Source organism: Lepeophtheirus salmonis, chromosome 4 (genome assembly GCF_016086655.4).
Source record: "Lepeophtheirus salmonis chromosome 4, UVic_Lsal_1.4, whole genome shotgun sequence".
NCBI lineage: Eukaryota > Metazoa > Arthropoda > Copepoda > Siphonostomatoida > Caligidae > Lepeophtheirus > Lepeophtheirus salmonis.
The window spans coordinates 8,586,136-8,874,493 of record NC_052134.2 but is presented as its reverse complement, the minus strand read 5'-3'; the positions used below and the strand labels follow the sequence as shown (position 1 = coordinate 8,874,493).

The window sequence follows — 288,358 nt, the reverse complement described above, 5'->3', positions numbered from 1 at the left end:
AGCAATTGTTTCCAAACTAAAAGCTTTTGGCGAACATCTTCATCCTTGTTTCCGCAAGTGATCAGAGTAGCCAACCAATCCTCTGATTTCATCTCGTAGATTTTGGCCTCCTCTGCTAACATTTTTAACTCACAAAAGAATTCGCCAATTGTTTCAAAATTTGCTTGCTTACGCGTCACATCAATTTGTATCTAACTGTTGCAATCTGTTTTTTTAGCTTTCAAATATTTACTCACGTCTTCAATAACTTCCTCTAGGATTTTAGAAGTGTCCCACGGAATTTCGACGATGTGCCTTATCTTGATAAGGAATCCAGGTGAACAATATGTCCATAAAATAGTTATTGCTCTTCTTTCGTTTTTTCTTTCAGATAAGTTAATTGACATAATCTCCAAAGTCTCAATCCATTTCAATAACTCTAATTATTTGATGCCATCTTCGATTTGGTTCGACAATTTAGCTTGGATATTTTGGGAGACTTCGGCTCCTAAGTTTGATAGGAGGATCCATCAAATTTGCTGAAGGTCTCTCCAAATAAACATCTACTTGAGCTTCAATTTCGATGAGCTCTTCCTCCATTTGAATCAGCTCATCCACCTCCATCGTATACTTGTCTGATCTTTCATCCAAAAAATTGAATACTTCCTCCGTTCTTTCATTATAAATTCTAACTGCTTTTTTACAGCTTTAAGTGTCCGACTGACTTTAAGCAGACATGAATGATCTTCTTGAAGTAATTTTCTATCATTTTCAGATTGTGTGTTTAAGTATCTTCTCCGGGCACCTCGGGATTTCCTCACGGTGGCTAACTTGGCGGATTTCTCTTCGTTTGGCATACTCTCGCGTATCTCAATGTCTGCGGTGGAATCGATTTCTTCACCTAGGAGTCTTTGGTACCTATAGTGTCTCGTTGCTAGGTCTTTAATTCTTAAGCTATCCATGGCGCTATATAATAGTATTCAATGTATTATAAATGATTATGCATCGACATCTTCTCATCAAGCTCTAGGTATATTCAACTGGTCATACTATAAATATATAATAATAAAGGTAACTTGAAATACAAATACATAAGATTATCTTGAATGGGATTTAAATGTAGGTACATTCAACATGTTTATTTACACGTATTATATATGTCAATATAGAACTATGAGGAAATCAACTTCCACAAATGACGATAAAAGCAAGATTTCTTGTGCATGATCATATTTGGAATAATATGATCAAAGATAAAGGTACATAATCAGGGCGCAAGGGTAAATACATATTTCATTATCACTGAGTTTTTTAAATTTCAGTACTTAACCTCGATAAAAAACAAGGTTATTCCATGATGTAATTGGGAATAGAGAATTTTCAATTTGATGTACCGTAAAGACAGCTGGGCAAGACATACATATTTGGATGTCATAGAGTATAACAGCGGTACTCTAACAGTAGCAGTTAAGGAAAACAATATATAGCTACTCTTGGTAACAGTAATACTCTTTGACGTCACTATTGAAGTCAAATATCAGTCGGAACAGCGTTATGGTATAGCCTTGTATTTCTATTAACCTTGGTTCAAATCAATATTGTAGCTTCACAAGACTTTTTAGAACAAAATATTTCTTTGTAGTTAAAACCCTTATTATTTATCCTTCAAATAAGTTCCACTGACTTAAAAAAAAAAAAAAAAAAACAGAGACTAGAATTTAATTTGTTTTTTTGGAAGTCTTCACGTTTTTACAAAGGCTGTTTTGAGTAAAATTTTAATGTACTCATATATTTTCCTTATTTCAGAAATACTATTCATCTGCTTACGCTTAAATTGATCCAAATAATGATGAAATGTTCAAGATTCCATTGTGACTGCAATTCTATAAGAGTTACAGGTACTATTATATAGACATATGTGTTTCCATCTATTTTCAACAAAAGCATTGAGCAGATACATACTCATTGTAACTACTTAAACAAGTAATTTATCATTTTGAAATAAAGCAGACATCTGATAGCCCTTGGGAAACTTTGTGTTATGTTTACTTGTTAATTCACCATTTCAACTAAAGTCATTATTACTAACAACGGGAAATAATTATTTGCAGTATGTGTAGTGCTTAAGTAAATTTACAAGGGGCGTCCGCAGGATTATATATATTTGTTTGTTTCAATAGAGGTCTAACTCAACTAGACTCCTATAACATATTAACTTTATTCTAGTAAAATCTATATACATTATTATTCAAGATTAAGTCCTTAGGGGAGAACCGGTCATATTTACCGGTGTAGTTAATCGCTACATATATATTATTATTATAATTTTTTTTTTTTTTGGGGGAATTGTTTTTTGGAATTTCTTTGAAAAAATATCCATGAATTATTATTTTTTTATTAATTTCGAAAATCCATAGCTATTCACAAAAAAATGATAATTTTTGGAAAAAAAATTACAAAAATTAAATTTTTTGTGCTGCTGCATAATTTTCCCGAATGACCTTTCTTTTAATGAAACAAATGTTTCTAAAATAAATTTACCCCCATTCTCTCGTTAATTTTTTTGTTCACTAAAAATTTCTATTAAAACCAATTATTCCCTTTTTGAAATAAGGGGGACTGCAGCCCCTCCAGCTCTCCCCCAGAATTATTACGGGTTTTCATATCCTGTTAAATTGTCTGTAGTAAGATCCTGAGAAACACATTTTTAAATTACGGGGTGCTAAAAATATGAAGATCCCGTTTGTAAATAAATTATACTGTGAAGTGTATGTACTTCTTTTCATAGTTCAAAATAAAAAAAATAGTAATACTCAATTCTTATGTTCTTAATTTTTATCATTATCACTAATAGTGTGCGGTTTTTTAAAGATCTCACGTCTAGTTGTTTAAAATTCCGTTACACGATCCGACCAGCAAAAAACAAGAAAATAGAAAGAGATGAACAAGCTCTTTTTGGGGGGTTTATCCATTATTAAACGCAAGATTTTTCACATATAGAAATATTTACCTGGCAATTCTCGTAGATGTAAAATCCTGATGCATCCTAGAAAAACGGTATCAAGGAATTCCGAGGGAGAAATCCAAGTAGGCATAATCTAGTTTATTTTCATTGTACAAATAATTTAGTTCCCATGCTGTTTAAGAAGGAATTGCAAAAAATAGGTAGGACTTAAACAAAGTTTAATTATTGAATGATAGTTATATCATCCATCATACTTATATAAAATTCTAATAAAGATACAATTAAAAAAATACTGATTTTATTGCTGAAATACCATACGTAGCCTAAGGACTGTTCATATTGATTAAAGGAATTGTTATATCTATATCTGGTTATGTAACTTTCCAAATCAATTTTGTAGGTAACATACGCTCAATGAGAAAAGATAATGTAAACCATTTGCATTACAACCTTTTATGAGCAAAATATGTACAATCTACAGGTGTAATTATCATTCAAATGTTACTGGTATTGTTGGTTTTTTTAGGGATGAACATTGGAGACACTTACTCTAGGCCTCCACTTAATCCTTTTTGAATGTAAATAACAAAGACAAGTTGTGTTATTTTGTTGTCATTAATTTAGGACGTCATTTTTTATTTAACTGTCACCACTTATTAATTGGTTTTGGCTAGGGTAACTAGTGATGAAAATCGTGCGTATTTTGGGCATGTTAAAAAACAAAGAAACCGAAGATCAATATGGTAACTTTGACAATTTGAAGAATATTTTGGAGGAGAGCAGCTTAGCTTATTTTCTGTAAAAAGTCAAACATCTCCAATATTAAAAATAGGAGATCTTAATCTTGATCTTCATTCCACAAAAGCTATACCATCATAAAAAAATTTTTTTACATCATGGCTTAATTGAATTCGGACGAACCGTTTTTGCTGTTACCTCTACTTAAAATAACATCTTACAGTGGTAATCCTTCCTTCAGGGGCATCCATTTACAGGATTATATATCCTGGGGGAGCATGGGTTTCGACTTTTTCTTTTGAAAAAAAAATTTCAAATATTAAATTTTATCTAAAAAAATTCCAAAAATCTATAGCTATTCACAAATATTATTATTATTTTTTTTTGAAATGTTCAAGAATCCACAGATGTTCACAAAGTAAAATGAAAAATTAAACTTTTTCTGAAAAAAAATTCAAAAATCTTCTGCTACACACAAAAAAATAATTTTTTTGGAGAAAAATTTCAAAAATTCCCACCTATTCACAAAAAAATTACAGCACACCCTCTGCGAACGCTGTTTTCTTTAGATTTTAAAACTATTGAGCTGCTACTAATGTTTAAAATTACACCATAGATTCTTGAGGAAGGTCATATAAAAAAAAACCACTTATTGACAACGTATAAACTTTCTTTGAAAAAAAGATGATAAAAAATATCAATTAAACATAACTTTTTTCTTAACTTTTGTGATAACTCATCACTAATGATATAGGTTTAAAATTTGATATATGTATTCCATGAATAGAATGAATGCTCTTCTCTGTATGTAATATGATGTGACTATTTATAACATTATCCTCTAAATCAATCAAAATATTTCATACTTTTTTCTTCCTCCGTGAAATATCATTCATTTTATTATTTAACTTAAGACACAAAGTTATAGTTTTGTTTTGGTATAAGTAACGCCCATTTATAGAAGGAACTTACTCTTTAAAAGTTATTTGAAACAGAAAAATCATCATGGATGAATAATCACCCTTTTAGTTTGAATCATTATACCGTTATACAAAAAAGACTAATGGCTTGAGACTTTATTAAATGTGATATTAATATCATTTATTGTCATTAGCCATACAAAATAGATTTTATATTTTTTTGTTGACCAACGTACACAATTTATTAGATGGATTGGGTCAATTTCAAGCAGATATATCCCAAGGTTAATAGAAATACATTACGTTTTCCTTGGAGCTTTCTCAAATCCTTCTTCAGGTATGAGACCTCTGGAAGGGATAGCATCTTTTTTCAATTTTCTTTTTATAAGTAGTCCCAGCAATTCACCTTTTAATTCCCTTTTATAAGCATTTTCCTCAAAATGATTCTCACAAATTCTAGGGTATTTTCCTAAATGGTCCTTTCGATGACAAGCACTTTCCCATTTTTTCCTCCTTGAGGGATCTTTTGTAAATTATGTCGTTAGGAGAATCACAAATGGCAACTGCACAACTGACAGTTTCATTGCGCGAATACATTATACTTTTTCGGAATGGCGAATAGGTATTATTATCGTAATAATTATAATCAATTAGTAATAATATATATATTGTAAAATGTAACTGAAATGTAATATCATACTCCAAGGATACCAAACTTCTCTCTCTTGGCCCACAACCTAGTCCCACTTCTTAATTTTGGCCTTTTGTGAATTTATATTTGGTACCCTTTCTATTCTCTATGACGTCAAAATCTCCCTCTCTTGCCAAGCAGTCTGTACGATACATCAAATTGAAAATTCTAGCGAGCCCGATTACATGATGGTCTATTTCTATTAACCTATATATATCTTAGTTTAGAATTGTACGAGTTTATATATATTTGACTTTGAACAATATACACTGTGACAATATAAAGGACTTCTTTTTGACTCACAAAACCTATTGACCCTAGTTCGTTCGACTTTGAATTCCATTACTCAGCTGTCAGCAAAAGAAGGTAGGCGAGGAGTTGGGACTGCGTGGAAAGACATTTAATTCATGTACATTGGATGGATCTCTCCTACGTAGCAACCGGATGTATGGATCTGCATCCATCCATCCTTCCCGTTCCTAGAAATACCAAATTCACACGCCTTCTGATACTCTCTTCAATGCCATGGTCTGTTAGAGGGATCTCGACTCTTAAGGCGAGATCCCTTGAACAAGTGAGTCATTCGGTGGATCTCGTCTCCTTTAATGGAAGGATTGTTCATTGTGTAAGGGCCTCTTCATATTAAGGTCTTAGACCTCGTTAATCATTGTCTAAATATATAAATTCTTTCAGATCTTCTTTGGAATCCTCGTATACTTCTACATATAAAAACTAAGCAGTTCAATAAACCGATAGAAAGACCCAGTGAGGAACAGCGAGAGATAATTTATCCTTTATCCACAGCTCCTTCTTTGAAATTCTTGAAAGTCAAATCTGCTTCCTGTCCTACTCTAAGCAAACTATTTCATTAAAAAGAGTCGGTCAGTGCCGCTGATGTATTGTATATAATGCAGGAATAACTCATCGCAATCAGATTTTTATCAATTTCATTTATAAGATGGACTTATACGGATAATTATATAACCTTGACCTTCAATGTCATGCCTGATTTCTTTATTACTAGTGAGTCTCTTTTTTCATTGGAAAACAAGTGCAAGATGATTCTAGACTCATAAAGATAATGTGTCTATATTATGGTCTACAAAGCATATTCTATTCTGATATTACATATGAATAGTTATTTGGAACCGGAGAGTTCCACAAAAAGAAAGGATTCCCGAATGAATTACCCAGTGGAACAAAGAATTATCATTTCTCATCCACAGCTCCTTCGTGGAAACTCTTGAAGTCTGTTCCCTCCGAATTCGACTTTTTTAATTGTTAAGGATCCTACAGTTTCCTTGATAAGCCAGAAATCCCTTGGAAAAAAGTAGAAGTCTATCTTAAGACTCTTAATGAATATGCAGCCTTTTTTATCAATATTATAGTCTGCAATGAATATTATATTTTGCTGTTATCAGAATAAATAGATTTGGTGAATTGTTGAGTGCTAAGTGATTATGTGATAAGTGATAAGTGATAACAAATTATAAGTGACCTCTTAACTTCTGTAAACTTGCAATTTCGAAACTTAGTTAGTCATAATCATCTTCCTAAAAATTTAATTGGTTATCACTATATTGGAATATTACCATCATGAAGATTTATGATCTCCACACAAATAAAGATTATTAATGAATATTTCCCATAATAGTTCTTATATTTAATTATTAGTTATTTTTAAACTACTCAATAATGACATAGATACAGATGTTCAAAATTAAAAGCTAACTATTTATATTTTATCCTGTTTTTCTTTGATTTCTTTGAATATATATATTATGAAAATGTATTATTATTTTAAGATCTGAATAAAACATTTTTTTATTGAGTAAAACCATTATTAAACAAAACAAAATAAAATTTAGCAAAATGTTTTTTACACTTCAATCCAATAGGAAGTTAGGAATCTTCCATTTCTAATAAATTCACAAATAGTTTTGTAAAACATCGTCTTGGATTTATCGAGGTCAATAAAATTTGTTTTGTTTTGGTCGCTGAGAATAGCATTTTGTAAACGTAGTTAAATAAATATAATTATTCTAAAGCCTTTTTAAAGACCACCCCTATTAACATTATTTTGAAAAGTGTCGATGAGATCTCGATCTTCGCTTGAAAATTCAACATCATGAGTTATTAATTTCTCAGAAATCGAAAAGATTGTGCATTCGCAATCTATAATTTAAAAAAACTTAATGATGGAAGAGGCTATGTATCCGGACATATAAAACAATAGATTGGGAAGAGATTTTTTCATAGTAAAATTAGAAAATAAATATATGTATATGGAACAATTGAATCAGCAAACAAATTATATTATGTTTTTCTTTTCACATTCATACTTATTATTTGAATGTCATTAAATATTCTCAAGTTTCTAGTATAAATTCATTCCTTTATTTATTAAAATGTATACGTAATATTAACATACTGATATATGTTCTCTTAATTAAAATAAAAGTATTGAAAAACATTCATAAATGACTTAATATATTACACAATGCTACGATATAACTACATAATGCTACTCATACATATTTCATCTTCTTCTTCTATACCTATTAAGGTATAGTATGAAAATAAGATGATATATAGTCCCAAAATTGTTCATATTTTTATTTCGATACCATTATTTTCGTACCAGTTCAGGTACCGAAATTGGTATAACTATTTGATATTTAATAATAATATAAAACAAAAATTGGCAATTCACATGCACTTAGGATCCCTATCTACATGATTTTTGTTCCTGATGGAGGGAGAGGATAGCTCAGACATTGAATTAAGTTTATTTTCAATAGAAAATTTTGATTATTAACTCTGGAACTTGATAGGCAGCATGATTACAAACAAACGTACAAATCGATTTTGATCAAACTTACCGACTTTTTATCTAACCAAGAGCTAATAAGATATTCTGATAAGAGGAAAATAAATAGAAAAATCGGTAGCAACTGACAACGGAATACACTGTAGATTTATGTGTTAGTACAAGGACTACTAAAAGATCCTTGATTAGTAAGATAACGCCGTGAAAACGAGTCTAAAAGTTATTTAATGGTCATATTTTTATTTGACAAACTTATTTCTCAATATAATATTAATATATAAAACGTTCCTTCAATATAAGGTTGAGTGAGTATAATATTTTGGTTCCGAAAATTTTATACTTATAACAATTTATTAGGATCTCCTTTTTTCTTTATCATAAGATAAGGGGAAACAATTGTATTGTAATCCTACTTTTCCTCATGAAATATTACTTAATTACTTAAAATAGGTGAAGTATTATATTAATTTGAAAAATGGCGTATGATAAGAGAAAAATGCTTATTGTTATTTTATTATTCATTTAAATATGAAATGATCAGCTTTCATGAGGTAAATATAATAAATAATCTTTATTTTTATTCTGATTTAATTCATATATGAAGTTTAAGTAAACTATATTTCATAATATTTTAGTATCAAATCAAGAGTATATTTTAAATACTTATACAATGCCTCACTTATTTCCCAAATCTTTGCACTTTAACGTTGCAACTTCAACTGCTTTTATAAATGCACCTCGAACACCTTCATTTTCTAAAGCCGATATACCAGCAATGGTAGATCCACCAGCCGAGCAAACGGAGTCTTTCAAGACTGCTGGATGTTGTCCTGTTTGCAATACCATTTTACCAGATCCTATCATTGTTTGGGCAGCTAACTTGTACGCTAAGTCGCGTGGAAGTCCTTGTTTGACTCCAGCATCACCCATTGCCTCTACAAAAATATATTCATATTTTACAAATAAAAATTGTCGAAATTAAACGAACCTATAACTAAATACATATATCCTGGTCCGCATCCACTAATGCCTGTTGCTGCATCTATCAAGGTTTCATCGATTTTATATATTGAGCCAACACATGAAAACATTTCTTCTATTATCTTTTGATCTTTCAAATCACATTGATGATTTAGAGAGTAAATACTAACACCTTCGTTCACCAAACTAGGAGTATTTGGCATTACTCGAATTACTTTGAGTGTATCACCCATACTTAAAGATTCTTGTATCATTTTAATTGGAATACCAGCTGCAATAGAAATGAGAAGTTGATTTGGTTGAATAGTATCATGCAGCTCCTTAAATATCGTTGGTAATATTGAAGGCTTTGTAGCAAGAATCACAGTGTCAACATTACGAGCAACAAATTCATTTGAGTGATATGTGTCAAAACCATGAGAGCGAAATTCTTTCAAAAAGACTTCATCTGACGCTGGAGATGATGCTAAAATGGCATTGGGTTTCATTTTTTCTGCAAACCCTCGAGCTAGGGCCAAGGCCATTTTTCCTGCTCCAATAAATCCAATCCTCATATTTTTCATAGAATAGGATGTAATACATAGGATTTTTGTTTATTTCAAAAAGTTAGTCCATATCAGGTTGAATGGGATACACTAAAAAGAATGAAACAATAACAAAATTAGTCGGCATATAAAACATAGCTACGCGCACAAAATAAATTATAATTATTTTCGAAATTTGGGTATTTGGAAAGCTTTACAAAAAATGAGATTAATATAAAGGTCAAGAATGTTTTGTAACCAATAAAAAAATATAAATGGCTGAAAAAAACCTAGAAAAATAGTATACATAGAAAATACTTTATCGAATAATATTAGACTTTTTGGTATGTATTTATTCATATGTTCCTTTTAATTTTGATATGTTTCTTTGATCAGTTGTACAATCTGCCTTATCAAAGTTTTTCCACTTATTACAATGCTTATAATAAATAAAACTGCTATTTATAACATTTTTGATGATGCAGAGAGGCCACTCACCTGTTACGTATTTTAAGGAATTCTGCATTAGAGATTTCTTAGTATTTGAGGGATAAGTCTAGTCGGGCCTAAGATTAAAATGACTTTTATTCATCTATATTTCTCTTTGATATTTGATGGCAATTTATTCTCCCCTTTTTTTTTATAAACCGAATGACCTGTTTTGCATCCCGGGATAAAACAACAGTCTGGCATCTTCATAAAATTAGAAATCTAAAGATAAATATATTTTATAAGTGAAACAGCTCTTAAAAAGGATAAATTAAATAATTAATTCATAACATATGGGCTTAACTCATAGATGGAGTTATGCTTTTAAAAATTCACCTCATTTTCAGTTAGTACCAACCTTTAAAAGACATCTGTCAAAATTCCATGACAATCTGCTCTTTAGTTTGTGAGTTATTGAGCTAAGTATGATGCAACTTTAGTTATTTCCGAAAGAATGAATAAAAAAATTGGGTTTTAGTTTTACACTACTTCTTGATGGGATGAAGTTCCGTTCAAGCTTAGCAATATCTTGAAAAATGTTATGAGGACTCCGCTCCATAAAGTGATTAACAAAAACAATAATTTAAAACAAAAAACAAAAACTTTTTTTGAACGAAAAAAATAGTATTTTCTTAATTAAGTGAAATATTTTGAAATCTTCTTATCCGTCTCTTGTATAATCTATGGGGAGAAGTGTATTTTTTATGGTTAAAAATCAAATGGCAAAACCTAATTGACTTGGTACGATATGATTTCCTTTTTATTTCATGAGTATCAAGAATCTATTTGAAGTCATGTGAACACATTTAATATCTCTTCCACGAAGACCAGATTTTTGAACTGAAATAAAAACTTTTTTTTAACGTAGAATGAATGTTTTAACCTGGGACCGCTTCAGACGTTACCTTTAACATTTTTGTACAAGTTTCATTACTAAAAAAATACTGAAAATAAAGGGTACATCCAATATTTTATACTTTAAAGTTAGGTGTCATCTTTTTGACATAGGATGTACGATAGGTATATATTATGTAAATCTTAAATAAATAATTAAGAAAAAGAAAGGATCGAAAGGATGATTACTTTATTAATAAAATCATTGCCTCTATGCTCAAGAATTTATAAATTCTACCAGATCTTTAAGGAGATCATCGTATACTTCTACATATAAGAACTATGGAGCTCCATAAAACGACAGAATAATCAATTGAAAGATCTAGTGAGGAATATGAATAGTTTTCATCCTCCATACACTACTCCTTAACTTAAGTTCTTGGGTCCTTTTCTCCTTAAGTTAACTCTTCCTCGTCCTCTAGTATAAGAACACTATTTCATTCATAAGTGTCCTTGATGCATATAATGCAGAAATGTATGGTCGATATGGATAAATAAATAACCTGGACACTTTAAGCCTGACCCCTGATTAGTGATTTCTGTATTACTTGTGAGTCTATTTAGTTATTGAAAAACAAGTGGAAGATGATTTTAGACTCGTAAAAATAATGTGCTTCTCTTTTTTTCGATATTTTGGTCTGCAAAGCATTTTCTATTCTGCTGTTACAGAATAGATAATTAAATGATTATGTTTTTTTTGCAAAATATATAGGAAATCTCTTAACTTCTGTAGGCTTATGCTGAGTCTCATTAAAATTCCCTAACTTATTGATTCGGGAATCCTTTTCTAAACAACCAAATTGGTGTCTCCCCATATTGAAATATTATTTTTGCAATGATTTAGAATCTCAAAAAAAATAAATAAATTACCTCGTGTGTACCATACGAGCTAAGTATAAGTTGCTTCAAGACAATATTAAAAATGTATCAAAATTATATTACGATTATTTGATTCATTAGGTTTTATTTTGGACTTGCAAATGCTATTTCCTTATTGAGATTCTTGTCAGGCAAGTAGAGACTTCAATATAATTCCTAATATTAGTTAAATAAGTATTATTGGTTTGTACTACTAACTATTTCATGCTATATAAAAGTGGGGATGCTTTATAAAATTTGATTTCCATAGTATAATTAATATATATATTTCTAGAGAGAAGAGTAAAAATCACAAGGCAAAAGAGGGTTATTCATGCCATCATATTTGGTTATGTTGGCAGAATAATTACATTGAACTCTATTTTATAAAATTCAAAATAAATGACAGATTAAGATCTTAGTGTTAGTTTATGTTTTTCAAATGATCATTTCATATTGAGTGCATAATATCCACTTATTCTTTATATATTATTAATTTCTTCCCTATACTATATTAATTTGAAAATATATTTTCGGAACTATTTTTTTTATGTTCAAAATAATTTTTAGTTTATTCTTTTAATTAATTTTAGTACTGTAATCGTCAGAGGGTAAAAATTTACACTAAAAGAATCTTCTGATAAAAAAATAAAATATTATGTATTAATACTATTAGTTACATAAATTTGAATTTTTCATTAATTGACTCCTCTATAACGTCATCAAAATAGCCAGTAAAAATTGTAAACAAAAGCAAGGAAATCTCTTATTGACACACCTTATATATATAGTCACTTTGGTCTTATTTATACCTCTGGACATGAAAGAAAAATTGTAGTTGTTGTATTTATTTAGTAAACGTCACGCAGTAACTACAATTACAAACAATTTTTCATTCATGTCCTGTCTTTTGAGGAGGTCAAACCTATGGAAATGTAACAGAATACCCTCGACCCTGAGAAAGCGCCTTATTGATCACGATTTACCTCATAGCATGGAATGATAATACAATAGTTAATTGAATATTCCATGGATATATTACATATATTCATCATGTAATAGCTAACCTTTTTAATGTTAATTACTAAATGATAAGAATTATAATGAAAATTATAAAGATCAGATGTCTCTAGTCGTACTTTTTCTAAACATCAAAATGAAATGAGCATATCAATAAATAGATGGTAATTAAGTTAACAGATGTAATCATTAAATAAAGGACAATGGGCTCAATAAATTTAAATTGTGTAATCTGTTTGATACAACTTGTACACAACATATACAATATACGCATGCAAAATTTCATAATACTCTAAGGCTCTAGAATCTTAAATGCAAAGTCAACTGTTGCTTTCTAATATGACGTAATATATAAATGGTTACCACAATAATAAATAACGATAATGGTTCCGTTAAATAATTCCTTACTTCGGCTTAAAATAATCATTTTAGCCTTTGTGGAGTTTCAACTTAATGGATGTAAAGTTTGCTTTATATTTAGAAATACATTATATACATATAAATTATTGTGAATTTTATTTTTACATAGTAAATAAATGTATAAGTGGATATCTTATAGGTATATATAAAAGTTATGTTTTAGGAGATAATGTTTTCTTCCTAATTAGGTAATTCTTAAAGCATGCACTCACCATTTATAGCTAATAATTACCTTTTAATTGAGTGGATCATTGGTTATTTCCAAGTAAAACTCTGGTATTGATTTCTTTAATAGAAATGTAGTATTGAAGAAGCTTTTGATTAAAAACAAAGACCAGAGGAAAAAATAAAGAGAATGTTGATTTTTCTCTCTTAAGAGAAAGTTTCTGATACGTATAAAAAAAGTTACACTTTATACAGTGATGATGGATAAATTATAGCTAAAAAAAGAATAAATATAGAAAAAACAATTTATAAATTCAACCAAATTTGTATTTTTAAAAGAATGTCAGTCTTATTTGATGTATTATAGGGCAACCATATTTTAGTTTCTAAAAAAGAGGACAAGTGAGCCAATCAGAAACGTAGGGCGGGGAAGGGAGTATATATATTTTTACATTAATACAATTTAGGAATTAATTTTGAATCTTGTTATTTTTTTTCAAAAGTTCTAAAATATTTGGGCCTATTCTTGTTTTGATTTGACTTTTACCATGAGCTATACGAAATTTGACTTAATCCACTAAAAACCAGACATATCATCAAATTATAAAAAAGTCTAGGAATCCTCCAAATAAGATCTACAAAGAGAACATGCTGGCAGAAAACGTTCAATTGACCACCAGCATGTATAATAATGTCAATAAGGTACTCAAATAATATTACAAGTGAACAAATTTTACTTTTTTGAAAACCTGTTAAGGTCAATATCTAATTTGAGTCGTAGATTCCGAATCTGTTATTAAGAATCATGCTTTTGTACCAATTATAACTAGATCCTTTGAAGGTCCAAAGTATTAATTGGTCAATAAACTCTTATATTGTGGCGAAATATAGTCATGAATACCAAAATGAAATACTTTAATAGGTTCAATATGTCTTGCAGTGATAAAACGAGGTGACAAAATGTCCTAATACTATAATTTCAAGTCTAATCAAAACCTTATAATCATAGATTTAAGTCCTCAAATCTTTTTATCGAGTCATTAGATTTCATTCAAACATATTAAATACATTTCACTTTAATTATTATAATATAGAATCTATAGTGTAAAGACCTTTCCTAAGTTCAGGAAAAATTAATTTTCGATTCCGAGTCGAGTCGAGCGGATTTGATAATAAAATCAAGTCAAGTCGCAACTCTCGAGTAATATTCCTAATATCTAGTCATAATAAATTGGTCAATTAATACTTTGTACCTTTACAAGATCTAATTATGGTGGATAGGAAATTTGATATGTCTTTTCTAACAATTGTTATCAGTAGACTCAATCCAAGGTTAATAGAAACACTTCTATTACTAATATTTCTATTAACCTTGGACTCAATCTAACATCTCATTGCAAATATAAGATATAAATAATATGCCTCTATGTCAGTATTTTGATACTTTCGATAACGAATATACTGTTGATATTACTTTGAGAAGATTTGGGAAGTTTCTGTTTCACTTTTGCAATATTGAAAAATATATATTATATTAAATATTAGATATTATTAACCTACTTAAGTATTTATTTTTGATATTTATGGCTAAAGGTGTATAAAATATGTCCTAATGAATGGGAGTGGATTTTCTATTTGACAATCTGAACATACCAATATACTGAGTGCGATCGGTGTATACCTCCTGCCTCACAAAGATTCTTCAAACTGTAAGGATTACCACGTTAATTTACGGTTTCTGATATTTAAACATATCGGAAGGACATATTCTATGCATTAAGGCATATTTATAATTGATAAATACATACTATGTTGAATTCTATTTTTATTTTCGGAACACTTAGAAATTTTGTTAACACTAAACCTCAAAATACAACAATGCAGGATAGTGTTACACTTTGTTAGAAATTTATCCAAATATTGGTATTAGGAAAATTGCCCGTATTTTGTTCAAACTTCATCATAAATAAAAACACATTATAAATTCGGTTAATATTATTTATGACAAATATCTAAACATATTTTTTGTTCCATCCCCAAGGGAGTACCTTAAAGTGGGAGGAATATTATTGCAATACAATTTTCTTGCAATTTTTTAAATTCAATACAATCTTCTAAGAAATGGATCTTTGAATATCCAAAAAAAAATTCAGTGCTCAGATCGCACTGAAAATTACATTGAAGATATTATTTATGTGCAAGTTACAAACGATTTTGATAGAAATGTATTATGACGAACAAGACACAAGTTCTCGGATTTTGTGGGCGTAACATGAGAGTTGCGGAGGTTGTAAAATGACAGGTACTGAAGTAATGCCAGAGCCGTTTTATGGATTGTACAAAATATAGAATACCTTCCTCGCTTCACAAAGGGCCTCACACTTTTAATCTTTAAGAAAATTGCATAATGATTTTATTGCATATGCTATGAGGGAGGATTAAAAAAAGGTCAACAATATGTGTGTGCTGAAGTAATACTACAGAAGTATATGTCACAGTAGATATTGAAATCCAGTAGAAACATTGATTCTCCTAGTAGAGATCATGTTCTTAATTTGTCCTAGGATAGATTCCAACCATGATTTCGTCTAGGAGAATCAATAATTCTACTAGTAGAGATTACAATCCTATTCTCTCCTAGGACAAATTATAATTTCACTGAGGGATTTAATGGCATTGAATATTTGAAGAGGTTGTGTGTTTTCGAAAATATGACACAAAGTCCCCTTTCTTTCCATTCCTAATAATTTCATTCCCTGTAAAATGCATTCAACGATTCTACTGGATTTCAATCTCTACTGCGACATATACATTGAATCACATAGCCTATAAGATTTAAAAAAAAGTGAATGTGAGACAGGGACCTTGTTAATTCGACCCACGCCACCTGGTTTTTAACACTACCAATACTTCCACGCCCAGCCCGAGGGCTTGAAACTATTTTTTGATATTAAAGGGTTTTGTTGGATGTATGTGATGCTTTGGTGGTGGTTTTAACTATCCCACATTACCCCAGGACCCCAGACAACCCGAGGGCTTTGAACTAGTTTGTGGTGTTAGAGGGGTTCCATGGATTAATTATATGAATAGGATGGGGTTTTTAACAACCCACACTACCCCTGAGACACTGGCCAATGCGAAGGCGGATAGTATTCAACTATATTTTAAGAGGCCCTAAGCTATTTATCCCCCCCCTCCCTGCTCCTCCTATATTGCAATAATATTACTCACACTTGAATGTAATTGATTATTGATCATGAAGTTTGAACAAAATGACAATTTTCCTCCAACGCAAATTTTCTCCAGGGCAATCTTCCACGGGCAATTTTCCTGAGTCCACTTTTTCAGCTCACGCAAAATATCATTTGATGGATAATATTAAAAAAAACCTATAATATTTTGTATCAAGGACATTCAATGATGGCATTATTGATAAATTTTATTTCAGATGATTTGTCAATGAGTCAAAATATTTATTTATATATATGTTGTCCTAAAGCTAAACCTGAGGAATTTATGTTATTGTAAGAATCCTTGAAGAGAAAAACCTTTATATATGAAAATGTCTTTGAATGGATATTAACACATCTAAGAACCTCAACTTTTTCCAAATAAAAAAAGCCAATAAATATCAAATAACGTACGCATCATATTTTTTTTATGTTTCCTGAATATCAATTAAAATTGAGAAAGTAATGTTTATGTTCTTACAAACCTCTCAATCTAAAATATATTTAGTATGTATATTCAATCAAACTTTAATAAATACATTTTTTTTAGCTTCAATTAAGATTAAGATATTATGTGTATTATTAATTGAAATTGAACTATCTTATCAAAAACAATCTTGAAAAAAAAAAAATTAAATAAATAAATATCCCAATGTTGCATATATTTTATTACATCATCATGTGTCATACAATCCTATACTTAATAGATATATTTCTGTCAATCATAGGATCTGTATATATATATTTTTTTGAATGTATTGATATACCCAAAAATGTTAATTATGGTATAAAACCTGATTTATGAAACGTAATATGTCCAACATATGACTTTTAAAATAAACTTTAAAAATTTGTTATTCTTTAATTGTGAAGACAAATATTTGATACTTTAAGTAAAATTTACGATGCATCCAATGGATTTATTTTAATAACTTTTTTAAAATAAAAATCGACGATTATTTGTCAAAAAATACAAACGTAATACAGACTCAATTTGAGAAAAATCCTTTTGGATTGCATTTATGCAGATCTATTAAAAAAACATAAAAAACTAAAATGTACACTCTAGTGTACGCAATACCTTTGCATAATATCAAATTAAGTTATGTATCTCAATTTGTTCGAAAGTTATGGTCAATTATGCATTTTTGAAGTTGTGTGTTCTCAAAATTTGATGGCCTCTTAGTGTGACCATATATAATCTTAAAACCAAGTTTGATCAAAATCGATTCGTAAATTTTATTTTATTATCAAAATCAACTATTCCAAAATTTTCCATCATTTAGACAGCTCTACCGGTCTCAGAATTTTTGTAAAAATTAATATTTTTCCACAATTAAACTGATTGCATAAAATAATACAAAAATGAATATTAAAAGTTATTTTATTATTAAAATCAGTGATCCAAAATATAGAAAAATAATATAAGTAAATTAGAGCTTATAATCCATGACAAAACTCAGAATTTAGACTTATTTTTGTATTCAAAATTTGGTATTTCTGCTCGAGATTGCAATCTATTTCTTATGAAACCATCTCTAGAACTAGCGTTAGGTACACTTTGTGAAGCATCTGTTACCAGTTTAACACATCTTTCCACTGATTGCATGTGACAAGGAAAATCAGAAATTTCTAATTTTTAGCCATGATTTGAAGGTCCTCATTAGAAATATTTCTGAAAACTGGGGGTGTTGTAACTTGACATTTGTGCCACACAATAATTTTGGCGTAGTTTCTTGCATAAAAGTTTACTTTTGGTGGTTTACATATTATGTTTTTAGTGCTAATTTAAGTTTCCCTAGCTTTTATTATTCTTCGCAATGCTAACTCCCGAATGTGGTCCTATTCATCAAACAATATACTGACAAGTAGGTTTTTTGGGTGGGAAAAAACTAACATTTTTTCAATAACAGGATCCACGACAGACCTAAGATTTTCTGGTAAAAACCTAGAGCAAACAATCAGTTCAAAAAAATGCTTATGTATATCCTTCAAAGACGTTTTTTACTTGATTAGGAACAGCACTGGAGCGTAGACTTTTAGCACGTAGTTGAGAAGCACTTGCAAGTTTTTTAATGGATTATGAGTACATGCATAAAGTCTGAGTAAATGAGTAACAGTAGTAAGTCCAGGTTTCCAGGTATACAGTTTGCCAGCTCAGGAGTACAGGAACCAGTTGAAATGACTTGACATATTTTATATAAATATTTTTGATCTGTACTAAGTTGATCGACAAAATTATTCAGCAAGTTAGGCAAATTACATTTCACCACAGAAAGAGGAACGATAGTTTCCTTTTCACAGCCAGCCAATCGTTTTCCAATTGGTACGGAATATTCTTTAGGATCCAAAAGTGCGACCATCCAAATTCAAAAATAAGGGGTAACTCATTGGCATGAAGCATAAAAATGGAGACGTTTCCTAAAAAAATCTACTTTCTAAATCATGTTGGAAATTTTTTGAGACAAAATCCGATCCTTTAGTGAAAAATAAATGTTTTTCTCTCTCATTGACTTTTCATCCTACCTCTGACGTTATATATGGTCACAGTAAGAGGGCATTACATTTTGAAAGGTCAAGTTCAACGTACAAGGTCAAGGTCGCAACAAACAATGACCATAAGTGGAGGTTTTGCGCTCTACCGAGTGCCCATTCTTGTTTCAGTCATAAAATAATCCTCATAATTCATTTTTGTATTATTTTAGACAAACAGTTTAAATCTGTGAAGTCTTAAATTTTTACAAAATTTTGAAGAGCGGTAGAGTCCTCCAAATGACGCGCAATTTCATTTTTTTAATATTTTCATAATTTGTGTAAAATTACGCAAATTTTGATACCTCTCCTGTGCTTGTCCCATTGCTCAAAAAAATACATCAACGGGACAACCTATTGTAAATACATCCGGTAGTATATCATAAGTATAAGCTGATTCATCTTTAATGAGTTAGTGTTCAGATTTCAAAGGACCACCCGGTATTATGATTTTTTTAGCACAAATATCTTAAAATCCAGAAGATATCACAAGTATATTTTAAATAATGAAAAATTGTGCCAAAGCCGATCACTTTTTTTATTACATCAAATCTTTAAATGCAGACAGTAGTTCATTTTTACAATATTGCGAAAGCTTTTTTTCGCTGTTTGATTTTCTCTGAACTCAATTAATTGTATATTATTATATATATTATTTTCTGGGTTCGTAATAGGTGCTTCGTTTGGTAAAATTTAAGGCTACTACGCATAGCACATCATTGGCAAGCATACATTGTAAAAAAACTTTATCCCAAATGACTCTTCAAAATTTATGAGTCTTTTTATGTAATAAATTACATTAAGGAAGCTTATATTATTAAATAACTAAGTACGAGACTAGAGTAAATTTATGTTTGGTGTAAATCCCAGATAAATCTCAGGAGAGAAATCATTGTGTGAACTACTTTCTAAGTGGGAAACAAATCCGCATAATTTATATTTAAACTAAAATTTTAGCGTTAAGTAATGCTTATATATTGTTAGAATATCCAAAAGCTGAAAAGGCTACAATCTTAAGCCTGCTTAAATATTTGAGTATCTCCATGAATCATATTTAAGGTTAAACTGAAGATTATGTTTCAAACTTTATTAAAAACTTGTTCTTGAGGATAGTGAGAACAAAATTAAGTTTATTTCCAGTGAATTATAATTTAAATCACAATTTTTATTTCATATGACCTTCCTCAGCCTAAATGACAGTCAATGATGTGTTGACTAAAAGCAGTCCTCAATTCTTCATCTTCCAGTGCCCTCACCCCTATCCTCACTCACCCCTCCCATTTTAAAAGCCATAGTCCTAAGAAACTTTAGTTTTTGGGGCCTCTGCTAGATGGTAGGGCACTACACACTCTGCGTATTAGGTAGCTGCGGCCCTGTTTGTGTCTAGTATCATTTCATCTTGTTTTAAGTGCCTCTTACGAAACTGAGACTGTGTAAAAAATAACCGAGACCTATAAAGCTGAACTAATACCAATACTGAAAACATTCAAATGAATGAACCGATACCAGGATCGATAGAACCGCTGAACCAGAACTGGGCACAACCTTGTTATTTACTCTATACACTTAGAGTTCTTAGTGCATACTTTGTGTTTAAATATAATTTTTGCTTGGTATTTCTTCGGAAAGAAACATATGAAACGATGTCAGTTATAAGTATTGAGTTAATTAAGGTAAAATTTTTGTCAACAATAATTGTTTTGATTAAAATTTGAATTAAAAATAATGGGAGGAAAACCTTTTTTACCTCAAATTTGTAGTTTGACCTCTTAAAAATGTTAAAAACAATAATATATTTGGTCCCTTTTTTACTCTGATAAAAAAGTCAACCCACGTAGACAACTATAAAGGAAATATATTGTTTTTGTGTATCGCAAAAAGTGAATTGGAAGAGGATCTAGATACGAGAGATATTCAGTTCACCGTTCAAATTCAAGCCTGTTTTATTTATAAACTTATTTTAGAATGTAAAGGAAGATACAGGCAAGTTCTTGAGTTACACTAATACTATCTATACTTAAATATAATATTAAGATAAATAATAAATAAGTTACCATAGATAAAATATATCCATAAATTCACTGTCTTGTCCCATTTTATCATGATCTTAAATGGATTAAAAAAAAAATTTAACATATGAAATGGTTCAACAACACTTATTGAATATTTCTTATAAATATTAATAATTTACTTCATTTCAAAATGTAACATATTTATCACCTTAATCAATCTAGCTCCCCTTCTATGATCAAACTGAAGGGCATATTACAAACAGCTATTTATATATTCGGTTATATGTGAATAAAAAGTTACAAAATTTATCATGCAGCTCAAAAACTTACAAAGGTATTTTTATATAATATCCTGTATAGATTGAACCCATACAAACAGTACCCACAAGTACCCACAGACGCTCATAATATCAATTTAAAGCCGTAAATATTAAACATTTTTGAAGGGACAAAGATTCTAAACCTCGTTTTGTCTAATTACTAGAAGTAGAAACTGGCATTGCTAGAAGTAATTAGGCGCTGACTAAAAGACATACCTTGTTGTAATAATAAAGATAACTCTTCAAAAATCATCTGTCTTTCTATCCATTTTTTATGACCAGACACAAACAAAGCTACCAAGTGGTCCATTAAAGGATAAACCCTTTGAAGATATAAATTATTAATTGACTATAGAATTTCAACAAAATTAATACTATAAATAGATGTGTGTGTGATTAATGTAGCCACTCTGAGCGGCAATGATGGCTTCCAGGCGGCTGTGTAAGTCCCGGCCCTACTTGCCTTAGCATCCCAGTACTGCTTAAAAGTGGTTTTGATGGTCTTTTTGTTTGGATGATAGACACTGTAGCCTTCTATTCGACATACATCCAAAGGTGTAGTCGTATCAGAGCTGTAGGCGGCCAAAAGTCTCAAAATAACTCAAAAGAGTCTTGCAACATGGGATATAAGTTTATTTCATTACTGTTATCAAAAGTGGCCCCTCTACCCTCACAAGGATCTTTTCTGATAGCTCACTGGACAGTCTTGTGTGAAACCCTGAGATCTTTTGCATGGGGCATAATGTACTTAAGGGGTATTGGTCCATGCTGTTTTCTTTAACCCATTGAGATCAAGTTAGGCCTTTTTGATAGAGCTCCTCTTCCTCTCCAACGTTTCAGACTTGTAGACGGTGGTCCTGGAGACGCCCAATTGCTTGGAGTGCTCGGATGGTGCTTGAGTGTACGTAGGCTAGAGAGCTCAGGTTTGTTCTGTTTTGTAAATAATTGTTTAAGCTTTAATATATCGAAATATGAATTAATTTCAATCCTTCGACTTTCATTAATTATTGAATTAGTAAGTATTCATATTTTGATGGACAACTCGGTACTCAATACTTGGATGTTCTAACCTCAAGAATGATAATAACAGCTTAAATATGATATGATGAGGTAGGGACTACGTAACTCTCAGAAGCATTTATTGGCTGTGGCTTTACTTACACATACTAGTTGCTATACCTCATCGACAGTCAATTTTTTTATTTTATACTGGCGGTTGTACCCCTGCATTGTCAAGAGTAATTACACGTCGACTAATTGACAAAATTAGCTTTAAATAACTTCCCAACTAATATTCAGTCTTATTCTACGTTATTCATAAGTTCACTCACACAGCTACTCAATACTTAGTAGTTCTCTCCACAAGAATGAAATAATAATAATAACAAAATGAAGTTTTTCCTTGAAATGGTTTGATGAGTATGGGTAGGGAATGGGCATATATTTGAGCAAACAAAAAGTGACCATCAAAAAAGATATATGATACTATTGTATAAAAATTCGCTGTCTATATTGTAATGATTTTGGAATAAAAAATATAACGTGTTTTGAACTAAAAATGAAAATTTTCTATTTTTAAAATAATACTAGTATTAATTATACTTCACAAAAGTATCGGCTAACTTTAGAATCTTTATTAGAGGGAGATACTATCGTAAAAATGATTTTTCAACAAATGAACAAAAAATACAAAAAAGAACACGGAAAAACCGTTTATTCGTTAAAAATGATGGAAAGTAATTTACGCTGAGATTGAAAAAAAATTATTATTTTATTTTATGTATGTACTTTTTGTTCCTTTGATCTGTTTTTTCGTACCAGAAAGTTTTTTTTTAAATTATTATTTATTATCGATAATTAGAGATGTTTTTTTGCGTAAGAAAGTTTTTTTTTTTAAAGCGATAATTAGGATGAAGCGCGTGGAGAAGACAGGAGCGAGACGTATGGTATTTCTGGATAAAGACTTATGCCTGCTAAATCACTAAAAATACTCATGGAAACTCATTTTCCACAATGTAAACTCAGTACGTCTTCTGGAACATCCATGCAAGCAAATGATTTTAACGTTGATTTCTTGAAGAGCAGCAAGGTCAGGAAATCCTGTAACTTATTTGGCTCTTACAAAAGCTGGGGACCTTATGAACTGAAACCAATTTTACTTCAACAACTTGGGGATGCCATCATCGCCTATATCTCAGAACTTTATAAAGTTATTCTCATCACTGGTTATACATCAAGATGCTGGATATCAGCCACTTGTGATATGATTTTGGAGAAATTGAATTACTGCAATAAAGAAAATAACCTTCTAGATTAAAAATGTAATTGTTCAAGGGGAAATACTATAAAAAGATTAAAATTCATATATATTTATTTAATTATTCTTTTTTAAATCAATTTACACCAAATATAGGCGAGAATTCTTCTTTAAGAGGGAAATGTTATCACACGTACGACTTATTAACTAATGAATAAAGAAGAAAATAAAGCACACATTAATGGTTTTTTCATTTTCTTATCGATAAACTTCGTTTTTTTCTTAACACAGAACCCTTCTTTACTGATAATTATTGCTGAACAATAAGTTTCGATATATTACTGTTTTGAGATTAGAAAAAGGGAAACAGTTCTTGCGTTTGCTCGTTTTCTAATTTATTCATTATTAACAAAATCATTGTTGTGATTACGTCTCCCTCTTATAAAGAATCTATAGTTTGTCGTCTACCTTTATACAAAATGAGTACTAATATTAGTAAACTAGCTAAAAAAATTATCTACATCTGGATTGAAATTAATAGATGCCATAAAATTTGGAGCTACCTACAGCGTGACATCAAAAAATATTATTCTTGTTATAAATACCCTTATAGTCCCACTCCGGCGTCAAACGATACTTAATGTCTTCGTCCCACATGAAGAGAATAACTGGATACTAAAAACATCGGACTCATGATGATTATTGCAATTCTTGGGTATTAACAGGGTTCTCATGTCTCACGCATTTTCAATCAATCACACGTGACACATTGTATTTCTCATACATCATCAATCTAAAAAATTCCAAATATTTTATTTAAAACAATAATGCATCAAATGTAAGTCATCCACCTCTGTCACTGTACCTCAAAACAAGCCACAAGTCTTATTTAAACACTTGGTAGTTTGGGTAAATGACGTCAGTGTACTAACAACTTCACATGGTACAATTAAAACTTTCAAGTCGAGTCCCAAGAAAGCCACTCAGAATTTAATAATATTCATAGATTCTACCTTAAAAGTCCCAAGAATCAACACTAAAATCCCAAGGAAATAATAGTTCACTCAGAATTTATTACAATTTGACACTTACCTTCCCTTGCCTTAAGTCAGTTATATTTCATATTGTTCTTCACCTTCAATAGTATTTACTGATAACTGTATAAAATCCTTTTTTTATTCACTTTAAGACTATCATTGTATCGTTGATGAACCTTCTCCCGTTCAAGTTTCGTTATATAGGCTATAAGAGGCTGTAAGTTCCAATAAATTTCACAGTTCTTTCTCATACAGGGGGTCCCGCATAACACGGTTTCAAACACCGCAGATTTTGTATAATGCAGTATTTGGAATTATTTTAACTCCCCGTAGAGAGGGGGAAATTTACCCTCATCTCGTGTTTTTTATTATTATAATAACAAATTATATAAAAAACAATCTTTTGAGGTAAACAAGAATTTTTGTAGCTGTTGATGAGTTCGTTCATTTTATGGCTATATATTTATGTAACAGAACTAGATAATTTTTCATAGGGGGAGTTTCCTGTATATATTTGACTTTATAGCTAGACTAAACACTTTTGGTTAACTTATTGTATAAACATGCTATTAAAAAGGTTTCTCAATAAATATTGGTTAAGTTCCGATTATTTCAATTTTATGTTATATAACTAACCAGATGAAAAAATCAAGTAAATACCCGATCAATATTACATTTTTCAATTATTTTACAAGTAAATTGTCCAGAATACATTATTTTCAATAATTTATCAAAAATAAAATGTTTTTATTCTCGTAACAGTACTCAAAAATAGTACAAAGTGGATATAGAAAAATAATTCCTCCAATTTTACGGGTTTGGATACTAAAAAAGTCCCCGTATAACGTGGATTTAATATAACGCAAATTTTTTTAATTCCCAAAAACCACGAAAATTAGATGAACAAAGAACATGATCTGAACAATTTTAAAATGACTACACGAGTAGCAAACTGATTGTTTATTGTATAAAATTCCAAAATTTCGAAATTTTGATATCAACAATCCGTAACGTAGCGTCAATATCCTAAGATCTTTGGATAAATCCCAAAATTGACATCTTTGAGTCGAAATGATTTCAAAAATTGAGACCCCTGATGGAATGACCTTTGTCTCCAATTAACATTTTAGCATTTGCAAACAAATTGTAATTCCTCGAAATTCAAAAGACGTCATTGGGAAAAAAATACATATACTTTTCAAATTTTCTATAAAAATTTCGAAAATATTGGTAAATAACTGATGATTCTATGCTACTAGGGAATGAAAAGTAATTTATTTGTATATATGTAGTATTTTTATGTTTAAAAAAACAACAACTGTATAAATAGTATGAAAAACACAAACATCTGTTTTTTAAACATCAATTTTGCCAGCTTGAAAGCCAGAAATAGATAACAATTGTTTCAGAAATACAATTCTACAAAAAGAATATCTACAATTTACAAATAATTCATTTTCATTTTAACAAAATAATATAACATATTGTAATATAATTAACTATTACAGGACAATAAATGGTTTTCACAGAATAGAGGAATACATTTGGATGAGTCCCTTTTGAATATAAACATACATATGCATAATTGAATCGATAATAATGTAATAAACCATATTAGTTTATGATTCGTGTATATTTCGTTATAATAAAATTATCCTTAATCTACTATATTCATATAAATGTTGGAAATCCTCTTCTATTTCATCAAAATATGCAACTATAAAAGCCTTTTCCTGGGATCACAAAACCGATTGTTAGTCTATTAAAACACAATATCATAATTATTCAACGTTTTAGAACGTAAATCAAGGCCCTTTCTACTAAACACTGTTACCCTAGATACATATGACTAAAATCGCCTTTGTCTTCCACCCGGCAATAGTGATTAAACCAAATTTTATTTTTCGCAGCCTCTATTTTTATTTAAAATTGCGTAGTAAGAGTATCAATCAACACCCTGATCTTATGTCTCACAAATATATAATTAATCTCATGCCACACATTCCATTTCATAAAGATCATCAATCCTAATTCATGGATGATACAGTTTTCTTCCTCGTTTAGACATAACACTTTTAAAATCATCTCATAATAGTTCTACATCATTTTTAATACAATTAAGTACTATTTAAAAATTAAGTTTTCAATTAACTCTGAATGAAATAAAAATTATGAGAAGTAATATTAAAGATAGTAGGAAATATAATTTCAAAAAAAGTCCCTCAGAATGTTTTCCTACCTTTGGCCTCAAATTATTCTTCTACAAATTAAAATATGCAGAATCTGAAAAATAAAGTAAATATTCATACGAATATTAGAAATATTCGCTGAAAAATATATTATTAAACAAATAACACCTTTTATCCCCTGATTAAATAAAATCCTGAAATGTAATATTCGTTCTTATATGTGGTTATTTCAAAAATACTTAATTACCCAAAACCAATGGTTTAATTAAAACTGTTAATATTAATAAAAACAAAAGAAAATTAAACTATACAGGGCATTAAGATCACATCAATGCTTCCTTAGGCCTGGGATTTTGTTATGATGTGGTTGTTTAATACTGTCAGAAACATTGTTTTACAAAAACTATAGGGAAGTTTTGGGCATTATGGCTACCGTTTTTCCACATATAAAAAGAATTAAAGTTACAAATAAGAAACGCCGTTGCCCTGGGATTATAATTTTTGTCTACAACAACTTGTAGATTCGAAAGGCTTCTAATGTTGTTCGTGATCGACCTTGTTTCTGCCAACAGGATTAAGAACCTTGTCATGTCTCATAGAGGTTGCTGAAGTGGCTGAGAAAGCACTTATCAGGAAATATACCCACCCAGTTGTGCAGAATTTAATCCAATTGATTATTTTGTCTTGGACTATGTTGAATATAAACAAATCGAACTTCTCAAGTTATCAAGTACTCTCTGATTGCCTCCCTCAAGGAAATAATGACCAACATGTCTAGGAACTACCTTGTCAATGCTTCTCCTCCTTCCGGCCTGGATCCAGGCAGTGATTGATGCTGGAAGCAAATCCATCAAATAACAACTTTTTCAATATTCATATGTACAATTCCAGATAATTTTCAGGTAAATCCGCCATGAAATGTGGCCTCAGTGACAATTTAAAGATTTTTGAAAAATGCGCCGATTTGATCTTATCACCCTATACTAATATTTTAATAACTAACCAATTTATGCAGGATTTTTTTAAAGATGGATGTTACTTTATTAACGATATGAGGGATTTAATTTATTAACATGGATAAAATTAAACATTTAAGGGTGTCTAGAGGGGCAATGCCTATAAAGCATGTTCAATCGTTAAAATTTTCTACTAAATTGGTTAGTGATTGAGTGATGGGATAGTTTCATGATATATTTTATTTTGGTTTTATTAGGACAACCAATGGTTGAATTGAACCATTGGTTTTGGGAAAGAAATACCTTGAGGTACATTATACAACTTTCCCTACAAATTTTATATTCTACTTTTATCTTTCAATTGGAGAATGCGTGAGCGGAAAGTTGTTATTAAATTATCGCAAATTAATGATAATGAGAAAATAACTTTGCAATGTCAAGGGACACGAAGAATGTAAGAGTAGGAGAACAAGGATTTCGTCTTTTTTGAGATTTTCCGACAATTATCTCATTGTAGGATCATTAAAGAAGATTGAAGGTCTCATTATGTGGAGAAGGTTGTGAGAGGGACTGGGAGTCAATCCGACCAACAAATCTACAATATCGTGATCTTCTAGAACTCAGAGGATATCCCTGGCTTGAAATTCGATACATTCTTCATATCACTACTAAGAGAAAAGGCAGAGTAGGATGCCAAAAAAGTTTGTGCTGTTGACGGACCCAAAACAATATCGAATGCAAAACAGCAAAGCAGTCGTTTCCAACGATTCCTTTCTGGTAATATGGACGTCGAAGATGAGGATTGCTCTGGTAGGCTTATCATCAAAAATGTAGATAAAATAATAGAAATCGTTGAGTTGGACCGGGATATGAGTACTTATTCTTTTGCCCAGGAACTGAAAATGAGTTAGGAAACTGTTTGTAACCATTTGCATAAAGATGAAGGAATGATCTGGTCAAAAATGTCGATGAAATAATGGAGATTTGTTGAGTTGGACCGACATGTTAATTTAATATATTTTTTATTGTCAGAATAAAGCAAAAAAACAAACAAAAACACTTCAAACTTTTTACTTCATCTATTACCATATATCCTTTATATACCTATAGTTAATATAAACGGAAATTTGGGTAATCCAGAAAAACGTTAATAGCAAGTTTATTTTTGAATTTACGAACTTTCAACATCGTACAAATAGTTTTAATTTAATTTTCTGTAACACATAAAAACTTCATTCTAAATGGCCAACTCCAACCTTCACAGTTGCTGTCGGACGGCGATGAAAGTCCTTGACAGTAGTACAGACAACTTCATATATATATAAGTCCAGAGGGTAACAAATGATGAAGCATTGTTTAACAAATAAACTTTAATAAATAAAGATTATTTTTTTCCACCCATGAGATTAATAGTGGACGGATGTTCAGAATGATCTCATGGAAGCTGAAGTCAGAGGTGATGGCTCTCAAAGAAAATGGGATGATTGACACTAAGACGCTATTTTTACGGTGGTGAATCCCTTCTTGATCTCGTATTGAATGAAAAATTGCTGTGGAAGGTGATTAAATTGAATAATTATGTAAGGTCTGATGTAAATCGTCAATAAAATGATAATTTTACACTTAAGTAAGTTTAATTTTTCAAAAATAAATGATTTTTATTCTAATAACTGTACACTTGTGTTAAGTTAGTAGTACAAAGAAATATATTAAAATAGTGAAAATGCAAATGAGCTTAAGATTTTAAATTACATTGTAAAACAAATTAATGATATTATGTTTTACATGTATTGTACGTGTTTGGTGGTATTTCTAACAAAAAAATATGATATCATAAAACCATTAATACAGCTTCAAAATCATCCAACGATATTATTATTATTTACGAAGAATAGGTTGGTTGTGATGAACTTATTATTTGATTCAATATTATATTCCTTTGTTATGTGTATATACATGACCTTTATCCATAGCAATTATTTCTTGAACAAAAGGTAAAAAACATTTCAATATTTATGTTTAACTCTTCGAATAAATACTCCAAGGTCAAATCCGCCATTTGAGAAACATACTTCGAAGAGCAAATGGTTAGAAGAGCTACAAATCATTAAAAAAAAAATATGTGGCTTCCAATACATTTTGCACATTCATACAAAAAATACAAGTATAAAACATATTGGCACAGAACAATAGCATAATTTTAGAACCCCTGTATTTAAAAATAAGTAAGTCAGCATTTTTTTCTTATATCTTTCCAGAACCATTCATGATATTGTATATATTTACATATATAAAAGTGTATATATAAGTTATTGTATCCTCTACACATTATCAATTTGCAGTTTCACCTTGAAAATGATTGAATACATGTCCTCATTTGAATGAGTGATATTATATATTTTGTAGCATAACAGGGATATAAGTCATTAATTTTATTACATTAAGGGATTCTTAACTTAACATTTTCATTTGAAATAAATAAAAATAGATATTATAGATGTTTTTTAGCATCTTTTTTTCCAAGAAATACTATTAACAATATTCAAAATTTATTACATTAAGGGATTCTTAACTTAACATTTTCATTTGAAATAAATAAAAATAGATATTATAGATGTTTTTTAGCATCTTTTTTTAAAAAGAAATACTATTAACAATATTCAAAATTGGCTATTTTATACAACCTTTTATCCTTTCATATTGATTGATAAGTCATGTATTTTTTTGCCCATTCTTGCATTATAATTTCTTTTTTGGTTATAATATATTTTGATATAAATATAAACTTAAAATACTTATTATAAGACAATAAAAAAAGTGAAGATTTATTGGCCCGTCCTGTTCAGTCCTATCCTTGTTATCGATCCATAAAAATCATAATGCCTTGTAAAGAGCTCCCTACAATGCTTTTTTTTCACTCATATAATAGTTCAGCACTTCAGTTTACGTTAATTGAATTATTTTATTGAGCTTTTTATCCACTCTCAACCTCTACCGTCAAAGGAGAAAGAAAAAATTATTAAAAACATAAGGTAGCTAGCCGCACTGTATTTTTCTTGTTGCCACCTATTTATTATTAATTGAGAAAATATAGGGTGCGTCAACAAAATATGCCGCTTCAAAAACAACAACTACAAGCTTATTTTATAATATTTATTGATAAAATAAAAACGAATATCTTTAATAGGATATAGAGCAGTTATCTATTCAATGTAGCCGCCGTCTACGGCCAAACCCCGCTCAATGCGGCTACGAAACCGAGAACAGGCATTTTGGATCTGCGCTGCTTCTATCTCACTGAATTTCTCCTTGATGGGGGTGATGAGAGACTGCTTGGTGTTATGGGAGGAGCGGTTAGTTATGTTCTCCACGTAGGACCAGACAAAGTAGTCTAACGGGTTCAAATACGTTGATGAGGGAGGCCAAGAGGAGAAGGGTACGAACGCAAAAGAAGAAAAAAATCAGAGAAGAACCAGAGCATGTTCGCCGACTTTGGGTTCTTCAAGATCTTCAGTAGCCTGAAGCTTTTGAGCAGCTGCAACCCTTGAGTCTTTTCAGTCAGAAGTTGGGCTGTCTGACTTGCACCTTAAATTCTCCTTCACACAAACCCTCACGGTCCACCCGGCCACGCCCATGTCCCTCGCCATGGCTCTCATGGAACGCTGGGGTCCTCGTCGATGATGTCCCTGACCTTGTTGATGAAGGTGACGTCCCGGACAATCCTGGTGCTCTTTTCCTCCTTCTTCTTCCTGTCAACAACGTCAACAACGTCCATCGGGTCCGATGACTCCTCCAGCTGCTTCCTGAGACTTCTGACCGTTCTAACTGGCATTGACAGAAGGCCAGAGATGTCAGCATTGCTTAATTTCATGTGATCACTAAGCATAATCTGAATAGCAGCGCACCTACGATCTCTCTCATTGAACATAATGACTTTTCTTGGGATTTTAAAATGATGCTATTGCTACAAGTGGAGAACAATAACTGAAGCCTATGATCTGGGAAAAATTTTAACACCAAAAACAGACAGATCAGTCATCAGCTGATGGAGTAATGTCGTCTTTAAAATGCGGTAGATTTTGTCCACTTACCCAGTACTCAGTAGTCATAAATAGTTTATATACTCGTATGTTGTATATGTCACAGTAGAGATTGGAATCCAGTCTCCTAGGAGAGATCATGATGTCTACTAGGAGAATCAATAATTCTACTAGTAGAGATTACAATCCTATTCTCTCCTAGGACAATTACAATTTTACTGAGGGAGATAGTAGCATTGAATATTTGAAGAAGTTGTGTGTTTTCGAAAATATTACGCCAATTCATAGCTTCATATGTTATTGTATATTGCAATATAGGACAAAAATGATTCCTTCCTTGCCGATTTCTTTCCTTATTTTCGTGGAAACTATGCTTTTTCCAATGCTGGGAATTGGAGAATTATGGTTGTTAAGATACCCCCTCCAATAAAAATACTTTGCTACAATTTTTCGGAATGATTCAAAATGATATTTAAAAACCTGTATAGAATCAATATAGTAAAAATTTTAAAGATTAAATTGTAACGAAAAAGTTGTTCAGTATTAAATGTAAATTCATTTAAGATAGATTAAAAAAATATGGCGTATCATTGATTACTACGTTATAGTATTCATTTGAATCAAACTGCATTGAATCCAAATTAGTTTTAAGGAATACAAGATGGCAGTTCGACATTTCTTATATCCTAAAACTTCCATATCTTTAACCTCTAGTTAACCAAATATTATTGTAAGGGTTCATTTTAGTTAATAAAATATCTTTAGTTAAGAAAAAGTGCACAACCGGTGGGCTGGGATGTATTGTTGGATATTATATGGGATTTATGATGGTCCGGGAAGCGGCTGTGGAATTTTTTTTTTCATTCAATAGTTTGAGTAGACTCAAGTGAACTGCTACCTGAATGTACATTATACGAATAATCTTTAAAGGATTCAGTTATTTTTGTTAAATTAGTTCTTTTAAAGATTCCTAGTTCTTTTGATGATTCAATTCTTTTAGTAAATCAATTCTTTTGTTAAAACAGTTAAGTTGAAGGATATATTCTAGAAATCTATTACGAGTCCCAGCATGATCCTATGAATTGTGATGATTGTTGCAACTTGTAGGATTCAATCCAGAGTTGAGCTTGAAGCAAGGGAGAGTAAGTGACACTGGAGAAGGGAGTGAGCAGCCCCGAGCAATTTGCTTAGAGTTATTGTTTACGTAGAATTGAATCGAAAAGAGGAAGGGAAGAGAAAAGGGAATGATGAAATTGATGATTGTCGATGGATGAAAAGGAGAAGGAGCGAGTAGTAATAGACAATGAAGAAGAGGAAGTGCTATGACGGCATTTACATGTATTTCCCAAGGTATAAATTATATCATCGGATTGGGATTTCATTTCTACTCACTGTTAAAGATTTTGATGACGTCAATTCTAATCCATAAACACCATAATTCATTCGTATCCGTCTCCCATCCATCACTAATCAACACTCATCTCTAGTGCCAACTGCCCACTCCTAAGCCCCCCTCTACATCACTAAACAAAAAATACTTACTACTAGTGTAGAAACATAAACCATACGACGTCATTAAATATCCTTCTTCAAATTGGGAATAAAATGTCCGGGAATGAATTTTACAGGAAATGAAAAGACGAGGGATGAATTTACTGGGAATAAAATTACCGGTAACGGTTCTATATAGGTATGACTTGGCGTCCTGTTTTCGAAAACAAGCAAACTCCTCAAATATTCAATGCTACCATCTCCCCCCCGAAGTAAAATTGTAATTTGTCCTTGGAGATAATAGGATTGTAATCTCTACTAGGAGAATCAACTATTCTACTGGATTTCAATCTATACCGTAATATGTACAAGTGGCGATGTCTGTACAAGTTGCAAATTGTATAAGCACATTCTACAAGTTCCAAGGGATCCGTCGTCAAATGAATTATTTCATTACAATATTGATCCTTTTAACTACCAACTGAAATAACGTGGCTATTTTGTACTTATGGGTAATATAACTATAGGCATTTGAGCTTAGTAATGTGCATCGAAATATTACTAAATTTGAGTATCTTTTATTAAAATAGTCAAAAATGAAATAATTAATATATCGATCATCCATGGAACATTCTATTTTTGCATTATCCTAATACCAACTCCTGAAAGTCCTTCATTTAAAATTATTCATTTAATTTTTCAGTTGTAAGTCTCTTATGATGAGTTGGGGGAAGAGGGTTGACCAAAGGGAGACATACAAAAGGAATATATATTCTAATGTATATTTTTCTCACTCTTCTTTTGCATATTTAAATTACAAATACATATACCTAACTCATAAAATGGGATTCTGTCTACTTTCTAGAAATAATAAAAGGGTCTTTAGTTCTCACTTCTAGATTTATGCATATTTCATCATTAAATAAAGTTATAAAAACACTATAAAATACGGTGAGTGCATACATTAAACTTATATGCGAATATACATTATATAACTTTATTATGCATGAATTAATCAATTGAGAGTAATGAGTTATTATTATACGTTTAAAGAAATTATATGAGCAAAAAATCAATTTGTATAGTTACGTAGTTCGTGAGTAAACACAAAAATAATCTTAAACAAAAATCAAGGCAATAAGAAAAGTTATAAATATCCCAAACAAATGTAGACTTTTTATTCAAATTTCTGAGTCAAATACCTTCATATCATTCATCATATTTATTCATTTCCACCCATCGGCATTGATCAAAACTCACAACGCTCGACTTGAACTTAGTATTTATTAAATGCCAAAATTATCATTGTTAGTGCAAGTAACATATTTAAGATAGAATATTTCAAATAATGTAAAAATGTAGCGGAATAATTAACAAGGAAAAAAGTATTGAAATATTATTTTTTTTTAGAGAAAAATTTGACAAATCCACAGGTTTTAACAAAAAAATTTAAAAATCCACAGCTGTTCCGAAAAAATTCAATTTTTTGGAAGTTTTTTTACAAAATCCACAGCTATTTACAAATAGATTCAAAAATTTATAGCTTTTCACAAAAAACTATTTTTTATGGAAAAATAATTCAAAGATCTACAGCTGCTAATAAAAATTAAATTTTTCGGAAATAAAAATTCTAAAATCTACAGCTGTTCACAAAAAAATTCAAAAATCAAATATGTTACATAAAAAAGGAATGAACTAAAATTGCTTTAGGTCAGTCTCATTTCCTTGGCAAACGAATAGAGTTATTTAGAATTCCAAAGACTAGCCGATATATAATAAAAACTGTTTTAGAAAATGTCTATATTTGCTTTTGAGGAGTAGATGGTGTTGTGATCAGAGTGTCCCGTTTATTGGAAGAAGTAGCCTTTGTTTAGTATCAATCGTGGAGGAAGTGATATGTTTTCTTTGCATTTAAATTCGGTGGAGCGTAATAAAATCCTCAATGGTACGTCCATGATCCAGAGTGATTAGGTCAAGTCTTTTAACTTTGTAGTGGGAGTTAACATGCTAATAAACTTAGCATTATCATATTAATTATATTTGGTGAAATATAATATACTTATAGTAGCTTACAGTTAGTAAAATTAAAAATTAGTTACATTTTTTATTGTAACATATTGTGGTTTTGTCACCTAAGGATCTTATTCAAGTACTTCCAACGCAATTGCACCTCAGAGATTTTATTCGAAGAGGCAAAGACCAAGTAATATTGAGCAGAAGGTAACGGCTAATTTTATTTCCTCGACAACGATATTGAAGATCTTGACTATCATCCTCCTCTACTTATTAGTGATGATGAGGCAGAAAATATTTCAGAGAATGAAGAACCCTTTTTCTATATTTATTATATGTTTTTGAATGATAATATATATATATTTTTCTATGTTCAGAATAATCACTATTTTTTATGAATTTCTAGTCATTCGCCCAAATGTACTTCCAATGCCATGGTACATAAATATGCCATCTGACCAAGTGGATTTCAAAGTTTTGTCAAGATATTTTTCTTATTGAAAATATTTTTGATTTTTTTTCATCTATATTATATCCTGATGCCTGTAAAAGTTTATAGAAACGATAATTTTTCTTTTTAATTCATTAAATAAAATTCAAGCGGTAAAGGGTTATCAAAGAAAAAATGTTATGTTGTTGTTTAAAATACAAAAAATAATGTCATCTATGTGTGAAACCCGTTTTTTTCAGCCCATGCATTACATGTGTAATATTAGTTGTACTAAAAATAAATCCATTATTTTGAATGGATTTTTAAAAACTATTTTTTCGATTAAAGTTTATCCCTTTGGCAATTAAAACAGTTTTCTTATGACGGTCGGATTTTTTATTGCTTTATCAACGTTCTATACCATTGACCTTTTAGAGCGCAGTGCATCATTGACATCAAAATTACCGAAAAACCAAATCGACAAAACCAAAAATGTGTATATTTGTCTGTTACATTATCACAAACACTATACAAATTTTCTGCTACCTGAGAAAAATTTACCCTTTTTTCGAAAAAAAACAAAAAAACCAACTGTAAAATATGGCGTATATTCTCTTTTCTGGCATTCATCTTTGACTCAAGCTCAAACAATCATCAATATATTTAAATATTTTTCAGCATGAAATTTTATTCTTCTAAACACCATTTAGCGTAAAATGATCGCAGTTAAACAAAGCAACATTAGGGGGAAAAAAATGATTTTTTTGACTATACCTATTATTATTATTCTTAGATGAGATGTACGATAAGCTTATTTAAACCTTTTTAATATAACTAAAACTACATAAAATTATTTTTTAATCATGTTTTTTTAGGTCTTAAGAAAAGACGATTAAAGAGATTAAAACAACATCATATTTAATAGTTTTAACACAAATAGTTTAATCGGTTTGATAAAAGAGATATTTAAAGCAAACACAAATAATGTTGATGCAGGATATACTTAAATAAGCAGTGTTGGGGTCAAGATCAAAGATGAAAAAATTGTAATAATAATTAAATGTAGACGGCTTACAAATTGGGGACCCAAAACTTACAGTGGTAGGATGAAATTACAAAAAACGTGATTTCTATTAAATTAAGAAAATGCAACTAAAGACCAATTTAAGATATATTTAAATACTATATTTACCTTTATGTTTTATTCAATATATCGTCCTTCACAAAAAATAATTGGCTCAACAGACCAGCCAAAAGTTTTGGAGTTCTTGACGATGAAGTTTGTGTCAATGGCGTTTTATTTACAAGTTGGTAAATTAAAAGTAAACCTTTAAATAACTATTTTTTTTTCTTCATAAAATGATTGAACTTTTTTAGAAAAGAGATTGTTATGACCAATGATCCTTTGGTACCAACAATTTACTCCTCCCCATAAGAACACCTTGTTTTGACAGATAAGTTACGTTGAAGTATAAATATTTTGTTCGTAATAGAGCAATTATATTTTCACTGCTCTGATACTAATTTCATACCTTGGTACACACAGGAAGAGTTATACCGTGAGTGGTGCATATGACAAAGAAAAATACAATGGGTCAGTTCTTTTTTTTTTTTTAATTTCAAATATTTTTTTGAAATAAATAATTTTGAGAGGCCTCTAAGCAAGGTCAGTTTTACCGTAAACAAAGTTTAAAGCAAATACAAAAATAATTTTGCTGCGGGGACATTTATGTTTCGTTTTTAAGAAATAATTTTAACAAGCTTTACTTACTTTTTTAAGGAAAAATAAACGCTATATTTCTTATAATGTTTTTGTTGGTGAAGACATTTTTGAGAATTTTTAGATGAGGACAAAAAATCATTAAAAACAGGTTTTTATTTATAAGTGTATGTCACAGTCATTATATTGAATAAATCTACCATGTGTGTGTCAATATTTTATTTACAACCATGAGCAGAATCTAAGATAAGTGCCTCCGATGCTTTCTACTGAAATGACCAACAATGGTATTAATTAATTAGAGGCAAATGAAGCAATTCCACTTTCAAATTAGTAAAATATAATGTATGGTATAAAATATGGATAACTTTTAAAAATTCAAGTATGGTCAAGACTAAAGAGAATTTATGGAAAAATGAGACATGTCGGTTAAAACTAATGAATCTAAAAAGGTGGACCTCAAATAAGTTCACTTATTCACATTCACTCCTCAAAAATTTCTAGGATGTGATATTTTATTGTTTTCGAGGAGAATGAAACAGTAGTATGTATCTACAAAAATCCAATCCCTTTAAATAATACAAGTAATAGATGCACTTAGAGCAGTAGACGATTTTATACTTATTTGATTTTGAAGTGATTTTTTCCAAATGTTATGTACGTCACCTCTTTTCTTAAAGTCACTTTAGCCAAGGCTATGAAATCCGAATGTATGACATTGATGAATGAGACCAAGGGGGGAATATATTTATTTACTTTTCTTGAATAGGACATTTTAATCTAAAGTTTACTCCTTGGCATTTGAAAATTATTTTTTCTAATTCAAAGGAATACTTTGCAAAGTCAAGGTATGATCGATTGATTAGCGAATTAAATCTACATAGTAATTTGATACATAGAATTATGTCATCAACTTCCTAAAAAGTTGAAGGGAAAAAAATTACATCTTAATTTCAAATAGACGCATAAGTTATGTTTTTCGGGAATATTGTAGTAGACACGCTTTTACGAAATGTCCTTGGTTACACATTATTAGTTTAAACTTGATGCATCTGGAGGAAAATAATATTGATATCATTATGTTCGGCATGTCATCAAGAAATAAAATTGATATTCCTTGAACTAAATCCATAGAGAATACTTTATTTGATGTTAAGGGTTACCTAGCAAAGAATTCATCTATTGAGCAAGCCATAGTTGCGAAGGATAATTGTGCATTTTTAATTTCAGCGATTGCAAGTTACGAAGTGTTTGAATTGCGGATTTCTAAGACGATCGAAGGTGCTTGGTATCCGGCCACGGATATTATTAGACATCATCCATCAAATTCATATTGACATTTTTGAATATTGTGGAAGATACAGAAACTTTTTAAAAGAGCTAGTTTTTAGCCTGAATACGATTTAGGTCTTAATACTACAAATTTATGTTTTAGTGAATTCTTTTATTTGTTAAAAGGAATAATTACCAAAATGGATGTATGTATGTCCTATAGTTTTATTTTAGTGATTTTTAATTATATAATATTTTATGCATATTTTGTTGTTGCGATGTTAATGTTTAGTAATTGGATTTATGATAATTAATTTATGCTTGTATGGCTTAATCTGTCGAATAAATTTTTTATCATAATGTTTAATTATATTTTTTCAAATGAATCTTTTCATGGATATTTTAAATAATTCTAATATATCCCTTGCTATACAAATAAAGGTATTTTAAAAAAAATAGAGTAAAACCATTATATAAGCGCAAAAGTACAATTCATTCCAAAAGGAAGGTTCTTATGAAGAAGAATTGTTTAACTCTACCATTTTGTTAAGGAATTTTGATTATATGCACCGTAAATACTTGAAATCAAAACCACATTTGTTTTTGGCACTTCACTTCACAATCCATTAATTTTAGTATTTATAATTGCACCAGTAAAGTATAATGTCTATTTAAACTGTTTGGTATTAAATAAATATTTATCCTAAATAAAACATGAACCTATATTTAAAAGCAAAATTAAATAATGTTAAAAATATTTTTTTTTTGAATGTGTCTTTTTTTATAACCAAAATCCTTAACACTCAAAAGTGGAAGAAAAATATTTAAAAAATATATTAAAAGTGTTCAAAAGCCTCTCTTGATATACATAAAACTAATTTCAATCCGTAAGTAAGACTTAAAATATTAATAAACTCAGGTATAAAATAACCTAAACTATTTATTAATTGTTACAGCAACTTTTTAAGAAAGTGTTAAAAGTACTCAAAACAGCCTTTTAATCAAAATTTAGGGCCTGGTTGCACCAATTGGACTTAATTTCAACTAACAACTTAATTTAAGCCATTTCAAATCTTTCTTAGTTAACATTAATTTTATAACGTGGTTAGTGAACTGGTTAAAAAATAAATCCCAAAAAGAAAACCGTATTTCGTTACAATTGTAAGCTCAGTTGAACGATTCTAATCATTACGTCAATTCAATTTTGCATTTTTTTTTTTATAACTATTCCATTCATTTTGTACTTTTAAGTATCAATTAAAATGCTAAAAATATATGAATGAATATAAAACATCAAGGAAAAAAAGCTTTCTTTTAAAATATATTTATTAACATGAGTTTGGGGCTCTTCTGGTGAAAATTCATAGTGGCGTCAACGGTAAAATATACTTAAAACATGAGTTTGGGGCTCTGCCGGTAAAAATTCCTAGTGGCGTCAACGGTAAATTTTTTTTATCAGTAAAGAGAAAAACTTTTGTTGGTATTTGAGAAAATTTAGAATCTTCTTTGCTCTTTCCAACCGTCTCAGCTTGTTCTGATCAGATATAAGATGTCTTGATGTCCTCCTCCTTGATTTTGCACCAATGCCATTCCAGATTGAATATAATAAAATGCGTGCCACTAGATAAGATCAACCCTGTATTATTTTTGTCTTCTGCTTATATCGTTTGTTGTACTGGCTCTATTCAAATACATTTAGTCAAATTAAATATATGTAGAGTGCAAATCTTCGGCCATGCTCATTTTTCCGATTTTTTTTTGTTATATAAAACATGTTAGATAGGAAAATCTATTTGAGCTCTTTATCTCAATATGTTCGAAAGTTATGGTCGATTATGTGTTTTTAACGTTTTGTCCTACCTTGACCTTTAATTGTCAAAATTTAATGGTCACTTACTGTGACCATGCATAATCATCGTACCAAGTTAAATTAAAATCGATTTTTAACTTTTTCCGTCATCCTGGAGTCCAAAAGATAAACAAACCATGGTAAAAACATAGACATCCGTTCCACATCGACAGCAGAAGGAATTAAGTATATTTACAATTAACCTGACCGAAATATGTGTTTTGTAGAAGATAAAAAAAGATTGTCTCTTTTCCTTCCCTTTACTTCGAATAGAAAGATATATTTCTCAAAAAGTTAATTACAGAAAAAATATGTAAATCTAAATAAGTTGGTACAGATCGCACATATATCGCGTATAAGTTTTTTTTCCAACCCCAGAATTTTTTCTTTTTCTTTGAAACAATACAATCTTAAAAAGAAAACGAAAAAAGGGAGGCAAGAAAAAACAAAACTTACAAAATTATAGAAATTGCTTCCTTGAATGTCAACTACTAAGTTTTCCAAGGATTTATTTGTTCAAATAGTTAAAATATTTTATTGTTTATATCAAATTACTACAATTTTGTTTGGAATAGTATCACCTATAATCATTTAAAAAATTTAATGTGTAGTAAAAGTACTCAAATATTTTATAACGCAAAAATAAAATATTAGCAAGATTTTTTAAAGATAAATAATCTCCCTTTATACCTTGAGTGACATCAGTGTCTCATAAATTTATTGACCAACGGGATAGGTTAAATATTTTTGTTATATAATCTAAATAATGTTTGTATGATCCTCAATACGTAAAAAAATCAACATTTCACAAAAAGTTCTTTCAGATCCCCTATGGTTTTGAAAGGGTCAAAGAGTACTTAATATCTTGTAAAAAATGAAGCAAATTTAAAATTGATGCCGATTAACGAGTCATAACATTCGATTCCAAGATTAGTAACAAGTCCCAACTATTTAACACAGACGTAGAAATATTTTTTTTTATTGTAGAAAACCATATGAATTGTTGTTTTTCAATTGCGTTAAAATATATTTGTACGTTATAAAAATGGTTTACATTATAAAAAAATACCTTTTTTCGGATTAAATGAGTCAGTAATGACATTTATATTAAAAAAACACTTCCAAAATACAATTTACTGGCTTCGATAAATAATTTTTTTGTATCATAACAATCACTAATTTTTAACTTTTTTTAATTTTTAATTTTTTTTTAATGATAATTATATAAACACAAAAAAATAGTATGTGATTCGAATGTAGTTTGAATATTTACTGTTTTAGTATTTTAAGTAAATTAAATAATACACAAATTCAACATCAACTCCAAAGGAAGAAGTGCTAATCACTTTTTTGTTATTAATTCATTATCCTTCGACATCCTTAGTTATTCATATTGGATTGACCAACAAAGATAATAACTTTTTCCATTCGAGTTTCTGCAAATTGTCCTGCGGCAAAAATATTTTCGGGCAATTGTCCTAGAACCAAAAAAATATTATACAGTCTATTTGTTTTTTAGTATAAAGCTTTATTCAAGGGATTTTTTGTTATATTTTATTGTATTTTTGTATACATATACGTCAAGATATAGGAAAATAACATAAAGACAGCGAAAACATATAGAACATAAGCATTCTTTTTAATATCTGGGGTAAAATGTACCTATAGACACAAATAAAGGGTTAGTAACATATTTATATAAATTGAAACACAGTTTATTTGCTTTTATTTGATATCCATATCAATGCTATAAGATAAACCATAGCGAAGCTATAGCCAAAAGAGTTCAAACAATCACGTTTTTTTTGCCTATTTTTAGAGCCACCAACAATACATTTTCTAGGTCTATGTGGCAGGCATAGAGTCGGTCCAAAATCCAAATGACTGGTTTATTTAGTTTTTATAGACCTTGGAGAACAAAAAAAAAAGTCAAATATTAAAGGGTTTGAATTTTTTTTTAAATTTGAATATGTCTAATGAACATACTTTTGATTTTGAAATAATGGAGTGTTCTTAATTAAAAAGTAGTTTTTTCTTAAATAATATGTTATAAGCGTAGGGTTGGTTACTCATAGAATGATAAAAAATTAAAGTTAAATTGTTGAGATATTACTCCGCCCTAATATTACCTATCAAACAAAATAAATCAATTTATAATTATTTCATTGTGATAATAAATTTTTGCTACTTTGGATAAAACTTGCAGGGCCTCCAAAGGATTCATCTCAGTTATTTGTAATTAGAAATCGACGATAATTTTATCCATCTTTGCAAAGTATTTGAATCATTATATAAATCGTTAAAGCTAATAAATTATTTTAATACGAGTATTATTTTGAATCTATTCAAACGACATTAATATTAAAGTAAATGCGTAATTAATATACGCTTTGTACTATCATAAAATTAAATCCAATGGAACTATTCAATTACATGAACATAATTTCAATAGTTACTTGGATATTACATACATCAAATATTGAACAGAGGAAGAAATGAGAAAAGTATATATTTTGAATGGTGGAAAGGTCAAAATACTATAACAGGAAATGAATTTGCAGATTACCTAGGAAAAATAGGGAATAAGAATCAAAGCCAAAAGTTGGTTGGAGTGCCTAAAAGCTTCATTAAGCAGATGATACGTGGTTTCTTCTAGAATAGATACAAACAAGACCATTTATGAAACATACACATATCATGCTGAGATTACCAAAGCCGGACAGTGTCAAACATGGACGTGAGAAGATACAACTTCTAGTACAAGCTTACACTTGATCACAAATTTTGCCCACCTGAGTAAAATATATAAATGTAACATACAATATCTATATGGAAGAATAAATAATAGAGTGCATACCATCTTATAAACAGATGTCCTGCACTCTCGTATGAAAGATATCAAATAATGCAAGAAGAAAATAATGAAGTTTGTGTTCTAAAATTGATGCAATTTAAAAAATGATCAAAATTGTTAACAACAATTTCAATGTTTAACTAATAATCAAGATGTGTTGTAGTAGCAAAAATACCCCAACGTGTGGTGGTGTTCTATAACTTAGTGTTTTTTAATATTATTTTCACATGTACATATATCTACAGTAAAGAGTACTAAATTTTAACTACATCATACCCAATTCATAATTCAATAATTTATACAGTCAAAGTGCAAACCATGAACGGCAATAAGTTTGTGGATTATCAGACTTAAAAAAAGCTATCTTTTATGAATCAATATTTGAGGAACAAAGAATGTAAACATGTAAATTAAAAGAATTGTATTTAATCTGTAACAAAAAATCCTGATAATACTATATTGAGTTTAAGCCTTTAATTTTTAAAATAATATTATACTCAAACGAATATGTTTGTATAGAAACAATTTTAGAAGTTGGATAACTATAACCTAAAAAGGATCAGTCAGTATTATTTGAGATGTAAAAAATGAAAGGAAACAAATCATTTTCTTATGTGGATAACTAGTGTTCAAGTTTTATTAAGTGGTTATAGAATGAGATGGTACGCACTCGGGAGAAATAATTCTCTTGCCTAGGTTCGATACTCGAACGTTTCTAGATATGGAAACATATTTAATGGATATAAACTTCAAAGCAGAGTCGTAGATTCGGAGTCAGATTGGTTGGAGTCGTATATTTTTACTAGGACTCGGAGTCGTAGAATTTTACGTAGTCGGAGTCAAAATTGTAAAATTTTATATTGTTGGAGTTGCATAATTCTAAATAGTTGAAGTTTGAAGGTCTAAAGAAAGGTTCAGTACGAACAAGTGTGTAAAAAATATATGTGACGTAACGGAATTCCATGACGTCACATACATTTTTTACACACTTTTGTACGATAGACAATCCTGAAAATCTATTTATTCCAAATCATTTATGTTCCTTCAGGTTAAATTTTTTTTTTCACAGTTTAGTGACTCACGTCTCTCCATTATAATGTACCTAATAAGTGATGAGTCAAAAATTCTGAAAATTTAAAATATAATGATTAAATAATTTAAAAAAGTTGGAGTTGGAGTCAAATAGTTTCAAATATTCAGAGTTGAAGTAGGAGTCAGAATAATTCACATAAATTAAATTGGAGTTCAAGTCGAGTCACAAAAAAATCCTCTGACTTCACAACTCTGCTTCAAAGACAATTCCTAGGTTAGATGGAGTAATTATAATACTATAATGTTTACTTATGCTTTTTTCATTTTTTTTTATGACATCAGGACTGGACTCTTCAATTTGAAAACTACTTCTAAAGCTCCTAAAAATAACAAAAGGGAACAGTTTTAGTGTGAAATTCTATTTTAAAATTTAGATATAATTTTAATTTGACAATTGCTAAGTCCTAAAAGTATTAAGAACAAAAGAAGAAGACGTCGTTGTTCTCAAAGTTGTCAAGACCATTAAAAGACCGAGGAAATCGAAGAAAGATACTTTTAGCTTGAGGACCCATCTCAAGATATGTTCGAATTCGGATTCGATACTCAATGAGTGACGGCGTGATGTAAATTCATCCGAGGAAAACTGCCAACCTTCATTTGAAAGTAAAAGGAGATTCCAGTATTGAAACAATAAAGAGATCCATTCACGACGCCTACACAAATATTAATATAATGTTTTATATTTGCTTGTAAGCCCCCCTCCATAAAAATAGGATCACCCAAAAAGCACAAAATCGAACAAAGCTTACATATTTTTTCAATAAGTATTTAAAAAAAAGTAAACTTTGAATATTTTTCTATAGTATAGGATTGATATTCCTTATCAAAATGAATTATGAATAACTTATAAGGGTCTTAAAAAGAGTGTTATTTTTTATCATTTTTCAGAATAAAATTGGAAATATGTCAAGTTCAAAACAAGATACAGAATCAATAAAAACAATTTTTCATTAGTTTTATTCACCGTACTTCAATTTGGTGAATGTATTGATGGTCAAAAATGAAAATAAGAATAAACGATAACAGTCCCGAATTACCATAATTTATGATTTTTCTGATACCTGGCGATCCTAATGAAAACTGGGAACAGTTTTTGATTCTGTGGTTGAAGGTAAATTATATTTTTTGCCATCATTTCATTGGTAAAAATGTTAAAATCCAATATTAAGCTGGATTATCTTATCCAATACTAGGTTAAAATTTCATTGATTAAAGTTTTCGTGTTTTTATGATACATAAATATAAATTTACCTATAGAAAATTACTTAGCAGGAGTGATATACAAATTAAGTAATAGATTAAGTAGATAACTCCAAACATATTTTATCCCTACTCGACTTAATATTATCTGCATAATACTTGGGTTTGAAGATGTACCACAAAGATTTGTTTATTTTCATAATAACAATCCTTTATTTTCAATTTTAAAAGCTTGTACTCATTTTTTATTTATCTTTATTATTCCTTTTTTTTCTTTTTCCTGTTTCATTCTCGAACATTACAAAAAAGTGGTTATTCATTGATTGCACTTTCTAATCGAGGTTCTGGGGAAAAAAATTTGGTTTATGTAACAACATAACTCTCTGGAAAACGTGCTCGAGACAAATTATAATCTTGAGCTCAACGTACGTAAGTTTCATTTACAATGACTCATAGAAAAGGAAAAATACAAGTATACGGATTTTGGAAACAATTCCTAGGTTAAATGGCGTAAATAAAATATTATAATGTGTACTTTTACTTGTAATAAATTACTAATCTATTATTTATTCCACAAATTCTTCAAGTGGTAATTAAATTTTGCTTTAATACTGTATGGATAAATGTTTTTATAAATAGTATTTGATAGATCTTTTATTTTTAGGAAGTTTAAATATCTTATGAAAGTACCGAGTAGTTCATTAAAATTTGAATTTTATACTTTAACAAGATTTAATTTATTAATTAACACTATAATTTCAACAAAATTAATACTCTAAATGGATGTGTGTCTGAGCTAATAATTAATTCATTAAAGGTGCCATTAGCGACAACAGTGGCTTCCAGGCGTCGGTGTAAGTTCTGGCACCCACTGCAGTAGTAGTCCTCTGCCATGGCATCCCATTGCTACCTTAGAGTGGTTTAAGGGATGACGGATACTATAGCCTTGTCTCGACATGCAACCAAAGGGAGTAGTCGAGGGGATGGAGATCAGGGCTGTTTGGGGGGGGGGGAAGTGTCAAAAAAGTATAAGTTTAAAAGAACTCTAAAAAATCTTATTAAAAAAAAGTCTTGCAAAGGAGGAAATGGGGTGCTTTCATTGCTGGTGTCAAAAGTGGCCTCTCAACCCTCACAAGGCTCTTTCCACCCACTTTTTTTAGTTGTTTTCTAGACCATTTGGTGTGAAACCCTGAGATCTCTTACACAGTTCCTGATGGACTTGAGGGGATTAACCTAGTCTTTTTTTCTTTAACATAGACGAGTCCAATTGGGCTTTTTTTGACAGATCCTTTCTTCTTCACTAAAGTTTCTTACTTGCTGACGGCGTAGAAGGTTGTCCTGGAGACGCCCAACTACTTGGAGTGCGCCAATGGAAATTTGTTGATTACGTTCAAGTTTCATGTTCTCGAATAAAACTTACATTGTTGTGTCACTCTGTACGGGGAGACCACGTTTGATATCATGATCACCCTAAAAGTCAGATATGGTGGCGGAAGTTAATATAAATGTATGTACTTTTTTCTTCAATCGGCTTTATCTTGTTTCCTTTGTTTATGTTCTATACATCAAACGAAAGTTGAGAATTTACTAAAAGTACCATCGAAAATCGTTTTGGTACTTTTTCCTTACCGGTATCTTCTTACGAATGATTCATTAAGACTTTTTCACATTCGGGTACATGTATGGTTTTGCCCATTTTTGATATATATTTGAATATGTTTATTTTTATTATTTATGGTACATCTAACTGGTTTTGAATATAGAATATATGTGTGATATACGTGTACCGTATGGAATAATCCCATAATTGCTCCAAGATGATTTAAGTGTATAATTGGATGTCAAATGGTACATTAAATAGTTTTAGAAGAACATTAAAGAGAACAACCCCGTAGATTCATGTGAATGCGATAATATGTCAAATGAAGAGAAAGCTTCCCCATTGTGAGATGATCCCGAGGGGTCCAGAAAAGATCATTAGAGTCATAATCTGAAAATTTAAAAAAAAGCATTAGAAGAAGAAAATTCGTCCCTTATAGAATCAATCGGACTTTAAAAGCTATAAAAATGCAGTTCTTGAATATAATGAAAAAGACAGAATAAGTTTTTAAAAGAATCCTCAAAAGATGAAATATGAAAGAGGAAAATAAAATAATAACAATGGGAGAAGAGCACGTGGAAATTGAATCTTGAGAAGATATGTATTTGGAAAGATGTTCGAATAGTTCAACGGACCCTTCAGTAAAGACTTGTTTGAAATTTCAGTTAGTACTTGCAAAACATTGGGGGAAGTAATTCAAAATGTGGGTAAATATCCAAAAGATAAAAAGCAAATTGCAGCAGTAAAATATACATTAGTCAGACGAAAACAAGCTAATTTTGAGAATTTTGATCAATTTTATTGTGAATTAAAGATGTTGGTAGAGAAGGCAGAAATATATGAAATAAAATCAGAAAAATGTAGTGCCACTCTGGTCACATGTGCAGTAAGGGACGATGATGTTCGCCAAAAACTTTTAGAAAACACTCAATAACTTAATTTGAAAGATACCATTATCTTGTGCAGAACAGTTGAAACTGCAAAGCGTAATAAAGAAAGTTAAAATGATTTAGTATGAAAGTGTATAAATATAATTTAATGGCCGATAATGATAAAAGTCGGTTTGAAATCAAGATAGTTTACCAAATTTGATGTAGTAAATGGATATTGGCAAATGCTTTTAGATGAGAGAAATCAAAACTAACTATAATTGTAACAACGTATGATATATTTTATTTAAAGCGAGCACCAATGGGTTTCATGTCTAATGGAGATGCATATTATTGTAGATTCGATCAGGAAGGAATTCGTAATACTCAAAAAGTTGTTGATGACGTCCTTGCTTATTATGTAAATTTTGAATCACATTTTCAATGTGTAGGAAAAATATTATTAAGATGTAGAGAATATGGTATTAGGCTGAGCAATGACAAATTTCAATTTGCACAGAAATAAATCAATTTTGCTGGCTATAAAATTTGTAAAGATATGTCAGCATCGGATGCAAAGAAGATAATGCCGATTCATTAATTCACAACAAATAAAAATAGAATATACCTTAGATCATTTATTTCTTTAGCAAATCAACTTGCAGGCTTTTCATCAAAATTTACCAAAGGAGCAGAACCATTAAAATATTTGATGAAATTAAAGAATGAATTTGTATGAGACAATACACATACTAAAGCTATGGAAGAAGTAAAGGACATATTAGCAAATAACATATTAGCAAATACCCCTGTCCTCGCTATTTTCGATCTGAAGAAGAAAACACGCCTCAAAACGGATGCATTCAGATTGAACGGTCTTGGATTATATCTACTACAAAAACATCAAGAAAGATGAAGATTAGTTGAATGTGGTTCAAGATGTATCACTGAAAAAGAGTGAATAAATGTAATGATTGAGTTAGAAGCCCTTGCCAACTAATGGGCAATTAAAACATATCATATTTGCTAAATATTTTTTTAAATCAAATTGAAGACGCCAAAGTACAGAATATTAGAATATACCTTCAGCATTACCAGTTCAAAGTATTATGGAAAGAACGAAAATAACATATTATGCAGATGCTTTGTAATGAGCTCCAGTAGATCATCCTGGAGAATAAGAAGAATTAGACAGTGAATGAAAGACGCGCTTCGATTAACAATAGTTAGAGTAGGGGTCGTACAAGATAAAATCCGAAATATTGGTTTTGTCGATCCAATAATTGAAGAGATATCAAGTATGGCGAAAGCAAATGAAGACTATCGAGCACTTGTGTAGTTTGCGGAGTGTAATAAAGAAGGAAGAGTAGAAAATCATTCCGTAAGACTATTTAAGAACATGATCTGTTGAGGACTGTTTAGTATTAAAAGGAACACGAATTATCGTCCCTAACACGTGTCAAAGATGCATTCTTGCTAAACTACATTTGTCGCATCAAGGAATGACTAAGACCAAAAATAGAGCGAGAGAGTCAATTTTCTGGCCTAGAATATACGATGAAAGTGATATAATTATTAAGAACTGTGAAACTTGTCAAAGGAAAAACCCCTTTGCAATGCTAAGAGAGTTTGAAACCTGATGATATAGCACAACTAATATTTGAATCCATGTCTACAGATTTGTTTATGTTAAATGAAAAATCTTAGCTGGGATGTGGGGATGCATTATCAGGATACACTCTAGTTGAAAAATATAAAAAATACCCAAATACGAAGAAAATTATTTAGACATTTTCAAAAGGGTTTGGTAACTTTGGATATCCGAAGAATCTGAGATCAGATCAATGTACAGTCTTCTGGTCCCATATATTCCAAGAATTTTAGAAAAAGAATGGCATCATTTGGTCTCCATCAAGTCCTTAAAATCCTCAAAGTTACGGAATGTCAGAGGCAACCGTAAAAAATATGAAGAACCACCTTACTAAATGTGGAACCAAAACAATTTATTCGGAAGAATTTAGAGACAGGCTATTAGAGTACAGAAATGTACCGAGCGAGTGCGGATATTCTCTGCAAAAAAAAATGGATAAAACCTACGGTCAAATTTCCCGAATCATCGTAGGGTACTGAAGAAATTAGTTCACGAAGTCCCAAATAAATAACACAACATCTGTAATAGATCAAAATGTTTTTGCGACACGGTTACTAGGAATTTATGTACATTAGATATTGGAACTCAAGTTCGGATACAGAATCCTGTAACAAAACATGGTATAAGGTTGGTAGAATTATTAAAAGAGAATATCGAACTTACCAAATACCCTTAGAAATTGTTTGTATTTATGTGAGGAATAGGAAATTCCACAAATAACAAATAAAACTGTAACATCGTCAAATCCTATCGAATCCCCTACGAAATGAATACCACGAGAGAAACCGAAAAAGAGAGTCATGTTTCAACTTAATTAAGTTATTATAGTACTTATACAATCTTTTTTTTATTTTTCATTAATATTAAGAATTGATCTAATGCACACAAAAGAATGAGAAAAAAGGGGGACGGATAGTGTATACTCACATATTAATATTTTGCTTGTGATTTAAAGAGAAGGGAGATTGTAATATAAATGTATATTGTTATTATTTATGATACATCTTACCGGTTTTGAGTATAAAATATATGTGTGATACGTGTGTACTGAATATATAAGTATCCCATGATTATTCCAAGATTATATCCATGATAGAATTGGATAACATACCATTACAAACGATACTTATTTGGGACAGTTTAAAGATTTAGTTTAACTATTTATGATTCAAATGAGATAATTATGAATAAAACAAATTCTAAAAATATCTTGGCAACCAACTAGGGTCCGGTAATGGATTAATCTATTGCCATTACTCTGCGAACACTCAAATTTTCCCCTTCACTTAAGCTGAGAGTTAGTACTGATAAGGTGGATATCATTGTTGTCTCTCCAGCATTCGACAGCTGCTCCTCCTCTCAAAATTAGAATCGGACCGGGTCTCGGTTTCTGTGATTAATGCTTTATGAGAGACTTTTTTACATGCTGAATGATGAACTGTAAATAAGTTGGATTTGTTACAGCTGTCATAAGTTGCGAGGCTTAGCAAAAACACCAACTGATGAATTATAAATAGGCTACCGCCATTTCTTACATCGAATTCTTCCTCTATAGATAGTTGTCATTGTATCCAAGAGCCCAACTCCTCAATGCTCTTTTTATTTTCGAAACACTATCAGTACCTATCAGATTTTCATATTTCTTGTTTACTCAATTCCGCCTTCTTTCATCAGAATAATAAATATGGTTGGAGCTGTTTCTGGCTAAGTATACAGTTGTATTATCTTTCCATACAGCTACAGCAATATTTCTAATATTTGGAATTTAGACTTTATATTTCCCCCCCCTCAAATTTTTCCTCGAACATTTTTTTGCTATTCTACGGTATTGGTCTCAGTCTGTTTTGGCACATTGCCCAAGTTCCACTAATAACCTCAAAAATAAGAGAAAGCCATTATAATAATAAAATAAATGTAATACAAAGTATTAAGGCGATAATTCTGTAAATAGTAACATTCAGTTTAATCATAACTATAATCTGTTTATTAATAAATAATTTTCGAAATATATAAAAGCAACCCATAATATTTAACTGAAAGTTTAATTTTAGAATTTGCTTCTTCAAAAGTTAATAAATTATCAAAGAAAACTTGGCTCCATAGTGACACTTCCACATCATTGACAAGTTGTATCCAAGGATACAGTATCTAAGTCTTTAATTTTATTATGTTAATGAAATAGTTTTTAACATGAGTTCACTTACGACCTGTAACTTTAACTCAATATCTTCAATTGGCAGAGTTGTAATAATTTTCTATTAGATCAATTTTTTTTTTGTAGATGTCGTAATTTTAGCAGACACGAGATTAGAAACTACAAAAGGCATTTGTGACAAATTGAATAAACGTTTAGATAAATAGAATGATTAAAAATTAGTGTTTTTGCTGTTAATTCATCTTATAAATTAAAATCTATATTGAATTTTAAATAACGCGTATAATAATAGGTGTTTAATAGTAACTATACTATCATTTTGATCTGTCTGTATGAAAATGAAAGACCACACAAGGGTTGAAGATGAGAGTGTTTAAAGAAAATAAATGACGAATTACTTTTGCAATTAGTCTACTTCTAAGTTACACAAAAACTAATTTATTGTAATCTATTCAACTAACATAAAAGTAAAAAGTAAGTGATACCCTGTCGGTATTTTACGGGTACAAAAAATACATACGCATATAAAAAAGAAACAATAACTTTCTGCAACTATTCCATAAATTATAACTTTTGGACATATTATTCTTATTTCACATTCCGTATGACGTCAACTAATATCGATTCATACACACGCCTTCATCGAGAATCTATGAAAATAAAAAATACTTTCCAAAGACATTTATTTTTATAAATAAATTCTTCCAGTGCATGAATGTTTATTAGACAGAGCAGGAAACTAAATAGGGATGGTTTATAGACACAGGAGGGGCCCAAACCTTGCATTAGCATTTTATTTCTGAAGTTTTATTGCACAACCATTCGACAGTTCAAACATAAATAATTTTTTTTTGTTTTTATCCGATCTCACTACGTGCAAAAATGATTCAGCAACATAAAAAAATGCCACATATGTGATATCCTCCGTGCCTTTATGTGTGCCTGGAAAACTGCAGTGACTGTTTATATCTTTATCCGGTCTGCCTACAAAATCAAAAAGCTCATTACAGCTCCATACAGACAAGAAGAACCATACTTAAGGAGTAACAATATGATTGATTTTTAGCCTTCCCCCATGTGGCCCTTCAGCCCTAATATCAACTCACTTGCCTTTGCAGTTTAAAGCGTCTTAAAAATAATGTTTGGTGTCCCTGTCATCTATATTTGGATTAGCAAATTGATTTTGAGTTTTATTTTTTGATTACATAAAAATCACTTTTTTGTAATTTCGTCATACTACCAGGAGTTTTGGGTTCTCACTCCATATAAAACCTATAAATAATCTAAAGTATAAATCTTATTATTAGAATTGCACATACTTAAAGCTTGCGTGTCATTACTGCACAATTTGGGGGAAGGGTGGGGGGTAAAGTAACTTAACGAAGACCATACGAGATCAATATTTGTTCTAGATAGTTGTTGTGGTGAAACTTTTTTTTCGCGATGAGTGATGTTATTACTCTATAAGACCATAAGTAACTATTCACCCTCCTCAAGAAAAACTAAGTAATGGAAAGAAATAAGTTGCAGATGACGTAAAGGAAAATGATAAAGTGGTATCATAAAAAATGACAATTCAATTGAGAGAAAAAGAAAGTAATATAATTCGGACATTTTATTTCCTCAAGTTAAGAGGCACGCTTCGCTACTTTGTTCGAAGTCTTTATAAATCCTAAGTATTTTTTAGGTTGTGAGTTTATCAATCATGGGAAACCTGAACAATGTCTTTTTTTATATTTAGAAGTATAACCAAAAGTGTTTGCTCATGAATCACAGAGAGTCAAACTAAGGATTTGATAGAGTTTTAAAATGTAAGTCCCCCTTGGACTAAGGAGTATAATTCAGGATCGAGAATGGAATATAACTTGTTTTTTTTTTCCTTCCTCTCATAGTTAAATTTAAGTAAATATACTTATAAATCATCCAAACTAAGTAGTTTTTCTTCAAAATATTCTGCAAATTGTCAGGATTACCATGTTGGTTTTAGTTGTTTTTTCTTGCCCAAAGTAGAGTTGTAAATCGTAAGACTTACAACCTTACTTTTGGATTGAAAGTAAATAAATTATTCAATACATTGAAAAGCTTAGTCATTTATTTATCAAAAAATAAAGTTTATTCTAATTTTCCTAGGTTATACAACTAATTCAACTTGTTTACTATTTCAATTGTCCCTAGACACGGGTTAGTTGCGTCATTTGCCGGGTTCCATAAACATGAATTTGAAAAAAATGACGGATTCTTATAAATCTTATTACAAACATTCAAACAATAGCAAAGCCTAAGATCCCTATGATCCCCAGTATACTGTAGCGCCACCTAATAATGCATGCAGCACTGGCCAACTTCTGAGATTTTGCTATTTTCAATGCTTCTATCATTTTTTTTTTGAGGTCATTGTCCTGAGTAATTAAAAACTATTAATTAGTAATATCATTTCATTTTGATACATTAAAACTATGCGGTATTATTTATTTATGAGTAATATATCTATGGGCATTTAATTCTCTGTTATTGAACGTTATTTTTATAGTTAGGGAAAAAACCCAAAATAAAACGTATTTAATTACATGATAAACAGTTAAACGATTAAAAAAATTACGTCATTTATATTTTGTATACTTTTCTAATTTTTCCACTCATTTTACTTTTCTACATATCAATACAAGTCCAAAAATACTTGTATGAATTTAAGGCATCATGAAAAAATAAATTATTGTATTAAAATATTGTTAACAAAAGTTTCCGGGGTATTAACAAGGTTTAATTTGTTATTTTTATAGAAACAGTATTATGTTTTTATTTTTGAAAAAAAATATTTATGAACTATTCATTACTTTATGGGAATTTTAGGGATTAAATTAACGCTGTATCAGTTTTGATAAGGCTGCTTGAATTATAAAAAAAATTAGTATCTAAAATAAAAATTGTTTCAAACATCCCTGGAACATTTGATTAGTATATTCTGTACATGAACAGTTCTCTTACTTTTATTTATTAAATTATTCACCTCATGAAGATGTGGTCATTATGGAACTCTACGATTGAGAATGTTCTCCCTTTACTAGGTTCAAACAACTCATTGAACCCCTCGAGCGAAGATTCGGAGTGAGTTCCTTAGAAATGCAGAGAATACTTCAGCATTTATATAAATATCAAACGGGAGCCCAGTCTTTAATAACTTTTTTCTATCCCATAGAATACGGCGGATATTCTCAGGACAAGATTTCTAAATTAATTATCTTGGTCCTCCAATCCCAGCTATAATTACCTTAAAAGTCAAACAAAATGATTAAGCAAGTTTACAGTATTATTATTGGTCATGAAGAGAAGGGCCAATCATCTATTGCAAGGTGAAGGTTCGACAGACTTGGTTATATATGGGATGGAACATCCGGATTCAAACATCATTTTGAAGAATCCATTTACTGATATACGTCAATATGGTTGAGGTATAGATTGGGAACGCCCTTCATTTTTACAAACAATTTATAGGAAGATTCTAAAGAGAGAATTGTTATTTTTGCCATAAAGAGTTGGGGTCCTTGTTTCATCAATTCTACGAATGTGTTAAAATTATCCCAATCCTTAAGATGGCAGAAGAAGAGATCTGATTTAATCTTAATAGGAGACTGAGTGTCTCATATTAGGTCATCTTTACGTAATCAGTGTATAGGGATATATGGAAGATTGAGTAGCTCATCTCCAAAATACAAAGCATATTATTTGGATTCACACACGTTCTCTTTTTCCCCAAGACATGTCCTCTTTCCAAGACATAAAAAATGCGTCAAGCAGAGATTCCAAAAAGTCTGGTATTTTGCCTCGTCGCAAAGATGAAATAAAAAAATACTTTTTTTATGTTTCTGGGTCTTGCATATGGCTTACTATTTACACCGTGGCATATCTACTGATGACATCAATCATGGAGCTAAGAAAATATTAGATCTGCTCATTCAGTATTTTAATTGAAATAGTGGGGGTATGCAAAGTAAATTAATTTAAATTTAAAGCACCCCAAATGAATCAACTGAGACCATTACAGAATACATGCGAGAAACATTAGAGAAGAAAGTTATATGTTTGAAATGTATTGCGTTTATAGGAGATAATTTTAATTCCAACTTTGGGAAATCCAGAGTCCTGTAAAAGGTATGCATGTTTTGGCAACTTAAAAAAGTATTTGGAACAAATCTTTCATCGATGTTGGTTGTCCAGCAAACAATCTGAACAATTGTGTTCTCCATGGAGCATACACATTGGATCTTGACATTGACAACCTCATATTTAAAATGTATCAACATTTTCATATCAATACTGGTCGTAGAGCGAACTTGAAGGAGCAGTGTGAGTTTGCTGATGTTGAGTACAAGACATCGTGGATTTCATTATTCCCAGCTATCGAAAGATTACTGCAGATATTTTCAGCCTCAATGGCTTTCTTGTTGTCTCAGGAAAAGACCACCCATGCTAAGGGAGAAAAATTCAGTTGTGGAAGTTAAAACAAAAAATTATTGACAAAGTATGAAGTGAAGACCAAACTTAATATCCCTTAATGTCAAGGACATTCTTACACAAAAGCAAAAGAAGGATTTGGTTAAAGAATGAAATTTTTTTTCAAAAAATTGTGTGTATTTGCTATTCTATTAAAATTATTATATTAAAAAACCAACAACATCGTTTGGCTAAAAAAATTGCTCAAAAACCATAGGTATAAATAATGTTTCCAATGATTTATAAATGTATTGTTAAGAATGAATAAAATATATATTCATCTCCTTTTCTGGTTGCAACTTGTACAATTTGCTTATTAAAGTTACAAAATCGCAAAAACAACTTTCATTTGCGCAGGTGTAAAAGTATATTAAATTTCCTTAATTATCAAAATAGTTTATTTATGTGTGTTTGAGTGTGATGTGTGCGTCTTAGGAAAAAAATATGATAAAAATGTATTTATTTCAAAAACAGAGACAAACTTTACACATAATATAATAGTTGTTTCGAATTTGGAGTTACGTACGTAAGGCTATGTTTAATTCTGATCGGACACGTTTCCTTAACCCTAAAGGACAAGTTTGATTTTTTGCTAATAAGTTATATTTTTTAATGAAACAAGATCGATTTCCCGTGTTTCAAAGTTTCTTCAAGATATGGGCTATAAATTCGAAAATGAACCAAAAAATTATAAAATCCAAAAAACAAGCTACTGAACAAATTGAAAAAAGGAGAATGTGTATTAAATACAAATAAGAAGGGAATTAAGATGAGGATGAGCGAGGTAATCTTAGTACATATCTTCATTATGGTTGAAGAAGGAAGATAACAACAAGTTAGCAATGCCAATAAATAAATCCCAAAGTCAAACATTTTATAAAATTGCTTTATATTTACGAAAATAAGTATTTTCACATGGCCAATTAAATTTTGCATTTTCAACAGTGTCAAAGAGGGTGCTGATTTGATTATATATATAAAAAAATGTTGTAAACAATTACAATAAAAATTTACCTATTATTATAAAGTTTTTCATTAATGTTTCAATGTTATTAACAAGCATCTTTGAACTTAAAACTACTTTCAATTTTAATAAAGTAAATTCTTTTTTTTCTTTTTTGCATCAATTTAGATAAGAGTTCCTTAGGGCAAAAACATTTTTTCTAGAGGAAAATTTCCTAAACAGAGATTTTACCAAAATAAAATTTTGGACCTTTGGCCAAAAAATGATATATACGATTGCATATATGTTTTATTTATTTAGTCAGCCAAATCCATAAAGTTGCTTAGTTGTTTAATATTACCAAAAAGAAATTAATAAAAAATAAAGTTTATTCCAGTTATTTAAAAACCCATAAAAGATTTCAAAGGTGTTAGTTAAACTATGAGAAATCCCTTTAAATAATAATTTTTTTAATGTGTTACAGTTTAAAAGTCACTTAAGACCATATATATTTATCTCAATATTATTGTCTTCAGACTTGCAGGAAGTGGAGTACTTCTTGAATCAATCTGACATCTTGAGACTTTTAACAAACCTGTCAGTAATTATACTCTCGACCATAGACAATAGAAATCTTACACAATCACAAAAATAAAATAAATGGAAGAAATATTCCAGAGCTTCTTTGCAGGAAAAACATCCACGGTCTGCTTTATTCGAATTGCTGAGGATGTTGCCAACCAGTCCCGAAACCACATCTGTGAATATATAGTAAAGGTTAACTACGATCTAGCAGAACCACTCAGCAGATTTTCTTACAGAAAACGAAAACTTTGTTTTCAGTTCCCGTTCAGATGCAATGCTTCAAAAGGCTTCAACTACTAATAAACGAATAATTCATATGAATAAAAATATCTCCTACTGTAAACTCAAAACATTCTTATAAGAAAGAACTTTCACTCAAACAATTACACGGGAGATAGCGTGAAATTGTATGAGTTGCTTTTCAAGGATATTATCGAACATACATATATAAATATTGTAATTAGTTAATACTCAATCCATAGAGGTTGTCCAGACGTAACATTTGGAATATCTGATTTTTTTATATTATTGCTTTATTGATACTGTGAGGCTAAAATACAGTTTCAAGAACTCATATACTCTGGTCTAAGTCAATTAATGTTTTTAATCAAGCTGCGTCTAATGCAAGAACAATTTTACACTCTTAAAAGATTCATACAATTCAATACAAGAGATCTGGATATTTCTGAGCAATACAAAAAACTTCCAATTCTCATAAAAAAAGTTTATACTCCATTTTTACCAATGAGAACTATGAAGATGTCAAGCCAATATGTGAAATTTGCAGATTCGCTCAAAATGTTCAAAATTCGATTTTGGTTTATGTATTTTATACTTTCAAAAATACCAAATTCGTTAATATTATAATTTATTTATGTGTTTGTAAAGTATGTTAGGGAAAAATAACAATTGTATTTATATATGATCCTAGTGGTACCATCCTATTTCTTATTTGGCAAGAAATGAATTGAAAAAAACCTTTTTTGTATATAATTGCTGTATCCCAATGGCTATATAATTTTTTTAATCAAATTTCAATATGTTTTCTTTTCTTGTATGTAAAGCGATAAATTGGAGTAGTTCATATACATATTTTATATGACATATAGGTAAATAATTGGTGTTAATTTACAGAAAATATTTCTTTATTATTTATATTTATTAATGATCATTATATTCACAATACAGTAGTACGTGGTTCGAATGTTCGAATCTTAACGGTTGTAATATTCTAAGTAATAAATAAACACAACAGTTCATATGACACAAGTGATATCACTGCTTCGTTATCAATCAATTATCATTCACAAGCCAAAAATCAGGCGAGAGAAGTGATTTTCCCCTCTTTATGTTTCATAATGTATCAAAAATAAAGGTTGAGGGCTGTAGTGAGGCAAACACCTCCGAATATTCAAGGAGGAAGGTCAAGTTGAAGGAGAGAACAAAAAAAAATAATGAGAAACATAAATGAGGACAACTTTAAAGCATTGTATAGTTGGAGGAATCTGAAAACGTAAAAGATAAATGAGAACAATGGTCTTTGTCTCTTCAAGAACTTCACTTTTTGTACAAAGAATACAAAATAGTATGTATTACGTAGTCACTGAAGAGACTCGAATCCACAGAATTGTATATTTAGGACTATGAATTCTGTACTTCAGCATGATCGTCAATCTTCAAGTATTTTCCAATATGAATAACCCATCATGTCGAATGATAATTAATTGATAACGCAGAAGTGATTAAGAATTCTTCCATTTGAGTTGTCGTTGTGCTTGGTTAAATTTATTTTAATTTATTTAAAGTCCTAAAACGGTTAACATTCGAGCCACATACTACTGCCTTGTGTTTAAATAATGATCATTAATGAATACCGTTAATAAAGAAAAAATATTTTTCAACATAACAGCACTAATTATTTTACTTACCATGGCAAATAGAAAATTGCATTTAACAATATGTTTTCTATCATTTTTCGCCCAAATTTCTCAAATGGTCCATGGGCGAAATGTAGGTTTGGCAAATTGTACAAGGGTAATTTTTTCTTAGGTCAACTGTCCTTGATCCGAGTTTCAGTTATCTTACACCTAAGTTCGAGGTTTTGTAATACGAGCAAGTTTATCTGCTCTTAGAATTAAGTGGGAAAAATTCCAAGTAACGTTGGAAAAGTAAACGCCACTTGTCAGTTTTATCTTATATAAATAGAGGAGTGGACAAATTTTAATTTACAAAAAAAAAAGGATCGACTTATATAATACATAAGTAACTTCATGGATCTGGTATAAAGGTACTTTTCTCCGATAATTAATCGGAGATCATTCGATTAACAAGGAAAAAAGTTGGCAAGTTAAGTTATTTATCAATAATATATTCCTTCATTAAAAAGAAGCAAGGAGATACTTCGAGGTGGACTTGCCTATTATTAGATATTAGACCTATATATTATATAATATTGGACCGACAGTGTACAAGTAGATTTTTCTTGACTTAAATGTTGGTTGGGGACCAAGTATTTTGTTCGAGCTGGATTTTGGTGCAGATATTTTTGGGGACGAAAATCAAAATTCTCAGGTTGTATGATTATCTTCTTTTATTGATTTTATTCCTAGAATTCTGAGCATGAACAGCGTGGTGTGTGACTCTAACTTGACAAATGACATAATTTATCAGAACAAGGGGATAATTTATTTCTATTAAAAATCATGAAAATCCGATATGCAGGAAGAGGGAAGCATTGGAGAGTAACTTAATTTCGATCATGATAGTTTCTAACAAGGGAAACTATTATTTCCTTTGCAAAGGAAAGCAGCAATATGCTATCTGCTGACTCCTTCGCTAATCAAAAGGAGCTCATTTAAAATAGTATCCACAAAAGCAATGTTTCTTCTTCCTGCTTTATTAAATGTAATTACCCAATTGCTTGTTATGTATTTTCTCTATAAAAAAAATCTAACAAAAAAACATTAATTTTTCCATGTATTCAAACTTGGCCTAACAGTCAACTTATTTATACAAGTCACTGCACTAAGCTAGCATATCCACTTTCTGCTCAATAATTTCATAAAATATAAAACTGTGCTATGAATGTTCCTGCAATCACCAGTTATCGATCACAAAAATTATGGGGCATGAACATTGTTTAATTATAATCGTTTGTGAAAAAAAAGACCAGAAAGTATTTCTGTCTTGTGTCAAAATAATAGAACTCCCTGAATGATCATATTATTTAACAAAAAATAACATACGTATGTTTTTCACATAAAATTTATTCTAAACATGCGACGTTTTTAAACATCAAGCTAAATAATGTTACTTTTTTGAACTTTTATAGACTGTTGACTGGGACTATATAAAAGGGAACTTACATCTTATTTTTCAACACATTTATTTTAATTAAGAGAACATATATTCTAATGGTAATATTTAATATATATTTTTGATAAATAAAGAAATGAATTTATGCTAGAAACATAAGAATATTAAATGAAAATCAAATAATAAGCATAAATGTGGAAATAAAAACATCCCATAATTTGTAATTACTGATACAATGACTCCAAATATTTTGAATTCTAATTTTTGTATGGAAAAATCTGAAGGCAATTTATTGTTTTTTATATCCAGAAATAAAGCTTTTTCTATCATTAAGCTTTTCAAAATTAAAGATTTCGAGATCTCATCGAAACTTTTCCAGATAGTGTTTATAGAGGTGGTCTTAAGAGGGCTTTATATTTATTATATTTAACTACGTTCATACTAGTCAGCTTTACAATATGATATTCTCAGCGACAAAAACTCAACAAATCCAAGAAGATGCGTTACAAAGCTATTACTTAGAAACGGGAGATTCCTATTTTTTTTTTAAACAACATCTTTTTGTCATGTTTGATTTGAATATTTGAATATATTGAGGAAAAATAAAATAAATGAGGCTAATATATTTGGGTAAATGAATATTGAATTCTCATTGTGCAAGTTCCAGGAAAAATTACAAAGTTATATTCTAAATCTTATATTTTTATTTTGTTTCGTTTAATAAAGGATTTACTCGAAAATAAGTGTTTATTCATTGCATTCGTAATCTTTCATTTTGAAAAACTTAGTAATAGAAGAGGCTTTATATCTATACATATATGAGGATATACTATGTCGAGTCAACTGCCATATTTGATGGTCTAGGTAGGATTTTTAAGCGGCTGTGATAAGTTTATGAAGACTTTTGTGCAGGAAGGTACAGCAGGACAACTAAATCTCAAAAATTATGGAACGTACTTTTCTTCATTGGTTTTATTAACATTCTTCAGATAACAAGAATATTGTTTTCTAGGAAGATTAAGCTCCAATTCGAACAACTTGAAAATTTCAGTAATAGCTGAAAGAAAGGATTCCACTTTGGAAAAAGTCAATATGGGCTCCTTCGAGTCCAGATCTGAATTCTCTCGACTTTTTTATATAGACTTCTCAAAATTCACAGGTTAAGAGTAATTCCTATCAGAGTTTGGCATCCCTTAGTCATGCCGTCGAAGAAGCAAGGGATGATATTTTGGATAAAGTACATACGTACAATAAATTACTCCTTTTACTCTTGTTCATCAAATGTATTGGCTAACAAGGGGAATTTTATTGAAAAGTAATTGATAAAAAATGAGCTCAGAAATATAGTCCAGAATACTATATTGTACAATAGTGATCGGGGAGCTGCGAGATTCTATTGCAACGGGGAAGGATAGTTATAAAGCCTCTAAGAGTTGGAAGAGGATTATGGAGAAAAACAATTGTTGAGTTTGCTGAACACTTAGGAATGGACTTACACACCTTCTCTACTAAAACACGGAGCAATAAGGTTGGGCCCGTCTCGACATTTGCTTGTATAGAACAGGGATTACATTTAAGCCTATTGAATTTACCATTACTCCAAATAATATTTCTTACCATCCGTCTATTCTAAAGATGTTCGAACCAATTCATAATGTAAAACCGAAAGGAAAATGGATATTAAATTCATCGTAGTATATACGATGAATAATGCCGTGATGAAAAGAGAGCAGTGATATCCTATGCCAGATATTGCATAAATATGAGGAAGAAGTGTCAGAAGAAGTTCAAAATATGGAGTTGGTATGGGAAAAAATACTTGAAAATACAACTTTAGGAATGCAGTGAAGAAAAAAGAGAAACTTATAAATCTTAATTTGTTAGGACAAGATAATGGGAGTAGGTAATTCATTAGTGGTCTCTTGAATGACAGTTATCTTGATACATAATCAGGATTTAGAAAAAAAACTTCTGAATAATCTAGGAAAGGATTCTATCTGGGGGTTAAAGTTCCCTCATCATAAACACAGTTCAATATATGAGACGAGTGAATTTGACCCTGATGAAGTAGAGTACTACCAGGAATTGTACAGGAGCCCGGACTTTGTATTCGCTATTAAAAAAAAGTGTGTAAAATAAGTGTGTTTTTTTTTAAATGCCAATGATATTCGTATTAACCCTCCAGAATGCATACCGTTGTTTATTCAGAAAACTTAAAAATACATCTCAGCGGAAGAAATTTTAGATGCAATAAGAAGGTGAGGCAAAAAAGGTAAATCTCCTGGCTTATCAAGCTTTGGTTTTGAAATATATCAGCTTTATGCTGATGAGCTTGTACCGATTCTAAAGAAACTATTTGAGTGGTTACTGATAATGGGTTCTTTTCTATCATGTTTAAACAACGACTTACTTTTTACAATACCCAAAAAAGGAAAAGATATAAGGTTCACTTAGAATTTGAGGGCAATCCCCTTTCAAAATACTTTGTATAAAGTATTTTCACATATTATTGTGGAAAGACTGAAGAAAAAAATACGCCAAGATACAGTAACTAACTCCCTGGGATAATTTATAGCTGGTCAGAGAATGGAAGACATTGTTGCAAACTTACTGAGTGTTTTCAATAATTTTGACAATTGTACTATATGTACCATTTACTATGAAAAGGTTTTTGACGGTGACTCGCATACTCACATTATAAAAACACTGAAAGGGAAAGGATTTGGAGAATCTATGATAAGAGTTGTTGTTACAATACTTGTAAACTCCAATACAAGTTATGGTTCAGGACATATATCAAGATCTTTACAGGTAGAACGTGGATGCAAGTGAGGAGATCCCGTAGCAGAAATTATTTTAATAGTTACTGTGGGAAGTAAAGGATACTTTTTATACTCTTGATCTAGCCATGGGTGGGTTTGCTCAGTTAAAAGGTACCATGATAAAAAATTTCACTTCTCTCCAGAAAATGCAAGTTTTTTTCTTGTCTGATTTTCTAAATTATAGAGAAAATCTTTTAGCTATGATGACCCATACAAAAATTTCTGAAATGCAAAACATACAAAATGGGGTATGTTTAAGACAGCAGCTAGCTAAGGTAAAAGCTGTATCAATAAGAAAAATGTGGTGTGAGCCACCACTACCATAGATTAAAAATGTTTTAAAGAGGAGAAACATACAGTTAACTGAAAGATAAGCCAGTAATTTTTTTCAAAGCCCATTGTTGACTCCTTCTGAACAATAGTTTCCTTACCGTGTGATTACTGCAACCCTATAAGTTGTCAGCTTTTTTAAACAACGACAAAATTTATTACTTTTGTAGGGAAGAGCAAGAAACAACATCCCACATTCTACATGAATGTAAAGCACTGCCGCCAATATATGACACATTGGCAGCAGAACTAAAAGTGGTTTTTGGAAGGCCAATAAGATGATATAATTTTTTTGTTTTAATATCGAAAAGTGAGGTAAACTTGCAGGTGCTAATCATAAAATTACAGTACTCTGTGTCAATAATCAAGGCAAAAATAAGAGAAATTGGTGCGTCTATTTTAAACGTTGTAAGAAATTATTTAAAAATTTAATGTTTTTTCATGTGTCGTTTTATTGTTCTTAGAAAATATATACAGTTTTCGAATTTGTCTATGTACTTAAATACTTTTACTGTTTTTATATTTGTATTAGTTGAGTATTATCAATTGATACTGGTTAAAAAAATATGAAGAAGACAAGTAATTAATGAGTCAAGTTAAAAAAATATAGTCCAGAATATTTGTTATCCTGATGCCAGATCAAAAAACAAGTTTTTTCACGCTTTGTATGTCGCATTGTATAATTGCATTTGGTTAACCCAAACCGGTGTTAGAAAGATAAGGTTTCTACTGAAAATTATGTGTAAAAAGTTTATCAATACTTATATATTGTTATGATAAATAACTTAATAAACTATGGCCACTTGAAGATAATTTAATCTTAGATATATACTTCTTTATTCATTCATGTTGAAAATTAAAACCTTCAAATTTATTTATTATGTTCCTTTACAAATTTATATTTGATTAATTTTTACCAAAAAAATAATAAAAAATGCTTTAACGCTAATAATATATGACATTTATTGTGTAAATTTATATATTTTAACATTATTCGGAGAAATTAAATCAAGTCTTTTTATGAGTGTTTCTAAGCTAACATTTTACAATATTTATTTTAAATATATTTTTATTTACTCATGCCATTTATTAAAAAAAACCCATTTCTTAGTTCCAGGAAATGCAAAATCAGGACCCTTGCGTATATAGAGTTAATTATGTATATGGTTATTCATTTTAAGTCTCGGTCCAAGACTGATCCCCTTCTCCAATTTGTCAGATGGAGTTGATGTATTGATTAGGTATAAGTAAACATTATATTATTACAAAATAAAATAAATTTATTTTGACAATAGCTGGTTTTAGTAATGTGAATGTCTCGATGTTCGTGCACGGTCTTTTTGAAAGAAATCTTGGAGAAGGGATAATTTCTAGTCTTTATCTAGGATCTTTTTTAAATTTTCTCATCGTGTTATGTTCCTCATAGGAGGTTTGTTGTCTTTATAACTTTTTAATTTATTCCAAATAGTAAGAAATAATTATGAAAGAATCTTCAAGTGGGGCTTATCTTGAATGCCCTTAATGCACTAAAGAAAAATCTTGAATTAAAAGGCTTGAAGAGTAATACTATAATAGATCTGAAACCAATTGAGGGCGATCATTCTCATACGCGGTCACTTCTATAAAAGTAGAAAATATGATCTATGGGACACTGAAAATGGACCTTTCAGTTCTTCAGGTATTCACGTTTTTCCAGGCTCCAAAAATACTATCGTTACAACCCTTAATAATGAGCTAGATATTGTTGTTGTTTTCTTCCATTTAGAGGATAAATTTTTATTGAGAAAATCATTTAAAAATTGTGGTAGTATCAAAGGAATTGTAATACGCATAAAAGCTCAGCGAATAGATGCTTCTGCAAATCTCGTTATTTATCAAAAAATATTTCCCGAAATTCGCTATTCGATATGAATAAAGCAGAAATTAATTCTATTTTTCGAGAAATATGAAACAATTGTGAACCAAGTAAAAGTGAGTGTCTTCCATAATGGAAGGTTAAAGGGTCTAAGGAATCGGAGCATCGTTTTGAGTTTAGTCCTTAAGTTTGAGATACCAAGTTTTCTTTTCATAAAGAATGTCTAAATCAAAATTATTTATCTGGGTTAGCCTAAACATACAGCATAAAGCATATTACAATTCATTTTTTCAAAAAGCTGTCCAAAATACCTTTTTAAAATGGTCCTAATTCGTTTAAGAACTTAATAAGAAAATATGCTAGGAGAAAGACGGAAAATATAAAGTTGAGGAATACATCAAGACTATAACTGTGAGCTTTCCGAACTTAAAGGAATTGAAATAGGATATTTCTCAAATGTTGGGACAAATAAAGAAGAAAGTCATCCACAAGGGAAGGATGACAAAGTCGTGGAAGGGGAATTGTTTTCAACAGAAGCATAGACAAATAATAAAGGATTTCCAGAAAATATTAATTTTGTACGAAGTTGATACGTTGAACGAAATATTTAATGCAGAAATAGGTCAATGAGAGGTACCTTCACTCTTACTGGATGATGAAACAGGTAGACGTATAATTAACCCTATAACAACAACAAACCAACAATTCTGTACCATTGGAAGAAAGTTTATTAGATTCGAATAAAAATATGAAACAGAGTAGGAAAAAACCTCTAATGAATGTAGCACACACTATGACCTCACATACTAGAGCAGGATCAGTTATAAATAGATTTGCTTGAAATTCTAGTCTTTCCCCCAATAGAATAGAGAAAATAACATAAAAGGACCGAAGAATTAATATTTGCCATCATGGTAATATTCAAATAAACTTCACTTAACACTAAAAGGCGGAAGAGATCGAAAGACCAGACATGCTTTAATTAAAATTAACGGTTAAACTTACTATATTTTTTTTACAAGACGTAAGAACCAATGTTTCTTTAACTTGTAAAAGTTCTTGTAGGTTCTGTCTTCCTCATGATTTCGATTTATTTTGTACTATGTCAGACTGTTCTAGATTCATATCACTTGCTTCTAACAAACTGGAGTGCTCTTCTTTTTCAATAGAGTACTCAGTACTCAACCAAGAGTCAACGGTACATAATTGAAATTAAAACAATGGACACCATATGGTGCAGATGTTATTAGGTATTACTTCTTGATTTCAACAAAATATTTGGACTCTTTAAACAGGATTATCAGGTCGTACAAAGTTTTGAAAGAAATAGTCTTATTATGGAGACTGTTGGGTACTTATTATATTGAATTGCTTCTCATATTATATTCTTATTTGCTCTTTTTTAGGTTTTTGTTATCTGATTGTATGTGTCTTCCGAATTCTGTATGTTGAAGGATTTTATTTGCTTGTTTTTGCTTTGTAAAATGTGTATTAGGTAGGTTTTTTTTAGGAGAGGAATAATTATAAACTAAACTGTTTATGTTATGTAATTTTTACGTGATCATTCATTCTCTTTTCATTTATTTCTTATGTCAATTGTGCATATAAAATGAAAATCTCAATAAAAAAAAGAAATAAAAAAATGTTCTTTGCAAAAAAAATCAAAAAAATTTACCGACAACTCATTTCTCTATCACACTTAAAGTATTAGTCATGCATCTCTAGTGTACCTGCCAACAGTATAAATATTTACACCACATTTCATAAGAAGTGAGATACACATATTTTATTACTCTTGTTAAAGTTTATTATTATAATAATAATAAGATCTTGTTAACCTAAAAAAATGAACTTTCCTTTTCAAATATTAAATTAACAAGAGACGGCAGGAAGAAAAAGTATCAAGTGCTTCCCGTAGAAATAACACAATTTAATTTCTTTATAAAATAACAGCCAATTTATGTAATTGCTGAATTTTCAAATTGATATAACAGGGGCGTCTGCGGGGGTGGGCTGCAGGGGATGTAGCCCCCCCCAAAAAAAAAAGAATGTTAAGGAACTTTTGTATGTTACTAAAAATATAAAATTTTGATTTTTGTAATATTAATTATTGCAATTTAATTCAATTTTTCAATTTTTTTTGCAAAAAAATTTAATTGTTTGTTAATAGCTATAGATTTTTGAAATTTTTCTCCAAAAAATGGAAAAAAAAAACGATTTTTTTTTCAGAGTTGATATGTACCAAATTACTAGAAAATAGCCAATTTAGTTTCCATATTTAAGAATGGAGATCCTCTGTATCCTTTTAATTACAAGCCCATATCCCTTAAAAGCCATGTCAGTAAAATAACGGAGCGGATCGTTAACCAGAAGCTATAATCATTCCTTGATAGTAATACACTTATTTCTAGTTGTCAATACGGATTCCGTCTTAATTTGGCGTGTGTATCAAATCTAATTTGTTTCTGGGAGGTTATCGTCAGTCGTTGTCACTGTAACCTTGACTGTGTTGTTAAATACTTTGATTTGAGCAAGGCCTTCGACAAAGTACCTCATTAGGAACTTCTCTTTAATTTGTCTAACATCGGTATACATGGTCGGTTGTTAGAGTGGCTTAGTTCCTGGCTGACGAATAAGATACAGAGTGTTGTGATAAATTCCACTGTTTCTGAGCCAAGTTACGATACTTCATCTGTTTCACATTGTAGTATACTTGGTATTATACTCTCTTTGACATTTACATTAAGGACTTATTAGATAACTTTTCAGAAGATACATTCTTATACTCGGATGATACGAAAATCATATGTTCTGATTGAAACTCTGTCGACGATGTCTATACCAAATTTATTAACTGGAGTGTAACTTGGAGAATGCCTATAAATATTGATAAATCCGCCCTGATTCCTTTCTCCAAAAAAGAGTTCATCTACAAAAGTCTTAATGTGGTAGATTATTACTTGGACTTAGGAATCTACATCTCTAGAGATTTGAAATTTAAGAGGTATGTTCAATACATTATAAAGAAGACCAATCGTAATTTGGGAATTATTAAGAGGAACTTCAAAACTCGTGACCCTTTGTTTATGGTGAAACTATATAAACTTTATATCCTCTCGATTTTAATTTACAGATCTGAGATCTGGAATTCTTCAAGAAACTACTAGATTGATTCTTTAGAAAAGGTACAAGCTATGTTTGTTTCGTTTTTTTCCTTCATTGGGAGATAACGAGAACTACTAATGCAAAATCAAAAGACTTCGCCTCATCACTTTGTCTCATAGACGTGAAATTAAAGATATGATTATAATACACCGAATTTTAAGCAAAAAGATTAACTTATCACACCCAAACGGGATACTAAATAAATACTATCTGTTCCACAAAATGAGACTCTCCACTCAAAACACCATCTACCTACCAAACCAAAGATTGACATTTTTAAACATAGTTACTATTACAGATCTATTATTCTTTGGAACAAAATACCTTTTTGCTTTCGCCGGGGAAGTGAGGCTGACCTCAAGCAATTTTAAGTTAATTCTTTTTTTTTTTTTTCGTTGTTCATTTTACTCTGCACTGTCATGGTGTTTTTATGAATTGTCTTTTATACTTTAATATTTGTATTATAAATGTATCCCTATTATTAAGAACAATATTTTTTATATTTTATAAAATAAGGCGACTTTTATAGGCTTTGTTTATCACCGCTTGTCGAAATAAGATAAAATAAAAAAATATATCAATAATAAAAGAAAACCTTAAATAATATTGATCATTTATAATTATTTTACTGGCAAAACAAAGCTTAAACCAGGGCTGCGAAGTCAATACATAAAATGTCGTACTCCGACTCCGTCACACATCTGGATTATAATATATTTTAGAGCCTATACAAGTACTATAAAGTGTCAGTATTCAAACAAGTTTCAACATTGACTATCTCCAATAATTATTTTTTAAAATTCCTAATGGCGCTTATGATAATCTAAATAAAAATACAAGGTAAGACCATCATGTAATCGGGCTTTCTCAAATTTTCAATTTGATGTACCGTACCAACTTCTGTGCAAAAAAGATAGATTTATACGTAATATAGTATAATAGCGGTACTCTAACAGTAACAGTCAAGGAGTCTCTTGATAACAGTTATACTCTTCGACGACACTATTCAAACGCGTGCTGGAATTCCAACATTTGTAGGAAAAGCGTTATAGTATAAGTTTGTATTTCTATTAACCTTGGATAACATTTTATTTTAGTCTTTTTTATATATGAAATACTTTAAAAATTGAAATTTATAACTATAATCATAGGATTTTATGAAATATATGGTGCGCCTCAACAATTAAGGATACTTTTTATTTTTTTTATCTCATAACATTTTACATCAGAGTAGTCAGGGAATATGTGTACAAAATTTGAGACTTACAGGAGCACTTATTTAAAAAAAAATATCATTTCTATAAAACAAGTTGGTTTTCAACTTTATATAATTTGGAGAACAATTCTTTTTTTTAGGCTTGCTATATTTTATGTTACTTACTAGTAATACCACTTAAACGATACAATTAATTATATAACAGAGAGGCCACATAATTTGAGGCTTTCGTAATAATTTCCTAAAATTATTTTAAAACTTAATTACAAAGACTGAAAACATTATATAAAAATGTACTAGCTTATCCTCATCAAAAATATATAGGATAATAATCCATAGGATGTTCCTAATATTTCATTCTCAATAGAAAAAACATAAATTTGATAAGGAGAAATGAAATGTGTCTTTCATATTTAAATTAGATTATAAATAACTTTTATTAGAAAAAAATTTGTAGCCGGAAACGGTACAAATTTTACGATTCTGACTCCGCAGCCCTGTATTAAATCTAGGCATGTATACCCTTATGAAAAACTGATGAGTAATACTGCAAAATTAAAGAATGATCACATTCCCTATATTCCAGAATGTGATAATTATTTATGTACATTTTCAAGTGCATAATATCGTTTAATGGACTAGATAATTTTCCTACAAGTTGTTTTGTCATGAGAAGCTGTGTCGCGTGAATTACAGCTGTTCTGTCAAAAGTGCACATCAAGAAATAAAAATGATGGAACAAGCCAAAATAATCACAATAATTTGGCATTTTAACAACATAGATTGCGCTCTATATATTTTGTATTCGAAGGAGGAGGAAGTTTTTTCTTTAAATTAAAATATTAAAATGCAATAACATTTTATAATTTTTCGAAATACTTTATTTTGGAAAGTTTGTGAAAATACTTAGATGTTTCAGCAATTCTTTAACAGAATTAATGAATCAAATATTAACCATCTTTACGGTAATCACCTCCCAATACTTATTGGCAAAAATAAGGTAACTCTTAAATTGCACATATATTATAATATTTATGATAGAATGGTAGATTTTTTTATATAATTTTGTGGGTTGATATATGTGCTTTAATTTTATTAAAATAATTTTCATTTTTTTCATGCTTTATAAGTATATCGGGGACTTATAAAAAAAGTAAATATAATTCCACTATTGAATAACCGTGTTCATTGTCAAAACTGTACTTCTAACACTATTTTGGAAAATTTGACAAAATATCAAAATGTTTCAATTGTCTTATTATGACGAATTTTATTGTAGATGGCATCAACTATTTCTTTGCCGCACTACATTATAAATTCATGACCTTATAACCTTCATAACTTTAACTACATGTATTTAACATTCGATATCCAACATCGTTATTATGAATTTATTAAAATTGTATATATAAATTAGTGAATTAATTCATATAAAATACTTAAATTTAAATGGTATATTATTGTAATTTACTATATTAGTAGGACGATTGTTGATTGTTATTTCCTTATGTATGAATATAAAAGTTTTAGTTGATACAACAAATATCTAATTTTGTTGGTTCAAACATTTTATCTTTCGTTAAAGTGTTTATTGTATGTCGTAGTATAAGGTCTGAAGATGACAATTTCTTTAGATGACAGTATTCCTTGATTCTATAGGTTTGATTGTAGAAAATGGTAACTGATTTATGTACAAAAGGATAACTAATCTTCATATTTATCTTATCATATAAATATAAATAGGGTAAAGTGTGACATTTCTGAAGTTGAACGAAGACATTATGAAATATATAAATGTTTTGTTGTCCATTAATTGCAATGAAATATTTATAGGAGAAGAATACAGTAATGGGGGTGGGTTAATTACTCGTTTTAATTTTTATATTACTTGTTTATTTTTTATTGATATAGGTCTTCACCCCTTAAATTATTTATAAGTATATCTTTTCATGATCGGGTATGAATATTCCAAGGTTTTTTAAAACTCCATACAGCTAAACATTGCCCGAAATTAAAGATACTATTTATCACCTCGCAAAATTTCATAAAGGTGGCATTAACCATATTTGTATTATTTACTTCTCAATTGTATACATTTTTAAAATTATATCAATAGTAACTTTTGTAATTCCAATCGATTATAATTATTTGTCTGTGACTAAAGATAATTGTTTAAATATCTTTGTAGTTTTTGTATGTGATACAACTTTTGTTAATTAACTATTTAATGTTACTTTTTCTAGGTATTCATGTATTTACTAGAAAATGAATATTAAAAAGAATTAATTAGTTAAATTTTAGATAAACGTAATCGACTACAAAATTGTATTTTCTATTTAGATACTGTGAGATTATGTAAATGTGAATTTTCATTAATTTATTTCCATAAATTATACATACTTGTTAACCCTTTCAGACAAACAAGGAATTGGAAAGAAAATCAAAGAGAATTAAAGTCAATTCTTGATCTCTTTGATCATATTAGAAATCATTAGAAAACAGGTTAGCCAGAAATTTGATGAGACACTAGTGAACAGTAATAAACAAAATACTAAAGTTACACTAGAGAGTTGCTTTCTGAACAATTATTAATTATTTAGATATACCTTTTTATTTCTAATTCAAACAAGTAATATTTCTACCATGAAAAATGATTAATATTAAAATAATAAATACTTTACATTTGAAACATAACGAAGCAATTTCTGTCTCTTACCATGCATAAAGTAAGATAATAAATGACAAAAGTTCGATTTCCTATATTTTTGCATGCAAAGTAAGGATGTCTTTTTCTTTTTTGTTCAAACTCCGGTAAATGCCTACTATGATTGTCCATTATAACAAATATGTTTTTTCTTTTTGTTGGTCTAAACGATTGGGTTACACTCTTACGCCCTTCATTATATTTATCAGACTTGCCAATTACAACTTCGAAGTCAAGAAGTGAAAATATTTATTTGGATATTTAATGTTATAAGCGATAGAGCATTTATATCATATTATTTCTTGAAGATCGAAGAAGATTCCTTGACTAAATCGAGTGGTATGAGACAGTTTTTTAATCTATGAGATCGATTCCCCCATGTCTTTGATGTAGAGCTTTACAATTGTTCACAAAAAATTTGTAAACCTTTAGTTCAGATGGAGTATCATTGGTTTTACGTTATATATTTAAACACTTGTATCCTCTTTGAGGTTATCATCAATGTCAAAAATTCCAAGTATCATAATAACGACGTGAATGTTGGCTTCATTCACTCCTTTTTGAAGTAACCTCTTCGTCAGCTATAAATTAAGTATCATAATCATATAATAAATTGTCAATGTCCTCTTCATTAACACTGTCTGTTTCATTTAAAATGTCATAAATCTGATAGCTAATAATGCTGTTAAAAAGGTTAAAATATCTAGTTCTTTGTTTTCTTTACATTTATGAACAACTCTACATTCAATAATAAAGTATTCAAAAAAAAAATATTTGTATGCACCTGAATCACTTTCTAATCTGTCTAGTAATAAAGAGTACTTTAATATGAATACTCTATAAAGACAAAAACCTAAGATACATTTCTCATTCTCAACAAATTTTAAAATCTAATAAAAATAAAATAAAATTACTTTTAAAATCTGGAGAGACACCAGTGTCCCAACAATTTTAAATTGCTATAAAATTTGCATTTTTCATCAAAACATAGCAAAACTTTCTATAGTTACTCCTTATACTACACAAACATTAAAAAATTATATAGTTTGAAGACTTATATAGGACGAATATAAAGTCCTATGATAAAATGTTTTTGATAAATTTTAGAGATCTACAATTACACTTTCCAATAACTAAAAAATATCTGAAATATCATAAAAATAATGCAATGACGTATGAATGAAAATATGGGATACCCGTGTCCCGTCGATGCGAGAGGGTTACATATATGGAAGAAATGTTGTAATAAATATTAAATACAATGAATCACTCTATAAATAAAGTTTCTGAAAGCTTAAGAATTTTTTGATGAAGTGAAACTTTCCTTAAACGATACAATTTGGAATATTTTTTTAAATTTATGTCATTGATATCAAAACAGACACTTGAATGCGTCCAGTAGACACATAAGATAAATAATTATGATGGTAATGGTGGCTATATTAATATTGTCGTACAAGTAATTCGGTATACCATTTTTTCCTTTAAAATCTTCAATGTAGCTCAAAATTATTAGTTTGCTCTCATTCAAGAACGTATCTAAAATTTAAATTTTTTCGGAAAGTAATTTTTTAATAGTAATGGGGGTATGACCTTATGAAATTCGTTGGTTCAACTATGTCATAGTTTTCTGTTATGGAGAAAAAGTTATTTTTGGTTTTTTCCGTACATCTTTCAGGTAGGATGATTGTCGAGGACCTTAAAATTATTTTATATGTATAATGGGTGTTGTTAATACAATGGATGCCCAAAGTATTTTTTTGTTTTTTTTGCATACAAAGTGAAGCTTTTACTTCCATGTTGAAAAATAAAGTTTGTAGATGGCAATTTCCTAATATTATAGTATTTTTTGATGTTAACTGTATTTAAGTAGAAAAGTACTTATATGCAGGAGGGGACATTATTCCTGATCATTTAAGCTCTATAATCCCACATATATTAATATATATTTGATGATACATTACATTCTTGTAGTTGGACTAAGGAGTATTCGATGTACATGCCTTGTTGATCAACGGCAATGAAATCCAAAACTGAGAAAAATTCAATACTTTGATTATTGATCAAAGTTGGTGTAGGTAGATTAGACTCGATTATTATTGTTAGCATACTTATTTGTATCTTTTTCCAATATATATAAGTCAATGGGGTTTTAAAAGCTTCATCCAAGTTCAAATTGTTTATTTCTAATTCTAAATTAGCATTACGTAACTTTCCCCCTTCTTAACTCTTTTTTATTCTTTTTCTTTTCTTTTCTTTTCATAATGTGAAAAAATAAAATGAACATGAGACATACTATACACCCAATAAGAAACAAAAACATTAAATTTTAGACGTGGAAAAGACGGCAGCGGATTTTCTATTGAAAAAAAAAAATTACTTCGCTCTTATCGAATAAAAATTTAAAATACTGACATAACGGAAATCAAAAGAAAAAGTTACCTCAAATATTGTCAATTATCTCAATAAAATCTTAATTTTTTGGAATAATTTAACATACTTAGCATTAATTGAATTTGGTCGTACGTGAAGAAAAATTGATTTACTAAAGCCAATGGTGAAGTTCTTGGTGAATATCAATGCCAATTGTAGGTATAACACTTTTTAAAAGGTCACAGATTAAAATGTTTTACTTTTAGTTATGTTTTACCTAGAAGGACTCTACACTTTCTTAAGATTTATCTACAACAACGTGTAGAAGAGGCATGATGTTGATGAATGATCAGAAAGAGCTTTTTTGACCAATTGCAACGTCGTGTTTTAAAAAAAATTAATAATATTTAACAAAAACTTATGATATAGCTTTGTGAAGTTTTTGTATACTAAGCTACATTTGGGCATGCAAAGATGCATTAATACCCTGTAGAATAAATGGTTTCTTAGAATTAGCTCTTTAAATCAGGAATAGTCAACTAAAAAAAAAGCAACGGAAGTGAAAACTTAAAGTGTTTTAGTTTATCCCATAAATTCAGCCTTAAATGTATCTTTTAGACGTCCTGTGTTCCAAATTTATAAATAATTGATATGAGGTCACATCTTCATAAATATATAATGAGGTCTATTCCAGGGTGTAGGAATTTCAATATCCAAAAGATTTACATGTACATTACTCAAATTTTTCCAAAGGTTCTGTATCAGGCAACATCTATCCCTTGGTTGGCGGAAAATAATAATGACAAAGAAAATTGTTGGTTGGAGAAGTTATATCCCTGGAAATACATTCCTGCTCCTCTGAAAAGACCTAAAAAACTTGGAGGTGGGTTGGCTTTGCTGTCAAGAATCATACCAAACGTATATAAAAAAATATTTATTGATCTAACGAAGAATGTGGAGACCGAATGGTGTTCGTCCATTTCCTCTATCCCAATATATAATTGGTTGATGCTAGATACGGATTGGAGTAATAATTATATGATTATGATACATTCCCCATCCATGGCAGCTAGCAAGATAATTATTTGGAAAGGTACTCCGAATTTAACATTGTCCGCAACAATTGACATTGTGAGTCGGAATTGTGACAAACAGTTTTTTTAAATGAAGAAGACCCGCAAATGGTAGAATTTGAGGCTTTATTGAGAAAAATCATTACAATTCACGATATTCACGATGGATCGATGTTTAGTTACGGAAAAGTTATCTTTCCACTTAAAAGAACAACATTAAATTATTTAATACCGTGGCACCTGTTAATGAATTATTCATCTCAAATAGAAGCAGAAGCCACAACAATTTGTGATTATTTTCGAACTTACTCCAGTTACCTTGAAAATGGGCAAACAGAATTATGGTCTCAATCTCGAACATAGAGGATGGGAAAAAAATTTACGGTCCTATCTCAACTTTCATCAGGTTACATTTATTTTCATACTCCCTGTAAGGATTGTGGTAAAATGTCTAATTCAATAGTTCACGCTCTTGCAAGTTGTCCGGCTCTCAAAATTGTAAGAGAGTTTGTCACATTGAATGTTCCAAAGACTACGGAGAAGTTTGTCTCCCCGTTATTGTTATTTGGACTCCCTCCAAAAAGCCGAAATGCAAAAAATCGAGTAATAGTACATGCTATTACAAGCTGCAAAAGCTTGATTGCAATAAAATTAACCATTGAAGAACCCATCAAAGTAAATAATCTTAGATCAATAATGATTCCGGCTGCTGCAAGATGTTCATCATTTTTTACCAAGGTTCCTAATATTGGTTTAACTTCATGGACTAACGCTGGAGATCTAATAAGGTATTATTCTTTTTATTCAGATGTCAGTTTAAAGTTCCTATGTCGATTGGTTCGAAATTTTGGAAAGTTTTAAAATGAATCGATTTCAAATAATTAGTTTGTTGTCGTTTGTTTTTTATTATGTTTTATAAATTAGTTTTTAGTTGCTTAAATTAATTTTCACAATTTTATTCGTTAACTGCATTTGACGCATCATCTTTTTTAAATGTTTCAAAAAGTTTGGTGCCGTTAGTATATTTTATTCAAATAGTTTTATTAATATGTCTCACATATCAAAGTTGTGTTTATGGTGATAACTTTTTTTTCTAGAGACCTAATTGTAAACTAAAATGTTTATTTATATATGTATTGTATGTAATCTCTATAGAATAAATAATAATTAAAGAACTAGAAAATTCCCCAAACAAAAATTGCCATCAAAAACCCTTACTTTTGTTAAAGAGTTCAAATTTAACCTATGAAACTCATGTCCCGAAGACATTTTTTTTTTTTGAAAAATGAATTTGCTTCCATTATTTTTAGAATTAAAAGGCTTCATTTAAATGATTAATTCCCTATTTGCTTTAGTATTTATTTTTTTGCCTTTTTGAATATTGTTTGATTGGAAAGAAAGGAGGATTGTATTAAGTCATTTTCATTTTTCACCTTTTGACGAAATGTTTATATTAATTTAATAATTCATAAAGAGGACATTTTTCATAATTATATTTTGAATTCTTAAGAAATGGCGTAGAATAAAAACACTCAGCTGAATATACCTTTTTCTATATTTTTATTTCATTCTTAAGCCTCTTTAGATAAAATTAAATGTGGGGTGGGTCAGGAAATTTTTCTAGTACTATTATTTTAATATCGTTTCAAAAAATTATAAATTACTCTTTTCAACAAATTTTTGCCCTTGAACTGAGATGTTGGATTCCTCATTGCTTTCATTTTGAGCAAAATGAAAATGACTATAATAAACCAAAATTTATGCTTTCAAGGTCTACTACAGAACAGTGTAGTGAATATTAATATATATGTTGTAAATTTTTTTTTTTTATAAAGCATTTTGTCGTCTACAAAAGTGTTTTTTTTAGTATTAAGCTCATTTCATGGTTTTCGGGGTAAAACCATTTTAATCAAAGTGGAAATAAAAGTTTTATTGACTTTTATTATTAATTAACCTTAAATTTTTAAATTTTGATTTAACACATTAAATATTTTTATTCAAATGCTCTCACATGCATCCATAAGTCACAATTAATTTTTAAAGAGTTATTTTTTAATATACATATATGACTATGAGCCTTGTTATCATATAATGTCTACCATACTAAAAAGAAATAATTCCCACAGATCCTGATAATATTTAAAAATCTTTATTAATAATGAAAACTACAGAAATCTCACTTATATATTAAGTTCGAATAAATTTATGTACAAGTATTAATCTAATACACGCTAAATAATCACCTCACCTCACATGATCATACCAGGATATTGATATTCAAACCAAATTACAGTAAAATGATTAAGAAATGCTCAATAGTATGTTTTAAAAACAATATTATTTATATGAAATTTTTAAAAAAAGCAAATTTTTCGCACGGCTAACTTTTCACAAGTCTAATTTTTCCAAAGGATGTTTTTTACAATGTGAGTAAGCTCAGGGCAAATTTTTCAAAGTAAGCTTTCTTAGATCCGTGATTTATTAACTAATTAAATTACAATATTATACAATCTCAATGAAATAGGTATAAGTCCCCTCATTTCCATCTAATATCCCGATCTCACACCACACATTGCATTTATTACGCATTTCTAATCTATTTTCAATTAAAACAGATCAAATAGGAGATTTTGACCAATTGTACTTCACGTAGAAGCACCCCATCTCCGTCATAAAGCCCTCAAAACAAATAACAACTACCGCTTAATGTTTAATTTGATTTCAATAAACATTTTTGTTTGTTTGCTCTATCCTTTAATCATATTAACGCATTTAATGACTTAATACCACGGTTGATTGACGTCATTACACTAGTTAATGATTACATCTTGTAAGATTTAAACTCTCAGGCCAAAGGGATTTTAAGACTTGAGAACCCTAATAATATATCAATATAATATGATCCAATAAAAATATGCTTATGTTGTCTTGTATATGTAGGGTACCCCTTAAAATACAATACATAGAATCCCCAACACTGTACCTATTAAAAAGATGTACTTAATTAAATACTCGATGTGTCAGGAAGTCTTAGTGACGTCTGTTTTTGATTTAAACACAATTTAACGTATTAATTATAGTTTCTCCGTAGCTTATATTTTATGACTTTGATTGTTCTATTAGTGGGTATAAATTGAATTTTTTTGAAGCTAAGCGGATAGACAATTTTTTAGGCAAAGGTGACACTATCAGAAGTCATCAGTACGTCAGTTTGAAAGACATTTATTCGTTCTGTCACTGTGGTGGTATTCTGGTAAATTATTAAGTGATACTATAAGAAAAAATGTGTGCAACACTTATTTCAGTAATTGATATACATTTTTTTACTAAGTTGATAGATAAAAACCTCTATTGGATAAAATAGAAATCCCTACGGAAGTGATTATTCAATGAAAACTAACAATATAAGAAAAAGAAGGTGTGGTAGAGTAGATAAGTTTTATTCTTGTATTAAAAAAATGTTTATAAAGTGAGTTTGGGGTTTCAAAATAAATGATTTGACATTCTTGTGGTAAAAACATTAATTTATATTTTTCTTTTGAATGTTTATTTAATTGGTCGGATAGAGTTGCACTGATTAAGTATAAGTAAATATTTTATTTTTACAATTACTCCATCTAACCTAGAAATTGTCTTTGAAGTATATATACATTAAGTATATTTCATTTTCTAAGAAGATCATACGCCCATTGAGATAAAAATTTCTCTTGAATGCGTCGTCCATTGAGCTAAGTCGTTCCATATTACATTAAGCTAACTTTGAGAATCAAATAAGTACCTTATCAGTCCATCAAAGAGAACTTGAGAACTATAGCTCTGCTTTTAAGTTTAATAAACAAATTCAAAGCTATAATAATTTCACTACTATACAGTAATTGAAATCTATTTTTGTTTTTAATCTAGTAACTGATGTGTAAATTAAATTAATAAAAAGACAAATACTTTAATAATGAAACATAGGCAGTTTTTTTTTTCTTGTATAGAATATGGAGATAGAAACATATATAAGTTATGACTTTATTATCATAAAGGATTATGGGGCTTATAAAATTAACTTTTATGCATTAACTTAGACATACTTGTTTTATGTGTGTGATGATCTTGTTAAAGTTACATTCGGTTATATTGGATTAAAACATTTTTATTTTTCAATCATTTTTTTATTTATTTAAAGTTATAAAGTAAAGTAATTTATAGTTATTATATATTAAATTACTGAATAGGAAATTTGTTTCAAATTCAGGTAATATTTATGATGGCATATAAATCACATAAGACTATGAAAGCTAATTTTCTTATACTTTATTTTCAAGTGTTTAATACAGTAAAAGTTTTTTTTGTAGCCTAGATGAAAAATTGTAATATTCATTACTAATATATGTAGGTATAATAGAGCATTAACATAATGGCTTGTAATCAAAATGCTCGTTAACCAAAACAGAAAACTTCAATAGAATAAAATATATTTCATTATAACATTATCCAGTGTTAAGTTAAAGGGTTGTTGCATCAATGTCTCTTGTTTAAGGGCTAATTAGTAAACCCTATTGGAGTGGCTAAAGCAAGAAATTATTTATTTAACTATGCAAAAAGAAATCCCCAAATGAATCGTACTTAATTACAAGATAAACACAGTTGAAAAGTTTAAATAAATTAGGCAATTAAATTTGGTATCATTTCTTTACTAATCCATCCATTTTACAAAAAAAAAAAAAAATTTAAAGATATTAAATGTGGATGTCTGTGTGTCTTCAATCACGCCCAAACTTAATAATGGATTTTTGTGATTTATTTAGTAGGTTGTTTAGGCTCCAAAAACGGTGCTGGTAACATTTTTTTGGTCTTTGGGTCTTTAAATAGCACTTTTTAATATTTTGCCCATACAACCTGAGGGTCAAGTTATGTTTAGGATATTATAAGGGTTTTTTGATGCTCAGGGAAGTGGAAGTGGAAGAATTTAACTTGCCTCAAGGACCAGCAGCCTACAACCCGTGAGTGGAGATGTATTCCCCATATTAGAAGGAAAATAAATTCTTCGTCTACCCCTTCTGCCAGCACCAAGGAACTCTATTAGTAGCCCAAAATACCCCTCGGTCTCGGGTGTATTTTGAGGGTTTCTTGATGCTTGAGGAAGCAGCAGTGGAAGAATTTAACCTACCACGGGCACAGCAGTTCACCTTCAGAAACCGTGGGCTGGGGTGTATTATAGAATATTAGAAGGGGTTCTTTTTTTTTTAATGTTCCTTTAATTGGTTGGATTGAGTTATATTTATTAATTATAAATAAACATTATAGTATTACAATTACTCCATCTAACCTAGGATTTTTTTTTGTGAAATCCATATATATACATAAAGTATTATTTGTTTTTTTTTCTCTAGGAATCGCCTGGGATCGAACGCACATTGAGTTCAGGAGCATAGTATCTCCCGAGCGGGTTGTCGGGGCTCTTGGTGTTTAGAACAACGTCGACGGTGCAGTTTAGACGGTTATTGAGGCACATTACTTCATCTGTAGAACCTAAAAGCCGGGTAGAATTTTTGAATATTACGAGGTTTCTTGTTGCTAAAGAATAGGGCAGTGGGAAAATTTAACTTCACTCGGCTCAGTAGTTTGCTTGCACAGCCCGTGATCTGGGTGTATTATTGTAATATTAAAAGGGTTCCTTGCTATATAGAAACGAGGCAGTGGTAGATTTTAAACTGTATTTTGGCTCAGTGCTTCACCTCTACAGCCTGATAACCGGGCTGTATTTTGTAATATTAGAAGGGTCCCTTAATGCTCAGGAAAGTGGATGCAAGATTGTGGGTGGTTTGGTGTTTGAACCAGAATAAAGCAAACAATTCCTGATCATTACCATAGAGACAGAGGAACAACAAGGTTGGTGTTTGACCCAGAACCGAGCAACCACTTCCAAATCGGATTCCATTGAAACAAAGGATCAGCGAGGTTGGTGCCTGACCCAGAACAGAGCAACGGCTTCCTCATCGTATGCCATAGAGACAGAGAAACACCGACATCCCCGTCGTGCAAGAAAGGAACGACAACATGCATTGAGAATAATTATTAAAATTTGACGTTCTTTATTTGTTGTCTTATATTAAGCAGAATAATTTTGTTTTCTTTATGTTGTAGGAAACGCCATGCAAGCCTACTGTAGTACCTATTGAAAGATAAAAACACTTTAATCAATATAAGATATTGAGAAAAAAATGACTTTGTGACTTTGTTGTGTATACTTGAAAATGGGCATTTCACGAATAAAAAGTTTTTTAGCTATTCACTAAATTTGTCCAAAAAAATGATCATGCAATTGGTGATCCGGTACAAATGTTGAACAAATGAACAAAAATAAAGCTACAAACTAGTATTTTAATATCCTTTAAATACATTGTTTTATTATATCTATTTTACACTCCACAGGAAGTCTCCTTTCATTTTTTGCTATGAACTTAGAACAATATTTCATGTAGATATATTTGTTGAAAAAACCAATGCTAAAAATAGAGGCTGCAGAGTCAAGTTAAGCAGTTCGGTATTAATGGAGAAGATTGAGGAGAAAATACGTGCAATCGCATTCCACGTTAACTTTCTGTTAAAGAGCATCATTTTTTAACGTGGCTACTGAAGTGGAAGAAAAGTAAAACATATTTCATTTTGCTCACCCTTTTTTTAAGCATTTCATCCATGTCGCAATATTAAATATCAATTAAAATACTTGTATAAGAATAAGACATTATGGAAAAGAAATCCTTGTTTTTGAATAATCTTAAGAATATTTTTCTAAAATGTGAATTTATTTTCCTCTATGTCTTATTCTTATAAGACATACAACTTTTGAATTTTGACAAAAAAATACTGCAAATTTTTAATTACGAAATGCAAATTTTGATAATCAAATTAGTTCACATCAGTTTTGATTAGGTTGTCTGTATTATATATAATAATAATCACATTAATACATTTTTGTGGTTACCCTTGTACGTCTTCAAATTGGAACAAAAGAGAGCTCAAAAGGAAAACCAGAGAAACAACTTTTAAACAAAAAGTTAATTTAACTTTGACGAAAAATTGCTAAATATACAAATTTATCCTGAATAATGAATTATCAAAATAAACAAAGACTCTCCTATAATCGGATTGAATGTTTCAGGGCCATACTGAAAAATATTGGCTGTAAAATTTAGATTCAAATAATTAGAAGCATTTTTAAAAATCTCGGAGTCTATAATATTCCTGTTGAATAATGATTGTTTGATCTTATTTGCTCGTGTGACAAACATTTTAGTAAAAAAGGAGTAGATAGTGTATCACATTAGCAGGAGCTTTGAAGCTAACTACATATGTAGTTTTGTTATTTTCATTTGTATAAAAATTATTATTTTTACTTGCAGATGTATCATAAATTTTTACTTTGTTTATGAACAGTTGTTGTGGATATAACGTATATATGTTATTCTGATTATGAATAAATATTAATTGATAATCAAAAGTAAGTGAGGAGATCTATGTTTATTAACATCCACTGGCATTATATTATTAAAAAGGAAATTCAAAACGGTAGCATTTAAGAATTTAAAATGGAACATTCTTACATGATCTGTACTAGTTCTGGAATAAGATATACCGAGTGGTCAGTTAATATAGGAACACTTTAAATTTTTAAGTTCAACAAGATATAATTTTTATTCATTCAGAAAATCATTTAAAAAAAAATTAATACTACATATATAGATGTGCGTCTCAGCTCTTTTAATCATTAATGTAGCCGCCCTCAGCGACAATTATGGCATCCATGTGGTGGAAGGCCTGACACCTGCTGCGGATGTTTGGATGACGGGCACTCAAGGCCTTTGACTGCTAGTGTGGTTGAGGGGGGTTGCATCAAGGCTGTAGGATCCGGGTTTGAATATAATTGAATCAATTTACGATTGTGTTATATTCAGTTAGAATGTTTTTTGTTTTTTTGGCAAAATTATATTAGTATTAGGCTAGCTTTTTTTATATAAAGGAGTGCTTGGTTCTGTGGTTGACCCGACCGAATCAGAGTTTTAATATTTTTTTTTCAGATTTACACTTTTTACTATTTTACTGAGGAGAGGAGCTCAATTAGACACTTTTGAACTTTTAGAGACTCCTCACTCACTCTCTCTCTCTGTCTGCATATGCCTTTCTTTGTCTCACTATGTCTTTCGTCCCGTCTCTTCATATTGCCTGCTAGTAAATAAATTTTCCTTATAAGATAAATTCAATAAATAGCTTTATCCTAGAAATATTTTCATGGCTCTATCTCAAATTGACTTCAATATAAATCTTTTTTTAATGTTTTTCATAAATAAAACAAAGATCAGACTTTCAGCTGTACAATACAATTATTATATACTTTTTGGATAAATTCTTGTTGTATTCTTCCATTTTCAACTTTAAACATAGATAACTTGATGTCTTAATATGATAAATACCTATATCTAAAATAGTTTTTGGAGTTTTTCAACATAAGATTTTGCTATATATTTCAATTATGTATACCTCTCTGCAACACCAAGCTCATAAAAAAGCTTTGAATTTTAAAAATAGCAAAAATGTAAGTAAATTTTAGATGAAAACCTGGGGTTAAAAGAAAAAAAAAGAAAACTAATGCCATTATTGAATTCAAAACATCAAAGCCTATTGAAGTAAATATACTTCCTTTTGGTAACATTATTTTGTGGAAAAGTATAGCCTTTGGTAATTTAAAAAAAAAAAAAAAAAAACATTCATTAAAACAAAATACTTTTCAATTAGAATTGATATTTGAATTCTAAACAACATTTCCATTTGAATAATACCTCCTAAAAACGATTATTTCAAATAGTAAAATCAGCAAAATATGATAATCTAATTGAAACTAATCAAATTTTTAGTATTTTATTATGATGATGAATAAAAAAGAATTATGAGTTGTATCTAAAAATATGATTTATACAAGTTATTCTTTTTTTTTTTTTTTTGGAGGGGGGGGGGATATACCTTGGATCCCCAATTTTTTAATATGCAGGACGTTATCCCTCGGATTCTTACAGCACTGTAGATTTGTATGCATTTCTTTCTTCTCATAGCGGCTTGCATCCAATCTAAAATAGGTCATTATAGATCAATTGTTCTTCTCCTAAACATTCTTCATATTGAGAGAATTATAATTTATTTTGCTTACCTGAAAATCATATTTTACACAACTCTACTGTTTGAAAGTACTAAAGAAAAGATTACTTCAATGCAGTCAAATCATTTTCAAAACATTGTTTATTTTTTATGATTAAAGATGGTTGTACATTAGGGTTATCAGACCCCCCGCAGGTATAAAATATTGCCTTGGCGGTATGATGAAAATGTTTACCTTATAATAAAAACAAACTGTATTTTTAAATTCGAATACATTATACGAATGTTCAACGCTAGACGTCCATTTATTTTAAAGACTTATGTATTTAATATTATTATTGTTAACTTGCACTTCCTCGAAAATATTTTGTTTTAATTATAGCTTGTAAAAAATACATGTTTACTAATCTAAATGATTATTTTAATTGTTTAAGAGAGCCAAGTGTAAAAAATTGCATAACTTCAGTGGAATTCAAAACTTATGGGTACTTTGGCAGATAAGAATGTTAATAAAGAGCGGTTGACTCTAGCGATCGATGATCTTAACGAAGCTCCTTGGGATTTCAAGTTACAAAACAGACACTGAGCAACGCTCAGAAAAAATTAATAGCAAAAAAGTATGTAAATGTAAAAAATCAGTTGTATCAGGGGTGTTTGAAACAAATGCCTCTAACACAGGTCATTATGCTGGTGTTTGTATTTGTCTTCAACAGGTCTTAGGACGGCATAGCAGTATATTTCTTTGGGATATTGAAATAAAATGTAATCCAACTAAATAGGTAGGCTTTTAAATGACAATGACAGGGAATTATAGGATCAAAGTGATCTGATGTGGGTCTATGAACATTTGTATGTCAAAGTAAGCCAAAATTGTACTGGATTTAATGCATAATTTTAACAAAATGTATTCCACGGTGTGGTAAGGTATAGGGACGTCATCTCACGCTACGAATTTATTTGACAATTCTCAAATAAGGAGAGACAAATACAAGACAGAGGGAGAAAGGGAGAGACAGAGAATGATAGATATATAGAAAGAGAGAAGGGATATATGTTTTGTTGTTTTTTCTGTCAAAAACAACCTCGTAATGACCTGGGAGGCCCAAAAAATATCATTGAAACATACTTGGTTATTTTATACGCCTACATGCTAAATTTCAGACTGATGTTTTCTAGCATTTCGGATTGTATGAGTAATTACAAAAAAAGAAAAAAACTTATTAATAAACAAAAGCTATTTAATAATAATGATAACTTTTAATTGATTATATTATAAAGTATTATTATCATTTGCATTAAAATCTACGATTACTTATTGATTCATAAATGTGATTTGTATAGCAGGCTTTAAAACTTTTAATTTTATAAATGTAACATTTCAAACTTGAAATAACAAATTTATTATTTATTGATAATATTTATATATTCTATTCATGATAAGTAAATGACTTTAAAGAGCCCCTTCCTCTCCTCCACAGTGGCAAATTTGAAACATTATAAGGGTAATTCAGGTCTTCTATAAAACCAAATCTATATAATGATATTTCTTTTTTTTTTTGCTTTTTTCTACAAGATATGTAAAAATAATTTATTATTTCAACAAAAACAAAACAGAAAATACAAATAATGATGGTTTTAATAGGAATATTTTTTTTAACAAATTGCTTAAAAAAAAAATGAATAAAAAGTATATTATGCATGCTTTTATGTTTTGATAATACCCTTGAGCTTAAGATCAAACTTTAATTAAGCCATAACTTTTTTAATAACATTTTAGGGACAATGTATACATACGAAACTTTTGGATTTCTTTATTTACATTTCTGATGTAAGTACCCTAAGTAATGATATTTCAACTTACTTCATATTAATAACATATTTCTAGGAATTATATGCAAAAAAGTGGTTATGTTGTTCATATACATGGCTCGAAGAAGAAATCCCTACCAACTCTCGTATTTATAAGTACATAATAAAATCTGTAATCCATAAAAACTACAATCAGCATCGTTTTTATCTTGCTATGTCAAATCTTTTAAATTCTTAAGATAACTACTCTACATTGATACACTACGTGCATAACTTTAATTTCATTGATGAAGTCTGTTTTCATCAGTCATATTGATGATAATTAATTATCGGAAAAAGTTAGCATGAAAAGTTTGGTTTCTTATTTGTTCGCTTAACCAGATAAATGATGAAGAATATCAGAGTACAGGGTTCGGAAGCAAAACATGGACTGAATGGCTGATTTTAGAGAAATGTCAATAATTTTATATTGGGATATATAATTTTGAAATTATTTTTTACAAAACTTTGAGACACAACCTTTATGAACCTGCTCACTCAATATGGCTGCCATCAGCAGTAATCACAGCCTCCATACGGCGGCCGAAAGCCTTGCAGAAGTTAATGATGAACTTATCGGACAAGTTGTTCCACTCCTTCACAATGGCAGCCTTCAGGGAGTTAACGTTTGGGTGAGACTTCCTGTTAGTCTCCCTCTCCATAGTACACACAGCAAAGTCCAACGGGTTCAAATTCGGCGAAGATGATGGCCACATGTCCTTGTGCCAAAAATCAGCCATGTTGGCGGAGCAAAACTTCTGACATTTGGCCGACATGTGTGAGGGTATACCATCTTGGGTCCACACATAGTTGTCTTCTAGGTAGGTGGCCTTGAGCCATGGCAGTATGATGAACCTCAGCACCTTGTATTAGGTATCCTGGCCGATTTTCTCCGCAGCCTTAAAAAAGATGGGAGGCATCTTCTTGCCGTCGGACGCCACAGCCCCCAGGACCACTTTTTGGGCTGGATGTTTTTTACAGAACAACACTTGACCTCCTCTGGCGATTCCCCAAGCCAATGGTCGCTCCGACGGTTGTAGACCTGGTCCAAGGTGAAACTATTCGTGTAAGATAATTTTTTTACTGTGGATCCATTTGCCTTGATCCACGCACGAATTTTCTTGCACCTCTGCAGCCTCCTTTCGTCAACAGGTGGTGTGGGGTCCTTTTGTAAGAGGACAACCCCAAATCCCCCTTCACAGCCCTCCTGATTGTTCCCTCGTCCACGTCAAACTTGTTAGAGAGGCGATTCATGGATTTTGTGGGGTCGTCCTTGATCTTCTTCTTCAGGTCCCTCAAAAACTCAGAATCCCTTTTCAAGTTGTGCCCCCACTTCTTTCTATTCTTGAGATGTCTTTTCCATCCTTTTTAATCTTGGCCACCTTGAAAATGAGGCTCCTGGAGCACTTCAAATGTCCGTAATCTCTGCCACCTCAATTTTGGTATCCAGAAGGTCCTCTGCATTTTTGCATATTGCTCACTCATGATGAAAGATTTGAGAAATGTTTATTATTGTTTACTTGTGCAGAAAGGACAGGAGATTCGTAATATGCAGAAAAAAGTTACAAAACCTTCCTATTTTAATTACACATTTAGCATTTATTAGTAGTCCACGTTTTGCTTCCGAACCCTGTAAGTAGAGTAGTAACAGTAGCAAAAATCTTAAGCATGTGATAGCACTTTGTGTCTACCTTTACAATAGCTTGAAATCAAATCTTGAAATTTTAAACATGTTCATAACATTTTAAAATATACATGTTTGAAAATGTTTTAAATATATATATATATATTGTTGAAACAAATTTAATACGATAAATAAAGATTCAACGTCCTGTTAAATTATTTGGAACCATTGGGGGAATTTATAAATTTTGGAAATTAACATTCACAATACTTATGGAAATGTTTTTGAAGATAATTTAGAAAAATGAGTCACTAAGAACTTTTAGAAAAAAAATATTCGAGTGGACTTTGTGTTAGGGATGTCAATAAAAAAGAAATTTGAATGACATCCGTGAGATTTATAATGTAAATCTTAATAATTGCAGATAAAAAGAGTTTTTAAAAACATATCAATACAGAGAAGGGAGATTTTTTAATTTCATAAGGACATTGACAGAATTAACAGAAAATGATATTAAAGTTCCTTATTACAAATACGCAATATATGATCAATAAACAAAAAACGGGAATCTGTGGTCGAAAATATTTATCTTAAGGGAACATTGCATGTCATAAATTGTAAAAAACTGGTCTTCTCCTTGCATTGATTCATTTACAGAACCCTAACAAATAATTAACACTTGGAAAAGTTTACAAAAAACTCAAAATGAGAAATAATGTTTTATTCTCAATTTTTTAGTGGTATGAACTAAAAAATTTACAATGTTATTATAATATAACGCAATATACTGTAAAAATAATGCGTTCAAACTTGTAGACAAACAAAAATTAAAAACACTTTTATATAATATAGCACAATCAAGTATATTTAAAAGAAATATTTAGAAATAACCTTAATTGGACGATGAACTAAAGAAAAGAGTTTAAATTTTCAAAAAAAACATTCGCATACATTTCTTCATTTCTTTTACTGTCCATAATTTATAAACTATATATTGCGTTTTGATAACAACTGCATTAACTTTTTCATTATTTAATGTAGAGTTGGCAACAATCTTGCAGATGGTATTTTGTATTTAACCATCTTTTACTCGACTAAAAAAAACCAATAAATGATTGCCTTAAGGCATACTTGGCTACGTTTTTTAATGGCTGCGTCGATCCAAATATGCATTGAATGGTGTAAAGATTTGTGTGTACGTACGGTTTCTCAAGTAGGAAGTACTTGTATAACATGATTTCAGTTCAAAAGGGAAGAGAGTCCGTTTTACAATGTTTGTTTCTGAGGTAAGTTCGATTTTGGACAATATACTAATATTCTAGTTCTAGTGGGTCGATAATTTCCACATCTCTAATTTGGCTATCCTTTTACATATATCAATCATAATTTGAATAAGAAAACCCAGCCTGTAGACTTTTACTTTCGTCTTGATTTAGATCATACATTTGACAAATCTGTAACTAAAAGTTAAAAGTTTGAATCATGATTCGAGTTCGTATAAATTCAAATTAAAAAATAAATATATATTGCAGACGAATTCAAGTAGTTTTAGTTATGTTCGAATCCGAAGACCCAATAATTAAATTAGATAAGAAATGAGTTAAAATTCTTGAATTTAAGATTGGAATAATGAAAAACTAACAGAAAATAAACACACATACACACCACGCAAAAGTTGGGGTACCTTGACGGACTTCTGACAAAAAAAAAGAAGAAGATAATTATTAATAGTGCTTACTAAGTCATATGTAAACTTCAAAAGGATCTATTAGATATTACAATTAGGAAGAAGAATCAGAAAAAAACTTGATATTTGTTTGTGAAATCACAATTGAGTAAAACACTAACATTATTACAGTTCTTTAGGGCTAAGTAATATTTAAAAAAAATTGTGACATCTACAGCTCGGTAAAAAAAAATAGCTCATAAAATATTGACTTAAATACAGCTTTTGTATTTTGGTTTTATAAATCCTATGATAATATGTTTTTATTATCATTAAATGATATTTAAAAAGTGCCTTCAGACAGATTATTTAATTTAAATACGTTTTATAAAAAATATGAAAAGCAAAATGAAGCTTATTGTTAATGTTCCTTAATCAATTTTTAACATACAAAAAAGATCACACAGATTGGATTTAGAGAATTCATGAAGGGTTGAGTAAGAAAGACAAAACAAAATAATTTTTTTTCTACTTCAGAAAAATGGAAATTTTATGCCAAGGACATTGAAAAAGTATAAAAATCTAAACAAAAGAATGACTGAGTTGTCAAATTTGACACCATTGCGTTTTGAAAGTCAATTTTTCTTCAGTTCTATTCGTAATTAAACTCTGTTATTTATCTTTGTAGAAAGATTGCATAAGCTGAAATTAAGAGATCATTTAATTTTAAGGCGTTGAGTACAGAAAATGTTATAAACGCAGAAAGGGCCATCACTTTTGGATAAATTGAAATAAATAACTCAAATTGAATTTTAAGAGGTCAAAACCACAAAAAAATTAAAAAAACATAATCGATTATTATTAGAAATTATTCTACTGTTATCTTTGTTGTCATTTTTGAATCTTTCATAATTTAGGTATGAAATGAATCACGACCATTCTATTCTTAAGGCTAATAGTTATTTTGACTTACTATTTTCCTATATATGAAATAAAAAAATGATGATAAAAGATAAAACTGGTGGCATATACTCAAAATTTGAACATTATTTTGTGAATAAAATTATTTTTATTCATTTTTTTAATAGTTTTTCAAATCTGTTGTTTTAAATTTTGAAAAATGTAAGGTCTAGTCTTGTTACGGTTACGGGCGCTTCAGAAAAGGTATTTTAGAATATTGATATTGGAGTTGGTAATTTCAGGGCCATCACGTTAAAAAAAAGTCCAATCGGTGACATTTTTGACAACAGTTCTGAATTAGAAAATTGTCCTTCTTCAAAAAAGCAAGAAGAAACTTGTGTTTTATAACATGATTAAATTTTGAACTAGTTCATCTAAGAGGATTAGTCAGCTCCATAATCAAGCACCTTAATCAAAATTCTACAAAAACATAGGTAAATGAATGTAAGCGACTAAAAGTCTTCATTAGTGAATATCTGTTTAATGACGTAAGGCTTTTAGCAGTTTACATTTATATACAAACGTTTCTGTAGAATTTTGTTTAAGGTGCTTGATTGTGGAGCTTACTAATAATATAATAAATAAAAACGCAATCAATAACATGATAAAGAGTTAAAAGATACAAATAATTGTGTCATTTAATTTTTTTATCTATTACATTTATTTTGGAGTCGTAAATATCAATTCAAATGATAAACTACTTGTATGATTATAAGATATATAAATTTAAACAATATGAGATTGGGGTTTCAACAAAATATAATTTGTTATTTTTAAAATTAAAACCAAAAATAATAAAATTAATACTATCAGAGTTTCAAAAATAAGGCATTTATAATAAAACTAAGGTAAATGAATAAAATACTCAAAACAAGGCTTGTGATTCGATGAGAATATTCTGTTCCATTTGGAAATGCTGAAAAAAAAAGCAATTCTCTGTCAACGTATAAAATACCAACAGAGTGATATTAAAAAGCTTATTATAAACCTTATAAAGCATAAAAAACTTTATTGTAGCAAAATTTAAAAATTTAAATTTATGTCATACCATATTCCTCCAAATGAACTTAATATCCTGTTTCATGAGCTTTTTGACTAGATCATCACTTTGTCCCCTCACATTTCATGAATTAGGAATTTACATTTTAAGATACCAAAGGCTAGGTATTATATATAGTTTGGCATTCATTTGAGAAGTTTTAAGTCACTACAGGACTATCAGAAGTAGAAGGCCGAGCCTTAACATTTTAAATTTTATTTAATTGACCTTTTTCTATATATACAGGGTCTTATATGTAAATCTGGTGTAAACTTATATCCAAACATTATGTCAATTACTATTTTTTTTTTACAATTACAGTAGACATGTAATCGTCTATCTATTAATGATTAAAAAAGAGTTGCACAATAAAAAATAATAATGAATTGGACTATCAAAGATAAACCACCTGTTTCGTCCTTTTGGTATGTCTCAATTTTAGAAAAGTTCTGAAAAAGAGTGAATAGCATTGTAAAAATAAATCATCTATAACGTTCATGAACACAAATTACAGAACCAATAAAAAAAGGAAATAAATAATCATAAAATTTAAAAAAATTTATTAAAAAATACCTAATTAAAATTTCTCAAAAATGTAACATTTTTGAAGGAAAGCGATTATTTCTAAAAATACTAATATGTTTTACAATATTCAAGTGACGTTCTGATTCAGAGGGCATGAATCTCACTGTCCAATCCTAACTTTTTTTTACATGTTGAGCTGTCGTAGGTTTTAACGACATTTGGATAAAAAAACGATGACCGACACATTTTGAACAATTTTTAAAAAGGTTTAATAATTGAAAATTTTTCAAAAATGTGGTTTTCTTCTTTTATTAGCTTCCAACTATAAACAAATTTGATTAAATGTATTTTTTTTAAATTGTTATAAAAGTAAATTCCCTTTACAAATATTAATTTTGGTTTGTTTATAATTAGTTTCTTTAATTTTAAACGGAATAGTAGTGAAAGATATTTTTTAATCTATTACTCAAAGTGTAATTTGCCTATCTTTATTTTCTTAATGCAGCAGCAATATTGCTAAATCTCTATAGCAAACAAAAAAAAAAAACCCCACCAAATTATCAGATTGTTTTTGATCTTTAATGAAAGGTTTGTATATGATAATTAAAAAATACATATAACATTGATTGTGAGATTCCATTTGCATATTACGCTGTTTATTTTCTTGTTTTTTATTACAACTTTACACCAAAAATATTGAAGTAATGGCTGAATGGACAATACGCTAGTTGGATACACAGACACCAAATAACTGGTACAAAGTTACCATCAAGAAAAAAGGTTTTTTTTGTATCACCATAGAACATTGAAAAAAATCATACAATATATTTTTTCAAAAGTGATATTGGATGATATATTTTCTTAAAATAAAGCTGGAATTCCTCTTAGCCCCAATCCTTATCTTATTATACAACTTGAAAAGTTTCGGGATGAGTGGCGGAATCTTTAAAATTGTACATTTTAAATTCATCAATCTGAAAACTTGTTCAATATTGTACATAAAGTTGCACTCATTCTCATGAAGAATGGGTTTATAGGGGTAGAAGGATAATGAATTCAAAACTCTAAAAAGTAACAGTGGAGAAGCAAATTATAAAATACAAAAGGCTACAAAAACCAATACAATGCACTTAAGAAAATAATTGATTGCTGACCATGATAATGAAAAACAAGAAATAAAACAACATTGGAAGATAGTGATGATGATTATAATGGGCATTAAGGAGAGTAAAAATAATTTTAAGGCCTGAATTGCCTGGACGATAGACAAAGCAAACCTGTCTTATCGAAATGCAAGCTCTTTACTTGCATCAACTGTTAAAAGTATATGCAACAATGTTCAGAACTTCAACATGAGCACACACACACCTACATTAGACAGATAAAATATACAATAATTAAAAAAACAACAACAATGGGATGGGGAATTGTTAAAGGACATGAAAGAAAATAAAATTATTAATCGCATATCTATAATTATATCTGAATTCGGTACAAGTCTACTTCTGGGTGTTCCTATGTTAGTATTTGAAACAAGCGAGGCCAAGGCAAAACCTATCTACCAGCTGATAGAAGATTGGAATGTCAAACATTTGGTGAGATCACTATTTTTTAATACAACAGCTAGCAACACTGGGCAGATCAATGCTGTATGCATATATCTTGAGTCAAAATTGAAAAGAAATCTTCTGTACTTACTCTGTCGACATCATCTACCCCATGATCCACAAAAAAAGGTAACACTTATTAATAGTGACATACTTTTCGAAGGAAATATTTCATAAAGTGAGAAATAATTTTATTTATTTTATTCCAAAATTGGCACATGTAAATAATTGGAATATTCGATATGGCTACACTTAATATTAATGACGGCCTCCAACCTCCTTCTGAAGCCTTAACACAACTTGATGATATAGTCCTCCGGTATTGCATTTCAGGCTGACATGATGGATGTCTTCAGGGATGCTGTTGAGCTGTGTGATTTGTTGCAGGCAACTCCCTCAACATGAGCCTAAATGTTGTAGTACAATGGGTTCAAATCAGTGAAGCTGGGAGGCCTTGAACCAAAAGGAGGTCATATTTTTGGAGAGCAAATCTTGGCTTTTTTTGGCTGAGTGGCATAGAGAATCATCCTGTTGAAATATATGTGGCTCATTTCCAAACACTTCATCCATCCAGGGCTTCACATGTGTCTCTAAGAGATTGATGTAATGGCTGAATCGATTTTTTCATAGTTAGGGAAAAAATTGGAGGACATTTTTTGCCATTGGAATCTACGACACCCAAGACCATTACAGATCAGAACGACTGGTCTTAAATGTAAACTTGACATTATTTGGGATGTCAGCAGGCTTTTTGTCGCTGATTTATCAATCTGCCCGAGAGTTTGAAACCTATTTATCCTACAAAGTTTTTCATCAGAAACAAAATTTTCCCCATTCTAGCCTGGAACTTGTCGAGAAGTAATCTTGATCTCGTGAGCTTTTTTGCTTTTGTTGAGTCTTTGATGAGGTCCTTCTTTCCTCTGGCCCTTGACTTCAGCCCCAGGTACTCATGAACAATCCTATGGATTATATTAGAGGTGAAGGACATGGCATTTTCCATGCCATAAATGGTCCTGATTGTATTTCTCCTAATCCTATCTTTGACAACTAAAACATTAGTCTTTGTCTGAACTGACCTGTTCCTCCCAGATCCTTTAACCCTTCGGACTTTCACACACTCCTCAAATAATTTTTTGATTACAAAGATTGCCTTTAGGCTCATCCCCACTGCCTTAGAGATCTCAGTTACCGTCATCCCGTGGGTTGACAGGTCCACATCAATTTGGTGTTTCACGTCCATGTAGTTAAGAATTTTTTTTCAAAGTGGAAATTAAAGAAATTTGACCGGTTCTGCGTTATATCACCTACATTGTAAAGACTATCTTCAATTAATTAATTCTTTTATTCAAGGTCAATTTATACAGGTGTTACCTTTTATTTGGAACATTTGGTATTTGGATTGGTTTTAGGAAGTGTTTTCTACATTTGTATGGGTATCTCCTCCGAACGTTAAATTCAATTTTTTGAAAAGTTTCAAAAAGAGCAGGAAAATATCAAAAAAAAAAGAAAAAAAGACTGTAAGTCGGCCATGACCAATGATTTCAATGTCATTTCTGATATGCAGGATAACATAATTGACATTCGTATGAAACAACTTCAAAGTTTCCAATTAAGAAATGACTATAGATAGTTAACAGAACTTGTTAGTATTTTCCGTGGATGTATTCCTCCTATAAGGATACAGCTTATTGCACCAGGAGCTATGTACCATACTCGTAGAAGGAGTTTAATAATGTAAGCTTTCAAGATTTCTGCTTTTAGAGATTAATTCAAACTCACTGCTTATGAAATGAGAGATTTTTCGTAACTTTTCCATATTTATTGACAAAGTGTATATATGAAACCTTGGTTAATAGCTCCCGATGAAAAAATTCTTGGTCTCATAAACCTCCAGAATTGACTCTTTTAGACAATTTTTCTAGTTCAATGTTGAACACGGATTACAAATCAAGGCCCCCCAAAAAAAAAAAAAAAAACAAGATTTCTGGGAGCAGGATTAAGTAGGGGATTCTGCACTTTACCCCATGACAAGGCCAAGAACTTGGTGGGACGTTTCTGGGGTCGTTGTGCAAGTGGTATTATTAATTAAATATCAAATTAATCAGATAAGGTTGATTTTTATGAAAATTTTAATAAAACTAAGTCAAAACACTGTTTAGTTTACTTTTTTTTATCACCTATTACATAACAAGAAATAATTTCAGTTCAATATTAAAGAGGCAATAATAGTCCATGTAAAAGTAAAATACAAATACTTGGTAGATATTTAGATTTGTAAAATAATGTTTATTTTACCCTGTGTTACTTTCTTGGGAAGTTTGGAAAACCTAGTATAAAAGTACCTAGTGTATTGCCTTATTCCTTCGATTTTTATTCTTGTCTTGAAATGGAAACTTCTGCCTTATCGTAATTCATCTATATATAGCTTTTATAGTATTATTCTCCTATATTACACTAGTCAATCATAATTTAACTAATTTTTACTCTATCATTTAGTTTATTTTTTCAAATTGCTTTTACAAAGAGAAAACAAAAAATATAATAGTTTTCTGCACTATAAAGTGGATTTATAAAATGAAAAATACTACCATTAATTTTATTTATTATTATACAACTTATTAGCTAATTATCATAGTAAAAACCAATTACATGGCTCTGAGAAAAAACATGTAAAAATGCAGATAAGTTGCTACAAAAATTTATTTTCCAAATAATTAAAGGAAAAAAATTTAAGACTCATAAATAATAATAGTAAACACAATTACTTTTTTTTTGCCCTGAAATTAAGATGGTGCCTTCTGGAGGATTACCTTTATTTCAAGAAACAATCAAATAAGCTTTATAATTCAAAAAATTTGCTTGTTTTGTTAAAATATTTTTTACAACATCTAAATGATTTTGTGTTATATTTGTCTTGAAAGATCTAAATAAAAGAAAAAAACAGTTAGTAGATACATATTTTATTATTCAAAAAGTATTTCAATTATTTATTAATATTGTTTTTAATCGGACAAAATGCCTTGTAAGAACAAAAAAAAGTCTTTTTGAGCAAATGTCAACAGTATTAAATTTTAAAATCGTTGTGTTATGCTAAAAGTCTTCACATGGAAAATTAACAATTCGTTCATTGAAAATCCAAGCTGTAGGATACATTTCCAAAAAATCAGAAGCTGAATTAGTTTTAAATTTGAAGATATGAAATTAAAAAGTGTCCGTGATGGGATCTATGAGATGAATTCGAAATTAAAAAGTTTACTGGAACATCCCGCACTAAAATAGCCAGTTAACACTATTGGTTTGGGCCTCAACTATTTTTTCTTCAACTTTTACTTTTGAAAAGAAGTATCATCAACTTATTTTTTGATCAATCCCGTATACAATGCTGTATTTCAAATGGAAAGACTATCAAATCTAGAGACAGAGAGTGAAAAAATCTCAGCAAGTCAGATGAATATATTGTTGTTCATTGAAAGGTAGAGGAAGAAATCACAATCAAAAGACTGAGGTAGGAAAGTTCTACGAAAAAAAATGATAAGAGAACTGAGGGACCCACTGTCATTGTAAAATCTCTCAAGGACACTCGACTAAAATGAACTAATGATTTTACTTTTAATTTCATTGTTAATAATGTCAAAAACAATGCAAATTAAATTTCAATTAAATTTTGAATTCCAAGTTGAGGAAAATCCAAAAGGAGGAAGAACCTGACAAGCTTGAAGGGGAGCAAATAAATACCTCTGCCATATTACGTGTAAAAACTTACAAACAGATTTAAGAGTTGTAACTGACACCAAGAGCCATCCTCGTCCAGAATAATTAACTAAATTTGGCGAAGAAAATGGCAACCATCCATCTGCTTTTGACACTTTTATAGCAGTCTCGAAAAATTTAGATCCCAAGTCATACTGATCAAGGAAAAAATAAATTAGGAATTTTTATAAATCTATTTCTAATCCATCGGCCAAGTTTATTTTTCTCTGGTATTTTTTCCCTAATATAAAATATGAAGGCTGGATGATCCCTCATTCATATAGTCCTTCTGAATTATCAAACAGGATCAACTAAGAAGAAAAAATCATAGAAATCCTTTTCAAATAATACAAATTTGAAAATAATATCCTTATCATCAAATGTTAACTTCATTTTTAACCTCTATTGCCGGATTCGAGAGGGCATTTTTAGCTTTAAATTATACTATTTTAAAGTGTTTGCAAATATATACCCAAACATACTCCTATTGTTAACAATTTTAAACTAAATGACACGAGTTTTCGATCATATTGGAAACTCAATGTGTCACTCTTAGACGATGAGCTTACATGTAATGAAATGGACAAGAATATCAATGAAACCCTTTTCCTGTTCGATTATAAATGACAGTTTCCGTACTCAGCACTTCAGCGTGTTGAAACAGAATGGAGAGTAAACTCATCACAAAAGGCAAGTTCAGAGCTTCAAGAATAAAGAGTTGATATTAAATCGGAGTTGGACAGCATTATAAAATATCAAAAATTTGATAGAGCTATTAGAACAAAAATACTTATGGATAAAAATATAAAATGCTCTCTCCCATCTCCAAGTATATAAAAAATAATTCAAAAATCCGGAATTTTTTTACAATAAGGTCGAGTAATGACCAATTCGAAAATGGTCTAACGGAAATGGCGGAAGAAATCACGTATTTTTATGCAAATCTATATAAATTTAGTGACTGTAAGAAAGATTCAATTTGAACTTTCTCGTTTAGTTGTGGAAAATCCCATGAAAAATACTACTTGAACACCTCGATAAAGAAAGCACTGTCAAATTATCAAGCTACGATCAAGAAACAATTTGGAGTCTCCCATTTTTAGAATTGAGAATCAAAGTTTTACAAAGGACTACAGAAAAAGTTTCAAGTCATCCTGAACTTTGCACCGGCCTTTTGAGTTTTATAAAAAGTTGGCTGAAAAGCTTCTCTATTTCTAAAAGCAGTCTATTGTGAGAGCTGGACATTAAGGGTTGCTCAAAAAATTTATGAATGATGGAGTTTTGACACTCACACCAAGGAAAATAAAAATAAACTTGAGATATTAAACTTAAGTTTAATTACACTCCGTAATACATCTTATAAAAAATTTCCAGAAATTGTTAATAATGTTAACATATCTTTTTTTATTCAAATACCTATACACTTATGCTCAACGAGTAGTACAAAGAAAAAATGAAGATAGAGAAAATGCAAATGGGTCTAAAGCTTTAAGCTACATTAGTAGAACAAATAAGTAATAGGTATAAAGTATGTTATTTTAAAAGTATTGCAGTTAAGGCAGTTAAGGCTTAAGGCAAATGGTTTTTCAATTATCTTTATAAATATGATCCCCACCATTCTAATAAGTTTTTCTTACAGGGTTGGTCCAATGATTGCAAAGTGTCGATTTGAAATTACACGAGAATGTTAACAATGTGATTCTATTTTACCTACCCTGTTCTAATCGCCATCAATAGCGTCATTAGGTTTCTTTGTAGAAGTTTGATAACAGGAAATCAACGACTAGTTCAGCTTTACAAGGTCGACATAACAGTATTCTGATCGGGTACACTAGATCATAAATATTCATTAGTTAGGTCAACCTTTGAAACTATTAATTTATTCACGAGGAATTCCACATTGATCCTTAATGAGAAAAAAAAAAAAAAGTTTTCACCTCCAATTACAAGCATCTAAAGAACTCATATCCCTAATTAAAATTCTCAGATAGTGCAAAACTATTTGGATTAAAATTTTGAGAGAAGGATCTGTTGCGGGGAAAGCAAAGGCTGAATTAGGTCTCTGAAACCATTTTACAAAATAACCACAACTTTTATCAAAACTTTGGACAAAAGGAGAATTTAGAATAAAATTTTAATTCCCTGTGTGGTTCATTTACTCAGATATACATGATATATAAAGGAAGTAACGAAACATACTAAATAATATTCATAACAAGTTTATTTGGGTTTTTTGCATCCGTACATATCTAAACATCTTTTATTTTCTATGGGTACTTGGCTTGAAAAACGATGAAGCAGTATATAAGTCTTCTGCAAATGAGCAAAATGTGAATATGAGCAAAAAAAGAAATAGATAAAATTGGACTTTTTTATTTTTTTCAGGTTAAAAAAATGGATTTTCAAAGAAGTATTGGATTTGAAAATTAAATATAGTTTGTAAAAATTTCTTTGGAGAATCATATGGATTTAAATTTGACTTATAAATATTAATGTTTAACTGAAACATCTGTCATTTTCTGAATATTTTTTCTATTTTTAAGAAGAAGTGTAACAAAATTTAAATCTTTTGGAACATAAGATTTAAAGCCCAAACAGTAAAATTGATTACTTTCAATTTCCAGATCACTTTTTAAAATATCTTTTGCAATATTTCCAAAAATAAGCCAGTTTGTATGGTTTTGCAGGTACAAATTTTTTTTTGGTAAGTTTGTATTTATCTTTACAATGGCAATAAAATCTATTCACTATTTTTTTTCAAAATTAGTACAAAACAGTGAATTCCATAACTTGTGTTAAGGGAGTCTTTCGTTAAGACTACTTCTGATGGATGGAATTTGAGTAAAATAAATTAAAATAATGCAATAAAATATACTTTGGATGAAGATTTTTTTAACAGAGCGAAAAAGAAAAGAAAAATTATTTGAACAAAGAAAGTAATGACCACATAACCGCTTAATAAACAAGAACGGTATTATTAATTCATATTCAAATAAATTTATCCTTAATATTTTTTAAAGAGAAATCTTTTTCAAAATGGGCACAATAGTATTTTTAATGTTAGAGTGTTAAAAACTTTTTGGAAAGTGCACACTTTAGGATTTAAATGCAAAGTAAAGGAGTGTTAAATAAACTAATACTCGTATATCTTTTAAATTCTCAAGTAATCAAAACTTTTATGCTTAATATTTTTCTAAATAAAAGAAATTGTACAACTTTTACTAATAATTATTAAGGTTAAATAAGTTTATGCTAGTAGCAAGGCTAAAATTAATGTTCAGCATCAATTGTGTTTAGGAAAGCATAGTAGTAATCATAAGGAAGAGAGTTGCTGACTAATGCATATTAGTACGTGTTTTGTACTCGTACTTACAATGTACATAGTACATTGTTCGTAAAGTTGAGTCAATATTTCAAAATCACTTTCCTTGTACATACATAAAATATCTATATCAAAATAAATTACCAGTGGCTCTCAAACTTATTTCATTTTGTCACAAAGTTTGAGTATCATGGAACTCGACTGATCCAGATTTCTTTTGATATTATATTTTTTATGCTCCCACTTATTTTCTGAAGTGTTTTTAAAATCCCAATTGTCCAGTTTGAATATAGTTTTCATTTTTGTTTGATTTTTATCCCTCCGTTTGTAAACATTCTTTTTATAACACGATTAGTAAACTGGGTCATAAAAAAACTCCAAAATTATAAAGTATTGAATTACATGATAAACAGTTGAACCATTTTAATAACTACGTCTATTAAATTGTGTATAATTTTTTAAAATTATTCTATTCATTTTAAATAAAATACTTGTATAAGTACAAGGTCTATCTTATCTAGTGGTGCACATTTTTTTTCAATTTTTGAAGAGTACAAATTTAACCAAAAGGTTTTGTGAGGACATTTATTTACCAAAAATATCTGAAAATAGTGCTGGCACAACTTTTATTCAATATATGAGCCGTCAGCTCTGATAATTGCCTCAATACGAGTCCTTATACTTTCCAGACCTTGACTATATAGCCAGAATGGATGTTTTTCCACTTCTTCATAATGGAAGCCTTTAGAGACTGGACACTTCTGTGAGGAGTAGCACACTCTCTCTCCTACAGACGCGCGTCTAGATAGGCTGGCCACATGTTGAGGTACGGAAAGTTGTCCGTTAGGAAGTCATGGGTTTAATTGGCGCGATGACACACAGCTCCATCTTGAGTAAAAACATAGTTGTCTGTAAACTTTTTTCTTGCACAAGGTAGTACTTCCATTACCATAAGTTAGTTTTAATTATATGCATTGACCAGCTCCTTAGTCTCCACAAAAATAAGATGACAGACTCCACAACGTCAAAGACCATGTTTCCGGCTGAATTTATTGTCCTGAAGACATGTCTACCTGACGATAGGCCATTTTTGGATTTTTGGTTGTGATTCAGGGTTGCATCAAGGGTTTTTCATCAGAAAAGAGAAAAACTTTGTCCGAACTTTTGTTGCCCTTGAAAAAAATTAGAATCTTTTTTCCTCTTTCCAACCGTATCACGTTGCTCTGTTCAGAGATACGATGTCTTGTTATCAGGTTCGATTTCGAGTTTCAATTATCCGCTAACAAATGTAAGAATATAGATGCGTATGTATTTGGTTCCACAAAAATCTAGCAATTACGTAGGACGTCTACTAACATCAATTAACTTTTTTATAATATTTATCGATTGACGTTTATTTTGAAGAATGATGAATCCTTTTTTTTTAAATTTTCCTATAGTATTTTTTTTTCAGTAATACAGCGATTATTTAAATTTTTGTACAGTGCAAGGCCACTTATCAATAGCTATCTAATCTATATAACAATATTACTTGCCCAAATAAACCATTAATATCGGCAGTTTTTGCTAGAATTACTACTTAGATTCTTTTACACTTTTATTTTTCCGATACAGAACACTTTTCAGTATTGTTATGATAAAATTTATATTTATTTGTATATCATTTATAAATAATAACTAAGAATTAAGTTTTACAGGATTGATTTATTTACAGTTTTTTTTAATATAATATATAGAAAATTAAAAAAACAAAAATTAAATGACCACATAATTGAATAAAAGTCTTTTAAATTAATACTGTCTGCTTCACAAATATACATGCATAATTATTTATATACTTAATTAATCAAAAAAATATTGTTTAATTCAAATTATAAAATTAGAATAATTTTAAATGATAAACCAATAAGAGTAGGTGAGGATCAATGACTAACCTTGACTTAAGCGTAGGAGTTCCTCTCTATAGGACCTCCGGATATATAATTTAAAAAAAAATATACATATAAAAAGTGCTTTAAAAATACACTTTTATAAAAAAAATCAAAGTCATGACATGTCTGTTGTCTAAAAATAACATTTATTATTGTTATTGTTAGTCGTAAAAAAACATAGAATGACATTTAAATCTTTAAAAAGATACAGTTTTAGCCTTTAAAATCCTTTTGAAAAATTAACGGTTTACAGCCATATTCTGCCGTCAAAGAACCATATAGACGAAAATAAAAGTTAAGAACGATTGATCATTAACAATAAAGCATTTCAAATATGAATAATAATATTCAAATGAAAGAGGAAATCTCTGGAATGTACAAATTTTATACAAAGATAAATTAAACTTGACAGCCATATAAACCTTTCTGAATCTATTTGATGTGGCTCTCGAAGACTGGTCCTTCATAATCAGAATTATGTGAAAAAAGAACCATAAGCATTATGAATGATCCCTTTCACCAATAGTTCCTAACATCAGTGCAACATCGTGCTCTCTGAAAAATGATTGTTTTAGGTTTTTATGTAGTAAATTGAGGGTGCTGAGTCCTGTTGCCACACCCAGATCCCTCGCCATGGCCTTCATTGACCCTTTTAAGGTCATCCTCAACCATCTTCTTCACCTTGTCGACAAAGTCGGTGTCCCTGACCTTCCTGTCGGCGCCCTCCTCCTTGGGTGCCCTCTTTATGGTGGCATCAACATCCCAGGTGTCCTCTAGCTTCTTACGGATACGCTGAACAGTCCGTAAATTCACTCCTAAGGTTGAAGCAATCGTTGAATTGGAGATTTCACCTCCATTATTAACCAATGCAATGACTACGGCGGACCTCGAAAGCTCCTTGTTCCATTTATAGCTCTTTATCTCTTCATATGATAACGGTATGATGCTAACTGAACCACGTATCGTCAGCTGACGAAAATAGCTTTCCTATTTGGTAACCGATTTTTTATTTGATAATGTCGTCTTCAAGTTATCAAGGTTTAAAGTAGGCGACAATCTATATATACAAAAAAAAAACATATTTTCTAATACTTTTGGAACAGCGAAACGTATTTAAAATCACAAATTTTGAAGACAATTCACTTAATATTGAATTGATATAAATTAGTTTTAATAATTCAATAGACATTGAGTTGATAATTTTGCCTTAAATAACACATATTTCACAAAAATAAATAAGTACTCGGAAATTGCTTGTATTAACTTCATCCGCTGAAAGTTCAGGACTATTTTGTAGCACTAGCAATATATGTGAGCCAACTAAAAATAAATTAACTTCTGAGAACGGAAAAAATAAACTTTTTAGTTGTATTTAAAATTATTTACATTTAATTATGATCATAATTATGATGAATATATTTTTGTATTTTCCTGCCGAGCTTTAATCAATAAAAAGGGAAATATTAAAGGAAGTAAGTCATTCATTATTTGTTTATGTTTTTCCTTTATCCAGAATAAAAAATTAGTAACATAATAGGCTTAAATTTTCGGTACATCTCAATCTTTTGTATTTAATATATTACTAATCTCGCTTATTGATTTTTTCCTCCATAAAATTGAAAATAAATAAACATTGCATCTCAACTGGACTTTTTGAAAGTAAAATTTGTTATGTAAATAAATCACAAATTTATTTACGCATTAAACAATTTTCTTGGGATAAAAAAAAACAAAAACGAAGGCGGTAATCTTTTTCAGACAAATCCCAAATTTTAATGGTAAAATTGTATTTTTTCGGGATTGGATGATCCTGCATTAAATATTAGCACAATTTTTTTTTTTTAAAAAACTGGGGTTTTTGGCTCATTAATTGGCACAACCCTAAAAAAAGTTTAAAAATACTTTAAAAAATTATCAAAAGTAGATTGATTTGAAAACGAATTATAGATTAATAAAATACAGGCGTAATGTAATGCTAAAATTCATTTTAAACACGAAAATATTGAATAAAAATTAAAATTTTGTTGGCTTGACATGTTTTTATTCCACAAAACCTCGTATCCTTTCGGATTCATTTGCTTTACATAAAAAATTGTATCTGTATTTAAAGTATGATGAGCATTAGTTTATTTGTTATGATTACTTTTTTTTTGATGAAGAAATAAAACTCTTGATTTTGGGAGAAGAGAAAAAATGTATAATTCACAAACAAAAAAACAACATTTTGTTTTCTGCGTTTTGATTTCATATACCATTAAATTTAAAAAAAATTTTTTAACAAACATAATTAATCAGTCAAAAGTAAAAGCTCTGACTTGTTGTAACATCCATTCATATTTTACTCTGTCATGTTCTAAATATGAAAGGAGTTGAAAGAAAAGAAAAAAAAAGCAACAAATTGTTGTTTTTGCCACATTTATAAGAGTAAATATGAATAAAAAGGTAGGCATTTTAAAAGTCTTTGCATCTGTCGTGTTCATATGTATACCCATATTTGTGCCTGTATTTTATTTTATACTGTAGAGATATTCAAATATAAAGGTATAATCTTTACTAAGCATTAAAATCCATGTTGTTTAAAAAAAAAAGCAAAAACTTTTTTAAAGTAATAAGATTGGGGGAGCCCTCCCTTCTCTATTATCCCCCCCCCCTTCTCATAAAAAGACACACACTAATTTTTCCTTCTTCTGCCTTTGGCTTCCGCCATATACTTCATGGCGAGGCAGAAAGAGAACATTGTGTTGTGGTGTGATGGTCGCAGTACTACAGAAACTAGTATGTAGTTTATTAGGAGGCCTTAGAAAGTAAATTTTTCCCTCACTCCTTCTTTCACGAGCGCGCTTTCCCTGAATATAAAGAGCATTTAGTCGACAACTTGTTTGATATCTGTTACTATTCTTATAATATTCAAGTGAGAAGAGGCTAGAGTAGTGTCTACAAAAAGGCAACAACAGCATCCAGGGAAAAAAATTACATCCTCATGTTATTTAAAATAACAACAAACATTCTTATTTACCACTTCTTGAGTATTCGTCGGAGCATCAATGTGTATTCGTCAATGGCTATTGTACATTTTTGTATGGTAATCATCTAACTTTTGAATCTTCAAAAATAGAAGGGGGAAAAAAATCATTAAAAGTACATCTCAAGGAACACTAAAAAAAAAAGAGAAAGACAATTGATGTATTAAAAATATGAATCGAGAAATACAAATACCATTTGTTTAGTACAGGTAAGACTTTTATTTATTATATATTTACTTAATGATGATTGTAATTGAATGAAGCAGAGATCTTCTTTTTTTTTCAAAGTATTTTTTTTTCTAGAAAGTTATATTGAATTGTATATGGTATATGTCTGGTTTGTATGCCATATGTTATATAATTATTCAACCGACTTTTACAGATAATACGCTTTTCTCTTCTTGTTATTTCTTTTTTTCTTTCCCTACTTCTTCATCTATGAACTAATTTTCTGTTTCTACATACTGTATTTATGTACTTACATGTAGTAATACTCAACTTTTATTGTTATTCACAACATTCGAACATTTCTTAACAATAAATGAGAAGGAACAAGTAAAGAAGGAAATTAAGAAGAAGGAATACCACAAATTTGAAGCATTAATTAGTTTGTTATATTGATTTCCTTTTCCCGCCTTTTCTTGGGGTTTACAACTAGGGGTTTCGGGAAATTTGGCATTTAATTATTGAAAAAAAAGACTTCCACGGAATTGAATTTAAGGTTTTGTCATATCAAATGACGAAAAATTAGAGATTCATATATTCTAAGGATGAGGAAATTTTGTATCATATATAAGTATATAAATAAATACGTAACGGTGTTGATAATTTTTGAGGCGAATCCCTCCCCCCCCTCCAATGATGAAATCTAGCAACGCCCCTGCCACACAGTATAAGTGATAATGATGAATTAAAGAAAGAGAGAATATATGATTTAAGTATCTATAAATTTAAATTTTTGCTGAAAGTATAAAAGTTTACTATTTAGATCCTGTTATTTTATGGGATCCCGAATTTTTTAATAATATACTAGAATCCCTCTCAACGACAATTTTCCTGAAATGAGAAACCCTAGGTTAGGTATACTAAACTCGGAAGTTACTAGTACTAATGGTTCTCCATCGGGATTCTTGGGTTTTTAAACCCAAGAGAAATTTCTGGAAAATTCTGTATTTAATTATTTCAAAACTTTAACATTATTTAATAAGAATAATTATACACATATAACGAGTTGACCTTTAATCTGCAGGTAGGGATGTGCGTTTCACAACTATACCAACTCCAGTGCCACCAAAAATTAGTTATTAAGCTTTATTACTGTAGGGCGAAAAAAGGTTGGTAATTTAAGGAAACGAGACCTGCAGCCTTTACAAAAACAACCTACATACTTTTATTGGTAATTATAGAAGGAAAAAAATGTAAATATTTTATTAGACTATGGTAGGCCAAAAATATTATTTAAAAAAATATATATAAATATAAAAGCTTAAGTTTCACTATATTTATTATTTAGTAAGGGGATCACGATATTTCCCAGGGATTCTTACCGGTTCAAAAGTTACTTCCCGGGGAAAACGATTCTCAAATGGGAAAAAATATAACCTAAGCCTTGTAACCAGAATTTTGAAATAAATGAGGTCATAGACAACTTATGTAAGGCCAGTTACGATCCTTGATGTATGATGCATTCATACAATTCCCCCGCAATTTTTGATTTTCCTGGTGTGATCTGCTACAATCATTTGTGACAAGGGTGGAGGAGAGAAGGATATCACCAAGGACATTGAAAAAAATTACTGATGTCAATCCCCAATCCCCAATAAGGACTAACAATTATAACTTTGCAACAAATCATCAGGGTTACTCTTAATCTTTTATGAGCACCCGTGAATGTTCAACAGGTTTTGAAATTAATTGAATCTATTTAGGAAAGGAAGTTAACTAGTCGGAAATTAAATAATAATGACAACTGCCAAGAAAAGAAAATTCATTCTTCATTTACCTATTTCAAATAAACGAGCTAGCTAAAAAATACACATGATTTACATCACTGTGGATATTACCCTGTCTGTGGCGTAGAGATGTTCAAATTTACAGAAGCCCTTCCCTGGGGAAATTGTGCTAATCCACCACTATCTATAACGTAGGCATTAATATTAGTCTCATATTAATTAATGTTAGACGTTTCATCACCACCATAAGGATTACTTTCCATGAAAATTCACGTAGTAAATATCAAGTGTACATTTTCTTTTGTGTTTACATATAATATGTTAATAAATTCAAAAAAAAATTACATGAATAAATAAATGTATATATAAAGGCCATTTGAGCCTTAACCTAATATACTACACGCTTGTTAGATACATTAAAATTTTGATATACTATATATATATATATATATGTAGTATATCTACCTATTTTACTTGTGGATATAATTTATTGAGAGCATACTCATGTATACGAAATATATATATTTTAAGAAATATCGTTGTTAATCAAATAATATTTTCCCCAAAAACATTATTTATATAAATATATACATTAGTATATGTAATATTTTGTATAACAAAAGTTTTTATACTTGACATAACAAATTTCCCCATTAATAGGATTATATTTTTTCCTCTTAACTTCTTTTTTTTTGGTTGATATTGACAAGTTAAACAATTTTATTACTGTATAAAATTCATGTCAACGGAATGTGTTGTAAATATATGTTAAATTGTTTCGTTCCTCTTTATCAGTGTTTCTCAAACTGTATTACCTGTACCACAGGGGTACATGATATCTCTTTAGTGCAACAGTTCCAATCAGACTATTATCCAACTGGAGACAAGACCAACATCAGAAAAATGAACAGAAAACTGCATAAACAAATCATAAAATAAAGTATAAACGCATAGCTTCAGGTTGACAAATTTAAATTGGTATTTCATGTTTTGATTCTGCCCCCTCCCCCCACTCACACTACAAATCAATAGTAACAATAAGCCCATTTCCTTCTTTGCTCTGGATGGTACGGAGGATACTGAAGCCGGCTTTGCAAAGATATGTCGTTAAGAAGAGTTTTAAATATTTCAGAGCTTAGCTTGTGAGTTGAAGTTCTAATAAGCGGGAGCAATATGCAAATTCTAGAAACTTACTTAATTCAAATATTCGGTCAAAAATGGTCCAATTTTAGAAGTTGCCATGATTTAAAAAAAGGAATCTTATAAATAAAATAAACCTCTACTATTGTCCGTTAAAACATCTATATTTTTTTCAGGTGGTACATGCTTTAAGGATTGTGAGAAACACTGTTCAACGTAATTGTGTCTGTTATTTTAAATTAGAGAAAGTTTCAATTATGTATATAGTAAGATGGAAAATACACTTGAAGATTACTCTGCGTCCATTACGTCTTCATTATCAAAAATAAATGTCAATCTAAGAAAACTAAATGGAGAAATTATGAAAAAAAAAATATGCTTAACCATCCAAAGGCCATCTATGGCTTTAAAGAAAGGCTGTTATTCACTTTAGTATGAACATGTTGTTTTAAGCATACAAAAATCTTTTATGTCTGATGGTATAGTCGTACAAAAAATATCAAAAAGCTTCACAGTAACCATCAGAAGTTGTCTAATGTAAAATGATTTTTTTTTTCAATGAAAAGAATCTTCATTACAAATGGTTGAATACAGAAATTGGACGAACTATATGCAGCCAATCATCTATAATTAATACTAAAACAATAATGGAAAAATGTGTGCAGTGTTCAATAATCCTTCTCTAGCTGGGTTCAAAATTCACAAACAAAACTATAATATATATATATTTATAAATTTTATTCGAAAGTGAAAGGAATGATTCATATGTGTTTGAAGAAAATAATGTTCCTTACTACATTGGCATGGTCGTTTAACAATTTTTTAAATACTCTTTGATTTATTGATCCAAAAACATAGATCTATTAACATTACTTACTTTCTACCCTTTGTCTAATTAAGTAATTGAGTGCAAGTCAAGATAATGTATGTTCAGTTAAACATACTAATATTTGTAAGCCTCCACTTAAGCTAATAATATAGACTGAATCAAATTAGTTTGAAATTATTTTATTTCCACAGATTTGAAATTGTCATATAGGACAATTTTGAATAAGTTAGAAAACTATCTAAAAAAAAAAAAAACTTCCATTCTAAAAAATGCTTAAGATTTACATTTATATTAATTCGTTATTTTATCATTAAGTAGGGTTCGAAATCTTAAGCATTTTTCAAGATTGCAAGGTTTTTTTTTAGGTGGTAGCCAAAAGAATGTTATAGACTTTCTCAAGATGTTATCATCATTCTTTCATTCTTGAGAAGAAAACATTTAAGTATAAGGCGTAACCACAAAAGTTTGTTTTTCATGAATGACGAGGAGAAACACTGATGACTAGTTTGGAAATTATATGTGTTGATCTTTGTAGGACTAAGATTAGATTTGAGCGTCGAAATCGTCATAATTTCTTGATACGGAGTGGGATATATGTATATTTCCTTCGTTTTGAAATTGCTTGCAGCTAATTTTATGATACGCACAGACATCTAATCTGCTTTCTATCAAAATATTGTTCCAAATTGTCAAAGTTACCATATTGGTTGTTGACTTCATTTTTTTACATACTGAAAATGCTTACGATTTACAACCTTAATTATTATTATTATTTTATTCTTCAGAAAAGAGAGCACCTCAGTATTAAGTGTAAGCACAAGTTTGTGTGCACATGAATGATGAAGAGAGCGACGCTGATATTTGTTGGGGGGGTATATGTGTAAGTTTCTCTTGGACCCAACGTAGAATTGAGGATCAAAAACTGAGTAATTCCGGCCTTTATCCTTGCTTGATATAGAGTGGGACTTGTGAACATTTCATTCCTATCACGGCTGCTTTCAGATGATATAATAAAACGTCATGACTGCTCTCTTCCAAAACTTTTTTCAAATGCTCAATATTTACAACCTTAGTTATATATATAAAAATATAGTACAAACATGTCAATACATAGCCAATACTGCTCTCCCCTCGACATTCATATAGTTCACTACATGACAACGTTATTTATGATGGGTTATTGTTATTGTATTACTATAGTAAAATATGTATATTAGGTTGTCCCGAAATTATTGAGACTACCCCAGAAAGACAAGCAATTATATTCAAAAGTTTAAAAAAAGTACTAAATCATGTTACATAGTCTCTTCCGACTTGGAACACGTCGTGGCAATGGTCCTCCATTTCCCACAACAGCCTTGATAGCTCCTCTCCGTTCACTAACTTCATGACCAGCTGAACCCCATGTGTAAGGTCTTCATGAATATCATAATTGTAATACCGGAGAAGATACTTCAGGTTACGGAAAATAAATCGGTCACAGAGATTAAGATCCGGGCTGTAGAAACATTTTTGATCGTTTCCATCTTTCTCCGCGTTAATAACTGCACTTCACTCCCTCAACATTGTCGATCTGAGAGAGAAAATGGGATACCCACACGCTGAGGATATTTTGGAGAGCAGATAATTAGCCAAGATTAATAAAAACCGCTACAAGGTGGTAGAAAAAGCTTCACTGATACCTTTAAAACGCTCAATCGGGATTTTTTCCTTACCAGGTCTTTGACTTGGGCAATGTTGTTGGGTGTCCTTGTCTCTCGGGGAAGTCCTAATAAGACACCTTCCTCAAGCTTATAAGTGTCATCCTTTATCTCACCACCCCACCTAAAGATAGTTGCACAACTAGGTCTGGCATCAGGATAAAAGATATGAAGTTGTTGTGGATCTCAAAAAGGTGTGTGCCCAGTTTGCAGTGTTTAAAAAGGTTGGAGCGAAAATTGTGAGTCTTCATGTTCAACGACAAATGGAGAAAATTGTGTAAATGTGGTATTTAAGCATTAGCTATTTAGTCTTTGAATAAATATGGAATGTTTTTCCAACATAAAATTTATAAAAAAATTAATGCTGGTGGAATTTGTAGACAACTCTCATAGTTTCCCTTCTAACAAAATTCTCTTAATCATTTCTGAGTAGGTTAGTACAAAATACCAGAATATATTGCTTTCCAAAAACCGGGCCAATCGTTATTGTATACTCATCGCTATAATACAAATTTTGATAGGTTAAGAGTCTCCATGCATGGAAGACATTATAAATCAACTTCCACGAGGCCACAGTCTGTTCCCCGATGGCCTACTGGGACAATTCCGTGCGGAGGAGCACTTCTTTCTAATTTCATTTCTCATACTTTCTGCTCACGGGGACGACTTGGGCAATATTTTGTCTTGGCAATCGAAAATTAATTATGAATTCTATATATATTATTGCTAAATATTAACGATTGGACCGGTATACATTTATTTGTGTGTTGCTCTGTTGCAAAAGTAGCACTTTTTTCAATTTCTCTGATAAAGATAAATTATTACTTAATCTAAAATGTATATTATGAACACTGTTAAGAAATTGTAGAACATAGTTTCATATTATGGAACCATCTAGAAAATTCAAACAACTCTCCTTGCAAAAAAAAAAAAAAAAAAAAAAGAAAGTTAATTAAAAAATGTATGATTAGTTTCATGCATGCATTACATAAATAAAAAATTTAACATGTTGATTTACATCATAAAAGTTTCAAATACACGTTGATTTACGTACAGTATGAGAATGAAATCAAATCACTATTTAGTTGAACTAATAGTTTAGTCACTTTTTTTAAAATTGTATTTAAATACACTTTGTAATGAAAAATCTTGGAATTATTGGGCATCAACTTTATAAGTTAATAAATATATATTACCCTATAGTTATTGAGAAGTCAGTGATAGTATCAAATATATATCGAGGTTATAGATATATTTTTCATCATAATGGAATGACTAAATGAGTTTTGAAAAGATGCATTGAGAAAATAATTGCGTTCTTGTAATTTATAAGAAGACCAGCGACAATTGTCACCTTTTTTGCTACTGGTTCAATTACTCAGGGCTGGTTGGACTAGGACAACCAATGTTTGAAATTAGTAGAATCTATTTTTGTTAATAATAGTAAAGAGTAGTTTTTCTAAATACAATATGCATACTTTTGCAACTATCCCTAGTCTTGTGTCGTTCTTAATTTAGGATCAAGAACGGTGGTCCGATCTGGTCTGTTCCAGTTAAGTCCACCTCCACTTTTTAGTCCTTAACAAAAGGTAAAATCGATCCTTCTTAAAGTCACTATTTTTTTTTATTTTTTTTTTAACTAATCCCTTATGTAATAGAAAAAATTATATCACTAAGTAACAATATAATATTTTTGTATTATTATTCATTTTAATGAATATATTTTGCAGGATTTATTCAATCCTCTTGAGACATGTATCATCTAGCTTACTTTTTTTAATAAACCATCTACATTTTGTAGCAAAATCTCAAGGATTGGTCTCAAAGACTAGAATAGACTGAAAAAAATAAGGACAACCACAAGACTAGCTATCTTCGTAGTCAGCAATGGTTTTGTAAGGATTTTTTACGAAAATATTTTAGGGGTCAACTTTTATTGGATATGTTAGCCCTCAGCTCTAATAATTACCTCAATACGAGGCCTAAATCTCTTGCAGACCTTGCCTATGTAGTGAGACTCGAAATTGGTCCATTCCTTCTTGATGGAATCCTCTAGAAACTGGATATGCACATATATAGAGTATTTCAAGGGGTTCGGGTCTGGAGAGGAGGGCAGTCACATTTAGTTGTCAAAAATACCCGGTATGTTGTATTTTAGGAAGGTCTGAGTCTTTGCGGCGTGATGACACGGAACTTCATCTTGAAAAAAAGTATTTCTCGAAATTTTATCCGGCCCAAGGTAACACGTTCTTATCCAGAAGTTATATTTAAGCATCTGCATTAAGTGTTTCTTCCTCTCCATAAAAATGGGATGGTAGACTCCACAAATACCAACACCATGGTTCCGGCTGGATTTTTTGTTCAGCAGACGTGTCTTACTGAAGCTAGAATATTGTCTGAATTTGCGGTTGTGAAGTAGCAGATGTTTTGCTTATTCAGAGTGGCATCTCCACTGAAAATTTTTTCATCTGGAAAGTGCAAAGCTTTGCCCAAATTTTTGTGGGGCCTTGAGAAAATTTAGAATCTTCTTTGCTCTTTCACATCGTCTCAGCTTGTTCAGAAATAATATGTAGTGTTGTCCTCCCCTATAGCTTTGCAACAATGTCAATCTTGATTGGAAATAATAAGGGAAGTAAAAAGTTCATGGCGTGTTTTGCTTAATTTTTACAATAAAATTAAGATTCACATTAAGAAAAAATTGTGCAAATTTAAAATTTTGAAAAAATATTTTTGTAAATTCGAAATCGAAGCAATTGACTGATTTTCATGAAACATACCTTTAAAAACGTAGGAGGTTCATTGCAATTAGTTGTATTTATTAAAATTTGCTGACAAACCATATTTTTAATAGTATTTACTTTCGATGGTAATCGCACGTACCTTACTTCTCCAACGCATGATAACAACTAATTATATTTTCAAGAAAACTTTAATATGTCTCAGCTACCCCTTTACTAGTTATATATCATGATTGCCATGCATGAATAAAAAGGTGGATATGGTGTTTCACACAGTATTAAATTTTTTGTAAAGATTGTTTTTTTGATGTTCGAGAAAAAAGGGCTGTTGTACCTGTTCTATTGTAAGAACAATTATACATTTATTTACGAATATAATATACTATAACAAATATCTTTATTTCTTACCTATATCATTATATAAGCTAAATGCATAACTATTTATATATTTTGTATGTCAATAAATTTCTAATATAAAAATCAACTATTATATACAAACAATTTTTAAGTTATAATTCAAATCAAAAACATATTTTGTTCCTCAAATAAATACAAACCATACCGTGTGTGTTAGAAAACTGTACAGCGCTAAATAGAGTTGCAATCCATGTTCACTTATTATTATGAAAAAGTATCGAAATTGATTAGCTTTCATATGCTATATTATTGTTGGCAATTAGTATTGTCTCTTTCCTCATTTAGGACTGAAGACTGCAGTTCAGTATCGGTCTAGTTCAAACCTGGATATTAGTCCTAAAACAGATTAATTTCGGTTAAAGATGACGTCATTCTACTTTATTTCTTTCTTTTTTAATCAGTTCTTGAAGGAGTATCCCCTAGGACTGATTAGGACCGATTCTAAGATTAGACTGAACCGAATAGATAAGGACTGACACATCGTTGGAAACAAATGGAGACAAAAAAAGAAACGGATTGCAGATCTTTTTCACGCCCATCAATGTGTAAGTTAGGTTGTGGAATTGCTCCGTTTGGCTATTTCTAAGTTCTGGAGGCTCATTTGTAGCGGAAAAAACCTTTCCATGACAACAGTGTATGAATGACACAGAAGATTGTCGCTGAAGATTTCTCGACCTGTGTGGTTTTTTTTAATTGAAGCATAGACAACCACCAGGAAGTGGACGTGTTCCATGGATATCAACGTCAACAAGGGGACTATTAGGAATGCAGTCAAGAAGCCGGGGCCTATTCTGGACACAAGGGTGTAGTTTTTGTATAAGTAAAACCACATGTATTTCAGGCTTCCAATATTGTTACCCCATCATCATCGGACTGCTCCCCACTAGACTATAAAATACAACACTTATTAGAATGAAAGGCTGGAATTATCTCCAACGCATTGTTGATTCCCTAAGGCCTCCGTAGTAAAGTAGTGGGCTGACAAGTCGAATGACTTCATCATCTAGGTCTGGAAGACCTTCAGGCCTAAACTGGGGCTCATGGTGACCACAGAAAGAGGGCATTTTAAAAACTACTCTTGATACTACCTATGGATATGTTGTTCTCGATTAAATTGGTCGAAATCTTACGATCGAAAAAGAAACGATGTGCTTTACTTTACTGTATTTCTATCGTAATATATGTTAAAATCAAAGCAACGTTTGCTTCAAAAGTTATTTGTGAAGTTAGTGTTCTTTAATTAGCCTATTTTGAAATTAAGTTATCAGGAAAGTAATATAACATATACAACATAACTCCTTTTGAAAATATTATTTTTTAATTCCACATATAAATAACTTGTTATTCCATGTTATGCCTACTTTTCAATTAAAAAAACATATAAAATTGCTTTAAAATTGTAGGTTTATTTGTTTATCAAACAGTATATATATATATATATATAGAAACATACAAATTAATTATTTTGGTAGATATTTGGGGTTTTTTCTAATTTCAAATGTAGAAATTATCAAAGCGTTAATATCTCAACCAAATGTTATCAACTAATACCTAATTTTCTAGAGAACAAGATGAAGCAAAATAAATAGACTCGCTGTAGTTCCTGGATAACGCGCTTGGGAAAAATTATTATTTTGAACTCAGTGTGAGTAAGTTCACGCCCCGGTTATTCCGAGAGAAAGAAATATACCTTAATCAGTGCAACTCTATCTAACTAATTACAGGAGATAAAAAAAAATAAAGTAGTAAAATACCTATTTTTTCTCATCAAGAAGTAGTGTAACACAAAAATACAAATTATTTTTTGATCCATTATTTTGAAAATAACAAAAGTTGCAACACACATGGAACAATAGCTCACAAATTAAAAAAGAGATTGTCATAAAATTATGACAGCTGCCTTTTGAAGATTGGTTCTAACTGAAAATGAGGTGAATATAAAAAATACCTCCATCAATGTGATATAAGAATTAAAATTTATATTTTATTTTCTAATGGGTTGAAAGTAAAATTGTATTTATTCTTATATCAAAAAGATCCAAGAGTGGCTCCTATGATATAGTGCTTACTTTCTTTTTTTAAGGACTAGTGGAGAGAAAACTATTTAAATCCATTGTTTCACGTATAATAAATCATATATCAAATAGTTTTTAACGAAATATTTTTGCATTTGGTAGAACTTTTAATTTTTATATGTAATGTATTCCAAAAACTGGAAAATAAGACTTATAATTTTTGCAGACGTCTCTGAACAAAATTATTACCTTTTTACAATTATAATTGATACTTGTAAATTTCTAATTTAAAAAACTAGTTTAAAAGAAATAATATTTAAATTTTGTAGACTGTAAAGGAAATATTATTTCTAAATCAATAAATTAATACAAAAGCGGACATATAATAAGACTTTTCCCATTTCCTTTAAGTCTTCTTTTTCCTATTCATATTTATTCATATTTCAATATTTATAAAGTAACATCCCAATTTCACGTTTTGCTCTGTATAAGTCTCAATTTCGGTAAACGTATTCCCGAAATACTCGGATATAAAATCTAAGAAGATAGACAAAAAATATGCCTAAAATAAATATGAAGTGTTCTATACGCTTTCAGGTGTGCCATTTTTTAATTAAATCCCCCGAATAAAGCCAAAGATATAAATATTAAAAGTACGTTATATCTAAAGCCAAAGAAAAAAAATTATTATCTAGATCATCAAGAACGTCTTTAGCAAGAAAAAAATAAATCATGAAGACATTTTAATGCTTAAACTGGTCTGAATATTGAGGTATGAAACACACTAATGGGTCATTGGTTTATGATACAGCATTATGTAGCCAAACGGGCACAAGTCTGACTGGTTTTTACTAGCCACAGGCTACCGTGGCTGTCGATCTCTGATTATTAGTGTAATTTGTTATTAAACTCAGGGTAGAATTGAGGATCGACTTCAGAATCATTCCTATCCATTTCTTTGCTAGATGCAGAGTGGAACTTGCGTTTATTTCCTTAATCTAATTAGTGCTTGGAGATGTTATAATAAAAAGCTCTTGACAGCTACGTTGCTCTCCTCATAAACATTCTTCAAATTGTCAAAGTTAACATTTCATTTTTCGGTTTCTTTTATTTTCACTTACTCGCGTGTCATATTTTATACAACTCCGGGCATTCTTATTCAGAAAGACTAATTAATTAAATAACCCTTATTGTGAGAGTTTCTATATGTTTACATGTACCTACATAGGTAACTAATTCACATATAATTAAATATATATTATTGTTAAATGAAATTAACGGAACAGTATGTACTCGTATGTATATAGGTATTGGAAAATCCATCGGCCAAGAGCAAATATTATCGAGAAATGTATTATATACTCGTTTGTATTTTCAAATATCTTTAGAAACAAGATGAATGCAATACACCAACTTTAATATATATCATCATTATTTTAACAAACAGTGCTACTATATAAAATAAGATCAATCCCGGCTTTGCATTTCCATTAATTGATTAAATTTTATCTTATAAAAGTGTAAAAATATGTAAAACTAGTTCAGATTATCAAAATTTAATTTGTCAATATCTTAGTTTTTACTGAAATTATATTACTTCAACACTTAATTTGATAAATATATACAATATTGTATTATGATCTTTTTTAACAGTAAATTTACTCCTTCACCATTCTTTTTTTAAAATGATCATTTGTCAAAAAAAGTAAAGCTATTTTTAATAGAATTGGAAAAAAAGTATACCATTGCTGGGGCGTCCGCAGGTTTATTTATATATTTATCTTCTTCTTTTTTTTTTTTTGGGGGGCTGGCTTTTTTATTTTTTTGGAAAAAAATTGAAAAACTTAAATATTTTCGAATATTAAAAAGAAAAAATGAATAAAAAATATTGTATGTCTATATAGACATATAAAATTAATCTTCTACAGCCCCCCAAGAAGGTAAACGTTAATAAAGACAGATTACGTCAGCTAAATTTATAGAATTGTTCGGAAGGAAAATAATTATTAATATATTGGGGTTTGTCTCCCCCTCGTTGAATTTCTTTATCACTTCTTTTATTATAAGTTTTATTTTACGAATTTTTGTGAACATATTTTAATTTGTTTTTATAGGTATTATACAAAAAAAAGTTATTATTATCTTGACGTATATGTACACAAAAATCGAATACAATTGAATAATAATAATTAAAAAAAATTATTATATTTTTTGAAAAAAATTCTAAAATTCTCAATTTATAACAAAAAATAAAAATTATGGGAAAAAAAATTCAAAAATCTAGAGCTATTCACAAAAAAATTCAAAAATAATAATTCAAATATAAAGTTTTTTAAAACCAAATTCAAATATTAATATTTCAAGAATCAAAAGCTGATTATAGATAAATAAATTTAAAAAAAAAAAATTGAAAAGCTTTTGTCGAAATTTTTTTGTTACACTAAATTAAATTTTGGAAAAAAAATTAATATATTAAATTTTCTACCAAAAACAATTTTTTTTTTTTTTTTTGGGGGGGAGGATGGTACAGCCTTATTCCCGCCCACTCGTTTTCAGACACCCCGGCATCGAATTAACAAAGTTATCTACGTGATGTTACAAAGTATTCAGGGTTAATTTGAATAAATATTTATTTTTTCCTTTTTTCCAAAAACTAATTATATTATAAATTTTTAAAATGGAAAAGTATAAACTATTTTATTAAGACGCATCTGGATTATCAAGGATTTAAAAGATGCTATCTAAAGGTTGGGGGGGGGATGCTCCCCTTCAAAGATGTCACTGTGGTACAAACGACGAGTTAGTACCAGTGAGAATCATAGGTCTGCAATAGGGGTAAGCTGTAGAACATATTAGAAACATGTCGGAGGTAGCTCACAAAACGGTTAATTGGCTTCCAATCACCAGAAATGTTCCATCGACATTGGTTATGACGTAATCCAAGAAGAAAAGTAAGAAAGAAAGTCAAATGATGGAAATAAAGAAATTCATTCATTTATTGATTAAAAAACGCCGTCTATGAAGATATATTTAAAAGGGGATTCGTTCTGATTTCATCAACACTGGATCTCTTGCATTGATACTAAAGAAAAATTGTTCAGGGGAAGAAATAAAAAAGCAAAAACCTATAACTCTTTTAAATACTTCCTACAAAATCCTCAAGAGTTTTTGAACTAATATAATGGTCAAATTCCTTCTACAATTCATCTCTCCATCCCAAAAAAAGGTTTCATTAAATCAAGGCTCCTAGAAGATATTCCTCGCTCAATCCAAGATGCCATTGACTGTTCGGAAAATGAAGACTTTGTAGCTCTTATGTTTGACTTTGAGAATGCTTTTGATACTGTTTCCCATAAATTCATAACTGGACAACTATATAAATATGGCTTTTCGAATAGATTTATTAAGAAAAAGTAATTTGCTTGAAAAAAATGAATTATATGCTACATACATCACGGCATTATAAAACTAACAATTTTTAGCCTTATAATATTGTCAGCGGACGATGTTTCTACTTCTTTACTTTATGTATCAGTGTTTTGAACGTTAATACATTCAACTTGAATGAGTTATTATTCAAGGTGCGACAACATAGCCTAATTTTTTCCAAAAAACAGTGAAACATGATTTTTAATTTTAAATGGTTTCATTTTTGTTCATCATGATCTAGATCAAATTGAAAGTTTTGTATTAGACAGTGTTTTTTTTTCTAATGAGTAATCGTAGTTTTTTCTTTACAAATTCAACATTTTTTTTTAATAACTTTTCATTACAATATTAAAAGCGTATAGTTATTTAGATAAAGATGCAATTTTCAAGGGGCAACATATCATATTCAATAAAATGTAGGGGATTCATTTATAAAACAATTAATAATTGGCGATTTTGCATAAGTCGGAAAATGTTGGTTTTTTCAAAATAAATCCAAGTCCAACTACCCAGTTTGAACAAATTGCAAAAATTTAGAATTTCTTCAAAGATATTAAATCTTATAATATAATTTTTAGCTCTCTAGTATTAATATCCGTGAAGAATTTCGAGTTCAAAGAATTTTTCAAACTTTAAGTTATGAAAATTAATTGAATTAATTTGATATATTAGAATGTTAAAACAATTCAGTGGTTTTTTTTTATAAATCGAACCAATTAAAATTCAGAAGGTCAATTGCAATAGTTTAATGTTATTAAGTACTGGGTGGTCCTTTGCAATCTGAAAAGATACTAATTCAATAATTAATGATGGTTGAATGATTGAAATTATTCTTAATTTGATATATTAAAGCATAAACAATTATTAAAAAACAAATCGAGCTCTCTACCTTACGTATGAGTCGAGAAAATGATACTTAACGTAATTGACAAATTTACATGCGCGCAGAATAAAAGTTGGGCGTCTATACGACACTGTCTATGCCTTCTACAATTCTAGAAAGTTGGAGAAGAAGATGGGCTTGGTGAAAGAGGCAAGTTGGACCCGGTGGAGTTAAAGAAAATAGATCAAGCTGATCTCCTCTTGTGCACAAGGGGCCATGCAAGAGATCTTGGGGTTTCACATCTGACTTTCCAGAGAGCTATCCAAATAGTGTGTGGAAAGATCATTATTAGACTGGAGAGGCTACTTTTGACAACAGCAATGAAAGAAACCCGTCTCCTTCGTGGTATTACTCGTTTGAATGAGTTTTGAATGCGTCTTGTGTACTCTTTTTTGACACTTTTCGCCCCCTTACAGCGCTGATCCCAACCCCCTCGACAACAGCTATTGGCCATGTCGAAATTATATGCTTGAGCAATGATAAAATAGAAGTCCCTTTCCCCCTATTTATTTAACTTGGCTCTCTTTTTCCACTGATGGAGAAAATTGAAAATATATTCGTTTTAAGGGTTCCCAATTAAAGGGGCAAATCTAAAAAATTAATTTTATGCGGATGATAACTATTTTTGCGAAGAAAGTGAAGAGGAACACTGGAATAAGACAAAAAGAGGGCTCTGAATCTACAAAACATCAACAAGAAAAGCTTAAAGCCTTGTCCATAGGTAAGAGTAATAGTTGGATATAAAATATTGCTGGTGGTATGGTGGTAACGACTGAGAAGTGAAATATTCAAGATTTGATTTCACTTTGAATATAAGAACTCGATATTGGGGCAAGTAATATCAAAAAAGTAAAAAGGTATGTTGGTTGAACTTCTATATAAATAATAAATTCATTTACCAAATTACTTTGGATTACTAAATTTCTGTAAGATATTAAAATAGGTCATTTACATAAGAAAGCTCGTTTTTCTAGATGGAATATTAAAAGTTAGAGGGACCAGGGTTTATCGAAAGTATTAGATTAAATTCCCCAGATTAAAATATATAGAAAATTTACAGCTAATTAATAATAACTATCATTAATGAAAACAAACCATAAATGATGAAAAGAAAAAAAGACAATAATTACGTTATGATTTGAAGGGAAGCAATGGAGATTTAAACATGTCTTTCGTTAGTTTTTCAAATTTGATGTTACCACTTTCACCGTATTCATATAAAATTAAATATTACAATTTATCATACAAATGATGTGTTGTCTGAACACGCTCAACTTCAAGATTTTTCTATTACGAAAGTGAACCCAGAACCAACTATTCGGCATGAAACAATATAATTTTTGATCCAGAGCCATACAAAAAAGAAACTGGTACATAATTATATAACTGGTAATATAATGCTCACGTATAAAATTTCCTCCAAAAAAAGAAATTTGAAGAAAACGTCTGATGTTTTGCTTTTGATATTAGGATTCAGTTGTATCATATCATACCATAATTGATAATGGTATAATTTATAACTTAATTCTCTAATAACTTGATTTTTTGGCCTGGTGGTTCATTTTTCAATTTGAAAGCCTTCCAATGAACCCAAAATTTATTTATCTTTACAATTATTATCTTTACAATAATAATAGGAGCTTACATAAAAAGATTTTAATCTCTGTGTGGATTAATCAATGCTTTATCAAACAGATTAACCACTAAATTTCCCTTGCTCTTTTTTAGATTAATACAATCTACTTGGTCGTTCAGGAAAATCCGGACTAACTTTAACTGCATACTGATCAAGTAAGTAGAGGTTTGAAATTCCTATTTACAAGTTCTAATAATACAAATGACAAAATTCATTTAATGAATCCACCATCTTCGCCAATCATTCGTTCAATACGAGGCCTAAAGGATTTGCAGGCCTTGACCACATCCACAGGGGTGTCCTTGTTCCTCTACTCTATAATCGATGTCTTCAAGGAGTTGATGCTGTTGTGTGAATTGACATATACTTTTCTCTCCATTCCGTCCATAAAAGAAGTAATCCATTGAATATGTATCGAGGGAGTTACAGGGCCAGATCTGGGGGTCACAAAAAGGCACCTTTTCTTCGTTCAACAAGTTTTGGGAGTTGCTGGCTTTGTGAGAGTGGGCTAAGTCTCGTTGAAAAAGGAGCTCGACACTATTAGCTTAGCTTTCATTCTAGGGATCACTTGGTCAAACAGGAGTTTACAGTACCAGATACACTCTTGAAACTTGATTTTTAAGACCTGGGGGGACATAGCTCCCTCTGTGGTTAACCATTTGGTGTTCTGGATTTGTGGGATCTGTTGACAGTCCATTGTTCCTCATCCGTATAAAGGTTGAGTCGGTTACTATTGGTCTTCCAATATTATTCTGTGGGCAGCCTGGATGGCCTTCATTTTGTCACTAAGGATATGTCTTATGTAGAGGCGGTATGATTTAATCATTAGGTCAGTGTTTATGGTCCTGTTGCACGCTTACTTGGCACTTTTTGGCAAGAACGTTAACTGTAGTCCCAAAAGATGCTTTCACAGACCATTTCAGGCTTACAAGAAATCTGTGAGTTCGCTTTTTATCACTCCTGGACTTGTGGGTTTTTTCTCTTTTAAAACCCTCCTCCTCCCAGCAGTTGTAAAAGTTGTAGACTGTGCTCTTTGAATACACGAGGATATTCTTGATGTACCTTGTACTGTATTCTGCGTAAGCAAATTTGAAGAAAGGTTTCCTCTGGATCTCCTCCATCGTACATACTTGTTTTGAATTAAAAGCGCGCAACTAACTTAAAGCTAATGATCAATGCTTTCAATATTGTTCAGGATGTAGATAAAAATGGTCTAGATATACCTGAACGAACCTGTAGAACACTTTTTTTTGGGAATGACTAAGTTAGTTGCCCATCTACTTTCTAACTCTTCATTCAAATCCTAACAAATGTACTAACCATCCCAACCTTTAAAAAAAATAGCAATATAAAAACTTAATACGTTCTTAATTATAAGTATAAGTGAAGAAATTGAATACTTTTTTGTATTGCATACAAAACTTGTAAATTCATAATCTAAGAAAGTGGTTGGAAACAGTAATATTAAGTTTTTTTAGAAGATAGATAATCCATACTTATTAATAAATTATTCGTAAATAAGACATATTTTTTGTATACTACTACGGAATAAGACTTTTCCTATTCTTCATTTATCTTTTTCTAATCATATACATCATTGGAGCAGATAAATGATAAAAAAGTAAACAAACATTCATTAAGGCCTCCATAAATAATTTCATAGTTAGTTAATTAATGAGGAACTCAAAAAAATATCATCCTCAAAAAATATGACACAACTTTTTTTGCTACACTAAAAATATTTCAATAATGTCGTAGGTTAAAAACCAGTTATAAAAGGCTTCTTACTTAGGTGTATATCTGCATTTCGCTTCAAAACTGTTTGGAATTAAGAAATGTAAATATTGAATATCTTAACATTAAAGTTGAAATTAAAGGAAATTGGAAAGATATGAAGTAACAAGTTTGAGTATCAAAAATATGAAACTCAAACTTTTTAATTAACAATATTCAAGAAACGTTCGATAAAAAAATATAAAATATTTTCCATAACTTTTTTCATATTAATCATGTAACTTTTTTTTCTCGTAGTATTCATATACTATTCTTCGTATTTGTGGGGTTGAACGTAATATGAGCCATCATTTTTTATTTTATTTTTTTTAGTGGGAGGAATTATGTATTACGTATATAGCGAATATATTTATAGATTATAAATAATTGGCCTTATAAAATTATATAACAGTTTGTAACTTATTTAGTCACAAATACAATATGATTTTATGATATATGGTGAGTTTGCAAAGAAACAATTTTTAACAAAAATTAAGAGATGCCCAATTATTTTTATTGCATTATAAATATTTCATTCAATTATGGGATGTAACGTTATTCACAAATAATACTTCATTTGATCTATAAGACTGAATTTGATCCCAATATATAGAACGACGATAATTCTCCTGAAGGCAAGATGTATAGGTTAGATACTCAGTGGTTCCTAGGGGAGGAAATAATTATTGTGCATTTGAACTTCAAAGACAATTCCTAGGTCAGATAAAGATATTGCAATACTATAATGTTCACTCATAGTTAATATACAGTGCAACTCCATCTGACCAATTAAACGAAAATTAAGAAAAAAGATATTAATATAACCTTTAAAAATAAAAATAAACATTTCTTTGATGATTAAAAGGGTGAATATGAATTTTTGGTAATTTAATTTTAATTTGCATCCCTTTCAAAGGATTAATAATAATATTTTGTGTCTAGAAATTAACGAAATTTTTCGAAAAGTACTAAACTTCATCTATAATAAATTTAAGAAAATAGATATTGCTCTAATTTGTATTTACATAAATTGGCGTAGTTGAAATGAACATGAGTATTTCAAATTTCCTTTTATCTCTTGTTATGCATGTCTTTATGACATAACTATTTGTTTTAAAATACATGAAAATTGAATGCTATATTGATAAAATTTTGAGAGCTTGTAAAAATTATCTCAATTATTGCCTTTATCTTTTTTGCTCCATTCCTTATAAAAAGGATTTATGTATCAATCTATTTGAGTGCATAATTAGTCAACTTTTTATCAGTCTTATAAAAATTTATATTATCAAGCTTGTGTTTATTCACATATATTCGAGTATTAGGGTGAGGGGATTGTACCGAACCTGTTACAAACTATGTTAAACTATAAGTACCATGTATGGATCTAAAAAACACATCAGTGCAGTTTCAAATTAAATATCAATAAATGTTTTACTTGTGCTAAAATCCTATGACATTTTTGAAAAAGTGACATAAAACTATAAACAAGCTATGGCCTTTTAAATGAAGCAAATAAATATATATATATTTATTTATTTAAGATCAAATGGATATATATATATCACAATTTGTCATCAAAAAGTGAATAATAATTTGAAAAAATGTCAATAAAAAACAAGTTTTTTTTAAACGAAGTTAAAAATTATTTTTTGTCCCACTAATTGAGTTTGAATGACGTGACAAAGATTATTATATTGTATTTGTTTTGCACAGAGTCAATGAAGTAAATATTGACATTTTTTCAAGCTCTCTTTTTATTTTTTTGAAATTACTGTAATTTTTCGAAGTAATAAGATTAACATATCTTAATCTTTGTATCTTATTGTAAACTAGATTGATCAGTTTGTAGAGGGCAAATCTCCACCTATGTGCATTATTTCAAAATGAAATATCACGTATTCTCTATGTTGATGTCAAAAATGAAGGATGTTGAATTTCATGAAAGTTAATATCTATTAAATTCATGATTTAATATGTGGTTTGGATACAAATCGTGGACTGAATGACTGATTTTAGAAAAATGTCAATAATTTAATTTTTGGATGAATAATTTTGAAATTTTTTTAAACAAAACTTAAAGACAAAATCTTTGTTAACATGTTTACTCAATATGGCTGCCCTCAGCAGTAATCATAGACTCTACACGGTGGCAGAAAGCCTTGCAGGAGTTGATGATGCACTTCTCGAACAAGTTGTTCCACTACTTCACAATGGCAGCCTTCAGGGAGTCCAAGTTTGGGTGAGATGTAAGGTTAGTCTCCCTCACCAAAGTATCCCACACGGTGAAGTCCAACTGGTTCAAATCCGGCAAAGTTGATGTTCACATATCCTTGTGCCAAAAATCAGCTATGTTGTCGGGACAGAACTTCTGGCATTTTTCCGATGGGTATGAGGGTGCACCATCTTGGGTCCACACATAGTTGTCCTTTAGGTAGGTGTCCTTGAGCCATGGCAGTATGGTAAACCTCAGCACCTTGTAGTAGGCAATTTTCTCCACAGCCATATAAAAGAAGGGAGGGATCTTTTTGCCGTCGAACGCTGCGATCCCAAGGACTATTGTTTGGGCCGGATTTTTGTACGGAACACCCTCTTGACCTCCTCTGGTGATCCCCCAACCCAACTTTCGTTCAGACCGTTGTGGACCTGGTCCAGGGGGGAGATCTCCTCGTCAGAGAAACTTTATACTCTGGATCCATTTGTTTTGATCCACGCACGATTTTTCTTGCACATGATACATGATGTCAGCTACTGAGTCATCTATTTACTTGTACAAGAGATGATTTCAACTATGTATCTTAATTTGTTCAAAATATTTTTTAAATTTCAGGAATATCGAGTTGAAAGTGCTGCAATTTTTTACTTTAAAGCAAAATACATTGTATAAAATTTTTAGAACGGTTTTGAAAAATATTTAAAGGTCGCTCAAAGGCTCCAAAGATTTGAAATTTTACAATTTTATTCAAAAATTAATAATTTGACCTAAATATTATCTAAACACTCTTAGTTTTACAAGAAACTATATTATACAAGAAACTTAGAAAAATAAATTTGCTATCGAAAATATTAAACCTTTTTTCACTAACGTTTTGTGCTAAATTGCCAAAAGAACTAAAACTTAAATAGCTTGATTTTTTTCCGGTATGCCCAGTGATTTCGTAAAAAAATGATATCCATTTTAACAATTTATGTGTCCTAAACCATTAGCAACTGATAATTTAATTCTTGAAATAGAAAATCAGGTTCAGTTAAGATACTTTTTTTGACCTTTTACTAACCTTTTTTCGGACTTTTTCAGACTTTATAATCAAAAAAATTTCATTATTCAGAAATAGTAAAGATGTTGACCTTTTTATGTCCTTTACTTGGTCCAAAAAGTCTAATTAGCCAAATTTTAATCGATAAGTAAAGTAACTGTTCTTATTTTATTTTAAACTGAGATAAAGCTTCTGACTAATATCAAGTTCAATAGTTCAAACTTTTTATGACCCAAAATAAATGATGAACTTCAAGGCATGTGCTTTGACACTACAAATTCGTGTATAGGTAGGATTGCTAAAGCTTCTCCTTTTGTTTAAAAAAAAAGTAGGGAAAAGGAATTAGTCTAAGCACAGTATTCCATTCATATTTTGCACTTACGTCTTTTCCTGATTTTCAAAAGATTTCCAGAAAAATGGCCGTAAATTTAATACAAGTAAGATACTATAATTGAATATTGTGAAATAGCTAGTCTCGTAGAAGATGTGTGACAAGAGACCCTTGCTTATGCAAAGAAATGTATGGAAACAAATTTTCCTGGAAACGAATATAAGGATTTATTAACCTGGCAATTATCTTCCTTGGTGATGACCAGACAAGATTTGTAAAACTTATCCTCTCTTAAATATTCCTCGATTACTTCAGAAATATCAAATCTCAATATCAAAAAAAAAAAAAAAAATTGGATCCGCTCTATTTTACAGTACATTAAGTTAAACATAAAAATACGAATAAAGAGGCAATCCAAAAATTAATTCAGTAATGAAGCTTTAAAAAGGCCGTTTTTAATCTCAAATGATTTAAAATAAAAAAAAACAAGGAAAATTTTGCTGCAAAGAAATTAAAGAAACTGTTTCAAAGTCTTCATTTCCAAGAGACTTTTCTTGACACAATCCTGAATTATTATGGAATGATCAAAATAATTACCGACATGCTTTTGTTACTATCATTCATTTATAACTTGTTAATGATCTTACTGAGCGTGGAATTGGTATCATTAAAGAATAAAGTGATCTACGAAAACATCTTATGAATCGCAACTCCGATTCCTCCCTCCAAGTGGTCGAAGATCATAAAAGCTTATATGTCCTTGATTCAAGGAAAAATACTCTTTCAAAATTTTAATTTAAAAAACATATATCCAATAAAAATTAATAGAACTTTATTATGTAATATTCAAAATTTAGAGTAATAATAAATTTAAAGAATTTATTTTGAAATAAAATTACCCGATTATATTTCTTATTTACGACCACTACGAACATTTTGAAAAAATAAGATGAATTTCGGTTAAATAAACATTTTACCGTTAAAAGGTCAGAAAAATATGAAATTTATTGTAATTTTACCTGTTCTCTTTACTGCAAGAAAAAAAAATGACCAACGGTTATGATTTTGGAAACATAAACTGTAAATAAAGATAATATTTCTTTACAAGCACACAAATACACATATTACAAAAAAAGCAAATCATTGGAAGCTTTGCCCTTTTTGACGAATTAGAACCTACCGTTAGTAAAAAAAATTATAGTATTTTTTCGATTATAAATTTATTTATCTAAATTTTCTGTATTATCAAGTTTGTTGTAAAACAAAAAGATTAGTTAATATTAAAGTCAAAACACTTTTTTTGAAAAAATCGTAAAATTTCAAAACTTTGGAGCTCTTGAACGACCTCTAATTATTTTTCAAAACAGTCACAAATTTATATAAGATATATTTTGCATAAAAGGAAAAACTTGCAACCCTTGAAACTCCATATTTATTAAATTAGAAAAATAAGCTCCGCCTTATATAAAGGTGCTTATTCTATTCACAAGACACTAAAACAACAGATAAAGTAAAGTATTCAGAAACTTGTCTCTAAATTTATTTGCATATTAGTTTGGATACACAAAAATTTATGTTTAACTAAAACATCTGTCATTTTCTGAATAATTTTTCAGTTTTTTTCTCTTTTTTCATCAAAGCGTCAATTTTCAATTTTTAAGAAAAAATGCCCTAAATTAATGCATTTTCACATTTAGTTTTTTACACTAACAATACTTTATAATATTTTCATTTATATAAGTATTACATATTATTTACAATAATTACTAAAATGAACCAGTTAGAGAGAGAGTAATTTTTTTGACGACATTTTTATCCATAACTATTTTTTTTTGCAAGTACGAAGAAAAAAATGGTAGCTTTTGTGTTTTTCCTTACAAGGATAATAAGTTATATTCTTACTTTTTGCAAAATTATTAGAAAAAAGTTTTTTTGTATTCTTCTTCGGACATTTTGATTTGGATATTTTTTCACAAAAATAAAAGATCAACTTCTTATCTAAAAATTTTTTTAATGCAGATATGTTGTTATGTTATTTAAAGTTTATCACATATTTTTTTTAAATTCATAATAATAATACTAAGTCATAGTTTTGGGAGCGGTTGTACAATGAAATTTTGTAGTTTAATCGACTTAATCGGAATGATTAAGTTTGATTAATATATTAGTTTAAAGTAGAGTAAATTTTATGATCCATCGTCTTTATCATAGTAAGATGATTAGAGTTGTCAGGATGTTTCTGGACAACAAAATTCATTTTATAAATATAATTATATGTAGTATATAGAAGTATTTTCTCAATAATTAAAAAAAAATCCAATTATTTTGACCATTGTCAACCTCATTTCCCGCTTCATTAAAATTTCAAATATGTATCTTAAACTAATACATAATCATTATGTTACTAGGAGTATTATTATTTATTATGACACTGTAATATTAGATATAAGATCTTTTAAAAGTGAACAGCATCAATTGTTACTTAATGACTTGTATAATAATTTTTTTTTTTTTTTGCACTTATAAGCATTGGTATTATTTTTATTTGACTTATTTTCATACTAAAATTTCAAAAAATTAACTCAATCTATATACAAATATCAAAGTATTGCTTAGTGTTTCCACTTTTGTTAAAGAGAAAAAAAAATATTCAAGAAATTGTAAAATGAATAATGAAGGTGTTATACTAATATTCATTAATTAAAAATTGAATCATCCTATATTACACAAACGAATGAGAGACAAAATGTAAATAAGTAAGTGTAATAACAAATATTAGTAAAAAAAGATTAAATATATTTATTATAAAAGATTTATTACGAAAAGTTAACAAATTTAAATTGACCAGATTACTGAAAACGCAGTCAAATATTCACATGCCATATTACTGACTAATCATTTAACCGGATTGCCAGTTTACCAAAAAGAACGAACCTATGATACATAAATACTAGATTTTTATTTATAAGAAGATAAGATAGAAAATTAAGAGTTTCTTTCTATTAGGATTTTTATTTACGCCACTAGGGTACTAACTTGATACTTATTTTGATTAGAATTTTACGAGACTTTTATTGTATAAAATTATTAATTTTATAGTGTATCTTCCTTTTAATATTTCGTGGCCTATAAAATGTTTATTACACAAGAGGGGGGCCTAGACCCCCTGCTACTGCTTATTAGTAACATGATCTAGACATTAAAACATATATTCAGAAAAAAATATCTACATTTTTCATCCATTATCAAATATTGTTATTTACTTCGTTCTTCTCTTTTTGCGATTTCTTGGAATATTTGAATGACTTTAAATATTTGATTAGCCTCCGTTATTTTTGGGGATGTTGAGAACCACATTAACAAAAAAACCAATTAAAAAAATTCAACTTTGATGCTGAAATTGAATAAAGAAAAAGAGATAGAGTAATACAAAATAAAGGAACATGGTTGCAAATTCGTACTCTTTATTGGTTCTTCAAATTTTGATTCTTATTTCAAGGATGTTTCTTAAATAATATCTAGGTATTTCATGAGAAAGATACAAAAATAATGAAAATGCATGAATAAATAAGATTGCTTTTAAAATTAAAGAACATTTTAATGGAAAAATAAAAAATATTAATATTCAAAATATTCATAAATTGATCATTGATACACAATACATACATTCTTTGGTAATATCTTATAATCAATGTTTTTCCAGAAAAAAAATCATTTTATGATATTTTGTGTTTGGGTGTTTGAAAACGAAAGAAAATTATTCATATCAAGCTTTATAGGGAAAATATAGGTTATTTTGAAAGGATGTCACAAAAATAACATACCTTTGGGAAACATCATGCCAGCTCATAAGCTGTCGAGTGTCAAAGTGAAGGAAGAAGCTGTTATTATATAGATATTTCATCCCGAAGCAGGTTTTTCCAAAATTTATACAAGCATTTCGCTAATATACATTTTGTGGAATTTTTTAATGGAACAAATATGTTTTAAACATTTTTCCAACACATTTTATAATTTCAAAACATTTATTTAATATATATGTCCTCTACAAAAATTCAGAAATAATTATAATAACTTTTAAAAAATATGAATAAATGTTTTATGTCTACAACTTACCAACTTACATTATTTTGGAGTCATTGACGCTCACTGGGAAGCGTTCTTTTTACATTTCTTCAAGTATGAACTTTATATAATAAGCACTTGAATTAAAAGGAAATGGACCTATATTCGAATTTTGACTTTTTTAAATTTTATAAATCCAAGTTAATTTACCACTACATATATGTATGAATTTTTCAATCGACATGGAATATTTATTTATTAGTTTTTGTTCATGTACCGTAAAATAAAAAAAGTAAAATTTATTCACTAAGGAGCTACATTACTCATGAGTCTAGCTCAAATCGAGAGTGTTGTTCAAATGAAAATTATGGATTCTAGGAAAATGAAATTATATATCTTGAATGATAAGGTCGTCATATTAAATAATAATTGGAAATATTTTTTTGATCCTTTATGTTGCATGGAATCATTTTTAAATTTTTACTACATTTTTTTTTTTTTCATTTTGATTTTTGGTGGTTAAAAATTTTTACCTCTCGCCAGTAGGTTAAGTATATTTATTTATAAGAATGTATTGTTTTCATAGTAAATATCTTAGTGTTAACAAAATTTTAAAGAAAGTTTCAAAGATTTTTTAAGGCAAGAGTGTAGAATAGAGTAATAAAAGTATATACACCTGACGTTAGCATTTCTAAATATAACAAGGGTATATGCAGAAATTATTATTACAAGAGGAATTTGAGGAAGGAAGAAGTGATAGTCTTTATTTAGAAAGTCAATAGTACTTCGGCTCTTCAAGCTAGGTGACTCATGAAAGCTAGAAAAAATGTATATTTGTCTCGTTAATAATTTATCCGTCATACTAATTCGATTTTTATCTATTTTTTTTATAGAAGAAGCTAGCAAAATCTTAAAAGTCGAAAATGATTTCCTCATTATTAGGTCTACCCCGCTATTAAGAAGTTGCATATGTCACATTTGTAAGGGGATGGCGGAATTTGGCTGTTTCAGATGCAATGTTTGCCAAAATTCTCATTGTTTTTATAATTATCACAAATTATACAAGTATTTATGATAATTTTTCTAGAAATAAAATGAACAAATCTAAATTTTTTTTATATAGATTGAATCCAATAATTTAACAACCGATAGTTTCTTCAATGTTAACTAATTCATTTTATAGAACGCAAGTATATAAGCATATATACAATATATATCAACGTATACATATTTAAAAAAATGCTTATACTCTACACTTGTTGATCAAACTATTTTAAGTTTTTTTTTTTGATATTATCAATGAATGAGAAGTTATAATGAATAGTTATACAAAAACTTTTTTACGAATAAATTGTATAAAAGTTCGACAAAATAGTGTCAAATACTAAATTTCTTACTTATAATCAGTTCGAATACAAAAGACGGTTTCAAAATTGCAGTTATAATCGAATTTTAAATTAAAGACATTGGGACTAATTATTTTGGTTTTTGTGAGATATGAAAACGATATTTTAGCATGCTTTAATCATTCATACTTCCTTTATTTATTTATTGATTATTAAAATTCACAATAAAGTAAGTTTTTTAATTAAAATTTGTATAGTTTTAGTTGAATATAAAAACTTAATTGGAGTTTTCTTCTACAACTCAATGAACAATGTAATCTATCCCTTTATTCTAAGCATATTTTAACATAAGAATGTACATGATTATCATTTTATTGGTATTTATCTATAATTATGTCGATTACAGCTGTCAAAATTCAATAACAAGCTGAGCTTTAGTTTGTGAGTTATTGTGCTATTTGTGTGACGTTATTTCTAAGACAATAGATCAAAAACTATTTAGAATTTTAATTTTACAATGCCCTTCTTGGTAAAAAAGCAAAAAATAAAGAGAATAAAATTAAAAAAACAAAACAGTTTTGAACAAAATAAACGTTTTTTCTTTGTAAAGCCCGCAACTTTTTAGGCCGTCTGTATATTTACTGATTCCTTTTTGTTTGGTTTCAGATAGAGCATTTCTTTTTTTTCTTTTTAGCAGCTCATTTACTTATTGGAAAAGCAACATCACTTCCACTACTTTTGTTTTAAATTAGGTTTTAAGTTTTGCAAATATGTGTACACACTTTTTATGTGTATATAGAGGCCATCGGTATTATATGCTATTTTTTTTGTATTTGTATGTACGTAGAAATAATATTAGACTAAAAAAAAATAGAATGTCTTACTTTCAATACCTAGAAGTTCAAACAAGGCCACAAAATTATGGTTGGGTGGGCCTAATAGTGGAATTAGTATAAACAGTCAAACTTGAAACTGATTAAATTGATACATTTTGAGTCACTTTATCAAGGACAAATCGTTATGTGTTTTAAGAAAGAAATGTAGGACTCAACTGGTCTTTCTAAAGAAGGACACAACATTACTTTTCAGTATGTTCTTGTAACATTAAATCTGATAGAATGCACTTTTTTTTAAATGTTGAACCTTGTTTAACATTTATTCGTATATTTAGCGATTTTAAATCGAGATTTATTAATTTAATTAACTGTTTGTACTTTAGTTATCTTGGATTCTTCATTTTTTTCAATTTAAGAATAGAGGCATACAAAGGTAGCTACAAAATAATAATTTGTAGCAATTATTTTATGGGATACACGCACCCTCATCAAAAACTTATTGTGAGTAATTTGATTCTTAAACCTTTTTCATAAAGTCATAAATATTTCTTAGAAATTTTTATGCTTTTACTAAAAGAATATCAGATTCTATCTTGTTAAAACTCCAAATCTATGTTGTTAGGATCATTTTAAAATAAATATATTTGTTTAATGGCTTATAATTATATATACAATTATTTTTAGCATTCTAATTTATATTCAAGAGCGCAAAATGGATAGAATAGTTAAAAAATTCAAACGAAATTTAAGAGACATAATTATAATGATCGTTTAACTGTTTGTCATGTAATAAAATATGTTTCTTGTGGAGGATTCGCATATACCACAGCTCACTAAGCCAAAAAGAAAAATGATGTTCGGAGGGTTAACGCTCTAATATTTTGTCAGTTATGGGCTACAACTGAAATCAATTATGGTAGTAGGTAAATATACAAATCAAAAGAAAAATATATTCATTTATTTTTATCAAAAGATCAAATAGGTTCCTCCAAAAAAATATTAAAAGAAATATAAATGAACAGTAGAATTGATAAATAATCAATTCTACAAAAAGGAAAGACAATATTGTATCTCGAATAAAATTATCATATGTAATATATTGATGTCTTATTAAAAAAGGAAAGGTAACATTTGAGATGATGCACAAAACTCAAGGGAAATTATGTATATGATCATGTTGACATAGGATGCTAAATATATGCAAGTTTTAGTATGTATATAGTGAGTACCTACATGAAATTTATTTTCAAGTCATTACTCAAGGTTGATTTAGAATGCATCGACTTTCTTTTCACAAGAAATGTTAATTGCAAAATGTTTGTTTACATAGGAATATAATTAAACACAGTCAAATCTGATATAAGAGTGGTCTAGGCATTAGAAGCTCTTAAAGATGAAGGCCGTGGCCATGGTGTACATCCCTATCCAAATATGTATAAGAGGTGCGGCAGAAAATATTCTCTAAAACGACACAACTAAAAATTCCAGGGGGTTGAGGTCGGAACTGGAGGAGGGCCACATAGAAACAGGCAAACCATATTGGTTGCTTGAAAATTTTTGGTTCTTCTTGGCTGTAAACATATTTCAAGACCATTCTTAACCATCATGATTTTCTTGATATCAACGATATCAAGCCTTCTCAGGATTTGAAAAAACGATGATAGTATATTATCATTCAAATATACTCACGCAGTTTTTTTTAGTGACGAAAGACAATGAAAATCAACAGACACTTTAACTCTGTCCATTGCAATCAATAAAAACTTGGAGGAAGATCAATGACAGCTTCCCAAGTTCAAATATGTATGGGTTAGTTGTTAAGTAAAATTCTTGTAGATGCTGAAAATGTTTCTTATGATTCTCTTCATGTTGTTCTTCTAAATTGCTTGCAACTAGAATACCATCCAAATAAACCTAACAACATTGAAGTCTAAACAAAAATGGATCTCTAAAACTTTAAAATGTTTGAGGAATTAATAATCATATCCCGTGCCTCTGTAGCCACTTCCTAATTAAGTTACCTCTCTGAAGAGGTTATATTTCTCGATTTGAATATAGTATTGACCTGGCCGAAAGACATTTGTTGGTCCTTAACCCAGAACCCAGGCAGTTGAACTTACACGATTGTCGAAATGTGCAAGTTGAAGGAAGTTTCAGTCAATGAAGTGGCTTTGTCTTTCTCCAAAGTAGGTTTGACATCTTCAGGTCTAGTCATTCCACGTGGATACAAGAAATACTGTCTGCTTGTCAGGGTCACCACTATAAAATATTAGTCATTAAATAATTCAACACTGTTAGTAACGTCTTATTGATACTATATTTAGCACAAACTCTTCAACAGAAAAAGAAAAGAATCGTCTAAAATAATATAAATAAAAACAATACTAATTAAGTGATACACCGGTTTGATTTGTAATCACTACATTTATATATAGTTATAGAAAAAAATTAATGTATAGCTGAGAAATAAAAAATATTGCATTTTAGTCACTTGTTCGTCGCAGTATTATACATCATCTTACAAATACTTTATTTTGAAAACATTTTAATATTACATTTTGTACTTTTGATTCTCTTTTCCCTTCAAGCAAAAACACGACTTGCAATAATTTTTACAAGAGATTTACTAATAATAAAAAAAGGATTTAATTTTTTTAAATATTTCTTTCCCACCTACATAATCCTATGCTTATTATCTGTTGCAATGAGAATCAAGTTAAAAAAATATTGTTAACAACGGCTTCAGTAATCTGTATCTCATTTTGTATTAATGTGATTGGTTGACACTAGATAGTGTTTGAAAGAGAAGACTTCGTACTAAAAAACCTTTTCTGACAGTTTTGTGATTGTTTGACTCAGTATGGTTTGAGCAAGTGTCAAAGATGGACACCAACAAAGAGGAAATACTCAATAGTTTAGAGTTTTTCTTCAATAAAGACGCAAACATATGACAGGTGTGTGAAAATATGATTAGTATCGACTTCGACTGTGATGTAAACTCTGTTTTGATTTCTCAAGAGATAAACATGAATGGAAGAAAAAGATAAATAAAAAATACATAAAAATTAGGAATATGTTTTACTACACCTATTATTAAGATGATATGGACGGCGAGGGCGGAGGGATATTGATCCAATATCGGGTCCAAAAAAAAATAGTTTTGTACTTTTTTTTAAATTTCCTATATAAATTGTTCATTTTTCTTTACAGCATTTCTATAAAGAAATGTCTTTGGTTCAATTTTTTACATAGTACTCACAATTTAAATGGACTAGTTGACACGGAACTCACTTTTTAAGCATATTACTAAGCATTAGGTGGGGGGAGGGAGCAGGATCCTAAAACAGCCCTGACTAGAAGCTGGTTGACAAATTTGTCGGGAAAAAAATAGTTTTTTGTCAATTAACAAAACAGTTATATGTAATCAAGATTGTGTGTCATAAAAAAAGTTATGTTGAAATGAGTAAAAAAAATATTGTGATTGCTAAAGAATAGAACATGAGTAAACTAAAATAAATATGTTATTATATTTTCAAAATACTATGTCATTCTGAAGCTTGGATGTAATATATATAACTACATTTCTAAAGCTTGTTTAAAATGTTTTAAAATTCTTTAGAGCTCTTTTCTATCAACTTAGCTTCTTAGATTAAACAAAGGATTTTGCAAATGACAATGCTGACGAAATATTAATAATTTTTTATCAATATGTGTCCTACTATATTGAGCCTAGATAACATTTTGTAATTTTCGAGCAATTTTGGCCAAATATTATCAATAGCTTAGTGTTACTAACCCTTTAGAGTAACTCGAAATGGATACATTGAATTATAAGTATCAAAATTTGATCTTCGCACTAAAAGAATGCAAAATTGATTGATTACATTTGAGAGGCAATATTTGTGCTAACATAATTAAACTATAGCTAAAAATATTGCCTATCTTAATTCATCCTACATATTTGAATACAAATAGGGGGGCTCGTAAAATCAAATTCAATTTTAGCCCTACTTTTTGGATTTAAGAGAATTTTTTAAGCACTCCAGAAAAAATAATTTTTAATTTCCTGCAAAGCCCCCTTTTTTACTTTTTCTTAAAAATTCTCAATTTAAAAAAAAACTAGTGTATCACCAATACTCTTTAGTCCTGATTTAAACTATAAATTATATAATCATTTCTAATTAATATAAACAGAATTTAGTGTTTTGTAGTTTACCCTTGAGTTGTGATTATGTACCTTTGTCTTTGATCATTTTACTCAAAATAGTGGTGTGATTCAATAAGTTTTGCTTACATTGCCATTTGAAGGAGTCAATTTTATCTAAATTTATCGAAAAGTGACATATATTATTAGACATTTACTTAATATAATCTTTATATTTAATATAAAAAGTAGAGAGCCTGTCAATATTAGATATGATACATTCACATCGATTTTATACCTATTTGCCGCGCCAGAGTTATTTAGGCATTAGGTGACCCATATTTGTACATTCCTTATTTTATGTTTAACACTGAATTGTTAGGAAATATGTACATATATAATAGTTTTGTAAAGCATTTCAAGATTATCATGAAGATATCAATCAACTACCTTTCTTGGGGATATTGTAACTTCTAAGCATGTGTAAAAGTTATGTACACTTTTATGTGGTAAATAATAATTAATCAAAAATTTACACGATATTATAAGTCTGTTTTTTGTCAAATAGGTACATGTTATTATTACTCAAGTACATATTTATGCCTGATATGTTTAAGAAAGGGATTAAGTGACCCTTCTGCTTGGATGTAAAAACTGTTCTATAGTTCATACTTTTCTAAATGATATCATCATATACATCAGCCAATTACATCATCATCTATCTATCTTCTTCAATCTGAGTGAGAGTCATAAATACTTAAATTCGGTGTAAATTAATAGAGTAAAATACCAGGTGGTCTATTGAAATCTGAACAATTACTATTTCAATAATTAATTCAGGTTTAGTGATTGAATTTTATTTATATTTCGAGTTATTAAGGCTTAAACAATTAGTTACAAAACAAAAAAATCTGATCCTTCTAGGCTACATAATAGTAGAGAAAATGACAATAGAACGTGATTGACAAATTTCCATTCGCGAATTCAAAGTAGTTGGGCATGTCCAGGACCACCGGCTACCCCGTCAGCAAGTCCAAAACGTTTGAGAGGAAATAGGCTCAGTTAAAAAGGCCAAACTTGATCCGAAGGAGTCAAATTAAACAGACCAGGTCAATCTCCTCAAGTCCATGAGGGACATGCATTAGATTTCAGGGTTTCACACCTGACTGCCAAAAGAGCTATCAAAAAGTGGGTGGAAACAGTTTTGTGAAGGTGGTGAGGCCACTTTTGGCACCAACAATGAAAGAAGCCCATCTTCTCCCTTGCAAAACTCTTTTGAACTCTTTTTTGACACTTCAATCTTCTTGCAGCCCCAATTTTTTTGTAATTATATTACTTAGAAATGAACTATATTGTGTTAAAGTTTAAAATTCAAAGTGCTCGGTAATAGAGTTGACAACGTGCTCGGTAAATGTTTTACTTGTTAAATCATTAGGGAATAAATTAGATATAAATTATGATTATCATACATGAAATATACTTAAAGTTTTACTAAACTAATTAAATTGATATTCAAAAGTGGAGCTCAGTGGACAACGCACAGGGATCATAAAAATATTTTCTGGAAACAATTTTGGTAATGTCAATACCCGCTCCTAGCGAAGAAAATATAGAAATAACATGTATATTGACTTTAATTTCATAGTTCAAAATGACTAATAGAGTTTGCTATATAAAGTCATCATAGATATGTCATTGACGCATACTCTTCATCAACTTTTATAGGAACAATTTATACTTCAATTAAGCCTAAATTAATATTTTTTTGTTCCATAGAAGATTTGTAAAGCTGTAATAAACTAGTTTAAATGGTAAACGAAGTTACTTAACTATAATATTAGTGATAATGGTGCCATCTAGATGGCGCTTCAAATTTGATACTTTTTCTATGGTCAAATACAGGACTAGACTTTTTTCTTATGTGAGAATACTTTTCATAGTAAACATTATCATTTTAGTTAACATTTAGATGTACATCCATTTTAATGACATTATTATTGAACTAGATATAATTCTATGAGAAAAAGTAAATGTTCTCCAGCTGCTTTCAATTCAAAGAAAAGTTATCTACATAATTTGTTAGAATTTTATTAGCATAAAATTAACCATGAGTTATGTACCTATTGACATTTCATAATGACAAAAAGATAATTATTCATCTGCATATATTTTTTATAGATCCACACATTTTATCATCTAGCTTACATACAAAAGGTTGTCATTATTGTTCTCTGACTGTGTGTAAATCAACAGACTGTTTTGTAGTACCACAATTAATCAATTATATCTGCATAGTGATACATATACTCGTATATTGTTATATATATAACATGGTACCTCAGATTATTACCATGTATGCAATCATAAAAAGACTTAGAGCTTTCTTTTTAAAATCAATTTTTTATCATTTGTTGACACTACGGAGACAATTTGTCTTTTGCAATTTTAAGAAATTACTAAAAAATAAAGAAATATTCCTACATCATATTATTCAGAGTACATTAAATTTTGAATCAAACTCAACTACTACCCAAAAACACAACAATTAATCTTTCATTTCTCCCCAATTAACTACTTCATGATCCATTTATCTACTAACGTCAAATTTTTTTTGAATGTCGTATATATGTAATTAGTTTATAGAAAACCAATCTTGAACAATAATCCAAGAAAAGGAGAAATTCCAAATGAAATTCCTTTAAATATTTTAGTCAGCTACAGGCTTTGTATTTAAACTTCTGGGAGACTTTGCCATACTCAAAGAGATTAACTATAGTTTTAAGGATTCAATAGAATTATGGTACATAATTTAGACGCAATATGGTTGTTATTATATTATTATATAATTGGTCAAAAGCATTACATATTATATTGTTGTTAAAAATTACACAAAATGATGTTTTCTCCAGTTATTTAAAAAAGCATGAAAGAATTAAAAAGTTGTTTTCCGTTGAGTCCATATATCTACCGATCGTTGTGTTCAGAAATGCCGGAAGAGGAGTCCTTTTTGATTTGTATGCATACAGTATTGTGAGAGTCTTTGCTTATCGCCTCCACTTTAAAGTTATTTTCTCCTCTAATTGTAGGAAAGTGGGCAAATCTGACCCCTTCAGATTTATACCGAACCTATCGGCAATGATACTCTCAATCATAAGTAAAAGAACTCTCACTCGATTGCAAAAATAAAGGGAATTGAGAGAAGATTTATAGATTACTTGCAGACATCCACGGTCTGCTATTTTTTGACTTGTTGGTATATATATGGAGAATTGCCAACCTGCATCTAAACCCCTTCTGTGACCATTTAGTAAAGGGGTTTGAGTGTATTATTCTGGGGTGGATTGCTTCTTCTTCCATATCAAGGTTCCTCCAGAACTTTGCCACCCACAAACTGTTTTTTTTTTTCGGTCATAATTTTTTTGTTCTTTTCCTTTCCACTGAACCAATCCCATAAAAAAGGGGATTGGCGGGACTTGTTGTAGGAAATAAATAGCACGAATCAAAAATGGATCCTGCATAAAGAATCCAATTGGCAATGTTCCTGTGAATCTTTTCAGTTCCACTGTTGATGTTAGGTCATACTATTTATAGTACTGATCGACAGTTTTAAAGTGTAGGTTATAGTTGAGTAGTTTATCAGGACCTTAGACAATGAGAGTACAAACCATTGAACTTTCCTCAGAAACTGTCATTCTATAACAAAATTCACCTCCATCTAGTTCGTTCGTTATAAGCCTGTAAAGATTTTCCCAATTTATCTGGAACACCCCCGTATGGTGATATAAGTCGGAGATTTGAAGTGACTTAATTAAAGAAACGAAACGATTACTCGTTTCCTAAATTGAAAACCGACACTCTCAATTTAATTATCATACTTTAACTATCTTATAAATTGCATAAAGAATAATATTTTATAACTTAGTGGAGATACATCTTTTATCTACACCATCAAAAAAGCCTAAACTACAAATATAATATAACTTTTTCTTGCAAAGTTGGTTTTAAATTGATTTTGAGAGGATAAAGTAATTTCTGGAGTAGACATATTTTTTTGTTATAGTGCAGTCAGTTCTCCATACTTTTTTCTCAAGGCATTTTAATTATGAAATATTTCGTTATCAGTTAATATAATTTTTCAATGTTCAAAACTTTCCCCATGAGAAGAGATTTGAGATACTTTTACGTTCAGAATGAGGGTCAGTTACAATAAATATTGTTGGTTTTTTTTTCAGTAAATTAATAATTCATTATTTTATTTACATTTAACAACAAGTATCATGTTTAGCCAGGTCAAGGCTCTCTAGAAAGTTGTGAGAAGTGTTGTGACGGGCCTTATTTATTCAGTCCAGATTAGTCTTAGCTCTGGTTCTTAAGACCGTCGCTCCTTATTACGTTGAGTACTAGAACTGATTTAAAAAAAGAATATGTAAAGTTGAATAACGGCATCAAGGACTTAACTTTATAAGTTTTCATGACTGATATTTATAACTGAAGAGGATCGTACCGAGACTAAACTGAACTGAACTGTAATTTGTAGTCCTAAACACGGACCAAAAAAAAACACACTAGTCGTTATAGTGATTTTATCCGTTATTTGATACTGGTATAAGTTTTATCCTACTTTTTTCTTCTAAGAACCACAAAGAAAGTCAAAAGTTAAACTCTTATATAATAAATTAAAGAAGGAAAGAGGAAGATCAGTAAATGCCTATAATTATATTGTACGTATAATACACAAAGATTATTAAGTTAATCAGTAATACAAAAACTTTTTTTCCAACCGTTAAAGGTATTTTACTGAAAAGTATATTTTAAGTCATGCACTACATTTTTTTATTACCGTTCAGCTATTAATGTATCTATGTATTTATGCACATATTTTTCAGCTATTTTAAAAAAATTAAGAAATATGAATTTAGTTCTATTCTAATATCTAATGTTATAGTAATGTGGTTAGGTTTACAAATACTAACATATTATATAGTACTATACTGAATTGGTATTGGAACCGGTTCTTTCAACCCCATTATGTCATAAACAAATTGCCGTGTCGTTGACGTAATCCACTAAAAATTCCTATTTTATAAAATTTTAATTATAAAACGAAGCAAGAATGAAAAAGTTGTATATTTACGTCATCAAATTTAACAGTTAGTTTCTTCTTCCTACTCTATACAAAAATCCTAGACACACCATTGTTTATGATCGTTAATTGTTTCTACCCTTTTTATGTGAATTGGGATATTATAAATCCCAAGATAAATAAAACACTTATTATTCCTTTGAATCTACGTTTTATTCCCAATACTTTACAGTATGATCCTAAAACATTCAATCTGATAAGATACAATTATATATTTATCTGATTATTGTCTTGTTTAGGATAAATTAGTAAATTTACCTATTCTTTCATGGAGTTTTAGCAAATTACATAAGTAATTCCTTTGTTCTAACTTTTTGAATTCGTCTTTTTTCCGGTGTGGGGAAATGTAATATTGTTGTTATTATTTTATCAAACACACATGAAAACTAACTCTGTACTAGTTTAATTTCATAAATTTGAATTAACTAATGAACATTTCGTGAGAATATCCATACTCAAAACAAATAACTTAATATAATTTTTTACTTTAAAGAAAAAATTATAATTTATTTATGTTGATAAAATTATTTTAGATTAAGGATTTAATCTTTCTCAATGTCTCATATTCAAAGATGTAATTTTAGTTTCTTAATTGATATCTATAATTTCAAAATGGATGAAATAATTTAAAAAATATACAAAATTTAAACACTATATTATAAAAGGCATTTAACTACAATATAACCTAATAAAATACTTTTATTTTTCGGGTTTCTTTTTACTAACAGAGGGTTAACAATTGTTTTATATATTTAGGTGCCTATGTATCAAAAAGTAGGGGTATATAAATACTAGGTTTGGCAACGGAATCGATAAAAAGCTTAACTTTTGCGACAACACTGCCTTATATATTATTAAACAGCTGCTATCCATGTTAAAAACTAATGATTTATTATACTTTTGTCAAAAGAAAGACATTCATTTGTAGTCATCTTGTTCAAAAATTTGTATATATACAGTAAATAAATTTTTAATGAACTCATATGTATTATGTACTGTAAATAGCATAGTGTTTGATAAATATGCATTCTTGTGATAAATATTGCAAAAATGTTTAATATGTAGTTTTTTTCTAGTTGCCCCATTGTACATTATACAAGGGTATTTATGAAAGTATTTACTTATTAGTATTGAATTAACAAGTTGCAATAAGTACTTTTCGAAGTATTTTAAAGATATTATTAGTATTTTTAGAATACAATTTTGGGTGAGAATTAACAAAGTATTAACGAACGGAATAGGTGTAGTAAAAAAGAAATCCATTATTTTTAATGGATTTGTTTTGCTTACATAACAATCTGATTCAACAATTTTCATAATTTTATCCAATTTTTGACAAGAGCATGGAACATGTTAATATTGGAATTACAAGAACGGAATCAACAAAACAATAATATCCCCTACTTATGGGTGATCGAATTCAGGGTTAACTTTAGGCAAATACAAACACTGTTTGATTAAAAAAATACATACTATGTATCTCAATGAACAACACGCTCGAGAGAAATGATTATCTTGAACTCAATGTTCTTAGGTTAGATACTCGGTTGTTCTTAATTACTAGGTCAGATAAAGTAACATTAATACTATAATGTTTACTTATACGCATTCAGTGCAACTATAGACGAACCATGAAATGAGCATTAAAAAATAAATAATAATAACTTTACATTTATCTATCAAAAAAAGATAATCTTGAGTAAATGTCTCACGATACTTCTAGTTACTAATATATCATAATAATTTTTAATGAGTTAGTAATGACACACTTAATGTAAATGACGTTTTATATTATTCTATCTCATAGTGCATCGATACATGTCTCTAATGATACAAAAACACATTTGCTAGCTTGATTGGATTCCTTTTTCTACCTGAAGTATTTCCCCTCCTCGATAGATATCACTTTTTATGATACCCCTCATGACGTTCCTTTATTATTTTCCTGATAATGTATGCATTTTTTTATTACGCAGAAATAGATCACTTCTTTGTGCAAATATTAATCGCATGGTATGCCCTTTGCCATTTGGTTTTAGAAAGACCCACATCTATACAATAAAGTAACAAAACGCACATGTTAGCTTGATGAGATTTACTTGGCTACGAGACAACTTTTTTCCTATGAACTTACGTTATTTTTTGTTACTTAAATAATCCTTCTTTTAAATTCAAATAGAAGGGACAATTCATAGAGGTTGCAGAGTTAGACCAAACGTATTTTTTCATTATCCTCAACACCTCTTGCAGGCTAAAAAAGTATCACAATGACAAAATAAATTTAATCATAAAAAAATAGTCACTGGTAAACACTTTTTATCTTCTATAAAGGGTAATTAAAGTGATTCAGGTCCATGGTCAAAGCACAAAATATGAGCTATGAAAAGGAGAAAATTGATTGCTGATAAAAAAAATGTTTTTTTGAAGATTTTCGGATACCATGGTATAAGAAGATCAATTCCATTTTGTTAACTAATATTTTAATTTATCTTTTTTACATATTAAATATTTTAACTAATATAACTTTAGAAAGTGAACTATTCCTAATGTGGTTCATTGCAAAAGCTAACTTACCCATGTACTAGTTGTGAAATTAAGTAAACGACTAACCCTTAAAAGACAACTGGGTACATTTGACCCATTTTTTAGTTTTAGTCTACTTCCCCTATTGGTTCTATCCTTAACCTATTTGATTTTGTTTGTACTTTTAGCTCTTATTTGATTATAATATAATATTCTACATATTTAAAAAAAAAAGTTTCTTACATAATACAGTTGGCTCCAGTATAAACTTATATAATTATTTACCTGAAAGAATCCAATAGAATATGTTTACTAATAAAAGTGTGAGTAACTAGATTAAAGTTTTTCCCAAAAAACCCCAAGTGCTAATTTCAATGTCACTTCCCGAATAAGCAACAAAAGAAGGGGAAAAAATATTGTATAAAAAAGCAATTTATTTTTTGTTCGGATATGAATCAGTTATAAACGTACAGTAAGTTATTTTTAACCCTCCATTAGTGAAATGGGTAAATAGGAACCCCCCAAATACAACGTATTGAACTATAATATATACAGTTGAACTTGTGTATTTATTCCCTCATTAAATTTTTTAACATTTTCTTAACTATTCCATGCATTTTGCACTCGCATATATCAATTAAATATAAGGCATTGAAGGAAAAAAACTTTATTTAAAAGCTGTCTTAATAACAAAACTTGTCCTACGATAGTTTCTGAGCAGAAATTTGTGAATTTGCGTACAAAACAAATATGATGAATCAATTCATGTCCTCCGGTATCGAATGTCCATCTCTTCTGAGATACAACAAAGAGAACATACTCCTTCTGTGATTAGAAACCGAGACAAGCAGACACATGTTCTAACAGTGCTCAAGGATTTAACATATTAGGGAAGCCAGAGAGAGAAACAGTCACGTGGAGTAGAGGGAGAAGATAAGTATCTTAGACCTTCCAAATTTAGAAGAATTGAAAGTCTGGTTTGAGCATCCTCTCAATCCTTTGCGTGATCTGGAGTTGGGAAAGGGGATTCCAGCTGATTTTGAGGGAATAAATGGAGCATTGATCTGCGTTTTTTGATATTTTAAAAATGAAGGAGCCCGGAAGGAAGGATGGATAAGAAAAATAAAATATAAAAATATATATTATCTATATCTTATATTTTTTTATATTTATTGTAGTTTTATTAGTTTTTCTTTTGTTTACATAGTCTCTTTAGGATCAACCGGAATTCTTAAAAGAAGGTAGGAGCGCATGTACTTAACGGAGGGTTACAGTTTTATTTTGAGTTTCATTTTGAGAATAAGTCCCGGCCCTAGATAGGAAAACATCATCTTCTTTTCAAAATTCATTTTTATTCATAAATATAATCTCCTTCTGGAAGGATGCAATCATTCCGACGTTTCTCTGGCTTTTCGTCACCACGGGTATAGAAGGATTTATCGAGACCTTCAAAATATGGTTCAGTTTCGACAATCACTTCCTCATCTGAGCCAAATCTCTTTTCAGAGAGGATCTAATTGAGTTGTGCAAAGGGCCAGTAGTTGTTGGGGGCAAAATCCGGAGAATACGGTGGGTGCAGTAGAAATTCGAAATCCGACTCGACCAATTTTGCAGCTGTTTTTATTGACTTGTCACACGGTGCATTCCATCTGGCCCCCAAAATAAAGAGGTAATTACCTTCCCATCCGATGTATAAACCTTTGGACAGCTTTCTCCGTTTGTACACCACTTAGCAGACTGCCGTTTTGATTCTGGAGTGTAGTGGTGAATCCATGTTTCATCCATTGTGATGTACCGACGCAAGAACTCCTTTTTATTTCGTGTAAACATCTCCAAACAGCTCTTTGAATCATCTGCTCGTTGTTACTTTTGCTCTGGTGTGAGCAAACGGGGCACCCATTTGAAAAACATATTTGTTATACCCAAATGTTCGTGTAAACACTACCTTTTGGTAACTTTAGAGTATCAGTTATCTTTTGCAAATTCACTTTGGGATTGCACATGATGATCTTCAGGGTTTTTCTAATGTTTTCCGCACTAACCACCTTATTTGGCGGACCTGGGCGTTCTGCATCATTGGTGTCCGTACAACCACTTTTGAAATCAGCAAACCATCGTTTGATGGTTGTTTTCGATGCGGGCAGAGTGTTTATAACATTTTTCAAGCCAAACTTAGGCTTGAACGGTGTTTTCCCCATTAAAAAGCAATGATAAATCAACACTCGAAACTACTTAGAATCCATCGTTTTTAAGAATCACAAAAGTCGTTACTTAAACTACTTTAACTCGATAAAAATAACCAAATGTCATGCAATTTTGACATAAACCTTTTGAATGCGTGTACTTCTGAAAAATATTTTGTTATTGGCACCATCTGTTAGTTGGCCCCGAGACTTATTGACCGATTTGTTAACTTTGAATCCACATAAAAAGGTATTGTAATCCAATATTTTTTATAAATACAAGGCTTTACAGAGGCCTTATTTTATGTTTAGCAAATATACATGTATTAATAATATTCAATTATTATTTGGCACAGTTTTCAAGTATTAAAAGAGTATAATTTGTATAAATAAGCTATAAAAAAGTCTTAAAATATATTATATCGAGTAGGTAGTGTAATATCCTATTCTGCATTTATTCAAGTTGAAACCAAAAGAAATAAGATAAAAAATTTAGAGTACTTTTGATGAAGATGGTTACATAATAATTGAATATTCTAAAGATGGGTTCATAGGTGATTACTTTTACTCAAGACTTAAGCCTCTACTTGGACTGGAGTCCATATTTTGAAGACTTGATTTTATGAAAAAAATGAAATATCAAAGACTTGACTTGGACTCGAACACTAAGACTCACGACTGCACATGAACTGGAAAACTTTGACTAGGGACTTGACTTGAAGTCAAAATTTATGACAATTTTTGACTGTATATTACGTACTCCTTAACCCTTTAATGTTATTAATTTTAATCTGTAGGTAAAAAACAAAATTAAATTCAAATAACTTCATAGATGATTTAATATGTTATAAGGAAAAATTATTCAATGAGAATACAGGAATTCAAAAAGCAGTTTCTTTCAAGACATATGATTTCAACATTTTTATTGTGATATTTTTGAGAAAAAACTTAATTTTACAAACATAGTAGGCAATATTATTTTTTTGAAATTAACCTCATTTTCAGATAGTACCAACCTTTAAAAGACAGCCGTCAAAATTTGCTGACAATCTTAATATTTATTGTGGTAAGTGAGATTCTATTTTTGATATTTCCAAAACAATTTCGTTTTTTTAAAATTTTACACTACTTTTTGATTGGGAAAAAATACCGTTCAAGCTATGCCTTGAAAAGTATTATGGGGACTCTGCTTCATAAAGCAAATAAAAATAAATAATAATAATAATTTAAAAAAAGCCAATTTTGAACAAAGAAAGGCAAAAGACTGGCTATGGTTTCCCTGTAAAAGATCAAAGTGAAATAATATAACTAAAGTAAAATAAGTAAATAAAATAGCTACTGTTATTTATATTAAATAAAGCAAAGTTTGTAGATCTATTTATCGACAACTCATATTTAATGTGAATTTAATGTCCTAGAACTGCATGACTAATTTATCTAACACATAAAAAAGTAACAATGACAGTGTTTAGTTAAAGCTTAGCGCTTTATATTAAAAGAGAAAAGGGAGTACTTTACTAAATTATTAAAGCTTAGTCCGTCAGTCATTTTGTCTGTTTGTTTATACCTAATAATCCAATCAATACAAAATACTCCTGCTAGTCTATACTAAACAAACAAAGTTTGTCGGGTTTTTTTTTTTTGGGGGGAGGGGTCTCTTTTTTAAATATTTCTTTGATTGATTATGAAAGAAACGTCATAGGATAACATTGACTCCATCTGACCCAGGAATCTTCTTTAAAGTCTATATATACATGAAGTATATTACTTTCTCTAGGAGTGATTGAGCAAAAACCTACGCACATTGAGTGCAAGAGAATCCTGAGCGCATTGTTTATCAAGCTACACCGTTGCATCTGTTTGTTTGTCTGTTTGTCAGTGAATCACTCATTTTTAAATAAAAGATGTGCAAGGACGTCAAATTTAAAACCTAAAAAACTGGGCGTACACATAACAAAATAAAATTAATAAATAAGACTTCAGGTGAAGTTTATCAATGAGCGTGTGTAGCTGGAGGCCAGCGCCTCATATTTAGGGTTGTAAATCAGAAACATTTTATAGTGTGTGAGTTTTTTTTTTTGTGGTTGGCAACCTAAGGAATTTTTTTTTTAATTTTCTACTTTTTCAAGCAATTAGATGTTTTTACTCAAGAACAAAAGAATAATGACAAGTATTGAATAACTACATGTGCGTGGGCTAATTAAAAACGGAGTGTAACACTGAAGATTTGCTGGGAATTATCCTCCATATGAGCAACATGAGCAATGACGGGTACTCCTACTAGTAATTGAATAAAACGTTATCAGTAGGATTGGGAACACTATGTAAATCCTTATAAGTCTAAATCAAAACAGAAAAGTATATATTGGCATGTTCAATACACAACCTATTTGCTGATACATTCTTGTAAAAACATGATTCGTGTATGGCTTTACTTATCAATTTGAAAGTTTAAAAAATAAAATATTATTGGGCTGTTTTTGAGAAAAATGATATTTTAGGGCGAATTTTTCATTGGTTTATTTGCTCAAATAATAACAGTTTGAGATGCAATAAGCCCTCAATAATTCAAACATAGATAAATGTTCGTCAAAGTTAAAAGTATTGTATTGCATTATTACTAATAGATCGTGAAATTTCAATAAATAATACTTCTTTTAACAAAAACAAGAAAGTCAAATTAACTTACTCAAAAAAATATTTTTTATTGAGCTATAGAAATCTTTCATGATTTTATTTATGTTATCGCTCTTAAATGGTTCCGTCCTATTCAAATATATATATATATAATTTCGTCTATAGGAACAACCGGTCGCGTACTGAGTTCAACAGAATAATTTCCCCCAAGCGCGTTATCCATTGTGCTACGTCGTATCAATTGATATAATATACAATTTTAATTATATTTGAATATTTTAAATCACAACAATTCATTCTTTTTTTATATTTATAAATATTTATTCTAGAAGGAAATAAGTTACCCCAATGTATATTAATCAAAAAAAAAAAAGTAACACAATGATCAATTAAGCATAATTTATTTTACAAATATAAAGAATTATTATAGATATATAATAAACACAAAAAAAACCTTTTTTCGTTTTTCAGCAGACTTAAAAATATTTATTTGTTTTCAAAAGTTGATATAAACATTATGAGATGATTCAAATACTACTCTGAATACAGTGCCAATGGCCATACTCATTGAAAAATAAATTAGATAACACATAGTGATGGGACTCTTCGGAACCATTTTTTTTTTTTTTTTTGGAAATGTTGATGTTCTTATGAAGTTAATAAAATGAATAATATTCAATTAACTTCTTTTTGTCACATGCCGCTCAAGTTGATCCATTTTTTTAAAAGTGTCTTGCATTGGTTGCCATCAAGCATATCCCTTTTTTCCCCTTTTTATAAACAAAATTATTTGACCTTAAACAAGCTTGAAATTTAGACCAAATGTGTTCCTTGGATTTATTGAGCCAAACATTGTCGACAAAATCTATTAAAAAGATGTAGCTCAGGAAGAAGTTTTTTTTTGCAACGATTGTTGATTCAAAGGTAGCATCAATCAGTTGAAGTTTGATCTGAGATTTCGAATCTTTGTTTTGTTTTTAGACTTATATTATATTTTCATAAATATAGTTATATTTTTAAGAGTTTTAATATTCCATTTTTGAGGAATACCATATAACCTATTAATTAAAGATTATGTGTATTTCTATAAAACTTATTTGATCAAAAGTTTGTTCGACTTACTGTTACGTTATAAAAATAATATTTTTTAACAAATGTTTCAATGCTCAAAAATAGTATACATTATAGATAAAAGCACTAATTTCTTTCAGGTTACACATATATTTATCATATTATTTTAATATATGCTCACGAATATGTTGAACATTTTTAAATCCCTAGTAATAAGGCGTAGAAATTGTGAGCTGTTCAATCGGCTAATGATATTTGCTAATGGTACAAATATCACATTTTGTTTTTCTAAAAATTGTGAATATGTGATTCTTGATGGTTTAAAGATAATATTCTTGTAACTTGAGAATGTGGGTACCTATATATACACTATACAGGATGGGGATTTTAAATCCTTAACCAGTTTAGACCTCAATATCTTAACAATCCTGATATCTATGTATATGTTAGTGTGCTCCTCAAATTTAGCTGACAGAACTGAATAAGAGAAAATACAAAATCCTGAAGATGTCCTATAAACTAATTAAAATCAAACAAATTTGTATTAAGAACACTGATTTGATGAAACAAACTAAGAGACATCGACAACTGACGACCAAATAGAGTTTAAGTTTTTATGATAGTGAGGTGACACCATCTTGATTAACCACCGGCACCAAGTTACCTAGCGAAAAAGGAAATATACAGTGTCATTTGTTGATGATTCTGCCTCTTTTCAACTAATCAATAATGTTCTAAATGTTGATTGGTTGGAAGATATTTAACTTATCCTCACCTGTTAATAATTATCATCAACTATTGAATAATAATACCATAGTTGTCCAGAGTTGGCTAACTCCCAAATGATTTCCGGCCTTCTTTTGGTTCCTTTTGGGGGAAAAGTTGAGTAAAACAATACAAGTAAAAACATGGGCGATAATATTATTTATGTAGATATTGCTCCATGCACTAATCAGCCTAAATAAAGATTCGACGTTCAACATACATAATATGTTTTTTTTAAACTAGGATAAAGAAATAATTTTTGGTTTTTCAGATGCAATCAATACCTCGGATCTTTGTTAAAATTCATAAATGTTGCAGTTCCGAAACCAGTTTTGGTCTTGGGTCTTTTCGAATAATACAAGTTTACTATCCGGGTACTTTGGATCCGGTTCCACAACCTTTCATATATCTACATAGAAGGATTTACCAAGAACATATCAGTGGATAATGTTAAGCTATTTAAAAATCAACACAAAACAAAACTTGCTTTTTTGAATTGATTCATACACCAAATAAATTTGTGATGAACGAATGGCTTACCAAACTTCACAGGAAGTTGTAAAAGCTTTGATGAAGTGATTGGTATCTAATTTTTGGAATTCTTGGCACTATTCATTTAGATAGAAGTGGACAATTCGTGAGTGCAATATGGTCAAATTTAATCAAAAATACAACTACTCCGTCCTACAGACAACAATCCAATGGATTACTAGAGAGACAGCAAAGACAACTAAATGAGTTAATTAGAGCAAATGATGTTAAATGGGATCAAAATCCTTCATTATACGTGTTACATATGAGTAACAATCAAATAATGTATAGTGAGTTTCCAGCAGAAGAAATGGTATATGGCGAAAAAACCTGAAGCCATTACAAAATCTTGTATAGATTCAACACAAAATTCAGTTCGAGAAATTTTAAAGTTATACTGTATTTTGTCACTAATAATCACGACCACAACAAAGTTTGGATGTTTCGAAAAAAATATGTAAAAGAGTTTGGGATTGGGATTATAGATTGGAAAAACAGAAATGTATTTATGGCTGCTTATCATTTTGGCTAGATACAACTCAACTTTCACTTTATCCCTATGAACTGACTGAAGCCTATATTGAGTACCCCTAAGTGTACTGACCTTAATTCCAAATATACAGTATCGTAAAGGCCCGATCCACCACATTTGTATATTTGGTTCGGATGAATATTCTACTTTTGGCAAATATTTAATTGAAAAAGGATACAAAAAGTTTATGAATAACTAGAAGTATTTGTATTTATAAAAGGTTATCGATTTTGAAAATTATTTTATAGTTCAGTAAACTTGATGATCTGCCCTTGCAGATATATAATAAAGAATTTTCAAAGGAAAAGAAAAATGTAAATATCTATAATTTGATCTTGGAATGTTGCAAACTTATAATCTTATCGAAAATTGCTAAAACCAAGTGTTTTTTATAATCTAAGTGAATTAAAGTAGGGTGTGAATTTCAAATTCAATTTTAGTCCTAACTTACTAGTGCAAAAGAATATTATGACCACTCTTGAAATAAAATAATAAATCGTAGGCAAGCCTTAACAATTCTCAGACTTGGATATTGCATAATATGAAATATTATTTACTAGTGTGAGTACCCAACATTGCTTAAAGTAATTAGGCGTCGGCTAATAAACAAATTTTGCTTTAAAAATATGGAAGAAAACTAACTGAGAAGTCCACAGCTATTCTCTGTTTTTCCTAAGTACATTATAACAAAGCTCATATTTATTCTCGCCTCAAGAATAAAAGAGTAAACTTAAGAGTTTAAGAAAAAAAAAAGTAATATCTTGCGATAAATAGTGATAAAGATATACTTAAAGTAAGGTAACCAAAAATAATAAAAAGATAATTTGAAAAATGCTTGGAAAAAGAACAGCTTTTTTAATTTATCAATGTAATAATCAATGATTGATTATGAATAAACACAACCTCTAAAAAAAGTTCTTGAATAAAATAAATTAATATAACAATCATAATCCCATTTAATGAAATTGGTAAATTCAAAATACGAAAATATAGCTGTTTAATATTATACAAGAGTCATTCTATGGAACCAAATGAAAATATTTTGTTTTGTTTATTTACAAAAGCTGATTAGGATAGAGGTACTTGCTCAAATATCAAGGTCTGTAGGAATATATTTTTGTGGGATGATGGGCTTAGTTCTTGGAATTTTAATAAAAAAATAAATCAAAGATTAAATTTACTCGAAAAAAAAATTTCAAAAATATCCAGAGGTTTACAAAAAAAGCTGAATTTTTTTAGAAAAAAAATCTAAATTTAAATTTCAATATAAAAATATAAATAAATAAATTTAATACTAATTTTTTGCAGAAAATGTAAAAAATCTACACATAAACAAACAAAATAATAATTAAAAAAAAAAATCAAAAATCCATAGGTATTCTCAAAAAATTAAATTTTTCGAATTTTTTTTCAAAAATCCAGAATTGTTCAGAAAAACTGATATTTCTTGGAAAAATTTTGTAAAATTTATTTAAAATAAAAATTTTTGAAAAAAAAAATTTAATATTAATTTTTTGACAGAAAAATCTCAAAAATCCATAGGGTTTTACAGACAGTTCAATTTTTTAGAAAAAAATAGAAAAATTTAATTAAATTTCAAATATTCAATTTTTTGAAAAAAAAATTTAAATATTACATATTCGAGTAAAAATAAGTAATTCTTAATTTTTTTTAAGGGGGCTATAGCCCCCCCCAGCCCGTCCCCATTCAGACTTCTCTGAATATTTATGTCAATTTTAGTTACGTTCTAATTAGATGATGCTGATATATCGTATTAAAAATTAAAATGGGAAAGTCGATAAATCGGTCATATATCCAATATTTTAGATCAGAGAAAATTCATAGACATTTCGATATTTATTCCGATATTTATATGATGCAATAATCACTATAAAGAAGGGAAGGGAATTTTTTTTGTTCAATTTTTATTGCCAGAGTATGCGTAATACACAGAGTTTTCCAAGGTGAGTATATATATGGGTGAGGCAACAAGGGTCTTCTAAAGCAGTCTGGTTGGCGATAGCTGACTCAGTTGACGTAGTGACGTCACTATTGCGGCAGTTCTAATAATTTCATTGAAGTGAAGTGTACTAGTTTAGATCTGTTCAGAAAAATGGCATCATCTCGTGGTTCAAAGCGTATTTGTGCCTTGCCCTGTCCCAATCCACGGGATGTCCATAATTTTAATTAATACTAAGAATAATAAGATTTGTCATAGGCATTTTACATCTAGTGATTTTGATCGGTATCTTAAGGCTGAGGTTTTTGACTTAAAGGTCAGGACAAAATAAAAAGTAATGCAGTCCCCACACTACATATTCCCTTGCTTCTCCAAGTTAAGATGGACCCAAATCCTCCAGAGGTATTCGTAAGGAAATTTGCGAAAGGAAAGAGCTTATGAAACAACTATTGGAAGCAAGTATGGAATCGGAAAAAGAGACTGATAATGAAGGGAAATTTGTAGTGAGATCACTGAGTCCCAACAAGAGCCTTTTACCAAGACACAAAGCCCTCAGATTCATGTTTACAAATTCGGAAAAGGAGTCTAGTGAGAGGGAGCAAATAGGTCTTTGTATTGGGAGTGCAAATGCAACAAATCTCAAAAAGAACTTTCTTTGACGAAAATGGAATTGTGTAGGTACAAAAAATCTTAGTGCAAGTTACTTAACTCAAAGAATGAGGACCACCCTAGAAAAGAACGACTCCAAAATCCAAGCAAGAAAAATTGTAGATCTCTGAAAGAATTTCAATTGAGGATACTCAATGGAGGATTTAACCAAGACCATTATTTTACAAAGTATTAGTTCTGGAGCCTTTGAATATTACGATCCAGGAAATTTCTTCTATTGCCCAGTCGCCAGACACAAGAAAATCTTTTTACAAGATTTTGAGTGTGAACCTGGCTTCTTTGAAGATAACATCAAAATTCTCTGTGAAAAAAATAGTATTTCAGAAGAATATCAAGAGCGTATGGCAGTTATTGTTTCGATGTGATGGAAGTTGAAAGGACGTTTGAAATTTTCTCTAAACTTAAGCAAATATTTGGTCCTTAACAAAAATGAAAGTTGCCATGGTGACATGACTTTTTCAATTTTCAAAATTTCCATCTCTAGACATTGGGTAAAAATTCGGGTTGAGATTTATTTATTATCAAGGCATGTCAAGTTTGTCTTCTATAAAAATTGTTGTTTTTATTAAACCGGCATCTTACTAACATTACTAAACCGCATTCAATAAATGAATCCGTACTTTATAACTCAAATTTTTTTTATTCTAATAAATTTTTGTTTCACAAGTCAGCATTTTCAAGTAAAGTATTCACCAACATGGGCTAAAACAAGATTCAAAAAAGCCAAGAACAGTTTATTTGAGTATCGACTAAAAATTAAAGGGTTTAATTTTATTCACAAATGAAGAATTTGGAGTTGGAACCAATTTTTTCGTATGATCTTTGTGGGGGCAATCTTTAGCAGAAACGGCACAATAAATATTATCTGGACAGCAAACTGCATTTTCAAAAGGACAACAACCACTTGGACACTCTGTTCCTCCAGGACATAGATCCTTGGTTTGTCTCAAAGGAGATGACTTGAATGATTTATCTAGAATTGGACAATCCTTTAGGGATGATGCACAGAAATTACTTCCTTGGCAACAGACAGCTTTTTCTAAAGGACAGCACCCTCCACTACATTGGATCCCACTTAAACATTGTTCTTTCTCATTTCTGACCAGAAGTTTCTTTGCATTTCGAGTTTCTTTGGAGGGACAGTCTGAAGGACGGATAGCACAATACATATTATCTTTGCAGCAAAATGCATTTGGAATAGGGCAACATCCATTTGGACACTCTGTTCCTCCAGGGCAATCCTTTACCCCTTCAGCAAAATAAGAAAATGTCACTAATAAAATGATAAAGCTAATGGTAAACATTTTGTTTAAGAACTTATTCAAAACTAGTCACTTACTCTTCATTTATACTCCATAATGCGATAAGTTATCAGGGGAATTTATTTTTAGGAAAACTTTTTTACATTGATGCGGTAAAGAATTTTTATCAACGATTTATAGTATACAAATATTTGATATGATATATACTTTACTGTGTTGTGCTTTTTTCTATGCGAGCGAATTGTAATCATTGAAAAGGCTAATACAAACATTGCTTATACTTATTTTGCATAAGGAATATAATCAATAGGGTAGAGTTATCTTGCGTTAGATATAGATTAAATGGGAGATTAATAACAATAAGATGTGTAATATGAACTTACCTTAGATTTAGATTTTTATCAAGAGTTCAGGGAATAATACAAAGGATTCCCTTAATTTGTGGTATGAACTTTATGTCATAATACTTTGCATAAAATCTGGCTATTAACTCCCCATGGATATTGAATACAGTATTCATGAACGGTTTGGTTCTGATACTAGTTTCTAGATCATTCCAGAAGCCACTCATGAAAATATAAAATATATAAATAATCGCGAAAGTATAATGATTAGTTAAGTTTTTACAACAAGTACAGCGTAAATTTAAAAACAATTATCTTCTGTTCGAGGAAATCTTGCTATCATTTTCAACTTGTCCACTAAAATAAGGCTGTGAGGTTCCACCAAAGATTTCAACTTCTTTTCTTATGCTTGATTGTAAATTATCATTAACACAACTTTCATGTAAATGAAGTTGTTCAATAGAATTTTCAACCTCTTCCAGAGTGACTGTTTCCAAAATTCTCACCTGGATCTTACTTGTCACTGTTCTTTCCCTAATTAAATACTCTTCAATAATAAAAAAAACCCAATTATTATTCAATGTCATCATCCATTGTCAACTTCCAACTACTTATTGGCGCTTTTTGTCCATAACAAATTACTCAAACACGACATTTTGATCTTATATTACTTCTTTACAACAAAAGACACTTTTCCATCGTTTATTTGGGACATAAACACGTATCCCGACTTATGTAACATTATATCACTTAGTCTTTTGCCTGTCTTAAAGTTCACATAGTTCTATGTAGACCAACATCCTTTTGTTCAATTTTGAACAATGTTAGATTACGGCACAAACCCATATCTTCTATACGAATATAATCAAACAATTAATTTGTTTCGATTTCTTTGTATATCCCTTTGATATGATCAATCACTAAATACTTTCCAGAGGTTGAGCAATATGACATTCTAAGCCTTTCTTCTACTATCATCAGGAGTTACCTATATTTAAACAATTTACCTAGATTTTTTTAAAAATAAATAGGTAATTAAGTTGCCACATCTAAACCATTAGCCAGTTGAACAGTTAGAAAGTAAAAATTTCCAAAACTCTCACTTTCATCTAGGCTGATTGATCCATCATGATTTCTCATTTTCCCAAAGTCCAATATTTTTTTTTACATCTTGAATTGACAACAAATCCAGTTTAATCTTCCGGTCATACCTTTATGTATACATTTAATCCATTCACCAACCTTGATCTTGAAGCATCATTGATATTTCTCATGATATGTTACTTTATAGTCAAGTATCTCACTGCTTTCCGGATTTATCTTATTTTTACCTCTTGCTATGAAAAGTATCAATTATTTTTACTTCATATCTTGAATTTTCATTAGCCGAGGAGAATTTTGTAAACAATGATTTGAACATCCAGCCTCATAATACTCCAACACCTACAATTATTTATGTTTTCTTCTTGTAGAATGTCACCTTCTCTACATAACGTCATAAGTTCGTTAACTGTATTTGGATATAATCGAATGTGATCTATTTGGACACTCTGTTCCTATAGGGAAATCATTTAAGCTTTGAGCAAAATAAGCAAATCAAATCATCAAAATTATTTAGCTACTAGTAAAGATTTTCTATGAAAACTTATATAAGACTTCCTGCGTACTTTTAATTTATACTCAATACTGCGATAGGTTATCGTGGGAACTTACTTTTATGATAATTGTTTCTTAAAACTAATATTCCACATGTTGTTAAGAGTTTGTATGGAAACTAAAATAATTATTTTTAATATATTTCATATTTATGTTCAATATTGCGATATTATTCTTTAAGGAATTGTAAGCGGTGAATTAATCATTTCAAACAATATTTTTACAGATTTTAAGAGCACCCATTGAAGAAAGATACTGCCTGAAATTTCCTCCTAATGTTGGACATCCATGAAGAAAGGATCCTACTCAACAGGTAAATTTATTTTCTTAAAATTACAAAAAATGTATTACTACATCAATAATTTGATTTCAAAATCCAGCAAAACAAAATTATTCATGAATAAGAATTGTAGAACGATACCTTCAATAAAACAAATTTTAAATAAATATTGTATTTTTGTTTTAAATATTTATGTTAACACAACGTTTTCAAGCAAACCAATAGCAAACATGAATATAATCGATCAAAATCCTAAAACATATATGTAACATAATTTAAATTCTTAATCAAGAAGTTTTAAACCTGGTTGTGCTATTTGAAGCTTTTATCATGAATATATACATTTTTCTCGAAACTGAATTCACTTCAGATACTTACTTTTATGTTCTTTAACATTTATTATTGCAATTTTTTTATGTCAACCGGGCCTCCGATTGACAAGTTTCCCTCTAGTTTGTGGAAAGCTTCTTGAAACTCCATATCAAACAATCGAAAAAAAATAATTCTACAATTGAGATTTTCAGAGCTTGATAAAATTTAGTATGTACAATTTTTATCTTTATTATTAAGAATTATGGGATTATCTAGAACAAATACAATCTTCCCATCTTTCACCTATTCATGTGTTTCTTGGATTATTACAGATGTAGTTAGACACACTCCCAGTTGGCCTTTGAATCTTTTTTGAATAGGAATATATGACTTATGGAAGAGTTTTTCTAGCCACTTAATTTTTCTCGTGGATCACAATCTCTCCAATCTGATGGGACGATATAGCGTCAACCAAATAGTTATTTTATTATCTAAGTCTATTTATTTTGTAAGTTCAACCTACGCCCCAAGACAACATTTTGGGATATTGAACCCTTAACACCATTCCTTAACATTGGCTCAACTATTTTTCTCTTTCACTTTTTGCTAAGTACTTCTAACTCGTTCTGAATTACTCAGCTCTTTATCTCAGGGGTCGGCAACTTATGTCCCGCGTGCCACTGCTGGCACACAGAGACATATTCACTGGCACGCGCAAAATAGAACATATTTTTATCGTTTGTGGTTGTGTTTTACCATTATTATTCATAGTGGCACACTCATTGATTATAAATGTTCAAATTGGCACTCCATGTCTTAAAGGTTGCTTACCCTTGCTCTATGTCAATAACACTCTTTGGAGTCTATTTACAGGATGAAAGTATAACCTTCTTCTTTATATTCATCTCCAATCTTGAAATATTTTAAATTTAAAGAAAAAGTATAGAAACATCCCTATTCAGTGAGTCAGCTTATTTTCTGTATTGGGATCCACATATAAGGTAACGTCATCTGCATACATGTCTTATATTTTCTTAGGACGGCCCAATCCACCAAATCCAGAAAATTTAGATATAATCTTGTAACTAAGATCTTGCATAGTTGCGACAAATAATTACACGGATACGGAATAACTTTGTCGGCCACTTCTTTTCAAAACCTGTCTCAATGTCTTGACCAAGTCTCTGACAGGGTTAGTATGGTACGTTGTTGACTGCCGTATACAGTTCTTTTAATTTTCTAATTTTTGAGAAAGCTCGAAGCAAAGAGAAATAGAATTGGATTCCCGGTTGACACATTCCCCTCCTAGTTTGTGTGAAGCTTCTTTAAACTCTCCAAGCTAGTATGAAGTACTTTAAGCGTACTTCCGCATGACAGAGGAATTGACTAGTTGAAATTAGACTACACCTCCTTGTCAAGCTCATCTCTCCTCGTTAGTCTTTAGTGGAAATTTATTCGCTCATTAAGGGGGAAAAAAAGGACGCCAGAAACAGAAATATCGGCCCACGAAGATCTCATGTCTTACCAACTGAACTCACTGAATTGAGTTCCGTTGGTCCCATACATACTCTGTCCAAGAAGTAGTATTCTGTAATTTCTATAAACTTTTTCTTAATTATTTTAGGACAGAAGCCTTCATAGTCGAGGAAACTTTTGATCCAGGAGAAATTTAATATTTGCCACATATACTTAATGTCTAGAGATCTATGTCCCAATCCTTTTGTCAAAGTATTACCTTTATTTCTTGCTGTGTGTGCCCTCGAAAGCTTTCAAACCAGATTGTTCCTAATTTTATATACTCTATCACACAGTTTGACCGAGAATGGGACACACCTTATTAGATTTTTTTTTTTTTTTTTTTTAAGGAAATTAATGTTCTATACTAACAGTGCTTCATATTGCGAGGGGGGGAGTGATCCTATTAATCATGATACTTCTTTGGAGCATATTTTATTTTCGTTATTGCTTCTAGCTTCATGATTGGACATGACAACTTCAATTCCTATTAGAGAAGTCGAAGTAATGAAAACAAAATTACCAAGGTATGGCCTGAGAAATTTTTCACAGTTACACAAAATCTATGTCTTCCCAATATTGATGGAATGTTCCTACTTCCTCTGGAAAATTTTGTGAACCCCAATCGAAGAGTTTGGTACCAGGAAAACTGCAAGTTAATTTTCCATCTAAAAATACTATCAAAAATGTTCAGTAATCCAACTAGGATCCAATTTTTTTTATTTAAATCAGATCAGTTCAAAAAATAAGCAATTTTTACGAAAAAAACAAAAAAAAAACGGTAAAATGAACTATTTTTGAGCGATTGCTCACCAATCCCAAGATTAATTATAACACATTAATTATTCGCTTAATATTATTAATGACAAATATCTGAACATATTTGTTTGTTCCATCCCCCAAGGGAGCACCTTCAAATGTGAGTAATATTAGTGCAATGTAATTTCCCTGTAGTTTTTTAAGTTCAATCCAATCTTCTAAGAAATGGATCGAGAGGATTAGTAGGGAGGGGAGAGGATAAATCTTAGAATGTATCATACTGGCTCGGGGGTAGTTAGAGGGGTTCCTTGGATGTATGTGATGCGACGCTTTGGCGGTTGTTTTTAAGGATTCACAGGTACCCTCAAGTACCCCGTGCAATCTGGAGGCTTGTAAATTTTCATTTGATATTAGAGGGATTTCCGTGGATGTATGTGATTTTTTGTTTGTGGTTTTAACTATTCCACACTACCCCCGTAACCCCGGACAAATCGAGGGCTTTGAACTAGTTTGTCTGCTAGATGGCAAAGAGTACTCAAAAATATTTTAAGAGGCCCTAAGCTTTCTATTAACCCACCCTCCTCCTCCCATACTGCAATAATATTACTCACACTTGGAGGTGGAACAAACCCATATGTTTAGATATTTGTGATAAATAATATCAAGCAAATTTATAATGTGTTATTATTCCTCAGGAAGTTTGAAAAAATACAGGCAATTTTCTCCGGCTCATTTTTCCTTCATGGCAATTTTCTACAAGGCAATCCTCCAGTGGAAATTTTCTCCAGGGCAGTTTATTTTTTTTTATACAGAAGAGTTTATAATTTTCAGCTGGTCATTTTTGCACCCTGTAAAAAACACAGTAAGGGCATCTGCATACAGCAAACAGTTTAATGACATGGATATCATTTTTAGATTTTCAATTCTCGGGCTATCCATAAACATCCCGCATTACTGTTCAATGATAGGATGAGAAGGGAAAGTGAAAGAAAATCACCCTGCAAAGCTCCCATCATGATCCAAATTTTTTTTGGGATACTCTCTTCTGGTAAATCAATCTTTCATATGAAACACTACATAGAATTGCTGACGCTATCTTCACGAAAACAATAGGGAAGCCATATCTGAAAAGTAACTCTTTTATGAATTTATGTGATAATGTGTAAAAGGCTTTTCCGAAATGGACGAAAAGCGTATTTTGTTTCAGTACACACGCATTAATCCATTGCATCCTGAAGATACAAAGGAATGTCTTCTTGACGCCAATACTTCATGAAACCTTTCTGTGCTAGGGATATAATATGAAGGCTGACCCTTACTACTCTTTGGTTAAATATGCCTGTAAGAGTCTTATTGGATATGTTAAGTAGATAAATTGGGGTGAAAATTTTAATATCATCACCACTTCTATTTTTTTTATCGGTATTATAGATCCAGAGCTTATAAAGTCGGGGCATAACCTTTAAGAAGGGTAATTCTGATCTTCCTGGAGACTTGAAATTCCTGTTGTAGCCTGGGAGAACTTTAAAATTTTGTGTTAAGTAATAGGTGGTGAGTCTAAGTTTTCGGATATAAGTTAATTTTTAAAATTGGTGCAGTCTTGTTTTTCATTTTCATGAACCCTGTTATGTGACAAAAGTAGCAAACAACCCTTGATATATCTTGAAGTAATTTCCAATATAGACAGAAAAGTATATATTTTTATATGAAAGCAGTTTTGATATTCCTATAACTTTGTGTAAAAGTTGCCAGCTTCCTTAAAAAATTTTACCGATAAAGTGATGGAAAAGACTGTGATCGGGCAGCCGGAGTATGCACCCAAAGCATGTGTGCAACAAATCTCTTCCCTAGATTGAGGACAACTCCTCTACAACTTTGTGCCCAAGGACCTGCACCCCCCCTACCGTCATTATTACCACTCTTAATCCAATATATCATTTTGTCTAGGCTACCTTGAGGCACACACTAAATACTTCCTCCACTAAGGACCAGTTTGCATCCAAGCCCAAGGACATGGGTATCGAAGCGGTCTCCTCTTCAGAGGCCATTTTGAGGCGGAGAGCAATTATATCGAATATGTTGAAGACATATTCGATATAATGTCTTTCTTTTTTCTTTTGAAATAAAAAGAAAACGGATTTTTTTTCACCCACAGTAGCAGGGTTTTTATTTTAAAAATATTTGTGTTCATATAAAAGAACATAATTGAACATTAAAGTTTAAAATTGATATCTTTAAATGTAATATCATTGTTCATTACAAAAATTAAGTAAAATGATCATTGAAAAAATAAAAAAACAAAAGCAATCAAAACTTCAATAATGCAAGCATAATACATTGCTTAATTATTGAAATAACTGAACGGTCAACAAAAGTGTGGATACTATTATTAAAAATTCGTTCACAGTCTTTGCAAGGACTTGAAAATAGCTTTGCAGTTATCAAAAATTGAGCTGTAAATTGCCTTCCATCATTTATCTGCGAAGAATATACAATCTTCTTTTCATAGGATTTATCAAGATTGAAAATAGAGATATAAAATGAACGAATATTTTCTTAGCCTTATTGAAAAGAGAAATTATATTGACAAATTTTAGGCAACAAGGAGCTAGTGAAAGATGATATACAGCCATTCTTTGTAAAGGGAAGAATAATTTACCGATATCAAAAAACAAATTTTTTCGAAATACGAGATTTCATCTTCGAGCCCTGTATCATTGTAATCTTTATGTAGCTATAGCCAGTTTGAGGTTTAAAAAAGAGCCTTTTTTAACTCTCCTTCAGCACTTAAGGTAAAAAAAATCATTTTTTGGAAATAAATTACCCTTTCTACAATAATTTTGCAATAAAATTAGTTATTTAATATTAGTTATGTCATTTATAAAATAAATAATGCATGACTTTATGTAAAAGTAAATCCATGGTTTACTCTTTAAATAATTAATAAAAAAAGACAACAATATTTCTGTTTTTTATAAAAAAAGTTATATTGACTTGTCTAATCACTGTAAATTTAGACCATTTTTAGCTCAAAAAGCTTCATCTGTGGTATTTGTATCGCAGCTAAATTTTACGAAAACCGCCCGTAGATCATTATAGATGGTTCGATTCACAATTTTTCTGTAAATTTTTGCTTTCACTTTCCAGACGTTTTCGGGGTTTCTAGCTGACCATTGGCATCCACTTCTTCGTTTGTCATCAATATTTCAAATCTTTCTAATGTTTCAGAATGAAGACGAATTGAAAGTCTCAAAATCTAAAATTTTTGGTGTGGTGATTCACCTGCAAAATAGAGATTTTCTACTCATTTTCTTTCATGATACATTTCGATTTAAAAAAAAACTTAATCGCATTTTTTTTTATAGAAAATGAAAAAGATTGCATTAAAAAGAATTAAATCACAGATAGGATACATTGCCACCAAATAGAAGCTCCAAATTTTAGATACATACATACATTGAACGTTAATTTAAATGAAACAAAACCTTATGACATGACAAAAGAAGAAATTTAACTCATGCATATGTTTTTTATAGGCCTCAGCAGTTGCATAATCTAAATTACAATTTGTTTTAGATTTAAGTTGAAATCTCTATTAAATGTATCTATAAGTCCAAATCCAAAACAATTAGATTGTTTTTTTTCCCTTAATAGTTTATAAATAATTTGGATTGGTCTGGAACTTATTTTGATGGGTGCAACCAAACATATAGGCCTATTCATAAAATATGTAGTAATTTTTTTATTTGACTCTATTTAGTCATTTTTTTTTCCTTCTTTGAAAATGAATTTACCAAAAAAACGACATGGCTCTTATTTTCCATAATTTGAATAGCACATTTTCAGAAGAACAATGACTTGCTCATCAAATAAGTCACTTTTGCTTAATAAATAATGAAAACCATGAAAGTAACTCGTTATAAAACAACCTTAAAATATCAGCCATTTTACTTCACGTAAAATACAGACTAAGTCAATTGGACACATATTTACTCTTCAGCGTCTTTGTATTCTTTCATTGCTAATTATGGGCTTTATTACGAGGTGTATCTCTAATCAAAGCAAAATTAATAATAAAGTATATATACCATTAAAAAAAAATATTGAATAACCGTCTCATATCCAAAAGAACAAAGAAATTGCTTTATAATGGAATATTACTTTTTTTTCTTTCTGGTAGATAATTGCTTATTGGAAATGTAACATTAAAATTAACATGTAGCTTATATTGACAAAGTTGTAAATACTTATTCTTTGTACTTATGGAAATTTCTATAACTCAATTTCTTCTATAATAGGTTTTAAGCTTTGCAAATAAGTGTATATACGCTTTTAATAGGTCCATTGGACCCATTTGTACTATATTCTATGTTTTTGGGTTTAAAAATGTGTTTCTATTTTAAATGATTTAATAGATAATTATCACAAATTCAAACCTTTTTTTTTTCAGCTGGAGGCCGGCGAAGCTCGGCTGTTGAACTAACTCATCATTTAACATTGTCAGAAAGTAGCTCAAGTCTTACGGTAGGAGACTATAGTGGAGGAAGTACGAGTTGCGTAACAAGTCCCGTCAGTGGAGCAGGCATAGGAGATGCTGCCTCCGGAAGTACTTTCTCAAATCGATCCACTTCTTCATCTGCTTCGAAAACATCAAATGACTCTTGGGTATGCCCAAATGATAGACAGCTTGCATTACGAGCCAAGTTGAAATCTGGATGGTCTGTTAAAACTGCTAATTTAAATCAATGGAAACAGCCCAACCCAATGTCAACTAACGAACATGAACTCATTCTTCAAGTTATTGAAAAGGCAGAGGCCATGGAGAGGGCTGAACAACAGAGAGTTGGGTAAGAAGACAAAATTATATTAATTATTATTGTATATAGTTACATAGAGTTGTAAAAAAAACGTCAAAAAATTACATAATAACCCTGATAATTTGAAGAATATTATTTTGGAAGCAGCTTAGCTGAATTGGTTTTGTATTAGACTAACTATGTGCCTCTATGAGAGAGTTGGGATTTAGAAAATACACAAATATCCTACTCCGTATGTAGCAAGAGAATGGAGAGGAATAGGTCGGTTTTCGATCTTCAATTTTTCTCTATGTTAAGGGGTTGACAACCTTTTACATTTGAAGAGCCATTTGAACCCGTTATCCACTCAAAATAAAACGCTGAGAGCTGCAAATACTTTTTAACATATAAAATATTGTTTTAATTATTAATTTTATATTAATTTTACGATTTACTCTTACAACAGGTTCATTTTTTTCTTATTCCTCCCATCTATTTTTCAGCAAAGGTAGTGTGTTTATTCTCAAAAATTTTTGAGCAATTTGATCTTTGATTGCTGAGCATTTTCTCACTGCAAATTAGGCATACTGGTTTGCTACTTTTGCCAGTGCTCAATGCAAACAAAACTTCCAGGTATCTATAAATATTCTATTTTCGTCAAATATTTATATCTGATTAGACTTCTCCATATTTTGAAAGGGTTGAATGTTTCGATGCACAGGTGTAGAAACAATTTGATGATTTGTAACCGACTATTGTGTCGTAATGAAAAAAAATAGGGTACTTTTGGACTTTACTTACTTTCTTTTAGTACTGCTAATTTTTTAAAAGAAGGTGCAAAATATTGATGTATAAATTAAACGTACGGTGTTTAAAGAATCCTAGAAGCACTTCTTATCGAAGTGCATAATATGTAATGGTTTAATTTAAAAAAATTAAAATAATGTTACTTCACACTAAATCCCCTTCAAAAGCCGCAGCATCGGGATGAAAGATCCTCATATTGCTGTTCCTTGTCTTAGTCCAACAGTTTCAAGTGTTACTTGGTTGCATAATGAAATATCCCAATTAAAATTAAGGGGCATAAAATTGAAAATGAAATGATACGACAAGTTTGTTGTCCCCATTCTGTATGTAGATATATTGGCTATTTAAGTCAAATAAATTTTTAACAATTTATGTATGAAAATATGTATATCTACTTAATAAAATATAATAAGTGCTGTTATATGTATGTTCAACATCATTATAAACCAATTAAAGGAATCTTAATACCAACATAATAATATATATAGGAGTCACATATAATGCAGACTTCGCATAACGCGCTGTTTGAAACTATTCTGAGTCCCCTTATAATGCTGCATATTCCATATATATTGTGTTTTATTATATTTGACAATAAATTATAAAAAACTATATATTGTGGTAGACAATAATTTTTGTAGTTGTTGACGTGTTCGTTTATACTATGTCTATATATTCATATCATAGAAGTGCATAATTTTTCATAGGGGGAAATGTCCAATAAGTATTTGATTTGATATCTAGTCGAAAAACTTTTGGTTGTTACTTATTATACAAACTTGCATTTAATAAGTTTGCTGAATAAATGTTGGTCAAGTTCAGATTATTTAAATTTTACAGTATTGAAAGGACGAGATTAAAAATCAAGTAAACACCCCATTAAGATTAAATGAAACAATTATTTCAAAAAGTATCTTGTCTTGGGTACATTATTTAGAAAAAAAATAAGATAAATAAAATATTTTTATTTTTCTAGCCATACTAAAATAATTTATCCAATTTTTGAGTCTTAGAACTAAAAAAGTATCCGTGCAATGCAAATTTCATACAAGGCGTACTTTTCTTTTTCCAAAAACAGCGATGCGCAAGAAACCCTTAACTTATTTGAGTAATTATGATGTGTACACTTTCTTAATTTTTCCAGAAACCAAACAGTATCAAATTATTTCTTCTGTTACTTGCCTGTAGTATTCAAATGGATATTTTAACATCATTAAACCATTGTAGTAGCTAAATTATATGATGCGGACAATAATCTTTGTGAAAAATTTGAATACTTTTGTATAATTATATTTTATACCTTAAAAATCCCTAATTAAAATTTACTTGTAGTCGGAAAAAATAATATTTTAATTTTGTAAATTGCTAAACAATTGTTTTTAATCTTTTACCCAAGTATTTTCCAAAATAAAATTGACGTATATTTTAAAGAAAAAAATTAAAACCTTATCACCATGTTAGATTACAACTGTGAAGAAAAAGAGCCCATCATATTTCTGACAGAAGGTTATATAATGATTAAGCTATTTTTTATTTTTTTTGGTTCTATAGTTGCAAAAGACCCAGAAGTTAATGAAGAGCAACATGACTCAATTACCTTTAATTATGTAATGACACATATATATCTATTCTGATTGTATCATTTTATCTATAGTTAAAATTTAATAAAATATAAATAACATTTGTCTCAAAATTGGACTCCAAAATAGTATATTTTGCCATATTTATGTACTAAAACTAAATTTCAGCAATCTACTTCTAAAAAAAAGACCAAAAAAAGTTTATAAATTGTGTATTCACCCATTATAGAAGTTGAGATACATATAATACTGTATTGCAAAAAAATAGGGGCGCAGTCATATAAAATGGCTTCCTCTCCTTACTTATAAGCTCAATACCATTTTTTTGACACAAAATGTTTAAATATGCTATTTGGAAACTATAAAACATAGCCTGAAAATATATAAAATGACTTTTTATACAGCCTATACCTTTACAAACTGTTCAAAATATTTTTAGATGATTACAACTTTTCTTCGTATAAAATTATCTAAACCCAAAACATTCGAACAATTATTAGACAAATTGCTAGTATCGCTCAAACGATAAATAAATAAATATCCTTTCTTAAACCCATTAAAACCGAAGCCTTAATATTTGTATATTGCTATTTAGACTAGTTCAAATATGAAATACATCCGTGAATATTTAAATTATTTGAGCTTTTGTTTTTACTATAGTTAAATCAAAGTTTAATATTCATAATATTATTCAAGTCAAGATATTTTTTTTTTAAATTAATCATAATTTTTCTATGTAGTATACTTTTTTTTTAATATTTTACGTCAAATAATAAATACAACATGACAACATACTTATTGATATTGATGTCTTACAGTCATTTAAAGACATCTTTTATTCAAATGACCCAAAAGTTAAAAAAATGTCTTATTCAATATGCACATAGTATAATTTTTTTTTAAATATGGGATTTGAAAATTTAAGGACGAATGTAATTTTGTGTAGTCAAATAAAAAAAAAATATATATATATTTTTTTGTCAAAAATGTTATGTATTCTAACGGGTGGTCCATTAACATCTGAACACATACTAATTCAATTATTATTAATTAAGTTTGATTTATTGAGATTAATTCATATTTTGATATATTAAAGCACAAACAATTATTTACAAAACAAAAAACAAACCTGAGCTCTCTCGCTTACGTGCAAGTCGAGAAAATGACACTTGGGTGTGATTGCCGAATTTCTATTCACGCACTCCAAATCAGTTAATTGCCACTAAGAGAAGTTAGATTAATGATTAAGATAACCCAGACACACATCTATTTATAGTATTAATGATGTTGAAATTATTTCTTAAATAAATCACTTATATATCGTTCAGTTTTATTTAATTTACAAACTCAAATTACTTAGTTTTTCATTAGGGCATTTTCAGCATATCTTTATATGTCTACCATGTTTTTAATCCATTTGAATGTAATTTGTGGAAACACTATTGGCTGGCATAACCTTTAGAAAGATTGGAATAATTATAAACATTTAATGTTAAAATATGGTGAGATATGTTTTACCAACTCGGACTAATTGAACACATAACAATATATTATAGTCTACTATGTCCTTATGAGCATTTAAATAGAATAAGATATAGAAAGTAGTATACTTTTGCATTTTGAAACAAGACATTATTTATTATTACATACATCTCTAATGAAGAATGATATAATTAAGCCAACTTTTTTTAATGATATATGTTCGTAAATACATGCTTCATTGATTACGTGAGAGTCGGTTGTCAAAGTCATTAAATTTACCCATAATTGTGTAACTAAAAATGTTATCTGGATATAAATAAAGACCTATTATTTTCTTAATTGACTAAATCACTCTCGTAAATTAATCAATAGAATAAATCCTCAATATTGATCTATATTTACTTTGTTCTACATTGATTTTTTTAATGAGTATGGCTATGATTCATTGTCTTAATTGAGAATTGGTTGAGAAGTTTATTCAACTTCTTAATTGTACATCATTTAAGTGGAGAATAATTATTTTAATAACTTGTGGAAAAATTGTGTGCGAAATTAGAATGAAAATGGGCATCTGCAGAAAATTCCCCACTTTGTCCTACATTTATAGTGATTCATCAACGGATCTGTACAATCAATAGGATCCGTTGATGGTGTCCCCAATGCAGATGAGTGACACAAAAATGACCCTCCCAATATATTAAATTGGACTCCGGGGACATGGAATTTGTGTACAAAGTATAATCACTGGACCTCAATCCAATTTAAAAGCCACATCATCCACTTCAAAGAACCCCAAATATAATTTTCGATACTCCAGCTCATCAAACTGTTTAGTATAAACTCGAATCCTATATAAGTTTTTTTCTTACGAGGGCAGAAAGTGCCTACATTGTACTCGCCCATGGTATAACGATCAGAATAACAAAAAGTGATGTGTTACATCCTCAAGAGCGAAAATAAATTTATTATTGATGCATCAGTTAGATATCCAACAGTTTTAATAAAAGAACCATTTGTGGGAAATAATTCCTTTACTTTGACTCGAGAAAAAATTAAATAATGATTTTGAATACAATATAAAATTGAAATTTAAGGCGTGATTTGAGTATTTTATCAATTATTAAGCACAAAAACCAAAGAAAAAAGAAAAGAAAAACCTAGAGACAGATTAAAATCAGCGGTTCCTCTGATTTTTTCAAAATCCCTAAAAATGAATTAGCATTTTAAGGATCCAGTAATTATATGGAAGATATTTTGGTTTTTATAATAAAATACTCAGATTTATATATAATACTTGTCGAAAAAACTTTTTTTACCTTTGAATAGAGATATTGTGCTGTTGATTGCTTCTACCTTGAGGAACATTCAAATGACCTATACCTATAATCCAAAATTTATGATTTTATGGATATGGAGTGTTCTTTTTTTAAATTATTTTTTTTTATACCAACTACATGATTTAGTGTTAAATTTTGTTTTAAAACATTTAAATAAAAGAAAAAAAAATGTTTATTTAATGTACATTTTTGCAGTTTCAATTTTGTTTTTCTTACTTTCTTTGAAAAGTGAATTAATTACTCATTTTTGATGACAAATGCAAAGAAAGTAGTTTTTTGTCAGGTAAAGACATACAACTTTTTTAAATAATAAAAAAAGAGCACCTTAGAAAAATGAATGCTTAAAAAGTTATTTATAATTTATTGTTTAAAAAAAAATTCTGATAATTTGTTAAGTTTGTCAGGTTTATTGACTCTAAATAAAAAAATCTCTTTGTAGGCCAAATCGTCCGAAGTTTTGGCTTTTAAATGTTATTTCCATGTTTCTTCAGGTAAAGTCAATCCTAAAGGTATAAAATGGGTTGAATCAGGTAAATATTGCTAGTTGAATGTATAATTATTGTAACTAAATAAAAAAATAATTTCCAAAAACATCTTATATTCTAATATAACAAACTATCAACTATTATTTTTTTTGCTTCTGCCGACAGATAATATCTAACTACTAAAAATTTGTTTCTTGATCATACATTGTTAATATACATATAAATTTATATTTTATAGCATCTGACCTATATAGAGAGACTTGAATTTAAAACTTCAGATAAAGTATTAATACTGTGATGATACAATATACAACAATCTTGAACAAAAATGAAGATAAGAAAAATTTATATATTATGACTAGCACGAACACAATCTTAAAGATAGCCAATGAAGAGTTAAAAACATTTTATTTATATTGAACTTAGCTATGTTAAAATTCTAAACTAAAACGAATTACTATAAACTATAATTATATAATGGGTAAATTTATATTGCAGAATCTCCTTGTTTGTAACATTTTTTGTCTTTTTCTGTCCATTTGATGTAAATATAATCATATTTGTACCCCTTTTGATACTGTTGAAAATGCAAAATATAATTGACCAAGTGAAAACACTGATTTTGGTAGATATAAAGCAATTTGAATCAAATGTTTGACCTCGTGATTTATTTATTGTCATTGCCGTTGCTAACTTGTTATGTTCAACCATAATAAAGATATATACTAAGATTAACTCGCTCATCCTCTTCCCAATTCCCTTTTTTGATTCGTATTTAATATACGTTCTCCCTTTTTCTGTATGTACAACAATACACTTTTGGATTTATTTTTTTAAGTGCATTAATGAATCGAGAACCTATACCTTTAAAAAAATTGAGACACGGGGAACAATCAAATTTTATGAAAAAAATCAACTTATTTGTGAAAAATCAAACTTGTCCTCCACAGCCCAGGAATCTGGTTTAATCAGAATTAGACATATCCCCTCGTATGTACCTCAAAATTACGAACAACTTTTATTTGTATGTCTAAACTCTGTATCTTTCTTTGTTTTTGAAATAAATGCCTTTTTATCATTGTTTTTATAAGTAGGACGTGCATCACACAAACACATATGTTATTTTAATACTATGTAGGATATCCCAATTTCCATATTTAAATGTCTTGAATTAGTTTATATGACTAATAATATGAACCTTTTTAGATTATTGATGTTTTATATAGCGCCAAAATGGCCCTTAACAAATTATATTAATTAATGATAATTTTATTATGAAAATGATTTTTGTTAAGTTAAGTGCATTTTGCTGGGCTTCCCTGTTATGAATCAGATTACTTTGTTGATAGAAATTAACAATAACGATTCGTTGAAAAAAAAATGACGTAATTTAAATAACATTTATGTTAAGATAAATTGAATTGCTCAAGGTTTTTTGATAATAATAAGAAATGGCACGTTCTTGTGGAACATACAGGGCTCGAATAGGAAGTCAGCGACTTCTCACGTATTCACAAAAAAATAACATAAATTCGTCATTTTTAATATTTTTATTACAAATAAAAAAGAAAGTCATTGTTGCCCATGTGTCTTGAGGCTTAGTCGTTATAATTGCCCTTAGACTCGATCAAATAAATACGCCCTCTTAAGTAGGAGCAGGACTTGATGACAATGTAACTAGACCGTCATGCAAAGTGGTCCTTGATGGTGCCACCAAACTTGCCATAGTTGTGTGGGGACGTCTATTAGTGTGTGCCTCAAATTAATCCATTGGATTAAGATCGGGACTGCTTGGGAGCCACTGGTTTGCATACTCATAAAAATATGACATAACTGTTGTGTCTCTGATTTCCAGTTCCATTCTAATTGAGACGAAGGACCTTATCGGGAACTGGTCAATGATGCTGCACACTTTCTCAATGAAATCTGCGTCCCTGAGCTTCAATGAGTCGCCCTGTGATCTTAAGGACTTCAAATTAGTCGTTCCGAAATTCTTTGAATCTTCCAGTTTCTTCTTAGTTTTCTGGATGTAATGCATTGTCACTCTTGTGGTGTTACAGATGTCACGGTTATTGATTTGCCATTGATTATTAATTATACGCACAACTACTGCGCATCTCTGTTCCTCCTTAGAGAACTGAATCTACAGCATTTCTGAGTATAGTTCTTCTATTGTGACGAAATTTAACTGAATAAATGTGTTTATTCTGTATAATACGTGGGATTTGAAAAAAAAAAAATCTGATGATGACATTTGGTTTCAAGGTGACTCAAGGAGGTCAAGGATTTCATCTTCAAGCCCTGTATATGTCGAAGTTCCTACTTTTTACAATTTATTTTTACAAGTTAAAATATTATGTAAAGTAAATAAAGTCCCACTCTTATCACATTACCTACCATTAACTACATCCTGTTTTTCATTGTTATTAGTGGTTAATCAATTATTGTTTATTCTCCTTATAAGGAGATGTACTTTACAAAATTTATTTTGTAACAAAAGGTTAAACGACTGTCAAAAGCATTGCTTTCTACCTGTTCAAGATTGATAGCTTCTAGTACTTATATTGTAAAATAAAGTAAAAACATGTTAAAGCAGCTCTTTTGCCAAAATAGTATGACAAGTCATTATGTTAATTCATTATTTGGATAAAGCTATGATGCTTATGTGTGTCGAAGTGTACAAGTAATTTGTTGATTGGAAATTGAGTACTTAGTGTATGATTAACCTAATGTTTGAGTCTCCAACTACCATTTTGTTTCAAATGTAAATGGTTTGATTGGATTCTTATCTTTTGAATAAATAAAAATTTGGTTAATGTACAATGTCGGCAGTAAACTCGACTCGAGGGATTGAATTAGAATTTTTGTGTGTGTGTGAAATGGGGGATCTTCGTGTATGTGGACAATCCAAATTGTCTCCCTTCATTATGGTACTAGCAGCAATGAAGAAGTTGTTGGTGAGACAATTTATCGATTTGGTGGTGTCTTCCTAGATCTTCTTCTCCAATGTGAACAGGAACTCCAAATCCCTTTTTAAATTATAACCTTCACTTCCTACATTCCTGGAGAGGTCTTCTCCATCACTCTTCATCTTGGCCACCTTGAAATCCAGGCACCTGGAGCTCATCACAATGTCCATAATTTTTGCCCCCACAACTTCAGGAGGATATAGGAGATCTGAGATGCGCTTCCTTTTAGTTATTTGCTCATTCATGATGAAGAGATAACGAATTGTTGGATATGGATTATTTGGGCACAAAGGATGGATGAACCCGTCAAAAAATAATTACTAATCCTTCCTATATTAAGGAAAAAATTAACACGTTTTCCTACACATCCCTGTAATTATAAATAACTATAATATTTTATTATTTGTTACAAAATAAGAAATTATAATAATAAAATTCATATTATGTACTTTTTTTCTTTTCCTATCAAACCAAGTGGACCCAAGTAGTCTTATCATTATTCAACTTTTTAAAATAATTATCTACACTGTTTATGACAGTACATATTTTGTTTTTAGAATTTGTTCATAACACCATTTTTTTTTTTTTTTGTTAAAATGAACCTTTAAGAAAATTAAACTTTTTTAAGAGTATGCCCTTTCTTTCTCATTAACGATAACTTTTGAAGGACATATCATTAAGAGTCGTAGGTATTAATTGACGTTATTCCAGGCTGGATAGAAGGATACTCATGTTAGAGTAGAGGCAAGAATAAAAAACTGAGAAGGAGCAGCAAATAGGTGTATAAAAAAACAAAGCATGTTTCAATTATGTTTTTTGTGACTCTTCAAGATAATAGGTTTCATACTCTAAGAGGATACAGGGTGATTACTTTGTTGCGAACCATGGGTCACGGTGATGGTGTTAGCCCATTGATTACTAAAACAAGCCATGCAGTGGCCGATTGAATGTAAATGAACGCAATATGAAATTACAAAATAGTAGCCACTGTTATATGAATAATAGATCATAGATTGAATGGATGTAATAACTTCATAAGTCGAATCATAGTGGTTTCATAAGTCGAAAGCTAAAGCTTTGTAGGTGAAGAAGACCACGTTGGAGATAGAGGAAGAATCTAGATTTGTTTAATTCTACAATTGGAGGATGAGAATGTAGTCGAACAAGTTTGAATGTGCGGAAAAAAATGTAGTTTTATTATTTACGTTGCCACTATAATCAATCTAAGAAATGTTATAAATTGACATAACCAAGTCTTCTATAAGGGAAAGAGTGGGTCTCCATTCTTAATTCATGAAGAAAAATGCAATCTCATTGAAACCTAGGTACAAGATCATGAGGTGGTCTTATATAATGTGTGGGTATAGGCTCGTAGTTGCAAACTAGTACACTACAATATTTGGCCCTACCTCTAATTCCCTCAGGATTCCTCGTTGCAATGAGCTTCTTGCAGAGATGATGCAGTACATCTAAGATATCATTGTACTTGCTCTCCCAAAATAGTAGGATAAAAATTCTTATTGTTTTCCATCGATGGAGCACACTGATAGGACAAAAAGAGTATATCTGAGAGTACATGAAAGGAATCTACTAAAAACTCATATTGTCTTTTCATGGAATCTAAAAATATGACCTTTACAGTTTTGGTTAAGTTGTTTCCCAGAGTGATGAGAGACCATCGGTTAGACTCGTTTACTTTGGCCCTTTTGGAGACATATGATGGAGCATGAGATATCCGTTTCCGTGATATTCCTACAGGTAAAAATTCAATGAGTGTATTAAGAACATTTTTGACACGATCATACGCCTTATTGTTGTATTGCAGATCCATTGAAAAAATGATTCAAATCGTTATCAGATATAAGTTCATCCACAAGGATGGAGGAGACTCGAGTTCCCTTCCAACAAATAGCTTTGCAGGGAATATTGTAGTCTGTTTCCAACTTTCATCGTACTTTAATCATGAGATCGCAGAGTTTTAAATAGAAGGTAGGAAAGTTGTCAAGTCTGGGAGTTAAGATCACACTCTGCATAAAGTCACTCAGTTGATTCACTTGCTCAAAAGAAAGTATGCTGAAACAGTGATCAGACACTTTGGAAATTTCAATCTGCGGCGAAGCGGCATGTTTGATTTGAATAGAGGTGCTGTTAGTCTGTCTCTTCTTCGAAATGTATATTTTGCTGGGTCATTCTATGTATTTCTTCATAATTTATGTCAATCCGTCCACGTTGTTGTCTTTGTTGTTCAATGCACTCCTTGCATAAAAAACTACAATTCTTCTGCACATCTAAAATGAATATCACTCGGACAAAAGTAAAGTGTAGAAGATAATAATCTTTTTATTTTGCTAAAATATTCAACTTGAGAAATAACTTTAAAAATATCCTATCAGAACGACAATCATATGTGAGTCACCCACAGTTGTAATAATAGAACTTTTCTATACCCTCAACCATTATACAGATATTAGTTTAAATTGACACATGATGCCAGTTCCGAAATAGTTTTAATCCGGCCTTTATGACTAGTTCAATATGGCTGATTTATTTAATATTTAATAAAACTTTGTTACTTGAAGTTAAGATTTGTATATACCAATACAACTTACTACTTGAAGATAAAACATTGAAACAATTTTTAACATACCTGCCAACTTTATCTTTTATTCAAAATATATTTAATCAATTATGTTTAAAAACAAGATAAAAAGAGTGTATATTTATATTACATACATTTCAATCAATGGAATTTAGCTAATTCACTTATCATTTATTCATTATTAATTCTACAATTGCTTCTATTTCATCAAAATAGATCCTGATAATCTAGGCTATAAAGTAAATATATATTATTTTTCAAAGATAATATAAATTACTTCATTGATAATTAAATACATAATATACAGGTATAAAACGGTAGAGCAGCAAATAAAAAAACTTGACGTCTATGGAATTTTTGAGTCCATTTCACCGTTAGTTTTTTTCCTGGGTTGCACTCCAGGGACCGAAATGTACTTGTTAATTCGTGTGGGTCTTATATTTTTACTCCAACTTCAAATTAAATTCTAAATGTATCATATATGTACCTACTTTAACATTTTCGACCAAAGATAACAAGGTATACATCTCAAATATTTTTAAAAATTAATGTAAAAGATACTCGAAGACAAATGCTTTTAAATCAAAATGTCCTAAGGCGAAATGGTTTAATGCAAAAATGTCCTAAGGTAAAAAAACATAAAACACGTCTTGTTTCATAATAATTTAATTTTATAAATAATAAATCCTCTCCAATTTACATGGTTTAATATTCTCTATTTTACACTATGAAATCATAGAGATATTAAAAATAATGACAAAATAGTATTGAATTTGTTCACGGAGGCTTATCCTATGTACAAAATTCTAAGGGAAAATAAAGTTTGATGATAATAAAATATCTATTTTAATATTAAGATGCTTAAATACTCCAGGAAGTTAAGGTGTTAGGATTTGAACGGAAGTAGCAAAAGGTTGAATAGGTCAAAATAAAGATTTGACAGTCAGTATTGGAAAATAATACGGTTCAAAAATCTTTAGAATGAATACATATTTTTATGTCGATTCATATATTAATGTCCAGGAAATTGTACTTTTTTTTTTAAATTAATAATAATCAAATGAAGAAGAGCAGTAAGAACTCCTGTCACCCCAACATATATTTTGGATTTAAAAAAAAATCTGATTAAAGGGTGGTTTATCTAAATGTTTGCATTATGAGAAAAAAAGAGTTAAATGTGGGGGGACTTTATTTCTTAACCGATTTTATTAACATTTTCCCAAAAATCACGATTGTAACATTAATTTGACATTTATTAAATAAAATCACCATTAGCTTGCAACCCACGTTCACAACGTCTCCAAAAACGTCCCACTGGGTAAAGTCTGGAATGCCCTCCTTATCCAAGCTGTCAGTATTCTGTTCAACATTGCCCAAGAATTTTTTTTCCAAAGGTTTCCATTCCGGTGAGTTAGGAGGTAAAGAACTTAGTGGAAAATACATATAATCCTTAGAATCAAAAAGATTGGGTGTTCTTTTTCTGGTGTGACTGGGTGCCCTGTCTTGCAAACGGATCCATGGTCAGTCTTTTATGATGCTGCGGGTCTAAGCAAAGAGTTTGGGGCAAAAAACACTGATTTAGACCTTGGTGTTGATCTTCAGACCCTGCTTGAAGATGAAGCATGGCATGCCGTGACCATTACTGCTAACAACACCAAGAACCATAACTTTGTGTTGGTATTTGGCCTTAGTGATCCTAGAGACGTTATAAGAACTTTTTCCCAAATATCTATTGTTTCTCGAGTTATGCTTCTGAGATAGACAGAGTTTTTTCTTATCTTAGAAGAACTAGACAAAGTATTTTACAAGAGGCTTCGGTTTTAGCTTGATCAAACCTTTTCTCTTTGTTTGAGGGGGTTAAAAGCTGTTATTTGCTGTGATAACGTAGTTTTTTATTTACTATATGATCAGCAGTTGAACAGAACGCTACGTCGATGCTGTAATCGATTGCAAAAATCGATGGGCTAGAACTCTTCTCATTTTTTGTTTGTTTATTTTCCTCTGCAATGTAGTACTTCGAACGATTTTGGTCATTCCAGTATAGCACCCGACTGCTCCAAAATTGTTCACAATCTTTTTGTTCCTGATTAAAAGTTGTCATTAGGAAGCATAATGAACAACTGATATGGTAGAGTGACGTTCGTACCGGACTTACTTTCCACTAGTGTGTGTTTTATTCAAACCTGTTTGTAGATTGATGGGAAGAGGCCAGAGAAAAATGCAACGTTTAAAAGAACTACTCTTTATACCATGCAACAGATTGTTTTCCCTGCCGAGGGAAACCACATTTATTAATATTGTTATTTAAGCATTTTTATTTATGCATTAGGGCTTTTCTTGAAAATATATTTTTGATTTAGAATCAAATTTTGACGTGAAAGAAATATAACATACTATTTTAGTCTAAGTCAATATCTAATTTTTGATTTCAAGATCTAGTCGAGTCACTACTCGTCAAAATATGGACTCCATTTTAAATCGAGTCACAAATCGCAAGTCTTAGTCCCCATTTCTTGATTAATCGCTATATTAACTTGATTAACTTAGCAAATTGGAACTTACATACTTCCTCAGTATGTTGGAAAGAAAAAGCTAACATATCCTATACGTCTCTAAATAAATTAGGCAAATTGCATACAGTATTAGGTGTCATATGTAAAGCATTATGCATACATACACCTACTTATCAATTAAATGCAACGAAGGGAATTCGTAATTGACAAATTTGCAGTAAATGTATATTTGCTATCATCTCTTACAACTAATTACGAATTGATATCTATGAAGGGATTTGAAATGAACGAGCACTAAAAGATGTACAAAATATAGGCTCCTCCGTCTAAAATGAAACACTTTTTGAGAATTAAAAAAAATATTATATTAGAAAAAATATCATCAAATCATATCATAAATTCAATCATTTTTTGAATTTTAAAATTAATAAAGGCAACTTTTGCCTTAATGAACAGCCAAACTGGAGCTGAACTTTGCAAAGCAGTTCTTTACAAAGCTCAACACTAGGCTGACTCCCGAAAGCTTATCCTTGAGTTGCCCAAAAATATCAAAGTCCAGGGGAGGTCAGTCGGGCTGTTGGGAGGGTAAGAGTATTACTTTTCAAGCTTATTGAGTAGGATTTTGCAACAGATCACACTCTTTACTCGATTGAAAGGCTTCAATTTCTGACAAAAAGTTATCTTGTTAGCAATAAAGTTTTAGTCTTGCTTCATACAGGGGCATGATAGTCTAGCTGCTGTCAAATTTACAAGCATTGCCATTGACGATCACTTTGTCTCTTCTGCGGTCAATAGTATATTTCCCAACCTCAAACAATTCTTTTGGCCTTGGTTTGGAACTTGTAGAATCTTTTGGTGTTCCTTTTGCGGTCACCGGTAAACAGTAGATCTGTTACAGACCAGCACTTTAGGGATCTCTGATTGTGATTTTTCACGTGCGGATAGCTTTGCATTTTTCCATAATTTTGGTTATGACACTTTTATTTCTAGGTTGATTTCCTTATTTATTTATTTACAGTTTCTTTACACAATTGTCTATTGAGGTTAAACAATTGAAATATAACAAATATGACAAAGGCGCGCCATTTAAAAAAGTGTTGTATTTTAGATCCAGGTCTTGTCTGTATGTGATGAGTTCATTTAACAAAAATATAGAATATAGATCAATTAAGGGAAAAATACACAAATTATTTTTAAATTGTATATACAAACAACTCAATATTTCATAGATACACTACTATCAAATATAGATTTTGTATTCAAATTTTAGGATCAGTTGTGCTATCTAAAAATAGAAAATAAAGTAAAACTTATTTTGAACCCAATGATTATGTAAATAATATCTGTCAAGTCCTAAACATTTAATTAGGACTTCTACTAACTTAAATGAAATTTACATTACCTCCAAAGCATTAATTGGAACAATTTATTGATAGAAGTTAGTGATAATTAATAGTTAAATAATACAATTGTGGTTAAAAAATTATTCAGAAAAAAATCCCTCGTTACATCATTTTATATTGTTAGTACAGGAAAATACTGAACAATATTTCTTTAAAGAAAGAATGAAAAGTATTTAAAACCCCTTCAAAAATTGTATTAAAATGTTTCCTTACATCAAAAGGCTTTAGTATACCTTATATCCATTTTTGTAGAAAACAAATATAAAATTTTGAACGTCTTAAATCCAAAAATAGATTTTTTAATGCATTTCACTTTCTTAAGAGATCTTTAATTCCATTGAAATTCTTTTTAATATATAGGGAAGACCATGAAAAGTAACAACAAGGCCTTTTTCTCAAACATCCAAAAAATTACAATAATAAAATTTAAATTGCTATTTTAATATAGGACATATACCAATTATTTATTTGTTTTTACAGCAAGCCAAGGCTCCTATTAAAAATCCCTACATTTCCTTACACTTAAAATGCGTTTGTCAATCGATTACAGAAATAAAAAATATGATAATTTATTTACACAAAACATATAAGTTCATTGGACCAATGTGCGCAAATTTATATAACGGAATGTTTCCTGGAAAAAATAAATATATGTCATCACTAAAAATGAATTACTGAGCCTTTCAATTATAAATTTTATGTCCGGCATAACGCATTTTACATTTACGAGGTTTCACGACTATTTAAGTGTCTAATTGATAAGATATTATTGTATTATCTCGTTTCGGAAAAAGAGTAAAGTTAAAAATTCCTACGTAAGCAGATAAAATAAACAGATGTAGTAATTTTCGTACACTAATATAGTTGATTTGTTTAGCAAATTAAGTTTCCTATTAGTAATAGGACTCCTGCAATCAATTGATATCATTTTTATAGTTTTTTAGTATATTTAATTTTTTTTTTTTACAAACTATAATGTTTCAACCATCATTTGACCAATTTTCATGCTTCTGACATGAAGCATCTTTATGGTATTGTATATCAGAGAATTCTACTAGAATATAATTAAAGAAGCGGAGAAAAAGATGTAATAATTTATGTCAGAAAAATATCTTTAGGAAATATTGGCATCACTGAGATCAAAAGAAAAGTTTACATCAAATAGTATTTGTTATTGCCTTCAAACCTAAATTACTTAGAATTGGTTAACATACATGTAAATGTCAAATAATATTATCATTCATATAGTTTTTGCTGCAAGACGGCGGCTCACTCTGTTGTTTTGTTTACAAACTAAAATAATTAGCGCATTTTTTGGAAAAACATCAAAAATGTCGTAAGTTTTTTATTGTTTTTGCGAGAAGTTTTATAGCTATTTTGAATAATTACTTTTATTTATCGGTTGATTGAACTTAAACCAAGTTCAAAATTTGACGCATTTTAACGTATCGTACAGGGAGAACAGTACCAACAGCTTCAATTGTATTGCATATTCTTTTATATTGTTCTGTATATTTGCACTTCACATCAAGCATTTTTGTTAGCTAGTGCAGGGCTCTTAACAGTGTTACGAGAGTGAGTTTATTTGATCAATAAAAGAAATCTGAATATATTATAAACTGCTATATGGCATTGAAAGTTAACCATTCAGCCTCTTGCTAGTTATTAACTTCTTTAAGAATTATATACTGACCACTTTTCGTAATATTAAACCAAAACCTATTTTTTATCTGCTGCAAATACAACCATCTCAGGCTACAGAAATAGTTGCAACATTTGACAATTAGCATTCAAATGGATTTTTAGTGGAAAAACTAAAATTTTGTATAACTTCTATATAAATATGTGCAAAGAGGTTCTAGACATTTTTGTCGTATGAATAGTGCGCAGAATGACCATATTGCAGATCATGCTGGAATACTATAAAATATATTTAATTATTTCTGAAGAATTGCAATGACAAATTGTTTATTTAAGTATTATCATGTCTGACTCTATAATCCTCAAAATTATTTAGTCATCTGAAAAAAAACTTACAAAACTTTTTTTACAACCTTCAACAGTCTTCCCTATCATACATAAATTTAATTTCTTCCCATAAAGAGTTCAAATCGATTATTTCTTAGGAAAAGAATCAAGGATATAATTGGTTCTTTTTATATACATTATAAATAATTTAATGCACGAAATATAGATATACAAATAACAAAAGAAAATAAATACATTAAAAGACTAATGCAAAAAAACAACTCAAAAAAGCACGCACACAGACGTTCTCTTAAACCATTACAGAGAGAGAAAAATATATTACATTTACCTTCTACTTACCTCTGTATAATTACTTTAATTGATTTATAGCATCAATGAATGCATCAGGTATAATGACTGTTATATACCTATTTACAAAGCTATACTTAAATGCAGTATATTAATGCTTTATTTATTATTCACTAAATACATATATGCTGGTTGGGAATTTTTAATCTGGAACAAGTTTAGACCTCAATATCTGTGTTACCTTGAAATTTGACTATAAAAGTGTGCATATCAGATTCCATTGAACAAATTGTTTAAAAAAAAGTACACAATCTTGTAGATTTTCTCCGAATACGAACCCTGTGTTGCCATTCATGTGTGACAGAGTACTGGGGAGTACACCCAAGGAGTTTACTGAGTTTACCAAGGTGCCCAAGGCATTCAAGGACTATGATGGGTTGAGAAAACCTACAAGGAAAACAAATGATCGTTCTTAAAGCAAACAACTCACTCCAGACTTCCTGAAGTTTTGGGCCAAAATTTGAATTTGGGGGTTTGAACCCCTTGGACTAATATGTGTGAAGCATCTTAGCAGGGAGTCAAATAAACGTGGATATAATACTGTTCCCTCCTGTGGCCTGTCCATTCGTGAGGCAGTGGCCGACATGGGCAAATAATTCCTCTTGAAGGCCTGCACCAGGCTCAGAGCTATGTTGGAAACAAGGTTTAATGCTAGAGGCAGTTTGAGTAATTGACTTCAATATAGACCCTTACATGCAAAAATATTTGTTAATTGCAGAATTAATTTTGGGAAATAGATTGTAATATACATTAACTTTCTCGTATATACGAGTATATTACATAAAGGCTAAATAATTTATTTGAGCTCCTATTTGCGAGTAGAAAATGCATTATCATGGGGGCATCCATTCTTGGGGAAATGGCCAACACGTACAAGAAATCCTTCATCAGGGTCTGTGCCAGATTAAGGGCCAGGTTGGAGAATTGAAGGCGGAGGTCGTTGGTTTGAGTAATTGACTTTCCCATGGACTCCTAAATGTAAAAAAATATATTTGTGAATTGCTGAAATAATTTGGAAAATAAATTGTGATATACACTATCCTTAAATTTACCAGATGAAAAGTCCCCATCCTATATAAGGGTATATAAAAAAATTCCTTCAGATTGATTTGTAAAGAATATAAAATTATGATTGTTTATAAGGAGTGTTTTCAATGAAATCATAAAATGCAATATAAATGAAGGATGCACCATCTTAGGGAAACAAAGCTGAGGTTTTTACAACATAAAATTGATAAATTTACAATATAACTTGATGAAACTTTACTCAATTGGCTTTAAAAATGAAAACAAAGACTTAACACCTGAATTGATGTCAATGATAAACACTGAGGCTTCAATATAATCAAAGAAATCCCTTAGGAAATCTCTTAGGAAATCTCTAAAATTATTTTTTCTTTTTTCGATAAGAGACAAGAAAATTATAATAATTAGAGAAAAATGTATTTTATTTTCTATTGTACTAGTTTACTTTTATCTACATGATTGTATAACGATGTTACAACATAATTTTAATACTATTTGGGGCAGATACATAATAAATCCAGCTCATGGAGTTCTACTATTTTTACAGAATAGTAAGAATTAAGTCTTTTTATTTGTTGATTTAATTTTGACATCCATAATATGTATTTTAATATTTTCCTTAATATTAATGAAAAAGGGGTTAAGTGTTATAATAGTAGGCTTTTTATGCTTTCAAAATGGCCAAGATCAATAATGATAACATCATGTGAAAACGCTCTATTACAGATAATATATTAACAATTCAATATGTAATGTACTCTGTTTTGATACCATAAAATAGCAGTGAACAACAATACTAACCAACAACAAGATTGAATCGAAATTTGAAAATATAGTGTACCAAACTCTCTAAATCACATTAAAGGTATTAGTTAGGCTATAAGAGAGAAAAATATATCATATTTTCATTTTACTTAAAGTGTTCAAAACATGAGGCTCATTCACACCTATTACCTCTGAGTTAATATAAAAATACAATTACTTAATATCTACAGCTGTACTCATTAACAAATGAAGTAAGTGTCTTAAAAATCTATATTTTTCTATCCATGATCTGAATGTCTTCTTTCTTTTTGGTTGTCTTCTTCTAGTAAAAACAAATGTGTACACATGATATATTCATAAGTCAATTATACTTGTACCCTCATCCAGTCTCTAGAGACAATATTATACGTAATATTAAGTTTTTTACTTTGTTATACCGACATACATATGTACATTATTGTCTTTGTATCTCCTACTATGAGCCAAACAATATGAACTTAATCATTTTAATGTCATTTTTATACGTTAATTTATTAATTGCATGTAATTAAGGACGGCATTTCTTTTATTTAGCCAGAGTCAAAGCACTTTCAAATGAAACATAAATGGTTATATATTATATTAGTCACATATTATTAGAGATGCAAATCTTAAGCAAAATTTTAATTCAAGATTGAATTAAGGACATTCTAAGTGACGAATATCGATATCATAATATATGGGTATTATATTGACACGTAATCTCCAAAGAGAGAATATCCATGTTGAGCGTGGGAATATGGGTTGGACATGTAAATATAATTAACACATAACCTTTGTAATAATTTTTGAACTACACTACACGACTACATTAAATTCTAATAAGAACAAAATTTCCAGCAATTTCAAACCTAAACATTCCCAACCCAATGTTTTTGGAACCCTTGAGCTATTTGGTGTATCGTCAAGGCCTCTGAGACAGATTACATTTATATTAAATAAAACTTTAGGTGAATATATAATAAATATTCCGAAGGATATTTAATACCATGAAAAGGTTGGAAGTCACTCTGTTAAGAGGTTCCATCAAGATTAATGGAATATTTACAAAAATTGTTAATCTATTCTGAGTTGTCGATGTTTTCTAAAGTCACTGTTTCAAAAGGAAAAATACAAACAATATTCTTATTTATTGTTATTTTATGTTAATTTTGATGTTAAATTGGAATTTGTTAAATAGGGAATTTTCAGTCAATAAAGTACTATTTTTGATATCAAATTAAATATACATTTTTATACCATGATTTATGCAGTCCATTATTAGTTTGAATAAAGTTAAAAAAAGAAAGATAACTTTGATATGCATGAAAAAAACATAAATATACTTTTTAGTTAACCATTTTGAAATTTGAAATATTTATTTTATTTACTTAATTATTGCTGCATCTATTTAGCCTTCTTTAGTAAATTAGGATCTTATATGTACACCACAAAAAAAAAAAATGCTTCTTACTTTTTTCCGTATCAAATCAACATATTTCATTTAGATTTAATTTTAATAATGGATCATGTACGTACCAATATTAAGGTATAATAGAATATGTTGATGAAGTAAATTGGGATTTTAAGCATTACCTTACCGCATTACTAAGAACCAAATGAATTGAAATGAGTATACAATTTTTATAAATAACAGTAAAAAATGCCATAAAACATGGATTTTTGACACAAAAATCATTTCTTTTTAAAGTATAATGCTCCTTATTTCTTTGATTCTAAAATTTATCACCAAAACTTTTCAGTATGCTCTTAAAAAAATAAATCAGATTATATACAAATCTATATTTAGCTTGATAAAGCCTTCTTTATAATTTATTCGTATATTTAGTAATTTTTAATCCAGATTAGTTTATTTTAATATACTATCTTGCTTAAAAGTATTTTCTATATATTTTTTTCCTTTTGGTGACTTGGATTACTCTATTTTCAATGTGAGGACAGAAGGTACAACGGTAGTCACAAAAATATAACATGGAAGCTATTATTTTAAATAATCAATCCAACCTCATCCAAACTGAGGTGTACTAATATAATTCCCAAAATAAGCATTAAATAATGAATATATATTTTTTAAATTTAAGAGCACGATAATTTTTTCTTCCTAGATCAAACTTGTTTTACGTAAGATACAAGTGTTTGAGTGAGCAAAGGAGTACTTTAAGTACCCTTGTGATCCCAGTGTTACGATTTACTATCTTGGGATCTGTTATTGTGTCATTGGTAATCATTTTTTGTAGGGGTTTTCTTCCCATGGAAGAAAGGTCGTATTTAAAAGGTTGGTAAGGAAAATATATATTATAAGATGGACGCCCTCCTTGCTCAAATTATTTCAACTCTTGAAGAAAACATTGGTGTTAAGGTCATTCAAATTAGAATTATTATAGCTCTTAAGTCTATTAATAGTTACTCTTTTCCAAATAGACCTAATAATAAAACATCTTCAGAGCTAATCGAAAAACAAATAACTTGATGCATCTACTGGTATCTTAGGCTTGGGAACTCTTTAATTCATTCAGCAACTTTCCAATTGGAGCGATTAGCATAAGGTTAAGGAACAGACAGGCAACTCATAATTATATATTAATAAACGCATATGCTTGACATTAAAAGTTGTTTCCATTTTTCTAATCCATAATCCACAGCCAGATGAGCGACAAACACGCTTTGATTATGATTGCAATACTTGAAAAATTAATCAATGAACTTAACTTAGTTGATATGTTTTTAAACTTCGATTAGAATTAAAAGTGTTTTAATTCATATTAGGCACAAAGTCGTCAAGATTTTACTATTCCCTAGGCTCAAAGAGTATTACACAAAAACGGTCTATAGATTCGAGCCTTTATTACCTCACAAATTGATATACTTTGAATTTTATACCAAATCCTCTAGCAAAAGAATTAGAATCCTTATTTGGGTTATGACCTCAGACAATTATAAATTGAAATTAAGAAAGGAATTGAAGTTTTGTTTTAACTCATACCTATCCTCCAATAAACTCTATAGAATATACATAAAAATTATTCTACATACAACCATTACCTTTATAAATATGAGAGGAATGCAGAGATTCAGATGAAGGAACAAGTCAAAGACGTAGTTAAGACAGGATCCTTCCTTATTCGATGGAGAACGAGAACATTTTGAACATTATATGAATTTATAAGATTTCTGAAGAAGAAATGAGAAAAAAAGCTGTGATCAAAGGAAACCATTAGATTGAAAGTCTGGTAACAAAATATGAACTATCCACTTGTGGAATTAAGAAGAAAGTAACTAAAAATTAGGTGCTTACAGAACAAAGTCCATTCTCAAATATTTTTATGAGTATTACCAAAAAGTTGTTGGGGTGCCTAAAAGGAATTTCCTAGACCAATTACTTTTCAGAGGAAAGTGGGCTCTACTTTATCAATCACGATAATAAAGATAATAAAGCATCTGTCCATTATTTAATGTTTGCCACTTACCTTTCAAATAATTGTATTTTCTATTTATAGAATGAATGGGTATCTGCACAGAGAATTATCTGGGAAAATATACCTTGTTTATTAATTTAAATAACAGAATCGACATGATTTAGTACTTTTCTACTACATACAAGCTATCATTGAAATGTACGAAACCAGATTGAACAATTGCGTGTACTCATAAGTGATGGAAAGTAAGCCTAAGGATTTACTGCATATATATAATTGGAAGTCCTTGTTGGACTTTAAGTAGAATTATCAGAGTAATTCTTGCCAATCTATGAAATATATTCTCTTCTCCTCCTGCCGCTTGTAGCTGATCTGATGAAACGTCAGTACAGATAAGCTGCTCTCCTTCAAAACATTCTTCAAATGGTCAGGGTTATCATTTTGATTTTTAATTTCTTTATTTGAACATGCTCAAAATGTTCCGGATTTGCATCAGTGTACTAATGGAGCTTTTTCACCATTATGTATATTTAATTGATTTAAGCAACAAATTGTTGAACTTAATGTATTGTATGAATATAGTCTATCATAATAAGCAATTGGATCATAGTCTATGTAGAATGTTTGTATTAACACGAGTCTGCAAGTCAGTTTTCTCTCAGATAAATGTGGGGGGGGGGGGAATAAATATAGACTAAACTGACTTATGAAACTTAGATCACATAATGAGGGATGCCACAATCAGTCTGGATATAAACTGTAAAACGACCGCTCAGATAATAATCAGTAGATTGATTATATGTAAAAATAAACTTTAAAAAAATTAAAGCAAATTAGTATGGCCAGCGAGATGATCTCTTAATCTCACTTTGGTTAAAACCCAAATGCTTTTAAGAACACCGACATTAACTTTACTATCTCTCAAAAATATATCCCTATATTACCTAGTTTTAATATTAAATAAAATTGTAATTTCATCGTTATACATTCGTATTTCCGTCTCGAATATTAGGATAAACTAATAAAATGGGAGGAATACTATCTAATTATTCTCAGATCTTTCTCGTCCCTAATCGGTCAAAAAAAGAAATTATAATTATACAAATTTATAATTTTTGTTGGGATTTTCAGTACATATTACATCGCTTATTTTTTAAAATCAGTATTGATTGTTCGCATAAAATAGTATTCAATGTTAGTGTTAAGTCTTTTTATTTATTTTTGAAGGCATTGATGGAGTTTAATCAAAATTTATTAGAAATTTATTTATTTTATGTATTCAAATATCAAGTTTGAGACTTTAATGGCGTTTCCTTCAATTATTATGCAATTAATGACGTCAGTGAAAAGGCTCTATATAAGTTGATATCGAGGTGGATATTCCAAATTGCTAATCATTGTATGCAAGAGACGTTATACAGAAATTTTGTTACCACATATCAAGGGTTCCTTCCTCCTGATGATTATATGACTCCATATTGATTAGGTATATAACAGTTGGTTACAACTTTAGCAACACACCTCCATCCTTCAACACGGATCCAAGATTAAACTCAGAAAATAGATTTATCATTTGATATTGACTCTAAAATTCCCTAGTTTTAGTTATACCCCTCATGCATCCTTATTACAAGCTCTTTTGACAACTGAATACTCGTTGAAGACTCGTAGTGACTGAAGGATTCTATTTGATGGACATTCAAAGGATTCCTCGGAGCAAATCCTCACTAAATGAAATTTTACTGGGCAGGTGCAGTTCAGCGGGGATTTCATTGCCAGAGATTCCTTCCCATATATGCACTCTTCTCCATTGATGAGCACCGATCCCGAATTTGGGATCCTACTCTCAAGGGTATAATTTTTTTTTCGTTAAGTCGATTAAGAAAGAATATTAAGAATTCCTCATTCCCTGAACGAACTCACGGATGGATTTCTGAGACCTGTATTTTATACTTACTTTGATTATTTCTCGAAAATACGTATTATATACTTGGTCTATTCCAAAGAGGGATTTCATTTCACACTTTTTAACTTCTAACGCATCCTTCTTTTTTGTCCCTCTCTCTCTCTTTCTCTTCCCTGTTACGACATCCAAATATATGGAGTTTTCTTTTTGGATCAATTTAAAAATGAGTTTTATCTTTGAACTATTCTCGTGGCCTTATCTCAAATTGACAACAATATAGAGCGTTTTTGGAGAGGCTCTTTTTTTTTAAATTAAAATTAAAACTTTAAGCTACCAAATGAGATACTTTTAAACTTTTTGTATATTATGTTTTGAACCTATGAGCCTTTGAATAAAAAGCATCTCTTTTCATCTTTAAACAGGGATAAATATAGTTATAAGCATGATATATACATTTTTTTAAATGGTTTTAGAATTTTTTAACTTATGCATTGAAATATATATTTACATAATTTATTCCTTTATTCAACACTAAGTACTTCAAAAAGCTTTGCATCTTAAGAATAGTAAAAATAAAAAATAAACTTTATAGCGTTTTTCTGAAGGCCATGAGGCTAACAGAGAAAAATATCGGCATATTTGGAATTAAGGGAACAAATTATATTCAGTTGAGAATATGCTGTCTTAGTGCTAAAAAAAGGGTGATTTTGTTGGATAGTGAAATCAATTAATTTTGGTATTATTTCCTATTTCTTTTATAGGGAAATGATACGTGATACAATAAAGAGAACGACTTGATATTTTTTTTTTTTTCATTGAATGAAGACTGTGTTAACTGTATTGTGTAACATAACCTTGCCTCCGGCAGGAAAAAAGAAAAAACGCCTGATTGTTCCCAACTATAGACTCATTGTTTAATTATTGTTTTAAATTGTTCACAGCTAAACAATAGCTAATTTTAATTCAACCAATCAATCTTTGCAACATTGATTAGGAGAAAAGAAGTAAAAACATTGGCTGTTGATATCAAAATATATAATTTATTTTTGTGTCAGCAATGCAATGCCGTGTTAAATTTGTAATTTAATTATTTTATAAAATAATTAGATAATTAACAACTTATTTGGGGGTGTTTTATATTATGTTTTCGAGAGAAAAGTAAAAGATAGTATGAACATGGCAATGTATTCAATGTAAAAAACACATAAATTCTAAGCAGGTTATAGAGTTGTTGTCAATATATGTACAAAAGAGGGCAACTCCATAAATTATGTTATATATTTATTGAATAAAGTTGCTAGGCGAGTAACCTATGATTAACACGATTATCATTGTAAATGTGTCTGAAAAAGATATAAAAAAATTTGCATATCTCTTTTACAATATAATTACATTCCTTATTGTCAAAGAGCATAAGGTACGTATCTCAAATTGTATATTAAGAATGAGAAAAGTACAAATGGTATTTATGCAGAAGTATGCATAGATATATTAATATCTAATCCGCTCTACTAGACTTATTTTCATAATAATACCGTGTTAAGATTAGCATCGAGACAGTGTCTTCTAAGCCCTCTGTTGAGAGGGTATGCGATGAAAAAAAATCTGGCCTAGATCAAGGGCTTATCAGGGTTTGAACTAGGGTATAACCCACTCATCAAACAAAGATGGAAGCCAAACTAATTTAATGTCAACACTTTTTGACGTGGATTGAACTAATACGACAATATACAATCACCTGAACTACACCTGAAGCTTTGTGTACAAGGTGGAGAGACTTCAAAAGAAGGTCCTTAAATGGATCCTCAAAGGAAATTAACCTCACTTTTATCAACGAGATCCAAAAGAAGTCAATAAGTGCTGTTCCTCAGGTTTTTTTTATTCGCTATAAGTACAACGTGGTGCCAAAAAGCGGGGGAAAAAAAACTCTCGGAGATGAAAAAGGTCTGATAACCAGAACTATGACCATTTAATACGTCTATGTTAGTTTCAGATCCCAGCTTGAGCAAGTTGTGGCCGTAGAAAAAGGACAAACATGTATCGATATATTTATGATACTTTTATCAAATTCTGATTAAATATACTTTTTATATTTTAAAAATTGTTTAGCTAGTATCCAGTTATAATTTTTCACAAAGGTATTCTTGATTTTAATCTACATACGGCATATATGAAGTGTAATTACTTAAAACTGTTTGAAGATGCGTAAAGTTTGTTTATATCAAACGATGACCATTTTTTTTCTTTAAAAACCACTAAATACAAAGTATTTCAACCTAATGGTTACTAATTGGAACAGCTTTTACGTCTGATTTGTAACCATCTTTAGATTTGGGAATGGGATTTTTTTTTGCACAAGTGTATAACAAAATAATGCAAATAATAGCTTTTTAAATAAAAAAGCTATTGCGTGACCTAAAACTAAAAAAAAATATTTCATTAATTATTTATAAGTACACATGGTATTTACCTATGTTTATATTAAATCTAAACGCCATATTAACGTATGTTCATCTAAAAATCACTGAAAGTGTATACATCATAATAACACTTAGTCCATGTTTGTGATCATTTTTGAGCCTGACGAATTTTAATGAACTATCAGTAGTACACAGCATTGTTCAGAGTAATTAGGCTTCGGACAAAAGACAAACTTGGCTCGTCAGTGTTTTTCTCTCTGTTTTACAGGAGCACGCTCACACTTACTCAATTCATATGTGTTCTCTCCTCAAGAATAATAATAATAGTTTGAAAGAAAAAAAAATATTGGGATGACTAATGTGTATTTTACCTCACTAATAAAAACAAACAAAATTATTTTTAACATACCAGGGTTTTAGTTTTTATTCAAATCTTAACATATACTGAAAATGAACATGAAGTCTGATATACATAAGAGACCTATAACAAAAACCAACAAAAACAGTGCTCTTGCTATGCATGCATACGCATGTAATTAAACATTTATCCGCTTACATTATTATTTCTTATATTTATTATAAATATTTCTATGGTTTACATCAGGATTATCATATCCAGTGCACCCTGTAATCACGTTCGATGCTATATGTACACACCTACATTGTTATCTCTTCTAGATTAAAATATATTGATGATATACATCATGGATCACTATATAAATTACACCCGGTGACTCATTTTCATATATAACGACATTCATACATACATCCATAATTTAATTTATTAATATTAATTAATATTTAAAAGTGGAATTACATATTTTTATTTATTTATTATCTTTATAGACGATTGGTGGATCGATTGGAGGGGATGAAGCGTTGTTGCTTGGGGAATGGGGAAACAGACTGTATTTTATGTGGCGAAATATTCCGATTTTATCATCGTTCACAAAAAAGATGCACAAGATGTAAGAAAATGACTTGTGGTAAATGTGGTGTTGAGAGCTCACTATCCTTATCAACACCTCACCATCCCCAATCCCAAGCCTCCCTCTCAGCCTCAGGGAATGCTAATAGTACAGTTTGGCTTTGCAAAATCTGTAATGAAGGAAAGGAAATGTGGAAAAAATCTGGTGCTTGGTTTTATAAGGTAAGAATCTAACAAGGTACTCTTTTATTCAAAGAAACATTAATTTATAAGGGGTTGATTAACACCTGCCGGGTGTGCAAGCTATCTGTGCCACGAAAATGATTTTTTTTTTCAAAAGCAAATTTCTCTCCAACAAGTTAAAACCGGAGTCTGACAGCTGGATGAATTATGTTTTATTTAAATCCATAAAATTACCTTCAGCCTAAATTAAAGTCTCTATACGAGGCAAAGAGTGTGAGAAGAGCTTCGCCACTTGGTCCCTTGGTAACCCCTTGAATTCCTTCTTGATCTGACTGATAAGTTTGTATTTGGTGTTGCAGAGGGTTTGGTTGGTTTTTTGGTCGATCTCTCTCTATTCAACAACTTCAATCAAATTGAGATGCGGCGAGGTTGGAGGCCGAAAGGCCGGCGAGAAGAAGTTGTCATAAATGTATTGGAGTCATTTGAGACTTCTTTTTCAGATGAGACAGGGAGCCAAGCCCTATAGACCCCTAAAATTCCTCCCTTACCTTACTAACAAACGTCTCACTGAGATTCAGAGTTCGATCAATTGTTATGTTGTCACTCCTGCTAATAAGTCCGTATTTGCCCAAGAGAGCGCAACAAAGTGGAAGCATAGACAGCTAGCACACCCGGTAAATAGCAATTATGTTACTACTTAGGGTAAACATAGTTTAATATTCTTTAAATATTCTAAACACCCTCCGAATGCGACTTCTACAAAATTGATAGTGTTGAGATTCGGAGCACTTTTTTCGGTCAGTCCTGACTGAACCCAAAACTACAATTTACTCGTGTTTCAATTTAAAAGGAAATAACAGAGAAGTTAGTAATATATAGGAATTCTATAAATGAACGTTATAAGAATTATCAAAATTACATAGTCCAAAATACAAAGGTAGGAATTGTATTTATTCCATATTTTACTATAATTTAAGCTGTCTTAAAATATTATGTAAATTTTATTGCAAACAGATAAATTTGTGTAAAGTTAAGAATGAATACAAAAAAGGAAATGTTATATATAAAGTAATTTCATTTAGTATAGAAAGGAAATAATATATATTTTAAATTCAGAGAAATTGTAATGTTGATAAAAAGTTTGATAACTCCATTTCAAAATTCTTCAATCAACCACTATATGTATTTACTTCAAGTTTTATGAATTCAATTCATCTAATGAATCTTTTTATAAATTATATTTGAAACAGGGAATGCCGAAATATGTTCTTCCTGAAGACGGTAAAGGATATCAACACGATCGTCGCCACTCTCATTACGCACCCCTGTCCAACAGCAATGGAAAACCAATTGGTTTTGTATCCGCCTTTGGTTTTGCAAGAGGATCTGCCACAAGTACTTCCCTCGGAGGTTCTCCTGTTGGAAGCCATGATGACTTGGGGTTTCGTTCAGGATCCCTTCAAGGAGTTTCCAAGGGTATGTTGATGAGTATGCATCATTCGGATGACGAAGAGGAAGAAGATGACTCAGATGAAGTAGCTGATGGAATGCTGGCCAGGAGACGAATTTTAAATAATCATAGACTGAGCAAGGAAGTTGTTGACTCTGATGATAGTGGGTCCCATCACAAATTAAGGTGATTAATTATTATTTTCAAAAGAGGTCATGTGTTAGTTAGGAGTAATTGGAGTCTGACATAGGAGGAAGGGTTATTTATTGGATTGATTACTACTATGAGTACATGCATGAATGAATCACTTTGCAATCCAGCATATTTACCCCTCCTGATGAATAATTGATCAAAATACATAATGAATTATAAATGGAGGCATTGAGACATATTTAGATCAATATTATACATACAAATACTAATCAATATAATGAAAGTATTTGTATAAATAATAACAAAGGATCCTGTACATACACAAAAGTTTTTCGTGGGAAGGTAACACAAAAACAATTTTAAACAAAAATCAGAGAACAATTTACAAAAAATTTATTTTATTACATCATATCCAAGGTGTAGTAATAGTGATAAGGTGTTGTTGCAATTAGCATGTTAAGGCATAGCAGGGTGGGTTTTGTTTCATTCTAATGGTGAGCTTCTAAAGTGTTCTTAAAAATACAGTCAGTTGCCATCATTTGTTTGAGTAGTTAGGAACCTGCAATTACCGTCGAAAATAAATATTACTAAAAAAATGGTTAACATAATATTTTATAAAACTAAACTGTTGCTTTGATTTCTAATATATAAAAAAACTTTTTTTTTCATTTCATTTTCATATTTAAATATTTGCAAAATTATGTGAACCTTAAGAACTCAACAGATAATCAGTTTAAATAAATAAAATTAGCTCCATCAGATTTAGTACCATAGAAAGATTCTTAATTAGTGCAATTTGTTGAAATCGTGTAATTGAAATCTCATTTATTATGAAAATAACAAAATCTTTCAGACCTTTGCAAAATCACCAATAACTAATTACGTAATAAAAAAATCATTCAAATTATGAAATAATATATGTTTCTTTAATATTTTGCATATTTTTGTAAAAGATATTGTTCCCTTGAAAATGTCTTAGTGAAAAGTTATCTATTAATTTATAATTCTTTCATTTTGCTGAAAATATTTTTAAAATAATTTAGGCGGAATTTGCGGTACTTCCAGAAGATTAATCAGAGTAGTTTGTTAATAGAAATTAACAATAATTTGTCAAAGAATACAAATGTAATTCAGACTAATCTCTTTAATAGATTTTTAATATAATTGCATGAAGTAGAAAAGGAAGTTCCCTCCTTGGGAGTTAAATAATAATGACAACAGCTGATGACAAAAAAAAATCCTTCTTAAGATTTACAATTCCGAAAAAAGACCTAACAAAATACATACACTAGATTTTCATCACCAATTATAACCATAAATAACCAAAGTAGACGTTATAGGTTTAAAAATAATTATAATTAATTAATTATTTCATTCTTTTTCTCTTTTATTTATCTTCCTTAAAAATTCTTAGAAGTGGTTTCCTAGTAAGTGAAGATTCATCCAGATCCTTACCTATAAGTATTCCTTTGGCTCGAAGCGGGGCTTCAACACCTGGCCGCTCCACTCCGCCCTACAATTTTCCAACGTCCACTCGTCCTTTAACTCCAACAGGTTGTAGATATTATGGCCCTCCACTGCTATCTGGAAATACAGCAAGATACTACCGTCCTCCTACACCACATCGTGGATCCTCTCCTTATAGGGGGCCAAGGCCACCTCATTTTCGTCCTCCTTCTAGTGGCTCACCTCCTCCACCTTTTTCTTCAAGAGGGCCTCATGGAATGGTGATGGTTCGTAGAGGAGGAGCTGGACCTCCTCCTCGATTAAGATATCCTCGTAGTTTTAGAGGAGGAAGACCGCCACCTCGATGCCCACCCCAAATAGGTAAAGTTTACATTTCAAATCAACCTTTGTGACCTATAGGACCTGTTGTAACGTGAAAAAGTTTGATTTAATCTTTATTTTTTAAATAGAAAATTTGACATATATTCATTAAAGTTTGAGATATTTTAGAAAATGTCTTGCCAACATTTTTAAGCATTATATTGCTTATAAAATACAATGTTTGTTTGTTTTTTTTAAATTTTTCTTCGAAGCATTTAAAAAAATAAGTTCCTTTTTTTTACATTTTTTGTGCATATGTATTTTTTTCTGTTAGGGACGGGCGTTATGTACAATGTATAGACCCCTATTTTTACATTAAAGCAGATAAAGTAGCCTAGATCAAGTTTTAAAAATGCACTGAAAAGTTCAATAAACAATCTACAAAAAAACATATATTTTCTATCTTTTTCTTTTAGTCTCTCAGTCAGCTCCTCATTCTCCACTTTCGCCACAGAGGATTTTTCCTGGAGGAAGTGGTGGTGGGTCTAGTCCTATACCTTCTGGACAGCAACAACATTTTAGTTCCGTGGTAATGCCTTTAAAAAATGAGGATCCTATGAATGAATTCCTTACTGGCTCAACTGTTGCAGTATCAGCCAATATGCAAGCAAAACTAGCAGCGGAAAAGCTTTTACAAGAAATGCATAAGAGCGACGACCTTCTTGGACGAGCAGCTACAAAAGGCAATGGTTGTAATAACTCTTTTAACTCCAATAGTAGTGTGAATAATAATAACAATAATAAACTTCTTAAACACGACTTTCATCATCACAATCATGATGATTTTAACAACTTAAGAAGAGAAGACGATGATCAGCATACACCGGCACAGGAGGAAGATGAGCAAGAGTATGATGAAGAAGAGGAGGTTCCAGCCCCTGCTGCTCAACCTATTACGCAATGTGAGAACGACTCTAATATTCCGGTCAAATACAATAAAGCCAAGCCACTGAGTAAGTACAAAATCAGATTTAAGATCAAATTTGGTCTAACAGTCACCTAATTTAAGGGTGTCAAGCGGCCCCATCTAGTTCATACTCAATAATTTTATTAATTAAATAACTTTATTGAGTTTGTTCCTGATATGTTAGACAGCAGGGTACACACATTATTAAATACCTACTAGATTGGTTCATAAAGTACCTTTCTTTTGACGGTATCTTTTTTAAACTTACATAGATAGTTGAGTACAAAACAAAGAAGGAGTGATCGGCTATAGACTTAGTTATAACCCTCTCTTGACAGAATAAAAAATAAAATATGTATGGAGGCACATAAACAAATGTTTTTCCACCAATTATGTGTTTGGTTCCCCCTCCATCTGAGAATAAATGTCATGTCAATAGAAGGGATGGTCTAAATTGCAATTGTAAGTGTAAAAACCCTGCATTAGAGAATGTAATAAAAATATGTTAACTTTGAAAGACGTCATATCTGCTGATAGAGATTACAAGCCAGCTGATACGTTAAAATTTTCAAAATAGGCAAGACAAATTAATATAAATATTCATATTTTGTTCTTAACAACATATATTTTTTTAGCTTACGATCACTGCAATTGAGCAAATACTGGCATTTCATTCCCCTTTCTTTCCAGATGTAAATTTTATCCTTAGTTATATTGTTTTATGCATTATTTTTAACTTTGGAATTGTTGTAAATACCAAACCTGGTTACGGAGGTCACCTTCACTAAGCAGTCACTTGTTTACTTTATTTTGCTTGACCACTAAATAAGAGTCTTACTGTATGTATTATTTTAAATGTTGGAATAAATGTTGAGATGCAGTTGAGTTTACGAAAGTAAAAAAATACAATACACAGTTATTCCTAGTATTTTGATTAGTTATATCATTCTTTTTTATAAGTTATTGCCAATAAGAAATTGTGCATTGAATAAAAACAAAGAAACCAGAAGGCAATTGCGGACGTGCTTACTCACCTCAACATAAATATCAACCATATTCAGGAATAGAGATATGAAAACTGTCAAAATCCTCACGCGCATAAATGAAACAAAAATTAAATGTTGGCAACTTGCTCATTTAATTATTGCTTCATATTTTGAAAATATAAACATATTTACGAGCAAGGAGCACTATATTTAGTGATGAAAATCTTGTGATTTGGGCATGTTAAAAAAGAAAAACATAAATCAGCATTCTAACCTTGACAATTTGAATAATGATTTAGAGAAGATCCTCCTTGCTGAAATAACGTTTCATTAGTTCAGCTACAATCAGCTGTGGCGAAGGAGGAGGGGTAGAAGGAAATAAACAAAGTCATTGACAATAATTACTTTGATATCGATCCACAATTCTACTCTAAGTCGAATAAGGACTAAAACTTTTAGCTCTGCAACAAATCCTGAAGGTTACTTTCTTATTAAAAAAAGTAGTCAAAAATGAGTTAATGACAACACCCAAGGAAAAGAAAAATCATTCAATAAATTAGCAATTCCAAAATGAACGGGCCAGCTAAAAAATAAAGAGGAGTTACGTCAATAACTATAGTTATTTCGGTAGCAGGCGTGGTTTTTTACAGTTCTAGTTATGACAGGAGTTGTAAATTTTTTGTAGTTCCCAACATCAACTGTCTTTTTTATTGTTCAATGCTGTTATTATTAATATTTAATTCTTAAAGAGATAATACCGAGATAAGTATAAAGTAATTGGTAACCAAGTGTGGTCTGCCCTTGAATTATGGAGAGTAACACTGATGATTGATTACTTAGTTATGAGTGGAAGTTTTTGTTAGACCCAGTGTGGAATTGAGGAATTATATTGGCAGGGTGTCCATGTCATTTTGTATTAAAAATTTACAACTCTGGTTATGCCCCTATTTTTCCCATTAAATGAAAGCTGTGAATTAATAATAGAAGAAATTATAATTAGTATATATGTACTTGTTCATTTCCATATTAATCGAAAGTTATTTTTGTCTTGATGATTACGACAATTTTATATATAGACAAACATTTTTTCATTTAGAGAAGCCCCTTCTTTTACTTATATTCTGTTTGAACATTACCCGTAATGAATGAAATACATTCAGTGATTTGGAGGGATTATGTTGACTCTATTTTTTACTACTTGCAAACATATATCCTAATTACCTATATGGTACTTTGGAAAAATATTAATAATCTAACACATATGTACATATGTATACAAAAAGTTTTTCCAAGTTTTATGAGCTTATTCTAAAATTAGGACATAATTTATGAATTTACATTAGACCATACCTTAATATATGTCTGATAAAAAGTCATTGATGGACATAATTTTGATGTTCTTTTAAAATTATCGAATTTAATCGAGATACTGTATTTATATACACACAAGTATTTTAGATAAGAATTATATCTTTTAACCTTCTGTTAGGAAACTGGGATATTAAACAAACAAAGATTGATAAAAAAGCTTGTTATTCCTTTAAATCTACATTTTATCGCCAATACTTTTCCTCTATTAAGCCATCGTTTTCATATATGATCTTGAACATATACGGATTGCTGATTGATAATTAAGTACAAATGGTTTATTCATGGATCACGGCCGTGATTTTGTTTTTTATTCTTTACCAATAAACCATAATTATAATTGGATTTCCTAAAAAATATTGGCAAAATTGACCCTTATATCCTGTAAAAATACTAACTTTGCATTGCTTACTCCATTTATCGTCTATGTATTTCTTATCTTCTGTAGTCGTCGACATATCTACTAGACCGTCTTATATTATTTTTTCAACTATATATTTTATCATATTCACATTTTCTCCGGCTTAACCATTTGATTGAGGGTTCATCTAGAAATTTTGAAATTATCATGAAGAAAAACTTGTGCCTAAAGGGTACGTCTTGCTCGTTACTTAGTTCTAACTATTCCGTGATGAGATACGGTGAAAATTTTCTAATAAGATCTTTGTTGCTTCCTTTGAATCACGATTCTTCTATTGTACACAATTACCAATTCTTAGGATATATATAATTCGTTTTTGTAAATTCCAATGAATCTTTATTTTCTCTGGTCACATTCTAAGATTTTTCCTAAATCCATTTACAACATATTCTATTATTTTTTGATAACTTTGACTTCCTTAGCATACTCTTTCAATTTTGCTCTTATTTATCCACTATGGTTTTGATCTCCAAGAATAGCTCTTATTAATACTCGTCTTGTTTCCCAAACTGTACCAATATCCTCTTTCGTTTCTTCGTTTGCAGGTTTCCAATATGGGTTTCTCAAAAATGCCTCTGCAGTTTATAAGTTTTTCTCCCCGCTTCTATTTGACTGTTAAACTATATCTCATTTGAGTCGGTTATTTTATTTCTCTTTATCAGGGTTTCTCTTTACGTCGAACGTTTGCTTATTCATAATATTAACTATAACTTGATGGTTTATTACTATCAAAAAGTGATCCACACCTTTTAAATATAAATTAAGATTCTTGGTGGCCAAATAAATACACATTATTTCAATGGGCTTACCACATAGTGGTAATCCCATATTTTCTTCTGATGTATTTAACCCTTTTGAATTGGCTTTGACCGAATTTCATTTTCTATTCTAGTCCACCTTACTTATGGCGTATCCAACCCCCTTTTTCTTTGCTGCATCAGTCTCCAAAACAGTAATTCTTACCGGAACAAAGGCACACCTTCTTATGTTTTCAAACGCTTGTTCCTGCTTTCTTGTCGATGCAAATTCTTTTTTGCTAAATATAAACGTCATAATGGTAATCCAAGTTTTGCAATAATTCTTATATCTCCACTTTTCTTTCCAACTATGACTAGAGAATGACACCATTAAATTGGCTTATTTCCCAATTGTGTAATAAAACTTTTTTTTTACCAAATCATCAAATTCGTTTTTCTCTTTGTATAAGGTACAATTTAAAAGATATAGCATCTTTTTTTAATGTAATTTTTATTGGTTTGCACTTCAGCTTCTTCAATGGCCTATATCCTTCGATGATAACATCTTGATATTTTTGAATTAAATTTAGCCGTATTCTTATAATCTTCTCCAGTGTAGGAAATTTTTTTCCATTCGCCTAACCAACATCTATAGCATCTTGCTTCATCCAACAATTTCATTTTAATTGTGCAGGGTAATCCTCAGGTTAAAATTTTAACTCTTCGCAGGTCTTACATTAAAGTAGCATCAAACGTTCTCAGTAACAATCGTGAATCTATTTCTTCAGGTGGAGAGCTGATGCTAATATTAATTTTTCCTAATATCGTGAAAAAACTTTGGATTACTCCACTAATACAGTTTACTTTAGATTCTTTCAACATCTCTTGATTTTTAAAGATCTCCCATGGTTCCGTAAAAATTATAAAAACAAAGATGGAAACGTTATGGGAATATTCAGGATGTGAAATGACTACGGCCAAGTAACTTCCATTAACGATTCCATCTTTTTTTTAATTATTATTAGCGGAAACATCGAAGATTTTTCAAAATTTCTAAATTGTCCTACTGTGACTCTAACATTTTTCATTTTGTTAAGGGAATTTTCTTTCTCACACATTTTTGAGTGCCCAAAATTGCTTAGTTTCTTAAAATTTTCACTCGTTTCACTAGGCAGAATACTGTCTTCTAAATTGTTTTTTGTAAACAAAATCTGCTTTCTATCGTTTCTTTTTTTCTTCCCCCTGGTATATGTATAAGTTTTTCTTTTCGTTATATTCTTCAATATTGAACAGTTGTCCTTTGTCACATAAAACTTTTGAATCTCACTCCTGTCATTGACTATCGTTTTAAAAGTTATTTTCCTTAAACTTCAGTCATCTTTTTAAGGAGTTTCTTCACCTCTAAACATATTAATAATTTTTTAAAGTATCATTTTAATCTCGAGAATGACTTTAAGCTTCATTTTTGTGTCTTCTTCCCGATTTCTGACAATCAATTTTACCTTCATATTTTTTCTAGGTACTCCTTGTTATAAGATTTACCATTCAAATCTGCATGATTACCATTTTTTTGCATTTCTACAAAAAAATTAGTAAATGTATGTCCTTCCATTTGCCATGTAGAGTAAACCCTGAGCTTATTTAAAATTATATTACACTGTTATTGAAAAGACTTTTAAATTTTATCAAAGACAACAGATAATTTAATAATTAAGAATCATACATATCCCCTCTTATCCATATCAAAAAATTACCGCCAATTCGGCCATTGTTTTTCTTGTGGGAAATTTCTAATCCCTACAAATGTCCGTTAGTCTTCAGAACCAATCATACATTCAATATATTGCCTGAAGTATATGTCTCCAAGTAATAATTCAGGCTGTTTAAAGAATTTGACCAGAAATTCCTATATTTCTAGCAACACTTTCTTCACCTCAAATATTACCCTTTCTCTATACATAGATTTTCTAAAAAATTGTATAATTTTGTCTTTAGCCATAGATGGACGATGTTTCAGGACTCTGAGTGTGTTTGATCCTCACATATGATTTACTATTATTGATACATTACTTTTGCATAAAAGTATAACTTTTTTAATAATTATAAATTCCTTATTCCTCTGGTCATCCATATCTCAATCTTTCTTCTCGTAAAATTTTTCGACTAAACTTTATTCACACAAATATCCACAAGCACTTTTTAATATGACTAACTGCGGCATATTATGTATGAATTGTACGTTTTAAAATAATACTGGCAAATACATTTATACATATAAATATACACTATAGAGGTTTGAACATTTCTCATGAGATTCGACCCAACCTTCATATCTTATTAATAAAATATTTACATACATAATATTATATAGGTAATATAAAATACAATAGATAAATAAAATGCAAAATAATTGTGGTACCCAATTCCCAAATTTGTCATTATGATACACTTTAACGTACGTTTTTTCTAAATTTACATCCTTCTTTTTTGTAAGTAAAAAAAAACAACAAAAAATATTAAGGCTCCATTACTTTTGTTCAAATTCGAACGTGAGTACGTCCCTGGGAAGTTCAGCCGCACCATCATTAAAATGCTTTTGCGACATTTTACACTTAGAGATATGGAATAGAAACTAAACTTTTTGTTTTTGTTTCAGCAGTCGATTGATTGCATGATGAAATCTTGTAATTAATCTAAGAGTGATAAAATTGACACTAAATGCTACTCCAAGTTTTTTGTTCCAATTTTTTATATTTGATTACATTTGCTTCATTACTGAAAATTCTGTAATATATGAAGAAGAAAAAAATCAAATCTGCTCAAAATATGTAGGATATCATGTATATCTTTTATTACTTATTTTAATTTGAATGCGCAAAATGTATATTGAGTTCGTGAGCAAGTGTGTATTATCTAAATGTACCCCGATTTTTTTAGTGAAGTGACTGTAAAATTAGTTTGTAAATGTATAGAAAAGAAAGAGAAAAAAGTTTTCATAAACTTTATTTATATGTTAATATATTAGTTTTCTATTATGATATACTCAAAAACTTTTGCAATAAATTATAATGAATTGAACAAATAAGTACAGCCCAATAGATGCCTAAAATAAAATAATAATTGATTGAATATTTCTATAGAATTTATCAAAAATATGCTTGATAAGATGTTGAGAAGAGCATAAATGTATTACCTACATTTGTAATGTAATGAGATAGTACATAGGTAGAGATGTTCAAAACGTCGAGAAAAAGTTTTAAGATTAAGGTTTGTTGACATCTTTTTAAATGAATAGTAACATAAAGGTATTTTTTAATATAGTTTTAAAATATTTTTGCTGGACAAATATAATTTTGAATGCTGAAGTGTCTGTATATCGAAGGTAATAATACATTTTATCTTCCAAAATCATACAATAGACATCTTATGTTAATAAATTAAGATCTTTATCTTAATTCAGTAGTAAAATATATCATGCAATATATGTATATACCTTCTCCTCGTGCTCTACGAAGTGCATATCCTTATAGATAGCTAATGATGAAAATCAAATGTCAAATGGGCATGTTAAAAAAAACTATAAGTTTTGTCGAAAATAAATTTTTAAGAAATAAATTATATCTTTAAAATTCAATTTCCGTTGTTAATAGACCACTCTGTATGTACAAGGGTACAATAAAGTAGGTGCTTAAAACATGCAGTAACCTGACTAAATATAAACAACATGACTTTTATTAAATGAAGAAATGACAACTCAAAACCAATTTGTGATATGTTTAAATACTGTATTTCGCTATTTTTCTTTGAATTTATATTCTCCAGTCCTGTATGGACGAAATTATGATACACTGTAAAAAAAAAAATGAAAGTTATATTTTTTTTACAAGTTTTAACCCTTCTAAAAAATATCTATTTGAAAATATATTTTTTTGATCTTCCAATCAAAGATTTTCATGGGTGTTCTTTTTAAAGTACAATTAGATTATAAAGAATTTTTATAGTTATTTTATCAAATCAATGCCTATTAAAAAAACTACTGTAAAATTAACATTATTAAACTTTCTATATGTTCTAAATATATATCTTGGCTGCTAAACATAAATTTGGCGACTATAGATTTACAATTAAACTATCCGTTATGGCATTGAACAAAGCTTTTCCGCTCCTAAGGAATATTGGATTTTTTTTTTTTTATTATTGAGGTTTTTATTTTATATGCACATATTACATAAGAAATAAATGAAGGAAGAAGGATCACGTAAAAAAGTAGATCAATAAACATTTTAGTTTAGAATTATCCTTTTCAAAAAAAAAAAAAAACCTACTATACTTGTATACTTGGTCTATACGAACTTAGGTTTGCGGTTAGCTTTGACTCTATTACAAAGTCGTTTCTTTCGATTTGCAAATGGAATTTCCAGATTGCTATTTGATGGCCGACCGGCTCCTTTTTTATTTGGGGTTTGTCCTTAGAAAATAAGTCATCTGATAACTTTGTTTTTATATGTGTGAAGATCATCTGGTTGATTGAAAGGAATACTAAGCTAAGTACAATCTCTTCTATATATGAGCCAGCAGTTTATAATAGTGACGTCTAGCAAATGAAAAACAATTTTTAGTTTTTCATTTGGTGGACGTCCGAACAGAGAAGGCATTTTTAGATATGTCTTCTTTGTTCAAACATGGATTTTTTATAGACCTATAAGAGAGTCCATCATATCGTCTCTCCCATAAATAAATTATAAGTCTTAATGATGGAGGAGCATGGCACATTTGCAAGCTCTTTGCGTTTTCTGATGCACTAGTTAACTTTGATAATTGGTTGAGCTGAAGGAAAGGTGGAAATAATGTTTACACATCTATTTTCAAACCAGTTAACAAGCTTTAGTTCTGTTTCGCCTAAAGATAAAACAATTCAACATATGATCCTCTTTCTTTCTTTATTAGCTCTTTCTCAGATAGTAGAATATGTGCTACACCTTGAACTCGATTAATTCTCACAGGTCCAAAAGAATATATTTTCTTCTTTGCTAGTTCTAAAATGAGAAGAACACTTTTCAACTTATAATAATAATTCAAGAGATGATGTAGTCCGTTGGTATAGACTTTGTTCCTAAGTTAAGTTCTGCCTGAACTGGTAGAATGATCTATTGTAATTTTCAAAATCATATTGTATGCTATCGGTTCCACACAAGACAAAAAAATTAAATATCATTAATGGGGCTTATTTGGAGTGTACTGCTTGATGACATTTTTTTCTTTGAATGGAACCATTTGTTCATCCACAAAAAGCCTTTTTTCCTTCTCAATATTTTTTAACCTTTTTTTGGAGATGAGAAAAAAATGGTCTATTTTTGAAAATCTTCTCGTAATCTGGGTGATTCCTTGATGGTATTTCTTCATTATTCACTGGATTGAGACATATCTTTTTTCACCTTCTATCTCTAGAACAAGTTTCATGTATCTCATTTTCAACTGAAAAATCTAAGCTCCAATAGTTTCTTATTCTACTTAGATTTTGAATACCCATGATCAGGAGTGTTGCAATGCATTGCTCGAGTTCTACTTGTGTCACCAGCTTATTGATGTTGATTTGACTGGAATAAAGATTACTTTGCTCCACCATATGTAAGAAAAGTATCATAAAAAAATATCAAAAGTATTCAATGGGAGTGCGAACATTAACCACATCTCCAAGTTGCCCTTTCTATTGTGTAATTTTTCTTCAAGAGTAATATTTGATGAGTTTCCATGGAATTGTAGTTATATCTTACTTTTTAGGGGATTTTGAAGACGAGGTGCTACTGGGTTTAACTCTTCTTCATCGTCTTTGTCGTCTTGTCCACGTTATCTGTTTCAACAAATTCCTCGTCACTTTTTATTAAATTATATCGCAGCTTTTTATATTTTGTGATTATACTAATATAACCACTAGCGTAAAGAGTCTTTTTGAAGGGGAGGGGCGAGCAGAAAAGGGATGGGGCAACAAGTACAAAAAAAAGAAGAGAAAAAAGATCAAAAGAGGCACTAATAGCATTGATTTTCAACGTTTTGGAACGGCAAGGGAGTCAATTTCCCCCCTTTCCCCCTCTGTTCACACCACTGAATATAGCACTAGACTTTATAAATTAATAAATTGGTCATTGAAATTGCATGAGTATAATATCAATACAAGGGCTCACACTGAATGTGTGTTGTTGTTTTTTTTTGGGGGGAGGAGGGTTTTACACCCTCCCTCCTCTGCATCTTCTTCATTCATTTTTTAGACTTAATTCCAAACTTTGAAAAATCTCTGTAAAAAAATTTGTGGTTTCATTTTCGTGATAACGAGGAAAATACCCTTATCCTTCAATAAGCCTTTCAAAAAGACACGTACATAAAGTAATTTAATTATGTTAATTATAATATAATTTTAAATTTAAAACTATTTATTCAATCTTAGAGTATTTAGCTACCACCGATAATTTCATTAGGTTACACAATTAGTTGGAAGTATGGATTGACGACCATCAATTTCTTGACATCCTTGACTTCCGAACCCAACGCACAACAAAAAATAAATAACATCATTTCTGAAGATAATCACAACTATAGAGAAAAGTGCATGATGCATTCATCTTGGGAAAAAAGATTGTTTTTAACACTACGTAAAATGGATATTTCTATTGTTTATTTTTGAAAGGACAATCGTCCATATAGGGTTAACAAACAATGTTGTTCAAGTCCCCGAAGAACAGACGGGACACTCTTGACGATCAAGACTTTGTCCATTGGGTATCAAACTGTTATGATGGCAGCTCAGAGGAAATCCAATTTGGATGAGAGATGTGGCAGATATTTTGGCCAGAAGTCTATGGTCTAAAATATCCAAAAAATGGTTTAAAATATGGTTGCTGCAGAAATTTTGGTTCAACTTCCATGAATGGGGATGTAATTGATTTTTGATGAAGTAGGCAGTGTGGACGGAGATCCCAAAGATCTATGTAGCCTTCTCGGCACTGACACAAGCGTAGAGAAGAGGGCACAAGCGTTGGTTTTGTTGTTGTTGCTCCGAAGATTTACCTATTGGGACATCCGATAAAAACAAAACTTTTTTATTTTTGTTCCATAATGAAACTTCATGATTTATTGTAACGTGAATGTAATCGTAATTAAATGATACAGCAAATTTTGGGTCCCCACTCTGCATAAAAATTAATATAGACCATTTTTAAAAAAAATTTTTAATTCAAATAACAAATATATCTATTTAAACCTTAAAACACCATTTCATTTACTGTACCTATAATACTGATTGGGTATATTGGCTCTTTTTATACTTTCCTCTCAAAATATGAGTCTTCCCATGCTAAGCATAATCTGTAATATTAAAGATTACCTATACATATATATATATTTACCGATTTACATGCAACAGAACAAAGACAGTGCATTTTTATAGAATACTCCTCTATCTCTTTGACAGTACCTACTTACTTATTGGAGACGCAGCAATGAAATAAGCTTTTGTAGCTTATTTGGAATAAAGTTTGAAGTAGCTAGTTAATTTAATTTGTAAATATGAAAACTTCTATTATTTACTTTTTCTATAATTGGTTTTAGACTTTGTAGATATGTGAGTAAGCTTTTAATGTTTCCATTTGACCCAAATAATTGCCCCACCACCACACACACTATACATATATTATTCGAATGGGAACATTAAAAAAAACCTGTAGGTAGAAAGAAAGTCAGGAAATGAAATAACGATAGGTTGGTTGGGATCTAATAAGAATGTTGGACAAACAATCAAATTGGATTTTTAAGTTGAGCGTCAAAAATTAGAACACTTGATAAAAAATAATTTGCACATCACCATCTATGTGAGTAACATACTTACAAATAGTGATGGAAATCGTGTGTATTTAAAAAATAAACTGAAAATCAAACATGGTAACTCTGACAATTTGAAGCAATAGAAGGAAATCAACATGAACATTGGCAAGAGTTAAACTGATGTTGATCCTAAATTCTACTCTTAGTCCAACAAGGACTTACAATTATAACTAGCAACTTTTCAAGGTTACTTTAAATCTTTTATTAGCACACACGAATATTTCATCCTAATTTGAATATAATTGAATGTAGTTAAAATAGATATCGAATCCTCAGGACAACAGAATAAGAAAAGAAAATTCCTACTCAAGATTACCAATTCCAGAATGAGGCCATCTAAATGTACACATGATCTACATGTATTATTTCATTTGTATAATTAAAATATTGTAATTATATTATACATTTTAACCTTTAGGTTATCATGTAAGTCTTTTTATTAACATATTGATCTTATGTTAATAAAATTTATCTAAAAGTATAAATAATTTGTTATAAGAACATAAGTTAATATATTTAAGTATATGTAAAGTTTTTCTGGCAGAGAAGAAAAAATGAAGAATATTCAGATTCAAAGAAAGATATTAAAAAATATTTAAAAAAGTAAAAGTAAGTTATGGAAAACAAATAAATTTTAATATTTACTTGTGTTTAAATTAATACTTTCAAGGGGTTCAAATCCTGTGACTTTTATTAAACAATGATGTTTCGTGTAAGACCTTGTCTGATTATCACCTGTTTAAGCGTGTCACTAAGCAGCCCTAGCCCTACGCACCTAGGATTTTTATAACATAATTAAACTATATTATGCGTACCCATCCACTCCTTGGCCCGAGATTACATGAGCTATTACATAGCTACTACAGATGCACAAGGAATTTAACTGTTACTTTTTACACTGATCACTAAAGTAAACCATCGATCTACCTACAGTGTTGAATCACTCAATGAACAATAATTTCATATTGATTTACGAAATTTAACTGAAAATTATTTTTAATCTTAGTTTATACAAATCATAATTAACGTTAATTATAATCTTGACCTAGCGTTAGTGAACATCCTTTTTATAATACGGTTAGTGAACGTAGTAAAAAAGAAAACCAAACATAAAATGTATTTAATTATATGATACATTTTTAATAAATAATCGTTCATTACATTTTGTATCATTTTTTAACAATTCCATTTTGGTCCACACATAAATATAAATTATAATGTTAAAAATACTTGTCATAAAATTAAACATTGAGAAAAAACACATCGTCATTTTAAAATAAACTTCACGACATGAGGATGGGGTTTCAACAAGATATATATCATTAGTTATTTTTATAGTAAAAACATTAAATTTAAAATTTCATATAAAAAAAGTTATGCAATATTCATTAGTAATTACTAAGTAGTACCAATCAGTTTTTGATTAGATTGTGTGTATTATATCAATAATAACTACAATATTACATCTTTATCACACAGAAAAAAAAAAAATTTAGGAAATAAAAAGGAAAAATACAAAGGAACAACTTTAGCAAAAAAATTAACTTAACTCACTAAATATCGATTAAAAATATCTAAATAAACGAATAAATCGTAAACAAGGCATTATGAAAATAAATTAAGAATAGAAAGAATATATTTGGATTTAATGTTTCAAAAGCATACAAAAAAGTATTGGTGATAAAACATAGATTCAAAAGAATACAAAAAGGTGAGAAAATATTTCACAAAAAATAACGCATACTGCATAATTGAAACTAATAGTAAAAATGCCTTATCAGATTAAAAAACAAGTTAAGTATTTTGAAATCGACGAAATTAGTACCAAATATATATAAATATACAGAAAGATAACACAACCGCCTAAATATTAATTATAAACAAAAGAAATACTAGTTTTGACATTAGATTTGTATATTATTGGGTTCCATCACTCAAAGATACTTTTAGTATTTCAGCTTATGTTTCTAATTTCATATCTGTTAATACTAGTTTTACTAGACCAGTGTTAATGAACGTTTTGTTTGCTACTCTGTCTATATCATCAATGTTTAGAATTCAATTATAGATTGATTTGTCATTTTGTCTTTTTACCATAACTCCATATATAATCTCTTTTTCAGGTAGATCTTTGTTGAGCTCTATTTCTATGGTCTTTTATAAAATGTTCAAAGTGTTCTTTGATTGTAGGGCAGCATCCCAGAATATGATTCACACTTTTCTATATTCGTTTGCCACACTTCTAATAGTCTAACCTCTTCGTCTGTTCCAAAATTCCCTATTTATAGTGATTCTGTTGCTACTTAGTACTTCATAAGCATCTGAGACGTCGTTAGATCCTAATTAAAAATTATTTTATTGTACTTCCTAAGGCTGCTGTTGATACCCCAGTTCTTTTCAGAAGATGAAGAAAACTTATTTTGTTTCCTCCTGTATTTAATACTCTTTCTATTAAAAGTTGATTTGTGTGGGTTTTGGTTTTTTTAGAAAGGTATTTCTGATATCTTCACTAGACTTGTGCTTTTAATAAGGTAACTGATTGATTTTTACTTTTTCTGTATACATATATATATATATATATTAATTTGTCGACAACAGTTATGAACGGGGTCGTTTACGACCTCCTTCATGCACAAACATTGTGTAAAATTTGGCATGCATCAATAGGTTGATTGTAATAGAAGAAAATCTTATGCCTAATGGTCTACCAAACTCCAACGAAAAATTATTACAGCCCATTGGTTATTAGATCGGACTGAAAAATCATCCTTGACTAACTACTCGAAATTTATTTTTCAAGAGATATTAACTACTTCAGTTGAATTTTATAATAAGTTCAAATAGCTTTAACATAACTCACTGAGTAAGGGCGATATTTAAGTATTTTCTCCCTTTTCTTACGTTATAAATCATTAAGTGGCTTATCTTTAGCTACATGATGATGCCAGGAGTGATCTTGTAACCTTTTCATCTTTATAAAGGGAATTACAAATACGATAGAGGTCCTGTTTTGAAGATAAATACACTGGCTTGATTTTTTTATTCAAGCAACTAAGTCCTGGAACATCTTCCAAGATAACATTGAATAGGCGTTGAAAGACCGTTGTTTGTAGTTTGGAGTATCACCCTAACTGATATATATGACGATTAATAATAGAAGCAAATTGCAAATGAATGGTGATAGAGAAAATATTGATTAAATAGATATTTTAATAACAAAATAAACATAAATTTAATCATGAGGAGGTAGACGTAGTCAAAAAAAGGTAGCGAGGGATACTTAGTTTAATATAGGTTTATGACAGCCAAATAATATGTACACATATATATTAACAATAACCATTATATATGCATTTGAAATTAAAGAGAAAACCATTAAATTAATGGAAGTATTAGGCTACTAATAGTTTCATAGATTCATTAATATAGCTCTTTATTAGGACCTACAACTAGGACTTTTAACCTAACAAAACCATTATTACACCCTCACTTTTTTTTAAGTGAGACCCCTCACTTTACTAAGTAGACATTGAAAGTACTCATTACCCATTTGAGTATGTGCGGATCAACATCATACTAATAGCGTCTCGAACTTGCCAACAGGATCTTTGCAAATGAAAACAAGTTGTAGTTTGACACATTGTCATTAAATATGCATTCGTATATATAGGCAAATTGTACAAATCATATAGTTTTAATTGAATATTGAAGACTTATTCTGACGATTAAATGTGATATCATTCTTTATGTATTTTTAATATCTAAAACATAAATTTATCCTTCAACTTTTATGTCAAACAGGTGTTTTTACATAAAGCATTTCTCACAACAGAGCAAACCCCTCTCACAATAATTATGTTAAATGTCAAACGATATAAGTCTGTAGTCTTTATTCATTGGATAATCACTCTTAAGAGTTTTCGTTGGAGATTGTTAAAGGTTTATATGATAATCTATATATTTTATACGGATTAGAATGTTAAAGAAGATTATTTCATAGAAATAATTATATATATTTGTACAAAGTGATGAAACTTTTATACACATGTGTAGTAAATTGATGGATAGTATTTTTTATTCTACTAAATTTGACAAGCTTACTACTCCATGAAAGAACAAACACACTAATTTAAACGTTAATTAGACTATACAACAAAATTCGTGTTTTGGTAGACCGCAGGAAGACACGTACAACTTTTATTGTTCGTTTCATTCGGAGAACACAAAAATTACCCTTATAAACTTCAACTGACATAGGTTTGGTCTTTATAATCATTTTTTAAAATCATGTTATCAAAGTATAATTTCGATTTAGAGCCATATTTTGACATTAAAAAACTATTTACCTCATGCGTCAAATTTAAGTTTACACAAAAGATTGTTTTTCAAACTTTATTAAAACTAACTTGTGAAGAAAGTGAGAACAAAATTTAGTTTATTTCTAGTGAATTATAACTGAAAGGGGCATTTTGTATTCAATATGACCTCCCTCTGTCTCAATTACGACCTCTTTCCTCTTCTTGAAGGCTTCACAAACATTACGGATGTATTTTTCTGATAAGTTAGCTCATGCAGCCTAGATTGCCTTATTTTTCTCCAAATCTATCTTTCAGTATTCTTTAGAGGTTAATCTCCCTCAAATTAAACTTCTTCGCATTACTGCAAATCATCCTCACTAGGTTTCAGGCAATGCAGTTTTTGAAACGCAAAATTAGGCCTATGCTCTTACTGTTCGTTTCTGACCCTTATCAAACTTTTTGGCGACTGTTCCTTGTGATTCAAATCTCTTTTTTAAGGCAGAAACGTCCGTCCGGTGGATCCTGAGGTTTATCTTATTTAGGGTATTCCGCCACGTGAGCAGCATAAGCTTTCTTTTGATTTTCATTTTGTCGTATAAAACCCCAATATTTATCAATGAAAACAATTGTAAATACTTATTAGAATATAATACGAGCTCATAATGTAAAAAATTTCAATCAAAACTGGAACTGTGAGTATTTATTTATATGTAAACTTAAATATGACGCATGAGATAGATGAAAATGAAAAATAAAAATACTGTAGCATAGGAAGTATGTAAGATTTATTATGTTATCTTGATTAGAATCCCAAAAAAATGTATCTAATTATACAAAAATCAAGTAAAATGATGAATATTATATGTTAAAAATATTTTTTTTCATAGTATTTCAATTGTTTTATATTAAAGCTAAAAACGTAACAAACTATTTTCTAATTAAAAAGCTTAGCTGTCAAAAATTTGGTTGATTTTGATGTGATTTTTTGAGTTTAACTTTTCATTTTTTAATGAAAGATTTAATAAACAAGACGTAAAAGGTTCTATGAAAAAGTTTAAAAAAATGAATAAGAGGACTAAATGATTAAGTCTGTATTAAATACATTGGATATAAACCATATTTAAATTAGTGTTAATTTCCTTGCTTCTAAATAATTAGTTACTAATTACATGTCATTGAGGAACATTTTTTTTTTGTAACCTTACATCGCTTTTTTATTTAATATTCCATAAGATAATTAAAAATTAATTTAAAAAATCAATCTAAATCAACATTTTATGCTGAAATACAAGGCTTATTTAATTTTTTTTTTTCTATAAATATAGTATAAAGTAATTGAAAAAACTATTAACTTTAATTTATTTGATTTGTCTAATTTTAATCAAGATAACAAAATAAATGATTAAATATGCAATGTCCTTTTATTTCTTTTCTTTTTTAAAGTATGTATTTATAGATATTTTCACTTTTGTAGAATATATAATGCAAGACTTTCTTTTTCAATTTCTTTTTTTTCTTTTTTTTGATCGGTCTTTTTATAAAATTCTAAATAATTTTTATCAATGACTTTTTTTATATATTTTTAAAACTGACTTTGATTTTGAAGTATATAACAACTAATTATTTGTATTACTTGAACAAACGATGATTCATTATTGTATCGAATATTACTGGGTTGCAATCCAAATTAAATACTATCCTATCAAATATATACCTATTTGAAACTTAATATTGGATCAACTAAGAGCTGTAACACTCTAGTCTAGAATCTTGGAGTTTATTCTGTCAATGTGGACTCGAATATAGTTATAGTTGTAGAAATCCAGAGTTTATAAGTATTATTATATGGTAATTGGATTTTAACATTAATTTCTGATGTAACTGTCAGATTAATTGTTACTTTGAAATTATTTATCTCTCATCTATGTTTCATATAATATCAAAACAGAAATAAACCTCGTATTTTAACTCTGAATAGGTACTTTTAATTAAAAAGAAATATATTTTTTGGAAGGCTTTTGCGGGATTCGACTGTCCCAAATCAAGAAATTTTTACTTCTTAGTATAATTTTCCTTCTTCAAATTGAATTTTTTTTTCGCATAAATGGAGAATTTTTTTTTGTTAGGATTTTGGCTTATTATTAAAGCGACATAACATTTAACGAATTCATGTACCGTGATTCATATTATTTTAAAAATAACACTTTCAAAAATGCAAGAATATTTCCGTTGAATATATATTTATACAGTTAAGCAACTCTTATATTCCATCACAAAGCCTCTCTTGAAATCACAATACAAACCCTATCCAACAATAAGTATAATATTTAGTACATAATTTTTTGAATCCTCCATTTCATGATTTTTTTGACTTCAACACAATCTCAAATATATGGACCCACAAGAATGGATAATCTGTAGCATCGTTTAATATTGTATGCAGGTTTTGATAAAATACTTTTAAATAAGTGGATGAAAGAGTTAAAAAAAATAATAACAATTTATCGAAAAATTGCTAATATCAGAGGTTTAAAAAAAGGCAAATCTAATTTCCAAGATGTTACAAGGAAAAGTTATAATTTCTTGTATAAATTTTTATACAAACAGTCTGAATTTTGACAAAAAAAATTAAGAATCTCGATTGAAAAAAACTCAAATATCCTTGATTTAGCAAAAACAAAAGAGTTATTCTTCTTAAAAATGGATATAGATTTTAAATTAAAAAATCAGAAAATACTGACTACCCATTTACAATTAGGCGTTATAAGCACCAGTATATACATGATATAACTCTAAAGTTATAAATATTGATACACTCAAAATGAGATAACACACTTTTACTCTATTTTCAATTGTTTTTTGAGCGGATATATAAGAAAAAAGTTAATTTTTGAATGATTGATGTTGGTTGTTAGTCTCATTGGAGTTTGTATTAGCTATTAGCCATTATTGCTCATTTCTAAAAGTAAACATATTTTCATAGCATCATAGTTCTTTATTTTCTATATATTTATAATACATAAGAGGATTTTATCTTGAGGTAGACATTTTATTATTTTCAATCCGGAATTAAACTGCTGCAAAATCACAGAGGTGGACAACAAGACATGTTATCTCTGAACAGAGCAAGCTAAGATGGCTGGAAACAGCAAAGGAAATTCTAAACTTTCCCAAAGTCACAAAAATTGTGTACCACTTGATAAGATCAGCCCTGTACTATACAAAATACATGGAGCCAATAAGTATTTTTGACTTTTCTGGATCGCTACACACATACTTAGATAAATTGAATTCAAGCGCATAAATTATCATGATCATAGGCAAGCCCATTAAATAGATTACATGGGACTATTATTACTCCATTTTCCGTGGGGAGAGTAGAGTACAGTGCACAAATTTTCCATTCAGATTGAAGATTTCAATGGTGTCAATGTCTTTATTTAGAAAGTTAAGGCTTTAGATTCTTTTAAAAATGATCTAATCTGGCAAATAATTAATAAGAAAATTTGTAGATGTATCCCTACTAGTGCTGGATCAATCTTAAAGAACAAAAAAGAACACATTCTTACCTGTCATCTCATAATGAAATTTGTCAGTCATATGAAGTAGAAAGGGACTTATTATTAAATCAGTCCAAGGACAGATCCAAACCAAATCATTGTATTTTTACAATAACTTACTTAATTTAATCGCATGGTAAATAGTTACCTCAAGATAGGCTTCAAATTCACAAATAAAGTGTTATGGATCAAATAAAAGGTATTATGGACATTAATTTATTCATGTATCTTGTTAAGTAATCAATCAATTTGTTGTTGTGAAGTAAATAACTTTAAACCGATATTGCTATATTCAATATTTATTTTTGAGCAATATGAAAGTACTTTGTCTAACCTTTTAATTTTTGTTTTTTTCAATAATTATTATTTATTATCTGGAGAGCGTGGGGATATATATTCATATTTTAGATAATTGGAAAAAAAAATCGCTCTAAACAGGTTAAGCTTTTATAAACTTTCTCAGATGACTCTGAAAATGCTGGAGAATGCCTTCATCTATATTCAGCTATAGTTAATTATAATGTGACAAGGACCCAACATTAACATAATATGATATATTTAGAGGCTACACGAATTTACTTATTTAACTCGTAAATATACATTTGATAATTAGGTACTGCCTTTTGTCATGGAGGGGTGGCATAGCTGTTTGTTGCATTAATTATCTCCAATCTTGGTACATAATTCCATATTATTATGAAAGTGCGTTTATTGCAGTAAAATTTAAAATAAACATTTATGTAAGAGGCTAATTCTGAAAGAAAATTAACTAAACTTAATAAACGGACTGAGATGCTAATGGGCTACTTCAAAAAATATGAAAGGTAACCCGGTTTAAAAATCAACAATAAAAAAACACGATTCTTCCTATTCATAAATGGAAATCTGATAAATATTTTCAAATTGCAGATTATTCTGTCAGGGGTGCAATTGAAATTTTTGGTATGGGATGGGACAGAAACGGTGCCTCTTTTTCGAACTGAACGTTTCTGGATAAATATATAAATTCAGCAATCTCCTCTTGGGGAAAATTTATCCTTCAGAGAAGAATCAATCTGGTTAACTTTTTAATAATTATTAATGAAAATTTACAAAGCAACAGCTATTCCCTGGCTGGCCAAGAAAGCACTAAGAATGAAATTTAGCTATCTGAATTGATTTGTTTATAGATTTGATTTACCTTCAATCAAAAGACTGGAGTAGGACTATTTTTATTGCTAGAATAATTCCTAAAATAATGGAAAAAGTTTTATTTCGCTATTTAAAATCTCCACAGGATGTATATTTTTTAATGTTTGTTGCAAAGACTCTGGGAAATACAGGGATAAAGCTTTTGCTGACTGCCCTGCTCTTTATATTTGGAATTTATTACCTTATCATTTTTGAACTACGGGATAACTTCGTGACTCATCTTATAATATTTGTTGTCACATCAAATGTCGCCAAGGCTCAAACAAGGACACGTGCCTTGGAGTTTCTCTCTCGAATTGTGAAACAAAACGTCACCTGATAATCATCCATAGACAGTTTAAAAAGTTCTGCGCCTGAAAAATTAAATAGTTGTCTTTTTTTATTGGCATTGAAACTATAGGTTTTGGTTTCTTTCTTTTTATTAGTAATATTTTAATGTGAATTTGTAGGATTATTTTAATTTTTGTTAAATAGCTATATACATATTTTATCATTCTTTTAGAGAAAATGCATGTGCATTGTCTGTTCACTATGTTTATATTAATAATGTATTTTGAGTTTAGGGATTTAATTATAACTACAATGGTTAATGATATATTTTTTGAGCATGGAACTTCCCTAGACCAATAAAGAGAAAATAAAAATAAATAATCTAAAGGCGTTAAATCTCACGATTGAAGCAGCCTATCAACTCGTCAATTTCTCGAAATAACATGCCCACCGAATTTGCATTGCAATAAATCGATTGTAACTTTTGCTGTGTGACAAGTTGTACCATCTTGTTGAAACAACATATTTGCCAAGTCCATACCTTACCATTGGGTCAACAAAAAATCAGTTACCATGGTGCGATAGCGATTTCCATTTACAGTAACGTAGTGATTATCATCAATAACGACAAAATGTGGCTTAGTGATTCCTCCAGCATGAAGCCTACACCAAACAGTAATTTTTTTGGGATACAATGATGTGTCGTGAATCACTTGTAGATTGGCACTTGACCATTAAAACATATTCTGCTTATTAAGAAAGCCACTGCACCAAAAATGAGTTTCATCACTGAAAATGATTTTTTGATGAAAATCAGCATCAAACAGTTATTTTGATAATAAATTTGGATAATTTGCAATCGATGATCAAATGTATATCGCTCCATGATGAAATGAATATTAATAAAGTTTCTAAATGTCAAAAGAATAAATTAAATGTGGTGTCGATTTTTCCCTAACGAGAAAAAAATGAAGCGTCTCAAATGAAAAACCATTTATTCATTTTAATTGATTTTTTTACTAATAAATATTTAAGTAGCATTTCCGAATACAAAATAACTGTAATATTTACATAAATAGATGAGATTGATTCGTACACTTATTTTTGTATTGAAAGATTGTTATATTATATGAAGAAAATCTAGGCTAATATGGAGATTTCAATCTCCATTTCTTTCAAGGCTATCAATTATAAAGTGATCCAAGTCAGTTTTATCTTATTTATTCATAGATATTTGAGTATTTTTATGTACATACACATTTCCCAAGCTCATACATATTCAATATCATTCAATTGCTATATCTCTTTTTACCTTTCAAAAATAATGAGTTCCGAATCCAATATTTCAATATGTTTTTGCCATAGGAATTCTGAAAGTAGAAATATATGTATTCAAGATAATATTTTTCTTTAGAAAGTAGGTCTTTTATTCATTACATGCTACATAAATAACTTTTTAGTATTTCATGAAAATAGATAGATAGATAGCTCAGGTAAACATGCTATCCACATTCATAAATCTAATGTACATAATATATAACAGGGAAATATCCATATAATGAAATTATGAAATACATTAGCCTTGTCTCGGGAAGAGGAGTGAATTACCCCGAATAGGGTAATTTAAATTTTTGGGGGATAATGGATGACTGGAGTCCTTGGGATATACAGGAAACATTCACAAGACACCTAAACAAACTTAGGGAAAGATTATGTGACTACTTTCCAGAATCTGATGTACATATTGTCAGCTGGATTTTAAATTCTTTCAAATGTGAACTGAATTATTTGCCTGACGACCTTGAAATGTTGGCAGAAGAGCCTATTGAAATTCGTTCCAACAATGAAATTTTAAAAAGTTTAAAAATACGGTTGCAACAAGTGTTACGTCAGACCCAATTTATTCGTTCTAGTCAAGTATAAGGACTGTACCTATCGGTTCTTATGAGTGTCGGTCCTTAGAATTGTCAATCCTTGGGACCCTCATGTTCGGTCTAAGAAATTTTCATAAACATGGACATTAGGGTGCCAATTAAATCACTTTTTGTGAAAAGTAAAAAATTGAGGGTTCAAACGTGTTCCATTTGATAAAAAAATACGATTCACAAAGTTTGAAAAATTTCTATGAATATTTAGAGGTAGCTCAACGTCCATAAAGCTTTGAAATTTTACATATTGTTGAAAAAAAACGTGATTATGTTTTAACATAGTCCCTATACGAAACATTACAGATTGTTAGTAAAATTATCAAATTTCGTTAAATTAAACCTCTATCAAAAAATTTTTATAAACGTTTATAATAAATCAATTTTTACTTGTCTAAAAGAAAGATAAATATATTCAAATGAAAAGTATCCTTTTTGCCAATCTTTCTGTTCATCTGCTTATCACAGCCAATAAGAGGCTACTAATGTCCACAAAAATTTGCAATTACGTTTTTTTACTTAGATTAACAAAAAAAAAAAAAAAAAAATGGTGAGTCCTCACATATTTAATAAAAGTTGTGCCAAGTCCTATTTTTAAATGATTTTGTTAAATAAATGTCCTCTTAAAAACTTTAATTTCAATTTTACTCCTGAATTTTTTTTTTTTAAATGTGTATCAGTATATAACATTAACTTGTGTAAAGAAAATCCTGTTTGCATAATAATGCTGAATAATAAAAATATTTAACTTATTTATATATAAATGAATAATTAAATAAGGAAAAAAACCCTCAATATCGTCACGTAAGATGAATTTTACCTTTTTACATAAGTACCGACATAACACCATTTGCAACAGACCTTAGTTAATAAAATATTGATATATTTATTAATTGTTTTTTTTTTTTTTTTTTTAGATGAGAAAGAAAATAAGTTTACATCTACTCTGAGACGTTTGAGCACGGTTCGAAGACGGAGTAAAATCAAAAGAAAAATATATTTGGATCGTGATGAAAACAATGACAATGTAGACAAGAAGGACAATAACGGTTTTGCAGAGGATGGCTCAAGGTGAGTTAATGTCATAGGGATTTGAAATAATCAAACAAAGTAGAGATATTTCAATTTTGGGATAAATTAAAATTCATTATCTTCTGTATCTTTAACAGACGTTAACCTAAACTATTTAACAAAGTCTAATCAATGGTGTTGTTGTTGCACGTATATTTTAATTGAATAAAAAAAAGTTGATGCGGGATATATGAAAAGAGCTTGTTTGAAACATGTTTAATTCAAAAAAATTCTTGTTTTATAAGTAATTTTTGATATAACTTCATTTGTTCTATACCAAATAGTATACATTTGATGTTGTTTTGATATTAAATACCACCAGCGACAGCTGACTAGAGAGCAAGTTATTTAAATACGAATTCATATAACTTGAGCACTTCAAACCTATTAAAAAATAATAGAGAAACGCGCCTGTCAGCTGGAAATGTAATATTGGCCCTTTTTCCCTTACAAGATCTGAATTTTGACTACAAATGACGTTACATAATCAATTTTCTTTTAATTTGATATTTTCTTACCAGAATTCATCTTGTAAATTCAGCTAAAAATTTGAATTCATTGAGGCTGCGTAGTTAGCTATAGATATAATTTTATAAAATATGATTATTCGGTATGTAAAAATAAAATAAACCAAAAACTTGTTAATTTATTGCTGCACATCATATAAAAACATACCATCAGTAAGGGCACATGTAAAATAACAATAGTTTGCCAAATTAGCTATCCTACTGCAGTACGTCATGAAAGTGTTCTGGGGATGGTGTATTGTTCAGCCAGCCCCCAATATCGGAATTCATTAAGAAACTGGAGAGGCTGAAGACGGAATGTCCTTGAAAAGGTCGAATATTGACTAAAAGTTGTGTCCGCTCAATTATGAGTTTAGGACATTCATCAACCAGATGGTGTGGATCTTCATCTCTTAAAACACACCCACGACATAGTAGGCTAACTTCATGTTACATAAGGTCATATTGTCGGTGTAGGAACAATGCCCAGATCGTGAGCTGAACCAAGCAGTTGTGTTTTCCTTTTGAAAAATCCAAAAACCTCCATGTTTAATTCTTAGGAGAACCGTATGCCTTTGAAAAAACATACAAAAAAATTTTTAGTTAAAATATTAAATTTTTTGGGGAAAAATTTAAAAAATCCAGAACCGTTTATAAATAATTAATGTTTTTATGAATAAATTTAAAAATTTAAATTTATAGGAAAAAATTTGAGAATCCAGAATTATTCTCAAATATTAAATTTTTGAAAAAAATTCTCAGAATTCCACAGCTTGTTGAAATGAAATGAAAAAAAACCTTAGCTATAATCAAATAAAAAGAAAAATTTTAAAATCAACAGGTGCTCACTAAATATAAAGATTTTCGAAAAAAAATTCAAATATTAAATTTTTGGAAAAAAAATTCGAAAATAAGATATCGAATATAATTTTTAATCAAATAAAATTTCAAACATTAATTTTTTTAAATTTGATAGGTATTAAAAATTTAGCTTTTATACGAAAAAATTGAAAAATTAAATTTTTCAAAATAAATTGGGAAATTTAATCAAATTTCAAATATTAAATATTCTAATAAAAATTAAACATTCCTTAATTTCGGATGGGGGATATGGTCCTCCCGCCCAACCTCTGCAGACGCACGAGAATATGGAAAATAAAAACACACTTCAGATAACTGACTAAAAAAATCACACACGTGTTAAGTTCATATTTTATACAACTCCAGCAACAGTTTCTTTATTTCTTTCTAATTCTATGAATGATTTCTTTATTAATAAAACAATTACTTTTTATATCTTTTTTTTTTTTTTGTACTCAACTCTATTTCAACCTACCCCGTAGCCCTAGTTATAGAGTACTATTCATGATGCAATATTTACCCTCCTAACGGACAAAAAGTTCTACTGTAGCAAAACATAATTCTGTCAAAAATTGACCACATGGTTGTAGATACAGCACTTTGTGTATAACTTTGAAGCACGCTATAAAGGCTTCCACAAAATAACCATAATTCAAAAGGCAAAAAACAAGTGTTATAAATAAGTTATTTTTCTCTGATAGTACACAAATAAAGTTTTGCTTTGCACAGTTTTGGAAATCATATCAGATAGGTGGCGTGCCCTATTGTTGAATCAATCAAACTTTGATAATTTAATATAGAGTAAAATTTGTCATTTTTTTGTTTCTTTGTAAATGATTTTTTCATTCAAAATTTATAAAAGGATAATTTTATATTAAAAAAAAAATGCAAAGTTCAACTAGGAAGATAGCCTTTTTTAAAGTTGTGGATAATTATTTGATTTGTCAATTAGCTAGGTCTTTAAAATATTGGGGTGTCCAAAATATTGCCTGCTACAATTACCGGATTTGGACAAATACCACTAATTTGACATAAGATATAACGGCTCTCTAGCATCATTAACTAATTTTCATAAACTGTACAAAAAAAAACCTCAGGAACTGGATTGCAATTAGTTTAATTTTATAAAATGTTACATCAAACTATTTTATGGCAAAATTATTTTCAATGGCAGACCCATGTTGCTTACTACTCCAAGGTATGATAATATCTAACTATATTTCTTAGAAATTTTTAGAATATAGCCTTTAGATAGATGTAAACCACGCATCACTCTGCTACTACTGAATGCTACGCAAATATATAAATCTGTGACCACTTTCAATTTAATTATTTACAATTACGTATTGTTTGCTCAGGACCCCAACACTGCCCTTTACTTGTATGTATATATTACATTAATATTAATATATCCATGAAAAACCAAATAATCACCAATTTTACCAATACCAGGTTAAATAAATGATGGCTCTGTTAGAAGCGAATGAAGAAATTTGAGAACTATACGCGTTAAATATGTCTATTTATAGTATGACAGTTATTAGTATACTTATAAACTATGAAGACATAATATAGAAAATCTTGCATATAAATTTACTATTATATAACATCAGAATGGTATTACAAAGGTCGAACACTTATATTTATATACAAAGTAAGTTTCATAAATTAACTTTCAAATATTTATGATGACAGATATTAGAAAAAGAGGAACAGATATTATTATTATGTAAGGTTCATTATTCTTTATTTATTTATCATTTTAAATAACACTTTTAGTTATAGAAAATAAGTAACATGTATGGAAACATTATCTAATGAGAACAAACATTTATACTTTCTAGCCGACAAGAAGTTCAAGAGTATAGTCGTTTACAAGAACCACCTTTCCATGGAATCATTGAACTGAATTTAATATTCGATGAGGTCAATGAGTATCTTACAGTGAATGTTGTCAAAGCTAAGGTATGAGTTTTGTTTATAAAACATGGTCGTGCTGAACAAATATATAGCAAAAGTGTATACGTGTAGGGAATAAGGGAAAGGGCCTTTTCATTTTTGGCAAATGAAACAATATTTGAGCAATCCATAGACCTCAACGTGAGGATGAAAACGCTTGTACATAAAAGCTAGTCATATATATCTAGCATCTGTTGATATTTACTTAGAAAAGTTTCAGCCATTTTGGACACGCAGTTGTTATGTTACAATCGTTTGAGTGAGTTGATGTAATTGTTAATGTAAAAAAAAATTTGATTTTTATTTTATTCGTCAACATAGTCTCCTTGAAACTCAACACACTTCTCCAAGAAAAGTTTGAAACAGAATGGATTACAGAGATATGAGCATTGTTGGAGAAGTGTGTAGAGCTACAAAGACACTATCTTGTAAAAAAAAAATCAAACAAAAAATATCCTCAACTCACTCAAATGACTTTTACGTAATCACTGCACGTCCAAAATGACTGAAACTTTGGCGAGTAACGGAATATTTGAACATCAATTAAGAAAAAGTTTTATAATTCAAAAATAAGCTATAAAAAAACCAGAATTAAAATAAATATAGTCGAATTAAAGGTGAAGGTTTTTATAAGAATGAAGAATATGTTGTTTAATAAAAAAATTGTCAAATTTTCAAGGTTTTGTTCAAAATGATCTAATTTAATAAAAAAAAGTCTAAAAGTTTCAAATTTTAAAAGATATTATCAAAAAGCGTCAAATTTAATAAACGTTTGTCAAATTAGAAACAATATATAAATTCCAAAATTATTTGCTTACAATTTTTTTTTGTTAAATATGACTTCCTTAAAAAAAATCCTGAACTTCAGAAAACAATCTATAAAAACAATAAAATGATTAAAAATTCAAAAATGTACTTCTTTTGAATTTTGGAAATTAATCTATAAAAATTAAGGCAGAAACCAAATTAATATTTCAAAAGCTTCAATGATATACTTTTATTTTTTTGTTTTTTCAAAATACATAATACAAAAAAATGTATTTTATAGAAAATACAAGATCAAAAATATGATATTTTTTACAAAATTTACTAGTTTTCTCAAAAAGTCTCAAATTTGAAACATTTTTAACTATTTGCTTAATTTTTTTATTTATTTGTCTGTGTTTTAAAAAAATCTTGAGTTTTTAAAAAATAACTTTAAAAGACCTACAATAATACAAAATTCGAAAATAATTACTTTAAATGAAGTCAGACATAAAATAAATGTGCTAAAAATTATGGGTATATAAAACGTACCTTTTACAAAATATTTTTTTCATAATAATTGAAAAGTTGACAAACTTAAGTGGATAGAAAGGCAATCAAAAAAAATTTCCTAAAAAATGTAGATGTCACTGTTATATAAAAGAAAATGATAGCCTAATAAATATTCTGTCTAGTGTTTCCAATTTGATATTGTATTAATATTCAGGCAAAGTGGAAGTTGTTTCTTTCATAAATTCTTCTTCTCTTCGCCAATGCATACCAAATTAGATTTCTAAAAATATAATCAGGCTATTTTTATATAATTTTTTTGCTAGAAGGCAAAGTGATAAAAATATCATTTTTATGAATGTCTTCTTATAAGATATTAATTTTTATGCTGTGAAAAAAATATGTACTTGAATGAATCAATGATGAACAAATATACAAGTGGACAAGGTAAATCCTGAATAACTTTAACGACTAATTATGAGACTTGTAGAGGTTATGTGATAAAAAAATTAATACTTACAGCAAGCTAAATGTGTTAACTGTCGAATTTAAAAACAGGTTTTCTGAGTATCTTGTCGTTTCAGCACGGAAAGAATCAGGGGAATTTTCTCCATCAAAGCTCGCCACGCAGGATAAATAATATCCTTCTTCAAATATCCAGAGTCTACAGTTTATCACATATTAAGGCATTTGAGGAGGAGGGGAAGAATGAGAGAGTAGCTCATTCAACTAGATCTGATAAAATTCATACTAAAACTCATCCAGACATGTCAATCGCTAGGCTAGCCAAGGACTGCAACGTGAGCAAAGAAACCATCACAAAAAGGCCATAAGTATTGACTTGGGTTACTTGTCCAGGGCTATAGCCTCAATGCATCTGCTAACAGAGCAGAATAAGGCTGGCAGAATGAGTAAAACAAGATTCTTATTAACCAAATGATGAGCAAAGGTAGTCACGTGCATTTTTTTAAAACAAGACAATATTCAATATTGACGCCAATCATAACCGTAGAAACGATAAATGGATGTGTCTGCACCCTGATGGGATCCTACCAGTCATGAAAACAAAGAATCCGGCTTCTGTTATGGTCCTGGCGGTCATCAGGAAGGAGGGACAAGAGATGCCTCACAATTCTTCCAAAAGGGTAGAAGGTGGCCAAGGAGGTATACAAGAACGTTCTAAGGACGTAGTCTACCCATAGATGAATGCAGTAAATGATGGGAAACCATTTACATATGTACATATTCCAGTACGACTTAGCACCTACTCATCCGACCGAGATTGTACAAGAGTTCATGGGACAAAATGTGCAGGATTTTTGGCATCCATTCTATTGGCTAGCCAATAGCCCAGAACCCAATACTTGTGATTTTTACTAGTGAGGCATGAAGGAACTGCTCGTCTGCAAGAATATTCGATGCTCAGTTATGCCTTAAATGCCTACGTCGTCAATAGAAATGAAATACCTGTATCCGAGGTAGCAAAGACGTCCAAGGCATTCAGGCGCTGCATACAAATAGTGATGAAGAACGAAGGCATTCATTATAAATAATCAGTTTACATTTAATGTGGCTTTGAAATAAATAAAAAATAATATTTTTATCTGTCATACAAGTCACATAATTAGGTATTAAAATTATTCCGAATTTATCTTGTCTACCCTGTACAAAGGGTTACCAGGATGTTTGATTATATATTTATTTATAGGCACTCCTGAAATGATTGTTGAATAAATGAATAATAATGTTTTATCTTCCATGTAGCGAATCAAAGGAATGGATATAAACGGTCTCTCAGACTCTTACTGCAAAGTTACATTAGTTCAACCAGGAGAAAAGGTAAATGATAATTTATTTTCCAAATAAAATGTGTACAGGTCACGGGTCTGGCTTTGTATTTTCAAGCCAATGTTCCTTTATCACTTAGTTGTTCATTTGTTTTTATCTATAATTTGAAATATTTCTTACTAAACAAGTGATCCAAAGCCAGTGCTGCCAAGTCTTACACAATTGACTCGAAGCTCACGCCAAGCCACTATTTCTTTGACTTCTATGCCAAAAATTCAATTTAACATGTATTTTGTAGAATCTTCAAAATGTAACTTCGAATCGAATGCAAGGGTTCAGGGGTGTCCACAGGATTATATTTGAGGGGGATCTTTTTTTCATAAACAAATTACTTTTTTTTAGAAAAGAAATCAAAAAAAAATACACAGATAATTTTTTTCCCATTCCCTTCAGCATCCCCTGAGGAAGCCTCGGGGGTTGAGGTTTTTGTCATTTCTTAGACAAGTAGATATATAAATTATAAGAGTATACTTTCTGTGAGGTAAAATGGTGTAGTTTTTGATAAGGAATAATTACGGTAAACATTTGGAACAACAAAAAGGAGTACAACATTGAGGCTTCGTCACAGACTTCTTTATGGAGTATATCTTTCTATTTTCAAAAATGATTTTCGTTGGTTGTAACCATGGCTTCTAGCCTAGACCTTAAGGCAAGGCAGCACTAATTGATGATGGCCTCGAACTGGCAACCCATTGCTACTCTACACAGGCCCAGTCGGCATCCAAATGTTGGTAAGGGATAGTACAGGCTTTTTTCTAACAGTCGAGGGAGGAACAGTCTGTGGAGGAGAGTGTACTATTTGCCCATTATGCAAAACCAACACAACAATTTCTGGCGTGTTGGTTTCTGGTTGGTCTTGGTTGCTATTGAAAGCAGTTAACAAAGTTATCTACATAAGAAGCCTTCCACAAATCCTTCATATATCTCCTCACAGTCCAATCACTGATGTTGATAGCCTTGACATGTTCCTTCATCAACTTGGGTAGACTCCTGGTGTTTGTAATAGCGCTGTACTCCATGATTCCGATTTAGTGGTGTTTACCGCTGCTATGGCACATTTGAAAGTTCTGACCTGAAGCCACCATGATTTTAATCTTGTTAAAAAGACTCCAACCTTCATGATCTCGTCGACATCCCTAGGGCCTGTAGGAAATCAGACATCCTTTGCATTTACGCCGTCATGCTGACAAATGTTTATTTTTGAAAGTTTTTTTTATTGTTATTAGCCTGAATAATATCTGTTTTTAATTGCACAACATAATATTTTATAATCTTCCTCCTAAAGTAATCTAGATTGATTTAAAGCCATGGCCTTGATTTTACCTCGCACACTGTAGGAGGTTATATGTAAAACTATATTATATACTAAAAAAAAAAATTGATGAGGTAATTTCATCATGAAATATAGGAAAATGTGAATTCAATGGCTTATAATGTTTTAAAGGACTTAAGCTTCGAAATTTTAATTAAATTCATTTTGATAGTATTCAAAGTATTTGATAAAAATTTACTATAAGAAATATTTGAATTATAATATTTGTTGCTTTCAAAATTTCCATCAGTGTCAAATTAGATAGAACGCTGCGGGTCGGATTTTAGAAATTAAAAGATGGAGAATCCACAGGTTCTAAATAAAATCAATTTGCACATAACCAGTAATTATATATAACGTATGTAGGTACTTGTCAATGAACATAATTTTTTTCCTCCAAGGATTTGACATATCTAATGGCAGTTCATTATAAACACGTCACTTTTTGAAAACAAAACAAAAAGAGGCATTGTTTATATCCTTACTTACATATAAGACATGAAAAGTCATAATAACGTCATTTTCCTTCCTTTCCAATACCAGTATATATATTTAATGCAGAGAAAGTATTATTTTGAAGCATGCTTTAGGAATTGAAAAATGGTATTTATTTGAAAATATAAAATGAAATGGGTTACGAATTTGTATGTAAGTTACTAATTTCTGAATATTAGTCACTTTTATTTGATGAAAAGAGTGGCCTAGGAAACTTTTTCTTTTTGATATTGCTATATAAACAAGACAAATGGATATTTTTCAATAATTTTTTTTATTTGAAAGCCTCAACATTCCGGTTAATAATAAAGCACCATTTTATTCATATGGCCGCCGTTGCTGGCCTTACAGTAGCCCATTCTGTTGACCCAATTTTTCAATACATTTTCGATTGTGTGAGCTTTACTAGATGCAATAGCGCCTCCAATTTCGTGTTTCAAATCGTCAATCGTCTCTGGATGGTTGGCGTAACATTTATCCTTGACAGTTCCCCACAAAAATAGTCCAACGGAGTCAAATCGCATCTACGAGGTGGCCTTTGACTTTGCCGTTTTGACTTATGATGCGATTGTCGAAGATAGTACACAAAAGATCCACTGTAACGTTGGCTGTGTGGCACGTAGCGCCATCCTGTTGGAACCAAATGTCGTCGATGTCTTCCTTTTCCATTTGGGGAAACAAAAAATCTTCCAACATGGCCTGATAGCGCTCACCATTGACCGTAACTGCAGCTCCTTGCTCGTTTTTTCGCTTTCGTCAACAGCAGCAATGTTTTCAATTAAGTGCACTGGATGAACACGGAAACACGTTGTTTTATCCATTAACGAACCAGTTTCGCGCACACGCTTCACAAGCTTTACTTCGACCGACGAAATTTTCTTGTAGTTTCGTTTGAAGACTCTCCATTTTGGAAGTAAGTCTTCAGTATTTCCCAATTTTTTTCCAGCGTAAACTTAACCATTTCGTAAACCGGAGGCCTTTTACAAAATATTAGACACAATTAAAATGTTACTACAGCTGTCAAACGTCAAGAAAGTGGTAGTTCAAAATGTAACCGCTACATGGGCCACCCGTTAAACAATCATATAGTGTGAAAAAAATAAGTATTTGATCCTTAACCGATTTTGTAAGTTTGCCTCCAGAGAAGGATTTTTTTGTGATTGGTAATTTGACTAGATGACATATTTACCGTCATTTATGTTTTTATATTATCGGCTTGAACTTTACATTGGAATCTCATTCAGATTAATGATGAGTTATAATACTATCTGATGAAGCAAAAGCTCAATTAGACAACATTTTTTATCTTAAATTTCCGTTGGTCAACTAACATGAACTTTGTACAATTATAAAGCTATAATATTTGTTGTAGTTGTAATTTTGTATCAACATCATGTGGGTTTTGAAGCAACTCTACCATTTTGGGATAATATTTGAAATCTCCAAAATGACGGATCGACTGAATACTACAATCAAAATCAAAGAAGAAAAGGGCTGACTATAAAATGCATTAATCAATGTTTGATAAAAGATATTCCAATCTTATTGATCACCTGTTTTTTCTTTTTGCTTCGTCTTCTGGCTATATAATAAATATGATCATGATACAAGTTTGAAGTTCGAACTGATATTATAAAAACATGAAAAGGTGGACTATATGGCATGCGGCACAAGTGTAGATGGTATAATTACCATCACCGAAAATTATCTAAAATCAGATTTCTTATGAGACACGGAGAATGGTTAGGCAACTCAATAACCTTAATGTGCTTCTTTTTGAGCCACTCCTTTGTTGCTTTAGCCCTATGTTTTGTTCCTTGAAGACCCATTTTCAGTTTTGGGCAAAATTTACTGGTGCATGGCTTGCCCATCCTCATTTGATTTGGTAAAGTAGCCTTTGTACCTTAGCAGAGAAATCGTCCAAAACATAATTTTTCCACCTCCATGAACTAGGGTCGGAATGGTTCTTCTGGTGTTCTACTCTGCATTTTTTCTCCTTCAAACACTTTTTTGCTTATTATAAGGTATCCCAATGTTAAAAAAAAACCTTCCATTAAAATTGTAGACCGTCATTTTCTTTATCTGTGAACAAACTTACAAAATCGCAAATATTTAGACAGATTTTCTCCACTCTAAATATTTGAAGATTCCTTTTTCAAGATTGAAATAGTCATGAATCAGAATGAATTAATCATTAGTTTACTTAGTATATCAATTTATATGATTAATTAATAAATTTACCAATTCATAAGGATTATGTAAATCACCATTATATTCTAAATGGAAAAGAAGGAGGATTGAAACTATGAAGTGAAGCTATTAAAGCCTATTCTATTGAAGAAAAAAACAAGTTTCACAATAAAGTAACTTCGTTCAAATCTTTATTGAATAACAAACCATACGTATTTTGACAAAATTAGGATGATTTAGATAAGACAGATCCTTAGCTTAAACCTGTAAAGGGGAGGAGTTTATAAAAAAGGGCACCAAAAGTATATGGCTTTAATTACAAAGATCAACATACAAGAACGTAATCTCAAAAGTATGTCATAAATAAAAAAAGTCAACCAAATATTTATGAAACATTGTTCTAGAGCATAGGATAAGGAACAAAGGCTCCAAACATTATTCAAAACCATGATTCTAAGTACAAATACACCATCTTTTTTGACCGCAGGCTGAAACCCACTTTTAATTTTGTTATTAAGCCGTAGAACACAAATATGACCAATGAAACTTTGAACCTCAAAAGCTATCACCTTTAAATCCTTTTTTGAAATTCACGTTTTAAGGTTATAACTACGATAAATGACATATTTAGACATAAAAAAACTATATAGCTGAAAATTAAAGTAATTAACAAATTGATAAAAACATTTCAACATTTGAAAAATGGCTTATTAATTTTTTTATCTTGATTACAATTAATAAAAATGAAAATAACCACTATAAAATCAAGTAAAATGAAAGGCTTTACTTGGAAGCTAATATTTTTTGGTGGTTATAAACATTTTATTTTATTTGTAATGAAGTTAATGTAAAATATAAGTCATCTTTCAAATGATAAAATGTTTGTATCAATTTGTTAGTCACTTTGATTTTCATCTATCTAGTTCTTTCTTGTCGAAATATGGCACTAAATCGTAGTTATAACCTAAAACCGTGAATTTTTAAAAAATGATTTTAAAGGCCAAATCTTTTTGAGGAAGATAGTTTTAATGGTCATATTCGAGTATTGTAGCTTAAATAACAATTGAATATGGGCGTCAGCCTGCAGCCGCTCCAATATCTTAATTTTGTTGCATACTGATTAGAAACTGAATAAAGTTTAATTATGGTGTCTAATGAAAGGTTTCGTAGTACTTGAACATCCTATTCAAAGCATTAGTGAGCCCCGTTCAAAATTCTTGAGCCGGAACATTGTTTGGAATAACAAGTGGGAACGTGCTTGTAATTTTAGAAGAACAATACAATTGCTTGAATTATCGCTCATGTATATAAATTTGTATTACTTTTTCCGTGTCTGCATCTTATGAAATAACATGAAAAATTGGAGAGTTGAAGAATAATTTGAAAGATTGCAAGGAAACATGGTTGAAGTAAGTGTTTTCTATACAGACGAAAATAAAAAGGAAAAAAATATTAATAATTTTGTAAGTATATTAGAGGAGTTTAGATGCCTAAGTGGAGTGAAAACAAGTTGGAACAAATCTTCATTTATGACAACTATGCTGAAGAAAACAGTTTTAAAGTAACTTGGAAATGCAGGAAAAGGAAGGTGTGGATTTTTTGAGGATTTTAGCGAACAAAACAAGTACATACGAAAGGGATACCACTTATATGGAAAATGCTCTTCGAAAACGGATACGACCGCCAAAAAGCACAATCTGAATCTAATAGACAGAATAAAAGTGTAAATAAATCAAATATTAATTCCTTCACTGAATCATTGGTGTAAAGTAACAAATAACAACTATACGATAAGTCAAAAATTTGTGAAAATATGTGATAATGAATACATAAGGCAACCTAAAAACATAAAAAATGACGGAATATACGTGCAAAAACATAAAGGTGGACTTGGAGCAATAAATTTAGATACTCACTGGATATTGATGGCATGTTCAATGATAAGAAAAAAACCCGCAAAAAATGATGGATCTTGTTGAGGGAATTCATATACGACAAACATTACAACCTTGGGCAGAAGCGATGAAGAACATAATTAAATAATAAACAGAAGCCGATATCTCCGTTCAAGAATATAAATATAATTTACATGCCTATCAATTAGATGAATATTGAAACGTTAAGTAGAAAAGGAACAAGGACCGTAGAGGAATTAATGGCCTCAAGCAATATAACTGATCCAGCCATAGAACTACTGAAGTTGCAAATAAACTGGAGATATAAAAATGAAGTAAGGAATAAAACCACAAATTATTCTAACCAATCAATGAGGGGTAAAATTTGGAGGGAAGAGGATGTGAAACGAATTTTTGCATCTGTTAAAAAGAACTGGAATTGAGACAGACAAGCTGATAAATTTCTGCTATGGAATCTATGATAGGGATCTAACTTTGAGCCAAATGCTCAACAGATATAAAATTGCATCAGGATCGTTCTATGTTGCAAACCTAGGAACGCAGGAAGGAAATATATTCAAGTGTTCTTGATGTGGGGAAACAACAAAAAAACAAACAATCAGCCACTTTCTAGGAGAATATAAACCCATTAAAACACACTTCACTTCACTTAAGAAGGGAGAAGATACTTTTATTGGGAAAAAACTATCAGAGTCTCAAATTAAGTATGGTCTAATAGATTATGAAAGGTATGCATTGTTAAATTCCATATGATGGTAGTTGCAATGATGGCGAAAATAATGAATATGAAACAAAGGGTTTATTACGGCAGCTACGAAGGAGCTCCAAGAGATTGCCTCGGATGATTCGATTTCGACTTAATGCAATGGCACAACACCATGACCTAGTTTTATTGAACAAGAAAAAAAAATCAGTTTTAACATAAAAGTCTAGTTTTAGAACGATACTCACCCGCATAAAACTTATTAATTATTATATTTCTTATGTGTTTTATATTTATATATTTTTAAATTTGCTGTTAGGTGTAAAGGCGGAAGGCTTCCCATAGGCTTCGAAACATTTATTGTACGGAGTATGGCTATGATGAATGTTAATGTTGTTATTTACCTCTTTCTTTCTTACCGTAAATAATGCCTAATTAATATATAAATTAATTTCTCGGAACAATATTATAAATCTACACAACCTCAAGTCTATTGACGGTATTAACGTACACATTTCGATGCACAAAGTATTACAAATATTAAATTATTCCTAGTGGGTTTTTATTACCTTCTTTCATTATTTTAACGAACTTAAATGAATCTATTCATGTATGTGGTTATTATTATTGTGATTATTATATTTTCTTCATATTGATTTGCAATAAATGAGATGTATCTTTGGATCCCTACTGTTTTAGGTTGACAAGTTTGCCTCTGATGTAGCCGGCCACACTAAGAAGACTCACACATCAGTTCCCTCAGAGACACCGCCTGCCGTGTGTGTGGGGAGATTATAGGGGAAGATACATCTTTCTTTTTTGTAAACGAATTCTTTCGACTAAAATACGATTATCTCATAAGTGATATTTCAAAATCTCGTGCAAACATAAGTTCAAAAATATGAGAATCCTGTGGTTAAGCTCAAACTAATTATCAAGTTTAACCTGTATATAAAATGTACCTAAGACAATGGTTCCCAAGCTTTTCGTTCCTAAGGCACACCAACAGACAAATTAAAATTTCTTCACACACATATAATAGTTAAACCAATTACTTGGATTGTTATAAGCCTTTTGCAAATAATGTATGACTGTCACAAAAAGTACCATTTAGGACTTAATATTATCTTATTTGCATGTGGTAATATAAATTTTATCAATTTAATAATCATTATTCAAATTTGTTTAATATTTAGCAGAATTGTCGTTAGGTCCAATCAAACACAAATACTACCTTCTGATTTGTACACTGCTGTGCTCAGCCACTGTTGTGAGAGTATTTTCTAAAAGTGGTCAATAATTAAGGATAGATGCCATAGTTTAAAGGATGAAAATTTTGAAGAAAAAAAATAACTTTTGGCAATAAATGAAATATTTTATAGTTAAAACATTCAATTAATCATTTTATAGATTTTTTATTTTAAATATAACTTTAAATCTATAAGTGTTATTTATTCTTGTACCTCAAGAATAATTTCATTTTTTAGAATAAATAATATAAATATTAGGAATTTCATTGCTATTGTCAAATTCAAATACTCCTATACGAGTAAAAAAATGAGCGCCTCTCATTTTTTAATTGAGCGGGAGCGGAAGTGCACTTAGGATTTCTTGAGCGGGCTAATGTTCTGATCCAGGTGGTAAGAAATTCCGATTGATCCTTATACCACAATATATTTTCATGGTCCTGCAAGCTAAACATCAGTAATATATTAAATAATCTTTGACAGACTTATGACTTATGAATTTTCTATGTTTATTGATCATACTGGATAAAAAAATATAATTAGTGCAATTTTATATAATGAATATTCTCACTCCTCACCTATTAGAGGTTTGTGGATGTCAACAATATCCTATGTGTGTTTGACTTACTGATTACTAGTTTATAAGTTTAGTTTTTTTCTGTATTACTTCAAGTTATTAAATTTTCACGTCATTATTCATTATGTAAAAATATGGGAATGCACTTAAAAGTATAACAAGTTTTATGCAAAAATTTTAATATAAGATCATTTATATAATCCTCATAAAAAGTGGTTAAATGTACTCAAGGTATAGTATTTTACTGAGAATAAAGATACATTTAAAAATCGGTTCATCTACTTTTAGAAACATGTAATCTATACCATTAGAGACATGGACTTACATTGAAGAAAGCCATAATTCCAATAAAACTTTCTAACTAAATTCATTGAAATATGGTTTCATATTCTGTATCATAAAATCAATAAAATTATTATATTTATTATTTGATTAAAGTATCGTGACATTGATTGATAAACAGTCCTTTTTCAATTGATTTATTGATCTTCAATATTTACACCGAGTCCATTTTATGTGCAAATGCAATGTCTATGTTACTATGTATATATACTTTCATAGAAATATGTAATTGTCTCTCAATCACGTACAGCAACTACCATATTATTTAACATACAGAGTTGTGAGCCAAAACTTGCAATATAATTACTAAATTACAAAAAACGGGATTTTTATGGAATCAAGAAAAGAGAACTCATAACCAATTTTGAAATATGTTTAACTACTATAATTAGCTATATTTTTTATTAAAAGTATTCTCCTTCACATGCAATGACAGCCACGTCACGCCGCCAACCAGATTGACAGCTCTTGACGATGAAGACCGTGTCAGTACTGTACCACAGGGTCATAATTGCTACTCGTACCGAATCCAAATTTGGATGAGAGGTGCAGCAGATATTTTTATACCAAAACACTTCAAGCTGTGAAGTCCAGGGAGATGAGGTCAGGGATCGAAGAGGGCTACATGAAGACTCGACAGTAGTCACCCGTATTGTTGTTACATAATTTTTGTTTCTTCTTGGCTGTATGGGGATGTAATTGACTTATTGATGTTGTATGCAATCCAGATGGAGATAGCAACGGCCTCTGTACCCTTCTCTTCCATTTTTACAACTTAAAGACATGATATACATATAAACCTTGTTTATTTTTATTTAATTTTTCGTTTGGTTGCGAACTGAAACCTCTTAATTGAAAATAAAGGAGATAAAATCGTAATTAAATGCTACTGCGAGTTTTGGGCTCCTACTCTGTACATAAATAAGTACTACATGTTGCATTTCAAAGTATTGATAAATCCATTATTTTATTCCAGGTCTTTACACCTCAATGTACAAAAACAGTTGCGAAAAGTATTAATCCACATTACAACGCAATGCTACAATTTAAGGGTGTGAATCAAGCGGTCATCCAAACAGGTGTTCTGTCTATACATATATTGGGTAAGACCATTATTCATTTATTACTTAATATGTAGAGCGCTTTCTATGAGATGAGCATGGTTGAAGTTGGCCATCTTTGGGGCCTAAAACCAAGTTTCATAGTAATGAATATCTTCTTTAAATATTGGGATGAAGAAAAATAGTGAACTTTTCCCGTTAATTTGAGTATCAAAATGGATCCAATAAAAAAATGGCAATTATACTTTAACTGTTTATCAAAAATTTATGGTTTAGTTCTATTATATATTAGATGCATATATTTATTACAAATATGTTATTCTTGGTTTATAAATTCATATTGAGATAGTATAGACAGTAAATTAATTATGAAATATATTAATATTTTCTAGGATTAGATACATTTTCAGTAGTTATTAATTAGATTTAATTCAAATATTACTGTTTTTCTTTGGATATAAAATTTCTTCATTTATTCTTAAACCCATTTGATAAATTTTATCAAAATTTATTGGATATCTGCTCATAAATTGTTGTAAAATATACAAGCCCCCATATATGACGTCACCTTCAACTATGCAGAATTTGTAGTAAAATGCTCTATTTTCATTCCAATAATGACTTATTTAACAATAAACAAAATATTATGCAAAAAAAACAAAAAAAAACAGTTATTAAAATTGCAAAATCACTCAATGGTTGACAATATTGACGTCCCCATACCATACCCTATTATTTATTTCAATTAGCTTAATGAATTTATGATAATATTTTCAATTATATAGATGAAGATTTGCCGGGTGATCATCTATTAGCGGAGTCAACCTTTCCAATAATGAGAATGTTGCCTCAGATGCATAAAAAGTTTCAAATATCTCTGGATAAGCCAGATCTTAAGGTTAACTTATGAGTGATTGTTATTTACAAATAATCATGCTTTTCTTCGTATTTATATCTAGGATACAATAGATGGACTCATTTTGACTTCTAATGTGGGTCGAGTTGAAATTTCTTTAGCCTTTTATTCGAAAGCTGGAACACTACGAGTAGGAATACTTCGATGCTTTGATTTGCCAAAAATGGAAGAAGATGGTAATACAAATCCATATGTTCAAACGTAAGTCTCAAAAATTACAAGAAAGTTTAATTTTATGTATATTACGTATAGTTGTATTATTTCATGTCAATTTCTTTTACTTAATTTACACAGTCAATTATTCCCTGGATCCAAACATTCTCGTCATAAAACTACGGTCAAGTGGAGAACTTCCAATCCGGAATACCACGAACAATTTGTGTACCTGACATCCACAGCGGAATTGCCGAAACAAAGCCTTCATATCACAATCTGGGATAAGGAAAAATCAAAACCTGAGGAATATATAGGTAACCCGCATCTTTCATTTCGTTAGAGTACCCAAAAGGCATATAACAGAGCCATTAAACGTACATATTACCAAGAGGAGATGTCCTTGGCTACGATACAAATTTTTCCTCTACATGAAGTAGTTTATGAGATTTCTACAGATTATGTTACTTTATCGTACGATCTTTTCCATGACGTATGCAGTTTGTTCTTCCCATAGAGAAAGAAATACTACATAGAGGGGACAATAGGGATTTGATTTGCAATTCGGCATATTAAAGCTCTAGTAGATTAATATCTTCATTTTTCAGTCTGGTAAAGCAAATAAGAACTATGACAAAGGGTATTAAGGTGTATTATAATTTCATCGTGAGTTAAATTAAATAAAGTACTTTTTTATACCTCCATCATAGTTAGCCGGAGTTAATCCGTTAATGTAAGAAAAGAAGAAATGGTACGTCATATATAGTTTTATCTGCTGAAGTATTTACTCTATTATTCAGCAATCCTGTTGCCTCTATGCTTTTCTCCAAATATGGTTCTTTATTTTATTGATTTCACCGTAGAGGATGAGTAGTTAGATTGGAGTCCTTCCTGGCACTCTCAGTGTCCATAGCAGACAAAAAAGTAATTCCATATCCAACTTTATTTTGAAAAATTAACCACGTGATCATCGTTCTGTCACTTGGTTAATAACTTTAATTGCAATCTAACACGGCAATACCTCACTAATAGAAAAATAACCTTAGGATTATATTGTCAGCTGTCGATTCCCTCGTCTCACTCGACATGTCTTGTCTATTTCATAATTTATTATTTTTCATAAATAAACGTGGTAATCAGTTTTTCTATACTTATATTCCGTTTCCAAAAGGACAAGAATACCATTTTTTGTTGATCCCTCGTCGTAAATATATATAGGTTATTTTATTATTTCTATGTATAAATTTTGGCAATCAAATAGAAATGAAAATGTATCGGTAAGCTTTTAGAATAATATTATAAAAAGGTATCAAATATATTACTCTGTAGGATTTTAATATCATAATATATATGTATATTTAATTCATTTTAAAAATTGTGCAGAAATAATATGACACTGATTGTCTGGGAGTTCTGAAGACATAATAGCAGTTGGTGTGATTGAATTATTTGATTAACTAACACATTATCTTCTTTTTTTTTTGCATGATAATAAAATACAATTAAAGTAAAGACGTGCTAAATGACTCAAGGAAAAGAATATACAAAATAAGTTCCTAAAAAACTTTCCAACAACCTTGTTTGACTATTAAATTTTTTTTTAAATTAAAAAGAGTTTACTCTGATGCTGTTACGGAAATTAGATATTCGAAAATCCTTTCTAGCGATGTGTAATTCTATTAACCTGCAATCAATTTTGGTTATAATTTAGTTCTACTTAATACTTATGCAAACTTGAAAGCTTGCTGAATTTTTTTTTATTTAATTTTGGTAAGTAGTTAATCATTTGGACAGCATTTCTGATGTAGACAACACACATTTTAAAAAGTAGTAACTTACAAATTTCAACCCTCCGCCACTCAACCTTAAATTCTAACCTGAATATTTTTCTTAGATTTTTGATAAACTCTACTTAATATTTTTCTTAGATTTTTAATAAACTCCATTTAATATTTTTCTTAGATTTTTGATAAACTCCACTTTTGACTCTGATGTAAAATATTATAACCTCACCGTCCAAAGAAATTATCACAATATTTAAACAAGGCTAAAGTCTTTTTTATTATCCTTTTAGAGTTTATGCTAACTCGGCGGATAGTAATTTTTTTTTTTTTTTTTTTTTTGCACTCCATGATTTTTACTTGTTCAAACACGTACTCAGAGACCCATAGTATATAATTTTGATATTTTGTAGCAAGTTAATACTGGTATTGTAACTACAATAATCAGAACAGACTCAAACATCCTTTTTTATTGGCCAACATAGTTTTAAAAGTTTGGGAGGACCATTTATGATACCAGATGTCTACAAAGGGAGGTACAATACCACATTCGTTAAAGTTTGATTTAACTATTATTTGTTCAGAAGATATTTAGAAAATTCATTTTACATTTCTTTTTTTCAATTTTGCAGTAATTTAATATTCAATTTTTCTAATTTAAGTAAATTAAAAGTAGGCGTGATCACTGATACCAGGACTCCATAAAAGAAGATACAGTAGTATCGTCATTCGAGTGTCAAAACACAAGTGCTTAACTTTTATAGGTGAAGTAAAAAGTTCTGAATTTTGATTCGCCTTACTTTGAAAATAAAATTAACCTGGTTAAGAATATCTGATTTAGAAGGTTCCAAATGGGGTTCTGGCTAATATTCAGTTCCTGGGGAATGGAATAAGTCCTCACATGCCGGTCCAACTCGATGATCTCCATTATTTTATTTACACTTTCGACGTCCATAATACCAGAACGGAATTGTTGGAAACACCACTTTCCTGTAGCATTCGATACTGTATTAGGTCCATAAACAGTACATATTTTTGGCTGCCTGCCACCTTGGTCGAAGTGATACTGAAGAATGTATTAAATTTTCTATTCATTCTCCTTTCATTTTGAAGTGCTGTAACACACAACTAGCTTCAACTGGCAAATGTATATAAATATAATTCCAATATTTTCAGCATAATTATGCTATTTTCAATAAAGAAGGTTATCCTTTTTATATGAGTAATTCATTTTCTCCCACCAAAATCACATAAAAAGCAGCTAATATTAACAAGGTTATTAGTTCTGGTGTACAACATCTCTCGCTCTCGCCTTTTCCTTGTGCTTTTTTTTTCCATTATATATTCACATATCCAAGGATAGTGGCACCATATTGCGTCGATTATTGTTTATCAGTAGTTTCTACACTTATTTGTATATTACAACACCTTAGTTTATCTTTGCCACCTGGCAGATAATGATGTAGGTTTAGTATTCAAATGTTCTATTCTTAGGTAATACATCAATACTTTATATATATTTGTCAACATTCCCGTATATGAGTGATAATTTATATATTTTTACAGGTGGAATTATACTGGGCCTTAATGCAAAAGGCAATCGACTCCAACATTGGACAGAAATGGTAAAGAATCCAAATCAAGCTCACGTCAAAACGCATCATCTCAGTGCCAATTTCTTAGATTAACCCCCTATCTAAAGAAAACAAGTTATTATTTTAACAAAAGAATATTCTTATAAATTTAGCTCCAATTTTCAATCTATATACATAAAGATAGTATTTCTATTCATAAATATCTTGATTAATTTATTAACATACTTCTTCACTTCTTTTATATCAAATATATTATTATATACTACATAAATAATTATATTTCAAAAAGATCCAGTATTTATTGTCTACTTATAACATTATATATTGCCCTCAATCCCTCCCTAGCACGATTTTTCACCATTTTATCATTATTTTTTAATTCATTTTTAACTAGGCAAAAGGGGTTATTTTCGTTGGTGTTGTTGTCAGTCCAGTAACAACCCCCCCCAATTCTACACTATTTCTTGAAATTTCCTCATTTTACGCTGCTTATTACTTCAAAAACATTCAAAATCAAATATATATTTAACCCATTTTAACATACATGCAACCCATTGTTACAGTTTGAAAAAATAGTAATATAACAAAAATCTATAAACATGCTTTTGTATTTTTAAAATTTTTGATGCATTTTACCAAAAAATAAATTTATTTATTTATTCAAATTATTATCTTTGTGAATGTTGCTTTTTTATTATTTCAGAGGGATCAATAATTATTTTAAACTATGAAGATGTTTAAAGATAATTATTTAGCAAATATTTGATATTAATTACATTGATTATTTTCTATTAGAGAGGATTAAATCTTTAGAAGATCAATATAAATTTTTATATGCATGGAAATAATTATTCTGATTAAAAACTAATTATATTTCAATAGCAGTAATATATTTCTTGAAGAAATAGTACTGCTTTAAAGACATGCGAAGAGAAAGTTAAGTACAAAGCAAAATAAGTCTTGTTTTTAAATTAAAGATTTGACATCGTCAAAAATAAACTTTGAAAGGACTCATATTTATTATTTTGTTATGTATTTAGAGTTAAATTCATCATTTACAATCTCAGGGTGCTAAAACAGGAGATTATGATCTAATCTTAGTTCCCAAATCTTTTAAAACTATTTTTAAAAGATTGGCAAATTTAACATTAGGCGTTTTTTGGAAGAAAATCTTGGATTTAATATCATTTTTCGAAAAAAAAACTGATGAGAAACATCATTGTTAGCGTTTTCTTTGTTTTTTATAAATAAAAAAAAAAATTTTTAGACCATATTTTTTCTCAAAAACAGACAATAAATTTACTGTCAAAAGATTTATTTTTATATGAAACTTTGAATCCAAAAAGTTCAGACTAATATCAATCATATTTGAATTGCTAAAAAAAAAAAATAGTATGTTCGGTACATTACCCACTGTTGGACAAGAAAGACAGATTTTGAATAGATACGCATCCACTCATACACTATGACGTCAAAATTAAAAAGTGTGGTGGAAATCAAACGGCAGTAGTACATGCGTTGAATATCAATTATAGTCTGTGACGCCATTATTGCTAGAATTTTCAATTTGATGTGGCGTACCGACTGCTAGGTAAGAAAGACAGATTGTAACTAAATAAGCAAATACTCAACAAATATGACGTCAATATTAAAAAGCATGCAAGAAGTCAAACATCTGTAGTACAAGCTTTATGGTAGAACATTGTATTTCCATTAATCTTGCTTAATATTAGGTCATTCCGAATACTAAATATAATGTTCATATTGTCACGATAATAATTATTGTAAAATAGTTGAGCTAATACTTACATCTATGGACAGACGGAATCAAAATAGAAAAATATAAGAAAATCTGTAATTAAAAATGAAATAAGCAAAAATTGTCATTTCTTAAGAAATATCAAGACATAAGTAATGTTTCTTAGAAAGATATAAAATATTTTAAAAATAAAACAGCCCCTTAAAAGTAAAAATGGGCAGTTTGAAAATTAAAAATATTGATTTTTGAAATTTTATTCAATTTAAATTTTCATTTCTCACCGTATTGACCCTTGAACTTTTCTCAGAGTTAGCAAAAAAACCGAAAAAAACCCAAGGAATCAACACTGCTACATTTTAATTTATAATTAGTAAACTTCTTGGACTTGGTTTTGGTGTAAAATGTCTAAATATACAGGATGGGGATTTTAAATCAAGAACAAGTTTACATCTCAGTTGAACGCCCAATGAGATTATTGAGTTTCCCAGGCTTCCCAAATCAACTGTTTATGATGTTCCAAGGAGTCTGACATTTAACAAAGTCCTGCAAGGAAGACTTATGATCATTTTGGGCTAATAACTTATAATAAATTAATAGAATACAGCATTAAAATGAATTAATATGAAACGTCCTAGCCTATTGGATCCAAACTTATTGGAATGTCTTGGAGAAAGAGTACAGTAAACGTGAAAATACCACTAATGAGTCCTTGTGGGCTTCCTTTATCGAGAGAGTGGCCTGCATGGACAGGGAATTGTTCTTCAAGGATTCCTCCCGGTTCAGGGACAGGTAGGAGAATGTGGCTAAAGGTAAAGGTGGTTGGTTTGAGTACTTGACTACACAACAATGGACTCCAAAGAGCAAAATATTTGTGAATTCCTGAATTAAAGTTAAAATTCCGACCCTGTATATATAATACTTGTAAAATGTTTATTTTTTCTTGATCTGAATAAAATAATTTAAATAAAATTTTGCAAAAATTAATTTCATTTATTAAATTTATAATAAATAAATTATAATTAGAAAAATACTAAATAATTATTTAAACATATTTGATAAGCTCGCTTAATATCTTGAACTATTTAGTCTTAGGTCATATTGAATGTAATTTATTAAGTTTTATGTTTTGGTTTTAAGCAGTTCAAAGATATTGATAATACATTGGTTCATTTATTATAAATTTACATAATTTTGTATACAAATTGCTATGAGTTATATGAATACTGTTGAAAAAAGGTTTTATTTAATCAAATTGGTAGATTTTCTAGTCATATACCTACATATATATTTAAAAAAGTAAGAAAATAAGTTACTAAACACCCTATTTGAACAAATTAGATAATATATCATTGTAAATGTTTTAATGAGTTTTTTTAAATACTAAAAGGAGGTTTTGTGTTACAATAGCAAAATGTTCCGTTTTTTAAAGATATAATGCCAACTGGGTTAATTCATTGTTAAAATAGTCTGATTGTTGAAATTATCAACTTTGTCCAAGTCTAAGAATAAATTTTATCTGCTTATTTTGAAAATCGGTCAACATTAAAATTAGTAATTAAAATCTTTTTTTATTTCAATGTTTTTCGGTTATTGCCGATGTTTGTAAAGGAAAAAAAAAGATTTTTACTCGTTATATCTATAAAATTAGTTTTATAATGTTTTAAAAGCAAGTAGTTTTAGAACATTTGAAACACTAAAAGGTAATAAGTATTAAATTCATATTTTTTTCTATTTAATGATTCCTGTATTTTACACTTATAATTTCATTCCTGTAGTAATTGAGCCAAAATTTGTCAAATAGCTGAATTCAAACATTACAAAATTCTTTTATAAAATGTGATAGATCTGGAATTAAAAAGTTAAAATTGGGCTTTAGCAAAAGGAAAATGATCAATTTGTAAATCAATTCGAATCAATAACCATCCCCATATATAAAAAACTAGTTTCACTTCACTTTGTAGATATACTATTATTATTTCCGCATCCCATTTGCACAGAAAACAGCACCAAATCTTAACAAAATTACTAAATCATACCCCTGGCCACCCTTGCCCACCCTTTGATATCCCTACATCCCGCACTATATCCGTTTCCTCCTTCTCTTTCGCTATTCTCTTTGCTTGGAGTCAGACTTTTAATTTATTTTTAGTATAATTTTTTTTTTGTGTGTGTGTATTTTTTCGTATATGGTTCTCTGAAAGTTCAATGAAAATCATGGGAAGTGGCGATTGAATAAATTGGGATAATTCAATTTAAAAAATAATTCTAGTATGATGCATCTTAGATGTGGCATTACGATAGCTAAATTCGATGAAGTGGAATTAGACCCTGTCAGTCATATTTTACTATGTAGGGTATTAGTTATAGAAAGAGGGGACTCAGGTTTCCCTTTTTTTCTACATTAGCAGAACCACTTAAGGGAGCTAAGACACAAACTCTCAGTCGGTGTCTGAAGGAGCTGATGTCTAAAGCGGGGGTTAATACAGAAAAGTTTAAGCCTCACAGTTCTTGAGCAACAATTGATGCGTTTAGGCGCAATGATGGCTGCTCAATACAAGATATTATCAGGGGAAGATTTAGGTAGTTCTGAGCCCAAGACTATTTTTTTCACTGGGGCTCCCCTTATGCATCATGTTCTCCCAGAAAAAAGTAAATTAACACTCATCTATTTGTATCAAAAATACTACAGAAATCTATTTAAAGTACATCAACAAGCTTAATAAACATTAAGCTTCCTGAACCAAGACAAACCTGCTCCAGCAGCAGCACAGACAACCTTGCACAAATCAAGCAGTGGAGCAGAGTGATACAATTTCAAGAAAAAAACTTAATACAGCAGTGGTAAACATGTATGACTTTCTGGTAGCAATATAACAGAACGGCAGCCCACTAAATGCACACAAATTATTTTCTCACTGATAAGAAGTCTTTTGATGAGGCTGGTAAAATCCAGTTTTCTAAGAATATCACTGTCAATAGTTATCAAAGACAGGTGAATGTGTCTGTTTCGGCCCATTGTCGATCTCAGTTAATTCTTTACAAGTCACAGTTTTTAAAATGAACCCACTCCAGTGGCATTGGTAACAGTTAAAGTCAAAAAGAGTCTCAGTGCTATAGCAACTTTTAGAAACACTGACTGTAGTCTCCGTTTTCTGATATGACTCAGCAGTGACGTAGCTGAGGTGTCATCCTGCCCTTAATAATTTATCTCAACTGTTGTATTGCATCCACAAAATCTTCTTCTAGATCACCTGAATATTTCCTCTGGAGATCAGCTGCTCCTGAACAGAGGTTTTGTGTGGAGATAGATTGGATGGTGCTCAAAAATCCAAATTTGTGCTGATTATGTGTGGAGGAGTGATAACTCTGATCCATTTTAGTAAGGAGACGATCTATGGCAGCAATGAACACTGCTGCTCTGAACCTGTCACGGCCAGACTACTCACAGTCTGGTTCAGTTACATCATCTGCTTGTTTTTTTCTTCTTTTGTATTTGTGTGTGTCTGCTGAATATTGTTTGTACACTGTCAGATACATGTTTTTGTTTCATTCTCTATGTTGTCAAAATTATAACGTAGGTTGGCCACATAATCCCTCAATGAGCTGATCAAATTGACATTATTACATAAATCCAGTTCCACAGTTTACAGTGCAGTACTGGCCTTATGGAATTTCCATTTTACTTTAGCGTTCCCTTGCTTCATTTTAAGTTTAATGATTTTGGCTGAGTCATCACTTAACATCAGGCTAGAACTCTTGGATCCTCACATAGTTTTGATGCAGTGCTTTTATTGCTTGTGCGTTTACTGAACATCTCGTATCAGACATACCTTTTAAAGTTTATATTTTTGGTTATATTAGACTATAAAATTGCTGTATTCAACGGGATGTAGATTTGGGGGAAAAATTAAAAAATGTATGTACGAAGGTAAAAATCCCTCCGTCTCAAGGCAGCATTTAACGCTCTTAACTCCGATTAAATTAAGTGTGTATGCAGCACACGGAAACCATTCAGTCAGAGAGTTAATGTGTTTAATACGTGACTGAAGGCCACTGTAAGTACTGGACATATTGGCAGCATTATTGTACCATTAGCCTATGTAGTTATTTTTATCAAAACCCATGTCCTGCAAAGTACCAAAAATAGACCGACATAGTGACTCTCCTGAGTGACTTAGAATAGGCAGGAACTTAACAAAACACCCTTCAATCCTGCCATCGGGTAACACATATCTTATGATTAATGTTAGGTAATCAATATGGGTCATATCTGGGGTGGAATCGAGACTTATTGAGAAATACTTTGCCCCTTTTATTTGTCATTATGGTCCCTCCAAGGACCGGTTCCCCCATCAACTTAATAAATGCCAAACATGTTGCTGAAGACAAATAGGAAGGTGTTCCCTTACCAACATTGTCATATTTTTCAATATAGGTTTTCAGAAATGGATCAAACTCAGAGATGATTTCCAGAACTCCCATGAAATTTCTGTTATTGGCTCGTCCAAAAATTTCACTGTGTCCCCTTAATGGTAGTCCTCGCTCCGCCAAACATTAACTACCGCAACCACCCTTTTTTAAACTTCTGTCCAGCTTAATCATTATCTGTCAAATTGTGTTTATACTTCGGTATCAATATATCAAGCATCAACACAGCGTGTAACATAGGTTACCACGGTTATTTTGTGGCTCTTTGATCCTTCATGTTCAGCGAGACGCACGGTTGCGTTCTTCTAGTCACTATAGCCTGTAGTGAAAGCTGACTTAAAATTACTGTCACTGAATAATTTGCATGCAAAACAAAATACAGATCCTCTTGAGGGGGAATACAGCAACTATTCTTTTTCCACACTTTCGCTATTTGCCAGTTTTCTTGTAAACAAAGTTTTAGAAAAGTATCTTTTTTGGTGTATGTGTTGTCTTTCACATACTACCGCATCTTCATTTTTATTCGGATATGTTTCAGGTCCCATTTAATCAAGTATTTCCTCATATCTTCATCAATTGTCTCCTAGTACGCAGGATCCGAGTTCCAGGTAACTTTAGCAAGATAGATGCCGTCTTGTACAATCTCTGCAGCAACACGGGAAACACTCACGGAGGGATTAGCGGAGGCTATTACATCAACGAAACCAGAATTACATCCCGCTTTATCCATAAGAATATATTTTATTTTATTACTGTTAAAGTTAACAAGATTCTGTTGGTCTTCAATTTCGGGTTTGATTAAACAACATTGTAGAAAGCAATTGAATATTTTCAATGCGAAAGTGAAATGGAAGAAAGTAAATAAGGTTACCTGTATGAATTCCTATTTCATGAGCGAGGTAAATATGTACTTGGACTTAGACCCAACCCTCCATCCCTTTGATCCAACCTTAAGAGATCAGATCAAGAGGGAGGAAACAGATATAGTGGGAGATGTTAAGGTAGCAAGGGGTATGTTTTAGCATATACTTTTGTTTTTTAGGTTTGGTGCTGTTCTCCGTGCAAATGGGATGTGGACATAACAATTGTATATCTACCTTGCTTGTGAAAAAGGAAATTAATACAGGTAACCTTATTTAATTTCTTCCATTTATAGAGACAGCTAAAAATTTTAGTTCATATTAAAACTAATTAATTTTGAATCAAATATGCTGTTATAGTATATAGTAGTTTGTAGGAAGATCCAAACATATTATATATAAATTTGATTATTATTAGTACTAACTAAGTAAAAACAATATTTATATCTTTGGTTTACAAATAAATAACTATGAACTTGTGGTGGTCTTTTTGGGATTCAATACAAGCAATGAGATGTACATCTGTTTATTCATTCAACACCATAATGGAATAGTTGAGATAAGTAGCAAATGACGTCCAAACCAAGTAGGGTACTAGCAGGAGCCCAGCAAATATGCTCAATCGGAAAAAGGAAATAATTGTAATTCCAATTGCAATACAAAGTGAAATTATTATGTAGAAGGCCTATATTCGAATAAGAAAATAGCATCATTGAGTGAAAATCAAATCAAGTATATGTAAATAGATGTAAAATAAATTTACATACTATTGTAATCTCCTGATACGCAAAGTATAAAGGTGACCAAGACCAGTTGAGTAATAATTGTAGGGTGTAGAGAACGAGTGGTATACTAGCAGGCCCTTTTAACTTTTCTCCTCCAGATCTATAAACTAAGTAACTAGCAAAGCCCATGCACAAATACAGAAATGTCCAAACTGGAGCAAAAACCCATCCGGGAGGTTGAAGTGCTGGCTTGTTGAGGGTCTGCAAAATCAAATATTGTATAAATTTGTCTATACAATCTTTTAATACTTCTATGATTTTAGAATCAAAAGGTTAAATACAGGCTTGGATATTGAGATAAAAATGATCGTTGATCATGCTTTCTATTATTTATTGAATCCCAAAGTGCCTGTAGGGTTAGAAAAATTTGAACATTGAACGAAATAAATATAAAAACAACGTTAATTTATCGTTCACTAAAGATATATTTTACAAAAGTAATATAGCTAAACTCATTTGGTGAAACATCATGCACATGATCAAATTTTATACACTCTATTTAATTTTTGGCAAAAATTATTTTTTTCTACTGGGAAGGCTTAAGTTATCCTGATTTACACATTAAATATTGTATCAAATTCCATGAATTCAGGTTCCAAAAGTACAAATTTTTGCTTCTCTTCTCTTCAATTATGTCAAGAGAACCAAATTTGAATGTTAACTGTTTGACAAATCACGAGTAAATTTTTTATTGCTTAAAATCTAATTACTTTTTATTAACATATGCATGGTAAATTGTGAACAGACCAAAGCCTCGTTCCAAGACTACGTTATATATTAATTAAAAAATCACATACGTCGCTGTCCGTTTGTGTACCAGTGGCCAATGTTACCAAAAAATATCCAATGATCGGAATAATTGTTGCTCCAATCATCTTGAAATTAATTCTTTTGAAACATTCCATTTTATGAAGAAATATAAGTCGACTTAAAGTAGTTATGTACTCCTGTAGACTAAATTAAAAATGATAAAAGTAATGAAATATATCAGAATTATTTATTACTTATCAACCTTGCACTCTACTTCTAAAGCGCGTGAAGTCAATTGCTAATCTATTGGTAAGGTCTTCAAAGTCAAAATGGACAATGTTTATTTTCTGTATACATTTGTATAAATATTCTATAAAAATACACCTTAGTGTGAATCATCTCAAACACAAAACCAGAATGACTTATGTTCAAAATTGCATAATTGTTAATAACGTTTATATAGCGGATTATTTTATATAATTTACGTGATAAAGAGGAAATGTCGTTAAAAAAAAGTCATATATAGTATATTTATAAAAGATAATACTTTTTTCCTTATATAAAGTTGTTTATTTTGCGAAGGAGTACTATTAATATTATGTAACATACTCTTTGGTTTAGCCCAAGATACTTAGAGACAAGGTAGGTCAGAGACACTATTTTCATGAAAATTATATTGATACACACGCCCAATTCTATGACGTCATATAGATAAAATATCTAAATCTTATAAACATAAACAATCATCTTTACATATATAATTTCTCGTGGCAAATTTCACTCTTTGATTATAATATTAAATATACGAACATAATAAATAGTAAAGTATACACTGTGATAATGAGTTCCTCAAACTTATCAAAAAATATCCTGGAGACTGAAGATATAATTCATGATTCTAAATCTGATCCATTTACGCAAGGACTTAGATACTCGACAAAATCTTGTGCCATCCTTAATTGTCCAAATCCAATTGATACTTCCAACCAATTATTCCCATCCAATCATCACCTTAGACAGACTTGGATTGATTTGTGCGAATTGAAAAAGTCGTTTAAGCCAAAGACATCAAGAATTTGTGGCAAGCATTTTATTTATGATAATTTTACTTATTCAAGTTTAAGAGAGAAATTGACTCCACAAAAATCATTGAAAAGGAGGCTAAAACCTGATGCTGTACCATCAATTAATTTTCTTAAAAATCTATTAAAATGATCCATTACAATTTCTTCAAGACTCTGTGCCATATTCCAATACCAAATTGCCCATTGTGGAAGAATCAATGAACATCAAAGAGATGGAATCTTATCCAAACCTATAATTCATGGAAGAACCGGAGACAATCCTGAGTTAATTGATGAACCAATGGAGAAAAAAAAATATTGAATCTACAATGGAGAAATCTATTTGTTTATCAAGGACTATTTCTCATAAAAAGAAGTGTGAAAATTATGAATACCGGATGAAAATTCTAAGATACAAAGTAAAACTTCGAAATTTTTTAAAGAATTTTGATGCAGGAGAAGAGAGGAAAAAAATTAATAAAAACAAATTGTTAAAATATTTCCTTTTGAAGAAAGGCCATAGTAGATCTCAAGTTAATTTCTTGATGGGGAAGACAAATCGCCCAGGAAATGTTTCTCAAGATGAAGCCTTCTACTTAGAACGATTTTTCTGAGGGCTTATAAGTTTCTGCGACACAAAATCTCATGTGTCTCCCCGCTCCCTCTACACTATCGAATTGGATTAAAGATTTTAAAGTAGATATAGGATTCCTATGGAACAGCCTTAATGTAATGAGAAGAAACTTTTCTGCGAATAAATGCATGACTACTTTCGATTTAACCGTATTATCTTTTGATGAAGTTAAAATTGCTGAAAAATTGAATATAATCATTCTTTGGACCAAGCCATCGGCCCATTTAAGCAAATGCAAGTGGTATTCGCTCGTGGTCTTTTGCATCAATGGAAGGAACCCATTTACTTGGCATTTGATGAGCCCATAAAAAAAGAAATTTTATTTCAATGCATATCAAAAGTAGAAAAGCAGGCTGGAAAAGTAGTTCAGACAGTTAGTGACATGGGTCCTTCAAACCAAAAGATATGATAAGTATTGGGCATATCAAAGGTCAAGCCTTTCTTTATTCATCCAGGTATTTGGATTTTTTTTTTTTTAAACGACATACTTAACCAATATTTTTTAATATTACAGATAACTTCGAAAGAAGATTTATTCTTGTAATCTAATTAAACTTGTAATAATTTATTAACAAGTGGATTTGATCTTCCAAAAGGTGGAACCCTAACAAAAGAACTTTTTCAAAATGTTTTGAAAGCTCAATCCCAATGTGATTTGAGTCCATTACATTTCCTTAAGCCTATGCATATTCATTGCAAAGGTCACGATCGTCAGCAGGTGTACTTGGCAACTAAATTACCAAGTCATGAAGTTTCCAGCTTCATAAGACTTAAATGGCAGACCTTGATGAACAACAGGCTTTTATCAATTTGATGTCCAGTTGGTACAGTGTTTTCTCATCGAGAAAAAAGTATGATACAGAAAAAATAAAGTGCGCTTATGGTGGATATCATAACATTGAGCAAAAAAATATTTTAGAAAAAGTAATAGAAATAAAGGAGAAATTAAAATATGTGGCACTGAAAAGCATAGTTGGCCCTTCAGACAGGGATGATCATTACTTCTAAAGCTCTACTTCTTATGTTTCCGTACTTACAAAATAAATCTGAGGTAGAATTTATAATAACGTCTCGATGCAATTAGGATTCGCTAGAAAATTTGTTTTCTCGATTGCTTCAAATAGGTGGTTCTAATGAGCACCCTAGTCCAGTAGATGCTCTTAATCGCATTTGACTTTTAATGCTGGGTAAGCAAGCAGAAGTGGCTGTTCCCAATGCTCCTGTTAAATGTAGAAGCACAATCGAAGAAACTCAAGATATGCCTCCCTTGAATCAATTAGAACCTACATCTATCTCAAAAGGTGAGGAATTTGAACATCATAACTCGGAGGATTGAATATTTTTGTCAATGGCTCTAACTTTTGAAAGGGATTCCTAGACTGAATCTTTTCCTTCAACTCAACCAGACGAGTCCTTAATAGAGCTTGAAGAAATAGGTGTTGAAGTATTAGATTCAGACTTGGAACAAAATTTTATTGTAAGTCAGGGTTTTATTTATGTTTGTGGATGGATTGCTCATAAATCTCAAGATAAGTATCCGGATTTAGGAGAAAAAACAGCTAATTTAGAAATATCTGAAGTATCTCCTTTGCAGCAAGTTGTTTCCAAAGGCGGTTTAAGGCAACCTTCCGGCCTGTTAATAGATTCTTTTAAAAATTGTAAAAAATTATTTCACGGAGATGGCATAAGAAGGGAAAAAAATAGAATTAAAATACTAAATGATATTTTACAATCTTCAAATGCAAAACAAAATACCTACGAGCTTCCAGCCGAAGTCATACTTAAATATGTAAGGATAACAACTTTCATTCGAATAAAAAAAATGAAAGGAAAATATAACGAAGAAAAATCCAAAAACCTATGTAATAAAACTCTTGGAAATTTAAAAAAATTATCAATATTTGTAAAAATTATTATTATTCCCGGCCATACATTAATATAATTGTTAATGATTATTGTAAATATATCTAAAAAAAGTAGAAGTATCAATACATTATTATTATCTCCGTATTTTATTAAGATTATTTTTGTTGAATCCAGTGCTATTGTTATTTGTAAAGTGGTTTTTAGGAGGGATGGACTGGGGATAAAGAAGTGGCCCAGGAGCTATTTGCGATTCATGGACAGACATACCAATTTCATATGTGATATATTAATAAACAGAGAAGTCCACATCTTTCCAGAGTTATTCAAAAAGGATATTGGATATCGTTGAAAACATTTTTAAACTCTTGATTGTTATTACTTATTAGCTGCCTTAATGCTTTATATAGTGAACGTGAGATAAACCAAAGCTATATCCAAATTGTACGAGTCTGAGTGCAAGTTAATACACTTCCAGATTTCATAACAAATTTCCATTGTAGTCCAGTCCATTATAAGTTATTGACAAACTCAAATGCGAATAAACTATTTCTTCTTCATTCAAGGTATCTTCTTATCACGGGAATGAAATATATATGTGAGTAGTTATCATGAGTTAAGAACAAGGAGTAACATTTTTCATCTTTATCACACCCCTGATTGACGACTGTAAGGCTAAATCTATCCCCTAGGTAGTAAATTTACTGAAAAAGGAAGAATATTGGTTTCGGAAGCTTCCTGGTCTTCTTAGAAACACTTTTTGGGTCCTCAATCACGGGTAAATATCACAATTTAGCAAACTATTGCACATATTTGATATTAGGATATTTCTCTTACACCTATTGACTATTGATATTATTAATAATTATAATATATATGATATATTAACAAATATAATTATTATTAATGAACTTGTAAACAGAAACAGCTGACTATATTATGATTTATTCATATAGGGAGCGCTTTTATTTATCGACTTGACGTCATATCTGCCTGGTGAGGTTAATAAAATGATGACTGTCCTACCTTGTCTCCAAGTACTATAATACTATAGTCTATAGTACATGGAAGGTGTTTATTTTTGGTACACTTACGTTCAAAGGGGTAATCTTTTCTTTACACCTGTTTATTTTTTATTTCTGATGAAGTAAGTGTTTATTTATAAGTTCACTATTTGTTTTAATTAATTGAATTATTTACAACAGAGAGCGGATAAGTGTTAATTCTACGGTTCCCATAATTATTTAGAGTTAATTAGTGTATCCATTTTCCTCCTCATATTGAAGCTCTGCCTTATTAACTATTGGAGTACTTCCAAACCCTCAATAATCATTACTCAATACTTCTTACAGATAATATGCTAAACTGCTGCTGATATAACAGTACCAAATATACCTCTATTGTTATTGTCCAGTGTTTATTATAGAGTAAGTAATAAAGTCCAATAATTTCATTAACCTTGGTTATTGAGAGAGGACTAAATCCTCACAGGGTCCTTCGACCATCTTAGAGCCTTAGTTGGATTAAGGTTTCTAGAAAAATTCAAGGATTCATTATATATTATACCATTTTGACATATTTTTGGAGGATTGATTAAAGAGCGTAGACCTTGAAGATTAAAGGGCTTATTATAAAACCAGATGTGGGGTTTTATGAAACTTGAAGGACTCATTGTAACACCATGTACATTCACTTCCTTAAGTATATGGGAAGAATGAACCTATGAAAGGGGACAATTGTAACAACTCACCCAATCGCCTCAATCCTCACAATTGCTATCTCTGTTTGACAAAATCGATAACCACACCCTTGAATCACATTAGGATTGTATCAGAAATATATCTTGAGGATCTTTTATAGAACCATCAGACTAAAAATTTTGCTCAATAAATTAATAATATAATTCATGAAAAACAAAAGAAACATGCAAGAACAACAAAAATAATTATTTTGGATAATGTAAAGAAGTTGAGATCTTAGAAAAAATTAGCTCTATGATATGAATTTAGCTTTGAAATATATATATATATATATGTTTATTTAATAATAACCCATTGTATGATTTATTATTTCTTAATAAGTCGTGAATTTAATTTAACTGCATAGCTTGAGGTCCATATATTTGTGAGATATATAATATATAAGTATTTTTCATATTGGTAACTAATTTTTTTTTTTTTTTTTTTTTTGAAGAAATATAGGTAAAATGGGAGATATTCAGACTTATTTATACTAGTACCTAGCTTTAGGAGTTCTTCTTTTAAGACTAGGTTCTGTGATACAATGGTAAAATGTTGCGCAAAAGCTGGGTTATTTCATTCTAAAATTAGTCTTATTTTTGAAATCATCATCATCTTTGTCCAATTTTAAAAATAAAAACGTTTTACTTATTTTGAAAATCTGTCAACATCTAAATTTTAAAATGATAAATTAAGACTTTTTTATTTAAAGTATCTACCTAACGGCTTTTACCGACGTTTATAAACGAAAAACAATATTTGTTTCCAATAAGTTTTTACAAATTTGAAAAATTGAAAAGCCATAATTAAGAAATTCATATTTTTTTTTTGTTTAATTATTCATTGATTATACATTGGCAATTTCATTCCCGTAGTTTTTGAGCCAAAAATTTAGCAAACAGCTGAATTCATAGATTACATAAGTCATCTATCAAATATGAACGGTGTGGAATAATAAGAGTAAAATTATTCTTTCACAGAAGGAAAATTATTCATTTATAAATCTATAACTATCTATGTACCTAAAAAAAAATTTCAGAGATAGCTAAAAAATTGTAATTCATATGAAAACTAATTAAATTTGAATCAAATCTGCCGTTTGTGAGGGAGCTACATAAATTAATAAAATGTATGATATTAAATATATATAAATGTTTTTCCAGTATTTTCATAATTGTCTGTGAGAGGATCAAGCCATATTACATATAAATTTGATAATTATTAGAACCTCCAGAAGTAAAAACAATATTTATATCTTTGGTTTATAAATAAATAACTATTAACTTGTGGTAGTCTTTTTGGGATTCAATACAAGCATTGATTTATACATCTTTTTATTCATTCAACACCATAATGGAATAGTTGAGATAAGTAGCAAATGACGTCCAAACCAAGTAGGGTACTAGAAGAAGCCCAGCAAATATGCTCAATCGGAAAAAGGAAATCATTGTGATCCCAATTGCAATACAGAGTGAAATAATTATGTAGAAGGCCTATATTTGAATAAGAAAATAGCATCATCAAGTGAAAATCAAATCAATATTTATACATATTTATGTAAAATATAACGTCAGCGAACTTTAAGATGCAAACAATTTTACAGAAGGACAATTTACCAAACGGACATTTTGCCGAAGGTCTATTTGGGACGATTGGCCGAAAATAATAATAAATTTATTAATATATACGATGCCTATTTTAATTCAATTTAAAATTATATTATGATAAATAAGTAGTGTTCATATTCTATATATGCTATATTGTAAATTATTGTGTGTTGTTTTTCAAAAAGATATTTTATCAATTCATTAATGAACATTATAAAAGCATAAAACAGTAGTGTTCACTATAAAATAATAGTGATGAAGGATTGAATACCAAATCGTTATGTGGTAAAATTTTCATGAACATTATCATTGTGAGACAAAATTGTTGTGGTTAATATTATCGTGAACTAACATAACTGTAAGCAATATAATTGTGAGTAATTTCATTGCCAGACATTATTATCGTGTGCAATTTTGTTTCAATTTATATTGTATTTGCACGATGAAATTATTGAATGATGGAGAAACTTGACGTGAAAAAACTCACTTAATATAACCTGCCAACAGGTGAAATGGTGGGCCTCAAAGCAGTTTAAACTCCACCGCGTCTGTGTTTCTCAGAATTTATGACCCTTTATAACAACCCCCGAACCAAAGGTTGTACTGGGCTCCGTGGTAGGTTAAATTCCATAATCGTGGTTTTTCTAAGCATCAAACAACCCTTTTAGTATAAAAAAATACACCCCAGTTCTCAGCTTGTAGAGTTGAAGCACTGGGTCTCAAAACCATTTAAATACCACCACTTCTCCGTTTCTAAGTACCAAGGGTCCCTTCTACTTTGTTATGACACATTCCTGGGCCATGGGTTGTGCACTGTCTACTTCTACTCAAGTACTTTGTACTTTTTGTTCAGTGTTTATGTGATATATAATGTTAACTAGAAATTTATATGTTTAATGTTTATGTTTAAAAATATAATAGGTATGTATGATACTTGTATTCATTATCATTTATTAGACTAATGAAGTATTATACATATCCTATTTTAAGGGATGCATTGTGTAAACCCATGGGATAAGGTGTATGATTCATATTAGAAGATGTCTTTGGTGTTTAAAATCAGCGGATGTGCAGAGTTTAAAGGGCCTCTTGGTCCAGCTCTTCCTAGTACAGTCTGATGGCCGGGGTGTATTTTGGATATTATAAGGATTCTTTGAGGCTCAGGGAACTGGCACCCGAAGAATTTAAAATATGCAATCGTATATATCAATAAATTTATTATCCTTTTTCGTCCAAATGTCTGTTCGGCAAATTGTCCTTGGGAAAAATGATGTTGGGAAAAAAAATTAGGCTAATTGTCCAGAGAACCAAAATATAAATGCATACTATTGCTATTTCTTGATACCCAAAGAATACAGGTGACCAAGACCAGTTGAGTAATAATTGTAGGGTGTAGAGAACGAGTGGTATACTAGCAGGTCCTTTTAACTTTTCTCCTCCGGATCTATACACTAAGTAGCTAGCAAAGCCCATGCACAAATACAGAAATGTCCAAACTGGAGCAAAAACCCATCCAGGAGGTTGAAGTGCTGGCTGGTTGAGGTTCTGCAAAATCAAATATTTTATAAATTTTTATGTAAAATCTTTTAATATATATATCTATAGAATCAAAAAGGTTCATTGCAGGTATGGAAATTGAGAGGAAAATGATCACTGTTCATGCTTTCTGTAATTTTTTAAATGCTTAAATGTCTGTCCGGTTAGAAAAATTTAAGAAATGAACAAAAAATATAAAAATGGCATAAATTTATTGTTCTCTAGAGCCATATTTTTACAAAAGTAATAAAGCTAAAACCATTTGGTGAAACGACATGCGCGTTATCCAATTTTATATAATAAATTTATTTTTGTACAAAAATTATTTTTTTCTAGTTGAGGGCGTTTAGGTTATCCAGATTTACTCAATAAATATCGAAGCAAATTCCATGTTTTCAGGTTCACCAAGAGAAGAGAAGCAAAAATTGCATACGTCAAGTGATTATGTGACCTCATCTGTGGTATCTCAAAGATAGCTCGCAAGTAAATTTTTTTATCCTTTAAAATCTGATAACTTTTAATTAAGTAACGAACGAAAAAATTGTTATAGGTCCAAGCCTTGTTCAAAGACTACACTATATATTTAATAAACAACTACATACGTCATACCAATCGCTGTCCATTCGTGTACCAGTGATCAATGTTACCAAAAAACTTCCAATGATCGGAATAATCGTTGCTCCAATCATCTTAAAATTAATTTTTTAAAACATTCCATTTTAAAAAGAGATATAAGTCGACTTAGTGTAGTAAAGTTGTCATGTAGACTAAATATCAATTATAAGAGTAATGAATTCCATAAAAACAGTTAATTATTTATCAACTTAGCATTCTACTTGTAAAGAGCGTGAGGTCTTAATAGTCTAAAGAGTCAGTAAATAATTTATTTTCGGCGTGCCTTTGTATAAATACATACAAATACGCCTCAGACTGAATTATCTCAACCACGAAACCTTAACGACTCATTTCCAAAATTGCATAATTATTAAATACCTTTATACAACGGATTATTTTATATAATTTACGTTAGCTACTGTTAAATACATATACTATATTTGTTTAGAGAAAGAGTAAATGTCACAAATCCACAAATAGTCGATTCTATGATGGAAATTTGGAAGTTTTATAAGAAATGTGAAAGAAGCAAACACTTTCTTACATCCCAGGGACTGAAATATCGTTGTGTGGATGGGCAATGATTATTTTTAATAATTATTGTTATCATTCTTTTTTTTCTTTTTGGGGAGGGGCTTTGCCCTAGCAATTATCTACACAGTAAAATGAAGAGGTATACTTTGAAATATACAAGGTATAAAGATCAAATTTGCGTATTTTTCAAAAATCTTTAAAAAAGGAGGAGAAGGCGTTGACGAAGTAGTTCATTGGCATGTTAGTCATTGTCTCCCTGATGGAGGCAATCAGATAGTCCTTGATGGCATGAGATGTTCGATTTTGCTTTTAGATCCAACGTAGCCCCAGACAAAATAATAAATCAGATTACAAATTTAATATTTGATTTTTTTTTCTCACAGCCGGGATTGGGAAACCAGTCGTATTTGAGACCTCTCCATTTGAAATCTCCATATTCTAGTGAACAAAAGTCATTGTCACTGTGCAACACTGTTCCTCTTCAGTAAATCAAATCTTCTTTATTTCTGGAGATGCTATTGCTATGATTCCTAAAACTTTACTTAAGTTTGTTGATACTACAACGTCTCTGCCGGCAAAAAAAGAAACTCCATCAAACAGGTCCATCATTACCGAATCGCCTGCAAATAGAAGTGACAATTTGATCTTAATACTCTAAATATTATATGGGAGTAGGGCAACAATCCGCCAGGACCATTTAACCACCACCCTTTACTAACATTATTATTGCGAAGTACCGTTTATAAATTCTAGAGGACCAAAGTAGTCAATGAATGTTATGGTTGTTTGGAGCAGTTGTTGAGCAATAAAACTTTCAAGTTCGATTGGAAAAGTCACTATGAGTTCTATAAATCGACAAAATTATAATACTTCTATAATATTAACATTTTTCAAATAAAATAGATACTTAGCCTGATTGTTTTCCATGGGCATGATGACTAGGATACAAATAAATATTTGTAACGATTCCTAACTTAATTTCCTTAATCCAATTGGAAAAACATTGAGTTTTAGTAGGTTCTTTATACGATGAATTTAGGGATAGATTGTAATGAACAAGTATTACATGGTGTTATAATATAAACCCTTAAATACACTAAAATAGTCATGCATATCCAAAATAAATAGGTTAATTCAATGAATACTTAGTTTAAAGGAAAAGACTACGTGCAAGAGGAGATATAAAACCGGATATTCTTATCTTTTTACTTAATTTATTGATGGATATATTAGTAATATACCTATCAATGAAATAAAAAGATAAGAATTCCCCATATTAGCGTATATTATTGTAAATAAGAGTAGATTGTAGCGAATTTATTCAATATTAATAATAATAATGTTGTAGAATACAATTAGCCAAACGAAATTTTTATAAATGTTGAGGAACATCTTTTAATATTCCTAATGAAATAACTCATCATTATAATTTCTCCACTATTCAACGTTTGAATCCTTTTTTACCCTATATTTTTGAAATATTATCATATATACTTCAAAAAACTAGTTGATTTTGCCATGCACTTGAAAACTTTACCGAGGTATAAACTGATACATTTGATATTCTTTATCACATTCAATGTCCAGAATTTATAGCAAATTTAATTCTTACCCTAATAGTTTTAATATTATAATTACTGATAATATTTTATTGGATTTTTTTGTTGAAGATATAATTTGTATAATTCATGAAAATATTGAACGACAAAAATCAGTAAATTTAAAAGATCACCGATAATTTATTAACATATTTATCACCAAAAAAACTATTTATGCATATATGTAGGTAATAGGAGAGTTCAATATGTCTGCAGCTTTGCTAATAAAGATATATAGAAAAGGGAACCTAATTAAATTCATGCTGCAGGATCGTCTTTTACTTTTTACAAATGACAGAAGAGAATCACAAGTAATAATGGAATTGGAAGCGATAATGAAGTGTCTAGAATTACAGAAATAATACAAACTTATAAATGGACTCAGTGTAATAGAAATGAGTTGTTTGTTTGTGTTGTGTCTTGACGAGGGAGAGGAGACACAAACTTATTTATAGGTGGAGAGATCTAGGATGACCGAGAGGCATGAGGAGATGAAATCACGTGGAGGAATATTATAACACTTATTAATGGAACGTCTGTATTCTTTATAATACAAAAACCTACTCTAATTAATACATAAAATACAGGAATATTTATACAAAGTAAAAGACAGTACCTTAAATACATATTTATACATAAAAGAAAATACAAGACGATAAGAAGAAGAACAAGGGGGAAGGAAATACATTACAATTTGTTATGGGCATCAATAACATTTAAGGATTCAAATCAATGAAAGAGTTTTCCGAGAATATTATAGTATATAGTAGGCATTGGAAGGAGTTTCAATGGAAAAGTTGTAAATGAAGGATGATAAGCCTCTTTGTTTCTCACCTTACATTTCTTTCCTGTATTACTCCTCTTGATTAAACATATCCCCACAAGATGTAGAGAGACGGATGGGTATTTGAGCCAATGTTAAATGGATGATATAGTAACAGATTTTGACATTAAAAGAAATCTGCACAAATGCATTAAATGAGTTGATATCTATCGAGTAAGGAGTAGAAAACCTTTTTTAAAGAGATGAGATCCCTAAACATGATGGGTATCCCAATTTAATAAACACATTGGTGTTGAATGGAACAATGAGTTGATTCAGTATATCATTAATTTGATGACAAAAGTGTATTACAATAACTGTTTTCATAAAAAAGTGCTAAATCATTTTATTTCTTCCTCCTTCACCCCAAGAGTAATAGGAATACAAGGTTATACTATGTCCATAACGCGTGCACTCTTGCTTAGATATTATTGGTTAATTTTATCGAATTTTTAATATATGTCATATTTATTTCAACCATAGAGAAAGAAATATATGTAGGCGACAAGTGGGAAATATTTTAAAATAAATTTCAGCTGTTCTCAAAAAAGGGTATAGAAGAAGGACGGCTGTTGATTATTATATTATTTATTTACTACTTTACTGGTTACTGTTTACTTTTTTAAATATCTGGATCCTTGTATTTTTCTCATTGTTTTATCACTGATATTATGGATCCATTAAGTGAAGTGAATTGTGTTGTTGTCATTATGCTCGTCTCTACGTGTCAATGGTTTTGATAATACTTTCCTCCCATGATTGAATGTCTTATGTCTATCAATGGATAAATAAAGGATCAATCATTTGTTTTAATGATGGAGGAGCATTATGTAGTAATTCCATTGATACCATGAGTTATAACCACCCTAGTAAAAGGAAGTATTTGTGAATTAAATGAAAGATACCGTCTCCATCACTCCATGTTTTCTCTCATTATTTTTTTTTATTTGTTTCGGAGCATCTGGGCGTATTGTATTCGGATACCTCAGAGTCATCATTACTTGATCTCAGAGGTATGGGGACTTGGACACAGAAAATGTATGTGCTATGGCTATCTAAGGATCTCTATGCGACTATTATGGCAAAAATGAACTGATATGAGATATATTATTCCGTGCAAAGTGATAAATATCATCTCCATATATTGATAATTTGCTATAAAGTAGGATAGTACCAGAGCTGTGGTACTCGAGTTATTGTATTATATATTTAGACTCTGAGCATGATGAATCAGACTCATCTCGGACAAGATATCATGAGGACATGGAGGGATGGGGACTTGGAGTAGTCTTGGATCGTAAATATAACTTTAACACGGAAAAGGTGGACTCGACTACAGTACAGGATGTTATGTTAAAATGAAGGAGTATTCAGTTAAAAGTGATTGGGTCATCTAAAGATTTGTGTGTATTCAGTTAAGAAGAACATTATTTACAATTATTATCTCCACTCTAGGTGTATTTTAATTGATCTTTTAGTATTTATGTTAATGAATAACACAAGCTTGAGTTAGGAAGGTGAGATCAATAGACATGTTTTATAAATTAACTAAAATGGAACTGAAACTATCGACCAAACAATTTATAATAAAATAAATATTAATCATATATTTTAGTTAATTATTATCTTTATTAACATGATTATTAATTTTATTTAAATATAATGTCATAAAAACTACAAATAAATTACAAGCCCTGAAGTATTCGTTATCTGTGCAATGAACTGCAATCTTCTATCTATACAACTGTATATTTTGTCCAAGAGGGTCTATCATTAAATGTATCATGGTGAGATAAGGATTCTCTATTTCATCTGATGTATCTAAAGCGTGAGCTGATAAACTTAAAAATATTGAATTCATGTCAATGTTAGTATGAACTTCAGTTTGCATTTTTTTTAATTTATGTCCATGTTCGAAAATTAGCGTTTATAATTGTGAAATATTTTTTCACATAGAAATAATAAACGGAACATTGACCCAGACAGACCATAAGACCTTTGTCACGATTATTTGAACAATGTGAAAGAGTGCTAATTACATTAACTACACTTTATCAATTTTTGAAGAACGAAGATAGTTAGAGTTAGATAATAGTTGTTCAACAAATAGTAGGAAGGATTTTGAAATTTTTATGCGTCTAACAATAATTTCAATAACGACATAGCATTTGTATGTCCAAAATAAAACCAAATGAATCAATAAGAAAAAAAAATAATGGAGAACTCATATATAGGAAATTTAAATTTAGAAGAATATCATGGATGTTCTAATTATTTTTATTTGTTCAATTAATACTCAAACTATATTAAACTTTCATGTGACTAACCATTAAAAAACAGACTTATAATTCTAAAACTTTTTAAAAGAAATGAAGATATAAGAAGGATGTATAAGTCGATGCTCAATCAAAATTTAAGATTCGCGAAATAATATTTAACAAGATAAATAATAATTCATACACCTGTTGTGAAAGTGTAATCAATAAAGTTGTCAATTACTTGCAAAGTCTTGTTGTGTCTAAAAAATTAAGTTAGCAATTTGAGGTGGGGAATTCCAATATCCTGTTGGTCAATTGATGTATATTTATATCGATGATATTATAATATGTAGAATTCAATTCCTTATTAATATAGCTAAATAACTTATATTATTTGTCTCTGCCATTTTTTAATATCATATTTTTAGAGTATAACTATAAGTTGAGTCATATTTGTTGAGTTATATTATATATACAAATTTGACTCAACTCATACCGAGTTGAAAGTTTTCAACTTTCCATTGAAATCTTAACACTTACTAATTTAATATTTAATTAAGGTTGAGTCATTGAAATTAATTCATATTTCGATATATTAAAGCATAAACAACTAGTTTCGAAACAGAAGAAACCTGAGCGAACTTGCCTACGTACAAGTCTTGAACGTGACCGTCTCTATTTGCGCACCCCAAGCAATTGGCCGTCTCTAGGACTACCTTCTACGCCGTCAGTAAGTTCGAAACTTTGGAGAAGAAGACGGGCTCTAACAAGAAGGCCAAATTGGATCCGGAAGAGTAAACAAAAACAGTCCATGCCAATCCCCTCAAGTCCATGAGGCCCATGCTAGAGATCTAGGTGTTTCATACTAGACTATTCAGAAGCTTTTAATGGACCATTCAGTATCATAATTGGTGCAGCTGAAAATAATGGGAGGTGCCTTTATTATAAACGAGATAAATAAAATCTTTAGTACTCTAAAAATTTTATTTAAAAAAGGCCCTTAATGATAAACTTATTGCAGTTGAAGGTTTTAATTTGTGTTCTGGCTTAAGTAGCAATAATTAATAAATGTGAATTTAGTTAGTGGACGAACATGCTGTTGCATAGTGTAATAAAAAATAACGTCAATGGATTATATTACAAAATAATAGAAAATTAAAAGTTACAAAGTTACATGACTCGTAAAATATAGGTACACACAATATTAATAAATCAGAATATAATTATAGTATCAATTTCACATCATAATTACGTTTGTATTTTTGTTAACTTTTGATTGCCTCTGCTTTGAATATTAATCTTCTGAGCTCAAACTAAATCTTGCTAAGTGAATAAAACCAAAAAAACTATAGAGAATAATGTCGTCGGAAAAAAAAAGTCATCAATAACTGGTTCATTTCTGTTAATATTTCAAAAATTATAAAATAAAATGTTCCAGATATACATCGTTTTGTGACATTTATTTTTAAAAATTGAAAATTTTAGTTAATGAAAAGAAAAGAAAAAAATTGAAAAGTTATTAGGACAAAGACAAATATTTTAGTGCGTCAAATTTATATGCAAACGAATATCCAGGCAGATTTATAGAAACTTTATCTAATATTCCATTGGAAATTCAGTAAAAAAAAGAATAGAAGTTAAGGATTGCATTTATTGGCATTATAAAGAGGAACACTAACCTAACGAGATATTGCTTAGTTGCAAAAGCCAAAAAGTTACAGAGAATAATGTCGTTGAAAAAATTATCTTCTATAACTGGTTCATTTTTGTAAATATGTCAAAAATTATGTAATAAAATGTTCCGGAAAAATATTGTGTTATAAACTTCTACCACCATATATTCACGAAAAAATTTGTTTTTATGAAAAGTCAATCGTTTATTTTTATCAAAAAATTGCCAAATTCGAAAAGTAAATTGCAAAAAACTGTATTGCACTAATTTTGCAGTTACAAAGCAGACACAAACAAACTTTACTATATATATATATACAAGGAAGGCTAGATACATGGAATAGTCGTTTTTTTTTTTTTCATTTTTATGGATCTACAATTGGAGTAGCCAAAAAAGGCTACTATTTTTCTTTTCCTTAATACTATAATACTTGATTCTAAGTAGCGTGCATCCTCTGTTTGCTTTAATTTTTCATTAATTTCACGAGGCCTTCAACGCGTATTTATCATTATGCATTAGTGTATTATAATTATGCCAAACGCATGTATTGCTCATGGCTGTGTCATTGGCAAACAGGTTCTATAAAACCACAAGGATTGCATTTATTGGCATTATAAAGAGGAACACTAACCTAACGAGATATTGCTTAGTTGCAAAAGCCAAAAAGTTACAGAGAATAATGTCGTTGAAAAAATTATCTTCTATAACTGGTTCATTTTTGTAAATATGTCAAAAATTATGTAATAAAATGTTCCGGAAAAAAATCGTGTAATAAACTTCTACCACCATATATTCACGAAAAAATTTGTTTTTATGAAAAATCAATTTTTATTTTTATCAAAAAATTGCCAAATCGAAATTCGAAAAGTAAATTGCAAAAAACTGTATTGGACTAATTTTGCAGTTACAAAGCAGACACAAACAAACTTTACTATATATATATATACAAGGAAGGCTAGATACATGGAATAGTCGTTATTTTTTTTTTTTCATTTTTATGGATCTACAATTGTAGTAGCCAAAAAAGGCAATTATTTTTCTTTTCCTTAATACTATAATAGGATGAAGTTTATTGTATTCAGAGAGTGGAGTTTTCTAGAGGCAACATATCTGGGTTGAGTGATAGTGGCTTAGACAGTTCTGTGGTCCCTTGGGACTCCTTTTACGACATTTGTTATATACAAGAGAGTTACAATTTGATTAGTGATATCATAAAAGGATTAATCGATACATTAAACTGAAAACTCGAAGAAATCGGTTTTTATGTTCTGGCTTCCAGATTTGATAATCATGCCACAAATCCAGCTTATGTAAAAAAAAAATGCTTCTCAGAGAGATTTATTCTCATCCTCTCAGCACCGAACGAATTTTTTTTAGAATCTTTTACCCAACACGTCTGTTTAAGTCTATTTATAACAATTGGAGATGTCTGAATCTTTTGTTCTTACTCAGTTTCGCTGTCAAGACATGGGATCGCCCCAATTCAGTCATATAAAATAACTTTACCACCTCGAAATTAGAAAAGGAACACAAATTGTTCTCTTATTAACTAAAAAATGTCTTCACCCATAACTTTCGAGAGGAAATCAGTCCAATTAGCCAATTCAGTGATTCCCGAAAGTACCATCCCCGGGTTGGAATGGCTATTCCAATCATGGGTTCCCTCATTTCCACCTGACTATCCCCTTTCTACGTTTAACTAGAGAATGGTGTTACCGCCTAAATGTAAAAGAATTAAGTGCCGCTAAGAGACTCCATGATCCTTCAAGAGAAGCTATATATCATGATGACTCCTCCACAATAACTTTTCTTCGAGATTTTTCTATCTTTCTGAAAGAATGGAAACAAATGGCCTCAGAAAAGAATAAAAGAAAATATGCGTATTCGTTGACACCTCAAACCTTCTCTTTGAGCCATACATGCAAAGAAATTCCTGCACTGGCTCTTCATCTAATCGATGTTTTGGACTTTGATTTCGTATTAACAGGGAAGTGTCAATCAGACCACACCGAAAAGAGATTTGGTTGATGTTGTATGATGGCAGGTGCTAACTACATCTCTATGAGACAACTACGCTTGAGAGTTTTTTCTTAAGTATACCTAAGTCCCAATTAATGAGTTGTCTGGAATCTTTGATGAAGCAAATGAGTTTGAATCTGAAAGGGACTCCAATTCTGCATCATAAATATGTAATGCACTGTCTTTGCCAATTGACTTTGCCAATGAACTTTGTACCCAATACTGTACTTTTTTACATTGGAGGCTTCATTGCTCGATCAGTTTAAAAAAAAAATGTCTTACCTAGTTGAAGAAAACTGCTAGTCGACGAGAGCTTGTTGGATGTAAGCAAGATTCAATGCTCTAAGGATGAAGAAGGAGATAATTATTGATAATCCTTAAATGAAAATACAAAATTGTATAAAAAAATATTCCTCTAAATTTTATTACCATATCTTTTGTGATCCTCCTAACATACGTTCAAAAAAAAATTTCAATAGTTCATATCAAGTAATATTATCCTTCTCTCTTTTTCCTACTTCAAGTGTAGAAAGGAAAAACTCATGACTATTCCATGTATCAAGCTTTCCTTGTATATACAGATATACATACACTTCAATGAACAAGATCAGCAGAAAGGTTGAGTGAATTTTAAAAGCTCTATCCTCCATTAATCTGGTATGAGTGACTTAGTGATTCAAAAAGTATACAACTACCTTATTTATCAATTCTCAACCTCGATTGTTAAAGAAAATAGGATTAACATATGTATGGCGATAACATAGAAGTAAGCTGAGATTTTTTTGATGAAACCGAGAAAAACGTATGATAAGTTATTAACTGTAATGGGAAACCGAAAAGGATTTTTTAAAAAGTCAAATACAATACTAAACGGCTGAAAACCTATCCCACAAGTTATTAATATGTTTTATATTTGTTTAATTTTTTAGATGCACATATTATATCAAAGTTCAGTCAATTTGATTGCGCGGTATTTGAACTTTAAATCAAATTGTGATACCATAAATATAATCGAATTAAGTTGTTGACTCTTGTTCTTAACCAGTTAACCCTCTTGTCTTTTCTTTATTCTCGCAACTTCAATACTTACACAAATCTTCTTTAAATATAATTTTCACGTCATGACGTCTCATTATATCTTATATGATCAGTGTTACCAAATAACCGATTTTTATCAGGATCAGTTAACCTTAAAAACTGCGCCTCCTAAGGGATTTATTACTTTTTTAAATTAATATAAATTATAGAACTTAACTCAATGTCTATCATAATGTCGTAATATTGAGAAAAAGTATCCCAGCTTGCATTATGTTATCGCCACATATATTATGGTAACTGGCCTTTATATTTTTCTTTATTTATTATTATTTAGAGAATCATACATACTATTAAAATAATTTAAGGTATATTCACTTATCTGCGCAAAATATATACTTCAAGCAAATCTTCTCAAATCTTTACAATAACTACTCATAGCTCATAGGACTTGCCTCGAACTTTTAACGCAACCATTCATTTTTTCATAATTTCATTTTTTTTTTAAAGGAAAAAAAGGGAACGATTGTGTTCAAACTTATGAAGAAGTTGGGTCAAATCACTTTATTCAATGTAATGTCAATTTAAATTATATTCTTCTTTTTGGAAATCATCTTGCAACCCCTACGTTGTGTACCAGGATCCCCACAGGGATTGCGTTGGAAACCATTCATGTAATTGATGAACAAGGGGAAATATTTCATCTAGATTTATTGGTAATGTTAAACCGCTATGGAAGAAGATTGGATTTGCATATGCTGGCAGACTATTGCTGAAGTATTAAAAATAATTTATTGACGGTGAACATACGAAAAAATGTAACAAAACAAATTGTTTACCTCAAATTATGAAATAAAAATATATCTTATATTTCGATTAACCTTGCTATATAGTATTAAAATAATTTATACATATGTGTGTGTGTGTGATGTACGTCCCACATAGAAAAACAATGATATAAAACATTTATGACAAAAACAGAGAAAGATACAGACTCTAGACAAATAAAGGGGTTTCAGAACTTTGAGTTACGAATGGAAAGCTATGTGTAATTTTGATCAAGCCACATTCCTGGGCTCTGGAGGGGAAGTTTGGGTTTTCGCTAATAACTTGATTTTTTCCATAAAACAAGATCGAATCCCCGTGGCTCAAAGTTTTTTTCAAGGTATGAGTTGTTCAATCGAAAATACTCCCAAAAAATTAAAAAAAATATTATTGTATTAACAGAACGATTATTAGATACGAATTATTGTATTAACTGAACGAATATTAAAAACAATTTATTGTATTTACAGAAAGTTTATTAAGTACGAATTAAAAAAAGTGACTTAAGAAAAAGAAGATGAGTGAGTTAATCTTAGTATTGTATCCAAGGTTAATAGAAATATTAGTATACTCTTCACTACGGTCAAAAAGGAAAATGGCAAGTTAGCAATGTCAATCACAAAAAATAAATCACAGGTCCAATATTTGAAAAAAAATGCTTTATACATAATCAGCATTTTTACATGGTCAATTATAACTATGTTGCATTTTCAAGAATCTGAAAAAGTGGTGTGAGTTTGATTATATTTACATCAAATAGACAGAAAACAACAAAAAATGTGGGATACAAGGAGGTTCTACGATAGAAGTTTACCTATAATAAAATGATAGACTCTATTGTAAATAGTTTTAGTTTCAAAGTTTAACATAAATAAGCTAAATATAAATAAAATCTTTTTAATTTTTCATTGGCTATCTTTAAGTGTTCGTGCTAGTATTATTATACTATCGAACACCCTCTTTTAGATCATAATACTCAATTAGTTAATGATAACAGCCGAAACGAGAGTACAATCAATTTTTGAATATTTTAAAAAGCAAATAGTTGTCAAAGTTGTTACAACATAATATGGCATATATATTGGTCGTTATAGAAAGTAGACACCTCAAATAATGAAGGAGAAATCCTTGCGTTAACACATGAAGTTAAGGAAGAAAAGGAAGAAAAGGATATTGTTAGTAAGGTTGCGTGAGTTGAAAAGTATGAAAAGATCCGACAATTAAGCAGTATTTTTAAAATGAAAATATTCAAATTTACAATCTATGTTCTTTATTTGTATTATCTAGAGTGAAGAAAATCATATTAATTTAACATAGGATATTTTTTACTATTTGTAATGTATTCGTGTTTCCTTCACCCTTGAGCTCTTACTTCTCTTATTTTCTTGTATGTATATATATGTGTAAAGTACAGTCTTTTACCTTCGTTTTAAGTATAAATAGTCGTGTATTTTATGTATGTATCAGAGTAGGTTATTGTATTAATAAAAGTATAATTATTCCTATTAGACAACCTTTGTTTTATTCCTCCACGTCTTTCCTCGCCTCATTTCTCTCGGTCATCCTCAACCTCGTCAAGACACAACACTATTCGAGCTCGATAAAGTAGAGAAATAAATAAGTATGTAGAGGTGGAAGGCATTCCTCAGTATATGTAAGGATATATACGATATCTTATTCGAACTCATGGATTTAAAAGTGGATTTAACAATGAGAGATACAATATTTTGAAGAAGACTCATAATCTATGAGTTGTTAGAGTGAAAAAGGTCAAAATAATTAATTTTGTCGTAACTTGACTGAAGATTTTTTTTTTTCTCATTAGTGTAAAAATTGATATTCACCTAAAAACTATATAATGCCATTAAAATCAATACAAGAACTCAGGTGGTATTCTGAAAACCGCTATATTTTTATAAATTAGAACTACTATTTTTTGATTTTTTAAAGAACAACTTCATGCTGGAACTACAAATTTATAAAATTTCTTGATCTGTCTAGTGAACTTCCATATTTTCTAATTTTATTGTTGGATATAATGTCTGAAAATACTTTTTTCATACCAAGAAAAATATATTTCTTTGATATCAAATGAGTAAGGGTGACGTAGTTTCTAAAGAATGCCTAAATTATCCTACAAAGATGGTTGCCATATTGATGTTAGTTAGGAGTTTTATTAATAACATTCAAGGAATGTTTATGGTCCCATGTGAGGCATTGTGATGCCTAAATATTTTTTACACGGTATAACAAGCCCTCTATTCAGGTTATCACTGAAATAATTTTTGAATAAAATTAAAAATGTGTCCGGGCAAGGATCTTCTTGATAAATAATGCTCCTTTGTAAATACACATTTTCTATATATAAAATTTGTACTTTTCAAAAAAGCTTTTACTATATATATATATATTTTTTTTTCAAAACATACATTTTATACTTTGTCATTTTTGCAGTTTAATACAAAATGTGTCTATAGAATCGTTCAGATCGTTTGTTGCAATAATCTCAGGGTGATTATAAATTAAATGTATTGTTTAGGGCTTTTGTCTTATTGCACCACACAAATGTTCCGAATGGTCTTACTAAATTTTATGAGAACAAATATATTGTATATTATCGAGTGGTCAATTGAAATATGAGCACTTACTAATTTAATAATTAATTAATGTTGAGCAATTGAAATTAATTCATAGTTCAATAAATTATATCATAAACAATTAATTAAAAACAAAACAAATATGAGCTATCTAGCTTACGTAAAAGTAGGGAAAATGGCACTTGAACGTGATCGATGAATTTCCATTCAAAAACTCCGGGACCTCCGCCTACGCTGTTATTAAGTCCAAAACGTGGAGAGGATGAAGAATTTTTCAAAATGGCCAAACTGGACACGGAACGATTATAGAAAACAGCCCAGGCAAACTCCTCAAGTCGATGATGCCTCATGCTAGAGATTTTGGGGTTTCACATCAGACTATCCAGATAGCTATTAAAAAAGGGGATGGAAAGAGCCTTGTGAGGGTGGACACGCAATTAAAGAAAACCATCTCATGTTTTAATACTCTTTTACTTGAGTCATTTGAGTTCGCTTGAAATCTTTTTGACGCTTTTGGGCCTCCTACAGCCTTGACTAAACTTTTTTTGGGTGCATGTCGAGCGAAAGTACTGCAGTGTCCATCATCCAAACACCGAGGCTGTGGTGATTTATATATTATTATCTAGTTAATAAGTTCTACTTTATCTATGATGTATGCAGCATGTACATATTAGAATATATTTTGTCTATGTCTTAGACTCGAACCTGATACTACAGCATCATATCTACTCCCAACATATCTTAATTGTTGGCAGTGGTGGGATATTGAGCAGACGGACATTACCATGGAAGAGGATTTTTTTAAGGTATGGCCAATTTTCCACTCAGGGAATCACAAGGGACTATACTAAGTTTATTTATACACTTACTGGAGAAAGATAGAATAAATAAATTGTCAATTTCATGAGTTTCCTTGATATAACCATTAATGGACCTTGAAATTGTATTTCATGATGATATGTCTAAGGAATCATTTCATACATTTATGAACTTCTTTTGGTTAGATATGATCAATTTGCTGTTTACATCAAATCTCCCAGACATATACCCTGTGTCGCTAAAATCATAAGTAATTATCCTCTATTGAAGAATGATTCTTGCATCCCGTACGAAAGAGTAGTAAATGTTTTTTAAAGTATTAATAACTATAAAAATCTTAAGTTAAATTAATTAAGATGTAATTTACATGAAAAGAAAATTGAACAAAAACTTTTAAAAAACCTTAGCAGAGTATATTTGTTTATCCACTGAATAAATACTTCTATTTCAGCAATTGCCCCCAACAGTCTTCATCACCCTACATATTCTCAAAGAACTTGTACCAAAATGAAAAAGTTCATCAAAACTAAAAAATATCTCGTAATATTTTCTATATGTTCATAATCATAATTTAGTTGGAACCACATAAATATACTTCTCTACCTACAAAAAAGCCTATAGTTCTAAAAAAATCGTAAATTTGTTAACGTTTTAAAATTTTTATTTTGTCGACTAATTGTAATTGATGTACAAAAATAACAAATACAGAAGGGAAAAATGATTAATTCATTAATGATATACATACATAACAATGATTTCATTAAAAAAAATTACATGAAACAATTATAAATATAACTACTGGATTCGAGTAATTTAACTCAACAAAACATCTATAATGAAACAAGTTTTTTTATGATGTATCTGCAATCCATCTAAAAATATCAAAAACTGAAGAACTAAAGGAGATATTTTATAGTTGTATAGTAATAAATATGACTATTATTTTTTACCTACAGATCCCCTGTTTTGGTCTTTAGTTTCGTTGGACGACCTCCTTTATATTTCAAGGCAGTTAGTGAGACGGGTGGAAAGATGGAGTTACCAAATGATATTGTCCGACACAAGTTTATTAATTCATGTCCATTAGAGATATCTCCGGTTCTAGCAACAGGCGGAGAAGGTTCTCTCAATCTTGAGAATATCAGCCAACCAATTGCACAATTTGCTTGAGTTCCGTGGAATGTCTCAGTAGTCCATATTCAATATCCCATCTTAGGAATGGACTCTTTGATTTTGTATGAGTTTTAAATTGACTGTAAAATAATAATTATAGTTAGTATTATATTAATGAATGATATTCCAAATTTAAACCTCAAACTGTGAAGATCTTCTTATCCTATTCAATCCTCAAAGCTCGACAACTCTACCGATCAATTGGGTTCTTGTATTTATTATTTATCAACCACCAAAAAAGATGATTTATATCGTAAGGGTCTTAAACTATGTTGTTGTTTTTTTTTTCATTTGTTAGGATCCAAAATCCTCACAGTAATAGGAAGATGGTAAATTACCGCATAGAAGCATAAAATATGCATAAGCTATAAACACACAAAATTTCTAGATAATTTACTCCTGAGGAACAGGGAGATTAGCAAAAGTGAAGGGTCAAAACAGGCACAGCATAATCTATGATTCTCCTAACAGATAAGTTAAAGAAGTTTTTTCATATATTATATCATATTCACAAGTACATGAAGACTTTCATTGACGAGGTCTCCATCTTGATCTATAAGTCTAATACAATCTTTAATGTAAGCAGTAGATTTCAATATCTCTTTTGCCATTTTTGTCAAGCCTTCTACTGTCGCCTGGAATCCATCATTGCCACTAAGGGCAGCTACATTAATGATTCAGAGAGCTCAAACACACATTGATTTTTAGCATTTGATTGAAATTCTATTTTTAATTAATAAATTATATCTTGTTTTGAAGTTTAAAATTAAAAGTGTGCATATTTTAATGGACCACTCGGTAATTTTATCAAACTTGATCAATTCTACTGGATGCTTAATAAGCGTATGCAAGGGATTAAAATTAATGGCACAGTGCTTCGTCTAGAAGCAATTACTTTTCTGCAATCACTTCTTATTAGAGCTTCATAAATATACATGTTTTTTTTTTTAATATTTCCTCTTCCTGAACTATTACTTGGAGAATATCCTATTTTAAATGTATAACTTTACTTAAATCGACTATTCATGAGATCAAAAATCGTATCGTGTAATAGCATGAACAAACTAAAAAAAAAATTATCCCCAAGGTAATATGACAGACTCTAGTTAGTTATTTAAAAAATGGCGCATATTTAGAGAAAAATTGACAGCCCCCTTTATGTGAGAAACATAATTATATATTATATTTATTAAATAATATTATCATTTAGGAAGTTGCATTATTTTGCCACAAGAGTTATTGCACTTTTTGTTAGCCAAAAATTGAATTTTCTTCTCATATCTCCTCAAAAAACATTACTTGTTCTTTTGAATTTTATGTTCGTATTGGTAGATGTCACATCCTATCGCCAACCAAATCTGTTTTTGTTTATTTTACTTATTATATTACAACGCAACCTTTCATTAAATCAAATGGTTATATCTCAAAATAAGAATTAATAAATACATTACTGTATTCAACATAAATATCTAAAATATATTGTGTAATAATAATTTTAAACTATAATTTAAAAAATATAACATACCAACACACTTCCTTGCAGTATAATATCACACTTTTGATTTAAGGTTATTTATAGATAACATCTCTTTAACATTTCATATTTTATTTATCAGTCATTGTGAACACTATTTTGCAAGTCCAATTATGTATATGTCAGTCAATCGATTTTATTTAAATTTTGCTATTTAATAAACAAAGTCCTAAAATTTACTGGATCGTACCCTTAATATACTGGAGATTTCCGGAAGTCTTAGAATTTTTTTTTTTCATGAGAGTTTTAAAAATTCAATTTTTAAAGTATTAAAGTTATTAAAACGAAAAATAAAAAACAATACACAAATTTGTAAATCTGAAAAAAAAAGAAAAATAATTAAAATTGGCGGTATTATTAGCGATAGAAAAAGTGTATATGTTATTTTTTGTAGAAAAAAGAAGATAAACCTCTAAAAGTAGGTATGCTAATTTTATTGTGGCGCCCTTTCTCATAGGCGCCGGAAATGGGTAGACAAGGTAGGCAGCCGCAAACCCAATCCAAAAAGTAAAGCCTCTCTCACACATAAAAAAAATATATAATATATAAGTTAAGACTTTTTAAATCTAATTTATATATTAACTTTAATATTTTGCTGTGCACTATGCACACAAATTATCTCATTTTGTATACGAGGGATGTATAGTTTGCAGAGGGCTAAAGCTAAAAGAACATAGTATCAACATTCAAAATGTTGGAATGATTTTTTCAGTATAGAGCATGATAAAGCACAAAGCCGTGTTTTGCCCACACCATTATGTTCTATGACAATTCAATTTATTTTATTTCATTCAAACAAAGTATTAAATAGTACAAAATATACATAATTAAAGGTGCTGATTTAACCAAAAATACATGGAACAAAAGAAATTAATATAATGAGTTGAATAAATAGAAGATATAATCATCCAACTAGTTAATTCATAAAAGATCAACAATCACGTCAATTTTGAAAAAGAATGGTATAATACCTTCCCATGGCTCGAATGGGACTGAGAGACTAATAACAGAAATGGTACTGAATTCTGCTATACTTGCCGAAAAGCTAAACTTTGGAATGTTTCCCTGCTGTGCCAAATGTAAAAAAAAACATCAGCAAAAATGCTTTCAGAAGTTTTAAAAATCATAGTAACAAATTCCTTAAACACAAAAAGAGTGATGACTATCGACTGTTGAGCTAAAAGATGAGCAAACTCTGGCAGTGTGAAAATTTTGCAAGAAGACTACATACCAATGTGCAAGAAGAAAGTAAACAAAACACAAAACAAGTTTCTACTACTAATAATAATTACGTTGAAGTGCATGGCTAAGCATGGACAAGCTATCTGAGGACACAGTGATCAGATCAGTAATTTCATGTTAGTATTTCAAGTTCACTTTGCAGGAGTCAAAAGCTAAGATAGATGGCTCGGAAGGAAAGCCTCTATGAATCAAATCAAATACAAGAAGAAATTCTTAACACAATGTATTTAATAGTAATACGTCAGCCAGCTGGAGAAATATATGCCATCCCATTCACTATAGTGGCAGATGAAACTACTGATGTGCCAAATATAGAGCAGCTATGCATCTGTGACCAGACCCTTCGGAAAACTTGGTACTTGAGGAAAACTTCCTAGGAATATACTCCCTACACCAATACGATGCAGAATCTATTTTCAAGACAATAAAGGATGCCTGGACGAGGTACAATCTTCCACTGAGCCTTTTTTGTGCAACATGTTTTGACGGAGCCGCTTCGTTTCAAGGCAAGCCCACTGGTGTTGTATCTAGGCAGCAGGAAGATGAACAAGAATCATAACGCACTGCTACATGCTTTCAGTCAATCTTGTTGTGTAAGACATGATCAAAAATGTTCCCACGCTTAGAAACTTCCTTACGAAAGTGACGGAAAGATAAACTTCCTTAAAGCTTCCCCGAAGAGAGTTTCCATGTATAAAACTGTGGCAGAATCTCCATGCCTCATATTAGGCATCTCTGCTTGACATATTTCCTTGTGAAAAAAAGGGCTCCGAGTAACATTAAAGAACAGCTGCCAGCTGTGAAGGAAAACTTGATCAGAATAGAAGACATCGTCACAGATAGAGCTACACAATCTAGAGCAAGTAGATTTTAGAATTTTCTACCATCTTTGAATTCACCATATGTCTTTTCATGAGTATCGTCGTTTTCAAAGTAAGCGAGAGGCTCAGCGAATCACTTCAGTCACCAGATGCTTCAGCAGGGCAAGGAGTAAAATTACCTAAGTAGCTCTTGAACAACTGCAGAGCATGCATAGGGATAAATTTTGGATGAAGTTTGGTAACAATCATTGGACTATACATAAAACCATGGCCAAGAAGAACTAAAACAACCGAGAAAGCCTATGTCTAGACTTTATTGCCAATAAATATCTCGTCAATGAGTTCATTTCACGTATTGACACAAAACGAAGAAATGCATTTGCTCTCATAAAGAAAATTTAAATGTTCTTCAGTGTTCTATTGTAGATCAAAAGTTTAGGAAGTTCTTGAGTTGTTTTTTTCAATCGTTTCAGAATGCAATGTGTTAGAAAATAATTTTAATTATGATTGATATATTTTAAAACTATATTGTAAGGATAATAATAATATATTTTAGAATTCCCAAAAACACCTCTATTGGGTACATATTCGATGTAACAAACATATTTAACTTTTCACGTTTTCAGATATTTATTTCATATAAATTTTGCACGTACACATGTGAATGTGCTCTTGCATGTGAATCCATGTTGTATAACTTGAGCTTGTTCTGAGGTGAGTGTATTTGGGTTTGAGCGTATTCCAAAAGATATTGTAAGCCCTCCTAGGTCTTTGCCCCTCCCCCATCCGAAACTGCTTCCGGTGCGTCTGCTCTCTGTTTTCAAACTACCTACAACGGGACATGGGAATTCTGCCGTAAGTTGTAGAAAACTCTGTCGTAACAAGGCCTCCTGTCAGTAGGACAAGACACTGCGCTCAAGTGTTTCAAGTATGGGTCTTTGTTTATTCTATATGGAATGTCTCTCTTAAAGTGTCTTGTTACAAAATAAAGAGTTTTTAAAAGTATTTTACTAGGGAAAATCATCAAAGTAAGGCTATATATTTCTAATAGAAGTGGTATTTTATTAGTACTTTAATCAAAATAAACATATAAAAAAGAAAAAAATCACTACCAAAAAGTACAAAGTTGGTCCAATTCTACAGGTCAGAAGATTTTGATTGAAATTTAGCTTCCATTCTCTTTTTTGTTAAAAATCAGATGTCATCATTCAGTTTAGCACTTAAATTTTTACTCCTGACATTAAACAAAGCAAAATATATTATTTGAAGAAAAGCTGACCAGGAGTGTCCATCCTCGTACTTTACTCCCACAACGGCGATAATGTCAGAGTTTAAACTGTCCTGCATCCTGTCAATAAATGTGGCAACAAATTAAACAATTAAAACGGTGATCATTTTTGTTTTGTTTCTTATGAATATTTTTTCCAAAGACTATTACAATTTTTTTTTTGATTATGGGTATAACTTTTATGATATTTGAGGAAGCCTAAAATAAAATAATCATATATAGAAAATTTATTGATCTAATTTTTGTATAATTATTAATTACTGTGTAAATTGATTACATTCTATGAATTGTCTCTCAGTACGCCATTTCATTACCACTGAACTATGGAATGACCGTGTACGAAATAGGTATTCTATGCTAGATTAAAGTGAAGTTTTATAAATACCCATTCGGTTACTATTTTTATTCCTAAATATTTAAACAAAATTTGAATTTTTTACAAGACAAAATGGTGAATGTAGTATAAAATCCAACAAATTCATGAAAATGTTAAGTTATTATAGGCTAAAAATAGGCATTTGAGTCAAAATCGATTTTGAAGAATTTTGAAAAAGTTTTAGAAGTCGCCGTCTGGTGCGTCTCGTCATTATTAATGATTATATTTTATTATATAACTTTCTGGAGTTTACCAGTTTTGTGATGATATATTTCTTCATCCTTTTTATCATGAATTGATAAATGTACTACAAATAATAAAGGAGTTGTGTTTTTGTTCTGAACGAGTGAAGAGTTTATTATGATTATATATAGTTAATTATGCTTAAAAGGGAATTATTAATTGATTGTCTTGGAGACACTACAGCCCAACATTCTTAAAGTTTTGAAATTTGACGTTTTTTTGGAAAATTATGTCGTTTTCTTTTGATATCTTCAAACTACAAGCAGATAAGATTATATGTATTTTATAACTATTTTTACATAAGTAAATTAGTTTAAAAAATATTTAAATTACGTTTTTCTTAAATTAGTTTCTTTGATTTTAAACAAAATAAGAGTCAAGGATATTTTTTAATCTATTATTCACAGTGCTTTTTTTCTTGTTTGTATATTTTTATTCAAACAGAAATACTGCCAAATTTTTATGGGGAAAAGTACATCATATTATCAAGGGAGTTTGATCTTTTATTCCTTTTTTTATTACCTTCTTTTGTTTCCGTTTTTCATTGAATTTCTCGAAACCATTCATTTTCATTAATAATCATCATTTTTTTTTTTGAAAAATGAAACAAAATATTATTGTAAAAAAAGGATTTATGTCAATATTGAAGTCATTTCTAAAAGGTTTCTCTACATATTATAATCTCTTAAAAATTGGGGAATCTCTTTTGATATTCCTGGACTTCTAGGAATAAATACTGTTTCTGCTCTTCATCATTAGTAATAAAAGAGTTGAATTCTTATAGGAGAACAACCCTCCCTTTCATAACTAGCCAGTTGCAAAATTGACTTTGCCACAGTTTTCTAATCATATTATAAATGATTAAATAAATATATAAAGGGGTTTCTTTAGAAAATCGGGCGATTAAGGCAATTCAACAAAGAACCTTATTTCCAAAAAAAAAAAAACATGAAAAAAACCACAGATCGGTTTTATTTAATTCAAGTTTATCCCAACAGTAAAAAAAGATAAAAACAGAATTTATATAAATCAGTTTTATGAACTTTTCTTTGAATTAGTAATGATTTGGTATGAGTCTGCCACATTTGTATCTAGACATATGTATCTGCAACACTTGTATCCACATTAAATAAGTTAGACATCTGTATCCATTACATTTGTACCCACAGTAAATAAGTTCGACTTTTGTATCCAACTTTTTTAATAATTAAATGTTGTCAAACTGCATATTTTTACAATAAAATATGGACGTCGTTCCTAGATATTTGAAAAAGGGAAATCCATCATATCTACGTGATGATGAAAACTATTTATACTCTAAGATGGGCACCAAGAGTGGATGATAAGGTGACGGTGTCGGAAGTACAGAGTGTGCTTAAGTGAGGCCAAGACCACGGAAGGGAAGGACACAATCTCCAGGATTTTATACAAGTCTTCCCATAATCATCTTGCTGGGGTAAGAGAGGTAATGGCAATGAAGGTCTGTAATAACCCACATAAGGGATGAAGATGGGCTGGCACGACAAAAGTGGAGGGATGAAATATCTAGCGTCCGAATAAATGACGATGGGATTGAGGGTCATCAAAAAGAGCAAGGATAAGGGACAAGCAAAGAAAAATGGCAAATACATGTGCATAATACAATGAATGACATTACAGACATAAAATAATATCTATCAATTTTGGCTGATTATATGTAAAATGGATAATTAATTAAAAAATAAATATATTGTGTGAAATTATTGTTACTAACTTTAATTACATAGTATATAGGGCCTGAATGGGTTCATATTCAATTTCCATACGTATACATATACGTAAACTGTGAGCTAAATGAGCTAATATATATGGGATTTGGTGCAAATGTCATGGATACATATGTTATGGATACAAATGTCTTGGATACAAATGTCTTGGATACAAATATCGTGTATACAAATGTCCGGATATAAATGTCGCGGATACTAATGTGGCAGAATTATTTGGAATCTGTAATAGCTGATAAAGTCTGATTTTTTTAAACGAGGGAGCACAAATCAATTAATCCTTTCAGACCCACAATGAGTTGGAAAAAAAAGTATATTCTTGATCTCTTTGATCATATTAGAACTAATTAGAATTAATTTTTTTAATAACTTGTATAATTCGCCAGAATTTGAGAGGACACTGGTGTGAACACTAATTTTTTATTATTTATAAATAAAATACTGAAGTTACGCTTTGGAGTTGAATTCTAAACATTCATTAATTATTTCTAATTCTAACAAGTAATAATTCTACAATGAAAAATTGATTAATATTAATATAATAACTACTTAACACGTGAAACAACACCAAGCATAAAGCAAGATTACAAGAAATACAACTGACCATCGTTCGATTTTCATATTTTTGCCTATTAGCCATAATTATGTCGACTTCCGCGTCCACACTGAAAGATCATTGTTTTAAAAGTTGTAACAGCTCGTAGGAGCTCTTCTGTCGGTGTTCTATACGGAACTGTGTAGATACATTTATTGGACACCCATGTCTCCTGACAACAAATGTCGGGATAATGTTCTATTTTCTAGTGCAATGTTTCGCAAAGTTGTCTGTATCACCCCCTAAGAGGTGTTGAGGAGACAAACGGGGGCGGTAAGAAATATCCCCTTGAATGAGGGCGTTGAACACACAGTGCTATCGATATCTTTAAAATTATGAAACTTCATATTTTATACGTGATCATTGAGATAGCTCTTTAATTGTAACAAATATATTCCCTACCTGTTTTAATCACGTATAGTTTGAGCTAGTCAGTTGAGCATTGTTGCCGGACGCTGGATCATTAAATGTGTCCCCTGTTATCCTTGTTTTTTCTTTCCTTTACAGTAGACATTTTCAAAGGTGTTAATCCAGTTGTGGATGGGTATGTTTAAAAAAATAATAATAATAAGTATGGTAACCCCAACAATTTCAAGCATATTTTCGACGAGAGAGAGAGAGAATAATGCTTATGACGTTTCATTAGATTAGCTATAATGAGCTGTGACATGAGAGGAAGGAAAAAAGAATATATATAAAATATGACATTTGCCAGAATTACTCCGATTTTCATCCCCAATTCTACTCCAAGTCCAATAACTACAATTATATCTCCACAAAAAATCCTCAATGTGTATGAGCCCATACAAACGTTCAATCAGGTTTTGAATATAATTGAATATATTTAGAAAATGATTTTCACTACTCAGGAATTAAATAATAATGACAACTGTTAAGAAAAAAAATCGTACTTTATACTACCAATTACAAATTAACGGGCCAGATAAAAAACACACCGGATTTACAAGTATGAACATCTTCTACTCCAGGACATGAAAGAAAATTTAGAGTGCGAGTATTAATTTAGTAAACGACACGTAGTTTTATTTAACATAACTACACACTCCAAATTTTCTTTCATATTCTGGAGTAGCTTAATTTACAAGTTTACATCATCCATGCTTTAATATCTTGTTATAAATTAGTAGAGTTAAGTTATTTAGCTGACCTTATGTTCTGTTTCCATTTTAGCTTTTAAGACTGTTACATTATATTTTTTACAATTATTATGTCTCAAAATTCATCAAAGAAAAAATTGTAGACAGTATTCTGTTGAATATTTGAAATTTGGCTTGTTTACTTCTTCTCACAATGTTCATAAACCAATGTGTCTCATTTGTGAGAAAGAACTCTCTAAGGAGACGATGAAGGCATCAAGGCTCACTGCCCACATAAATAAAATGTATCCAGAAAGAGAAAACAATGATTTGTCGTTCTTTCAAGCTTTAAGAGACAAGTTAAAGCAGAAGAAATCCATATTATTACTTATGACGAAACAAGAACAACAAGGTTATAATATTGCCAAACTAATTTCTAAATCAGGCAAGCCGTATTCAATTGGATATCAGCT

At 30.0% G+C, this 288,358-nt stretch overlaps 5 protein-coding genes, 2 long non-coding RNA genes and 1 pseudogene across 10 annotated transcripts in view; 2 read left to right on the top strand and 6 right to left on the bottom strand.

Moving 5' to 3' along the window:
• The window catches only part of LOC121116552 (uncharacterized), a 2,526-nt gene extending 2,406 nt beyond the window's left edge, over window positions 1-120 (top strand). The window contains exon 6 of the long non-coding RNA XR_005863903.2: window positions 1-120. This exon is cut by the window's left edge and continues 273 nt beyond it. This is a non-coding gene — a long non-coding RNA (uncharacterized lncRNA).
• An 8,226-nt stretch (window positions 121-8,346) lies between these two features.
• Window positions 8,347-13,647, bottom strand: LOC121116544 (pyrroline-5-carboxylate reductase 2). 2 transcript variants are annotated; one of them, XM_040710808.2, is made up of 3 exons: window positions 13,542-13,647; window positions 9,112-9,739; window positions 8,347-9,058 (listed from the first exon to the last, which is right to left on the bottom strand). In XM_040710808.2, exons 2-3 carry the CDS (start codon window positions 9,665-9,667, stop codon window positions 8,799-8,801), a joined length of 816 nt encoding a protein of 271 aa, XP_040566742.1. In that variant the 5' UTR covers window positions 9,668-9,739; window positions 13,542-13,647; the 3' UTR covers window positions 8,347-8,798. The 2 variants fall into 2 exon arrangements, with proteins under 2 accessions (XP_040566742.1, XP_040566741.1); XM_040710807.2 differs by lacking the exon at window positions 13,542-13,647 and adding an exon at window positions 10,127-10,339.
• A 9,611-nt stretch (window positions 13,648-23,258) lies between these two features.
• On the bottom strand, window positions 23,259-25,259 carry LOC121116313 (uncharacterized). 2 transcript variants are annotated; one of them, XR_011779509.1, is made up of 4 exons: window positions 24,918-25,259; window positions 24,677-24,861; window positions 24,431-24,618; window positions 23,259-23,854 (listed from the first exon to the last, which is right to left on the bottom strand). It is a non-coding gene; the product is annotated as an uncharacterized lncRNA (long non-coding RNA). The 2 variants fall into 2 exon arrangements; XR_005863815.2 differs by lacking the exon at window positions 24,677-24,861 and having other exon boundaries at window positions 23,474-23,854.
• An 82,131-nt stretch (window positions 25,260-107,390) lies between these two features.
• LOC121116543 (rabphilin-3A) lies at window positions 107,391-246,598 on the top strand. Its single transcript, XM_040710806.2, has 15 exons — window positions 107,391-107,760; window positions 161,545-161,631; window positions 168,635-169,031; window positions 196,911-197,214; window positions 198,426-198,811; window positions 200,193-200,605; window positions 201,022-201,558; window positions 225,061-225,214; window positions 228,426-228,546; window positions 231,559-231,633; window positions 241,401-241,527; window positions 242,271-242,383; window positions 242,445-242,602; window positions 242,696-242,871; window positions 245,902-246,598. Exons 2-15 carry the CDS (start codon window positions 161,607-161,609, stop codon window positions 246,021-246,023), a joined length of 3,108 nt encoding a protein of 1,035 aa, XP_040566740.1. The 5' UTR covers window positions 107,391-107,760; window positions 161,545-161,606; the 3' UTR covers window positions 246,024-246,598.
• Window positions 158,806-159,360, bottom strand: LOC139905096 (progranulin-like). Its single transcript, XM_071887497.1, has one exon. It carries the CDS (start codon window positions 159,358-159,360, stop codon window positions 158,806-158,808), a length of 555 nt encoding a protein of 184 aa, XP_071743598.1.
• On the bottom strand, window positions 178,774-189,907 carry LOC139905262 (terminal nucleotidyltransferase 5A-like; annotated as a pseudogene).
• A 6,771-nt stretch (window positions 246,599-253,369) lies between the features above and the next one.
• LOC121116271 (tryptophan-rich protein TspO) lies at window positions 253,370-254,932 on the bottom strand. 2 transcript variants are annotated; one of them, XM_040710517.1, is made up of 4 exons: window positions 254,775-254,932; window positions 254,560-254,716; window positions 253,745-253,963; window positions 253,370-253,662 (listed from the first exon to the last, which is right to left on the bottom strand). In XM_040710517.1, the coding sequence occupies exons 2-4, from the start codon at window positions 254,665-254,667 to the stop codon at window positions 253,504-253,506; spliced, it is 486 nt and encodes a 161-aa protein (XP_040566451.1). In that variant the 5' UTR covers window positions 254,668-254,716; window positions 254,775-254,932; the 3' UTR covers window positions 253,370-253,503. The 2 variants fall into 2 exon arrangements, with proteins under 2 accessions (XP_040566451.1, XP_040566450.1); XM_040710516.2 differs by having other exon boundaries at window positions 254,767-254,931.
• A 5,694-nt stretch (window positions 254,933-260,626) lies between these two features.
• On the bottom strand, window positions 260,627-264,156 carry LOC121116541 (translocator protein). The gene is made up of 3 exons (XM_040710804.2): window positions 263,558-264,156; window positions 262,746-262,964; window positions 260,627-261,305 (listed from the first exon to the last, which is right to left on the bottom strand). Exons 1-3 carry the CDS (start codon window positions 263,642-263,644, stop codon window positions 261,147-261,149), a joined length of 465 nt encoding a protein of 154 aa, XP_040566738.1. The 5' UTR covers window positions 263,645-264,156; the 3' UTR covers window positions 260,627-261,146.
• Between the last annotated feature and the right edge of the window lie 24,202 nt (window positions 264,157-288,358).

Bases quoted from the DNA above. Each gene is read 5' to 3' on its own strand.
- LOC121116541 (XM_040710804.2), bottom strand. From the start codon at position 263,644: ATGATTGGAGCAACGATTATTCCGATCATTGGAAGTTTTTTGGTAACA. The intron at 262,965-263,557 runs GTATGTAGTTGT...TTGATTTTGCAG, and splicing joins TGGACAGCGATTGGTATGAC to AACCTCAACCAGCCAGCACT. The intron at 261,306-262,745 runs GTATGCATTTAT...ATTCAAATATAG, and splicing joins GGTATCAAGAAATAGCAATA to GCCTTCTACATAATTATTTC.
- LOC121116544 (XM_040710808.2), bottom strand. From the start codon at position 9,667: ATGAAAAATATGAGGATTGGATTTATTGGAGCAGGAAAAATGGCCTTG. The intron at 9,059-9,111 runs GTTCGTTTAATT...ATATTTTTGTAG, and splicing joins ATATATGTATTTAGTTATAG to AGGCAATGGGTGATGCTGGA.
- LOC121116271 (XM_040710517.1), bottom strand. From the start codon at position 254,667: ATGGAATGTTTCAAAAGAATTAATTTCAAGATGATTGGAGCAACAATT. The intron at 253,964-254,559 runs GTATGTGATTTT...TTGATTTTGCAG, and splicing joins GTACACAAACGGACAGCGAC to ACCCTCAACAAGCCAGCACT. The intron at 253,663-253,744 runs GTATGTAAATTT...ATTCGAATATAG, and splicing joins CGTATCAGGAGATTACAATA to GCCTTCTACATAATAATTTC.
- LOC139905096 (XM_071887497.1), bottom strand. From the start codon at position 159,360: ATGTTTACCATTAGCTTTATCATTTTATTAGTGACATTTTCTTATTTT.
- LOC121116543 (XM_040710806.2), top strand. From the start codon at position 161,607: ATGAAGAAAGGATCCTACTCAACAG. The intron at 201,559-225,060 runs GTAAGTACAAAA...TTTTTTTTTTAG, and splicing joins CAATAAAGCCAAGCCACTGA to ATGAGAAAGAAAATAAGTTT. The intron at 231,634-241,400 runs GTAAATGATAAT...ATTTTATTCCAG, and splicing joins TAGTTCAACCAGGAGAAAAG to GTCTTTACACCTCAATGTAC.